General features: G+C 36.6%; 3 protein-coding genes and 1 long non-coding RNA gene across 5 annotated transcripts; 1 reads left to right on the top strand and 3 right to left on the bottom strand.

Moving 5' to 3' along the window:
• Positions 1 to 3,706: 3,706 nt before the first annotated feature.
• Positions 3,707 to 4,063, bottom strand: LOC131047697 (uncharacterized). Its single transcript, XR_009106282.2, has 2 exons — positions 4,024 to 4,063; positions 3,707 to 3,935 (listed from the first exon to the last, which is right to left on the bottom strand). It is a non-coding gene; the product is annotated as an uncharacterized LOC131047697 (long non-coding RNA).
• Positions 4,064 to 9,172: 5,109 nt separating this feature from the next.
• On the bottom strand, positions 9,173 to 10,188 carry LOC131047698 (calvin cycle protein CP12-3, chloroplastic). Its single transcript, XM_057981495.2, has one exon. It carries the CDS (start codon positions 9,920 to 9,922, stop codon positions 9,527 to 9,529), a length of 396 nt encoding a protein of 131 aa, XP_057837478.2. The 5' UTR covers positions 9,923 to 10,188; the 3' UTR covers positions 9,173 to 9,526.
• A 24,243-nt stretch (positions 10,189 to 34,431) lies between these two features.
• On the top strand, positions 34,432 to 64,156 carry LOC131047758 (mitotic spindle checkpoint protein BUBR1). The gene is made up of 11 exons (XM_057981548.2): positions 34,432 to 34,832; positions 34,932 to 34,991; positions 36,712 to 36,856; positions 37,073 to 37,230; positions 39,866 to 39,947; positions 40,101 to 40,173; positions 40,340 to 40,409; positions 62,521 to 62,707; positions 62,822 to 62,892; positions 63,714 to 63,803; positions 63,894 to 64,156. The coding sequence occupies exons 1-11, from the start codon at positions 34,642 to 34,644 to the stop codon at positions 63,955 to 63,957; spliced, it is 1,191 nt and encodes a 396-aa protein (XP_057837531.2). The 5' UTR covers positions 34,432 to 34,641; the 3' UTR covers positions 63,958 to 64,156.
• A 38,061-nt stretch (positions 64,157 to 102,217) lies between these two features.
• LOC131047666 (probable CoA ligase CCL6) lies at positions 102,218 to 264,816 on the bottom strand. 2 transcript variants are annotated; one of them, XM_057981462.2, is made up of 19 exons: positions 264,275 to 264,815; positions 230,494 to 230,557; positions 230,265 to 230,354; positions 228,882 to 228,938; positions 228,461 to 228,509; positions 226,726 to 226,802; positions 221,915 to 221,954; positions 221,722 to 221,816; positions 219,738 to 219,905; positions 193,349 to 193,459; positions 193,148 to 193,235; positions 192,959 to 193,025; positions 192,720 to 192,795; positions 192,489 to 192,606; positions 162,007 to 162,252; positions 161,723 to 161,862; positions 103,283 to 103,465; positions 102,965 to 103,084; positions 102,218 to 102,778 (listed from the first exon to the last, which is right to left on the bottom strand). In XM_057981462.2, exons 1-19 carry the CDS (start codon positions 264,427 to 264,429, stop codon positions 102,743 to 102,745), a joined length of 1,980 nt encoding a protein of 659 aa, XP_057837445.2. In that variant the 5' UTR covers positions 264,430 to 264,815; the 3' UTR covers positions 102,218 to 102,742. The 2 variants fall into 2 exon arrangements, with proteins under 2 accessions (XP_057837445.2, XP_057837446.2); XM_057981463.2 differs by lacking the exons at positions 192,489 to 192,606; positions 192,720 to 192,795; positions 192,959 to 193,025 and having other exon boundaries at positions 264,275 to 264,816.
• Positions 264,817 to 288,358: the final 23,542 nt, after the last annotated feature.

Here is a 288,358-nt window from a genome sequence, read left to right as displayed (position 1 = left end):
TCGACTCACTTCCTCATTCACAAGAATATTGTTACCTTCAACTCACTACCTCCAATACATCTCAAACATTTGTTCGTGTCTTCTCTTCCATCCTTGAATCGTAACAAATTTGATCTTCCATTCATATCTTCTATAAACATCAACAAGCATCATCCTGGTTGCCCAAGATGAAACATGTAGGCATAAAATGTGCATCAACCAAGGAGGTCAACTCTGAAAACTTTTGTGGTGAAAGGGAAACAACTGTGGTCCAAACCAAGAGATAGATAGGGCCAAAAACACCTTAGCACTCATTTCCACGTTTGCACATGCATGAAAGCATTAGTATAGATATTCCAAGTCAACCCAACAAACATTTAACCTTACATCCATTTACTCCAGACCACAAACAGTACCAAAGAAACAATGGGCCAATATGCAGAGCACATACAAGCATTATATGAAATTCAACAACCTTCCCATACGCTCTTTTTACACTATCGCACTAAATTAAGCTAGCACGGGCAAACAACTATTGAACCCAACATCACATGCAAACTAGAAAACAAAATCTTGAAATAGAACATTTAAATCCATACTTGCAATACATCGCTACACCGGAGACTTGTAATGAGGCAACATACAAACAATGTGAACAAGTCCCCTGAACAAAAAGAACAAATGTTGAAGTACGAAGCATTCTTCTCACCATTATGTCAAGCAACAATATCATCTTCACATTGCAAATCCTAGAAACTTATACATTAGCTTTTGTGGGCTGAAATGAGAAATATGCAACTTCACATCTTCTTTTGTTTTGCTTACAAACTATGAAGTCATATCTTCAAATGTGGAGAAATGTGGTACATTTTCTAGAGCCTATGTGACACCTTTCCTAGCATGAACTTTGCTTAACCAAATTTCTTCAAACTTATTGCAAACATGAACTTCAGAAAATAAGATGTAGCGATGAACAAAAATAGATGATACTAATTCCTAATCTTCTAATTTTTAGTCTTCCATCATCACTGCACATCTAAATTATTTCATTGTCATCACCATACAATTAACATCAATGACAACACATGCAACACAAGAAACATAGTTTTGTTTGAAAGAAAAAGGAACAAATTCCTGTTGTTGTTAAGGAGTCCATTACTACCATTAAGGATGTGCAAAAAGGGGAAAGTACCTATTGACTATACAATGATGGACCACTTTCAAGACTTTGACATTGAATGATTGATCTACTTGTAAATTTACGAATCTTTGTTATGTCAAAAAGGGATGTTTAGGACAAAAAGATTATTACACTAAGATTAAACAAAGATCGTTGGAACAATTTGACTTAAAATAAAAAATTGACTATGAAATAGTAGTTTATAAGGATTAGTGTTCCTTTTGTTATGTTGTTATTGATTCTCTTGAATTTTTTTAATATGCTTAATACTTTATCTCTTTCTATACGAAGATCTGGATAAAAAGTAGACAAATCTCTCGATGGATTGGTATAATTCTTCAGAAACCCCCATTAACACTCTCCAAGAGATAGCTTGTTAAAAATAGGTAATATCCAGTTCTAAACTCAAACATCGAAATAGTGCAGGTTAGTAGAAAATAAATAAAAATATTTTTGCTTTGAAATAGACTAAAATTGACTATATGATTCATTGGTCTAAGAGTGGATCGTAAGTCAAATAATTGACGTAATTGTGAACATATAATTTAGAGTAGAAGCAATCAGACAAGCTAAAAGAATATTTTAAGGCCTGACTTTGTGAATTCGTGGGTATTTTTCTCCCAAGTTTTGATAATTAAGCAATCATTTGCAATAGAGAAACTACTACTTTTGGGTCTTTTGCTACAAGAACTCCCTTGCACCCGAATGGACAAGGGCTTGGGGTAGATGCAAGGATTTCTTACACCTAAGCTATCAAGTCAACCACTCAAAACATACGATCGTGGGAAGTGGATTTGCCTTAAAAAATTTAAAGAGAAACATGAAAAATATGTATCGTAAGAACTATGACATTAGCGAACATAGAAAACATGTGCAAAACATGTGCAGTACTACACAATATAACAACCTCAATAATGCATTAGATCTGTAACGAACAACAAAAAGGTCTTAAGTGGATATTGTTGGTCACTGCTCTTGAATCTTCTATTTTATCTCCTATTCTTCAACTTCTTGTTCTTCAATCGACTATTCTTCAACTGGTTCTGTTCGCCTGTAATTTTTTCTTCCATAGAATTATTGAATTGAAGTGTATTTAACTACACTTTGAGCTGTGATCTATGCTAGTGGCAGAGAAAATGCGTGACAATGGACAGCAGCCGAATTAGCTATGAAAAAAATCAAATCATTCTAGTACACAATATTTTTGGAAAAATGCACGTATTAATGATAAATAAATAATAGAATAGAAAGTCCTTAAAAGATAAGAATCTTGAAAGTAGAAAATAAAGATCAAATACAGCTGTAACAAGACATTACAAAGCGGAACAAATCAACAAAACAAGTTAGAGTGAGGCAATACAGATGCAGAATGCGAATTACAAAAAACAATGAATATCATTTTTCGCCAAGAATATTAAGTACAAGCTCCTCCAAAATAATGTTTGCAATTGAAAAAGGAAACCCATTGTGGTCTTTACCAATAGCTACCAGCTGGGACTGAATATGAGTTAATTGATTGTTGAGCTCTATATTGAAGCTGAGTTTCTCTTTCAAGGCTTTTGCAAGATATGTCAATCTGCTAAATATTTATGAAAGCTAGATAGGCAATGTTACGTCACCATCTATGAAAGATTGATTTCGAAGGGCGGGCAAATCTGAATTAAACCACATTTTCAAAGATAGGCTAGAGGCAGATGATAATGATCTTCTGAAAAATATAGTGGTTTTGATTGTTTGTCATAAATCATTTCGTCAAAAGAATCTGAAGAAGATAGCAGATGGCAAACTGTATTTATTCATATCAGCAAATGCCGGCTCTAAAATGTTTCCTAGGTGTTTACAAGTGATCAAAACACTATAAAACGACTGCTGATAAAATCATCCCACGTGGAACAATTTCCGGTGTGCAAATTCACGGAGAATTTAAAATTTTCTACACAGGATCTCGTTGTCAATGAAATTTAATGCATTCAAATCAAATCAATATGTATTTTAATTGTGTGGAGAAGCGTGTAAATCTCAAACAAGAAGGCTCAAAATTGAGATTCCCAACTTCAACTACATGGAAAATTTTTAAAACCTAACATATGGCTGTGTTGTTATCTTAAAAAGTACCTCAACTAGCCAGTTTAAAAAATACAATATAAAATTACTTCAAAGAGAACTAAGTGTAGTCATTCTTGCGTAAATAGAAGATCCAAAGTTAAAAACATCTAGAAATTCATTTAAGTAGAATAATAGAAGAATTGGCTAAATTATCAGGGTCTTGTTGCGTACATTGGTATGACTGACATTGTAATTTCGATTTTAATGTTGAAAATAGACCTCAATTTTAAAATAGATCAATGTCAACTTATAGGAATAATCAGACTACATCAATTGTTTTCCATTTTTGCATAAACAGAGAACCAATTTATCGGAGTTGAATCCCATTTGTTCAAGTGTACTAAATTTATTGCATGGAAATTGTTCCAAATTTTCAAATGAGTCAATGGCATTAAACATAAAAATTTCAAATTTTGTAAAAAATGTCCTTCAAAAATAGACTGAAGCCAACCCATTGCAATTATTATAGTATACCATTTTTGCGTGAAAAGGAAACCCAATGTTTCAAAATAGCTACAAATAAAATTTAGGAGGATGATTGCTGTCAGCTAAATAACAAAAAAGATCAAACATAACTTCTCAGATTGTTAGGACTGGACCAAGTATTTCTTGTTTCTTCAAAGAGATTCACACAATTTGCATCCAAATATCCTTCACAACAATTTATAAACTGTGGAATCTTGAAATCATGAAAGATGCTAGCTTTCAAATAGATATAAACTAAAATAAAGTAATGATTTAATAGAACAGTTTGTTACCCATTCTTGCACATGTAGAAGAGGCACTCGTAGTTTTAAACTGTAAAGCCAATTTAGTTGTAGAGTTAGCTAACTGATTGAATAATTGTAATCTAGTTTACAGCATATTGACGACTGGGACTAGTAATTAATATTATTGATTTTTGTATTACAAAATAGATCCTGATTTTCAAATAAATCAAATCCAATTTGGAAGAATGATCAAAGTGGTGTATACAGTTATTATCTATTTTTGCATTAATAAAAGACCAAAAGTTGGAACCAACTTCGCAGAATAATAAAAGTCAGAGAATAATGACCAAAGTAGTGGATATAGTTGTTATATATTCTTGCATAAATAAAAGACCAAAAGTTGAAAAGCCAATTTAGCAGAGTACTAGAAGTCAGAAAAATAACGATCAAAGGAGTGGATACAATTGTTATATATTCTTGCATAAACAAGAGACCAAAAGTTGGAAAGCCAATTTAGCAGAATAATATAAGTCGGAGAAATAATTAAATAGATCAGAGCTAGTTCAATGGTAGAAAGAAGTTAAAACACATATTTTCAAACATACCAAAACCAAATTACAACTATCAGAGAAGAAATTGTTGTTACCCATTTATTTATTAAAAGAAAACCCAAAGTTTTAAACAAATGTCTACAAAACTGAAGAAAGACCCAAAGTTCAAAACAGATGGAAAACCAATTTTAATTGAGTACTAGGAACAACCTAAAATGTTTAAACATTAATGGTTTTTGCAGCCAAAATCAATCCAAACAGTCAAAATGGCCTGAGGATGACGAATTATGCCTGATGTTTTATTAGAAGCCACCCCTAATTTTCAAGTTAGTCAGGTTGAATAGCAGGAAAAACTTATCTAGACATTTAAAATATAAATGAAAGCTTGTTACATTCCTGAAAACATGAATGAACAAAGCCCGATTGTGAGCTCTTAACATGCAAGCTAGCTCAAATTGCCTCTCATTCTTTGATATTATCTAGGACTAAAAACAAAAATTGTAGTATTAAACATCACACAAATACTATTGATATTAAAATATGAAAAAGAAAAATATCTACAGAGATGAACTGATTCTGAAGTCTGTTAACAGGTAAGAATTGAATGCAGTTTACATTCCTTTGTTAAGGAAAATAGTGTTTTACAATGTTGTCAGAGTGCACAAGACCCACAGAGCAACAAATGATAAATTTCATGGTACGTGATGAGTTGGGCTGAGCTGCTGAGCTAAGCAGGCTGCTACATCCGGACAAGCATAAAACAATTCCTACTAAAACAAAAAGAAATGGAATACTCTACCCAGTACAGTGAGCTCTGCATTAAAAAGATGGCAGAGCACAGAGGATGGTTGCTGCAGTGTGAGCTAAATAAATGGAACCCAAGCTATTCTCCAACTTGCTCCGCTCTTTCAAATTAGATGATCAATAAAGCCATTATAAGTTTTCAAATGGGCAACTATTTTAAGTTGGATTTCTTCATGGTGTTTGATTTTTATGACTTTTCTATGGCAATTACAATGTATGTTGCTGGAAAAAGTGGGAATGAGAACCAGTCTAAACTCGGGTAGAAATTGCCTGTACATGTAATGTGCACCAAGCGGTACACAATGTCTTGGGGCCCAGTTGACCCATCTGCTACTGTGACGTCTTCTGCACTAAGCAGTGGCTACACCACCAGTTAACAGGCAACCCGTCCTCATGAGACCTTGACCACACTATTGCCTTTTCAGGCGCCAGCATCAGCATCAACCTCAAGCACACCGACACTTCCACATCCACCCAGGTGAGGAATGCATTCACTAACACAGCATACTACAAAGAAAATACAACATTGGTTATGCCTGCCCCAGCAACTGTCTTGGTGACTTCAACAGGCCAGGTTGCCTGTACGGGTATTGCAATCGATATAACAAAATAAAATTGTTAAAAGATAATCAAATCCATGGATTCCTCCAGCTTTCACATCCGGAAATATGCTGACATGAAAAATCAAATGAACAGAGATATCAGACTTGTTTTTAAATGGGAAATGGGAAAAGTGTATCAGCCTGTCCTAGTTTTTCGGACAGTTTAAACTTGTTTTCTGGCAGAAGACAGGATTGCCATGGCAAGACAAACTATCTGGCAGTTTTTTCACTGAAAACTCACATATTTATTCTGACGTTAGATAATTTTCCAACTGAAAGTTACTACAAATATAGCCTATTGGATATTTAAATCAATTCTGTTAAAATTGACTGCCAACAAAAGAAAGAATAGTTCCCAAGTAAAACTCAGAAATGTCAAATGTCCAACATTACAAGTTTGTCAAATTAGAGACATAAGATTTCCACAGTCCATAATGACATAAAAATTGTGTTGTGCTTCTGGATATAACTGTGTATCATTTATTTGCATCCATAAATGAGACGCAATTATATCCAGAAGAACAACACAATTTTTAAGTTTGTCAAAGTTCACACATACAGAAAAAAGTACATTTACAAGGTTTTTGTGTTCCTCAAAATTATGTCCAACACAAAACCTCTAATCTTTACGATACTAATCCATCTTTGGGCTTCAGCAATTTTCCTCTAAACAAATCGACATCGATTTTAAACTTTCTGTAATTAAGAATTAGAAGTCTCAATGAAAATCTGTGCAAATATGTTTAAAAATTTACCTAAAATGACCTTAGCAAAATATAAAATCTTAAAAGATCCATAATTTTACACAAATGTTGTCTTTCCAGAGAGGATAATAAATGTCTCAAACACCTCTAAAAGTCAGATCTGGTTAACAAACATTTGCTTCCACAATATAATAAGGCAATGTGAATATAGCAAATAAATTAACCACAATCTGTTCCTCGTACGCCAATCTCTAGATGATACAAAAAGCTTGTTTATCTCATTTGCAATTAATAGATCAGGCACAGCTTGTAAATTGTAACAAATGCACCTCACAAGCACTTCACCTAGCCAAATATTTAGACATCTCCTAAGCCAATAAGCACATGAGGAACATTATACATCAGCCAATGTTTATAGTATGTTCTGTTGAATGCTTTAGTTAATGCTGACTTTGGAAAGCAACAAGTAAATTCATAAGTTCACCTCTACAATCCTGCAAGTTGTTTTTCAAGGAATTGTAACCTTCTAAACTTGACTACTCTGAAAAGAAGTCTCTTACTCTAGCAGAAACGTTTAGCAAACTCCTATTGCTTATATGAAGCATACCACTCAACTTGTCTGCATGTTCTTTAAATCACCCACAGAAATTTCCCAAGCAGGTTGACTAAATAAACATAAAATAGTAAAGTATCCACTGGGTTGTGGCCTGCCATATTTTAGTACTCAAGTACTTACAACCAAAACAGCCAGGTTCAAAATCCCAAGGGCGTGCTCTCCATACACACAGTGTTATTTCTAAATTATGATTATAACAGGTGCTTCATGCTTTGTAAATGGAATTGACCCAACTATGGAAAAATAGTAAACACAGAACACATGGTTTTCACCCAAACACTAGCCAGTTTCTAGAAAACCTGCCCTGACAGAACAGTTCCCAATTTATTATAAATCCTAACTTTTTGATAAAATTATCAGGATACTCCCTACATTCTGGTACTTCTCTTGCCAAAATCATGAAGCATATCGGATTTAAATCACCTTAAGTTAAAAACTAATGGCACACAGCCCTTGTTCCAATTAATCATCCCCCGACTGAAATATATGATGGAATGACAAAATATATGTCCATCGAAACTTGACCATCTTAATGCAAAATAAACCTGATTGCATTATCCTTGGTTTCCTCAAAGGTAATCAAGTTGTGACCCTAATAATTCCTCTAATCCAAAGATGTTAAATGATAACCCCTAACTTTTTTACAACAGCCAATTGATTGAGTTTGCTCGATTGGGCCAAACCCTCTTACTAGATATGCAGAGGTGATACACAACCCATGCTGGAGATCATATTAAATATAGCATATAGTTATACTTTTATCTTAATTTTATGTAGCCCTTGTTAACATTATTTCTTGACACAATCATTTTAAGAAAAAAAAATCATAAAAAGTTAGCTGCTAGCAAAAGTTAATCCTAATTGCATTATCCTGGATTTCTGGTCTAAACCAATGTGTTGAGACTCGGCAATTCTAAACAAGGACTCGAGGATACGAATCCAAGTCAGGCTCCATGATTCTGTAGCCAAAACTCATCTCTGAGGCCAATTCAGGCTGACTATAACAGCCGAGACTAGTAAGTTTTGGCAGACTCAACTTTTTATAACTATTAAAAACATTTTTTCATTCATATTTTATTTAAATTGCTCAGTTTTGCCTAATTTTGCACAAGATATTTCACTGAGTCGAAATCAAAAAACAGCTTGCCAAATTTCCACGAGTTCAAGTCTCAGCACTATTGTCTAAACCAGACAAACCCAACTCCCAACGCAAATTAACCCTTTTTATATTTGACCCGGTAACCATCAAAATTTTACTGCAACAGCAAGTGATCCTAAATTCTAATAGCAATTGTCTTGATTTCTTTCAAATATTTCGTGTCATTCTGATTCCATAAGAGCACTTATTACATTTCTCTTAGTTTTCGACAATTGCGTAATGACCCGCTCAAACACTAGTTCACACGCATTACATGGTAACACTAGTTCAAGCCAACTCAGTTAACAAAACCTAATTCACACAAAAATAAAATAACTCTAGTTCGAGCCAAACCTCAATCCAGAATTAAGCAATCCAGTAAGGAATCCCCATTTTCATTCTATTGAAAGGCAAGATAATTGTCCACCCAATCCAGAAAGGAAAACCTTCTTCACCTATACACAACGGGTAGACTGTGGGGTTTTTGCCGTCCACTGAATGGATATCACCTGCCAGTAAATCTTCCTGCAGCTAACCTAAGAATGGATTAGTACTGCAGCCCTTCCTTCCCTTAAGCAAAGGGATATAGTTGTATAAAAGCTTCAAAGTCTCAAATCACAAAAAAATCCCATACTATGGCCCATATTGTGGAGGACGAGTAACTCAAAGTCGAACCAGAGATAGACTTTAGAGTTGTGTTGCATGTGTATTAAAAAGGTCTAGTTTACCCAATGGAGGCCAAATTCTTAGGGACGGAAAATTTGAACAAGCACAGAACACAATCACAATAAATGCGGGAATTAACATTCAAACCGTAATTTTCCATACAACAGCTATGCTTCGTGCGCATATATATATCTACGTCCTAAATCTAACCAACAACCCTTGAATTCATAGAATTCCCAAACCGTAACACAACAATAATAAAAAATAATGCGTCTCAAAATAAAACCCTAATCCCAACACCGCCATATGTTTAACCGTACATCTATTCAAATACAACAACGGTTTCCCTTACACAATAAATATTCCCACTAAAAAATCCAACATTGTTCTTTCCCCTTGAATAATTCAATATTTTTTCCTTACAATTATTCACAAAATAAAAGAGAACATTTTCATTGAATCTGCAGAGTTCAATCTTCATACAATCGGCACTCATCGGTCTCAGGGTTGTCCTTACAATAAGCCTCCAAGGGATCCTCTTTCTGCGCGCGCTGGCGAAAGTGAGCCTTTGCCTGGCTGACCTCCTCCACTTCGTCCCATGCCACTTTACATTCATCAGAGCCCTCCTTTCCCTCGCACACTTCCTTCGCTTCGCTAACTTTCTCGTCTATAAGCTCCGACAGCTTCTGCTCCCTCACCTGGGTGCCCTTAAATTTCGGGGCACCATTGCACAAAAACCTATTGCTCTTTCCGGGTGCCCTCAAATTTAGGGACACCATAGAGACCGAGCTGGAAACACTGACTTTTGCAGGCATGTAGCAAAATCCTTTGGGAGTAAGAGTTGCATGCGCAGAAAAAGCCATCATAGGCACCAGAATGGAACTCAATTTTATCGGCAGAGAAAAGATTTCAGATCCTTCGGCGCTGAACAAGGCTTTAAGAGTGATCCTAAATGTGATTTAATACAGAAACGTAAAATCAAAACGACTGCTAACTGTGTACGAAGAGACTTCTAGAAAAGTTAGGATAAACGATACAGCAGTGCTGGGGGACAAATATAGGTATAAACCGATCACTTATCAATTTTATTCAATAATTCATGGGTGGCGACATGTCACGGTCCGATGGGCCATAAACACACTACGATTTTAAAGGCCTCCCGCTGAAAATAAGGAGCTGTTTGTGTTAAAACAGAGGGAAGATAATTTTAACATTAAAGATAGTTCACAAAACAGTTTATTACTCAAGATTCATAAGAAGATAATCAGCATCTCTGCTAGATATATATTTTTTTATTTTTATAAAGTTAAGATGCATGATTTTTAAGTTTTTAAATGTTAGAAATTATTAGTTTTTAATTTTTTAGGTAGGTTAACATAATATTTGTTATGTTTAAATTTTCTTATGAAATTTATTTTACACATTCACCAAACAAATATTTAACAATTAATTTTGACTATGTATCTAAATCTTTTAAAGTTTTATATAAATAGATAAACATATATATAATATAAAAAAACATTAACCTTATCCTCATATGCAATAAATTAATAATATAGCATTATATAATAATAAATTAATAAATAACAACAATATAATAATAAACATATAAAAAATTATACAATAATATTATAATATAATAATAATATAATAATTATCGATCAAAAAATAATAATAATATAATAATTAAAATATAATATTATAAAAATCTTAATGTTCATCTATAATAATTAAAATACAATAATATAAGAATCCTAATATTTATTTATAAAAATAAAATTCATACTAAAATTCGTCGGGTTGGAGGAAACGCCCGAAGAACAGGTGGAGCGCCTGTTCAAAAAGGCCAATGAGCAGGAGAAAGTAACAGTGGTAGACATTCTGGGTCTCGACTATTGGACTGGGGGACAAGTTCACGATGGTCGTCTAATGGAGGATCTATTTCAGCCAATTATTCAGGTGTTGGGTCACCCCATTTCAGCCAATGGCATCTTGCGCAGGACAGTAGATGAAGACATATATCTTGAAGTTATGAGAGCATTGGACGGAATAGTCTCTAGCCCAACAGATGGTTGTATGCTGGGATATTTTGGTTTGCAGGTAGTTTTGAAGCTTTCCTGCTAGAAAATGTTGATCTATTTCTTGATGGAGTAGGGGATAGGTTAGTGGCTATGAGCAATGGGATTAAGTATTTGTATAATTGATCCATGTGGGATGTAGCCAAAGGAGTTCATCTCCTTATCCCTTTGTAAGGTTTTTTTGAAGAAAATATAATGGGTAATATAATATCTAAAATAACAATATATTATTTATTATAATTTAATATTATATCACTTATAAGTGGAATAAAATTAGATAATATTATACTATATCTTATTATTTCTAATACAATCTCATTTATCAAAATCAAATTACAATTTACATATAACTTTAACGTGGAATGCATATATCTCTAAGTTTCACTTATAATTCAATGACTATTTCTATTTTTAAAATCTTATATATTTATCTTATTATATCTATTACTCTATTAAAACAACAAGTACTAGCCACTACGTGGCACTTGTTCATTCATTCATTCATAGTCTGCCCAATCAAATCAATTTTTTTCTTATGCAAGTTGATGATGAGCGCTTCCAATTTCTTAATATACTTCATACATCCTTGCTATCCTAAGACATCACACTCTAAAATATGTTTGTGAAGAGCTTACAAAAATATATATTTTCAAAATATAATAATATAATTAATTTGTGATTTATATCCCATTGTCCCAACCAATTTAATTGTATGGATTGTAATGTTAATAATAAAAGGTGCGAAGGATTATGGGAGTAATGAACGTACTCTTGAATTGGTCAGTGACTTTTTTAAAGACAAGTTGAGTTGGCAAGGGCAAATTTGCCAAGCATGGAGGGTGGGTGAGCCTAGTGATGAAAGAGCAAGGCCCAATAGAATCATCATGTCTAACATACGAGATAAGCAGGTCCTTCTAAGTAAAAAAAAACTTCTAAGGGGCTCTCACCTATCTTTAGAGGAAGATTTAACTATCAGGCAATGAGAAGAAAGGAGGGTGGAAATGTCAATAGTTAGAGCAGCTAGAGATGAGGGTAAAAGAGCATGGTTGTACAAAGGCAAAGCGGTTATTGCTTCTTTTGGGCCTCATTTCAAAGCATAACAGCAAGTTTGTAGTAAAGAATTGGAAGCAAATTCTTTAGTAGAAAATGTGTCAGCAAAGTCAGTATGGGTTAATGGTGAGATAGACTCAACTTTGAGGCTTACTTGCCAACACAAATAGCAATCAAGACCTACCCAGGTTTCTCTAAGTCTAGTTTGTTGGAATTGTAGAGGTTACCCTTGGAGACGTGGACCTGGGTTAGGACCTATTATGGAAGATAGAGACATTATTTGTCTCATAGAGACTAATGAGCATGAAGGGTGCAAGACACCTCTGTTTGAAGGTTATCTAAAGATGGCGGTGTGGAACAAGGCAGCAGGGAATGGCAAAGTTTATGGGGGTATCATGATCTTAGTGAAAGAAAAAGATCGTTTGATTTAGTTAGAAAGAGAAGAACCAAAACAACAATTCATTTGGTTTAAAATCACAGAAAATGGTAATCTCATTCATATTGCAGCATCCTATTTTGCTCCACAAGTCTCAAAAACTTACAGGAATAGTGGCCTTGACCACAAAGATCCTTTTGCAACTTTAAAAAAGGATATTGTAGAGTATTCTTATCTTGGTGAAATTCTTTTAGTGGGAGATTTTAATGCTAGGACAGCAAGTGCACAATCCAACATTTTTTGTTTTGAGGAAGATTGCAATCCCATTTGGCTCACAAAAGAAAGTATTGATTTGTGGACAAGGGTTTCAGAGGACCACAAAGGTTGGAATATTTTTGGAGAGCAATTGATTACCTTATGTGGGTCATTCAATTTAGTCATTTGCAATGGTTTGGCTAGATGGGTGAGGTCTGACAATTTTACTTGTAATACTTATAATGGTTCAAGTGTTGTGGATTATGCCATATGCTCACATGGCTTGTGTGATAAAATGGAGGAAGTTTGGATAGGTGAACAACTCTGGGATTTAAATTTTGATCATAAACCGATTTGTTTAAGCTTCTCTTGGACTAAAAAGGTCTAGGTTAGGAAGAAATCCACATGTATTCCTCAATCTTCTTCAAAGGGAAATATTTTGTCAACTCAAAATAATTGTAATACCTTCCAATTAATGCTTGAAAGACTTTTTAAGAAGAAGAAAATTTTGATCCATGGGCTCAATAGTCCTGAGCTTATAAATATAATTCATAGGGCACTTGTTGAATGTAAAAGAGATAAGAATAGAAAAGATGAAACAAATTGCTTTTCGGTCAATGCTTGGTTTGATGAAGAATGCAAAAAAGCAAGGAGAACTTTTAAAGAGACAAATAATAGAGAAATTAATCTCAAAGTTTACATGCAGATTTTAAGAAAGAAAAAATCTGATTTCATGGTCATAAGGAGGGAAGAGTTAATTTCCATTGGGAAAAAGAACCCCAAGTTGTTTTGGAAGGAACTTCAGTCAAGAAAGAAGCAAACGGAAAACATTATTACACCATCTCAGTGGTTTTATTATGCAAAGTATCTTTACGAGCAGGATTCGTAGGTTGCCTCCCCCCCTTTAGTCAACACCACCACTAAGCTTTTCATTGTTCAAGAATCAAGATGGGTATTAAGAAGTTGGGGGTGGTAAAGCGCAAGACTTAATGGAATTTCAAGCAGAGTATCTAAAGTGGGGTATGAAAATTTTGTCACCTCACATCACAAAAAAATTCAATAAGGGTTCTCTATGGATTGGACAACTAGCTTAGCAATACCTCTTTTCAAGAGCGATGATGCTAATAATCCCTCCAATTATAGAACCATCATGATAAATCCTTTGTTTGCAAAGCTATTTGGTAGCATGAAAGAAAATCGAATTAGCAAATGGGTAGAAAAAAATGATAAACATGCTAAAGGGCAAGCGGGTTTCAAACCTAAGCATTCCACGGTTGATCATGGTATTACTTTAAGACACATTATTGAAAAAGCTTGGGAGCAAAAGGAGGAAGTTTTTTGTTGCTTTGTGGATTTCAAAAAGACGTTTGATACAGTCCCTAGAGATAAGCTCTGGCAAATAATGGAGGATATAGGGGTTCATATACATCTTAGAGAAGTTGTTCATAGGTTGTACGAGGAGGTTAAAGTCAAAATTAGAACTTCAACTGGCATCTCCGAAAGTTTTAGGAGCAATATTGGGGTCAAGCAAGGGTGCCCTTTGTCCCCTACTCTCTTTGGTTTATACATTGACAAATTTGAAGAATGGTTAAACCTACAAGAAGGTGATGGTGTTCATTTGGGTGAGTTTGTTATAAGGCTCCTTTTATATGCAGATGACATTATCTTGATGGCTAGATCTTCTCTTGGCTTACAAGAGCACTTACACTCTCTTAAGTAGTTTTGTAGAACAGTTGGGATGCAAGTCAACATTAGCAAGACAAAAGTGATGGTTTTCTACAACAAAAGAAAGTATAACCAACATAAGTTCTTCTTTGAAGGTAGTGTTCTTGAAGAAGTGGCAAACTACAAGTATCTTGGAATTAACTTCAACAACAAATTAAGTTGTGCAGGTTGTAGAAATAAAAGAATGTTGGGAGGTTGGAAAGCATTTTAAGCTTTCTGAAATAGGTGCAGGGAGGCAGAGTTATGGGATTGGAAGACTACCCAAACTCTCTTTGGGTTTTTAGTGCTTTCGGTTGTACTTTATGGTTGTGAAGTGTGGGCTAGCAGCACCTCTGACTTACAGTAGAAACAAATTGAGCAAAATAAAAAATGCTTGATTACTAACAAGTTCAAACTCAGAAGTTTAGTCCCCTCTGATATTATGCTGAGTGAAGTGGGGGCAGCAGGTCTTTAGAAGCAATCACTTTGGTGAGATTAATAAGATATTTGAGAAGAATTGAGAAAATGGATAAGGGTAGATGGACTGAGGCTATCTTCAATGACACGTTATGAAAAAGTAAGAACAGTTGGATGCGACAAAATGACAAATCATTTAGAAAATGGGATATATACTTGAACATGTGCCCCGTGAATAGTAAGGAAATAAAGGCTTATGTTATTGATAAGTTCCACAAGCCTACTTGGGGTAAGGAGCTAGGGAGGAAGAAAAAATACTATATTAAAGAATTTAATCCCTCTTGCAACCATCATCAAAAAGCGTACATAAGGACCAATATTCCATGGAAAGTCAAAATCCTTATTGCCCAATTAAGAACTAATTCTCATCAGCTCTGTTGTGAAACCGGACGTTGGAAAAGACCAAAAGAGGCTTGGGAGGAAAGAGTGTGCATTTTTTGCACCTCAGGTAAAGTTGAAATAGAAAAACACTTCATTCTAGAATGTGATGCTTTCAAGGCCAGCAAGGAAAATTATGAGAGCATGCTTGCACACAGCTCTTGGGATAATTTATTCAGCGAAAAATATTGTGAAGAAGTTAGGGGCTCTCATCATCATGTTGCACAAAAGAAGAGTTGAAATGCAGAAGTTGGTTTTTGAAGGGGTCTGTCTCATGGGCTATATTTAGCCTTGTGGACGTTAAAATAATTTCTTCTTCTTCTATAGTAGTTCACAATAGTTTGAAAATAAATATTTGATGTATTTTTTAAGTATTGAATCAATGCTAAGAGAAAAAATACAATAAAGAAGGACAATTCAACTTAGTACTACGAGTGACCAAATGTAGATACACAGTTTTGCAAACCAATAAAAAGAATATTTGGTATATTGTTGTTAATCATATATTTGTTGTTTAATCTTTTTCATTTGATAGATGTGTTTTAAGTATATTAAATTATATTGGTTGTATCAATATTTTGTTTTTGCTAGTATATCTATTTTTAGAAGAATATAGATAAAATATAGAAAGATATCATATTTGTTCATTATTCGTAGGACCAAATTATTTTTATATTCTTATATTATTATATTTTAATATTTATATTAAACTCTTGACAAAAACAAAAAAAAATCTATAAGATTACATTATTATTATATTTTTATTTTATATTCTCATTCTTATCCTTATTTTGACCAAAAAAAATTAGATTTCATGTAGAGATATTTTTTTATTTTTATATTTATTTATAAAGAATATAAAATAGTAATCTTGTAATAAAAATAATATAAAATTAAAATGGCAGGAGCAGGAGGCGATGGCAAGAATTTGCATGGCGGGCGCAATGCAAGTATCTCTGGGGCTCGGAAGAAGATTCAAACTTAGCATGGTGATTGGCAACAAGGTGGATGGAGCGCTAGATGGAAGGCAACGTCATGTTGCTATGAGATAGATCAAACTATCCTGATGGAGGCAATCAGGGCAAGAGTCAATAATGGATGGAAGGCCTATGACAATCTAGGACACGATTTGATGCGAGACACTAGGAGGCAGAAAGAATCCCATTCGGATCATCATAGACAATATTGACCTCAGTGGGTATTTAGGAATGGGCACTGGATAGACTCACTATACCAAGCTGGGAATGAATGACAACCAAGGCCAGTAAAGAATCAGAATTTTTGTTGGGCCTCCCTAGAATCAAAGTAGGAATAAAAACATACAATCTAGTGTCAAGCATCCCATCAACAAGTGGCCTTCCAACTCGTAGGAATGGAAGGCAAAGGGATTCTAGAGAGGAAAGAATGGGTGGTTTAGGAAAATACTGATATCCAAAGAGGATATGGTGTGCAACTAGATATCAGAGCGCTTCAAAGTTGGACCTTCATATGGTCGACCGAAACAGAGCAGGGATTCAAATTCCAATGAAAACAATCCCCCTGGCACTAAAGCAGAAATCGGTAAGGACTCTTTGAACCCCTAGTCAATTGCTATTGTAGATGAAGTAGTGATGCAAAATAAAGATCTTTGTAGATGTTAATCACACAATTGAACAATTCTTTCTTGACGATGTAAAGGAGAAATCAAGTGGCACTCTACTCACTGACGTGGAGAAAGAATTGATAGACCTAATCGAGCCATAGAAGGTTATTTAGGAAATTGGAAATTTGGAGATGGTGGATGCAGCCCCTGAAAAAACTAGGGACAATCCTCTTGAGGACACAAAGGGCACTCGTATTTGTGTGGAGCCACCAACACAAACAATGGGCTCAGAAGAAATTGAACTGAAGATGCCAAAGCTTATGCAAAAGACGACGGACCCTCCGCTGGAAGTTTGGATTGGGTCAGAGCACCCGGGCCTATCAGATATCCCTTTGCCTAATAAGTTGGATCTCTTGGAGGATAAGATAGTTCAACCCATGGAGAGCAACCCAGGTAAAGACACAAAGTCACCTGATCTGGGGACAGGAGAGAGGCAGAGTCTCGAGGACCCGATTGTAAATGAGGAAGTTGAAGATGAGCTAAATGCAGACTTGAACGTGGATGACAACTTTGAAGAATTTCAAGATGGAATCCTAGAGGAAAGGGGATTAGAGAAAATCCAATCCTCTTTGAAAATCCCCAAATTCATATCAAGCAAGCAAAGGGGACGTCAGACAAACAAATCCAAATTGGCAATGGTTGGATGTGCGAAAGGGTAGACCAAATTGTTCCAATAAATTCTTAGAAACGAGGAGTTCCCCTTCCCAAGGAGCCATGAGGATACTGAGTTGGAATGCTAGGGGTTTAAATGCCCTTAGCAAATGACACCTATTCAAGCGCCAAATATAGTCAAGTAAGGAAGACCTAGTTTTGATTCAAGAAAGTAATGGAGTAAAGTTGATCAGGAGAGGAGGATGAAGTTGTGGGGGCAGTAGGAGGGAGTATTTGTGGAATATATGGGGGCCTCAGGTGGAATAGGCTTTCTTTAGAACCCTTCAAAGGATCGATGTTCCTTGATGGAAGCCCATAGCAATTGGATGATGGTAGTGTATCAAGATTTCAAGGATAACCAGTGTTGGAAAGTGATCAATATATATGGACCCATTGCCACACCAGCTAAGAGGGAGCTTTGGCATGAATTGTCTAAGAAACTCAACTTGGAAAAGGATGAGAAGATCATTATTAGGGGGATTTTAACGCAACCCTCAACAACTTGGAGAAGGTGGGAGGATATATGATGAAGAACATAATATAACAAGACTTTCAAGAATTTGTTGACTCCAATCAGCTGAGGGAGATTGTGACAAATAATGGTAAATATACTTGGACCAATAGAAGGCAGGGCTTCACCAACATAGCTGAAAAAATAGACAGATTCTTTCTTTTTGGAGATTGGTCTAGGACCCCAAGACTAGTGGAGTCTTCAATTCTTCCATTCTGTGGATCAGATCATTTTCCAATCCAACTGGTCTTTGCTTCAGATCCATACTTTGGTGGATCCCCATTCAGGTTTGAGAGAATGTGGACCAGGGATCCATCCCTTTTGGCTTTATTCAATTAATGGTGGATGGAATGTAGATTTGGAAACCACTCCAAGATGTTTATCTTTCATAAGAAACTCTCATACATAAAGAATAAACTCAAGGAATGGAACAGGGCACATTTCAAGAACATCTTCACTGAAGGGCAAAGGATTGAAAACTAATTAAGAGTTTTAAATGAAGTAGTGATAGCTCAAGGTATGAGAGAAAAAGAGTTCAAAATAGAGAAAAAACTCAAAGCAGAGCAAGAAAAAATATTGATCAGAGAGGAACAATTTTGGAGGCAAAAGTCATGCGAGCTTTGGCTCCACGAAGGGGACAAGTATATTGAAATTTTTCACAACTCAACAATAACAACAGAAACAAAAATAGAATCTTGGAGTTGATCAAAGAGGATGCGACTATCCTTGGCTCTAAAGATGAGATCAGTAGAGAAGCAGTGGGATACTTTTAGAATCTTTTGAATCGAGGATTTTAGAACACTAATTAGGGAGATGTAAGGAGTGAGTTTCTCAATCTGATACCCATCATAATCACCGAGGAGGAGAACAAGGCGATGTCTGGACCTATATCTATGGAGGAACTCAGATTGGCTACTTCTCAACTAGCCCCTGATAAGGCTCCTGGACCAAATGGATTCCCGACTTGCTTCTATCAAACCTTTTGGGAGATCATTAAGGATGATCTCCTCAAGGTAACTGAGGAATCTAGAAAAAAGAAACAATTTCGAAATCCATTAATCATATTTTTTTAGCTCTTATCCCTAAAAAGAAGGATGCCTCGAGTATCAATGATTTCTGACTAATTGCTTTGTGCAATATGTGCTACAAGATAATCACTAAAGTAATGGCAAATAGGTTAAAAAAGGTTCTGGGAAAGATCATATTGAAAGAACAAAGTGGCTTTGCCTCGGGTAGGTCTATTATAGAGGGAATCATAGTTGCTCATGAAGTGATCCATATAGCCAGGAAGCTAAGGACTCCTGACACGATCATCAAGTTGGATATTTTAAAAGCATATGACATGGTAGATAGAAATTTTTACTAGATGTTCTATCTAGATTTGGGTTTAATCAGACTTGGATTGAATGGGTTAGAGGATGCATTGAAGCTCTGAAGTTCTTTGTGCTTATCAATGGTTCGACCAATGGGTATTTCAACTCAAGCAGGGGTTTAAGGCAAGGGGATCCATTATCTCCTTATCTATTCATTATAATGGCAGAGGCACTAGGGAGGAGTATCACAGATGACACCATCCTCTTTGGAGAAGCCTCTAGAGGTGAAGAAAGAAGTATCAAATTCATCTTGGATAAATATAGTGAGGCTTTTGGACAATCTATAAATTGACATAAATCTAAAGTATCATTCATCAATGTTCAGCTGGGCCTCCAGCTGGACATTGCAAGAATATTGGGATTAAAAGTAGCGCAAATCCCAAGGAAGATCTTAGGTCTGCCTCTATTTGGAGGTATCATCAAAAAATGCTACTTGGACATATTGATTGAGAACTGCAAAAAGAAGATGGAGCTTTGGAAAGGGAAATGGTTGACCTCGACAAGTAGATTGCTCATGGTGAAAGTTATTTTATCAACTATCCCAATCTATTCCATGACATGTTTGAAACTTTTGGCATCAATAGAGGACAACATAAATCAAATTCTGAGAAGATTCTTCTAGTCTGGCCCTCGTGAGGAACATAAGAAACCACTACTTGTGTTGGATAAGGTCTGCAAACCATGGAATATTGGGGGTGCTGGGATTTGACAACTTGAAATCATGAATCTGGCCCTTGGGGCTAAGATCACTTGGACCATGACTAAATCAAACCTGAAGCGGGTCAGAATACTTAGAAAAAAGTATCTGGATTCAGATGACCCTCTCAATATTCTAAGAGTTAGAAATCCTCCAAAAGGTTCTGCCATTTGGAATTTTATATGCGAAAGTAGGGAACTGGTAACCAAATATATCACTTGGGAAAAATGCAATGGCCAATCAACAACATTTTGGGAGGACTCATGGGATGGTCACAAAAAGCTGGAGATGGACCACAACTTGAGGGAGATTAAAGCAACAACCATCAGGGTTTGGGGGTCTAAAGTATGAAACTTTGGTGAGGTGATCAATGTTAATGGCACTGAAAAATGGTGTTGGAAATCATTGGATGCCATTGATGCTCCCCAGAATAAAAAAGACACTTTAACCAACATTCTCAAAGATAGAACCATACCTGTTTCACAGGAAGCAAACATAATCAGATGGTGTGCCTCCAAAGATGGGGAATACAAGGTAAAGCTTAAGTATAGGCCGAAAGAAGCCGCTCTAGAGGAAACACATTGGCCAATTAAACTTCTCTAGGGTAAAGATCTTCTTCCTAAAGCCAAGGCATTCTCATGGCTAGCCATTCAGGGTAGGATTCTGACTCAGGATAAACTTGCCAAAATTGGGATTTGTGGACCTAGAGGATGCTTGTTAAGCAAGAACGATGTAGAAGATGTTGATCACGTCCTTTGGGCTTGTCCATGTGCTCAATTCTGCTAGAAATTGTTTTTGGGAAAGCTGGGTTTTCAGTATGTGGAACCTCAGAGCATTAAGGAATGGTTTATATCTTGGCCAACAAAGATGCCTAATGGTATGTTCTGTAGCATATGGTATGTTCTCCCATCCATAGTAGTATGGGAACTTTGGAAAGAAAGGAATAGGCGGGTTTTCAAGGATCAGACAATGTCGAGGGAGGTTCTTATGTCAAAGATGGAAGTTGCAATAGTGGAATTGGTAAATGAAGCAGCCAAAAGGCTTTTCAATAAATCCAATATTTTCACATATCAAGATAATGCATTGAAAAAGAAATTCTAAGGTTTGATAGCTCCTAAGGGCTACGAGTTGGAGCAATCGGTTGTGGATGAGAAATGCAAGGCTGCAAGTTGGCAAGCTCCGGAGGAGGGTTGGATCAAAATAAAATTTTACGGAGCTTCCTTGGGTAATCCCAAACATGCAGGTGTTGCTTGTATAGCTAGAGATGACTAGGGTCATATAGTTGGGATGTTAGCTGAATATATTGGAAAGACTATCAACAATATAGCAGGATTTCGAGCATCCTTGAAAGGAGTTGAGCTTGCTAGGAGGTTGGGGGTCAAAAAATTATATCTTGAAGGGGATTCTTTGCTGACAATCAATGCAATCAAGAATCAGGAATCAACGGATGGTCAAAAAAAAAATTATGCATTTAAGTGTGTCAAACACGTCAAATTAAATGCTTCTGATTTTAATTAATATTTTTGCATTCATATGTGAGTGTAATATGCATTTTGGATAGTAATGGTGAAATTTGTTAATTGTGTATTTTCTTATTTGTTTTGAACTTGTTTTGTTTTAGTTAGTCATTTGTGTAATGAGTTACAAGTATTTCTTTTATTTGTGTAATGAGTTACAAGTATTTTTTTTCATGATAGCAAATTATCTTTATGTGAATTTGAGTTCTAAAGTGTCGGGAAAGATATCTTAACTTGCATTCTCAATATTGTGTATTTATTATTTTTTATATTTATTTCTTAATTTTGTCCTCATATGGGTAGTGGGGTGTCCCACTTTGACATGGAGTTTTTTTTCGTATGTCAAACATCTTGGATTATGTGTAGAGATTTGTAAAAGCACTTTGAGTTAGTACAATGTACAAAAGCCTCTTATAATACTGTACAAGGTGAGAATTACTTATGATATGTTCTATGATGTGTATGAGCATGATTATGGGAGTTATATTGGAATATCAACCAACATTATGATAGTATTATGAACATGTCATAAAGCATCTTTAAATGGAAGAACATGAAAAATTGGGGTGTCTAAGTTGGAATGTTGACTATGATAGGTTATGACAAGTTATGACAAATATAATAAATATTCTAAATATAGATTGAAACTCAACCTTGGAATGATGTGTCAAAATTTGGACCATGGTATTTGTATAGCATATATCTTTTTGTGTTGGCTCACAAATTTCCAAACACTAATTTGTATGATTTCTTGTTTGTTGATTTTTTTTTGTTGAGGTGCTTAAATGAAATTTTCATAGTAAGTTGTAGAAATATCTCTAGTATATCTATATTTATTTATGTTGAGAGATATCTTATAATAGAAGGGAAACTCATGATTGCTACTTGATTTTATTGATTGTTCCCTTTTAAATATTATGGTGCTCTTCCACTATCATTTGAATGTAACAGTTTCATATAGTTGGAGACAAGTGACGATTTCAATGCATGCATTATGTGTGATTGTTATCATTAGAAGGAGTTAGATATAAGATTTTGTGTATCTCCTCTCCTCAACGAATAATGTAGAAAGCATTTTTACATCTAAGCTTCCCTTTATCTGGTATCAAAGCTTGATGAACTCAAACCTTAAGTAATAGGAAAGAGGTTTTTGGATTGAAATTATTTTGAGTGGAGTATGCAAATAGTAGATCTTATTCCAATGAAATATTAAACATTTCTAAGATATAGATGGAGAGATTTAATGACAATAACTTTGTGGTATGGAAGCTCAAGATGGACAATCTATTCGTAGATCGAGAACTATGGGCTACAATACGTGGATCCATACTTATGTTGATAAAAGATGAAAAATGGATTGTCTTGGATCTAATCATAGATCAAGATCTATGGGATGCAATATGTGGGTCCAAACCTATGTTAATGAAATGTGCAAAATGGATTGTGTTGGATCAAAAGGCAACAATCCTTATTGGGCTTTGCCTAGCAAATATAGTGTTGCTAATTTTTTTTTACGTAAAATCCACCTTAAAATCCCTTCGAGAAAAATTATAGAAAATGTACCATACTAAATCCCTGGTTAGCAAGCTTTTATTGTACTTTATTGATTAGGAACAAAACTTAGGATCTTGTCCCCCTTCCAATGAGAATGAAAATTGTTTGATGCAAGTGGATCTAACAATCCAAGCATCATAAGTTGACATATCCTATTACTCTTGCATTTGTGAAGTATTAATTATCAAGCCTTTTAAGAGATCTTCAAGGATACATATTCATCATTCAACCATTGTGGAGAAAAAATACATCATTCCTATGCAAGCATGTGTGTATGATTAGGGTTTTGTCATGTTCATGCCATTTCATACAACACATGTAATTACATTCAAAGAACAAAGCATCGCCATCAACAATTGCAGATTTGAGGTATATCTATCTAGCATTTATTTCAGTATTTGCATTACTTCAATCAAGGTTAATTCCTAAACTAGGGTTTGACTTAGGCAAACCCCTATTCCCAAAAAATTTCCCCTTTCTTTTTGTGAGCAAAAAAATAGGAATAGAGTTGCGTTCGGGAGGATTAATAGGATTCACAGAGACGAACAGGTTCTCCTTTTAACGATGAGAAATTTAGAGGACTAGGGTGACCACCACCACGGTTTGAGAAAATTAGGCCGAACTTCTAGGAGCACATTTGAATCTTCATATTTTGACCAGGTATAAGTCGATGTCTCTGTACGATGATTGTAGCTCATTGTTTATGCTCGATCTCTTCAATATTCACCCATTTACCCTAATTTCAACATTTTCACAATTCAACTTAGAAGAGGAAATAAAACCCTAACCCCGAGTGGAACCTGTGATGTCATGGAAATGGGGACAAGGCAACAACAAAGTTCAATGTTAATAAGTTAATTTCAACCATAAAAACAAAACAAAGAACTAAAAACCATTCCAAACATATCAAAAGAGATTTCAAAAAGCATGAAAGAAGTTTAACAAAATAAAAGAAAGGAGAAGAGCCTCCCTAAGATGCTTCCATGATGCCTTTCGATGCTTCTCCCTTGTTTCTCCCCTCTCCAAGTCCCAAATGAGTGTAGCTCTCAGCTTTTAGCACTAGCCATGGATGCCATATGGAGATTCAAGATGGTTGAATATGATAAGCAAATGCTATGCAAGTGTAGATAGTGATGCTATGAAAAAGCTCTATGCTAATACTAGTATAACAACAATACTCTAATGCTTCCTTTTTGCTTGAGGAGAAGGGTTCTATTTATAGAAGAAATGGGGAAATGAAGGGTTAAGATTGAGTAATCTTAACAAGGGTTAGGATTGAAAGATATTCAATCCATGTGAGACTTTCAACCCAATCCCATGTTGACAAGTGTCACCATGAGGAGGCTTGAGAGGAGAGATAAGGAGCATTAAATGCTAGAGGGGACATGATGGTTACCCTAGTCAAAGAAATAAATGCTTTGAATAGACACATGGGTTACATGAGGGTTAAGTTAGGGGTCAAAGTCCTTAACCATGGGTGCAAGTGGAATTAACCATTAATGGTCATGTAAGAGCCATAAGTGGTTTGGAATACTTTAGAGGTTAATTTGTTGAACACACAAAGCATTAATTGCTTTTCAAAGACTTTGGAGTCTTTGAGAAGTGACTCCAATTTGCTTAGGAATGTGACAATATTTAGGGGATGGATTAGGTTTATTAGGAAGGGTTTAGAAGAATCTAGAAGGGGTTTAGGCATGCAAGTGGATTTTGTAGGAAAATGCAAGTGGGAGGAATTTTGGTATTTTCAACTAAAATAAAATCATTTATTTCAATTAAATGGTGTAAGATGCATTTGGATAAATATTCAAATAAATATTAATTTATTCAAATGAGAAAAAGGAAGATAAAGCATTAAAATGCTTGAAGACTTTGAGGGAAACCATTAAAGGCTTGAAGACTTTAAGGGAAGCAATTAAAGTCTTAAGAAGACTTTAAGGGAAGCCATTAAGTTTGAAGACTTTAAGGGAAACCATTAAAGGCTTAAGAAGACTATAGAAGGAAGCCATCAAGTTTGAAGACTTTAAAGCCATTAAGTTTTGAAGACTTTAAGGGAAACCATTAAAGGTTTGAGAAGACTCTAGAAGGAAGCCATTAAGTTTGAAGACTTTAAGGGAAACCATTAAAGGTTTCAAGTGGGTGAGGATAAATAGGATTTTAAATAAATAATTTATTTAAAATAGTTGTGCAACTTGCATTTGTAGGAAAATGCAAGTGGGTGAAGGATAAAGGTGATTTAAATAAATGATTTATTTAAAATAGTTGTGCAACTTGCATTTGTAGGAAAATACAAGTGGGTGGAGGATAAAGGTGATTTAAATAAATGTTAATTTATTTAAATATGAGAGGTGGGATTTTGGGGGAATTTAAATAAATATTAATTTATTTAAATGTGAGAGAAGATTTTAATTAAATAAATATGATTTATTTATTTAATTAATGGTTTGAATTTGGTAAGTGAATTAAATCAAATAAATTGAATAATTTATTTAATTAATAGGAGAAGAGGGTTGAGATGAATTAATTAAATATATTAATTTAATTAATTATTAATTGATGGTTAAATAATCAAATAAATACTAAATATTCATTTAATTAAGTGGACAGATTTATTTGACTACAGAACCTAATCAATATTTTAGAGCTCTTCTCTTAAAGGCAGTAAGCCTAGATCTATTAGGTACACCCCCCTTTGAATGTAATGGTCTTCTAAGCAAAATTAGTGGTTTTATCACATTTTATGGTGAAACCCTAATTTTCACCATTGTAGATAAAAATGGTGTTACATTTATTGATTACATGCCAGGACAAAAAGTTTTACATTATAGTCACTTAGTTAAAGCAACAAGATTACATTAGGAAACTTTTCCAAAAAAGAGGTCTTGAGCAACAAAAGTGGAGATTGCCAATTGAAGACCATGAAAGGATCTTAAAGATAATAAAAGATAGAGGATCTAGATTATATGTACCGGGAGCTTATGTTATTTGAAAGTAAGTTTGTACTCATATTTTCTAGGACCATATATATTTACATATTTATCTACTTGGATGATTAAATTTAGAAACTAATGAATAGGTTACATTACCCCCTTATGAGTTTGTGTTTATCATATGAAGTATGTTGTGGGTATTTGTGCATGTCATGTGAAATTTGACATGTGGCACATGAACGTGGCATTTATTTCACCGAGACATCACAACATCAATCACTCATGCAATGCCAATAGGAGATGGTAAGTCAATATGGATGTAGGCTTATAGCTACTAGATGTAGCATTAATATGAGGAAAGCTAATATGCAGACATAACAAATATTTTCCAAGAGGATCAAATGACATACGATCGACCTAAGTCGCAATAGTCAAAATACTAGAAAAAGTGTCTCATCTAGTATCACTGGTTTCATTGTTGTTGCATGGGATAGCTCTAAACATTTTGAAGAACCACAAGGTTTGGACCAACTAATGCTTGCTTATTAATGGTTGGTGGCAAACCACCTCATCTAAACTCGTGATTGTTAGAAAACTTGCCTCTCCCATGTCCAAAATATGTGGGAATAGATGTATAATTTACATCTAAATGTAAATGAAACTCATAATGTAATTTTTCACCAAAATAAAGTGGCAACTCATCATTGCAGGGCCATCTACAATGATTTCCCAACCATCTTAGATAAGTAAATGTGGCCATGAGTATGTCATTGCACATGGTGATGACATAACCTATAGTTCTCTCTTTCCTCTAATAATGGGGGAGCATTAGCTCTAGAAATTGCCTAATTTTCATTTCTTTCCATTTTGTGCCACTAGAAACACTATTGGTAAGAGAAGCATAAAAAGCATCAATGATCACATCATCATAGGGATTATATGACCAAACAAGGTCAAGATACATAGAAACTCAACCCTCACAGTGAGTAGCCTATCCCTATTTGGTAGGTTAGGGGTGTTATTCATTGTCTAGTCAAGTTGTAGCCTATAAGTGGTATTGATGTAAAATCAAGCCCTAACATTAGTGCTAGAGTCATTACCACCGAATTGGCTAGACTAATGAGAAACCTGGTCATCATCACAATGAACACTAGGCTTAAAGCGATCATTAAATTTTGATCAACCTTGTGAAAAATATATCCGCATAGTTAAAAAAATAAAAAAAATAATGTAATAAATAAACAATGTTATTTAATTTAGCTATACATATCAAAAGTAATTATGCATACATACATACATACATACATACATACATGCATGCATGCATATATGTGTAAATACATACATTAATACATACATACATACATACATACATGCATGCATATATGTATGCATACATACATGCACGCATACATATATGTAGAAATACTCCAATAGAAATATGTTATAATTTTTTGTTAGAAATGTATCCTAAAACCAAAGAAGTTGAAAGGAAATACAAGAGCAAGAAAATGAAAAGGAAATCCAAGTAAGTATGTTGATTGAAGTAATGTTACCAAAGTAGAGAGCAACTTGAGAAAAATAATCCAAAACTCGAAGAGGAGACACAAGAGCTTTTGAAAGGGGAAAAACAAAGAAAAATCCCTTATGTATTATGAATGAAGGCAAAGCCCAGAGAGAGAGACAAAGTTAAAATGTTGACTTGTGTGATATATGCATGAATGCATATAGGTATTTATGCATGTATTTATACATACATATATGCATGCATGCATGCTTTCATGTATTTACACATATGATTTTTTTATATGTATGTATGTATGTATGCACACATGCATGTATGCATACATCTATGTATTCATACATACATATACGTATACATACATCCATGCATAAACACAAACACACACATGGATACATATATCAATGCATGTGTGTATGTGTGCATACATACATACAAAAAATACATAAATGCATGCATACATACACACATGCATGCATATATGTATGAATACATAAATACATATATGCATACATACACACATGCATGCATGCATAAATACATGCATAAATACATATATGCATACATACATACATGCATGCATACATGCATATATCACACAAGTCAATGTTTTAAGTCTAAATCATTTTAAAACTCCTTGAAATCTTGAAGCATTGAAACATGGCATTAAGTTAGAGCAATGAATTTGAGATCTTTAAGAGTGTCTAAACAACAACAAGGTCTCTTAATAAGGTTTTACTATAAGATTCTATATAAGTGTAGTTCAAGGACTTGTCTATAGTTCATAACAACTCTTCCTGCCCCTATCATTCCTTAGATTCACCATTTATTATTGATGACATGAATGTGCATTACATCTCATACAAATGGAGCATGTTGAAGTATTTTTATGTTTGATAATCCTCATTGATAGAATTATGCATTCTAAGATTGGCTTCATTAACCCTTGAGTCTTGAAAGGGTCTTCCTTGTTGAATAATTCCCCTTGAATATCCCCTTTATGATTGTGTTTGATGTCCTCCTTATGATCATGTCATGTTGTTTTTCCAAGGTGAATGTTGGTGTGATATGTTGTGGACAACAATGTTATGAAAACCACCATTTTGTGAAAAAGGAGTATAACTTGGTATCTACCATTGAAGGAAGAAGAGTCTTTTTCTTTTGGTCAATAATAATATATATATTATTAATTATCAAAACATAATTACATTTACCATTGTTTCATCCATCTATTATTCAACAAAACAAAATTGCTCCACTAATGGAGTCACAATACTATAAATTTTTGCATCCATAACCCTAAACCTATCCACTATAAACAACCCTTCATAACCATTTACAAAGTATGCCATTTCTAAAAAAATTACCATACTGCTACAAAGCTATACAAATGCATATTTTTAACAAAAAATATTAAAATTTATGACATCAACTCATTTTTTCCACTGCTTTTATCAGCTCGATCACCCAATGATCTTTCAAATTTAACCCTTTTGTCTGGTTATTTCGTCTTCTCCACTTTATTTTTTCCCTCTTCTTGTTCATGTTCCTTTCCCCATAGAAAATGCTTCAAAGAGTCCCATCTTATATATGCCTCTGCATTTCGCTCATCTTTGTTTGTCTAATCACCCACCACATTAATGACATTAGCTGTTGGGGATTCTCCTCTTCTATATCCTTCTCAACCTTTGTGGTGATAAATCCTACTCCTATATTTTCCCGTTCTAGAACCATATGCAAACCATACAACCATTCTGTGTTGATGCACCCTCTCAAGACCCATTCAACCTCTTCTTTACGACCCACTTCTAGACCCCAAGCCACCACCATTGACACCATGTCAATACTGGTTCTATATCTATGTTCCATCAACAAAAAGTTCTCACCCAATAGTATTTCCATGATTTGCACAAAGATATCCTCATCGAACTTGAAGAGAGTTTTAATTCCCTTCTTCGTAATTTCACCTAGAAAGGCAAGCTATTGTTTTGTCATGAGCAAAGTAAAGGTGTCTTCCATGTTTCTTTGATAGTCACCACCAGTCTTCCTCAATGACATCCAAATAATTCCTTTGCAGGATTTATCTATACACCTCGATAACCCTTATCTGATCACCTCACACACCTCACTCTCTCATTATCACCACTGAATATGGCAACGTACAAGCAATCTCAGGGATCAAGCTCAATATCTTGAAAGTCCTCCATTATACCATCAACCTGCCCATCATTAAATGTTATTGCCCTCTTGGAAATCCTATCAACTACTTCGTTCCTTGACCTCATCATATACAAAATTTAAAAATTCTCAAATGTTGCAAGTAATTGAACCACAATGGTAACATACTTATATAGTTTCCACACATGAATTTCACCTTTTTTTAATTGTATTTATTATTATTAAAAAATCACATTCTACTTGTATCTTTAATAGTCCTAATTTTTTGGCTATTTTTAGAGCTTGAATTGTTGCTTGTGCATCTACTTCATTATTTATTCCCTCTGATAATTTTGAGGCCCCAATTGCTAATATATTACCCTCCCAATCTCTTGCCACATAACCAACACCTAATGGACCTGGAATACCCTTCAATGCCCCATCAAAGTTTACTTTATACCACCCTTCTCTTAGTTTAGTCCACTCCACAATCTTCTCTTTACAAGTTTTCAGATCAACCTAAGTAGGCCCATTAATAGGCCATTGAAGGAGGAAGAGTTATGAAATACAAAAGAACAACTAAAGACATGAAAGCCCTTTAAAAGTGCAAGAGGGGCAAAGACAATTCAATGTGCATGAGTGTAGTAAAGCAGGTAGTTGAAGAAAAACCACTGTGTAGATTTGGGGTGAGACTTCACAAGCTTGCAAGGGACAATTTATATGACCTATGACAAAGTGGCAGACAAAGGAAAACAATTGGTTCACAATAGTCAATATAAGGGGTAATGTTCCTTGATAGTGAATGGTGACAATTCACAATACCAAGATCAAGTTAAAGTCAATTAATATTCATGAGAATATTAATAGAAAAACAATTATGATTTGTGAGATTATGCTCATCGTGATGAGAAAAGAAAGAACATGAATAGAGTTTGGCAGATAGTGACTAATGCAAAAGAGAAGATCAATGACTGCACTATAGTACCATTTGAAAATGTATACAATACAAGGAAGAATCATAAGGAAAGGATTCCATACTATGAAGAACATAGAGGATAGTCCATGGAAGGAAAAGGAGATTGAACGACAATCATTAAACAACTCAATTTTATGAAAGGGTCTTTAAAGATGACAATCACAAAGAAGAAGAGGACAGTGGAATGAGGTGTTTCGACGATAATCTTAAGGTTTCTACAATATTATAGAAAAGGGAGTATGTGAAAATAAGGAGCATGCGTTCTAATGGAAGACACACATAAATGACAATGCATGGTGAATAGATAGTCAATGGCCTTTCCTAGAGAGAAGCCAAAGAGATAAAAATACAACCCAAATGATAGTGTAGGGAGCTAACAATGCAAATAATTAAGTGATAAGGCCATGAGAAACAACATGTATATAGACCATGGAAGACATAATTCCGTGAAAATTTACATGCATGGTAAGAGATACAACAACGATAGATACCATATAAAATCATGATAGTCAAAAGACAATAAAGACAAGAAAGAAAAAAAGAAAAACCCATTTATTTGAAACCCTAAATTAGATTAAAATAAAAAAATGTTTTTAAACCCCCCCCCCCAAAAAAAATAAAAAATAAAAAATAAAAAAATGTAAGAAAACATAAAAACAACAATGCATACCTATTGCAAATGTTGAGTGCTTGAGCCTGGTTGAAAAATGTAGACCTTTATTGAGGTGGTGAGAGGGGAGGGATGTCTTTGTCCAAGGAGATTTCTATTGCAGGTCCCGAGCGAATTGCTCGAGCCTCACTTGTTTTTTACTATTTATTTTTCACCTATTTGGCCAGACAATGTTTGATTGGTTCGGGTTTGGATGAACACCCATTGGTTGACTAGTACTGCCATGAGGGTGCCATACCAACACCACTTGGGTTTGGCTGAAAGGTGTCTAATTGAGAGTTTTTCGACCAGAGATAATGAATTGGCGTAAAATGAGACACAAGTTTGTACTTTTACCTAGTTAAGAAATACGACATTGGTTTTAACCACACCTTTGGAACACTTCACCACCTAAAATCTAAACTGAAATTTCACAAACATTATAAGCATGTCCTCTAAATTGTAGCACCAAAGACATCAATGCAAAGCATTCTCTAGCCCAGTCCTAACTATCCATCAATTTGTCAACATATTGCCTTAACTATAAACATCAACTGCAACACAAGGGACCTAAACAAATAGGATCACAATGTCCACAAAGCATACACATTATATGCAAAATCACAAGGCCACATGTGCAAATGCAGAGGAATGTAGAGCATTCTTCAAGATAGTCTTCACACACTTCGTCAACTTCTAGAGACCATATCACCTTGTAATAACATTTGCCCACCCATGAGCAATGAAAGAGTTGTACTACAACAACTCCTAGTATGCATAAGATCATTCGGAAAAATATCACTTCATCATCATGCTTCTAATCCTCCTTAATACTTCTAATCCTCAACTTAATGTTTCTAATCCTCACCTCAATATTTATAATCCTCATCTTAATACTTCTAATCCTACTTAATGCTACTAATCATCATCTAAAACATGATATCATCATGATACCATCTTTGCAACCACCATCATTGTTCTTCAACATATCAACATCATCATCGCAATATACTAAATGTATACATCAACACCAAGAAGGTGGACATCCATAACAAAGAGCATTCTCAACCATATAATCAAATGCACTGTACATCAATGACCACAACTTGCAACAATCTCCATCAGACACATCACAACACATCAACAACATATACTTCCATTATTAGAGGAACACTAATGGATAATACCATAACTATTCTAACAAAAATCTCCAATATCCTCCACAATACCAAGGGTTGAGATCAATGATAAAACTTAGTCATCAATGACAACAACTTCCAACAATTTGAAACTCTGATAGGAAGAACATAGTTGAAAGAAAAGAAAACAAGGAAGATACAATTATAGACCTAGAATGTAAAGACTTTGATTGACTTGAAATAAGACATGACATTTCCCCTTTTCTCCCTTAGAAAATATCTACATCAAGCTTTTTTCCAAGCTCTTTCTCATCCTATGCTTTAGTGGCAATATGAGCTATTGGTTTAGTAATGCCTTTTAGTCTAAATTGAGTTTTTCCTTCTTGTACTCTAACACGCCAATTTTGTCCAATTTAGACTTCTAGTTGGTCGCAAACTCAATTTCTTGCAACTTCAACCTCTCACCTACTTTACATTCTCCTAAAGCATATTCGACACATTTTTTTGAGTTTGTAGATTTTCTCATTCCTTTTGGCATGCAATCTCCAAATCAATTTTAGTCAAACCTCTTCATTGAAAAGCTACTTTATCAGTTTTCAAATCAATTAGACATATTACAACTAATCTTCTTTGGAAAGATCATTGCATTGTTATATTTAATCACTCATGTGCTCCTCTAGAAGTTGTTTAAAAACTTTACTCTAACGTCCTTTCCTAGATGGTCACATTGTCAAATTTGATATAGCATGCTCTCAAGACTAACCAAGAACTTACAAAATAGATTCAACATATAGAAGACTAGAACTCCAAGTTATAAACCATTTAATAGAGCCTTTCCAAGCCTATTGACATCACAATTGTTGGATTCTCATCCATACCAACTATCAATTCCATTTTATGCAATTACAACATGATCAACACTTTTTACTATATTTTAACAATATAAAAAATAACCATTGTTGGAATCTCATCCATACCAATTATCGATTCCATTTTATGCAATTACAACATGATCAACACTTTTTACTATATTTTGACAATATAAAAAATAGCCTTTAAGATGGATGTAGACAACCCCATACTCAATAAAAAAAAGATAAGTAAAAAATAAAAAATAAAAATTCTTGTTACATAAATACAATCTCTTAAACTTAACAACTTTCATTAATTAAAATAAATGGAAGGACAATATATATACAAAAATCAACTCCTTAAGCTAGGGTCCCATGGAAGGGGGTTTCTTAAAAAGTTCCTACCAAGGATTCTAGGATTATTTTAAAGTGGGTGGTCCCATGATTTTAGCAGTGAAGTTTAAGCCTAAAAATTAAGTTCCGAAACTTAAGTTGGTGGGATAATTTGTAGCCTCCACCTTTTCCATCCATGCAAATCTGGAGTCTTAAAAAGTAGGGGCTGCTATTTTTCAAGAATAAATTTCAATTGTTCTATTGTTCTATTTTGATAGCTTACAAATGCATGAAATGTTTTAGCTATTGTTACTCATTCTTGTTTGGTTTCCCAATTTGTTCATTTTTGATGAGCTGATTGTATCAACTCCAATACCTAGTCTATATATAAAAAAATAAATTCCAATTAACATTATTTTGCTTGGTAAAATCCCTACTCTTAAAATAATCTTGAAACCCCATCACACCCCAACCTCACACATCTACTAAAGATGTGAGCTGCTATCATCTCACAAAACATATCCACAATGAAAATGGTTTTGACCGTTAGTGATTACAATTATTTAATAGACCGAAGTTACACCTCTTTTGAAATAAGCAGAAATTATTTATTTATCATGCGGTCATTTTGAAGATTTGAATTCAGAATTTTCCCACCCGACTTCCTATGCACAGAGCACATTGAGTAGCAGCGGCGGCGCTAAAGAAGGCAGGTTCAAAGAGTTGGCACATTACACGGATCAAAAGCAGATCAGGTAAGCGCAAAACATGGATGAGTATGAAGTGATTGACAGAGATGGCGATCATTTAGCGCGGAAGCAGGAGGATGGCAACGAATGGGAGACATACAAAGAGAATGTGAAGCCTCTCAAGGGAGGCCGCAATGTCAAACTACTTAACGAGGCCCTCAAAGGACACCAACACAATTCACTGAAGCACTCTCTTCTCGATAAGCGCAGGTTCGAATCTGACATCTTTCTTTTTCTTTTCTCTTGAAAATAATTAAACCCAGCTAGGGTTAGACTTAAGTCGGTATTGTTTATGTTTCTGTTTTCCAGGGAGCTCATCGAGGCCATTGATGAATACACCGGCGACGATCCTCTCGAGCCATGGATCGCGTACGTATTCGTGTTAATAACTAAATCAAATTATTTTCATTTGAATTTTATTTTCTGTGAGGGTAGGAATACTACTAAACCGGAGTATGGGGTAAGCATAAGCATTTTTGCATTTTCTTCTTTCAACGTTTATGACATTTTCTTCTTTGTCTTCTACATTGGTAAATTTCCATTTGGGGTAACCTTTGGTTGAGATGTTATCAGCTCTTCTCTCAAAGTCACCTGGCCTTAGATGCCACAATCTTTTGCCTTCACTTTTTAGGCAGCCGAAGTGGAACCCGTGTGGATGCAGTAGAAAAAATCTGTTGAATCTTAGATATTAGTTTGAAAAATATGATACTTTCTTTTACTTTTTATATCGTGGGGTAACCTTTGCCATAGATGCCACTATCAATGGTTATGTTTATAGCTAAAGTCACTTAGGACTTGTGCCCAGCCTCTCAGGTTACTTACGTGGACACCAAATTTTATTTAACTTGAACACTTTATCATAACTCCTGGGGATTTGAGTCCAGACTGATATGAAGGCGATTGCCAACCAAATTTTTTAAAGTAGAATATGTATATTTTTAGGAAATTGAAATTAAAATGACATAATTTCAACAGATGAATTTGAGTTTCTGCGTAAATGCAATATTTAGGCTCTGTGTTTGTATCTTTCTGGGAGCTTGCTCCCTTGTTTACTTTTAAGTTTTATTTTTTATTTTTGTTTGTGGTCCAGCACTGATATTAGGGGTTTCTTCATTGTGGTGTTGAGTTGACATTGCAGATCCTTCTGCCATGAATCAGGGTTGAATTAGTGTCACATTACCCTGTTTTCAGTACTCTAAAACCCTATGTACTCTTCTTTCAATAGCCAACAACCACTGTGATGTGTTCTCCTTGTTATGAGCTGCTCAATTTCTGTGTGAACCTGTCGAGCGAAACAGAGCTGTGATGCAATTATGAGGTGATAATATTTGTTTACAACTAAGCACTACTATCAGGATTGTTTGATCCACCGCTCTTTTTTGTAAAGTTGTAGTGCAGAACACTTAGTTTTCTTTTCCAATTTAAAGATGTAGGGCAGAACGCTTAATTTTCTTTGCCAATTTTTTGTTTTGTACATTGGTTGGGTAGACCAAGTGGGTCTAAAAGCAAAGTTGCCCAAAGAAGAATATAAACAAAATACTTTGGATTATATTTTCTTATTTAAATGCAGAACGAAATAAACAACACTATGAAATGCAATAAAATGCTCAAAAGGGCCTCTTACTAATCTTAAATACCTCTGTTCTGCTTCCTATGGTTTGGAACTTCCAGGACCCTTGCAGGAGGCCGGAAATCCTCAAATATTTTAGCTAATGTCCTCTTGTTTTTGAAAGGAATGTCCCTACAACATCTAGAGCATTTTGATTATAAGAGAGATGCCATGACCGTTTTATTTAGTTGTAGAAAATTAAATTGTTTGAAGTCCATTTTTACACCTTATTAAGATCTGTTGTCTGTGACTTTTGCATGTTTTAGTCTTTTAAATCAACATCTTTGTCTACTCAACAATTTAGGCTAGAGTTGTTTTCTGCATTGCACAAGGTTGCCAGTGATTCGTATGAGACTCTTATACTTAGTTACTTTTCATATCCAGCTAGATTAGTTAAACTCTGCTATTATATGATGAATTTACTTCTATTTATATATGCACGAATTACTTCTTGATTTAATATTTTTTTCGACATGTCAGATGCATCAAATGGGTTCGAGAGTCTTTTCCATCTGGTGGAGATCAGTCAGGACTGCTTTCAATCTATGAACAATGCGTGCGTGCATTTTGGAAGGAAAAACGTTATCATGGTGACCTTCGTTATGTGAAGACTTGGCTGGAGTATGTAAGTTGTTAATCAGGTTGATGTGGTCCTATTATTCTGAATATGTTGTTATGAATACAATTTATTTATGATTTTCCAAAATAAGTAAGGTCTTAATCTCAATGCAGTTGCATTTTTGTTCATTCTGTCTACAGCAGGCTTATCATTTTCTTATTACAGTGCTCACTTAGACATGGTATTCTTATTAGATTACTAAGCTTTATCCTACTTTTGCAGGCCGATGAGTGTGCTGATCCTGAAGTAGTCTATAGTTTTCTAGATGTAAATGGTATTGGAGAAGATCATTCCTTGTTTTATATGAGATATGCAACATGCTTGGAGCTGAAAAATAAGATGAAAAAAGCAGATGAAATATATTCTTTAGGCATTGCAAGGTAATTCTAGAGTGATACCCCAATATTAACTTTTAAATTTTTAATTATATGACTTGCAAATTTGGCTCCCATACTAACGAGTTTAACAATACATTCCAACATCAATATTCGATGATGCAACATTTTGGCCATATTTGATAAGTGGAAAGCAATTTGCATGATAATGATAGAAATGGCTTAAACTCTTATGAAGTCAATGTTTGAAGATGATGCAATAGAATACCAAACAATTAGTTGTTATTGATTGATATATTTGGAAATGATGTTTTCTTCTAACATTTGTCTAGTCCTTGCTGGTTTAAGTGTTGTTTGCATCGATTAGGAAAGGGCTTGAGATTTCATCTTTATTTCTTTAGTTGGGAAGTGTGAGATTTCTTGATTTGTTTAAATCTTGGTCACCCATTTCACAACCTTTTTGTGGAGTTAAAACATTAGTAGTGTTATATGTGGAATTAATATAATTCAAATAATAAAATTGCTGGATTTTTATTGGATTATGAAGAACATAAATCATAACAAATCATATATGATTTAGAGAGCTTCAAGTTATTTAATGGTATGTTCAAACATGTTAGTAGGATATCATTGTCATAATTGCAAATGGATATTTGAATGATCCAATGTAATAGCTACCATACAAAAGTGACCGTGATTTTTTTTTTTGTATGGAGGAATAACACTAATGAGGACCCCATTTGTGAGGTCCTAATCACTTGGCCCCTATAGCCTCTAGCCACATGAGCTACCCTTACTCATGTAGTAGTTGAATCTATGACCATTATTTGTGTCTTTCAACAACTTAATCGTTTGGTCAATGCCTTGTAAGCCTAAAGTGCCCATGATTAATAGCATTGTTAAGAGATGAGGTTTTTTCCCATAAATGATGTTGTATATTGTTTCACAAGGTTTAAGAGCTAGGTTGAGGTTTGTTCATCTCCCCACATTTTGGATTATGATTATCTTGAAACCATTCATGTTCCCTATGATAATTCTCAAAGCTTAAATCAGGTTACTTGCACCCCCCATATATTTGATGAAGGGGCCCTTAGCTGAGGTTTTATGTCCATTTATAATTAATAATGATGTTCAATTAAGATTATTATCATTCCTAAAGATTGAACGTTGAGGCATAGTTGAGGTTGCTCATAAACAATGTTGCTTGACAATGGGGCTTCATTTGAGCTCACTCACACATGCTCATTGTTGCTTGATTTGATTAGCAAGTTTAGTTGAGTCTTTTAATAACCTTGATAACATGCCATTGAATGCAATTAAGAATACTAATGGTATTCATCCTATTTTAAGGCTATTTAATGTTGCTTGATGCCCTCAAAGATTATTTAAGTTCTTATGTGCTGTTTTGAGGCTTGTGACATCCCCAAAGATTAATTTGGACATCAATTTATAATATATTTCTTCAATTGAAAGGGCCTTTAGATAATTTCTACTAAGTATATTTGTATTTAATGGAGAGGAACATGTTGGATCTAATGGAGTACTAGAATATTGAGGTCAGTATTAAGTATATCAGGGTTGATAGAGAGGACCAAGTTGGTTGGAGTTCCAAATTAGTGAGGCCTTGTGACTACAAACATTAAGGAACACATGTCTTTGATTGTGGTTTTACGATGTTCTTCATTTAGTCTAAACCTATTTGGTTTTATAGTTGCCTTAGGCTATTTATGTACAATATATTTATCATTATTGAAGTCAAGATTTTTTTTGTAATTGTTCGAGTGTAGATATTTTGACGAGGCAATCCATAACAATGTTAAGTGAACTTACGTGCATTAACAATCTTGAATCTTCTAAGTTGTTAGTCATGAGTTGGTGAAATGATTGACAATTAGGATAAAGTCACAAATCCAAATTAATTGATCAATCATTCTCCCTAATGGCCATGGGGAAACCTCAACTTTCCTATATGGCTTTGTTAAGTAAATGAACAATATCTCTCATCCTTCTCGACCCAATTTAATCCATATCAAGCAATTACCTTTCCTTATTAATAGGTCAAGAAGGTGCTCATAAATGACCTTGTACATATCGTTGATAGTCTCTTGTGGGGATTTTATTTCATTGTGGATTAGGGAGATTAGGTTCATCTCTCTTATTGTAGTATGAGGGAGTTCAAATTGTGTTTGAATCCTAGTGTTGTTGAACATCAAGAAAGACATTTTGAGCATCATCCCTTAGTTTTTTCTAGTCATTCTTTTGATTGTCTGTTATTTGATAAGTCACTTGCTAGAAAGAATATAGATACATGGATCTCTTGCTTTTCTTAGAGATACCATACTTCTGTATTATTAATAAATCATTTTTGTTGTTTTCATGTTTCTTTCCTTAAAAAAAAGTACTTCCTCTTGTTTTGTCCTAGGTAAAATGATTTGAAACTTGTAATATTTTCTTTATATTGATGTTGGTTTGGTTTTACAAGTATATGAATTAAAAATTATTGTATTTTGGTTGTCTTTCGCATTAAGAAAATCAATGGTACTTGGAAAAGTTCATACTTGAATTCTTGTCTAGATTTTATACCATTACTATCAATGTTGTGTCTTGTTATTCTATTTAGCAATTCCAAGGAGGATTTCAACATGGTTTATTTTGTAATGTACATTGCTACTTTTTCTAGGAATGCGCAACCGTTGGAGAAATTGAAAAATGCTCAGAAGCAATTTAGAATACGTGCAAGAAAAGCTTGCAAGCAAGAGGAAGTATGCATATTTGCTACCACATTTGAAAACTTCTAATTTCAAATGATATAAAGACAATTCTTGAAAATATTTATTTCCAATCTCACTACATTTTTCTTTGAAAATTGTACATTATGTAATGTTTGTTCAGTTTTATCATCATTTGACTTGCAGGATGATACATCACCATCTAGAGGAGAAAATGGTCCTTTTCGAAGCTTTGGTACCATCATGAGTGGTACATCAGGTTATGCTATGCCTCAAACTTTGACATTTACTAAGTTTTAATAATAGTTGAAGATTTGTTTCACTCTAGTAATCCCAATGTATTATATGCATGCAAATATTTTTGTGTTGATTTGTGAGTGATTACTCAGTAGGAAATAAATTTGGAATTACAATGTTTATTGCAGATACAACATCAAGGCAACCTTTGCAATCATTCCAAGGTGCTAGGAAGAGAATGAAACCATTGTCAGAGAGGCAAGTATTTGACATGAACCTTGTTTGATCTTGACATTTAAAGTTGCATTCTAGTTAGAGATCATCTTTGTTTTTTTGATTGTGTATGTATCATCCATACATGTAGAACACTTAAAAAAATGGATTTTCTTTTATTGGATCACAAGATTAAGATTGTAGCTAAATTTTGTATGGTATTTTCTTTTGTTTTGCTTAGGATGTTTTTTTCATAACTTGGAAAATGCTATACATGGCAGAAAAATGCAAGGGAAGACAAGAGATTTCAAATAAGACATGAAATATAAACATTTAATAACGTCTACATGCCCAAGAACCATACAACTAACAAATATGTATCAAATGGTTGTTAAATACAATCAAATAGCTCTTCAAACATGTTTAATGAAGTTCATTTACCATACCAAATAGTTTTTTCTGTAGTTAGTAACAAAGAATGGAAAATATAGAGTCCAACATGCCTAATTGTGGTAAGGTTGAAATGTTACCCCAATGATGACATGGGTTCAAATATCCTATAGGATGACAATGAAGACAAAATATCTCTCTTCCATCCCTTGTGGTGAGTTCTCAATAAGGAAATATTTGAGGACACTTTGCCATCCTTAGGTTGGTTCAGGTGACATCTAACCATGCATTGACTGTCCTAGGTATGTTACGGATCCCTATTTATTGAATTGCCAAAGATCCAAAATAATAGGCCTCACATGTTGAAATTTGTCACATATTTTTTGTTCACTCATGTAGGAACTGTGAAGATAGGAAATGCAGTACCAAATAAAATGATAACATTAACTCTTCGACATTCATTTTGCTATACAAAAGCAAGAATCTAGACAAGAGGGCATCATTGGTGTGAAGCAAGGAATACCATTATTGTAAACTTGGTGAATGGAAAGCAAACTCATGATCTCATCTCATACATAGTGGTCAATAGTTTATTCAATGCCAATTAAGAGCCTTGTTCTATATGAAGGTTATGCTAGTGTGAAACTTCTAAAGAATGTGAAGTTGGCCATAAGAAGAAATCCTTATTTAGAAATACATCCGACCATTAAAAAATAATTTTTGATTAAATGATGTCTTCAATGTGTATATGAGACTATAAAAAATTACATGAAGCGAATTATATTTACCAACATAGTTAAATTTGTTTTGGATTGACATTCACTTAGACACCTTTGTGGTTTCTACTTTCAATTGTATTGAGGTTTGCTAGAGTTGAATACTTTATATGGGCACATGTAAAAAATTGGTAGAAATATTTAAATAATGCTTTTAAAATTTCACATTCTTTTAGTATTTTAAAATTTCAAAGAATTTTTGTATTTTATTTTAATAGCTGTCTATTCATCATCCCTCGTAGTCCTTGAATCTCTTCCCTAAAACTTGTAGAAATATTGTTCTTTTCCTATGTACTACTATGTATTTGTAATGTGGGGAAATAGGGTTCACTAGCTTAATGCATGCAAACTAGGAAACTTAGGCCTATTTCCATCTTGATTACGTTTGGAAGGAGAATGATACACTAGGCTCAAGATGGCTCAAGTACAAAGTTGATGTAGTTGTTCTTTACTATTGAATTGAAATGTGAAATGTAATTGTAAGGAAGAATGAATGAATTAGGAGCAAGAAAGCTAAAATGATAGTTTTCTGCATGTGCTGGAAATTGGAATACAACACACTCAAAACCTAATTTCAAAAAAGTATGCAAAAGTACAAATTGTAACTAACCTACAGTCCAAATTTGAGGAAAAAGTGCAAGGATTCAGTCAACTAGCTTGACTCGCTCCCAGGACTTAGTCGCCTAGCTTGGCCCACTCTCGTCAGTTTTGGCTTCGATGAATTGTAGACTGGAGATCTTTGTTTGATGATTCTGCACCTTTTTCGTAGCTTCATCACCTGTTCTTGCACACAGAAAAGAGAGGAAATTGTTGGGGAGTTAGGATTTGCCTAAGTCAAACCTCAGTTTAGGAATTAACCTTGAATTTGAATTGAATTGAATTGGAATTGGAATTGAAAGCGTGTTGTTAGATAGCAGAGGCTAGAACTGAAATTGAAATGTTTATACCTTCATAGGCCTTCTTTGTGTCAAAATGCTCATGAAGATGCTTGATGTAGAGAAGATCATGGAGGCCATCACAAATGCATAGATTTGTCACAAACTCCTAGTTTTCAATGCCTTGATGATTGATCACTTGCTCTTGAGAATTTGGTATAATATTGTTGTCCTTGTAGTTGATAGCCTACAAAATGAGGGAGGATACCTTGCTTATATACCTCTCCCAAGCATTTCGAGGTGCAAAGCATGGAGTAGGCTGACACGAGAGAAGATTTCCCGCTAAATCAAGCTGACCGTTGTGTGATTTCAATTTGAGGCCAAACTAAGGAGAGGGGGTCGCCCTAGGGGTCCTAAATGGGGCAAGGAAGCCACAAACATATACTGAATTGAGCTGGGTCAAGCATATTGGGCAACGCTAAAATAGGGCCTAGATAAGCATGAATTTGCGTAAGAGTGCAATTTTGCAACATTGCATTTAGCCCCCGCTTTAGTGGGAGTATGAATCAGCATTCATACTCACGATAAAGGAGATCAAAACATAAGAAACTCTCATCAAGGTCAAAGAGATAAGGATCACCAAGCCCCCAAGTGACTTAGGACCTTATTAATCCAAAACCAAGATAAAAGGAGCAACACATTAAGAGAGAGAGAGTGAGAGAGAGAGAGAGAGCATGACCATGCTATCCTAGTAAGGTTAAAACCTACTATGAGTCATGTAGAGAAAATTGTGCAAAGAAGGATTGAAATATTCTAGGAAGCTATGTTATGCTAGTCAATTCACCCTAAGGATAACCAAGGAAAGCATTGTCACCCCAAGGATAACAAGGAAAGCATTGTATCCAAGGATATCCGCTAAGAGAGAAGAATACAAAGCAAAAGGCATAATTTGCTAAGTAACCTAAAAAAATGACTACAAAAATTGATCGATGGTGTGTGCATAAAGCGTAACAAAGAGCAGAGTGTATGCCCATTGCCCCCACGTTAAAGTGATTGCATACACCTTATTGGGAGCAATTTCTTTATGGTAGCATACATGCATCCAAAAGACAAGCACATTTCCACTATGATATACCCCCAGACAAGGACAAAATCAAGGGAAATAAAGCACATGACAAAAAGGAGCATATAAGGGATCTACTAACTTAGGGGTCAATATGTGCATGTGATAATTCATGTATATCAAGTGTAATTTTGCATTGAATTGACCTCATCCCCCAAAGTTAGCAGAATTACAAGCACAAGAGATCTCCACGCCTTGCACGGTTGGGAGTTGGTTTTATGACAATTCTAGAAAAAAGGAATTGTAGCCTAACAAATAAAAGATTTATTAAAAAAAGTGGGGTCGAGTGGTGAACAAGAGGGCTAAAAAAGATGTGGAGGGCCTAGGGAGAAGACTTGCCTAATTGTAAGCAAACATAGAGTTCACAATAAAAATTCAAGAAAGCCTCTTCAAAAAACAGAGTCATTCAAGCAAATAATCTACCCACTACCAAGCTGAGATATTTATTCATGCAAATACAAAATTTTGTTGAGTTCATTTTAAGAATAAGAAGAGGATGGGCTAGATATTTTAGAGGTTAATAGTGCTAATAACAAGTTGAAAGATTTAGACGAGTCATTATAATGTTTTCAAGAAATGTTTTGAACTTTCAAAGGTTTTCCACTAAAAGGAAACTAGAGCATGAGATTCATTTGTTGTTGGAATCTCCTCAGTCATTCAAGAGTTATTGGAGGAAGGGGTCACACACCCAAGTATTTTTTCATGTGGATAATGCATTCTCATGGTATAGAATAATGTCTCTTGGAGAATGTGCATAAGTTATAGAGCCTTTAACAAAATCCATATCAAAAACATGTATCCATTCTTGTTGATTGATGACACTGGACTAACTTCAATACACTAAGTATTTTGCCAATTTGGATCTTAAATTTAGATACTGTTGTGATGTTTTCACACATTGCCCCATTGCAAATGGGGACCCCCACTTTTTTGCTCATAGGTTAGTTCTTTTGCTTAGTTTGCTTTGATTAGTAGTGGTTTCCTTAGTCTTTAAACTCTTGCTTGTGAGAGATGCAGTGCCTTTGATTGTCAGGAAGTGATCAAGTTAGGTAGTCTAGCAGCAGTCAGGTCCCCCCCTCTAGACTAATTTGGAGTCTTTGCAGCTCTATGTGCTCAAGTGATAGGTGAGAATCAAGGTAGTCATTGGGTGATGCTTCACAAGGCAACTTCTAGGTCAAGTCAAGGTATGAGCCTCAAGTGAGATGACTAGTCAAGCAAGCAAGTAAACATCCTTAGGATAGGGCATGGAAGCGAAGAAAGATCAAGGAGTGATGATCAAACAAATGAGATGAAGTGCTTGATGAAGATCGTTCAAGGTCTAGGTGATGTTGAAAGAAAAGAGGACACCAAGTCAACCCCATGAACAAGTTACCTAACACTTGGTGAAGTCAACTTAGGCAAGGAAGTGATCAACTCAAGGTGGAAGTAACAAACTTTTCCACTTCACCTTGAAATCCACAGCCTAAGTCATACTCACTTCCACTTCCACCTCAAATCCTCGGCCTTCCATCCTTGCCCTTCCACTTCACCCTCAAATCCCTGACCTTCCATTCTTCCACTTCCACTTCATGCCCAAATCCACGGCTATGCTTGACAACTTCCACTTCATGCCCAAATCCATGGCCATGACTGATTTTCCCTTAACTTGGCAATGAACTCAGTTCACTTTGAAAGTGAAGAACATCATGATACTTGATAAAACGAATGGCTAAGGTTGATGAAGGAATGAGGGTGATTAATGAGATCAGCAATTTGGAGAAGTCATCAACTTCCACTTCCCCCTCAAAAGCTTGACCATCCTTTACAACTTCTACTTACCCCTCAAAAGCTCGGCCATCCTAGTCATCCTTCCACTTCACCTCCAAAAGCCCGACCATCCGAGTCACACTTCCACTTACTCCTCAAATACACGACCCAAGTCACTCACTTCCACTTACCCCCCAAATTCATGACCATCCTCAAGTAGTTCCTTTGCACCTCCAAAAGCTCGAGCATCTTGACATTGTTCCTCGACCCATCAAAAAGTCCGACCATCATGGAGAAATTCCCTCACTTGATGAAATCCACGATAGTCTTTGAGCACATTCCCTGACTTGCCCAAATCCACGACAGTCTTGGTGAAGTGCAACAAGTATGTCTACCATTTGGTAGAAATTCCATTCAGACCTCTAAAAGGTTAAATGTCAGACTGAAAGCCTTAATCAGACCTGGAATGAGTGAAATCAGATATCAAAATTAGACATAAGATCAGAAATCAGAACATCATTTCACCCCATTAGGAAGCCATATTCGATTAGAAAGCTTGGAAAATATGTGAAAGTTGTTTATAATAATATTTTATATCATGTATGTTTGATGCTATCTTGTTTGTTTTTGTAGGCAACTAAGGAGCGAGCCAGCTGGAAGCAGTATCAAGGTTTGATGCAAGAAGAAATCAGGTGGAATGATGGAGAGAAGACATTACAACTTGGAGGGATCAAGATATTCAAGGCTCGAGGAATCAAACACAAGGAGGAGATCAGCATATTCACTTTACAACTTCAGCATCGTATTGATAGTATGAAGGAATCATGATAGGGAGGAGGCATCAAAGGAAAGCCGCTACAAGGCAAGTGTAGAGATCAACATCAAGGAAGGAACATATGACTATCTTGAATTTCCTTTGGAAATCCAAGAATACTTGTCAGGATAAGGAGGTAATCTAAGATAGGAGATTCAATCTAGAGAGCAATGCAAGAACAAGTTCTAGAAATCATAAGGAAGGAGTTTCCACACAAAGAGAAAAAGAATGCAAATGTGATCAAGGCAGAAGATAGTTCTAGAAGAGTTAATCAAAGCTAGATGATGATGCAATTTGGGAATATCTCTTACAATCATCACTTTAGGCACTTGGAAATGTTGAGTATCAAGAGATATTACCCTATCACAAACACTTTGTGATGATCTCCAAGATTAGCAAGCTGAGGTGGCGCTTAGTTATCATCAACCCAATCACATCACTCCAAGTCAGGGTGTCTGGATTCAATGCACTTGACTCATCAAACGAGGAGGATAACTACCACATGTGGTGTCACAAAGTTCAACAAACCTAACTCATTCAGAGGTGGAGCAAGTGACATATGTCACTTAATCAAATATTGTTTATCTTATCTAACCTCTTCTCTGATTGGTCAACGTTCAAGGAAGGACATGTGTCCTAAAAATGTAATTGAATCATTGGTCAAGCATTAAATTGTATGTAATGGGTGTAACAAACCCTAATCAGGGTTTCTATCTTTCAATCTTGGCCATTGATGTGTATTTGATCTTGGCCATTCAATTGTATTAAGAGCACTATATAAGGCTTGCTCTCCTGATTTGTAAAGTTTAGTAGTTAATAGTTGATCAATAGTAAATAGATGTTAGATAGCAAGTAGTTAGCAGTTAGAAGTAGAATAGGAGAAGGTAGACATTGTTGCCAAACTGCAAATAAACATCCTTTTCATTGAATTCATGGTGGATAGTAGTGTTTCTTCGACATATTGAATGGTTTCTTGTTCTATCCTCATGTTAGATGAAGTTCATTGATTGTGATGGAATAATGTATGGATGTTGATAATTCATTGGTTCATACTTTTTGTGGTCAGATGATTTTCAATTCTAGTGCATAGTTAGCTTGAACATTAAAACGTGCTAAGTTCAATCGTGGATATGTTCATTCAAGTTGCACCAGTGTATTGGGTATTTGTATGAACGTTCATGATATGAAAACCTTTCAATTCCCTTGGAAGATTGCATCGGTTTTCTGTAGTTGTTGGCAACATGGCGAATCAAAGCTTGGTTTAAGGAATGTGTCCATCCTAACATGATCTAGTGCTATCATTGATCCTAGGAGTAGATTAGATTAGATTTCTCTACACCCTCATCCTTTTTATCTTTTTTTTTCAAGTCAATTAGATCTCAAGTTCTAGCCGCATTCAAGCAAGAGTTCAAGTATCAACGTTAGTCCCCCTTGTGATTCCAACAATATCACATCAACCATTGAGCTCATCCACACGTTAAGACTTGACATTTGGAACCTTGGAGTCACCTCAAGTGATCACTTAGTTCAACATTTGAGAAGATTTTGTTCAAGAGAGGATAGATACCTTGGTATTTTATTTTGTGTATGAAGTGCATAAAAAACACATCAACAGATACCATCAAATTTTTATGAGCGAAGATATATGAAGGACAACCTTTAATATAAAACTAAATCTATAAGAATGGTTGATTCTTCCTATTGTTTTCATAATTTACTTTCTAAACATATGATGTTAAAAAATGATGTATTGAATCCATTCACATATACATGTGTTAGTGTATCTTGATGATATTTTCATTTTCACTTCTAGATATTATAGAGTTGAAAATTGTATACTTCACACTTTTCCCTCCATGTTTTGTATTTACTGTAGTGTCTACCATCCTTAGATGTAGTCAGGATTTTTTTTATTGTTTTGAGCCTAAACTATAGTAGTGTTCTAATTTGCACTGTTTACTACAATGCAAAACAAAAGAGATGTGTGTTAGAATTGCTCTTTGAATTAGAAGGGGAAATTCCCTATAAATAAAAACTAGCCTAATTTGCACAATATTTTTTTGCTAATTACAATCTTTACAATTTTTTTTGGTGTTTCATGTTCATTTTGAATAAAAGTAAATGTATTTCTTTTTGGATTCCCCTAGGGCAAAAGACTAACATCAATGTTAGGAAAAATGTTTTTGATTGAAAGAAAACCCTACAAGTATGTGCTTGCATTTTTTTTTTTGATAGATAAAGTTTGTTAATATATTAAGATATCAGGATTTAACTTGGCCCAAACAAAATAGGGTACAAACAAAGGCTCGGGTGAAATCGACCATGCTTTGTTTCGCCAACGTCAAAGAACTATGCAAAGGGAGATGTAATCTTCAAAGTTTGTGCAAAAGATTTTCACATTACCAATGAACTATTAAAATAATACTTTATTATTTTATTATTAATGCTCAATATTGTAAACTTAGTGTAAATATCTTAATAAGATCTTGCTCGATCTTATTGGCAGTTTCTTTTTAGAAACTTGCCCTTCTGTAATTCTTTGTAATCCTATTTATTGAGCGTTTGCTCATTGTTAATAGACATTCAATTTTTTACCAATTACTTGCGTAATATGGTATCAGAGCCTGAATAAAGAATTTGTGAATTCTTTTTTGAGATTTTTTCGGGCCTCTTGGTTTTGCTGCAGATTTCCGAATTTTTTTATTGTTTTCAAAAGTCCGTTTTTTTTGAAATCTTCTATTTTTTGAGGTTGTTAAGGACTGTGTTCATCCCGTGTAATGGGATTCTTCTTGTTTGCGTCTGTCTGGCGAGTGTTTTTGGCATTTTTTGGCACAGTACAGACCTGCCATTTTTTTCTGCAACCTGCAACTTGGTCAACTGTCAAACCCGCTTTTTTTGACCTTTGACTAGGGTTTTGACCCTCCAGATTCAGTCGAAATTTTTTCTGAGCACAGATTCGTGGTGGGTTTTCAGAGATCTCAACTGGGTCATCGTCATAATTTTTTGGGTGCCTCAATTTTCGAGCCAACAGATCCAGATTCCGATAGCAGATTCTTTTTGGGTTGTTTTTGGATTTTTTTGGGTTGGTTAGATTTTTTTCGAAATCCGTGCCATCCGTACTTCATTTTTTTGAAGTCTATACTTGCATCTACCTCTGTTTCTGTATTGGGATTCAATTTTTTTGAATTCCGTGCCAGCGCCTCTTCAGTTTTTTTGTTTTCTGTGCATTGGGAAATGTGCAAGATGGCGTCATTGACCAACTTGATGTTGGAAGGCAGTCAGCGATTTAATGGCAAAAATCATAACACCTGGAAGTAGCGTATGCTGACAATCTTCGAATATCGCCACTTAGATGATCTTGTCTTGGGAAAAGAATCTTGTCCTTCTGCAACTGGAGCCGATCAAGACAAATTTGATGACCGCAATAGGGAAGCTATCATGCTTCTCAAGCTCTCTATTACAGATGACCAACTGCCTCAGATTCCTTCCGGCAAGTCAGTTGCAGAAATCTGGAAGCATCTGAAGGAGTTGCATGAGACATTCGACAAGAGTCGAGCCTTTTTTTTGAAGAATCAGTTGTTCTCCATTATGATAGATGAACGCATGTCCTTACAGGAGCATCTTACAAAGATTAAGGACATTCGAGATCAGCTCGAAGCTATTGGTCGGAAAATGGAGGAAGAGGATATGGTAGTCATCACTTTGAAAAGTCTACCAGAACCATATGAGAACTTTATAGAGACTCTCAACATTACTTCTACTAATGTTGATCTGAAATTTCCAGAGTTATGCACCAAACTTCTGCAGCAGGATCGTTGGAAACAACAGTTTGGTAGCGGTGCTACTTCAGCCTCCTCAGAACATGCCTTTGCTGCAAAATCCTTTCACAAGGATAAAGGCAAATCCCAGTCATCCCAGTCCTTTCATCAGAGGGGCTCTTCTCAATTTTAGGATGGTTGCAAGAAAAAGAAGGTGCAGTGCAATTACTGTCACAAATTTGGTCATATGATCAAAGATTGCCGTACCAGATTGGCTTCCGAGCAGTGGAAGCAGGGAGGGTCTTAGCCTAAAGCCAATGTTGTTGAGCACACAGAGCAGAAAGAGTCTGCCTTTTATGCCTTCATGGCTAAAAGACCTGCAGATCATGTGAAGTCTTCTGCTTGGTACATTGGTTCTGGTGCTTCTCATCATTTCACTCACAGGCGTGACTGGTTTGTTGAGTTCTCTCCCTACACCGATTCAGTTATTTTTGGAGGTGGTGAAGAGTACATTGTTGTTGGCAAGGGCAACGTTCAGATACAGTCTGGAGGGAGGAATCTCATATTCCTCAATGTGTACTATGTTCCTGGTATGGAACTTATCCTCCTTTCTGTCAGTCAGATTATGCAGCATTATCCTCAGCTGGATGTCGTTTTCAGTACACATAAGTGCTCGATTGTTGATCGTGCTTCTAGCAGTACTGTAGCTGTTGGCATTGAGGGTCATGGTCTATATAGACTTGTGGATACAAGCGATTCTCTTGAGCATGCCTTCGCAACTAAATCTTCATCTATCAGCAGTCTCTGGCATTAGTGATATGGTCACCTGAACATTCATTATCTTGCATAGCTTGTTCGGGAAGACTTAGTACATGGTCTACATGATATTCAGACTCAAAATCATCGCGTTTGTGAAGCTTGCGAGGCTGGGAAGCAGCATCGGACACCGCTCAAGGTTGGTGACTCATGGCGAGCCTCTAAGGTACTGCAGCTGGTCCACGCTGATGTATGTGGTCCTATGAATACTACTTCTGTTACCGGGTGCAGGTATTTCTTGCTTTTAGTTGATGCTTTCAGTCGTAAAATTTGGGTGTATTTCCTTAAGCACAAATCAGATGTGTTTACTGTATTTCAGAAATTTAAGGCCTTAGTAGAAAAAGAGTCTAGTTCTTCTATTATTACTCTTAGGTCTGATAATGGGGGGGAGTTTTGTTCTTCTGCTTTCTCTACTTTCTGTGATACACATGGCATAAAACGTCAGTTAACCACACCATACACCCCTCAGCAAAACGACGTTGTAGAACGTCGTAACCGCACCATTACAGAAATGGCTAGGTCTATGATGGAACATAGAAACATTCCTAAGAAATATTGGGCAGAAGCAGTGTTCACAGCAGTCTATCTTCTTAATAAGTCACCCACTCATGCTGTTAAAAATAAGACTCTTGAGGAAGCATGGTCTAGTCGCAAACCTAGGATCAGCCATTTGAAAGTTTTTGGCTCTTTAGCTTATGTGTGGATTCCTGATGCCAAGCGCACTAAGTTGGATTTCAAGAGTCAGAAGCCCATGTTTACAGGTTTCAGTGACAACCATAAGGCTTACTGACTGATTGATGTAGACTCTGATCGTCTTATCTTCAGTCGTGATGCTGTCTTTGATGAAGAACGAGGCCCATTTTAGCTTTCCTCGTCTCAGTAGCATTCTGAGGATCAGCCTTTGAAGGCTTCTGACTTAGGTATCTGTCTTCCATTCGGTTCACCTAATGGGAGGGATGATGCAGATTCTGTTTTTGATGATGCACTACCTGAGTTTCCTTCGAAAGATGCTAATCTTCCTCCTGATCCTGATCCGCTTCCTCTTTCAATTATTCCTCCCGCTCCTGATGTTGGCACATCTACTCTTCGGCCTAAATGGTGGGCTAAGACCATCGGTGCTCTTCGTCTTGATGAGCTCATTGAGGGTAGAACTTCCAAAAATAAGGGCAAACAACAAAACACAGTTAATTTTTTGCTCTTATGGCTAACATCCACAGTATCTATGAGCCTCAAACATATGCAGAGGCCAAAGGGATTCCAGAGTGGGAACAGACAATGGATGCTGAGTTCCAAAGTATCATAAGGTCAAGTATCATGCAGATGGTACCTTAGATAAATATAAGGCCAGATTAGTTGCTCGAAGATTCACAGAACGAGAAGGCATTGACTATGAGGAGACTTTTGCTCCTACTGCCAAGATGAGTACTATTCGTCCTCTTCTCGCCATTGCAGCTCAGTATGGTTGGAAAGTCCATCAGATGGACGTGAAGAGTGCCTTCCTCAATGGTGAATTGCAGGAAGAAGTCTACATGACGCAGCCTCCTAGTTTCAAGGTTGCCGGTTCAGAACCGCAAGTGTGTAGACTCCGGAAAGCACTCTATGGACTTAAACAGGCTCCTCGAGCATGGTACATAAAAATTGATCAGTACTTGGTTGCTCATGGCTTTCAGCGTAGTCCTTCAGACAATAATCTGTATATCAAACACTCTGGTAATGATATTCTCTTTCTTGTTGTCTATGTGGATGACTTGATCATTACTGGGAATTCAGCACAGTTGATTTCAGAAATCAAACAGGATTTGTGCAACACTTTTGATATGACAGATTTAAGACTTCTTCATTATTGTTTGGGTGTTGAGGTTTGGCAAACTGATAGCAGCATTTTCCTTTCTCAGTCTAAGTATGCCAGAAGCTTGCTTGACAGGTTTCGAATGCAGGATTGCAAACCTGCTTCCACACTTATGGAGACTGGTCTAAAATTGTCAGCCAAGTCTAATTCTCCTCTTATAGATGAAACACAATTCAGGCTACTAGTGGGCAGTCTCATCTATCTCACTGCCACTAGACCTGACCTCAGTTTTGCAGTGAGCTACATCTCACGGTTCATGACGGCCCCCAGGGCTGATCATTAGGTAGTAGTGAAGCGTAACTTGCGCTATGTAAAAGGCACCTCGGATTATGGACTTCTTTACACTAGGAGTGATGATCCTAGACTCAGTGGGTTCAGAGATTCAGATTGGGCAGACTTAGTTGATGACAGGAAATCAACCTCTGGATATGTGTTCAGTTTGGGATCTGGTGCAATCACCTAGACTAGTAAGAAGCAGTAGGCAGTGGCTCTCTCTTCGACAAAAGCAGAGTATAGAGGAGCTGTTAAGGCAGCTTGTGAGGCAGTTTGTCTTCGTCGGATGCCTAGAGATATGCAAATATCTCAAGCAGGTCCGACTCCCTTGTTTTCGGACAATCAAGGAGTTTTCAAACTTGCCAAGAATCCAGTCTTCCATGAAAGAACCAAACATATAGAACTTCATTGTCACTACATTCTTCAGTTGGTTGAAGATGAATCCATTCAGTTGCTGTATGTTCCTACCTCAGAGCAATCAACAAATATTTTCACCAAACCCCTCAGTCCAGATAAGTCTGTAAAATTCAGGGGGTCTATTGGTGTAGTTGATAGATTGAGCATTAAGGGAGGGTATTAGAATAATACTTTATTATTTTATTATTAATGCTCAATATTGTAAACTTAGTGTAAATATCTTAATAAGATTTTGCTCGATCTTATTGGCAATTTCTTTTTAGAAACTTGCCCTCTTGTAATATGAACATTGTTAATAGACATTCAATTTTTTACCAATTACTTGCGTAATATGAACACCATTAAAGAACAATGTTCAGTTAAAACATACACATTTAAAATGGCTTAGTCCAACCTTGCACTGCAAATAGAAATCATCTATTTGCAAAAGGTATGAGTGAATGATCTCACCATGAAACAATGCTATCTATCTCATTCATCTAAATGCTTGAAAACAAATCTAATCTAAGTGAGGAAGAGAAACCATGCAACTTCAAAATAACTCAAGTAATCACCAAAATCAATGAATCACTCTTATTATCTTGATAGCTTATAGCAACAATTTCTTACAAATTCTCCCTCCTTTACAAATGAAGGGGTGAACCCCTTTTATAGGCCCTAAAATGAAAATGGACAACCTAGATTACAATAAGATCAATGGCTAAGATTTGCTCATGCAAAACACTAATTAGGGTTTGACCAAGAATGACCATATTGGCGCCAAGTAGTGGGCATGGTCATAAATAAGGAATCACGCCTATTTGCATTTAATAGCCCATAACTCCTAAATAAGGTGTCCACTTTGCATTAAATGTCCCACTAATCCATCAGAGCGCCCACTATGCAATAAATGACGCATTACTCCATGCATTTAATAGATTTTCGTCCAAAATAAGACAACCATTATCTCTTTCCCTGATGGCAAATGCAATGAATTTATTCACGACAATCTCAAGCTCTCCTACGAAGACACTCGACATGGTTTCCAAATTGTATTCCAACATGGTAGTATCCTTTTCACACTTCGAGGAAAACTTCTCCCATCTTGGCACAGTCTCTTGGGTCTTGCGCATTATGCTTGAGAACAAGGAAACATTCTCCAAATGTTCCTTCAAGAAGGATTCCACGAAGAAGAATTCATGCAATCTTTCCTTAGGTTGTCTACTGTTGGCTCCTCGTTAGTTTGTCTTTTTGCAAACAATGCCTCGATAGCATTGAGCATTTCCTCCTGAACCTTCTTAATTGCTGTCCTCAATAGTGCTGACTCCATATTGGATCTTTCAAAGAATTCTTTTCCAGTGCTTACTACATAGAACTATCGAGGGAAATCACATGCCTCATTTTTTTGATGACTTCTACATCTATGGATGCCTGCCTAGGAGTCTCCATTTGTTCCTCAAGTCTTGATAAATATGTGCATCCTCCCATGAATTGTCCATGCTTTCTAATGTGCCAAGGATAGCTAGGATCCTCTAGTAGAAATGAGCCAAATCCTCAATGAATTTGTAAGCTGCAGTGAAGATGTTTTCTACCCACTCCTTAGAACATTGAGCCATTTTCCTTGTTTCTTCAATTCCATCCATTGATTCCTTTGGAAGAGAAGCGAGGAACAAAAGTTTGACCTTCCTCTCTGAATGGATGCATCAGGCATCATACATTTTCACATAAGGCTTTGTTTTGACTCTTCAACTTCCTCTTTTTCTCTTCCACTTTCTTCATCCACTCCTTCAATGCTAAGGAAGATTCATCAAATTCTTCTATCACTTGTGCTTTAGTAGCACTCCATAGGTCAATTTTTGTAAAATCATACTCCTCTGGAGTAATCTCATTTCTATCCTTGTCGACCTTGGACACAACCACATGCAAAGTCCTGGATCCTGATTCATCTCTTGTAACCTTAGAGAATTTTCTTCGCCACCTTCTTCTTTGTTGGCTTGTTTATCCTATTCAGAAATTCTTCAATCTCAAGTGCATGATCCATCTCTTCCTTTGGCTCTTGCCTCATTCTCTCTTTTAGCCTATTTGGAGCGGTTGCCTACTGATCCTGTATCTCAAGTTGTTCTTGTTCCTGTGTAACTTCCTCAAAAGATCCTAAGTCTCCCATTGTTGTTTCCATGAAACAATCCTGAATTGGTTGTCCAGTATTCGAAGGAAGTTCTTGTCCTTCATTCCTTTGCTGAACGAGCCTTCAGAAGGCATTGACACTGAGAATATCTTGAGCCTAGGAAATATCCGAGTCCTCTTCTTGTGGCTGATTTCTTGCTGTTTCTCTTGTGAACATATCAACTTCATGCACACTTGAGGAGTTGTTGGGTGACTAAGCTTCTTCCAATCTTTGCCTCTTCTTGTACGGTTCCTCCCTTTGAACCTCTTCCCTTTTCCTTGCCTGTGAATTCCCGGGGACACTTTTCTCCTTTCTACGCTCCGTCCTCTCCTGGGATGTGACGTTCGACCCAATGCCTTGTGAATTTTATAACTGGCCTGCTTAAGATATCCAAATCATCAATTTCTGGTTCTAACCAGTCAGGTGCTTGAATTGGCTTATCATTTTCCTTTTCATAATCTCGGTGAATGGTATTCACATTTTCTTCTATCTGGTCTGACACTTGGATGGTTTCACATATTCTTATCAACCTAAGAGTCAATCTGGAGAACAATCTTGTTTTGATCTCATAGTCATCCTTGGTGTTAGCCCAATCAAAGATGTAAATATTAGGCAAAATGTGATTTATTGTGATCCATTTGCCCAACCGATTTGATCGCCAAATAAATCGGAGCCGATTTTTTCTAAAAAATCATGCATTGTGGGGGGAAAAAATCGCGATTAAATCTTGTGGAAAATGTCAAAAAATCGTGCATAAAAAAACGTCCGGAACCCTAAAAAGTTATGTGAAGTTAAAAATTAAAAAAAGTTCACCATTTCGTGTTTTTTGGGTTTGACGCAAGTCACGTGATGCGAAATAGCATAGAAATTCTCTTTGACATGCAACGCTTTTGCAGACTTTGGACGCGGCACGGGCATACATCTTCTGCGTTCGGAGTTTTCTGAGTTTGGACGTTGCAGCCGCAGGTATTTTTTCCGCTATTTTGTTCAAAGTTGAAAGTTTTTTCGCCTATTTTGTAAATTTGTTCAAAGTTTTTCGGCTATTTTGTTCAAACTTCAAAGTTTTTTCGGCTATTATTAAATAATTTTTGGTGATAATTTAAGGTTTTTTTGCTTGTTTTATTTTACTTGCTGTAAATCTTTAGTTGAAAATTGGTAAATTTTTTTACAGTTTACTGTTACAGGGGATTGTAATAGTAAACTGTAAAAATATTTACCAATTTTCAACTAAAAATTAATTCTCTTGTAATAGTAAGTTATAAAATTATTTAATAATTTTCAACTAAAAATTAATTTTCTATTATTAGTAATCACTGTAAGTTGTCACATTAAATTCTAAAACTATTTAATATTTTACAACTAAAAATTAATTTCTCTTATTAATTTACTACAAAGACATTTCACATTATTATTAATTCATTACTATTATTAAACAATATAGTGATACATTGCATTGTGTAATAATAGTTTTGTGCAATAATAGACCGTAATCACAATATGCAAACTGCAATAGTGGTTTAAAAATAACCAACTTTAGTACTTTGGTTGTGACCATGCTAAGTTGATGTATTGTCCAATTTTAGTTTGTGTTCATCTTCAATTTATATTCATTGATCCATGTTTCATCTCTTTCGCTAGGTGTCTTTTAAATTTTTATAAAAGATAATGGCTTCTGCAACTAGAGGTGGTACAAGTAGAGGTGGTGGTAGAAAGAGGGATCCTATGTGGAAACATGGCACACTAGGTGCAGTGGCAAGAGAGGTTATTTGTAACCATTGCACGAAAACTATGTTTGGTGGCATATACTGACTCAAAATTCACTTTGCAAAGATCAGTGAACAGAATATTACGGTATGTGACAAATGTCCTAAAGAGGTTGAAAGGGAGGCAAAAGCAAGGCTTTCAAAATTTGAGCAAAAGAAGGTAGAAAAAAAGAGGACAACAGAGGTAATGGCAATCCCAATGAGGGATATCAGTTCTGCAGGGCTAGAAAATATTGGGGTGGGCACTAATACATCTAGTTTTTTCATTCCTCGTAACACTCCTGGTGCATAACCTAGATTGTTAGGTACTTCATGGAATAAGGAAGTGCATCAACAAACAAAAACAACAGTGGCTAGATTTTGGTTTTACAACAATATTCCGTTTAGTATTGTTGAGAGTCTATATTGGGAGCAAATGGTCAGCGGATTGACCATTTCAGGTAAGGGGTTCAAGTCCCCAAGTCATTATGAGTTGAGTGGGCCATTATTGTAGGATGAGGTCCAAAACACACGTCAGCCAATGGAACAACAAAGGAGGAATTGGGAAAGGAATGGCTGCACCATTTTATTCGATGGGTGGATGGATAGTAGGAGTAGGACACTCAAACTTTCTAGTTGCTTCAGGGGGACAGGTGGTATTTTTAAAATCGATTGATGCATCAAATGAAGTGAAGAATGCAGAAACCTTGTGCAACATGTTGGATGAGGTGGTGACCGAAGTAGGAGTGCAAAATGTTGTTCAGGTTGTGATTGATAATGCAGCTACATATGTGGTAGTTGGTAAACTTCTATAGGCTAGGCATCCGACATTATTTTGGAACCCTTGTGCTGCTCATTGCCTTGATTTACTTCTCGAGGACATGGGGAAACTTAGTTGGGTGAAGAATGTGGTTGAAGATGGAAGGGAAATCACAAAGTACATCTACAACCACACATGGGTCTTGGATCTTATGAGACAACACACGGATGGTAAGGATCTTGGGCATTCAGGAGTCACACGTTTTGCCACTAATTTCCTCAACTTACAGAGCATATTACATGCATTGCCCAACGTGAAGAGGATGTTTGTGAATGAATGATGGTTGGAGAGCCCTTATTGTAGGAAGCTTGAAGCAGAGAAGGTCGCAAAGGCTGTTTTTGATGATAAATTTGCCAAACTCATGGAGATCATCAATTTAAGTGTTCAAAGTTCAAATTTCAATTGATGTTTTATTTTTTAATTTTCTAATATTACATTACACATTGCTGATTTTTGTTAAATTTGTCATGTCTAGTTGTTAGAACCATTAATGAAGGTTCTACTGATGGTGGATGGGGATAAAAACCCCATAGGGTATCTATATGAGGCCATGGATAAGGCCAAAGAGGCAATTCAACACTTGCATGGGTCAAATAGGACAAAATCTGAACCCATACGACGCATAATTGATCGAAGGTGGAATTGACAACTCCACCAACATATCCATGCTGCTGCTTGCTATTTGAACCTCAAGTTCTTTTACTCCCGCATTTTCAAAATAGATGAGGAGGTTCAACTTGGCATTGACACATGTATTCAGAGGTTGGTTCATGATGAAAATATTCAAGACCTCATTGTTGATGAGTTGCAGAGGGACAAGAAGGAAGATGGGCCATTGTTTTCTTCACCTATTGGTATTCGTAAGAAAGACACCCTGTTGCCAGGTAAAAAAAATGTGCTTGTAATGTCCCCTTCTCGATGATGTGCTTTCAGTGGTCCATTGGCCTATTCCTGAGACCAGTAGGCTGTGGAATGAAGAATTAGGGTTTCAAACGTTGGTGAGGCGAGAACTTACTATTTTTAGTAAGTTAGGGGTTGGCTGTTGGATGATGCTGTCCTACTGAGCTTTCCATGCTCTATCACTGGGTGCGAAGATCATGCTTTTTGGAGCAGTAATTCATGACTTACTATTTTTAGTAAGTGGCAGTATGGAGTATTTCTATTTTTGGTAGTGGACAAGGTTTTGGTCCTGCAACAGTTCTTTGGTCTTCTTTACTCTGCTTCATCTTGGTTTCTGTTAATGATCAGTATGGGAGTCATAAGTAATCTAATTAAATATTATTTCCTTGTCAAAGGTTTAATATTTAAATATTTGCAGTTACTGATTAATTGTTGAGGATGACTTAGGGAAAAATAATTAATTGATATTCATGTGTTATTTCCTAAGCCAAAGGGCGAATTCGTTGGTGGCAATTTAGGAGGATTAAACATCTTTTGTTTAATGTTTAATATTGCAAAAAGATGCCACCATAATGAAAAGTTCGAACTTGCCTAGGAAAGGTAAGTGGGCGCCATGTTGGTGGGAGACATAAGGCGAAATGAAAGTGAATTTGAATGGAGTTTGGGCGCCATTTGCATTTGCATTTGGGGAGGCGTGAAGTTATAAATATGAGCCTTGGGCTCTCATTTTTGCTATCTTGAAAATTTTCATCGTTATGTTGTCGGATTGGCGTCTGAACTTTGAAGCTTTAGAGTGTGGCTCTCTAGTGTTTTCCAGTTTCGTACTTGAGATATAGTACCTAGTTGCATGCTGTAATCTATGATACTTTCATTGCATATTTCAATGTTTTTGGAGTTTGGAGTGATTTCTGGAGTTGCTGGTTTCCTTGCGGCTGAAGCACGTTTTTGATCACATCTCTCTGCCTGAGTGACTGGTCGTTTGGGTACTGGTTCAATAATCCTTCTTGTTGTTGGCAATTCATATTGTAAGTTTGTGGTACTTTTCACTGAGTATTGAATTTAATAATGCAAATCGAAAATATCTAGCTAGGCGTGGGTTTTAGAGGGTGCATTGGGATGCGTGCAAAGTAATTTGGGGTGTTTTGGTAGCTTCTTTTTGGTTTGTCTTAGTTTCTGCTGGTCTAGTGTTGGTTTGGGAGTGATTTGGGGTGAATTTAGTGAGATTTGAGAGAGATATGAGTAATTTAGTGGGTTTATGGGTTGCTGGTTATGCATTTCCAGCCTACTGTTTTTGATGTTGAAAGAGTTTCATGATCATTATCTCTTATGTTCAGGATTATTATTCTACTTTCACTTCCCTTTTTATTGTAAGGTTAAGTAGTAGTACTACTAACCCATTCTGGATTGTAATCTCTTATCCTGCTGAAAAGTGGAAGAGGCTGGCTTGTCGCCTACATCTGATAAATTGTAATTCAGTCCTCTCGTTGGATAAGCGATTGAGTTGAGTAATTTGTAATTCAGTCCTCCCGCTGAAATATTGCGGTAGAGTGATTTGTGTCTGTAGTATTGTTCTCTTGGGTGGTTCACCGCCAAGTTCCTTGCTTTCCCGTTGGATAAGCGGAAGGGGCTGGCTTGCCGCTAGTATTGTATTTGCTTTATCATTTTCAACATATTTGTGAGCTAACAAACCCCTTATCATCGTATGCTCTCACCTTCCCACATTGGGCACTTAGTGATCAGAAAGTGGATGGGTTGCATTTTCAGCAAGCTTTGAGATTATGATTTCTAACCTTAACGGGTCATGTGTTGGTTGGTAATTCTTATTGCACTTAAAAACAAAAAAAAATTATTCGGGATATTACAGTGCTCTTAAGTCCATTTTACCATTTATTTCAATCTTTAAGTTTATAATTTTTTTTATCAAGTTATAAATGCCAATTTGTATGCTTGCAGATCTGTGGTGGGAAGATTATGGTGCCACAACACCTAATCTTCAAAAGCTTGCAGTCCACATATTATCTCAGCCTTGTAGTGCTTCTGGTTGTGAGTGCAACTGGAGTGTCTTTGAGGCCATTCACACAAAAAAGCGCAATAGGTTGACTCAAAAGCGCTTGAATGACCTTGTATATGTGCGGTACAACCTTCGATTGCATGAAAAGAGGGTACAAGGGAAGAATTTATATGACACACTTTGACATAGATGAGATTGATTTATACACAGCGGATTGGATTGCTGAACTTGATGGTGCTACTGGTGATGTTGATGTGGATGCATTTCTCACTGACGATCAATTGGATGAGATGGAGAGGGAGGCAGTTGAATGGGCGCAAAGGTGGCAGAATGTGAGGAGGTAGGAGATGAGTTTGCTGATCTAGAAGAGGCAAATTCCTCACCTGTTGAGGATATTGCAGTAGCAGCAGCTGCTGCAACACCATCTACTTCAACACCCACTCAGTGGGAACAGAGTTTTTTGAGCTTTAGTTGTAGACACAATCTATGATTTTCAGTTTTGAATGATATGAAACTATGAACTTAATATGTATTCAGACTTCAAAGATTGATTTGTTTTGTGGTCTAGACTCTACAATATGTATTTGATGCAAACATATTTAGAACTTGAACTTGTTTTTTGGTATATCACTATATGGTATGTATTTGACTCAAACTATGATTTATATATGGTGGAAACCAGTAATATGCTATTGTGTTCTATAAATTTAGTGTATACATGTGTTTTTTTAGAATATTTTAAAAAAATATATATTTTCAAATCTTCGATAATTTTGCCGATTTCCGATTTTTAAAAAAATTTCGGCCAAAAGATTTATTGCCGATTAAAATATTTGCATCTTTGAGCCCAATAATCCTCCAGCTGCTTCCTATGCCTGTGCCTCATGCCAGCTACCATCTATTGATGGTGTTTTTTATGCACGATCGACACAGATTAAAGTATTGAATACTCTATCCTCTCTTGAATAAAAACTTCTCAAATACTGGACACAAAAAAAGATCACTTGAGAGGATTCCAAGGTTTACAATGCCAGGTTTTGACTTGTTGGATAGCTTCAATGGTGTGATTTTCTGTACCTGCAAAGGGACTTACACTATTGTTCTTCAAGCTCAATGATTGACGTTCTTCGAATATTTATGTTCTCATAGTCTAGGAATCATATCAGAATTGCCAGTTAATTGGCTGAATGTCAATGAATAATGCAATTTTAAAAAATAATTAAAATTGGCAATGTTTCAAAAATATAAATTATAATTAATTATTATTTGAACAGGTGATTGTATGCCAACTTTTTTCTGCTTTTGATTTTCTGACCCTTACTGATTAATTGCCAGTCCTGATTTTGGCAACATTGTCTAGGACTCCATCTGACCTCTGTTTCCTGCAAAATAAAATTGACATTTGTAACATAGAGTTTTTCAGGTGGTAAAAAATAACAACATTTTCATTCCTTCTCATTTGATCACATATTCTTGTAATTTTTCAAATATGAATTCAATTTGGCTCTTTGTTATTCAGCATCTATATCTTTTTAAAGGCTTATTACAAGGTGACTAGTGAAAGAAGACCCACATAAACATGCTCACCGCATTGTTTTTTTCAGTCACGAAAAATACAGATAATGAATTTGGCTACTATGTCAATTCTGGTTAAACTCTATAATAATTCGTTATCCTTGACAGTATACCTGTTGATTATTCAGAAATGAAAACCAGAACCTCATTATTTATAGCGAGTCAACAAATGAATCACATTCAAGTCCTTCAGAACCAGCTGTAAGTCAAGGGCAAACAAGAGTGGGCCAACAACAATCTTGGAAGACTCTTGGTACTCGACTAGAGAGAAATAAAGAAAACACCGCCATGCCAGCAAAGTGGACTGGTAACAAGGTATGGCTGTATGGCCTTACATTATTGATCTTGTCATTATTTTTTAAATATTTATTAGTTTTGAGTTCATTTGCAATATGGGCTTAAAGTTTGGAGTTTATCCCACTTTTGCAGATTCCTCAAAGAACAACTTCAAAAGTTGTTGCACCTAGTCTTCATGTATTTGTTGATGAAGAATGTCCAAGGTAATTATATTTTTGTTTCTTTCTTAATTCATCTTCCCATTTTTATTGTTTATATTCTTACTCAAAGGAGTATCTTCTTCATAATTTTGTTTCTGAACCTTACAAGGGCTTTTGTTGAAATTTATAAATACATCTAAATGTAGATAGCTCGTATTGTTTGATGAATAATCCTTTGGTTTTTGTTGTTACAACAATATGGAATATAAAGAAACCTTTATCTGCATAACCTGCGGATTGAAGCAAAAAGAATTGATGCACGTGCCATTAATAACAAAATAAACAGGATGGAGAGTAAAGAAACCTTTACCTGCATTAATGGTGTGCTGAAAGCAATAACTATTGGAAATCTTAAATTTGTGGTTGGGGTAAAGGTCCTCGAAATCCAGGGCCAAAGATATCTGCGAACAAATTATTTTTTTTGCTATTTAAACTAGAGATGGTATTGCTATTTAGACATTGATAAATGATGCCTGCAGAATCTGCATCATGCTTTATAGTCTGTTTGATTTTTCTCATCATAATATTTCATTGGCGGCAAGGATGAAACAATGCAGTATGTACAGGGTTGAAAATTAATTGCAGACTTAATTCTGAAAACATATTTGTGGGTTTCACCCATGTAAAAGACTATTTAGGGAAGAATAATTTACATGATTACTTATATTAAATAATTTTTTGTTTCTGTATATTGGATTTGATTTTAACTGCTCAAGTCTTTTGGTGCATTTAAAGCTTCATTTATCAAGAATTGTTAATTCAACTGCGTTATTTTTTGTTAAAAAGTATTGTCAATTATTTATATTGTGACCATCTTAAATTAGGAACATTTCTGGTGGTAATAGTCTTAGTAAAAAGCCTAGCAATGGTTTGGTTCTGCAAATGATCCATGGAGACCTCCAAGCTATCAAGAGGTAGGTATCTACTACATTAAGTTTTTACCTGCAATCACCTTTAGCTGTAAATTGGCACTAATTTGTGACTTTACCGCATTGCTCTTATAGGGAAGTGGAGCTGCTGAAGAACAACCCTTTGATATATTTTCCAAGGGAAGACCTTCCAAGATAACAGAAGTTATCTTTGGTTTGTTCTTTTTGTTACGGATCAAATAATGAAACATTTAGAGACATTTGTTTATTGTGAAAAGTATAAGTGTGATGTTTTCAAACTTATATCTAAGAATTATTAGATGTATTTTATTTGACGAGGTCAAGTGTAGATCTTAGTGTTACAATAATCTATGATTAATGGATTTAATTATTTATTATGTTCATTTCATAATGAATTTACATAATGTGAATTATTAATTTACAAAAGCAAATTGTTTAGGATAGTTCTATAAAGAAAATAATCTCCAAATCACTATTATTTTGAGAGTCAATGTACAGTTTCTATTGTTATACTTGAAACAAATATACTAAGAATGGAATTTAATACACATACATCAATAATAAAAAAGTCAATATGCAATATTATGAATGAATGAATGATTGGCATTTGGGATTATTGTTTGCTGAAACTACACTTCATATGGGATATTGTTAGCATTGAGGGAGAAAGAGGAGAAAGAGACTAGGCCATATAAAATGAACAAAAGAGTGCCTACCACAATGGATCTAATGGCTATCAAGATGTTGGCCTTTTTTAGGCTCTTTGCACCTTTCTTCTTGTTTGGGTCTTTTGTTGGCATTTTTTTTATAGGCAATAGTCTTGAGTTCATTGTATTGATCATCTAATTGGCAAGATGATGACATAGAAGCAACTTTGATGAAACCATAAAACACTTGCATATGGGTTGTAGTGCTCATAATATTCACTTGTTGAATAGTGAATTTTGTGTAAATTAATAATGCAAAGCATTTAAGCATCAAACATGACCCCAATACCACTCCCCATTAACTACAAAAATGTATTCGCAAAATTTGTTCAAAGTTTGAGATTGGAATGAAACACAATTTGATATTTGGAATGCTTCTTGCAATCATAATTAGTTGCTTTTCTTGCCATTGTGTTTGTTTCTAGTTAATCCAAAGCAACTCTCAACATTTTGTTCAATCTTGGAGATCCCTTTGCTTATTTGGGCACACAAAATCTTGATGAAAGGCATTTGTTCTAAGAACAAGCTTCATCAAACTCCTTTTGGCTTGATGGCTATTGTTGAGGGTTGAAGTATTTAATTTTGTTATTAGATTATTGTATACACATAAAAATTGACTATGAGCAATTAAATAAATATTTTATATTTATTTAATGATTATTCTTCTATTAAATAGTAAATTTGAAAAGATTAATTTATTTAATTCATTTTCATGTCTTTTTATTAATTAATATTTTATTAATTAATTCATTTATCCTATTCGTCTAATCTAATATTTAATTATCTTTTTAATCAAGTTAATTAAATATCTAATATTTAATTATCTTTTCCAAACAATTAAATATCTAATATTTAATGGTTATTCTCCTATCCCATAGTTTCAAATATAAAATAATTCTCAAAATGATTTAATCCCTTTTTCAACTCATCTTCCATCTCCATTTCATTTTCCCTTTGCCAACTAATCCAACATGTGGCTAAGGAAATTAATATTTCTTAAATATTAATTCATAATTTATTTTCAACTTCCAAATTTAATGAAAATTGTGTATGTACACATATTTCATAACCATTTCTTATATTCTCTCCAACACCCTCTACATCTTAAGAAGGACTTTAGTCCACTTGTCTTATCATGCCTAAATTTCCTCCAACCATCCCTAGATTCCCCCAGTCAGCAACTCAGTCAAGGTGAGATGAGTGACACTTGTCTTCTCCTTCCCCCTTTCTTTGATCAAGATCGTTGATCTGAGCCACATCATCTCATCCTCTCAAAGTCTATAAAATCAAGAGCTTCAGTTGAGAGAGTGTTGGACTTCAAGAATCTTCAAGTTAGTCTTCAAATCAATCATATGCATTCGTGAGTTTTTGAAGCAAATAGAAAATAACAATATAGCAAATATCATTTAGCATAATCATTTTTAGTATAATCATGTAGTATTTGCATATCATAGTATCAGTTAACTACAAGTTATCAGTCCATTCTTCATATGCCATCTTGGAAGCCATCAGTGCATTGTCTGAGAGCACATCATCTGCAACTAAGAACAGTGGAGTTAGGACACAATGAGACATAAACCATGAAGGTAAAAATAATGTTTTATTTTAATATGTATTTCATGTAGTTTCATTGGTTGAGTTTGGATTTCTTGTAGCATTTCCATTTGTATTTTGTGAATCTAACTTGTTGCAGGTAGCATTCTGAGGATGAAATTCAAGTTGACAACAATTATCATTGAATCCATTAGATTAGTGGTCATAGTAAGTAGGTTTTGCTTGGTAAAATTTTCTAAATATCGGCAAGGCCATTTTAAACCGAATTCTTGCTTTTGAATTACTTGTCTTCATGCTAGATTTTGAAGGGAACAACCTCAAGTTTACACATCACGATTCTTTGTAATGTCCCCTTCTCGATGATGTGCTTTCAGTGGTCCATTGGTCTATTCCTGAGACCTGTAGGCTATGTCGAATGAAGAATTAGGGTTTCAAACGTTGGTGAGGTGAGAACTTACTATTTTAAGTAAGTTAGGGGTTGGTTGTTTGGATGATGTTGTCCTACTGAGCTTTACATGCTCTGTCACTGGGTGTGAAGATCATGCTTTTTGGAGCAGTAATTCATGACTTACTATTTTTAGTAAGTGGTAGTATGGAGTATTTCTATTTTTGGCAGTGGACAGGGTCCTGGTCTTGTAGCAGTTCTTTGATATTTTTTACTCCGCTTCATCCTGGTTTTTGTTAATGATCAATATGGGAGTCATAAGTAATTTAATATAATATTATTTCCTTGTCAAAGGTTTAATATTTAAATATTTGCAGTTACTGATTAATTGTTGAGGATGACTTAGGGAAAAGCAATTAATTGATATTCACGTGTTATTTCCTAAGTCAAAGGCCTGATTTGTTGGTGACAATTTAGGAGGATTAAACATCTTTTGTTTAATGTTTAATATTGCAAAAGATGCCCCACCATAAGGCAAAGTTCAAACTTGCCTAGGAAAGGTAAGTGGGTGCCATGTTTGTGGGAGACATAAGGCGAAATGAAAGTGAATTTGAATGGAGTCTGGGTGCCATTTGCATTTGCATTTGGGGAGGCGTATGAACTTTGAAGCTTCAGAGTACGACTACTTAGTGTTTTCCAGTTTTGTAGTTGAGATATAGTATCTAGCTGCGTGTTGTAATCTATGATACTTTCATTGCATATTTAAGTGTTTTTGGACTTTGGAGTGATTTCTAGAGTTGTTGGCTTCCCTGTGGTTGAAGCACATTTTTTTATCACACCTCTCTGCTTGGGTGACTGGTTGTTTTGTATACTAGTTCAATCATCCTTCTTGTTGTTGGCGATTCATATTGTAAGTTTGTGGCACTTTTCATTGAGTATTGAATTTAATAATGCAAATTGAAAATATCTAGCTAGGCGTGGGTTTTAGAGGGTGCATTGGGATGTATGCAAAGTAATTTGGGGTGTTTTGGTAGCTTCCTTTTGGTTTGTCTTAGTTGCTGTTGGTCTAGTGTTGGGTTGGGAGTGATTTGGGGTGAATTGAGTGAGATTTGAGAGGAGTAATTTAGTGGGTTTATGGGTTGCTGGTTATGCATTTCCAGCTTTTTGTTTTTTTATGTTGAAAGAGTTTCATGATCATTATCTCTTATGTTCAACATTATTCTTCTACTCTCACTTCCCTTTTTATTGTAAGGTTAAGTAGTAGTACTACTAACCCATTCTAGATTGTAATCTCTTATCTCGCTAAAAAGTGGAAGAGGTTGGATTGCCGCCTACATCTGATAAATTGTAATTCAGTACTCCAGCTGCATAAGCGGCGAGTGATGTTGGTTGCAATGGTCCTCCCGCTGCATAAGCGGTTGAGTTGAGTAATTTGTAATTTAGTCCTTCCCCTGAAATATTGCGGTAGAGTGATTTGTGTCTACAATATTGTTCTCTTGGCTGGTTCACCACCAAGTTCCTTGCTTTCCCGTTGGATAAGCGGAAGGGGCTGGCTTGCCACCCAGTATTGTATTTGCTTTATCATTTCCAATAGATTTGTGAGCTAACAAACCCCTTATCATCGTATGCTCTCACCTTCCCACATTGGGCACTTGGTGATCAGAAAGTGGAAGGGTTGCATTTTCAGCAAGCTTTGAGATTATGTTTTCTAAACTTAACGAGTTATGTGTTGGTTGGTAATTCTTATTGCACTTAAAAACAAAAAAAATTATCCAGGATATTACAGTGGTATAAGAGTTGGTTTTCCTGCCAGCGAGTTTCAGAGGGCTCAAAATTCTCCATGAGTGATAGAGACGTTTGTTACTACAACAAAGAACATAAGAGACAACGATTTCAGATTCATGTAGTGCAGGAAGAGGATACATTTTCAGAGGCATTGAGAAACAGAGGGAATAAATTGGATTCTGCAGATTCAGTGGATTCAATGATAGACAAGGCTACAGAACGAAATGAGACACCTGATAACAAGGCTGAGAAACAATTCAATGCCATGACGGAAATGATGTCTCAATTGCTAGCCAAACTTAACCAGAATGTTGTTGGGATTCCTAACGAACCCAACAATGGACTGGAAGCCAACACTTCTAATGCTCCTATAGAAAATGGAAATGGGAGTAACAACGAGAGCAACTGTGGAGGTGCAACCGCCAGACCTCTACAACTTGTATTCCTGCCAAGAGAAGCACAACAAGCTGAAATGGAGATACCTACAACTGATGAAATAAGGAGCAACTATATGGAGTATGCTTCTCTCCCTAGAGAGATACGAGATATCCTCACTTTGGATCAATTCATGAATTAGAAAATGAAGGAAGGAGGAATGACAACATATTTGCTACCCCAAGAGATTATCAACAAGCTCTTGGAAGAGTGACTTTGGCACATTTTGATGGGAGCACTAAGAGCACAGCTAGAGCATGGGTGCAAAAGCTAGACAATTACTTGTCCTTGAGACCTATGCCAGAAGAAGACGCCATCAAGTTCGCTACCTTGCACTTGGATGGAGTGGCCCACGAATGGTGGTACCATGGGTTGGTCACCCTTGGCCATAACTTGATCACCACCTATGCTGATTTCACCAACAAGCTGATTGAGAGATTTGACACCAAGGATCTAGAGGTGCAATTTAGAGAACTTGCTCAACTCAAACAACAAGGTTTGTTGGACACTTACGTAACTGAATTCCAAAATCTATCAGTTATGGTAAGAAACATCTCTGAGAAGCGGTTAGTTGTCCTTTTCACTGAAGGACTTGAGGAACCTTTAAAAGGTTGGGTTAAAGCATTTGATCTGCCCACCTTGGCAGAAGCTATTAAGAAACTTTGAAGCATGGAGTTGGCTGCCCCAAGGAACAAAATTTAGTCCAAGTCTTTTCCTTTCCAAAAGGATAAGAAGAAATTTACGAATCAGACCAAAAGGTTTCCTTTGCGAATGGATGATGAGCTTTGTCAAGAGCTTCGAAGGAAGAATCTTTGCTATTCTTGCAGAGAACCTTGGGCCCCAAGACATAAGTGTCATGGAAAGGGCAATTTGCATAAAATAGAGTGCTATTCTACGGATGTATCAGACTCTAAAATTTCAGAACAACAAATTGAAATTAGGGACAACGAGTATGAGGGGGCTCCTCAAGGGCTTGAAATTGAGTCAGAAGACAGAGGAGTGGTTGCTCAACTCTTGAACATTCACAAGAATGAGTCCTTTAGAGTTCAGAGTGTGATTGGAGAGCATTGTGTCATTGGTCTCATTGACACATGAGTGAATCATAATTTCATTGACGAGAGGATTGTTGCAAAGAGGGGGCTAGTGGCAGAGGAAGTAGAAGGCTTCAAAGTCATGGTAGCAGATGGCTCCACTATATCCTGCAACCAGATGATTTCCAACATGTCTCTGAAGTTGGGAAATCATGAAATTAGAGATGATTTCTTTGTGGTTAGCATTGGTGGGACTGATGATGCAGTCATCGAGATTCAATGGCTGAGATCTCTTGGTGAGATTACATTAAACTTGCAAACCATGGAGCTGAAATTCATGTCTGAAGGGAAGAAGGTAGTGTTGAGAGGAATGTCGCATGGTGGACTTAGAGTTGTATTTTGAAAACCATGGAGCTGAAATTCATGTCTGAAGGGAAGAAGGTAGTGTTGAGAGGAATGTCGCATGGTGGACTTAGAGTTGTATCTTTGAAAAAGATGGAGAGGCTGATCCGCGATAACCAGGTGGAGTGGGCAGCAAAGTGTTTGATAATGGCATCAAATCCATTGGTAGATAAGGGTAGCTATTCCACAGACATTCAAACATTGATCACAGACAAAAGTAAGGTCATGGTTATGCCCTCTACACCAGTAAAAGAGAATTAGAGCTATCCTCAAGATATTCAAGCCTTGATAACCAAGAGGAGTAAGGTGTTTGAAAACCCACCTCCTGGCAGACCTCCTGAGAGAGGCGTAGAACACATCATTGAGCTTGAAGAAGGAGTTAAACCGATTATGACTACTCCTTACCGGTATCCCAAGAAGCAGAAGGATGAGATTGAGAAAGGAATTCGGGAGTTGCTTGACATGGGTTACATACGGCCAAGCAAAAGCTCCTTTGCTTCGGCTGTTGTTTTGGTGAAAAGAGGGATGGGACAATGCGCATGTGCGTGGATTACTGTGCCCTGAATAAAAAAACTATTAAGAATCAATATCCTATTTCAAAAATTGATGAGCTACATGGTGCAGTGTTTTTTTCTAAGATTGACTTTAGGTCGGGGTATCATCAGATTAGGATGAGAGCTTCAGATGTGGAGAAGACCACTTTCATATGCCACTTTGGGCATTTTGAGTTCCTAGTCATGCCCTTTGGCTTGACGAATGCACTTGCCGCATTTCAGTCATGCATGGACAAAATCTTTCAGAAACAACTAAGGAAGTTCGTACTGATATTCTTTGATGACATACTCATATTCAACAAATCTTGGAAGGAGCACTTACAACACTTGTATGAAGTGTTAAGCATATTGGAATCTGAATCCCTATTTGCCAAGGAGTCCAAATGTGAATTTGGAATGGAATAATTGCTCTACCTTGGTCACATTATCAACACAGGTGGTGTGAAAGTAGACCCTGTAAAGATTAGAGCCATCATTGATTGGCCTCCTCCTGGAAACATAACACACTTGATGGGATTCTTGGGTTTGTGTGGCTTTTATCAGAGGTTTGTGAAGGGATACTCTCAGTTGGCTGCCCCCCTCATAGATCTTACAAGGAAAGGAGCTTTTGAATGGTCCAAAAAGGCACAAACATTTTTTGATCAGTTTAATGGGATCATGAGTTCTTGCCCTGTTTTGGCTTTACTTGATTTCACCAAACCTTTTGAACTACAGTGTGATGCATCTGGAGAAGGTGTTGGTGCAGTCCTCATGCAGGATAAGCATCTTATAGTCTTCAAGAGTAGGAAGCTAAGAGGGTTTGAAAGGCTGTATTCAATATATGACAAGGAGATGCTTGCCATAATGCATGCCCTTGCAAAGTTCAGGTAATACCTTGTGGGGAGTAAGTTCATTGTTAAAACTGATCATAATAGTCTTAAACACTTCATGCATCAGAAAGATTTGAATGAAAGGAAACAAAAGTGGGTGAGTAAGCTACAGGCTTACAACTTCGATATTGAGTATGTCAAGGGAAAGAACAACATTGTGGCGGATGCCTTGTCTAGAAGGCCCCATTTGAGCTCACTGTGTGAGCTTACTGCTAATTGGAGGGATTTGTTGCTTTCTGATTATGCCAAACATCAGTTTGCAACCAACATTATAGAAGGTACTTTTCATGATGAAAGGTACAAATTGGTTGAGGGGTTGATTCTATACAAAGGGAGGATCTTCATTGTAGCTGAATCTAAGCTGAAGGAGAAGATTTTGAAGACTTTCCATGACATTCCCCTTGCTAGTCACCAAGGTTACTTCAAAACATACAGGCAGATTCAAGAGAGATTTTCTTGGAAGGGACTTAAAAATGATGTCTTGAAGTAGATCAAGGAGTGTCACACATGCAAGAGAAACAAAGATGAGCACACTTTGCCAGCTGGTTTGTTACAACCCTTGCCCATTCCCAGTAAAAAATGGGAAAGTATATCCATGGACTTCATCACTGGGTTGCCACAAGCTCAAGGGAAGGATAGTATTTATGTGGTGGTGGACAGACTAACTAAGTTTGCTCATTTTTTTGCCATCACCAGCTCTTTTACAGTAGCTCAGGTTGCTGAAGTGTTCTTTCGGGAGGTGTTCAGGTTACATGGGTTACTGAAGAACATCGTGAGTGATAGGGACAACAAGTTCCTAAGTGCTTTTTGGTAGAAGATTTTCATATTATGTGGTACTGTGCTCACTCCAAGCACAAGTTATGACCCACAAACTTATGGGTAGACTGAGATAGTGAATAAGTGGTTGGAAGGATATCTTAGAAACTATGTCTCGGAGTAGCAGAATACATGGGTGAGATGGCTTCACCTAGGAGAGTATTGCTACAATTCCTCCTATCACATGTCCATCCGGATGTCACCATTCATGACACTATATGGTTATGAAGCTCCTAGCTTCACTGACTTATTATTTGGTGATAGCAGAACCCCTCAGGTGAAGGATATGATGCAACAAAGTCAAGATATTTTGAGGATTCTGAGGGACAATCTCCAACATGCACAAAATCAACAGAATTTGTATGTTGATCAGCAATGAATAGAGCGCACCTTTGAGGTGGGCGACATGGTTTACTTGAGGCTCCAACCCTACAAACAGTCTAGTCTGAAGAAGAGTGGAGTTGTGAAATTGAAGCCACAATTCTATGGGCCTTTCAGAGTCAACAGGAGAATTGGAGAAGTGGCGTATGAGTTGGAATTACCAGCAAGCAACAAGATTCATAATGTATTTCATGTGTCTCACCTCAAGAAGGCTCTGGGACACAATGTTATTGCTTCAACTGAGTTACCCTCGCTCGATGAGGAGGGAGAGCTAGTTTTGGTTCCTGAAGCTATCTTTGATTTTAGGGAACGTTCCTTGAAGAGAAGGGTGATCAAGGAATACTTGATCAAATGGAAAAAATTGCTAGTAGAGGATGCTACATGGAAAAATGAGGAGATTTTATTGCATCTAGGCTTACAGTTGCTTGAGGACAAACAATTTTGGGGAGGATGGACTGTAATGTCCCCTTCTCGATGATGTGCTTTCAATGGCCCACTGGCCTATTCCTGAGACCTGTAGGCTATGTGGAATGAATAATTAGGGTTTCAAACATTGGTGAGGCGAGAACTTACTATTTTTAGTAAGTTAGGGGTTGGCTGTTTGGATGATGTTGTCCTACTGAGCTTTCCATGCTCTGTCACTGGGTGCAAAGATCATGCTTTTCGGAGTAGTAATTCATGACTTACTATTTTTTAGTAAGTGACAATATGGAGTATTTCTATTTTTGGCAATGGACAGGGTCCTGGTCCTGCAACTGTTCTTTGATCTTCTTTACTCCGCTTCATCCTGGTTTCTGTTAATGATCAGTATGGGAGTCATAAGTAATTTAATTAAATATTATTTCCTTGTCAAAGGTTTAATATTTAAATATTTGTAGTTATTGATTAATTGTTGAGGATGACTTAGGGAAAAATAATTAATTGATATTCATGTGTTATTTCCTAAGTCAAAGGGTGAATTTGTTGGCGGCAATTTAGGAGGATTAAACATCTTTTGTTTAATTTTTAATATTGCAAAAAGACGCCACCATAAGGCAAAGTTTGAACTTTCCTAGGAAAGGTAAGTGGGTGCCATGTTGGTGGGAGACATAAGGTGAAATGAAAGTGAATTTGAATGGAGTTTGGGCACCATTTTCATTTGCATTTGGGGAGGCGTGAAGTTATAAATATGAGCCTTGGGTTCTCATTTTGCTATCTTGAAAATTTGCATCGTTATGCTGTCGAATTGATGTCTGAACTTTGAAGCTTCGAAGTGCGGCTCCCTAGTGTTTTGTAGTTTCATACTTGAGATATAGTACCTAGCTGTGTGTTGTTATCTATGATACTTTGATTGCATATTTCAATGCTTTTGAAGTGATTTCTGGAGTTGCGGTTTTCCCTGCCGCTGAAGCATGTTTTTGATCACACCTCTTTGCTTGAGTGACTGATCGTTTTGGGTACTGGTTCAATCATCCTTCTTGTTGTTAGAAATTCATATTGTATGTTTGTGGCACTTTTCATTGAGTATTGAATTTAATAATGGAAATCAAAAATATCTAGCTAGGCGTGGGTTTTAGAGGGTGCATTGGGATGCATGCAAAGTAATTTGGGGTGAATTGAGTGAGATTTGAGAGAGATACGAGTAATTTAGTGGGTTTATGGGTTGCTGGTTATGCATTTCGAGCCTACTATTTTTGATGTTGAAAGAGTTTCATGATCATTATCTCTAATGTTCAACATTATTCTTCTACTCTCACTACCCTTTTTATGTAAGGTTAAGTAGTGGTACTTCTAACCCATTCTGGATTGTAATCTCTTATCCCACTGAAAAATGGAAGAGGCTGGCTTGTCACCTACATCTTGATAAACTGTAATTTAGTTCTCCCGCTGCATAGGCGGTCGAGTGATGTTAGTTGTAATGGTCCTTCCGCTGCATAGGCGGTCGAGTGATGTTAGTTGTAATGGTCCTTCCGCTGCATAGGCAGTCGAGTGATGTTGGTTGTAATGGTCCTCCCGCTGCATAAGTGGTTGAGTTGAGTAATTTGTAATTTAGTCCTCCCACTGCATAAGTGGTTGAGTTGAGTAATTTGTAATTCAGTCCTCCCGCTAAAATATTGCAGTAGAGTGATTTGTGTCTGCAGTATTGTTCTCTTGGCTGGTTCACTACCAAGTTCCTTGCTTTCCCATTGGATAAGTGGAAGGGGCTGGCTTGCCGCCCAGTATTGTATTTGCTTTATCATTTCCAGCAGATTTGTAAGCTAACGAACCCCTTTTCACTGTATGCTCTCACCTTCCCACATTGGGAACTTGGTGATCAGAAAGTGGAAGGGTTGCATTTTCATCAAGCTTTGAGATTATGTTTTCTAGCCTTAATGGGTTATGTGTTGGTTGGTAATTTTTATTGCACTTAAAAACAAAAAAATTATTCGGGATATTACATTCTTGTCTTTTGATTTCATCCTTGAACTCGTTATCAATGGTTTATAGGTTAGTTTGAGATAATTATGTACTTTATTTTCATTGCTTGTATTTTAAGGACTTGATTTTATTGTAAAACACCTTTTAGAATGAATTGAATGACTTAAATGTCTTCTTTCTTGTCATAAAAAGGTCAAACCCACTAGTACATTCGAGTCAAAATTTCGACGGCAAATCGTCGGAATTTCGACACAATTTCGTCGCACTACTGACAAAAAAAGCCATCGAAAAATTTGTGTTGGAAGTTCCGACTATCCTTGTGGTCGTCGCAATTCCGACATCACTTCCAACCTTTCCGACGGCCGCCATGGATGCTCATACCCCGAAAGAATACCGTCGCAATCTCGGCCTATCGTCGGAATTCCGACTCTGAAGGATAAAATTTTGACAGAGGAGTGCCGTCGGACGCACAACATCCTCGTCGGAACTCTCCTGGATGGCCTCCAGGAGAGTTCCGATGAGGATGTTGTGCATCTAACAACACTCCTCTGTCATAATTTTATCCTTTGGAGTTGGAATTCTGACGATAGGACGATTTTTCGGAATTTTTTTTTTTATAGAAAAAGATTGACATTGGTATCTCTCTTTTATCTCTCTTCTCTATCCCTCTCTACTATCTCTCTTCTCTCTCCCCTCTCTAGGTCTCTTTCTCCATCCCTCTCTTCTCTCCCTCTCTACTTCTCTTTCTCTACCCTCTCCAGGTCATTATCTCTTCCTCTGACCCTCTCTCTCTCTCACCTCTATAGGTCTCACCTTCCATTCCTCCATCATTACCCATGTTGTCAAGTTGCAAGATATTTCCCAAAGTACTTGGTTGCTAGGGTTGATTTGCTTAAGTGTTGGAGTCAGAGTTAGATGAGACCTACATGATTAAGCTGTATTAAGTGATCAAGTCACCAAGATCTCAATTGTAAACATGACTAGGTTCTAGGGTTTTAGGGTATAGCATAGGTCAAGATTGAGGTATGGTGGTCAAGAATTACCTTCCAATGACAAAAGACATCCAAATGATGAAGAATGAAGGTGATGAACTCATAAAAGTTTGGAGGAGATAATTTGACTAAGTTAAAATTTTGTTTAAGTCATGGTCATGATACTAGCTTGCTCATCAAGAGCAATTTGTGCGAATGAACCCTAGAAATGTGCCCATGCTAGAGAAGCAATAATTCCAATAAAACCAAAGTCAATGCTAGTAAGGGGTTAAAATTAAAGAATTAGGGTACAAAAAACAAAATTTGGCTAAGTCGAGATGTTGCTCAAGGATGACCCAATTCATGGAGTGTAAATCAATCATGAAACATGAGAATGGATAGGTCTTGACCCAAGCAACGTAAGTCCCCCTTGTGATTCCAGCAGATACCACATCACAATCATTGAGTCTATCTGCAATATAAAGTCAAGACCTGACTATTGGAATCTTGGAGTCATCCCATTTGATCACGTAGTTTAGCACTTGGGAGGATTTTGTTCAAGAGAGGATAGAATACTTAGTATTTTATTTTGTGTTGCATAGTGCATAAAAAACACATCAACAAAAACCATTGAAAGGTTTGGTTAAAGCCTTCGAATCATAATCTCTACGAGAAGCTATCAAGAGTGCCCAGAATTTGGAAACTTTAGTATCCAAGAACATAATTCACAAGGCACCACTTTTAGAGCAACCAAAGAAGCCTATCAATGTAATATTTTATTTACCTTGGATATGTTTTATCCTAAGTGTGATATTCCACTATTATAAAGCTTAATTAGGTAATATTTTTACTTAGGTAGAATAAGATAATGAGTTGCACATTCTCCTTCTTTGATTGAGATTCTACTTTTTCCTTGTCACAAATTTGGAAACTTGGATAAGCAATTTCTTTTTTTGGTTTTCTACCTCTTCATGATCCTCATGGATTTGGAATCTTGGAAGCTATATATTGTAGGTTTTTCCTCGATTAACATATCAAATGAAACTATTGTGAGCTTTCATAGCTTAACATACCAAGGGCTTAAGTTTGGGGACGACAGGGGGATGACGAAGGGGGTGGGGTGGGATGCAAATATATATACAACTTAAAAAACTAATTATAAAAGGATGTGTATAGAATAAGTATAACAACTGTAAATACAACTTTGCCACACTATGTAAATTTTACAATAAACATTAAAAATATGTCAATGATTGCATTGAAATTTGAACATTAACAATGGTGGTAGAGTTTTGGAACTTTGGGAACAAACTAAGAATAAGTATAAGAATTGCAAATGAAACTTTGGCATACTAAGTGTTTAAACTAGTCAACATAAAAAAAATGGAAATGATTGCATTAACAATAATAATGGTGGGTAGAGGTTTGGGGTCAATGGGTAGTGCCCCTTGTGGGGGGTTTGGGGCAGAGCCCCCATCAAGGTTAGGGGGCATTGCCAAACCTTTAATACGGATGACATTTTCACAATAATTTCACCATTTTTGTTTAGAATTGGAGTTTCTAATTGGGGGCCATGGGAAACTCATAGGCATCCTCAAGATGGTCAAGAGACTCCTTGGAGTCCCTAGGACATCCCTAAGTGGTGCGGCAAGGGGATGTTTCCCCTAAGTATTGCATCCTGAAAAAATAGGGATTTTGGAGGGGGGGAAGGGGTCTCCATGTTTCAATGGTTTCAAAAGATTCTAAGTTTTTTTTTTTTTATCTTGTCATAACAAAATATACTCCTCTTGCATCCTTGGATGATTTGAAAATTGAAAACAATTTGACAAGAAAAAACTAACTTCTAAAGTTTAGACTTAGTTTTCTTTTTTTATCCAAGTCACTATAACATTTCAATGATCAAATTAGCTTTTTTTTTGGTGGTTTCGAAGCATCCAAAAGGCTTGAGAAATTCAATATTATCTTTCATTCCACCAAAATTGGAGATCAAGAAGCATGCTCACAAACAAGGATTTGTTTGTAACTTAAGGCAATCGACTAGTTTTTCAGGGTGGTTTCGAAGCATCCAAAAGGCTTGAGAAATTCAATATTATCTTTCATTCCACCAAAATTGGAGATCAAGAAGCATGCTCACAAACAAGGATTTGTTTGTAACTTAAGGCATTTTCAGGTCTAAAGAACCTACCATTGTGTCAAAAAGGCCCATAAGACCCCATTTTCATCTAAAACTTGTCTCTTTTGGTCGTAGAAGCATTTAAGGAAAAAAAAAATCACACAACCAATGATATGCCTATACCATACATATTTGAGTTAAAATAAAAATAAAAAATTGACAAGGTTTGGAGACCATTGAACAATTTGGGAGATTGCTAATACATACACTCAATTTATAAAGTCTCAATTTGATGTACTTAATCTTCGAGAGGCCTATACAAAAGCATTTTGTAATTGAGAACTAAGATAAATTTCCATTTTTGGCAGTTTTCATCATGGATTATGGTATTAAATTCCGACATTCTATTGTCAAGATAAATTCAGAGAACCATTTGTACTCGAAACAAGGGATAGTGAAAAATTACATTACGTAGGATCTCCTACCCTATCTCATTGAATTCATTCCTACACCAAGTGACTGAACAAAAGCGTAGGTATTTAACAACAATGACATGGTCTATGGACTAGTGATCCTCCTCTTGATACTCCATCTACAAATGAGAACATCTCTAATACACATTGCTACATCAGAATTAAAAGTTGCTTCTTCTAGAACTTTCCATGATTCTTTGCAATAGGATTATATGTCTTCTAGATTCACCCCACTAGGACACATTCCTATCAACCATCTTTACTTTTTTGAAAAGTAGATCACATTTCAGATCTAGATGACACCATAATGACTTTGATTTCCTCTTGCAAGATATTCCTCCATCATGTATTGCTTCATCGAAGTTAAAATTTTCTTCTTCAAGGGCTCTCAATGATTCTCTATATAGGATTCTTTGTGTCTATGAGATCCACTTCATTGGGAGGCCTACTTAAACATTTCACATCTGTTTGTGGACTCTCACCTTTCAAATATTGATGAAACAATTGAGAATATTTGTCTTCTCATTGATGACAATGCCCATCGAGTTACATCGTCTCCCATTGTAAATTCACTTGTTCTATCCCCACCATATCATGCAACATGACATATTCTATTTCACATTAATTAAGGTCTCACACTTCAATGATTGTAGTCCCTGAATCTTCTATGGAACAATCACAGCTTAACATCAACATCAAGACACGTGAGTCGCTTCAAAATCCATACATCTGAATTCCTTTCTACATTCCACTTGAATGGGAATTCAACAATTTGACAACTCAAGATTTCCATATTGTGAAAGGAAGGTGCATCATTTGTTGCAAATGAACCTACTACAACATTCACCATTCAACATTTTGCATTGCTTTTCTCTCTTTTTTGTGGAAGCACCAACTTTAGGGGATGGGGTGGGTCTATATTATCCTTCACATATGTCACTTGGGATGGAGTTTTGTCCTATGGATTTTCTAGTCTCTACTTCGAGAGGGTACACTCTCTTTATAATTTGGGGTTATTTCATATTTTACATGGATACCTAACCTTGTGACCCATTTCTTCTTACCTCAATTGCACTTAAGGGGGTGTGCCAATGTACCATTTTATTCACCAAGTGGATATGTTTTATCGTAAGTATGATATTGCATTTGTTTGTTTAGTTTACTTAAGTAATTTCTTTTAACTTGAGATAATGACTTGCACATTCTCCTTCTTTCATAGGATTATGTTTTTTTCCTTATCCTCAAAAATTTGGAAACTTGGATAAACAATTCCTTGTCTTTTGGTTTTCTATCTCATCCTCATCTTCATCCTCATGGATTAAAAATCTTGGATACCGAGTGAAGATATTGTGAACTTTTTCATTTTCTCTCTTATGAAATCAACTATGTTATGCTATTTTGATTTTATTATCATTTATATTTAACAATTTTAAAAATGTTATCACTTACATTAATTTCTAGGTTAATATTTATTTTGTAGATTCTAATAGAATTGAATACCATACCCAAACAATATCTAGTATAAACTAGTTAGTTACAGGCTAGGTTCCAAGCGTACTTGGTAACACAATTTTTGAGCTTGTGTTTGTTTATGATTTAATGATTGATGCATCTAGCTTTGCTATGCATCTACTTTGAATACAATGAGAGGGTGATTTTGTCTAACCCAAGAGACCCTGCTATCTAATATCGCCCAAGAAAGATACTGATATTTTACCTTGGAAATATAAGCCTTTTGTAAGTATAATTCAATGAATTGTGATAATAACTTAAAACGAAGTGAATTAAAATTTGATTGAGTTCCCCATTGTATTTTAACAAATCATCTAGGAAGATGTTCATTCCTAACAATTTCCAATTCTCTTTCGAAAAGGATGAAAAATAAGAGAAAGGAACTAATTAATGTTGGGACAAAATTTAGAAGACCTATGTTTTGTGTCTGAAAGCTACTAGCCTAGAGAGCATGGAAAAATCTGAAGTCATGGGAGAGAGTTTCAGTTCTATCTCCAGAAATTATGTCCAGTACTCTTGTATTGAATTTTTAAATCCTTCTAAGTTTAAATGTTCACGAGGAAACTCTAAAATTTTAATAAAATACATAAATAAAAACCAATTTTGTTTTCGTCGGAATACTTTTGAAAATCACATCACCTCAGTAATTGAACTGTAACAATAAGATTGCATACAAAGTGTAGGTTTGCTATGAAACATGTTAAAAGGGTTAAACTGTTTCAATTAATACAAACACTGGAACTATTAAACAACAATAGCTTGTTGGTAATCAAGATTTTGGACTATACCCACATTTTACACCTTTTCATACAGTTACAAAGAACATAGAAAACATGTACATGGAACTACAGATTCCAACATATGTAAAAATACAACAATCTAAATAAGAATGGGAAGCATGTGGAGAATGGTTAAGACATGCATAAATAAAAGGAAAACAAAAATCTCTCAACGTGTATCACAAACAAATCAAGGAAAAAAGCTTTTAGGCACAGGACCGATATGATCATAAAAATTTCAAAACTTTCAAAGTATAGAGCATTTGAGATTTTACAGAGAATGCGCTAATTTAGCTTTATTCATGATGAGGCATATTCACAACTTTTGCAGTTGCACCATGGTGTTTTTCGTGTTGGCTCTGTTGGACCCTGCAATTAAGATTCAATATACGTACATTATTCAATAAGATTAACTGTGCAACATAATGAAATATTGAAAAGTGTGTTATCTTATTGAGCTTCGCTTTGTTTCAAGAATAGTTTAATATTCTCTACTTAACAGGGCCAACCATGTGAAGGTGGAAGCTCATTTGGCCCCTCCCCCCCCCTAACATCACTCTAAATTCCCCATTAACATCTAACATTCATTCATTTTTTCATTCATTCTTTCATCCATTATTAAAATATAACATTCATTCATTATCACATAACGTTCATTAATACATAAAATTCATTAACTTTCATTAACACGCAACATTCATCAATAATCATCAACACATATCATTCATGAACATTCATTAGCACATAATTACATTCATTAACACATAAAAATCAGTCATTATCAAATAAGGTAGATTACAATCATTTCTTTCTTTGTTTTTTTTTTGAAGCTATGTAAAGTCTAAGTGAAGCATCGTCTTCTTCATCATTTCCCCCATCTTCGGATGTTCTGCCCTCTTCTCATGCTCTTGATGTATGCCTAGTCCTATACAAAGGACGAGGATGCTGAACCAAAGGGGGGTCCTCTGTAATAACAAAGAATTGGGTTAAATTCAAAACATTTTTTTATTATTGTTACAAGTATTTCATTAATTTAAAGAACACAACCGTTACACTCTTTACCTGATGGGGACACATCATCTTCCACATCATTTTGTCTAGCCTCAACCTCGACATGCTGAACACCCTCTAGATCCTTTGGAGTTGAAATATGAAACGTTACATTAATCAATACACCAATTGCAATTAAATTTGTTTAAAGGAATAACAATGGTCCTCTTTACCTGATTGGGGAACATCACGTTCCTGATGTTGTCTACCCGGATCATGCTCCACTTGGTCACCACCGACTACATGCTCTAAAATATTAACAATAAAGGTTACATTAATTACTACACTAATTTTCAATTTAAGATGTTTAATTGTATTAATAATTACATAAAAAAATTTGAATAGCAAATGAATACCTCCACTACTAGGATGCACATCCGGACCTTCATGTACAGGTTTTGTTCCACGATTATCATGCTGCATTCCAATATCACGCGTAGTGTTATCATTGCTTGCTTATTTAAAAAAAATATAGTCACTTTATGTTGAAACTTAACATCAAATAGATTATTGGTTAAGTATTCAATTTGAAATAATTTTCATTTAGCTTATTTACCATTGTGACAGATGCATCAGAATCTCGTGTTTGCCCACTCAATTCTCGTAGCCGTTCAGCCACGACTATATAGCCTTGTTGGTAGCCAATTCTCTTGTCATCTTCTGTGGGCGCTCTATTGAATTCAGAGCCTTGCATTTTTGCTTAGTATTGTGAATTTTGCTTGTATTGTTTGATAAAAAAAAGTTGTTTACAATTTATAAATATTTTGATGTGATACTTAATTTACTGATTCTTACAATTTGTGCGGCAAGTTTCATATAACCACCAGAGCCAAGTTTGTGTTGCCCATGCTTTTCTTGTCTTGCCTTGGTTGCCTTTGACGTGTCACTCAATCTATGAAAAGTTTGAAATATGTTAGATTATATAAATATAATGAATAATTAGTACATATTCACATTCTTAATAGTATCACATACCTTCTTCTGGGGTCTGGTGGTGTATTTCCTTTTTTCCTTTCAATTCTCTCCTTTGCATCCAAAATCAGGTCCTTCTACTCCCTCTCTGGAATCATGGGGGGACGCTCATACTTTACGTTCTTCTCTAAGTGTGTCCTGTATTGGTCCCTCACATACTTTAGATATGTGCCATCTTTTTCCAGGAGCTTAGTCTTATCGAATGTGTCATTTCCAAACAATCCTACCATACAGTTTGTGAGTTCATCTTTTAACTTTTTTTCTTGGTCATTCCACCTTTAAAGAAAAAACAAACTTGTTAGATTTAGAAAGAAACTGAAGCTACCTTTGATATAGTTCAAGAAATGGATAAAAGGAAAACTATTCTAGCAATGATATGAAATCAAAATAGTGGATAAGGGTTAGTTCACGTATGATGTTCCACCTTTTACGTACGATGTGCCCAAATATCTGCAATGTAATGTCATTAAGATTTTTATAGAAAATATCATTTCCTGCAAAAAAAAACATGGGATCATTAGTCCAAAATGAGTGATCAGTAAGTAAATTACAAATAGACTATATATAATAATAATTTTAAAGTACCTGGAACCTTTTGCATCTTCAAGGGAATCAATTCTTCGTCGCTCACCACCAATGTGACCTGCAACGTTCCCGTACTAGCAATATGGGAAGATCTAGGAAATGATGGTATGTTATCACTAGTAGTCGCCTCTGGCGCATCCTCGTGTGCATCTCCTGCCACAGTAAATGAATCCACTATGAAATAACTCTAAGAAATAACACTTCAAGGGTAATAAACACATAACGAAAGAGAGAGAAAAAGAGGAATCTACCACCAGTGGGCGGGTCAACACGAGCCGATGCAACAGATGATGTCTGCATGCTACGTGTTGCCAACATTGCAGTCGACAATACAGTTGGGGTCGACCTCGGACCCATGTCAGCACCTGAAGAATAATACATTAAATATATAAAACATTAAAAAAACAAGTTCACAAGTCCAAAGGAGTGGTTTTAATATATAGAACATGGTCATCACCTGAACTACCGGCAATACCCTGATCATCACCACCAGGATGATGAGGCCTTATAAATTTTTGTAAAAACAACACATACATATTTTAGTTAATGACATAAAAGAGAAAAAAATATAAACCATTATTGAACTTTTGTTATGATTAAAGCTTTCATTACTGCTTACTTGCAAGTTTTCCACTGTCCACAACAATAGTTGCACCCTCTCTGTTATCTCATCAGTCTGAGGGCTTATGGTTGCCAAATCAACAATCTCTTGGCTAATTTTTCTAATATTCTTTTGTACCAATTGTATAGGGTTTGCGCTAAGTGCGATGTCATCAACGCATAACATTGTGGAGTGCCCCACATCCCTATGGAGGTGTTGAGGTACTGCAGGTTCCTTTCCCTTATCCCGAACATCCGTTTGTGACAAGAATATAATTAACACTATCAAAATTACTTCAAAACACTCAAGAAAAGATCATAATGTAACAATTTGCTTCTATCTAATTTGTACAATTACAATGAGGTTTACCTGCTCCGTAGAAGTGTCGGGACCTACACCCCTATATGTGCTATGTGGTGGATCCATGTGGCCCTGTGACAAAGAAAAAATATAAAAACATTGGCGAAATGAAACCAATAGACTTAGCAAAAAAACTTAATAATACAATGGTTTATTGGATTCATTAATTGGAAGTTGGCTTAAATGGTATATATATAGTACGTACCACCCCCATGATAGTAACTTTGTTTGTATCTATACGATTCAAATTGTAATCGATTAGCAGCTCTTCCCCTGCACTTATTGATTTTATCGCACATACAAACACACAATTTCCCTCACGTGCCTCAAATATGCAATTGGGTTGCTTATTAGTTGACCTAGGTTGTGTACTATTTATAAAACCTGCAATATTCCCTGTTGCTTTTGGCCTTCCATCAATGTATACAACCACTCGTTTACTTTGATCATTATCTTTTTGTTGTATATAATTGGTTGACAGTGCATACCTACGCATACTTTTTTTATATCGAACAATCTACATCCAATCATTATAATTGTAACAAGGTCCAACAAACTCCATCAATTCAACAACTTTGTTGTAACAAACCTTTATGTTGTCCATGGAAAATAGGCCCAAACCATGTAACAACAAAGGTGCTATGCGATATATCTTCTCATTAACACAAAAATCAATGTTTATTGGAGGAAGTTCCTTGGGTACACATTGTTTCAATAGATGTTTGTACCTCAAGGGCACCTCAATGTCGCCTTTGGTCTCATCATCATAAGAACATGACCCCCCTTGAGCAAGAAAAAATTCCATGCGTTTATTGAATTTTTTTCTAATCTTTTGACCTCTAGTTGATCTCCCTATTTGAGATCTACTACATGTCTCACTTTCCTCTTCTATTCCTGCATTTCCCTCACTCGAAGAAGACACATCTGACAAATACCTATTTGGTGATACATGTGCACCATCAAATGAGAGAGTTAGTCGGTAATGAGAGATATATTTTGCAAATGAGGGTAATATTGATGAAGAAGTCGGCCATAAAGTTGATGTTGAGATTAAAATTTGAGTAAGTCCAACTGGGGCCTCAAGTGTTGATAACTGTATTAAATTTGCTGCTAATGTTGAGGTTTGAAAAACTGAGGAAGTTTATTTTTCTTGTAATTTTTTAAAAATATATTATTTCGATAAGGTGTATTGACTTATACCTGTTGATCCATGAGACTATGCAGGATCCTCGTCAAAGGGGTTCAGGTTCTTACACCAATAATTGAGCATCATAAGCATTACATTTGTAATTTGATAAACAATAAATATTGTAGTATCATAAGCATCATAAGCATCACATATGTATCATTAAATATGTAATTGAGCATCATAAGAATCACATATGTATCACCATAAACATGTAATCCATCACATACGTATCATAAATCACCATCCATCACATAGCTAATAAGTAGTCCACATTCCATAAATAAACACAAAGTTCAAAAAATGTCACATGTATCATCATAAGCATGTAATCCATCACATATGTATTTTAAATCACCATCTATCACATAGCTAGAGGTGCATCATGAATTAATTAAGTAATGACATTAGAATTCAAAACATATGAATTATTTATGTAACCATATAAGTCAAATCAATTTCTATCAAGATATCAATATTAAATAGATAATATAATAATCGCATCTCATACATTTCATTCATGTCATTGATCTTCTTCTTCATCCAACTCATCATCATGACCATCATGATCATGATCATCGTCGTCGTCGTCGTCGTCATTGTGTTCATCATTGTCATCGTCATCACCATCACCATCACCATCACCATCAGCAGCAGTAGCATCATCATCATCAACTTCTTCTTCGTGTACATTTCCGTCAGGAACATCATCGACTAACTGTTGATCATGATCATCATCTATATCATCTTCTACTTCTTCGGTATCTTCTTCTTCCATCACATTATACATTATTGGCCTTCCTCTTGGATCATGTCTAACAACAAATGACCAACCCGGTTTATGTGGAACCTTCGAGTAAAATACCTGCTCACATTGACTTGGAAGAACATAGGGCTCATCCCCAACTCGTTCAAACGACCTTGTATTAACCATTGTAAATCCATTATCATGTTCGATAACAGTTCTATCAGGATCATTTTTATTCAGTCGTAGCCTATACCATTTGACGAAGAACAGAACTAATTTGAAGGAATTAAAGTCACACTCAAGTATATCATCCAAAATGCCATAGTATCGATTTTGAGACTCTTGAGGATGTATGTCATTTCTAGATGAAATATTGGTCACCTCAAAGACTGCAGTTATCCCAGAATCACAAGTTTTCTTCGTGTCATCCAACTGTTTGATGCAAAATTTATGACCATTGCAGCACATAGCCTTGTGGTGTTTGACCTGCAATATGTCTAACATATTAAATTTATTGCATCATGAGTTGATAAACATACGAGTGATTAATAAAATTATACGTACCTGTTGATCTCTTAAACCATATGCTAAATCAATTTTCCTTTGTGTAACATTGGAATCTCCATTACAATGAGCTTCTTTAACCAATGAAGCGACACCATCCCATGTTAATGTGCGACCAGAATGTTGACATCGTTCAATCCACACCGTCATCCAATCAAGATTGTTTGCAATATAAAAAATATGTAGCGCATCCCACTCTCAACCAACTATACAAATAATTAATAGACCACTTACAATTGATTTATTTAGAATATGAAGAATTAATTTACTACAATAACATCTTATAATTACCTCTCGCTTTCTTCAATCTACCTTTCCCCATCAAGTGCTCCCCTTCAAATTTATTAATGGGGTTGGGATCCCAAATGTGATCTACGTGGATTTTTGCTGCAAACTTAGGAAGATATTCAGTAATGTACACCATAGTTTGGTATACCATATATCCCTCCACCATAGAACCCTCAGGATGTGCTCATTGTCGAACCAAAGCCTTAAAAAATTTCAAATGCCTCTCAACCATCCACATTGACCTAGTGTGTACAGGTCCACACAATTCGATCTCCTCAACTTGGTGTATGAGGTAGTGTTCTTGTGCATTGAAAAAAGTTGAAGGTAGACACTTTTGCATTTCACACATTAGATGAGGAATTTTTCTCTTCCAATATTTTATATCTTCCTTGTGGAATTCTTTAGATGACAACCACCTAAAAGAGATTGAAGACGCAAAAATATATAAACGAGACTTTACAAAATAATATACAATATATTGCATAACAAGTAAAACAAATGGCAAATATAATATCTATACAAAAAATTGAACAAACATCACTACTTACCTCATGTATTTTTCAGGATCATATATGACTTGCTTGATATTATTGTCGAAGTGGTCTGGGAGAGATAGAGGTAGAACGTACTGCAACAATTATAAAATGATCTTTTCATTGTTTTCTAACATAATACAATGAAAAGTACATGCGCAGTATACAAATATATAGTAAATACACAAGAACGCGAATTACCTTAATGAAGGTATGCCAATCATGCGTTTTCATCCCTGGCCCAAATTCACTCTTCTTTGATATGAGATTGTTTATGTTCGCAACAAATCCTGTGGGAAATTGAATTTTTCGTATGACTTCTTTTATAGAATTGCTTTGCTGCTCCATTAATAACCAAGGAAGGGCACTTATATTAATTTGATCTCCATTGCTATTTGATTGAATGATATTTTTCATTGCATGATTGGATTCCACAATGTCACTACAAATTTTGACAATTTTTTCTTTGTCACGCCTTCCATCCAATATTTTCCATGATGTCTCTGTTATATTCTTTCCAATATGCATTGTATCAAACAAATGCACAATTTGTAGCTGCTCGTAGTAAGGCAACCTACTGAATTGTCTGGGATAACTTTTTAGTCCCTTTGGAAGGTGGTCATCCATGCCTTGACGACCTTCAGTATCATCAATTACATCATCAGTAAACAAAACACGATAGAAAAATTCAAATTCCAAACATAAACCATTAGATGGAATGACACTACCTTGACGATTAATTCTATTATATTCCAACTTCCATAAGTGAGGAGTCATTCTTTGTGGCTTTGATGTAGTCTCTTCTTTCCCATTGAAAAGATGTTTTTCAGTATTCCGGTACTTATGATTTTTGTGAAGGAAGTGCCTATACTCATCAAACACCTGCTTTCCTAAACTTTTTGAATGACGGGATTTCATCTTTGGACCACAAACTGGACATGCAAATTTTCCCTTTGTTTGAAGACCTACAATATAATGTATAATTCTATTAAATCTGTTAATTTTTATAATTATAATTATCATGCGCAACTTGAACACTATAATGTACCACAAAAATGTGTTAGCCCTGGGGCATCATGTATTGTCCATACAAACATTGCATGGAATTGAAATTGTCTTTGTCCTATTGGTCTAGAGATGTCATACATGGTCACAGCATTCCATAACTCCAGCAACTCGTCGATAAAAGACTCAATATATACATTCATATCTTTAACTTGGTACTTGCCTAGTGGAATGAACAAAAACATTACATAATTATTATGACCATTTTACTGCAATATTTATAATTAAATGTAGATGACTATTAAATGATAAAATACCTGGAACAATCATTGCCAACATTATGTGCTCCCTCTTTATTGACATCCATGGAGGAATATTATTGTTGATAACAAAAATAGGCCACACCGAGTAAACAGATCTCAACTCTCCAAATGGATTGACACCGTCCGCTGCCAATGAAAGCCTGAGATTACGAGGTTCTTCTTTAAAGTGTGGCCACTTTTCCTCTATGTCCATAAATGTTGAACCATCCGCAGGCATTCGAATAATGTCATCTCGACTTCTATTGCGTGCATGGTAATCCATAAATTGTGCCAAGCTAGTGCACCTGAATAATCGTTGCATATGTGGAATAATGGGAATATAACGAAGAACCTTGCGAGGCACCTTTTTTGTTATTTGATCTGTTCAATATCTACTGATATGACATTCAGGGCATTCTGTTCCAAATTCATGTTGTTTATGATATATAATATGATCATTGGGACAAGCATCTATTGTTTGATACTCCATTCCAATATCTTTCATAATGGTAGATAATTCTTGGTATGAGTGAGCTAGAATATTTGATGGTGGTAAGAAAAATTCACCTATCAATCTACAACCAAAAAAAAAAGTTTGAGGTGTTAATATAAATAATATTAATGGTACATGATTCACCATTTATTAACTGTAATGACATGTATGAAACACCTTAACATATGTGAGATTGCTATGTTGGATAAACCATTCATAACCTTCAAGTTCACCAACAACAATACAACAGAGAGAAGAGTTGTTTGGGAGCCTTTGTAAAGGGGCTCATATGCCTTCTCAAGAAGAGGTAAATCATGAACATCAAGGTCATCTTGATCATCATGATCAGCTGTGCCAGTACTAAATGTGTCATGGATCAATGTATTTGTATTGTGCTTTCTGGTGCATGATCGTCATCTTCCATGGGATCATTATCTTCAGCTTCGATATTCACACCTCCATGTTCCTCCACTTCGAAAACCATATTCTTTGGGTTGTGTTGGTCCATATCATGTGCCCTGGGGTGCTCGACCTATATAAAAATGATCAAAATAAATAAACTATGATCACGATCTCATTATCAAGTGATTTCTTATGTATATAAATTGTTAAAACGATATAATGAACAACTTGCTAGTGGATGATAATCATGTCCCCCTTCAATGTGACCATGCTGCCTATAATGTTTCTTAGCTGTTTTGATTAGAAGTCTTCTAGTCTTTAAGCCCTTACAAATTTTGCAGGGACAATAACATTTCCCATCACCTTTTCTTTTCAAGTTAGACCATAATCTAGCAATTGTCTCCTTATTTTGTTCTTCGCTGATATTATCTGACATGGTCTTTCTTCATAGGCAAAAAAATCAGGCTATGGAAACTTCAGTGCAAAAGCTTCACAAAAATTGCAAATCGAACCAAAACCATTTAACTCTTCTTTTTCATCTTAAAACATTGAACTTAATAGAGAATGTATTTAATGTAGCTGATTGTGTGAATTTCTGAGCATCGTGTCTGCAAATTCTTACTAAAAGTTTTCATGTTGCAGACTTTTTGAGAGACATTTTTGAGTATTGTAAGCCTTGGTTCTTGTATTTTCATTGGTGATAAGTTGGAAACTTTATGGCAGACTTGTAGCCAATCGATCTAATTTTGACAAGTTATACACCAAGCAAACAAACATCTAGAACTAGCATTGTTTGCAGGTCACCCCTACCCTATGCCATGGCTATATGACTACCTAGAACTCCAGTTTAAGCATCAATCTTGGAAATGATCGGTATATGACTACCCAGAACTCCAGTTTAAGCATTAAGTTACATCATTATTGACCTTACTTTGGGATGCTATGTATGAGATTGGAACCTTTTGTAAGGTGTGATCAATGTGCTATCATAAATGCAAAGCCAAAACCATTTTGATGAGATCATGATCCCACTAATACTATTTTGCCTTGTTAATTTTGCACTCACAAAAATGATAGAACTAGATATAATATGCCATCAATGCCCATATACCGACAATGCTCAAGATGAGCCACTTAGAGGTAGAGTTTAACCACTTTCCATATAGGTAGATTATTTCTAACCTCATTTTCCCTATAGGTAACTGATTAGGTTCATTTTAGAGTCTTATTTCCAAATATGTACCTCTATGTTAGCTTTTTGCTTTATTATTTGCCTCTTTATGCTTAATCTTGTCAATTTTGCATAATTTTACTGAGTTCTTGCATCTTCAATGAAATTATATCTAATCATATCCAATCACATCAAAATGGAACAATTAATCATATTGCTGGTCTCTCCTAGAGGAATTAAATTGAACCAAATTGACTAGTCCCCAATAAAATGTTTTGAAATGGTGAATGTATAAGTTTGTAGTTTACTTTCCTAGACTAGGACCCCATTTCGTCAACATTTCACTATGAAAGCATAAATATTTTTTCTTGAAGAGAACATCTTACAGATTATGCTTCAATGTATAGCACATTTTCATAATCAATCATTCGACTTCACATGGATAAAAGAATTTGAACATATTCTAAATCATGATCTAATGATGTGAACAACTCATATGCAGCTATATGGCATGCAAAGCATTTATTTTAACATACACTTATTCATCCACATTGCAGGGATAACAATACAAGGCTCACATATTGGTCTAAGAGGATGCCACGGTCTAACAAAGTAACCAAGAACCATATGAAATGATGGTCTTGAATCCACACACAACTAGGGAGGATCCATACGATTATGTATGACTTCCCCCTTGTTTTTTTAATGGGATTAGCCTCCAAGACATAGCCGTCAATAATCACTAAGAATGTACAAGTGGATCGTAGCTACCCATACAACAAACACTTACCCCTATCCTCAATTTTTCCCAATGTTTGATTCCTTATATACACTCATCCAAGGTTATCTACGTCGATCTTGGTGAGGAATCACATCACAACAAAGAAGGCAACATTTAAAAATAGCAAGAGTTTCACTAAATTACCAAAGATCATAAATATTGAAAGAAAGAAAAAATAGTACCAATAATAAGTCAAATAAATATGTTCAATTCCAATAGCAAATCAAACATAGCCATAATAACTACACAATAGAGAAAACTCACAATAATGATTAAACTAATTCAAAAAAGATAAAATAAAATTGTTGGCCCATGCAACAAAGATGAGAGATCATCAATAATTGAAGGAAACTTCACAATCCTTAAAAGTGCACATTACATAACTATACGACTAGAAATTGTGGCTAAATAGAGTGAAGATTCATCATGACTCAAATAATAGTCCCTCATGTGTGCATTTGTGGCATGAACACAAAAACTCCCACATGGCACGGCCATGTACCTAATGGAGAAGACATGCCTAGGCTACATGCCCAAAAAACATGACTATAATAATAGTCCCTCATGCATGCATTTGTGGCCTGCACACTACAAATCCTAACATATCATGGCAATACACCTCATAGAGAAGACACACCTAGGGCCACATTGCACATAGCAACGTGCCTCACAAAGAAGACATGCATAGGGCACATGCCACATAGCAATGTGTCTTATGGAAAAATGTGCATGCATGTCACACACCAAAGCTATATGTATACATCATGAGGCACATTCATATGTTATCAAACACAACCTATTGTATCTAACATGAGTTCCTCTCTACATGTGTGCAAATCTTCCAACACTAATCGCCACTAAGAAGGAATAATATCAAATGCATCTTCAAATATTTGTGTGTGTGTGTGGAATTGTGTCTTTGAACCCAAATTGCTACCATCAACAACATGTAACCATCACCTACACTATATCAAAACATAAGTATGGTGTGACATCATATCTATCTGCATAATGTCAAAACACATGCAAACATGAAAATCATCATAGCATGACAAAAATCAATCTCCACATGTTGGAACAACTTGATATAAATAAGATAATAGGGTAAGAGGAAACCCGTACCAAGAACCACATACCAACTATCGGCAATGCCATCAAGATAAATGTAGGATAGGATACCACTATGAGCCATCCAATGGTCCATTCTATGAGGAGAACTAAGGGATACTATCTTTGAAAGGTGTGGTCAATAGAGATAATCCCTACTAATGCCACAATATGTCACCATAGCTTCTTGAGTTTTCCATTCTTCTACTTAACACCACATTTATTGAGTTCCTCAATAGCAAGGTTGGTTCTCAATAGGATGCACAAACATGTAAACACACAAGCATGGTTTCATCATACTTGTACAACAATACAAATTCATTTTTCTAGTTAATTACTTAGTGTAAAAATAACTCCATTACATAACATAGGGCAATAATCACCATAAGTTTTCAAATAAACTGCCCAAACATCAATTGGAGTTACCCTTTCTAAGGTACAAACATAATTTATTTATAACTTCAAAATTAAAATAATCACAATACATCAAATTAAGTTCAATAGTGCATGGAAATAGACAACATGATCCATAATTAAACCCATAAATTACCCTAATTGGATATGCTAATAAAATGGTGTCTCAAATAATAGAGATTATGTTGGATCTATAATAGAGATCTGGACTTTGTTTCATCATACAGAAGCATGGTTTCATCATACTTGTATCCAAATACACCATCCATAGATAGGTACTCAATACCACAATCTCATGGGTACCCTTTTAGCTGAATTTACCCTATATATAGGTGAATCTACCCTTGTATCATTCCTTGATCTCGTATGTCATTCCACCAATCAATAATTTTTCCATATTCTTGGGAGAATACACTATCCCTTAGGTGAATATGCCATATCCTTAAATGAATCCTCGTCATCATCCTAAGTCCTCTTTTTGTTAAGTCTTATCCCTTCATCTTTAGGAAAATCCACCTATCCTTATGTGAATCTACTCTCTTAGGTGAACATATTTCACATAAATCATTTATCTTATCCATCTTTCTTACGCAAATGGTGAATTTTTCCTATCCTTAGTTGACTACACTCCCATTTAGGTGAATCTATCTAGTTTTAGTCTCCTTCCATTATTTTGTCCAAATTTGTATCCTCTAGTTTACATGAATCTACTTGTTTTTAGGAAAATCAACACTATCATTCTAAGAAAAATTCACCTTGTCAGCATCCTTAATCATCTACCTTTCAAGTGTATAGTCCATCCATCCTTGGGAGAATCTAACATATTATTGGGAAAATCCACTCCCTCTTAGGTGAATCCACCTTTTCCACCTTCTCATTAATCTATTATTTGTTCTAAGAAGGACACAAAAGTGGATAGAAAACAATAGAGGAGATAGTACTCAAACAAGTACTAAGGAATTGCATTAGTGACATGTCACAAATGTGAGTTATACATGTTCCAAATTCATTGATTCTCATGAAGGAACTAAGTTATCTACAATAAATAGCCACCCAAGAAACCCATTTGCTTTAGGCAAACAATCTTCTTAGTAGTAGCTTAATTCTTGAGACACTTGATTTAGATATGATCTTGTAAATGGTGTTAAAAAGAGTAATTAGTCACCAACCAACCACACTCTTCATTTGTATATTTAAGAATTAGTTTGGTCAAACCTTGATTGTAACAAGCATAACCAAATCCTCCATGATACAGTTAACAACAAATATATTATTGCATAACCAAATCTTTGTGGTGGGTGTGTTCAACAAATATATTATTGTGTGAATTGCTTTTGTCCAAAATGTAGGAACTTGATCTACATATCCATGAAGGCATGATTAGGTCTCTATACAACACTGTTTTGTTGATGCATATATGTAGTGGTTAGTTGTTTTCTTTTAGTTGTGGATAAACCATTTTGAGTGAATTTCTCATTTACTTGAGCATTTTGCATTTAGAGAACAACTGGATGACCATTCAACAAGGGGTTTAAACTCTTTGAACTTCACAAATGCTTGAGCTTTTCTTGTCAAGCAATGTACCCACATCTTAAAGACATCAAATTATGAAAGATGATAGTCCCAAATCTGCAAATGATTGTCACAACATAGTGAATAAGGGAAATCCATAGATACATTAATGAGTAGCCCTAGATCAATACAAAGGGAAATACAGTCATGTTTATCTCAATGCAACGTTTGCCGGCATCCTCCTTGTGTGTGCCAAAATAGGAGCTTTCAAACAAGGTATGGACATCCATCAAAGCATAATCGAGAGAGCATTGGAATACAGGTCGGTTCTTGTCCAACAAGATTCAGGACGTAGGGCCCTCACTAATAAGAGAACCCCTAGTGGGTATGGGAGGAAGTCGGGTCTTATGTGGTTCAATGCAATCCCCATTCCATTCATTCGAGTTACTTCATTAATGTCTTCCAAATTCTCGGAGCGGTTTTTTTAATCCAATAACAAAAATCGCAAAATGGGGTAGCATACACACATGTGAAATGTATGACAGAATACCTCAAAGAGATGTCATTTCATGGAATTTTAAGATAGTACGAATGCACAAAATGGATTAATTCGAAAAAAACCTTACCTTGCTTGTGCAGAGATCGCTCTGGCGGGGGGGAGGCAAGACGGTCGCCGCTTGTGCTTTCAAAATAAAAATGTGTTAGTGTTTTTTTTTTAATAAAATGCTCGAGGTCGTCGGAATTCCGATGAACATGGGCATAGGTCATCGGAATTCCGACGAACACGGGCATTTTAAAAAAAAATAATCAAATTTTCACACAATGCTCCTTGTCCATCGGAAACCTTCGTCGGAATTTAACCCCAAATGTATTAGTGACCTCTCAAATAATTACGTCTTTTTTTGCAATTTTATGTCAACCACATTTCCAATTAAAATAATCACATGGATTTCATCATCAATGTTGTTTTTGGTCTAGAATCTACATTATTAAAATTATTTCATATGTTTTTACGGTTTTTTGCCAACTTTCATGAAACTTCATTTTCTTGTTTCTTCACCATGGAGATAGATTTGTTTGTTGTTTTTGTGATCTAATCTCAATAAAACTTTTCCGAACATTTTGAAATATTAAAAAAAACACTCAATTTGGGCAAGACTTGATTATTTGTGCAAACTAGTAAAGTTTCATTGTAAGATTTAAGTAACTTATCTTGTTGATATTTATTAACTTTACTTTCCTATAAATTATTTAAATCAAATGAATCTTGTGAGCCACAAATTCTAGCTCATTTTTGCCATTTCTTTTAGATTTTCTATGCCTGCATATGTCATTTTATGATCAAAGAGTCTTAATTGTCAAGATAGACCACCATTTTTATTTAATGAAATATTGCAAAGGTTAAAACCTCTTATCTTGCCCAACATGCAAAAAGGAGACAACTTGAAAAGCCACTAGTATTTGCTAACATTGCCACTCATTGCAAAAACATTCACCATAGTTTCGTTTCTTTTCCTACTCACCCTATAGTACTTCATCATCAAAAGTGCTTACTTAAGCTCCATTTTGCTCCAAGTGAAAAATTGTATTAAACTCAACAACACTAGGTCATTATAGAGCCCCTTCAAAGCCTCCCACAATAAAGATTGACAAATTAACAATATGGGACTCAATCTTCTATCATACTGTGAAATTTTAATACATGGCAAGTGGAATCCTAATGTTCTATACTTGCAAAGTACATTTTAACGCTATCAACTCACAAGAAAATGCACAAAAAATCGCACTTCCAAATCAATTTTTACTTTCTTCAAAAATTTACAAAGAAATCTCTAAAAATTGTCCATCAAACAGTTACATGCAATTTATCATTGTATATAATTCTTATATCTTGTGGCTATCTTTAAACTATTTACCAAAAAAATAAGTTTCAAAAAGCTCCTTATCTATTATGAGAAATGGGTTGGAAGATGTCTAAATCATTAATGTATATCTACACTTTATTAGACTTAATTAGCTAAATGAAAGACATTTCCTTTTTATTAAAAATGAAATTGAAAATATATTAGCTTGAACTATTTGCAACATGTTTACATTGAACCCATGCAAAAGTTTTTATCCAATCTATCAAACTTCACGTTTGTTAAGGGCTTGGCGAAAATATCAACTATTCACTAATATGTGGAAATACACCAAAGCTTGATTGCTCCCTTTTGAATCTTGTCATTGATGAAGTAATATCTAATCCCTATGATCTTAGACCTATCATAAAGCACTATATTCTCAAAGAGTTTGACACAACTTTGATTATCATAGTAAATAACCATGGGATCCAACGTTTGATAAACCAATCGAGATGCTATCCCATTTCTGGTTGGGAATTGGTAGTGGTTGCAGCAGTCCGACGGGTAGGTTATGCTTAGATTTGTTCTGCTGACAGGTGGAGCATTCCTGCACATACTGCAGGACGTCGTCCTTAAGCCCCTTCCAGGAAAACCTTTCACGGATCTGTCTGTAGGTTTTCAAGTATCTTGGGTGTCTAGCCAAGGGAGAGTCGTGCAATTCCTTCAAAACCTTTTCCTTCATCTTGGATTCAGGTACCAGATAAATTTTGTCCTTGTAATAAATGATGTCGTCAACCACCTTGTATCGGTCATCCTGCACTTGACCATCCATCAGTTCGTAGGCAAAAGTGTTTTTAGAGTACTCAACCAATAGGTAATCCTTCCAGTCTGCCGAAACGTGAGATAAAGAACATATGGCAGGCCTTCTTGACAGGGCATCAACGACCACGTTATTCTTTCCCTTCACATATTCAATGTCGAAATCAAATGCCTGGACTTTGCTCACCCATTTCTGTTGTTGTTCATTCAGATCCCTCTGCTTCAAGAAGTATCGCAAGCTGTTGTGGTCCGTTCGCACAACAAACTTTGCTCCGACGAGGTATTACCAAAACTTCGTTAGTGCGTGTATGATGGCGAGCATCTCCTTGTCGTAGATGGAATATAACCGCTCAACTCCCGAGAGCTTCCGACTCTCGAACGCAATGGGGTGACGGTCTTGCATCAACATCGCTCCAATGCATTCACACGAGGCATCACACTCGAGGATGAAAGGGCGAGTGAAGTCTGGTAGTGCCAAAACTGGACACGTACTCATAACTTCTTTTAATTTGTCGAAGGTTTGTCGCGCCTGCGCATTCCAATGGAAGGATCCTTTCTTTGTCAGATCTGTCAGTGGTGCCCCAAGCTGTGAAAATCCTTTCACAAACCTTCTATAATAACTACACAAACCAAAAAATCCGCACAACTCCGAAAGAGTCTTGGGTGGAGGCCAATCCAAAATGGCCTGAATCTTCTCCTGGTGAACTTGTACCCCCTGGGTGCTGATGACGTGACCCAAGTACAAGACCTCGGTCATTCCAAATTCACATTTGGACCTTTTGGCATACAGTGATTCTGATTCCATAATCCCCAATACTTCATCCAAATGCCCAATATGTTCCTTCCAGGTCTTGCTGTAGATGAGTATGTCATCAAAGAATACCAATAGGAACTTACAAAGTTGCTTGTTGAAGATGTGGTTCATGCGGGACTGAAAAGTGGCCGAAGCATTGGTTAATCCAAACGACATGACCAAGAACTCATAGTGTCCATAATGGCAACGAAAGGCCGTCTTTTCCACATCTTGCTTCCTCATTCGGATCTGATGGTAGCCGAAACGAAGATTAATCTTGGAGAAATAGATTGCGCCATGTAGTTCGTCCAATAGCTCATCGATCCTGGGAATGGGGTACATGTTTTTGATCGTCTTCTTGTTTAGTGCACGATAATCGACACACATTCTGAGAGTCCCGTCCTCCTTCACCAATACCACCGAGGACGCAAAGGGGCTAGAACTAGACCGGATCCATCCCTTATCAAGGAGTTCTTGGATTGTTTTCTCCATCTCATCTTTGAACTTCTTCAGGTAGCGATAGGGTGTGGTGATAATGGGTTTTTCTCCCTCCTCCAACTCAATGGTGTGCTCAAACCCTCGGTGTGGGGGTATACCAAGTGGAATATCAGCGAAGACCAAACTATGCTCATCCAGAACCGACCGAAGTTCCCCATCCTGATAGTACGTCAGTTGCCCTTTCACAAGTTTTGTTGAGATCAAGCAATGTGTTGCCCAAACTACATCATGTCTGAAGATGGCTTCCATCCTTTTGGCAGAAATCTCCCTCAGGCCGCCATTCGACATTCCCCTGAGAACTACCTTCCTGCCATCTACCTCGAATGAGAACTCCATCCTTTTGAAGCTCTGTGTGTACTGGTCGAGGGTCTCCATCCATTGAATGCCCAATATGACATCCGTGTCATCTAGATCCACAACAAAGAAATCATTGGTCATCGTGTAATTTCCCATAGTGATACTCAGTTGCAGAACCAAGTGAGTGCATGATAGGAGATTGTCTCCTGCCACCTTGACATCGAACCCTTCATGTTCCTTCGTACACAAGCCCCTACGGTTGACAAGTGACAAGTTTATGAAGTTGAGCGAGGCTCCACTATTGAGCATAACAAGAACTCGTTGCCCTTGGAGTGTACCACGTACTCTAAATACACTGCACCTCGAGGTACCCGCCAGTGTGGCAATGATGCCCCCCCTCCGTACCAGTGTGGAGATTCTCTCTGCCAAGCAGGTTTCTTCGACCGATTCTTCTCTTGGGGTTTCGCTTTCTTCATGCTCCTCTTCTCCATTAGACATCACTTCAATATAGTGAATCTTTCCTTTGCCCAAACATCGGTGTCCTGGTTCCCATGGTTCTTTGCAGGTGAAACACAACTTCTTCCTTTTGAGTTCTTGTCTTGTGGCTTCATCTAGCGATGACCCCTTCGGATAGGGTTTATTATCCTTTTCCCTCGCCACGAAAGGTGGTTTGGTATGTGCAAAACTTCTGGAAGAGGAAGATGTTGCCATGTTACAGCGTTTTTTATTGCTTCCATGAGCGTGCCAGGGTTGAACCCTTTCACCCAACCTTTCAATGGTTCCATCAACCCATCTATGAACAAGACCACCAATCTTCGCTCTGAGATGTCAGTCACCAACACAAATAGTCTCTGGAATTCTGTGATGTAACTATCCACAGATCCCGACTGCTTTAGTTGCGCCAACTCCTTGAAATTGAGTTCTGGATCCTTCCCGTCAAATCAATCTATGAGCTTCTCTGTGAATTCGACATAGGAAGTTATCTGGTCATGGCCAAGAGTGATCATTCCATGATGCCACCATTCATGCGCGACCCCTTCCAGGTGGAGTGCTGCAAACTTGATAGCTTCATCTTCAAGCATCGGGTTAAGTTGGAAGTAAGTATCTACTTTTTGAACCCAGGCACGTGCCGAGGTCGCTCCGATGCCATCAAAGGATGACAAGTTGATCTTACCAACCTTCCGCTTGATGTCGTTATTATAGTGTCCATAATGGCCCCAACTTCTGCCGCCCAAGTATTTCATCTGGAGCTCCACATAATCCTTGAAGGATATGTCGCCCTCGAGATTTGCATCCCTCCAATCCTGACTCAGTTGTGCTTGCATCTCCTGAAAGGTGGGTTCTTGCTCCCCCCGTGGTGCTTCTGATTTTTGAGGAATAGTCGACATCAATGGCCGTGAATGTGAGTGTTGGACGTTTGACCTTCCCGTGACCGAATCATCACCCTGTCCACTCTGTTCTCCATTCGTTTTTCCCAAGGCCAATTGTCGTAAGGTTTCCTCCATGATTTGTTGTCGCTGCTCTTCACTAGTTAGGGTGTCGTTGAGCTGAGCTTGGCTTTTGGTTAGCTCTCTTAATAGTGCCATGACTTCTCTTGTAGGATCCTGTGGTTCCCCCATTCGATCGACTGAAAGGTACCTCCTCCTGGTGTACATTTGCATCCACGACACGATAGGCTGGCAAGGTCACAAGCTCTGATACCACTGTAATGTTCCTAGATTGTTCAACAACTGGCCGTACAATGTAGAGGGGCTGTACGATGGGTGGCGGTGAAAGGCCGTACGGTGGAGAGGGCCATACGAGGGTGGCGGTGAAGGGTCGTACGGTGGAGAGGATTGAGTGACTGTACGATGAAGGGGGGTTGTATGGTAATGTGGAGGTGGACGGTTGTACGGTGGAGAGGCTGCACGGGAATGTGGGTTGGAGTGATGTACGGTGGGATGAGAGGTACGATGGAGGTATGATGTACAGTGGCAATGTGAGGTACTCCAGTGAGTGCACGATGAAAGGTTGACCTTCTGCAAACAATACATTCTAAATATTTGGAATTTCTTGAGTATGTATTAATAGATATGCAATTGGAGAGATGAATAATGATAAGATTCAAGATTTGCCAAATATGGAATGAATACACATAAACTAAATAGGGTGAGGGGGAAATCCCACCAAAACTGCACAAACCAAATAGGGAGGGTCTTTCACCTCCGAAATGGCGGTAACCAGAACTCCAACAAGAATTCGCACAAGACAAAAGAATATCAAAATTCGCATGCCTACAACAATGACTAACATGGCCATATATATGGGCTTCGAGAAACTTCCCGAAGGGTTACAAACAGGCCGCCATGACCAACCAAAACTTGTCTAATCTAATTAAATAAAAGGGCCCGAAAGATTTGTTATTAAATTTGGGGCCTTACAACAAAATAATTAGATTTATTATTTAATTATATCAGGGACATCACATGCTCTTCCTATTTGTTGCACTACTCAACCAAATTGAGTGTATTGTGCCCCTCAAATATTTGAGCACACGTTTTGCTGGTACCTAATGCTCCTACCTTGGTTCCACTATTGATCAAGTCAAGATGTTAACTATAAAACATGTATCTAGTCTATGTTGACCAATCCCATTAAGGAATCTATCAATTACTTGTACAACACGGAATCCACTAACTCTAAATTTAAAGTCTTATCACCTTTAGATTAGTGATCATGGGTGTGGTTATAAGTTTGCAATCCTTTGTCCATAGCCACTTCAAGATCTGAATTACATACTTGCCCTACCCAAGGAAGATCTCCCTTGGTTTCTGCTATGCTTCTAAACATAAGAAGTAATGCATCATGTTGATGTTCATCTCAAACTCAACAACTAAATCTACTTTGCACCCTACAATGAGTTGTCTCGCTCTTGTAATAAAGAAATCATCCAAACATAAAGACAAAATAAGCAGATCAATCACAACAATTATATAATAAAGATTAGGATCTACTTCACTTTTGGTGAAGCCCATACTTTGCAAATATTCATCCATCCCAAAATACCAAGCTTTTGGTGCTTGTTTGAGTTTATACAAGGCATTCTTAAGCATGAAAAGGCGGGGTTCCTTCTCATTTACCTCAAAGCCTTCAGACTGCTCTATATACATTTCTTCCTCAATGATACCATAAAAGCACGACCTAAGTAATATTTTTCTTAATAAGAAACGAAAACGAATGATTTGGCTGTTGACAATTCCTTATCTATTACAACTTGATATATATACAATCATGAACAAAGATGCATCTTGCAGCAACAAAATAATAAAATAAATTTATAGGAGTCAATAAATTTAAAAATATATTTCGATATACATCATCTCTTCATAATCATGACATTTTTATGTCTTGAATACAATGAAGCAAATGCACATATGGAATGACATATTTATAATAGAACAGTTGTTTGCACACACAATGATCATGTGTGTTGGTTCACTTGCAGCTTCTATATAGGTCATCAATTATGTCCTACATGAACAAGAAGAGGATTCATAAGAACCTGATCAGTACTTATAACTCGTATACCCAATTTCAAAATGTGAAACCCACAGCTTCCTTAGAAGGAAGTTCAGATGACAGATATCTATACAGAGTTTAGGTTTAGTGCCTTGAATAATTACAATTAAAACAAAAGTACATTTTCAATAGACTTACCTTGTAGTAGTTTAATAATTGAGGCCTCTTCATTTTGAAAGTTGGAGTAATCAGGTCCCTCTCAACACTAAATGGATTAGGTTCAAGGTGAACTTGCCTTAGCAGTTCAAAACCCTTGAGCTAGATTTAACAAGGACAACAATGAGTGAAAAGTGATTGACAGATCCATGATAAAAATGTACTAAAATTGACAGATTCATTGAAAAATGTACTAAAATTGACAGATTCATTGATAAAGTTGTACTAAAATTGACAGATCCAAGATAAAAATCTGTAAATTTAATATTGACACCAAAGCTATGTCAAAATTTAAAATACCTTGTGCTTCTTCCCTGTCGCATTGAGCTCATCAAGGATATATTTGTTTGCCTTTGGATTTTGACATAAAGATTCAAAATTCCCAGATTCCCCATTCGCAGTTGCCCAGCTTTCAAGTGCTTGTGGATTAGGGATAACAACGGCTACAAGAAAGGACTCAAAGCTGTTGCCATAAACCCATATCTGGAAAATTGACATATCAAGATCAGTTCCAAATGAATTAAGATAGCAGAATCTACTGATAGTGAAGTTCCCCCAAAATAAATCTAGAAAGTTTATACAGCACATTGATAAATTGGCCCATGAATAGCAGAAAAGATTTATACATATAAATAAGAAATTAGAAATTGTATATAGGATAATGATATATTGGACCATGAATAAGAGTAATTAATCTTGCTATTTTTAACCACTTTACTTCAAATTTTAATAATAAGGCAGTGTAGAATGGGACAATATCCACACTCCTTTCAAACGATATTTCCTATTTCTTTCACCAGGGTCATCCCATTGTACCAGCTTGCAAAACCAATTTATGTCCATCTTCACTGTCGATTTTCAGTAACTTTAGGAACTTGGCCATGAGAGTTTTTTGAAACATGCAGTACTAGAATATTATAATGGATTGTATGAATGCTACTTTTTTTTCCTCAATAAGCTCCAGGAATGGGTGGCAATTAAACTTACCAAACAAGCCCTTGGAAGAAAAATGGGCTCTGTACAGGTTACCAACTAACTTGAAAATATCAATCATTAATTATATATATCTATGAAGTGAACTTAAAGATATAAAATAATTGGCCCTTTGTAAACATCGCCGGAGCATGTAAACTAATAAATTGATTAAATTCAAAAAACTATAAGGAAAATGACTTTAGTCCATAATAATTGTTCCTTTGAAAGCTTTTAAGTGAATTATGAGATAAACCTATCAACAAGGAAAGTTCAGATACAGGTCATTCCAATATATCTAGATGAGATTGCCTGACCAATCTTTGAAAATGGCAAAAGAAAAGATGCCAAAATCACTAGAAAACCTCAGATAAAGGCCATGTCAAGATATCTGAATGAGATATTTCACTTACTCTTGCAAATAACAAAATCAACGATGCTAAAATCACTAAAAAATCTCAAAGAAAAACAGGATAAAAGAATCTAAAACCAAGGAACTCATATTGTGCAATTATAAAAAAATCATGACACAAAAATGCAATGATCACAAATCCATGTTTGACTAAACAATGAAGGCATGAAACACAAACTTTTGATTGAAACAAATTCAAAGATGAGGTCTCTCACCCTTAATCGAACATAAGATATTTATTGTTTCTTCCATGTCTCCTTCCAACGTCAAAATAGAATAAATATTTAAGCTATATACATAAACAAGTAGTAGGTGTTATTTGGAAGTGTATTATCAGGATTCGACTGCATGGTTTGAGTATCTCACCAATCCATATTCATGACTAGTGGTTTACAAGAGCCCATCCCTCATGAGCATGAATGGTCCACTTAGGACTCACTGCATCTAGGTGATGCTTGTAGGAATGAAGCATCAGGACTTCCAAAGAGGTCACCCATCCTAGTATTATAACAACTCGAGCACACTTTCACTATGGAGTTTTCCAAGATCAAGCCCAATTAGCTTGCTCAAGTTTGACTGCCCTTTGGAAAATTATCTACACTTGACTTAACATCATAAACTTAACATAATTGAAATCCACTACGACACAACTCAAGACCAAATGGCTTGATTCGTTCAATTTAATTCATCTGTTTTCTACTTCATTTGCTGTATGAATATTCATTTCGTTTAATTTTTCTGCACATCTATTATGTAATCTTTGAGTAGGTTCTGGTCCTCAGATCACAATTCCATTACTTTGCTCCTCCATGGCACCATCACATTACTAACCAAATCCCTCAATTACAACTCTATGGTCTTTCAACTGTCTTGTCCTTCTACTTCATTTTTGAAATCTTATCCATTTTTGTCAACACCATCGTCAATTGCTAAATTAGCTGAGGTGAAATATTCGGAATCCCCTGTGTCACCATCCATCATTATTTGCTCTGTGATTTTATAGCTTATCCCCACTCTTCTCTTTTTCTGTTTTCACATGCTTACCTGTTTTATCTTTTTATGTTCACATTCGAAGCTAATTGGGGTAGCTTCCCCATTGATCATATTTGGTTTAGTTTCTGGAAGTGCATTGTTGATTCCTATTTCTACCCTCCCTCTTGGAGTTTTCCCCTATGCTTTAAAAGACGAGTTCTGTGTCATCCTTGTGATTATGGCTTGTGTTAGACTTTTTATTGGAGTAAGAAAATAGATTACAGAGAGACAGCAGTTACAGCAACATAACAGCTGTAAGATTTGTACTCCCTAATCCAACATGTGCACATGTTTTACTTTTACGGTTATACTTGAAGGAAACTTTCATAACATCCATTTTTGAGTAAACTGAACTAGGGATTTGAATATTGGAAGAATCCAATTTCAAGCCTGAGATAGGGGTTATAAAGCCTTGGGATGGCAATACTCTTATCTGTGATAGTGGCACAGAGAACCTGAGAGATGTGGAGAAATAAAAGCTGAAGATGTTGTTTTCATAGGTTGGGAAGGTGCGGTGATCTGACACAACTTTGTTTTTCCACGAGGAATTGAAATACTAATGGATTGTACACTTTAATAGAAGATGGTATCTAGGACACTGCTTGGACAGTACTATTGTAGTGGTAGTAGGTTAGGTGGGTAGATCCATAAAAGAGAAAATTCCCTATTGTCGAGATGAGTATCTGTTACATCTGCAAGTGTTTGTGAGAGCATAGGAATTGCTATGCCATTGAAGCATGATAAGAGGATGTTGAAAAATTAAAATACACCGGTAAGCATATAAGGAAATCATACAATGTTAGATCTATTCAACTGGAATTGATATCCCTTCCTTTTTGTTGATATTACTTGCATTCATATCATATGTAATGTTCTTTGTGAGGAAAATGATTTAACCATTTAGGGGCCCTGTAAAACAATTTACTTTTGTGATTTTTGTTGGTTTGCAATGGGACTCGTGTTGAACACTATAGCTAACAGTGCTTCCCCTTGAAGCAAAACTCTCAGATTCATTCTCCTTTGAAATTCTTAATGAAATTGGTATTTTGTATGTTCTTTCCTCTAGAAAATCTTTATGTTGGTAATGTATCATTATTTTTTATATCTAGGCTTGCAAATGGTTTGTCACCTAAACCTCCCTATTTTATTGATTAAAATTTGTGCATCCGTGGAAATTTGAAATCTTAGGTTTCCAATTTTAAAAGGAAAATCAGCATACTGTGCCAGCTCGTGTCTTTTTAACCTCATGATCAATTTGATTACCTACCTATTCCAAGACCAATGTGCGAGGTCTATATTTAGGTAGCTCGTTAGTTGTTTATGTTCCATCAATTCTGAGGAATGCACAATCTAGGTAGCAGAACCAATCTTCGATTTGTTCTAAACATCATTTTTTTAACCAGAGATAATCTTGAGCACTCTTTATTAGAAAATAGATCCTATATTTTAGCCAAGAATAAATCAGAGATGCTTTGATTTGAGAGTAGTTTGTTTACAGTTATTCATTCTGCAATTTTTTTCTGGATCAGATTGTGCAGGTGGTATAGGTACTGACACTCCAGGTCTTACTTCTGGAATCAGAATCAGGGAAAAGCTAGAAGCCAAGGATATGTATGCTTACATAGTTGGTAGCACTGTGAATAATACATGGGTCCAATTATTTGAGGAGTCCATGATTGAGACAATTTACAATTAAAAGGAGGACAAGTAAAAGCGCAATCAAATGGATAAGATGCATACAAAATTATGAGATTTTTGCTCTATATTCTTGGATCTTTTATCCAAGTTGAAAAAAACGAAGTTCCGCAAAGGGGGGACTAAATCCAAATTTGGGGATGACAGTACAAATAATATATAATATAATAAATTTAAATACTTAATATATTAATCTATAAATCGTCAAAGGGGCTGTGCTCAAATGGTTTGGCATTTGGGTTCTCACCATGCAGACCCAAATTCAAATCCCCAAAGTGACATCTTAGTGCTAGAGCATGTGGTGCAAGTGGTACTACCACGGTTGGTCCTTTGTGGATAAATTGTATGGGATGTGAGCTCCAAAATCAAATCCTCATTATTAACCTTCAAATATATATATTAATTTATACATTAGAATAATGATAATATATTTATTTTCAATAGTTATTTATTAAAATAATTATATAGACTTAATAGTTGTAATGGTAAAATTTGGATACCGATGCCAATTCTCATTTAGTTTTGAGCTCATTTTGATGTATTGACTTAATAAAATTATATATTGACAAGTGGCACACTCTTATGCTAAGTTTGGTTCATTCCCCAATCTTTATTGTCTCTATTTATCCCCATTTGCACCTATTTCAGCACATTTGCCCCATTATCAGCCTAGACTTCCTTGCACCTACTCCTAGGCCTAAGATTTGCATTTCTTTGTCCTATGTCAATCCTGAAAGACTTGGGTTCAAACTCAAAATCCAAATCCTCAAATTCAAATTCTCAAATTTCTCTACCCTTTCCTACTAATTAAAGCAAACTTGGTACAATTTTGCATGACTTATTGTTATGTCTTGGTATTTAAAGCATTCTCGGCACATTTTTATTTAGGACTTTAAAGGAATCCATTGACTTAGAATCCACATATAGGTCATTTGCAAATATTTTCCTAAGGCTGTAAAGTTGATCCATCTAGGGGATTGACCTAGATGACCTTGAACCTAGTGATTTGACAATTTTTTGAAAAGTATTTTTAAAAATTATCTTTATGTGCGTTTTAGATATTAAAGATTAGAGCAAAGTAGTTTTCATCAGTCTACAATCCACTAAATTGACCTCATGCATTAGACCATTATTGTAGTGTTTGGGTTTGATATAGAGGGCCACATAGCTGACCCATAAGCATTTTTGGGTTTGTATAGAGCTTGAGGCATTCATCACGATTATTTTTTTACATAGCAACATCAACATTTATTCTTCATTTTTGTTCCCAAAGTTAAGTTCCTTATCCATTTGCATTTAATTCCTAAAATAACCTTTCAATTTATCATTTCCCAATACCAATTAATTTAGGATAATTTAGGCTAGATTAACCCATGTGAGATGTATTTACTCTTAGAATAGTTAATAATCATACTTTCAACATTTTAAGAAGTTAAAAAATTATTGTATAACTAAATATACAATATAGGTAATACTAAATTTAATTATTTATTTATATAATATAAAACCTTGTTCATGGTTATTAGGTAAAGCAACATACCATAGCACTTAGAATACTAGTAAGGATAATTTGGAGGTCGTATATCCAAATAAGACAAATGGCATCCCCCCTCAACATGACATTAAGCTTTAATGAAACAACAAAAGCGAACCCAAGGACAGCAGTAGGTTACATTTTCTAGGATACAAGAGGCAAACTGAAAATTGCAAGGGTAAAACATATAGGCATCAAGTTGAACAATGAGGTAGAATGGGAGATGTTTACTATTGGGTCAAAGACAACGATAGCTCGTGGTTCTAGTTAGATTGAAGACGAAGGTGACTCTAAAATTGCGATTCAAGTGATAAATAATAAGTGTAGCCTTAGCTAGAAGATGAGAGTATATCTAGAGGTAGTAATGTCCTTTCTAAATTCTCTAATATTTCCTTTGCTCATATATATGAGGCCAAAACATGGTGGTGATTGATTACCTAGCAAATTATGGTGTCTCTTGAATGGTTTGCTTGTTACACGAGTGATAAGGACTCAATAATGGGGAACGCATTTCCGTGGAACACTAAATAAAAATAACATTTAGCAAAAGTTTTATTTGTTCCACCATTTTTTTTGTTATGAAAATGAATATAACACAATATTATTCTATTAGATTGGACCAATAATTACAAAGACATTCACATCCTTGTATAGAGTTCGAAGTGAAGATAAAAACAATGCATGTTAAATATTATAAATAATAATCTAGTAATTAATAATAAAACAATTTAAATTTATTCAATAAAGTGACTATTATAAAAGTAAGTCTTAAGATTCTCTAATTCCTTCTCTTAAGGCTCATTGCACTAAAAAAAGCACCATTCTTAGAAGCTTTATTTTGAAAACAATACAAAAAACAAAAAACACCTAACCATGAATTCACCATTCTTAGAAGCTTTATTTTGAAAACAAAACATATACCAAGTAGAACTCCACCAAGTTGGCTCAAAACCTTGTAGAGGTGTAGCTCTCAAGCTAAATTCTCAAGTTCTCAAATTATCAGCTCCCCAAATTCCCAAATTACCATCTCTCAAACCATTGGACAACAATCCATGTTGAGCTACACTCACAAAGCTCCATCAAGTTATCTCATAACCTTTTTGTGAGGGTATTATTCTCAAGATCCACAAACTCCCAAGTTAAGTAGGCAACCATCCATACAGAGCTTTATTTACACAAGATTCCTACTTGTCTTCAATGTGCAGGCTTCTTAAAATATGCGCAATTCATTATTCATATTGGCATAGTAATCTTTCCAAGTTTCTCTTAGCAATGCATCTAGAGGATCTTCAACATGGTGACAAGTGTGTTGGCAATAGCTTTAAGAAGATACCTCAACACATTTTGCTTCATCATACCCATAAGTAATGTGCATGGCTGTCCAACCTTCTAAGTCCACTCCAGATTTTTCTATATTGAGTAAGAGGACATTAGATTCAATTATTAAAGTCAATGTTGGCTACTACCCTCATTGCAAAAGTAGGACTCCTTGGATGCATGCATCTCCCTTCATTCAACTTGTCTTCATTAGCCTTGTTATGTTGTATAGGAAAATTTTGCACTTTAAGCATATGCAACAAAGTGGCTTCCTAACATTGTCAAGACCTAGGGAAAATATTGTAGCCTCTTGCCATGGGCCCAATGTGGCCCAATCAAACAAAAACATTTTCAACCTTTTCTCAAACCCTAGCGCATACTTCCAACAAACTACCTTGAAATCCACAACCACACGCCCTCAAAACTATAAGAAGATAGGTCAACCTCAATTTAAATCACCATCAACAATTTGGCAATTACATTGAGAAAGATGAAAATGAAGAGTCTTCATCCACTTCAATGTTCTTTAACAATCATCATTGATCAAGGCTTCAAATTCAAGGTAAGTTAAATTGAACTTCACACTATAATCTTTTGATTGTTCTATTTTGTTTTAATCCACTATTTGGTAATTACATTGAGAAAGATCAAAATGAAGAGTCTTCATCCACTTCAATCTTCTTTGTCAATCATCAATCATCAAGGCTTCAAATTCAAGGTAAGTTCAAATTGAACTTCACATTATAATCTTTTAATTGTTCTCTTTTCTTTTAATCATCATTTTTAACCTTTTCTCAAACCCTAGCGCATACTTCCAACAAACTTCCTTGAAATCCACAACCCCACACCCTCAAAAACTATAATAAGATAGGTCACCTTCAATTGAAATCACCATCAACAATTTGAGAAAGATGAAAATGAAGAATCTTCATCCATTTCAATCTTCATCAATCATCATTCATCAAGGCAAGTTCAAATTGAACTTCATACTGAAATCTTTTGAGTGTTTTATTTTCTTTTAGGATTATCAAATAAACAAAATCTAAATGTTAAAAATGAACCATGTTAGTTTTTTAATTTTATTTTTCAATTTTTTTGGTTTAAAATGTTTTTTTGTCTAATGTTTTGAATTTATATATGTTGTTATCAGGGTTTATAAGTGTTGCTTTGGGGGCTTATAAATTTCTAAATGTTATTTTTAGGGTAATTTTTTTCGTTTGATCGCATAATAAACTACATTGTTGATTTTAATTTAAATTTTGTGTATCCTTTATTTTTGTGGCTCATTGATCTCAAAAGAAGTTCTTTATTTGAAGTTTCTCCAATCTTAACTATTTTAGTTTTAGTTTTGTAACTCAAATAGTTAAAAAAAGGATTGCTTTTTTTATGTATTTTCTACTTTTGTGCTTAATGTGACATTAAATAAATGAGTAAAATTGAAGTCCTTGTTTATAGAACTAGTTGTTTGTAATTAAATATTAAGCTAACCAATCATCAAACAACTCACTCAAGGTTGAAGGAACAAGAATTGCAACATTTGTGCATCAGTTTATGTAACCTAAGTAAAATAACACAAAAGGAGCTCTGTGTCTAAAGACTTTACATTAAGTGAATGCAGTAAAGTTAAAAAACAAATTTCATTTCTCATAGAATCACTATGAGCTCTCATGGCATAAGTGACAATGAGGAAGTTGGGAGTGGGAATATAGAAATTCAAACTCTATTTGTTAATATAGAGAGAGGGGGGAGAGGGGGGGGGGGAGATAGGCAAGGGATGATATAGGTAGGGAGGACAAGGGGAGGGTAGGTAGCAATGCAAGAAGGGAGCATGGGAGGTCCAAGAAAGTTCAATTGGGAGATTTGCCCTTCCACGATGCTGAAAGACTTTGCCAAGGGAATTGTTGATGTGTGTTTTGTGACACTTTGAACATAGAATAGAGTATTGAATACTCTACCATCTCTTGAACAAAATTCTCCCAACTCATGAGTTAAATGATCACTTGAGATGATTCCAAGGTTTATATTGTCAAGTCTTGATGTGTGGATAAACTCACTGGTTGATGTGATTGCTGGTAATCCGAGAGGACTTACATAATTGTTATAGGAGATGATCACTTCAAAACTAGGAAAATGCCCTATGAGTTTGACTATACTTTCGAATGATTTTCAATGAAGTTCTTTGCTTACTACTACTAATGAAATATAAAAAAGTGAAAAAGGAATAGGGTTTGATAAATCCTAATCTAATTCTAGAATGCAAGAGATGATGGATGACTTAGTGAAACTCAACCATGCTTTCTTTTGCCATGCAATGGACAACTAGGAAAACCTGGTGAGATCTTCTAAGGAAAGCTAATGATATTCAAATTACTACTAACAATGATGTTTGTATCTTTTCCTTTCCATTGCACACATCTTATGATGAGGATCAAAGCACCATCTCTGCTTGTACATGCCAAGTTGGTAGAATTGCAACTCCGTATTAGTTGTCTCGGTTGCTTGAGTTGCATACCATGTCTCTATCATCTTGCTAATTGAAATAGGAAATCATACCCTGGGCCTATGCTCCTCCTTTGAATGAAATCAAACTTGGATAACTACCTTACCACCTCAAGTAGCACCATCTTATATGTGGGATATCTTGGAAGCTTATATGGATGGTATGTGCACCCTTGGATTCTTAGGTCTGTAAGAGGAGGAAACTAGATGAACCATGAATCATACTTTTTCCACTAGCGCCATTGCCTCCCTTGATAATCTCTTGTAAGTTCGTCCTTGTAGTAGTCGAGTGAGATACATTGAGAATGCATCATTGACTCTTTTGTAGTGCTCCTTCTCATGTAGCTGCAATTGGGGATAGCAATCATATACTTTGAATTGACCTCTCTTAATTCTTACTTAACCCTTGCATATCAATCCTTTATACCTTATGTTTTTGGCCACAATGTATATCACATAAGAACTCATGTAAAGTGTTCTTTTCCTTTTTAAGTCCCTCAATTGTATGTCTAGGTTGTCGCTGATCAACTCAGCCCAATTTATCATCTTCAATGCACATGAGTTTCTTTGGTAGCTTGCATTGTGGTATGTAATGTCCCCTTCTCAGTAAGGAGTAATTAGTGGTCCATTGGCCTATTCCAAAGAGCCGTAGGCTGATTGGAATGAGGAATTAGGGTTTACTATTTTGTGGAGCTTTGCGTGATCCAATTGATGTTTTTCTGGTAGGGCTTCTGCAATTCTGATTCAGGATTCCTTCTGGGTTTTTCAAGAGATTCACGGTGGTATAACATGCATTTTGTTCCGGAATGATTTTTGAACTTACTATTTTTAGTAAGTTGGTGGCAGTTGATTGGATTTTGAGGTTTTTCTGAGCTCTCACAGGGTTCGAGGAGCATTTCTTTCGGAGATGTTTTCATGACTTACTATTTTTAGTAAGTATCAGTTCAGGCAAGGCTATTTGTAGTAGTCTTGAGCAGAGTTCCAATCCAGTCCAGAATTAGTATTTTCTGCGCTCCAGTTCATATGGTTGATTTGGTAGTGATTAGTGGGCAATTTATAATTGATTAATTAAATATTATCTCTTTATTCTAAAATTTAATATTTAATTATTTCACTGATTATTTTGGAGGAATGACTTAGGAAGGAGATATTATATTATTTATCCTAAGTCACATTTTTATTTCCCTAAGTTGATGGCGTAAAAAATGAATGTGTTTTATGCCTTGTAATGTTAATGTTATAACATGGCGATTTCCTTGGGAAAAGTGTGACTAGGGAGATTGGAGAGTGGACGCCATACTTGGAGGGGGGCATGAAATGAAATGAAGTGAATTTCAAATGAGTTTGGGTGCCATTTGCATTTGAATTTCAGATGGAGAAATCTATAAATACAAGGGATGGGCTCCTCATTTAATTATCTTGAAGAAATCATATCGTTATGTTGCCGAAATGGTGAGTGAACTTGAGCTTCGGAGTTGTGGCTCCCTAGTTTTGCCAGTTTCGTACTTGAGGCATAGTACCTAGTTGAGTGGTGGATAGTTGGTGAAGTTTTCAGAGTGTGCATTTTCAGTTTTTCAGTGTTGCCGGTTTGGTGTTGCTGAAGCGAAGATTTGATCATATCTCCCTGCCTGTGCAACCCATCATTTTGGGTATTGGCTCGTTGGAAGCGTATTGGGAAGATGATCATTCTCTTGTTTTGGCGTGTGTTTTGGTGTTCAATCTGATTTTTGGTTGCAAACCTATTTTCTGCTACTGGTTGTACCATTCCTTGTCTGCCTCGGGTTGCATGCCGGTTGTTGGTGGTATTCGCAATGCAGGTTTGAGGTTCTTGTTGCATCGTCTCAGCCTTAGCTTTCATTTGCCTCTGTCCTTGTGTCATTCAGTGAAATTTCAAGCGAGTTATAAGCATAATAGTGATTTTGGTAGTGGTTGTTTTCTGTGTTATGCGTACAACAGATTGCTTTTTCAGTTTAGTAATCAATGGTGTGTCATTTCTCTATGGGTGTGTTTGAGTTTGCTAAGTGTGTTAATCTTGGAAGTATTCATTAGTATTGAACAGTATAATCTCTCTATTCTATGCATTGTAGCTCTTTATTGTAAGGCTGGATAGTAGTGCTAACGGCCATTTCTAGATTGTAAAGGAAACTCCCGCTAAAAAGTGGAAGAGGCTGGCTTGCCACCTGCATTTGGCTCTGTAATATTGTCCTACCGCTGAATAAGCGGTGGAGTTGATAGTGAATTTAATTTCTAGTCCTCCCGCTGCATAAGCGGTAGAGTGATTGTTCTTCAATTTCTTGCATCATCCTTGGTTGGTTTATCGCCAAGAGATTTTAAATTCTCCATATCCCGCTGAAAAGTAGAAGGGGCTGGCTTGCCGCCCATTATTGTAATAAGCATTTCAAAAGTTTGCATCTAACGATCCCCTGCCACCGTATGCTCTCACCCTCCCAACTTGGGCTCTCAATGATCAAAAGGTGTAGGGTTCCTTTCAGCTGGTTTAGATTTCATTATTCTAACCCTAACGGGTGTTGGTGTGTTTGTAAATCTGTTAAAATTAAAAAAAATTTGTTGGGGATATTACATGGTCTCTTTGGTCTACTCATCTAGTCTGAGGTAATGAGACCCATACATCTTCCAGGTGCCTTCTCAAATAATGCCACTAATTCTTGCTTTGTTCTATTCAACATCTCATCATAATGAGGAATGCCAAATGTTTCTCTAATTGCCTCTTCCGAAAGGAATGCACAAACCACTCCATTAGGTGCCACTATTGTCCTTGTTTGGGGATCATAATGCCTTGCACATTCAACTATCAACTCATTGCATTGAACTGCTGGTGGGAAATCGACAGCTTGGTAAATTCTGTTCTTAACCATGTTGTTTGCTAGGGTGGATGGCATTTTATCTCGAGTGCCGAATATTCTCCTCTTGACCTTGACTATCCCCAACTTTCCTCCATCTTGCCAAAATTTGAGACTCCGGGACGAAACCTCTAAGCGCGGTCTTCATTTGAGCTTTCCTTGCACTTTTTTTGGTCTTTGCTCCCGACACAATCCTGTACAAAACTCAAAGTCAAGAGCATTGATTTGAAAATAAATAATGACTGAAAAGTTCTTCTAAGCTACTAATTCCAGAATTATTTAAGTTTTCATTTCCACTTGTAAATCTTGAATTTTAAGTCTTAAAATCAGAATGAACACTTTAAATGATAATTCTAGTATCAGCATTGTGAATTTTGCAATACTTAAATATAAAACTCCTCACAAATTATGTTAAAATCCAGCATCTCATACTTGACAAGGTTTTGATTTCAAGTCTAAAATTTAATTGTTCTTCCTTGGCAAAAATAAAACGATTAGGCTTTGATCTTTGATCAGCCTTCTTCCTCTTCCTCTTCCTTCTTCCAATGATTTTCCTTCAACTTCACCTTTCAAAGATTTGACAAAATATGATTGAATTTTGACTTTTACCTCTTGTTGGCTGAATGCAAACTTTGGAAGGGCTTCCTCAATGCAAATCTGATCTCATTGTTTTGGTGCAAACTTGAGAATGCCTTCTTAATGCGAATTTGAATTGTAATAAATGGCGCATCCTTCCTTTGTTTTATATGCTTTGAAAGTAGGAGTTGCACCCCTTCACTCCCTAACAAGGCCGACTTTGCCTAAAAACACTTTTTTTCTTTGTAATTAGTTTGCATTTAAAATTCGCCTTTAGTTTGTCTTGCAAAGTCAGCATCCTCCTTTCTTCATGCAATTGGGCATTTAATCAATGTGGTGCACTGAAGTTTTCCACGTTTTCTTGCCCTTGAAATCTAACGTTCCACATTTTTTGAGGAAGATCGTACAATTTGATAATTAAAATTTCCTTGTTATTTGAGGAAGATCACACAAGGTTTAGAGTTCCACGGTTTTTGAGGAAGTATTGATTAAGGCAAATAAAAGTTCCTTATTTTTTGAGGGTGGTCAATAAAGGTTATTAATCTTCCTTATTTTTTGAGGAAGGTCGATTAAGGCAATTAATCTTACATATTTAGGAAGATTGATCAAATTTCCCTCTTTTATTAGGAAGCCTCAATTTCACCCAAACTTAACCCTTAAAATTGTTCTTTAAATTACCAAGACTCAAAATGCATAAGATAAGGAAAATCCAAATTTCTTTGTATAACAAGGAATATTTCAAATTCTACCCAACATTAATTTCCACGCTTTTGAAGATTTTACTTTCATGTTTTGATGGAGGATTTTACTTCCACGTTTTTTGAATTTCGTTATTTTTAGACCTTCATTCCATTTCATTGCCTTGAATTCTCGCTTTCTCTTCTCATTTTCCAAATTAGATCAAGGGTGAAAATCAAAATACACATGGGAGACTTAAAGTTCCTCGATTAACAAGGAAGATTTCTAATTTCCTTCAAAATTGACCACTTAATTTTCTAAAAAGTGGAAAATCAATTTCACAAGGAAATCTCAAATTCCTCACACTTATCCTTTATTCTCCAAGGGTAGAAAATTGAACCCTAGAAGGAAATTCCCAATTTCACTCACCTTAACTTCTTCCTGACAACCTTGTGACATGACAAGGTTTTGACAACTCTAGAAAAAGATTGACAATACTGACAACATTTGCAAAATTGTCAATATGACGTGCTCACGTCTACCTTCCAACCTTAAGGACCCTTCACCTAAGCTGGCTCAAAATACAAACTTCTAAAAGCGAATTGCCTCTAGAGATTGAAAATTACAGCCAAACTGACAAAACCCAAAAACAACTAGATGCCTAAAGGGGGTCCCCATTTGCTATGGTGTGATGTGTGAAAAGGTCACAACAGGAACCTTCAATAAGAAGACCATTTTACAATAGTTTTCTTTAAAGATATAGTCCAACAAATAGTTAGCGATTTAGTTTTCTTTTTCAAAACAACACAATACCGAACAATCTATAATGTAAAACCTCTTCAAATTATAATTGTAATATGCTTGAGAACAAAACTACCCCTAGACACTAAGCTATAGATAGAATATACAATTATTGACACTATATAGAATATACTTCAAGGTGTTTTGCAATAGTGAAATGAACAAAATAATTTTTGCATTATCTTTTTGGCTTGGATACTAACATGAGACTATTAATAGTTTTGACCAACACTATTGGCTAAAGGTAGCTACAAATAAGATGTACACAAGATTTTGAAAGGAATGATAGTTTTGACAAACAAGCACTATGTAAAAATTAAAAAGCTATATTGCATACAAAATTCTGACTAGGTTGATGCCATTTTTCACTTTCAATTCAATTAATGAAATCACAAAGAAACTAATATAGACACAAGAAAAAAACAAATTGAATAGAAATTTAAATAATATAAGAGAAGAAAACACACACTTATATTGAGAGGGGGTAGAATGAATCACCATACAACAATTTACTTATTTAAACTTTAGCAATTACAAAGTATTAATCAAAAGCATCCACACAAGTAATATCTAACAATAGTGAACACAAGATGTACACATGATTTATGTGGAAACCCTTCCGAGAGAAAACCACAACACAATATTGATTTTATATATATTTCTTCTTACAAGCTTTGTAGACACCAACCCACAGAAGACACCAATCTCATTATCTCTAGACTCCAATCTAGTGAGAGACTCTAATCTCTTTTGTAATAAGGCTCTGTTGGTGCAAATAATTATTCATCTTGGATATTATTACACCTTACTGAAGTTTACTAAGGTACATGCATATCATAGTAGTTTGGTTATGAGACACTTGGGTGTTTGTGCACATTGGGATAGTGTGTGTAGGAGAATTTCCACCTTTTATGGTGTTGATCTTGTTACTAATCTATCATATCCACTTATTGTGGAGTGATGATTCCACCTTCGGTGGGTGATCCACCTCATGTGGAATATTTTATTGTTTCTCCTACCTACCAAACCTATTTCCTACCTACCCTTGTTTCTTATTGAGCCACATGTCATATTTGTGTCCTCACATATCCATATAGCCTTGCTTATATCTGCAGACTCATATTCATTGTATGAACAACTATTGATCTTTTGATCATCTATCTATTGATGAAAATACAGTTTATTCTTGTCCTATATTTTGTCTCTCTTTTGTACTTTTCATTGAGCTTTTGATCTTGGCAAAATCTCACAGACTCCAACCTTCGAATTGAACATGAATGAGGGCAGGCTTCTTGATCAAATAATGCTTCACAAATCTGCTCAAAATTTTCTTTAAATTGTCACAAACAACTCTCACATAACTTGCACAAAGTTTCCCTCAAGATGAGATTAATTTAATCTCATCAATCTACTCACATATGTAATATAAATCTGCTCTTGTAATTGCCTTCTGACTGCTCAATGTCTGATCCAAAACCTGCTTCAGTTAGGCACAAAATCTGTTCCAAAATCTAATCCAACTTTAGCTTCAAATCAGACACAAGGTCTGCTCCAATTCTGATAAATGATGTGTATCTTTTCTTCACAAATCTGATCACAATCACGTAATGTTCTTCCTTCATAAATTTGATCACAATAGTGCACTGTCTTCATATATATTTATGCTTTTAGGATCTTATTGAATTTGTATATTTTCTTTGAAAGGAACTGCACGCATTCTTCATAAACAGCAGCATGGACTCTTCAACATAAATCCAAATCAGACTTCATATTTTCTTCTCTAACTTTTCTTTTTCCTGCTCTACATGTGATAATAATATTCAGAAAAAAATTGCATCTAAAACTTCAAACAGCCCCCTATTCATACCTTTCAAAAGTGCCTCATGATAAGGGATGTGTCGCATCATGAGGCTGTCTTTAATTTATTTCAAACTTTACTTATGACATTGTCTCTTTGAAAGGTGTTATCCTTTGCAAATGGTCATAACCTTTCTTAATCTTATCACTGCCCTTTAATATTATTCTGCTCTACATCTGCTAATAACATTCAATATGAAAACTTGCAGATAATACTTCAAATAACTCTTTACTTTTATATCCGTCTTGTGCCTTTTCATGAAAGGAAGCATCGCTTCATTAATAAATCTGATTATGTTTTTAATAATATATCTTTATTGCTTGCTCTTATTTTTCAATCACACTTCATATTTCTACTTTTATATCTTTATATCTTCCATGAAAAGAGGCATCTCTTTGAAAAGATGATGACTTTTCAAACAATCATGAATCTTCTTCATTACTAATTGCCGTCCCTTCAAAAGTGATCGCAGCCTTTAATAAATATAACTGCTGTCTTATAATGAAGCGCTGCCTCCTTCATCATTAACTCTCCTTTGTTAATAATGATTGCCACTTTATAGAATATTATCGCTGCCTTTGTAGAAGATAATAGTAGTTGCTGCATATGTCTTATATGATAGCAGCCTATAACATCTCCCTTATTAATATATGTATCATTTTCTTCATATATGTGATTAGCATATTATTTATATGCACATGAATAAATATAAATAATATACTATTTATATTTATTCTACTGTATATAATACAAAGAGGAGTTAGCCCATAATCTATGATCAACATTAACTTTCATACTGGGGGCCGATGAATAGAAGTTCGGCCAGCATTAATCAAGGAATAGGATTTAGTCCAGTGCTCCCATGTAAGGGTGACTTGTTCATCTTATGATTAAAGTTGAATCGATTAGTGGTCTTTGGCCTTTTGCCTTTATGCCTATGACATCAATGACAACTTCCAACAATCTATATACCTTTGACATCAAGGACAATTAATTCCAACAATCTCCCCCTTTGTCATTAATAGCAAACATAATTCTCTCTCTTTTCTCTAACTCTCCCCCATTCTATATCTCTCCCCTTTGACATCAATGGCAAAGGGATGCTCATGAAACATCTATCCACAAATGGATCTTGGGAAAGATCTAATCATATTCTTTAATACTTACAAGTTACATCCAATGTAATAGGGATACACTTCTCTGCTTGTTGGAGATCCTCTTATGCCCCCCCTTGTTTTATACTCCTCTTTCTCTATTTCTCAATCCTATGCATGCTAATTTGCTCAAGTGACTTGCTTCCTCTATATCTTCTTTCCCTTCCTCAATATTTTTGATTGCCATAATTGAATGATTTGTCTTTTTGCTATTTTTTATTCTCTTGCATGAGAACATTTTCATCTTGACATCAATAGCATTATTCTCCCTATTTTAATCTCTCTCCATCTTCTTGAAATCAATGACAATGAGATGCTTATCATATCAATAGAAATCCTTTTAATGTAAAGTTGAACATAAACACAACCATATATTCCCTTTCTCTAATTGTCTTCCTTTTTTGAGATGCTCATAACCGTCATAAGGAATATGCAACAACTGATCTATCTAAGAATTGTCTTCTGCACCGAGCTTAAAAGTTATTGCAATGATTAGCTCCCCTGAATTTGTAAATTTGTGCATGAAGTGCAATTTGCATGAACGTGAATTCTTCCTTTTTCTCATTATTTTTCTATCGTTTCCTTCTGCATACTTTATTAGGCTTTCCCTTCTGTTTGGTCATGGTATCCTTCATCTCGTGCTGTCTAGGTGGTTTCACAAAACCACTTCTATAATCTCATGCTATATGTCCATAGTTATTACATTTGTAGCAGATGATATTATAATCCACAAGAGGAGTAAAGGAATTATAGTTTTTTTCTTGAAAACCTTCCATCCATAATTTCTTGCATGAGTTGTACAGTCAACAGTGTACTATTTGTTGCCATATGACCAAGTGTAATGCATTATAACATGTGATATTGTTATTTCTATTTGGTATCTCATAAGAACTTCTATTCCTTGTCCAACCAAACTTCCTTGCATATATCCAACAATTGCTTTCTCTATGACCAAAAAGATTACATGAATACAAATAACCATAGAAAGAATGTTGGAACTTGGATGTATGTGCTCGCTTTGGAGGAAAGGATTTTTTGAATGTGTCCTTTTTATCCTTTAGAGATGTGCTTGACTGTCGTGGAACATGATTCTCCTTTGCTTTGCTACTTTCTCCTTTGATGAAACTTTTGAACATATTAGCACAATTCTTTGGTTTTTCTTCATTTGAATTCTTTTGTGCCCTTATGGATTCTTTCTTATTGGTCATTTGATCTTTCTTTTCTACATAACCAAGACTTGCCTTTATAGATAGTAACTTCTGCCCACTCATGATATCTTGTAAGATTTCGGTACTTTTGTTCAATTTGGAGGATATATATTCTAGTTCCTTTCTCAAGGAAACAATCTTGAACTCATGCCTCTCACAATCTTTTTATTTTTCCTTCAATTGTATTCTTACCTCCTCTTCAATTCTTTTAGCTTCTACAAGTTGAACCTTTAGATCCACTATCATTTCTGATTCTCCATGTAGCTTTGTCTTAAGAATAATCTTGTTACTTTATTTATTTATTATATATATCCACTATATTTACATATTATTAATTTTTTAATTTAAACAAACAATTAAAGTTCATTAAATTTTATATTTAAAAAAAATAATACTTAAATTATAATTAGTAATCAATCTTTTATACTGAAAAGTAACATTCACTTATATTAAAATTTAAAACCCTATTTCATAACAACAAATGGTAATGAAATATCCCCTATGGATATTTGCTCCAGATTTTACCATATGTTTCATAGTAATTTTAACAAATAGTTTGCATGAAAACAGATTTTCTATTCATCCAATATCTTTGCATAGAGATTATATTGTAAATCATATAATAACAAACTACAATAGCGGTCTGAAATTATATATGAATAAAAAATAGATAATTCATTATTGTAGTTGGCATAAAACACATATTGTTATGTTTGATAATATTTGTTATCTACCTAAGTATTAATTATTTTTATTAAGTGAGTTGTCACTCTCGGGTAGTTAGGTGTTGTGTACCTCTTGGCAACCATTGGGTTCTGTAAATATATTGTGTATCGCCAAGGAAGGTAGTAAGGAATAGTCGGATCTATTGTAATCCTTGGCCAACCATCTCTGGTCTTCTTCTTTGTAATAATTGCATGTGTGAATAAAGATATATTTTACTATCGTGTCTTGTATGCATTGTCATGTACATTATTATTTTTTGTATTTAATTTACCAGTTGTAGCAGTAAACATTTTGGCGCCATTGCCTTAAAAGAAATTGGGTCAGCCTTGAGTGATTCATGCCCTTTAAAAGTGAGAAGAGGCCATAGGTTGGTCAAGACCAAGCGATTAGGTGATCCGCCGACCCTTGGCCAGAGGGAGCACAAAGACGAGTCAGAGTCTGGAGGTACCCGGAGTGTTGGGACGCTGGAAATGGACGTGTAGAGGATGCGTGCGTGGCTGAGAGTGCAAGGAAAGCACCAGAATGTAGCGGTCAGATTAGTCCACCCAGGTTTGCCACACCTAGAAGTATCCAAGTGTTGGGGACGCTGAAGGTGGACGTGTAGAGGACGCCTGCATGGCTGAGAGTGCAGGAAAAGCACCAGAATGTAGCGGTCGAAAGAGTCCACCCAAGTCTGACACACAAGGCGAATACGCACGGTACCTTCCAGACTAGAACAATGACACACAATCAGAATACCTCGGGAGAAACAAAAATTCCAAGATTCATGGGAGACGGGTCAAAGGACCCCGTACGACACATCAAAACATGTATAACCATTTGGGAGGCAAATGTCCAAGACGATTAGGATTACTGGTTGAAGGTGTTTTCGGCCACCCTTCGGGGGATTGCAATCGATTGGTAGACAAATCTCGATGCCCAACACAAAACAAGATGGAATGATCTGAAGAGGGCCTTCTAGGAGGAATTCAAACTCTTGAGAGATGACAACGAGATCGTGGCCGAAGTCTATAATACCAAGCAAGGGAAAAATGAGAGTGTACGCGCTTACAACTGTAGGCTCAAAGAATTGTTGAACAAGATGGAGAACCAGCCAGCCGCTTGGTTCAAGAAGAGGTGGTTCACGAAGGGATTGATACCCTCATTGCGCAAGAAGATGAAAGTAGTGCCTCCGTCATCGTATGTCGATTCTTACAATTGGGCGATGGACATCGAGAGTGAAAACAAAACCTTCTCCCGAGAGAAGAGGAAGACCGACGATGATGAGAGCACCGGAGGCAGCAGTGATGAAGAATCCAAAACCGTACGAGCCCTTCAACGGGATATGTTGAGAATGATGAAAGAATTGAAGGCTAAGAAAGGAACTAGCAAAGAAGGTAATGAACTATGGTGTACTGAGTGCAAAAGTGAGGAGCACACGAAAGGTAATTGTCTTAGAAATATGTTTTGTGAGATTTGCCAAGTGCTAGGGCATTCAATCAAGGAGTGCCCATACAATTTGAAGATGAGAAGTACACAAGTACTCTTCAAATAGGGAGAGTCCAGCCCATCAAAATCACAGAATGTATCGCCAAGCGGTTATGGAAATCAACGAGGGCGAAACCAAATACACTATGACCCCAAAGGACATCCTATTATACAGTGTCGACAATGTAGTGTATGGGGACACTTTGCAAGAGTTTGCTAGAACAAGAAAGACAATGTACAATTATTGTGCAAATGGTGCGGACCAGGTGACCATGAAGACACTAACTGTTCAAAGTAGAAAGGGGTAAATATGCTGGACGTCAAGGAGCCAGACGAGGAGGTACTGACAATTTCAAGGTTACAAAGCAAAAAAACAGTGTACCCCGATCCCCGTATGGAGAAGGAAAGACTCTGACAAGTGTTGGCGGCAATATTGTACACGGAAATAAAACTAGTTAATTAAGTTGTAATTGTGTTGGTTAGTTGGCAACTAAGGGGTGGTAGTTGCGGTGCGACGGTTGGCGCTCGCACCCCCTCAGTATCTTTATATACTTCCGAATGTAACTTGTGAGGGAAAACGACAATTATGAATGGAATAACATCTCTTATACTTGTCTGATATCTATGGTGTTATCATTCGGCATTACGTGCTTTATCTGTGTACTTTAAGTTATTCACCTGGGAGGGCAAACATTTGGCACCGTTGCCTAGACGTACTCGAGAACGGAAGACGCGGATAGTGCATGGACATGATGGGCCTACCCGTTGGTGAGATTAACCCAGAGGCCGACAACGCGCAAACGGAACAATCATCGTGGGACGCAGAGCGTGATGGCAAGAGGCGAAGGGGAAATTGAACTTTGTAATAATCCTGGCACAATGTTGAGATAAATTGTGGCCGAAAGGAAAAATAATCAAAGTTTTTTTTTGTACATGGCGTGTGCTTGCTATGTACAAAAGTGATTTATGCCCAATATATTAAATAAAGATAGAAATAAAAAAGCAGAAACGGACGAGTGGGAGGCTGCGCAGAGGGCCTTGATTCTGGAGCAACAAGTAGAACGTAGACGGAGGTTGAGGCAACTTGCTGAAGGGTGGCCCGAGGGGAACCAAGGAGGTGTCACGGAGGGTGCAGAATCTAACGGAAATTTCTACGCATCGCCAAAACACCGTAGGGTGCAGAGCCACGAAGAGTTTCTGGAGGAAACAAGGTTAAGGAGAGACCTAGTCGAAGAGACCCGAGATCGGTTCAGAAACTTATCCCTTGCACCACAAAGTGAGGATCACCAAAAGGAGCCAGGAGTGGGCGCGGGTGACAATGAAGGGGAGGATAACTGTACGGTAGTGTTGTGACGTTTTCACACATCGCCCCATTGCAAATGGGGACCCATGTTTTTTGCTCGTTTTGTTCGTTTTCGCTTTGCTTTTTTTTTAGGGTTTTGTTAGTTTGATTAGTCGTCTGGATTTAGGGTCAAGCCTTAGGGTTTTAAATTTTGCCTTTTCAAGCCAGAGTCTAGTCGTTTTGAGAGTTTTCGAGCTTCTTTTCTAGGATGCAAATTTTGAATGCAATGAATTCGCCAAAATGGTCTAATTTTCAATAGGAATGTTAATGCAGAGCTTAAATTTGTCTAAGTGTTGACAGTCAATGTGAATTTTTGTCCGATTGAATATTTTGACCAAATTTTGACTTTTTTTGATTTTGATCCTGGGCATTGGAATTGATTTGTTTTCGCCTCGTGAAGTGTTAAAATGTGAAAAATCATGTTATTTTGGCCTGTAGGAGCAAAATCGCTCCTGTCCCTCAGTGAAGGACGGGAGCTCATTTTCCAATATCTCATTATTCCTGCAGAGTCCAGACGAATTTCAAGTTGGAAGTGATGGAGAAAGGCGAGATCTTTCCATTGAATATAAATTGAAGATTTTCATGAGCACAGAAATGCCTCCAGGGGAAAAATCGCTCCTGTCCCTCAGTGAAGGACCGGAGCTACAAATCCAATTTTGCTTTGTCCTTGCAAGATTTTAACGTCTTGACGATGTGAGAAGGTCCAAAGAGGTACATTTTATCAAATGAATATAACTTGAAGTGCTGTCGGGGAGATCAACAGGGTAGCAAGTCCGGCTTGAGTGAGGTCCTGATCCTGAAATTTGGCTAAGTCTGGAATGTCCTGATCCTGAAATTTGACTAAGTCTGGAAACTGAAAAACCTCCAAAAACTAGATTTTGCAATATAACTCTTGGAGGTCTGAAACCACTCTCAAACATCCTGAAAGTATATATGGAATATAACTTAAAGTATAAGAAAGAAGAAACATAAAAGGAAATGTCACTTATACTTATATTCCATCAAATTTATCCTGATAGAGAGTGCGAAAAGTCAAATTTCGCTCGTGTCCTTCTCCAAGGGTCCAGAGCGAAAAGCGCTCCTGTCCCTCTCCAAGGGACCAAGGCGAATCGCTCGTGTCCCTCACCAAGGGACCAGAGCGAAAATGCTTAGTTGAGCCATTCCTGACCTTGTTCCGACAAAATCAAGACAATGCAAAGATAGCCTAGGTCAGGGACGTCCTTTGGAAGGCAATGAACGAAAAACGAAGATCAAAAACTTGCCAATTTCAGCCAGGACATAAGGATCGCTCCTGTCCCTCTTCAAGGGACCAGGGCGATATCACCACAAAAGCACATTCAATCGCAAGGATAAGTCAATCAAGTTCGAAGATCCCAAGGAAAATGGCAAATTCAACGTAGAAATGAAGACCTTGGACGTAAAATATGCAAGGATCATGACCAAGGTAATGGATCGCTCCTGTCCCTCAGTCAGGGACCAGGGCGATGAGGTACGTCTCCTTCATCTTCAAAATTTGGCGCTAAACAAACATTTGTGAATTTATTTAAATGCTAGAAAATTCGATAAGATTGAAAATTTAATTAAAAATAGCATTTAAATATTGCATTTAAATATTAATTAATTATTTTTTGCCTTGTAAAAAAATCGAAGTTTATTAATTAAAAAAAAACGATGGCAAATTAATTAATTATTATAGAGCGCTTGGTATTTTATTGTTTTATGAAGGTCGGCCTTGTTATTTATTAAAAATCATTTAAATTGCCTTATTTTTTTTTACCAAGTCGGCCTTAAGGTAATTGTGATGGTAAGCGCTTATAAAGGGAAGGTGAAAACTTCATTTTCACATCATCATTTATCATCTCTCATATGCGACTTGGAGAAGGCAAAGGAGGAGCGAATTTCATACAAAGGAAGGGCGAAATTATCATTCAAGAGAAGGTGCGAATTGTGTTCAAGGTGCGAGTCTTATCAATAAGAAGGCACAAGCATTATCAAAGGAGTTTGAGTTTCAAGTTAGGCGAACTTGCCAAGGACATTGAAGAACACATCAAAGACTCCAAGGGTGGCGAATTAATAAAGAGGACGTTCATTATCCTTCAAGATCAAGTCAAAGGCTTCAAATTTTGATTTTTGCCTAGGCAAATTCCTTTATTTTGCATTTTAGAGTTAAGCTCTCAAGTAAGGTATGGCAAGATCTCTTGTTTTAATTTCGAATTTTGATCGTCATAGCTTAGATTTTGAAATTTTGAAATTTTGAATTCCTAGCTCAAGAGTCGTTTTTAGGAAATGATTAATAAAGGACTTATCATTAAGTTTCCTAAAAAATTGCTCTCTAATTTATGTTATGTATTGCAAAATCATGTTACTAATTTTGAAATGTTGTGTAGGCATCAAATGGAGGTCTCTTCAAGGAAAATCAAGCCGAATCCAGGACGGTCTTCGCCGGGACGGTCTTAGCCAGGACATGGGCGACCTCTTTCAATCCAGCGTTCCAAGGCGAGGTACATCATCTTCCTGCACATCAAGGACACAAGGAGTTAGAACAAAGGGCTCGTTGAAGAAGTAAATAGTTCCAGATGGATTATTTAAAGCAAGCTTCTCAACAACATCAAGTTGAATATCTACCAAGTTACAAGTGTCAAATGAGGTGGCGTCCTAGTCATCACTTCTCCAATCAGTGAAGTCCATCTCAGCATGTCCAGATTCAATGTACTTAACTCATGGAAGGTGGCACAAACTCCGATGTACCTACCCTGGCTATCCATTGGTCAATTTTTCTAAAAGGGACATGTGTCCAAACAATACAATTTTATCATTGGTCAAACATTAAATGTTATGTAATGGTTGTAACAAACCCTAATTAGGGTTTTTCATTGTTGAATCTTGGCCATTGATCTTGAATTGATCTAAGCCATCAAATTGTATTGTGGGCACTATATAAGCCCAAACATTTCATTTGTAAAGGATGATTAGAGAGAGTTGTAAATAGTTGAAGGCATTTAGTAGGTAGAGAGTATTTAGAAATTGATAGAATAGCAATTAGAGTAGAATAGGAGGACAAGGCAAGAAATTGTTGCCATTGATTGTAAACAAACTCCATTTTCATTGAAGTAATGGTGAAATATGTCATTTTTCTTGCAATTTGCATGGTTTCTTGTTGAGTCTTCAATCTTAGATGGTAGATGATTAAATGAATGGAGGGAATGTGATTGATTGATGGTGGAATTCGTACATCCATACTACTAACAGTTTGTTGATTGCAAACTTGCCTTGTGTAGTCGACTGGAATCGTTCAGCTTAAGCTCAATTTCAATTTGTCGCCTCTTCATTGATATGCATCAACTTGGATGGTATCTATGCCTGCGGTGATGATTTGAACATCATAAAGCTTCCCTAGAAGATCGCACTAGCCTTGTGTAGATGTTCCATTGATGTCAAAACAAGACCTAGTTAGAGTTTCATCAAAAATCAAGTCATTGCTCCTACATTCTTAGTATTAGGATTAGATCCTCTCTTCGCCCTTATCCTTTTTTCATTTTTCAAATCTAAGTCAGTAAGAGCCTGTGTCCAGCAAAGCAGATCGGAAGTTCAATGTAAGTCCCCTTGTGATCCCAGCAAATCACATCATACCACTGGAGCTTGTCCACACGTAGAGACCCTACATTAAGGAACCTTGGAGTCATCCTAACTGATCCTTCATGCGAATCTTCAGCAGTTAGAGACTTTTTTCAAGAGAGGATAAGATGCCCTTAGGTATTTTATTCTGTGTATGATGGTGTACAAAATACACGTCAACAGGTAGGTGCCACACTCGACAGGCAAAACACTGTACCTCCAGTCACCCACACAGGACACACCACCGACACCGGAGGGAGCAGCGCAGGGGCCCAGACACAACCACAACCACCTCCAGGAAGACAACCCCCATCGATGGGGAGTAAAAGAAAACTGCCGAAGTTCAATGGCAACGGGAAGGAAGATCCCGTCCACCATTGTCGAACGTGCGAAACCATATGGTCAGCGAACGGTGTTACCGACCAAGACGAATGGGTAACACAATTCCCAACAACCTTGAGAGGAGTGGCCATAGACTGGTACTCAGATATGGACAATGCCAAAGTCGGCACATGGCCTGACCTGAAGAAGGAGTTTGGGATAGAGTTCCGCCTCCTGAGAGATGACAACGAAATAGTCGTCGAGATCTATGGAACGAAGCAGAACAAGAACGAGACTGTCCGAGCCTATAGTCGGCGGCTAAAGGAACTATTGGGAAAAATGGAGTCAACTAGCAAATGGGTTGAAAAAGCGATGGTTCGTGGAGGGACTAAAGCATTCCCTCTGAAAGAAGATGAAAATCGTTCCACCTACATCGTACGAAAACGCATACAATAGAGCGATGGATCTCAAGAGCGAGACAAAGACATCGAAGAAAAAGAAGGATAGCTCGTCCGAGGAGGATGACTCGTCATAGGAAAGCAGTAGCGACAACGAGGCTGACAAATGGGTGCAAGCGCTCTAGAAAGACATGGAGCAAATGAGGAGGGAATTCAAAACAATGAGAAGCACCGGTTGGACCGAAGGGGACATATGGTGCACTGAGTGCAAAGAGGAGGGGCACACAAAGGGTACTTGCCCGAAGAAGGCGTTCTGCGAGATTTGCCAAGTGATGGGACACTCCACCAAGGAGTGCCCATACAACATGAAAACCCGGGATACGCAAATGAACCAGGTGTTGTTCACGAAGCAGGCCACAACATCCACACCAGTGGGTACGGGCCAACAAGCGAACAACAATGCAACCTCGGGAGGCTACCGAGATAACCGGTGGGGAGGACGAAACAACAATAACAACACAAGGAGCCGGATCCAATACAACTCCAAAGGTCGACCGATGGTACAATGCAAAGCATGCAGCTAGTGGGGGCACTTCGCTTGAGACTGCCCGAAGGGAGAGGCCACACAATATTTGTGCAAATGGTGCGGACCGAGAGACCATGAAGACGCCACCTGCTCGAAGTCCGGCGTCAACTTGCTCAATGTCGAGGAAACCAAAGAAGAGGAAGTGTTGGCCCGTGCCCAAGCTAGACATGCAATGTGCCCAGACCCGGAGATGGAGAAGCGAAGGGCACGGGAAGCACGGGAAGAAATTGAGAAAGAGATACGAGAAAGGGCGAAGGTGAAGGGTACAGTGAGTACTTCCAACCAACCGGAGGTGGAGGATGCTATACTAAATCAAATTTTAAAATTAAAACTGGAGGTGCCTGTGAAGGTAAACGACCTCCTCCAGACGATGCCTCAATTACAAACGGCGTTGCTGAATAATCTCTCCCAACCACGCACCAATACCAACCACCGCACAGATGTTCCTGGGGGGTCTAGAATAGACCCCATGCTGCTGGCAGTTAACAATGGAAGGAACCCGACCATTGTGGAGATGGGTATCCTTGACACCATTCTAACTGATACCATCGTCGATGGTGGATCAGGAGTGAATGTTCTTCCAGAAGAAACCTGGCGGAAGCTGGGGAAGCCGTCATTGTGGCCATCTACATTCAATCTGCTTGGAGCAAATCGACATGGAATCAAACCCATCGGGACACTAATGGGCCAACAAGTTACCGTCGGGACGCAACCCTTCATATTGGACTTCGTGGTAATCCCACTAAAGAAAAAAGGGTATGATGTGATCTTAGGGAGAGGGTGGCTGGTGGCAGCCAAGGCCACCCACAATTGGAAGAAGAACACTTTGTCTATGGAGAATGGAGGAAGGAAGTTTATCATAGACCTCGGGACATAGTTAGTTAGTGAGGAACTGACATCATCTTCAAAATTGGAGGGTGAAGGAGAAGGCAACCTGAAGAACGAAGGACGACGCTGCAAGGAGCCCAACGATGAAGGGATTCTCAAACTAGGAGAGTGCTCCGAGGATGAGACAAGGTCATTGAACGGGCTCTTCCATTGGCAGATGGAGGATTATGAAATGTTCCAGAGCTACAGGCTCAAAGTAGAGGAACCAGAGCAAGTAACAGAGGAGGTGTACCTGCCAGAATACATAGAATATTGGAAGGGAGACGCCCCAAACCTTGGTGACGTAGATAATCCGAAGATCAATTGTGTCGGCAACGATTGGAACCCTATGTAGAAGGCCGCAACTTTCAAAATCTTTATTATTCTTCTTCTTCTTATGTACGGGAAGGAGACCGTGGTCCCTGTAGAATTTGTGGTTCTAGGTCTTCGGATGGCCATTGAAAATAGACTTGCCACCAATGGATCCAAATTGAAACCCTACCACGCGAAGCGCGCAGGGGACCCCAGAGGTCGGAAGGACACCCGAGAGGTCGGAGGGGGACCCGAGAGGATGGAAGGGGACTCGAGAGGCCGGGCAAGCGACTTGAGAGGCACGGGACCAATGCGGGAGACTCTTGGGCGAGGAAACTGAGAAGGATGAAGGGCAATCCTAGAGACAGGGGAACCGAGCCGAAGACTCTCTAGACAACTAATTTAGGAAATTGAAAAAAAAAAATAAAAAATTCGACCGTACGGGTTCGTATGATAGTTGACCGTACGACTTGAAAAAAATAAAAAGGAAAAAAAAGGGAGAAGAAAGCCACGGTGGAACCACCGTACGGTAGCACCACCATGCGGTGGCAACACCGGCGGTGGGACCACCGTGTGGTGGCAACACCGACGGTGGGACCACCGTGCGGTGGCAACACTGGTGGTGGAACCATCGTACGGTAGCACCACCGTGCGGTGGCCACACCGGCGGTGGGACCATCGTACAGTAGTGTTGACGTGTATTTTGTACACTATCAAACACAAAATAAAATACCCAAGGGTACCTTATCCTCTCTTGAGTAAAGCCTCCGAATGCTGAAGATGTCGCGAAAAGGATCAATCGGGATGACTTCAAGGTTCTTTGCTATAGGATCTCTATGTGTGGATAAGCTCTCTGTGGTATGATGTGATTTTGCTGGAATCACAAGGGGACTTACACTTGATGACTGAACTTCTGATTTGCTTTGAATATTGCTGAAACACAGGTTTTCACTAGCTTTGATTTGAAAAAAGGAAAAAAGACGAGGGCGAGGAAAGGATCTAATCCTAACACTAAGAATGTAGGAGCAATGAATGATCTTCGATGAAATTCTAACTAAGTCTTGTTTTGACATCCCAGGACCATCTCCACAAGGTTAGTGCGATCTTCGAAGGAAAGCTTTATGATGTTCAAATCATCACTACAGGCATAGACACCATCAGGCTGATGCATATCAATGAAGAAGCGACAATTGAAGTTAAGCTTAAGCTGAATGATTCCAGTTGACTACACAAGGCAAGTCTGCAATCAACAAACTGCTAGTAGTATGGATATACGAATTTCACCATCAATCAAGCACATTTCTTCCACTCATCTAATAACTTGAAATCAACTATGAGAAGTATAGAGACCATGCAAATTGTCGAATCGACCCATAAATTTCACCATTTCTTCAATGAAGTTTTACAAGTCTTTTACAACAACATCTTGGCAACAATCTTTGCCTTCTCTCTCTACTCTACTCTAATTGCTATTCTATCAACTGATTAATTCACTATTCTAACTATTCACTCCCTACCTTCTAACTCCTCCTAACACTCCCAACTGCCTTTACAAAATGAAGAGTCGGGGCTTATATAGTGCCCTTAATACAATTCGATGGCTAAGATCAATTTGAGATCAATGGCCAAGATTCAACAATGAAAAACCCTAATTAGGGTTTGTTACAACCATTACATAACATTTAATGCTTGACCAATGATAAAATTACATTTTAAGGACACATGTTTTCTCTGGAAAAATCGACCAATAGATAGCTGGGGTAGGTACATCGAAGTTTGTGTCACCTCCCATGAGTTAGGTACATTGAATATGGACATGCTAAGGTGGACCACATCGTCTGGAGAAGTGATGACTGGGATGCCACCTCGTCTGACACTTGGTTGATACCAATTTGATGATGCTGAGAAGCTATCTTTAATTAACTCTTCTAAAACTATCTGCTTCTTCAACGAATTTGATGATGCTGAGAAGCTATCTTTAATTAACTCTTCTAAAACTATCTGCTTCTTCAACGAACCCTTGCTCTGACTTCTCTTGTCTTTGATGTGCAGGATGATGATGTACCTCGCCTTGGAATGCTGGATTGGAAGAGGTCGCCCTTATCCTTGCTTGATCGTCTTTGATGAGAAACTGCTGACTTGTAGATCCTCCGGGCTTTGGAGTCGTCATCTTGATACCTACACAACATTTCAAAATTAGTATTATATCTTTAAGTCTAGAAATTAAACTTAAAAGGAAGATTTAAGATTTTAATTAGGAAACTTCATGATAAATCTTTGAGTTATCATTTCCTAATTAACCATGCAATACTTAGATTTTTTCAAAACAAGTGCCCAAAAATCAAACTTTGAACAGGGATGCTAGGATAGTTTCGCCATACCTCCTCGAGTATTAAACTCTAAGAAATGATGCAAAAAAAATGGATTTTGCTAGGCAAAATTTAAATCAAAATTCTCCCTTGGATGAATTGCGCCTCCTCTAGCTTCAAAAAGAATAGACTCCACCCTCTTTGATCTTCAACACTTCGTAGAAATTTGCTCCCCTCTAGCTAGATTTCGCTCCTCCAATTCACACTTCAACCTCTGGATTTTGCTCCTCAAATAGCTCTCCAAATTCGCACTTAGGAAAGGATGAATGAATGATTAAACTTGAACAAAGCATCACCCATATATAGAGCGCTCACCTTGATTCCCTCCAAGGCCGAATTGCCAAAAGGGAAATGAAAATGAAATAAAATCCCCCTCAAAAGAAGGCCGACTTGCTTGTAAAAGCAAATAAATGTATTTGAGCGCTCACCTTCATTTAAAATTTGAAAATTAATTTTAATGCCTCCAAAGTGGATTTTTGATTATTTCAAGGCCTAAAAATTTATTAAATTAAAATGCCTTTAATTTAATGCGAATTTGATCTTAATTTTCCACATGCCTTAAAATTAGCAATTCTGGCGATCCAATGCAATTTGGAGAATATTAATTTTTAAAACAAGGCTTAATGAGATTTCATGAGGATTTCGCCCTAGACCCTCTCTGAGGGTCAGGAGCAATTTTTGCTCCCTGGACCAAAATGTTTCACTTTTCATCTAAAAATCACTTTGCCAAGGGAGATGTCATCTTGTTCTTTGCTATGAATAAAAATTCATGTCCAAGAAAGGTCCAAAAATGTGCACACAAAGAAAATCGCTGTGGGCCTTCAGTGAGGGTCCAGAGCAATTTTTCCTTTCCTGGGCAAAACTCCTTCAATTTATCATCTTCAATCAAGTCTGGATACTTCATTATGCTCATTCTATCCTTCACCATGCCTTTGACATCTTAAGTCGACCAAATAAGGCTAGCAATGACCCTTATAAGATTTCTCGCTGTGGGCCCTCTCCGAGGGTTGGGAACGATTTTTCTATTTTCAACAAGGTCCTTCATCATTTCTAGCCAAAACTTCTTCAGGTGGGTGGAGAAAGTCATTCATTTACCATTTATGATCAAAACTTGGTCTCTTTTCATTGCAAAATGAAGGAAATCAAAATCTCGCACTGGGCCCTCTTTGAGGGTCAGGAGCGATTTTTCGCTGTGGGCCTTCTCTGAGGGTCAGGAGCAAAATTTGACCTTTTGAACTCTCTGTCAGGATAATTTTATGGAATATAACATTTAAGTATAAGAAAGAAGAAGGATACTTTAAGTTATATTCCATATATACTTTCAAGATGTTTGAGAGTGGTTTCAGACCTCTAGGAGCCATATTGCAAAATCTAGTTTTTGGAGGATTTTCAGTTTTTCAGACTTAACCAAATTTCAGGATCAGGACTTTCAAACTTCATCACTTATCAACTTGACCTCACTCAAGCAGAACCTGCTATCCAAGTGATCCCCTTGGCGACACTCAAAATGCAAAGGCTAACCGACAAAACCCTAAAAGACCTAGAAAACAAACCCTAAAAAAGCAAAAAAGCAGGGGTCCCCATTTGCAATGGGGTGATGTGTGAAATGGTCACAACAGGTAGCACCACCGTGTGGTGGAAACCACCGCTACCGCAAGGAATAAAGGTGCGGAGCGCGGAGACATAAACGCAGCCCCCACACAAACAAACACAGCTGTACGATGGAGGGGTGTTGACCGCGCGGGAAGGTGGTCGTATGATTGGAGGTGCTAGTGCTGTTGTTGACCGTATGGGGAGGTTGTATGGTCGGGGTGCCATTGGGAACATTACAGGAAAAAAAAAAACGACAACCAGATTTAAAATCATTCAATGGAGTCTAGAGCCAGGACACTGCAAATTTAGAGTGGAGAATAAGGGTTTTTGCATCTTAAAATATCACTGAAAGATGTGCGCCATGGACTTTCGTGTGGTTCTGAGGGTTGTAAATTGGTGTTGGCTGCCCCTCGACCCCACTGGGGCGCTGCCCCTGACCCCGCGGGGGCGCTGCCCCTCTACCCCGCTGGGGGCATTGCCCCCAGACCCCTAGTTTATTTTTGAGCTACAGTACACTTGTTGGAGTTGGGCAAAGGGCATTAGAGATGTCATGGTAAGTGTTGTGGTTGTTCGTACTGTGAGAAAGAAGCCTGTAGCTAAGCATTGGCGGGGAAGCCATAAGCCGTAGAGGGAGACGGATTTGGAGGTTGGGAACAAACAGAGTTTGAGGGAAGGCATTGTAGGTCTGCATAGTTGTATGACACCAAGAAGTTATTCAGTTCAGTTATTAGCCTTTGGGGAGTGTGATGGAGGATTTGAGGTGTCTCTTAGCCTTTGTGCCAGCGGGTTGTGGCCACCTCCAGGCAGGAATGGTACGCTTTGAGAAACTTAGAGTAGGTCTCGGCTAGACGTGAGGTTGCCTTGGTGGATGCAGAGAGGGCTCAGGAGGAGCTGACCACCAGGTTGGAGGCAGTACTAGCGTGAGACTTAGCTCAGCGTACCAAGGAGTTGGATGCCGAGAAAGCAACGCTGGTGGCTATCGAGGACAAATTGGCTAGGAAGACAGTATCATTTGAGTAGCAGTTGGTGGAGGTTGAGACTGAAAAGCATGTTTTGCAGACAAGTTTGGTTTAGGCACAAGAGGATTGTGATGTCAAAGGAAGCACTAATGATGAAATCCGCACTTGAGCATCGGATGGTAGCAAAAAAGGGTTTTTAGGTGAGGACGCATCAGGTGTATAAGTTCCAAGCTCGACTGGTGTCAACAGTTCTGTTTAATGTCATCTCTATTTTGTATTAAGTCATCCGGAGACGACTTCTTTTCTTTTGGGGGGGATGATGTTGGCGGCAATATTGTACACGGAAATAAAACTAGTTAATTAAGTTGTAATTGTGTTGGTTAGTTGGCAACCCAGGGGTGGTAGTTGCGGTGCGACGGTTGGCGCTCGCACCCCCTCGATATCTTTATATACTTCCGAATGTAACTTGTGAGGGAAAACGACAATTATGAATGGAATAACATCTCTTATACTTGTCTGATATCTATGGTGTTATCATTCGGCATTACGTGCTTTATCTATGTACTTTAAGTTATTCACCCGAGAGGGCAAACAATAGGCAAAGGTGGATGTTGAACAGGCAATGGCGGAGGAGTGAAGGGCCTCACATGATGTCGCCAGTACTCCACCACGGTCGGAGTCCGAGAAAACTATCATAAATCAAATGTTGCAAGCTACTGTACTAGTATTGGTATTTGACCTTCTGTAGACGATGCCACAATTGAAGATGGCCCTCACAAATGTAGTCGGTGTTGGTTGAAAATTTGTTACACTTGGGAAAATATACAAAATTGTGGTTTCAACCAAAATGTGTGAGTAAAACTCTCGTCATTAAGGGAAGGCCCCCCCTATCTATATCTAATCTAAAACTAAACAAGATGAGACAACAGTCTTTCTTCTTTCTTCAAGAAAGCCAATATCCTTTTCTCTTCACAGAGAAGTTATAGCAAGTTAACTTAGAACAACAATAACAACTTTTTGAAATAAGATGAGAGAAAGGAAATGAAGTTTCCTAAAAGCTCAAAGACTTCCGTCACTTCCTCCGGGAGGGGACAACAATATCAAGCTCAGAGACTTGAATATATGAAGTCCTATCTACCCTTTTCTATGCTAATAATATCAAGAACAAATTATAGCAGCACAAAGTCTGAAATATCTTATTCTCTTTTACACAAAACAGTAAGAACTAGTATAAGCTCAAAGACTCACAACTATTTCTTATCACAAAATTCATTTCTAATTTCTTTCAAGAACAAGTGTAAGCACAAAGTCTTACAACTCTTCCTAAAATAATGTTTACTCTAATTGATATTAACCTCCAATCCTTGCAACACAAAGACTGCAAATCAAATTCGATTAAGCTCTCTAAGAAACACTTGCAAGAAAGATAATATAGAACACAAACTCAAGAAAGTAGCACAAAGACTCAACACTTGAGTAATCTTCTTCTATTCCTTTCAATTGTTCAATTTACACATAAAAGCTCAAAAACTTCTTTGCTGCAAATCTGGCAAAATTTCTGCTTGCTTTCTAAAAGATAAAAATTACAATAGACCCCCTCAAATATTTATAGGGGAGGAGTCTTGAGAAAAAGGTGGGAGGATCCTAACTAACTTGAAAAATTCTCTCAACCACCAAGACTTATTCAATAACTAACTATGACTTATTTAAAGTCACAAGTCCTATTCTAAATTGACTTGTAACTCGTCTACTTGTAATTACAAAAGTGCAAGTAATGACTTAACTTGCAATTTACAAAATGTTTTTACAAGTAAACATGTCAAAAGAGAAACTACAACTAAGAGATTACAATTCTGAAAAATGCAATTAAGTGTTGAAAAGCACTTAGGTTGCAGCATGTGAAGACATAAATCCTTTGAACTTCTAGATGATCATTTGCAGCTCACTAGGATTCGGTTCATGGGTATTCTTTGCCATGATAATGGTTTTCACAATAACATCGCTGCATATTACTATCTTGTGGATCCTCCACCCTTTTGATGAAATCTGACATGTCAACATGCCCTATTTCCATATCCTTGATATGATCCATAGGAGAGGAAACTTGTGAAGGAGAAACCTCATTTTGGTACTTATCAAATTTGTATTTCATCTTCTTTGGAATGGAAGATGATGGTAAATTTAACATTGAAGAACAACTTGGTACACTGCGATGAAGACTTAAGAGTGTCAAAGCAACATCAAGATCAGCTGCAACTATCATCTTCTCTTCTTCAAATGGGAAAAACTCTAACCCTTGCACTTCACAACTTTGTGACAGGAAGATGGGAAATAAATGGGTATGCTTGAAACTTGGCTTTTGACCAATTTCGGATCTTAGGGAATGTTTTACAAGTATACAAGTGGGGAAGCACAAATGTGCAATCGGACTTTTGAAACCCAAATGTAAGTATACTTGTAGAAAGGAAAATGAAGAAGTGGGTGAAAAATGAGATTTTGACATGTAAGAAATGGCAGGAACGGTATGCATGGATGATGGTAATGAGTATGGATGAAAATGGAAAGATTTTGGGAAGATCATCTTTATGAAAATGGGAAGAACTTTCAACTTATAATCAGATTTTAAAAACCCAATTTTGAAAGAATGAATATTTTTCAACTTAGAAACTTGGAATTTCACTAAAAGATGGTTAAGGTTTTTCAACCAAAGGGGTAGATCAATTATTTTCATCTTACTTGCAATCGGGTTTTTAAATCCCAAATGCAAGTAAAGAGGAAAAATGGGGAAAGACATTGCAATTTACAAATTGCTTTGCTTTGCAAACTTGGAACAAAGGGGAAAATCTATCATAAAACTGATTTTAGGCAAGAGCAAAACAAAACTAACATATATCCAAATTGACCAAGGAAACCAAAACAAACAAAAACAAGAAAAGAAAGCAAGAACAAGGGAAGAAAGCATACCTTGATCAACAAAATGACCTCCCAAGAACAAGAAGCAATCCTTGAAAGAAGAGAAGAAATCTCTTAAATAGACAAAAAACCTAAACTCCAAACCCTAGCCACGTTTTTGAAAAAACGCCATATTGAGCAAAACACCTATCAAAAGCATGAAGAACTGGTCTAGTAAAACATCCAACCTCCACGCCTAGGCAAGACAAGTCAAAATGATTTAGGAGAGACAAGATTCGTGGCTCTTGAATGAGGTAAATCGTCGTATTTCAAAAACACGTGTTTGCTGTCAAAATGCCATAAAACCAGCAACAACATCTTCCAAATGGCATGAAAGGAGTTTGAAGATGCATGAAAATCGGTATGAAACCTAAATGCCTTCTTCATCTTTGAATCTCTCCACAAAAATCATTGGAAATCTTCAACAAAATCCACCTCAATAGCTGGTCGGGTTCTTGAGGAAGAATAACAAGTTTAAAATTGCAAAGAACAAAAGAAATCGGGTTTCTAAAACCCATTTGCAAGTTTAAAAATGTTTACTTTTCATGTATAGGGCAAAAACGGGTTTGTGAGAGCAAACAACAAGTTTAAAATGCATGTAAAAGGGAAATAAAACTCCCTTTACAAGTTTTAAACAACTCAACAAAAGACTAGTAAGGGGAAAATAAAATTCCTTTTACAAGTCACAAAAATAACTTAAAAATAAAACTTGTAATAGAGAAATAAAATCCGTATTACAACTTAAAGTGACTTTATAAAACTTGTAATGGAGGAGAAAAACCCCTACAATAACTTAAAATCATGTAAGTGGAACTTTTTAAAGGAATTACAAGTTTTATTTAAACTTTATAATTTAAAGTTCACTTGTAAAATGTCCAAAAAGTTCCTACAATGACTTAAAAAGCCAAAAAGCAACAAGGGGGAAATAAAAAGTAAGTTACAAGTTTTATTTTTCATAAAGTGCACTTGTAATTAACTTAAAATTTGCCTACAAACACTAAAAGAAAGGAAAAAATAAAACTTGCAACTTAAGGAAATTTCCCACCTATAGTCAGGGAGAAAAAACCCGAAATTGAAGGAAAAACATAGCAAACGAACTCAGAATGTGATGAAATTTGAAACATGGTCTGAGGATGGATTGAGGATTAGTCCAGTCCAAGGGTAAGACAAAATTTTGCATCAGGAAGCGTGCCATAGAGTAAAATTTTCATTTTTTGACAAAATTTTAATGTAATGATCCATCATTTTTGAAAACAAAAATGAGGACAACAGTCGGTAGTAATATCGTCGGCCAAGAATGTAGCCAGTTGGCAACAAAATCACTTAGCACGTCCGCCATGGACCCCATGTCGACAACAGAACCACCTAGTATGTTGGCTGCAGACCCCATGCTGCTCACTGTGAGTATTGGCCGGGAGCCAACTATAGTAGAAATGGAGATCATGGGACAGAAGTTGACCAATACCATCGTGGATTGCGGCTCTGGAGTAAATGTATTGTCGGAAGAAACATGGAGGGGTCTAGGCAAACCAACTCTTTGGCCACCAACATTCCAACTTGTAGGTGCCGACCAACATGGTATCAAACCCTTGGGAACACTTATGGCACAAAAGGTTGTTATCGACATCCAACATTTCTTCCTCGACTTCATCGTCATTCCACTGGAGAAAAAGGCCTTTGATGCCCTCCTCAGAAGAGGTTGGCTGATCATGGCGAAGGCAAATCATAACTGGAAGAAGAACTGGCATCCTCCAATGTAGAGTCTGAGAGTGGAGAGTTTGGTATGGAGGATGGGAGGAAAGACATGGAACCCAACGATGAAGGGGTGCCCGAACTGGAAGATTACCCTGAAGATGAGACGAGTTCCTTGAATGGACTATTCCACTGGAAAATCGAGGACTATGAGGTATTTTCGCCAACATGTAATTTCCTTGAAGCTACAACTCTCTGTGAAGAGAAACCCATGGAATCATGTAAAGTTATCAATGATACATTTGGTAATACCGAGGTGGAGCATGGAATAAAAAAGCACAAAAGAAGAACAGATTCCGTATGAATAAGGGAGCCCACACGAAAGGAAATCATACCCGTATGGAGTCAGATGTATGCCAACGTATTGTCAAAAAATATAGAATTGAGAGGAAAAATCAAACAGAAGGAACCATACAACTCACAATGAATTCCATCTCAGTCATACGACACCGGCCGAACACCTTACAGAGTAATGGATCGCACAGCAAGGAGACCATACAACCCACAGAGATATGCGCAAAACCTAGTTTGTACATTGCATAGGTACAAAGCAGAACGTTGCACAAGCGGAGGCCGTACACCATATGGTGAAGGGAAAGAGTGTCTCACAGGAGGAAGGACTATAGAAGTCTGTACGTCATACGTTACAAGAACAGATTGTGCAATTGAAGGAGAGAGTTGTCCGTATGCCATTCCAAGCACATCACACAGACAGGAAGCACCGTATGCGCCCGTAGGGAAAATAGCCACGACAAATCTGTACGGACCCGTACAAAATTCGATGGAAGACGACATCAAGATATTGTACAAACCCATACGAGACCAAGTCAGTCATGGGGAAAACAAGGAGAAGTCGTACACATCTGTACGGACGCATTTTGGTCAAGAATGAAGACATCCGTACAATTCCGTACGGGAAAGGGAGGACATTGACAACAATAGTAAATTACCGTACCAATTCGTACGAGTGGAAGGTAATAGATCATCGTACAAGTCCGTACAGGAGGAAGAGGAAGACATTGTCCGGAGAGTGGAATTACTGTATGATTTCGTACGAAATCGACAACTTGTTGAAGGGATAATCCGTACGAAAGCCACAAAAGTCCATACAAAAGCTACACAGGAATGACAAACATCAAAAATTTGTCCAAGGCAAATAACGTGGAGGGAAATCCATATGACCAAGCATGAGAAATTCTTGGTGGCCAAGGAGAAGTTCTGTACGGACAAGAGTGGACGGGGAGGATTTTGTATGCACAAGTTGAAGAAGAATTTATGTACGAAGAGGAGAGGTGGTTTGTACGTAGTTCAGACCGTACGTCGTACAAATTTGAAGCAGAAATTGCAAAAAATAATCACCAAGAAGAAGTTGGGAGCTGTACATGGAGGTGCCACCTATGCCATGCGGGATAGACTCTCACTGGAGATTATTGTTTGACTTCATCAACAATGTTTTTGGCGTCTCAAAAAATCACAAAAATTATGGCTGCCCCTCGACCCTGCAAGGGGCATTGCTCCTAGACCTTTGCAAGGGGCACTGCCCCTTGACCCCGTTGGGGGCGTTGCCCCCAAACCCCCTTTTGATTTGGCAGGTACACTACATGTTGGGGTTGCCCAGTACAAGTATTGGCCTACACTCTTGTCATTAGTCTTTCCAAATATTACTTGATGTTTACTTGTCGTTTGGAAGACGACTTTTTCTTTTGGGGGGGATAATGTAGTTGGCATAAAACGCATATTGTTATGTTTGATAATATTTGTTATCTACCGAAGTATTCATTATTTTTATTAAGTGAGTTGTCACTCTCAGGTAGTTAGGTGTCGGTTGGTTGACGGTTGTGTACTTTTTGGCAACCGTCAAGTTCTTTAAATATATTGTGTACTGCCAAGGAAGGTAAGTACGAAATAGTCGGATCTATTGTAATACTTGGCCGACCATCTCTGGTCTTCTTCTCTGTAATAATTGTATGTGCGAATAAAGAAATATTTTACTCCTATGTTTGTTATGCCTTGTCATGTACATTATTATTTTCTGTATTTAATTTACCAATTGTAGCGGTAAACAATTACAACCTCCAACAAAAATCAACAAAATAATTTTCCAATTGTAGCCACAAAATTTACAGAAAGATTGGATGTATTGAAAATTTCCCAATCACAAATACAGGATGTACAAAAGGATTGAAAATCCACATACCAACATTAGATTTACTTGATATCTTCAACAAACACCAACTAGAGTAGATCTTTAACCCTTGAAGCTAATCTTCTTCAAGAGGGATTTTGTCCTTAGGAACGCTGATATGGACCAAGTCCAAATCTCCAGAACCTCACAGGGTTACAACCAAGAAATGAATAAACCCAACATGCTCAAGCAATCCTCTCAATGCTCTTTTATAACTTTTTGAATGTCCCTTGGCCTTCCATTTCCTCTTGCTTTTTCATTTTCTTTTCTTTTATTTCACTTTTTGAATTAAAAGTAACTTAATTTGATTTCCCACTTTATTAAGTCACTGAAGTAATTATATAATATTATCCATATAATGTACTTTTTAAAAAGGAATAGTATTACATAATTATACTAATGGCTTAAAACATGTTTTTAATTATTTAATTATATCTTAAGCCAAAAGGGGACATTACAAGTCCTCTCGCCCAAAATTGCTTGTCCTCAAGCTATTAGCACTAGGATCCCATACTAATCTTGCAGGCTGCCATGATCTTCTGTTAGGAACACTACATACTACTGTCACCTCCTTATTTGTCCCCACAAAAATTCTGATGATTATCTGTAGTAAATCCACAAACTCATCTTCAACAACTAATGATTCCCATGTGATCCCAAGATTCCAAGTAAGTCTTAGGAAAGAGTCACCATGCTGACGCTGCGCCACCCTGATTATAACAAACTGACTTGTGTCGTCAATCTGTATCCTCAAGTCCCAAGATTCCAAGAAGTGCTCATCATAATAACTCAAACTGAAAAATTGGAAGAAACTAAATTCAATATTAGGAAACAAATAGTGCATCAACATCTCAAAGAAGTGTATGTCATCATCAAAATTGAAATCAACCAATGTAGGAATGGTATTTGGTGTAATTTTCACCACCATCTGCATTAAAACCTATGAGAACTCACCATTAATTTGTCCACAATCAAACCAAACCAAACTTGATTGCTAATCAAAGGGAAATCTACTCATTTGCAAATCATGGATTATAATTCTGCGAAGAACTATGGGAACAACAACATTACCACTATAAAGCTCATATCTCCCATCTTGTCTCAACACTATACTGTCGTGCTCGTCTTTGCCTTCATCCACTAGAATTGGAAGGAACTCCATCATCCAACTCAAAAAGTGGATTGTCATGAATCACATCATCATCACATTCAAACAAAGGATTATCAATAATTTCAAACCATTGTTCTTGCTGATCCAAATTTCTAATTTCTGACTTTGGGCAATGCTGGTTTGAACAAAAAGTTTCACGTATGTTGTCAAGCTCTTCAATCGTCTCTTGGATCTCCTCGGCCACTCCCTTATTCTTTTGTTCCCAAAATTGTTTAGTAGCAATAAACTGATTTTTTGTTTCTTGTAGGGTCCTTTGAGCAATCTTCAACTTCTGTTGAGTTTCCTTGTATAAATTTGTGGCCTTTTTTGCAACCTTAGTGGCCATATCTGTATCATGAATTACATGCAAGAAAGTCGCGTTGATTTCTTCCATATTATAATTAATTGATCGTAAATCTGCAAGGGAGATGTTAACATTATTTTGATCTCTTGGCATGTTATGAATTAAATTTTCCACATACTTGTGTGTGCTGTCCACTGTAGATAAAATCTGAACTTCTTTTTCAGCTGATACCAAAAGATGTCTTTCCCAATCTTGATCACCCACGAATAATGAATTGCTATCATGTTGCATGATGAAATCATAATTCTTCTCAACCGTAGAGCTATCCCCAATCAGATGTACCTCATCCTTTATCTTTGCAACAAGAAGCTAAAAATCTGAAACATTAGAGACACTAGGACTTTGCTCTAAATCAGATGCAAGCAAGGGAAAATCTGATTTGCACTCAACAGAATCAACACTTCCAATATTAGTCCTACTACATGAATCATGAGGGGAGATATAAAACAGTATTAAAAGAAATTTCATTTTGCCTAGCTAAAGGCTTGTTTTGGAAATCAAACCAGAAACCTCTTGTGTCATTGAAATGAAAGGATGATTCACCAACATCTTCATTTCTATCCCTAGTAGTGCATTCACTATTTTTGAATTTGTATCAACTTCTTGGGCAATCAAGGCTATTGGTTTGACCACTTCATTGCTTTCATTTTCAGCTTGTATTGATACATGAACATCAAAAGAAACATCTTGGAGAATTGACACATTCCATCTTTAGGCAAGGTATTCTCTTTGTTCTTTGAATTGAATCTCTCATCTTCTATTTTTGCTCCTCCAAAATAGGTTTCAATTTTCCCTCACAAGAATTGAACATAACTTTGACTAATTCACTTGCAATCGAAGAGACAACCCACTCATTTTTTTGAACAACCATTAGCATGGATAATAGGGGCTGAGATATAACATCACTCTCATTTATACACAAAACCATAATGGTCTTCATAGCTGCAATAATTTCTTTGTCATGTCTTCCATTGGCTGTGACCAAGAAATGATGAAACATATCATAAATCAAATCATGCATTTCCAAATTTATTAAAAGATTGCTAATTCTAATTCCTACAAATATTTTTAGTATAGCAATTCTTTTTGAATAGTGAACATTTCCAAAATCATCAAGATCTTGAAAACTATCTACAATCAAGTGCAATATCTCCTTCATTGTCTCATCATCATACGGAATTTGAGGTGCCATAATCCTCATGATTTCACTCGAACGAGTTGCAACCATAATTCTTATATCATCATCTGAATGGCTCAACCATTTAGGCTGACTTAGAAAAGTCACTGTTGGAACCAGAGCTTTTTCCAACTAATATGAAAGTGATTGTCCCACTAAGCCTAAATATCCTTACAATTGATTCAGAGTAATGAAAACATCTCCTGATTTTGTTTGTGTACTGAGTTTGATACCAGCATCACTTAAAGCCTTTGCTAACATTGAAGCCATACTTTAATCTAGAAAACTTTGATACCACTGTAGTGGACTACCCAGTTTGCACCAAAAAAATTGCAATTTTCTAATCCACTTCTTACTACTGATATTATATCAGACAGTTTGCAGGATTGCCTAGTTAACTGATTTTGTTTGTCCCTTTAGATGTATGGCTGTTTGGATAGCTTTAAGCTAACATTCATAATGAATATATTTCTTGATTGCATAGAAGTGTTATCAATAGAGCTTCTTGGTTAGAAATGCATGCAATTAACCATGACAAAATTATGGCTTTAAACATACAAAATGACTGCAAATGAATGTATTTCATTAATTGGCAAAATTGGTACAAATAGAGAATTAATACCTAACCTTAACACATTTGATCAATACTGAGAATTACATGGAAGCCCTAACTATGAATTGCAGCTCTTCCCACAAATACAGTGTCCTCCAAGGGCTATCGAATTATACTGATATAATTCAGACTTTCTATTCAATTTTCTGCTACTCTGAACAGATTTTCAAGCAAATACTATATTCTGATCTGGATATAATATCACTGTAATCTGACCACATTGAGGTGATAGAGCAATTCTATATGCTGATAATAAGCTTCAGTTATGAACAGCAACCAATGGTCAGAGTTAATGCTGATCTGGAAGCTTCCAGCTCACACGTTCAAGCTCTCTATTCTGCAGTCAGCCTCTTTCCTTGCACTCGAAACCCTTAGTCAATAAATTTTAACTTCTGCAAATATAGTTAGCAACTACAGAAAAGAGACAATGAACTGACGGCTCCTATGGAGGGTTACTTATAATCTGCTCAGAAAGTTATGTTTTCAACTGTATATTCTCAGATTTCTACTCCTACAAGTTCCAGCGCCTGGAATGGTATTATTCGATTTCCTCAAAACATTGATTCTATGCTCCAAGTTAATTACAACAGGCTTAATATAAGCCACATCTAAAGATTATCTGTCTTACTTGGGCCACGTTTTCACAGAAAACAATATTTATTTTTGTCTTATTATCCTTTGTCCTTTGTGCCCTTGACTCTTTCGATGTGCAGATATGACAGTCCAAAGGAGGAAACCAATGTTTGGTTTGTCTTTTCTGAGCTTTGTCTTTTTGTGCCACTTCTAAGACTTAGCCCAATTTTTTCTTAAAAAGAAATTCAACTTCCAACACTAAAGAGAAAACAAATTTAAATTATTCCCCAAATCTTCTGAAATCTGTCTCCAGCCACGATTTTCTACTTTGTCTTTAGTGTATGGATTAAGCCGTAATGAAAAATTAAGACCACCCTTTTTAGTGCCATGTCACCTAACCTGCGATCCTCTTTTTTGTCATGTTGTGACCATTAGAAATACCATGAAATGCATGATATATTTGGTTCCTCGTCTTTTAGCATTGACCGAATTGACTATATTTGATAGTTGGTGGCAGAGTTAATGAAAGATTTTCTTCATTTTAATTTCACCCTCGAATCTTCTTGTATGATGCAATTCCGTTAATAATGAGATTTAATCCAAAGCTTCACGCCCCAAAAAGAGTTGTGAAATAATAGAGGCTGATAATATTCAGAAAATAAAATCACAACTCCAGCTTACTTTATTATTACGCCTTGTCTCACCTGTTTGTCTTCCATCACCATATTGAAAAAATACGATTCAAATAGTATTAGCTGCCCATTTCATAGATTTAGATTTCTCAAGTTTTAAGGCCCCACATAAATTCATTCCAGCAAATAGAGAAATCAGTTAAAATAACATTCATTTAATCACCCAAATAAATGAGCACAATCAAATAACCTCCTCTTTGTCAATCACAAATTTCCAAAATTTTGAAATTTGTCTTCCATTGAAGACTCTCAATTTTCAAATTTAAACTTAAAATCCAATCAAACCTGGTAAAACTTCTTAGATCAAAGTCTACCACGAACGAGGGTTTTCGTCCTTGCCTCAACCAGGCACCCAAGGTTGCACTCATCTATCACTCATGAAACCTCACAAGCTGGCAAAACAACCATCTCTGATACCACTAAAATATCCCCTATGGATATTGCTCCAGATTTTACCAAATGTTCCACAGTAATTTTAACAAATAGTTTGCATGAAAATTGATTTTCTATTCATCCAATATCTTTGCATAGAGATTATATTGTAAATCATATAATAATAGACTAAAATAGCGGTCTGAAATTATATATGAATAAAAAATAGATAATTCATCACAACCTCCAACAAAAATCAACAGAATTATTTTTCCAATCGTAGCCACAAAATTTACAGAAAGATTGGATGTACTGAAAATTTCCCAATCACAGATACAGGATTTGCAGAAGGATTGGAAATCCACATACCAACATCAGATTTATTTGATATCTTCAGCAAACACCAGCCAGAGTAAATCTTTCTCCACCGTAGCTAGTCTTCTTCAAGAGGGATTTCATCCTCAGGAAGGCTGATATGGACCAAGTCCAAATCTCTCGAACCTCATAGGGTTACAACCAAGAAATGAATAAACCCAATATGCTCAAACAATCTTTTCAATGCTCTTTTATAACTTTTTGAATGTCCTTTGGCCTTCCATTTCCTCTTGCCTTTTCATTTTCTCTTCTTTTATTTCACTTTTGAATCAAATGTGACTTAATTTGATTTCCCAATTTATTAAGTCACTTAAGTAATTATATAATATTATCCTTATGATGAACTTTTAAAAAAAGAATAATACTAAATAATTACACCAATGGCTTAAAACATGCTTTTAATTATTTAATTATATCTTAAGCCAAAAGGGGACATTACAGCTAATGGCATTTCGAGTTTTAGCTTTGGTGGAAAGTAAGAGGCATTAAAAACCTCAAATATCAAGTGTACTGGAGCCCTAAGTTGCATCAAACTTCCTCAATTGTGCCTCAAAAATGCATACGATCGGTTTAAATTTTTTATTGTTGGGCAAAATCCAAGTTTTACACAAATACTAGGCAATTTTTGTCGATTTTTTGGGTAAAATGAACAAATTTTTGGTGATTTTGACTGAAAAATTGTGGCAGGTTTATGGAAAATGCAGCAGTGAGCTTTTATGCAAGTAAATGATTGGTAGTAGAGTGCAAAGTAAAAGCATTGAACAATTAATACTCAATGGAGGGGCCTTTTTTGTGACCATAGGTTGGAGGGGACAAGGTCTACAAACAATGTTGACAATCGTACCAAGGTCCCATGTGTTGTGACGTTTTCACACATCGCCTCGCCCCATTGATAATGGGGACCTCCAATTTTTCTACCTTCTAAGTTAGTTGTGGAGTCTTTTAGCTATTAGCCTTTCACTTTGAAGAGGTCTAGTTGGCCAAGAAGTAATCATCTCTCTCTTTGGATGAAGTGAGGTCAGTTAGTTTTCAAGGCTTATGAAATGAATGATTTACATCTTTTTCTTGCAAAATCGGAGTTGAAGTGCAAATTTGGCTGAGGCAAGTTGGTGTTAGAGGTCAATACTCTTAGGAAAAGGAGTTGAAGTTGGAAGCAGATCGATTAAGACAGCCAAGGTTGCCATTTTGGAGGACTTCCTTTGACCCCCCAAATGTGCGACTTAAGATTTCCTTTGATTGCTTAGATCAACGACTTAAGGCATTGACCACACTTCCTCTGCTCAACCATGGCATTGACAAGACTTCTGGTACCCACGCAAAAGCACTTCTTTCTACTTCCATTTCCTTCCACTTCTTTCCACTAACACTTTCTTTTCCCTCCTAAGCCTTCGACCTGCCTCTCCTAGCACTGTCAGTAGGTGCTCAAAATTCGATCATTCCCACCTTTCCATGCTTTCTTTGCCCTCACTTCCCCTCATTTCCATTCCCTACCATTGCCATCTCCCTTTCACCTTTCCATCTTTCCTTTCACCCTTCACCACATTCTTCACCTTCTACTTCCTACCGTCCACTCCCATCTCCTTTCACTACCTTTCTCCATCTCCCCTGTCCAAACCACCTCACCTACATCTTCTATCTCTTCCTTCCATTTTTATTTCCTTCCAACCATCCTCTATCTTCCATCCCTTATCCCTCCATCTTTCCTCATTTTTCATCCTTCCATTTCCTACCATTTTCATTCTTCCACTTCCCAATTCCCTTTCCTTCATCCTCTAACCCACATCTCACATCCCTTACCCCTTACTTCCCTTAGCATACCCTTCCACTACCCTGATCCTATCCTAACCCACCTTCCTTTCTACCCTTCATAACCCTGATCCTATCCTTCATTTACCACATCCCAATGCAGCACTTATCCTACCTCACATCCCTTTCACCTTACCTTGCAACTTCTCCTTACCATTCCCTCTTCTTCACCGCACCCTTCCACCTCATTGCCTTCGACTCCCCTTCACTATCGCACCTTATGCTTGGGCGTGTTGTGACCATTTCACACATCGCCCCATTAAAATGTGGACCCCCTCTTTTTGCTCGTTTTGCTCGTCCTTCTCTCTGCTTTTTAGGGTTTTGGTTTAGTAAGTCAGTCGTCTGGACTAGGGTCAAGCCTTAGGGTTTCCGTTCTGATGTTTTCAGGCCAGAGTCCAGTCCATTTTGAAGACTTGTTGAGCATCCTCGCGTAGATGCAATTTTGAAATGAGGTGAATTCGTCAGAGGTCAAGTGAGTCTATCTAGTTTCAGTCGGAATTTCGAATGCAAGTCCAAATTTTGCCTAAGTGTTAATGATGGAATTGTGAACTTTTGTCCGAGTGATTTTTGACCAAATTTTGAAAATTTTGATAATTGATCCTAGGCATTGGAGAAGTCTTAATTTTGCCTTGTCAAGTGACTGAAGCCTTAAAATCATGATATTTTGGCCTAGGGAAGCAAGTTCGCTCCTGTCCCTCAGCTAGGGACCAGGGCGAAAGTGATCTTTTATGCATCCTGGTTATTAATTTGTTTCATTTGTCTTGTGCAGGGTCGCCAGGAGATGTGGTCGAACGTAAATTGAAACCTTTGAAGATTTTGCGATTTGAAAATGATGAACTTTTGGAGTTTTAGGACAAATCGCTCCTGTCCCTCAGTCAGGGACCAGGGCGAAATGTCTTGTCTGGACCATTCTGACTTCATTTTGATCAAGCTAAAGCGTCAAGGACGTGATGGAAGATGGAATAAACGTGATGGAACGCCAGGACTTAGTCATTTGCAACAAAAAGATGAACATTTGCCCTCAAGGACAAAAATCGCTCTTGTCCCTCACTGAAGGACCGAAGCTTGTTTCTCAAAATATCACTGTCCTTGCAGGATCAAGACGATTTTTGGATTGGAAGAGATAAAGGGAGGCATGTTCTTTCCATTGAATATAATTTGAAGAAATTTGCAAACATGGAAATGTGCCAGGAACAAAAATCGCTCCTGTCCCTCACTGAAGGACCGAAGCTTAAAATCCAACATTGCCTTGTCCTTGCAAGATTTGAACGATTTTGTGATTTGAGGAGAACCAAGGAAGTACATTTCATCAGTTGAATATAACTTGGAAATGTCATCATAAGGGAAATTGACCATAGAAGCAAAATCGCTCCTGTCCCTCTCCCAGGGACCAGGGCGAAATTTAGTGATAGCTCCCGTCCCTCTCCCAGGGACCAGAGCGATTTTCATTATAAGACTGATTTTGGGCGAAGATCAAGTAAGTTTTAAGCTTGAGGCAAGCAAAGGAGGCGTAATGAATCCATTGAAGACAAATTGAAGATTGCAAGACACCAAAGTGAGGCCCATATTTGCCTAGGCGCTCCTGTCCCTCAGCTAGGGACCAGAGCGATTTCTTCCTTAGACCAATTTCTCACCAAGTTGAAACAAATTCCATGTCAAAGGTGAATGAAAGAGAGCATGACGAGTCCGTTGAAGATAGTTTTAAACATTGGCAAAGTGTGATTGAGCTTACAAATGAAAGTTCGCTCCTGTCCCTCAGCCAGGGACCAGGGCGAAATCAAGGATATCTAATGTTTCCTTCAAGTTTAAGTCACTCCAAGTCAGGGTACAAGGAAGCAATGATGTTTGGAACGCCTCGACGAAGAATAAAGTTGCAAAGACCGCCAAATGTGATGAAATTACCTAAGTTCGCTCCTATCCCTCTCCTAGGGACCAGAGCGAAATCTCCAAGTGTGCTTAAATTTTGAAGGCCACGTTCGTTTCAAGTGTTCAAAAAGGTATAAGGGACATCATTTTACATTGTGAAGACAATTGCAAGTTGATAGGAACAAGGATGAGCCCAAGACACAAAGGTTCGCTCCTGTCCTTCAGTCAAGGACCAAGGCGATATTCACAAAATCAATCATTCTTTCCAAAGGATCACCTCAAAACAAAGTTACACAAGGTTGAAAACGTCATTTGAAAGGTAACAAACAAGAAGTGGATGTTAAAAGATCACAAATTTGAGTTAAAAATGCAAGTTCGCTCCTGTCCCTCAGCCAAGGACCAGGGCGATAATGATCTTAGGAGGCATTCGTCTACAACATTGATCGATCAAGCACAAGATTCCTATTTAAATTGCCAGTTTCAACGTAGAGGAAATGATTTTGAATGTAAAAGGCGAGAAAATCAAGGCCAAAATGAAGTTCGCTCCTGTCCCTCAGTCAGGGACCAAGGCGATATGGTTTGTACCTCTTTACATCTTCCAAATTTTGGCGCTAACATAATTTTTGAATTATATTAAATGCTAAAAATCGATAAAATTTGAAATATTTAATTAAAATTGGCATTTAAAATTGCGCATGAACATTTATTAATTAATTTTGCCTATTAAAAAATCGAAAAAATTAATTATGAGGGCAATTAATTAATTAATTATTAATTTAAATAAAAAAGGGGAAGTGCGCTTGGGTTTTATTCTCAATATTTTATAGAAGTCGGCCCCTATTTTATTTAAATTTTTTTTTTTAATTGCTTTATTTTCCAAAGTCGGCCTAGAGGTATTTGTAGAGGAGAGCGCCTATAAAGGAGGGGTGAGTTATTGCATTTTAAAACAATCATTCAATCATCCTTTGCATGCGATTTGGAGAAGACAATTACAAGGTGCAAACATCATCAAAAGGAGTGCGAGTTTGGTTCAAGTGGAGCGAACTTGCCATCAAGGCATTGAAGACCCCCCAAAGGTGGCGAAGTTGCTAAGGAAGACGTTCGCTTGGGGAAGATCACGTTGAAAAGCTCCAAGCTTCGATTTTTGCCTAGGCGAATTTCTTATTTTGCATTTTTAGAGTTAGCTCGCAAGTGAGGTATGGCGAAGATCCTTTGTCTTGAATTTTGAATTTTGATCGTCATAGCCTTGAATTTTGAATTTTGAAATTTTGAAATTTCAATAGCTCGATCGCATTTAGGAAATGATAACTCAAAGACTTATCATGAAGTTTCCTAAATCTTATCTCTAATCTATAGTTATACATTGCAAAATCTATTTCTTATTATGAAATGTTGTGTAGGTATTACAATGGCGACCCCGAAGGCGGGAGCATCCACCAGTCGTCCAGCTCTCATGAAGGAAGATCAAAAGAACGAAGAACTGGAGACCAAGATCGTGTCTAAGTGGAGCAACATTGGAGATACCAACTTGGGCAACTTCAGTACGAAGAAGTTTCGAGAAGTCCCTTACATTGGCAAGCCATCACCTGTCGCTAGGAGAATAATTGAAAGTGGCATCATTAAGGCAGCCGGCTTCCCTCCAGCAATCCAGTGCCATGAATTGATGATCGAGTGTGCTCGTCATTATGATCCACAAGTCCAGAACGATCGTGTCCAAGGAGGGAAACACTTTAGCTTATCTTTCAGAGGAGGCTATAAGTGAAGCTTTCCATCTTCCGGAACACAGAGATATGGTCTACAAAAGCATAGAAGGAGCCAGGTCCATGTACGAAGATGATCCAGATGCTTGCTTAAGCATCATCAACAAGAATTGGTTACTTAAGAGTCATCCTCGCCTGAGCAAGATCCCGAACACACCACATAGGATCGACTTCCAGGAGGAGTACAGGGATTTGATAACAATGCTCAACCGAGTCATAGGAGCCCCTCAGGCCTTCTATTTTGAGAAATGGATGTTCTACTTCATCCAAGTGATAGTTCAGGGGAAAGGAACAATTCATTGGGCTAGAATGATTAGCCATTGCTTGGACGTACAGTTAAGGAGACTGAAGGCTACCAAGTCCTTCCACATGAGTTCATACGTCATATATGCCTTGATTAGGAGCTTTGAGTACGCAAGACTACCTCACAGAGGAGTGATTGGAAGAGGACCCGGCGAGGTCAGAGTTTGTGATTCCTATGTTCACTTGCATCATCTGCCAGGAAGTAACTACAAGTTAGTTAATGATACCTTCACGATGAACATCACAAGGACGTTGCAAGGTGGGATTCACAATAGACTATCTCAGGATGCTCAAGAGCTAGTAAAGAGGTACGGTGCTTGGTTTATCCAATTTCCGAAATTTACTTAAATTAGACTCCATGGATGTCCTTCACCTCCATACATGTTGCCAAGATATCCGACAGACAGAATTGTGTTACTTGAGGTAACAAGACAGTTGGCAGCTTATGCGAAGGCATTCAGACACAAACATGGAAATGGAGTTCCTGTACCTATCGTATTAGGCAATTCAGTTGAGGTATGTCCTAATGCTCTAGCCATGGATGACGCAGAGAAGGAGTTAGCTTTGTATTCTTTTTCATTCTTTGCCTTGAGAGAGAGCTTTGATCCTTATGGGTATATAGAGGAGACAGTCGGTAGAAAATATAAGCATGAGTTTCAGATAGAAGATTTTATGATGAATCTCTTAGATGATCTTGAAGTGAAAAGAAAGATGCATTCCAAATTGCCTTTAGACTTCATCAAGAAATGCAAGATTTACAGAGTGGCCGACCAAGCTCAGGACAGTGGTAGACATCTCCAATCATCCTATGATCGAGAAAGCAAATCAGTGAAGCTAGATTGGAATGAGCCCGAAGTTGTGGATCTAGATGCTTTGATGGCTCTAGTCTTGTCTTGTACTCGCAGATGGGTTGATGTGCAGCATCAGAAGTTGACAGAACAGGGCATAGCTATGACTTTCACCTTGGAGGAGAGACCAGCTGAAGGTGGGGCAAGTGTAAGTGAGGGTAATCCTAATCCTAGAAATACAAGTGAAGGCAACCTTTGAAGCGCAAGTGAAGGCAATCTCCATCCTAGAGGCTCGAAGAGGAAAGAGAGACCTGAAAAAAGAGAATCTTCCAAAAAGAAGCAAGAGGCCAACCAAGATCGTTCATCCAGCACATCTTCTCGACAAGAGAAGAGGACATTTGAGATAGAGGAGTCTATGGAATCAATGGTACAGAACGATAAAGAAGGACAGGCACCTCGAAGGTCACCAGGTGGATCTCTTCAAGATAATGAGTTGCATGAAGATAAAGAAGATAATGAAGTAACATCTCCTCCCAGAGAAGAAGAAATATTGCCTAAGGAGATACAGGTTAAAGAAACAAGATCTGCCATCCCAGATTGGTTAAAGGAAAGACTAACAAGGGTGATTGTGATCGAGGACGAGGACAATGTGATTGATTTGGAGAGCCTTGTTGGACATTCCCAGGAAGTGACAGAGAAGAGGAAGGCTACTAAAATGTCCAAGATGATTAGAGATGAGACTGGATCCAGGAAATTGCAGATAGCTACACCGGCCGTAGACAAGTATGAAGGTGAGATCCTTGCAGAAGAATATGATGTAGAAACATTTGAGCTTGGTCCACTCACAACTGAGCAAACACTGGATGATGCCACCGATTCATTTGAGGCATTGAAAGACAAGCTTAGAGAAGAAATGGAGAAAAATAGAAAACTTGAGAGAGAGATCGGTGCATGGAGAACATATTTCAGCCAACTCAATCAACCTTTGGGATGTCAGGATCCAGCAAGATCACCCGTACAGGCACTTCCCCTTCAATCGATTGGTGAAGCAGAGAGAGTCAGGAGTTTGGTCCAGCTTATGAGCTCATGGATCGACAAATCTCATACAGTTGCCATGGAATTTGCTACAAGGATGATGCAGACTATTCACCGAGCTATCCAAGTTCTTGAGATCATCCACAACTTGATGATAACGGTAGCCGCTTTTGCTCATACCAAAGATGTTATCATTCCTGTCTTGCAAGTAATCAGACAAACATCAAGAAAGGTCTTAGCGCAGGAAAAGATCATGGATGGAGGACCTCACAGTTTACTTCAGTGGTCGACTTTACTCCAGATGAAGGAAGTTCTCTTCGAGGACATCAGTACTAGGTGCAATCATGTTGAGGAGGTTATCCACCCGATCCAGGACAGAGTGTTTGAGGTACAACGTACCATTCTTGGCAAGAGGATCGAGGTTGAGACAGATGTGGATTTGCAGGAATTGGAGGATAGAGTCAAGGTCATCTTTTACAAGGATGCTAATGTTATCACAGATGAGCAACGGGACCAGATGTTTGCTACCATGCTCCTGATTGAGAAGACTAAGGAACTTGAACCTGAATGGGACGCTGCTCTTCTCAAGGCATTTGATCAGGTCATCCACTTGGAAGAAAGAATGAAGATCTTCCCAAGATTCCAATTGCTGAGATCGAAGGAATCGTATCAAGATTCATTGCATATGCTAAAAAGGAGCATTGGAAAGGAAATAAGATTCTAGATGAGAGGTTGTTATAGATGACATGGCACCTTAATTGTCATTGGTCTATGTCTCCTAGATTTTTGTGCCAAATTTAATATTTGGCTCTGCATTTAATATTGTTCAGTAAAAGGGAGGCTATTTGTAATAAACCCTAATTAGGGTTTAGGTGTCATAATCTTGGCCATTGATCTTCTTTCGATCTGGACCATTCATTGTAATTGAGGATGCTATTTATACCCTCACTTCTTTCATTTTGTCATATATTGATGTATTAGAGAATTAGAGAGATAAAGCGATTAGAAGTAAGTTATTTTGTAGCAAGATTGAGCTTTGAGGAAGGAATTTCAAACAATTGTTGTACATGATGGCTTTGAGATCAATGAAATATTGAAGTTATGGTGTTTTATTGCAATTCTCGTGGTTATCTTCATGATTGTTCATTTTCTTGAATCATTCTCAATCAAAGTAGTATGTTAATTTGAAGGACAAAGTGTTGGACTTGATCTTTGGTAGGATTCACTTTCCAAACCACTAGCTTCTTGCTGATTGTAGGAACGTCTTGCGTGGTCGACTGGAGATACTTGAATCGCTTAAACCTTCAATCATTGTTGTATCTTGGATATGTACCTTCGTGGTAGTGTCCTTGATCCTTGATGTATTGAAAAATCATTTGTTACCTTAGAAGATCGCATCAATTTCAATTGAGTTGTTAATTTATGGCAATATTGAAGCTGGTAGAATCTCGCCAAGTCTCGTCCACATTGAGTCATTCTTAGGGTTAGACTAGATTAGATCTCTTGCAAACCCTGCTCTTTTGATATTTTTTGAGAGCTTGTTTAGTTTATGAAATTCTTCGGAAACGTAAGGCCCCTTGATGACACAGCAATCACAACGACCACTGGTGCTTATCCACAAGTAGAGACCCTACTAAAAAGAACATTGGAGTCATCCTAACTGATCCTTCTTGCGATATCTTCAGCAGTTAGTGACTTTATTCAAGAGAGGATAAGATGCCTTTGGGTATTTTATTCTGTGTATAATTGTGTACAAAATACATGTCAACAGGGCCCCGCAAACTTTACGATGGAGGTTAAAAAAAAAGTTTCAAGGCATTAACAATGCCACTTCAAACACCAATATCAGCTCTTCCTTTGACCATTCAAAAGAGCCACTTGACAATTGAATGATTTCCTTTGCCATGTCAAAAGTGCGACATGAGGATTTTTTTATTTCCTTTTCTATGCTAAATATGCGACATAAGAGTTGGGCAATTTCCTTTGCCCCCTTGAAAGTGCGACATAAGGAATTGATTATTTCCTTTGACATATGAAAAAATGCAACTTAAGGATTATCAGATTATCGTTGACCATAAAAAGGTGCAACTTAAGATCAAATCATTTCCTTTGCTATCCAAAAAGTGTGACTTAAGACTTCCTTTGTTTGGGTAGAACACGAACTTGTTGGGCCGACCAACATCCATGATAAAAGAGGAGACATGAGCTAGCGCCAATAGAGAGAAGAAAGGCCGAACCTTAAGCAGGCATTTCATTTAAAAATATGATCGATGGAAATAAAATGAAACATTGCAATATCAAGTTGGCTTAATTGGAAATATAAAACAAGAAACACATCCATTAGATCGATACATATAAAGGATGGTTGATCATTCCATTTGATCAACCATGAATTGGAGCAAATACCAGCAGTCCCTAGTGCAAAATGGGCAGGACCTGATTCTGATTTACAGAACAGAGTCAAAGCATTCTGATCTGAGCAGATTTGTTCACAATTTAATCAGATTCTAAGTCAAGAATCATCATTTCTAGACCATACTTGTTCATTTCCAGATTTTATTGGTAGAGGTTGATGTTGTCTTGCGACATAAGTGTGTAAGATTGAATTCAATATTACCTCCTTCTTGATTCACAATGCTTCTTTTTCAGGTTCACAAGAGGAATGATTACAAGGAACCCTTTGGTATGCACTCAGACCTAGAAGATAAGTACAATCGGTCGTAGAAGAATGGAAGTAAGCAAGTAAGCTTCACACGAAGAGAGAGGGACTTCATAAGAATACATAAGTTATGATAGAGTAAGATCAATGCATTCAAGGCAAGGCCGAGGATTCAACAATTACAAGGTCAACATATTCAGTGAATAAGGGTGATGATGAAACATGGACAAATTCACATTTCGATGATGAAGACAAAAGGGCAATTTGAAGGGAGGCAAATCCAAGATCTTTCAAGACTACATCAAGGAAATCAACCATTCAAAGGAAGGAACCCTACAAGGCAAAGAGTAGCGATCAACATCAAGTACTCAAGGAGGGAATTTTTCACAATCTTGAATTTCGTCCGGAAATCCAAGAATTCTAAGGCAGAAATGGTGCAAGTTCGATAAAGGAGATAGTTTCAGAAGAGTTAATCAAAGTTAGAAGATAATGCAATTCGGGAAGATCTCTCACCTCCACCTCATTCATTGATCGAGCTTGGAAATGTTGAGTATCAAGAGATGTGCCTCATTCATTTACAACTTGTGATGAGCTACAAAAATCAAGCAAGCTGAGGTGGCACCTAGTCATCACTTATCCAATCATATCGTTTCAAGCTAAGGCGTCCAAGTTCAATGTACTTGACTCATCCATCAAAAAGGATAACTACCACATGTGGGCACAAAGTTCGATGCACCTACCGTTGTCATCTATTGGTCAATTATTCAAAAAAGGATGTGTCCCATCAAATGTAATTTTGTCATTGGTCAACAATTCAATGCTTTGTGATGGGTGTAACAAACCCTAATAAGGATTTCTATCTTTCGATCTTGGCCATTGATTGTGAATCAATTTGAGCCACTCAATTGTAATGAGAGCATTATATAAGGCTCCAGTCTTTTATTTGTAAAGGTTAATAGACAATACTAAGTAGATCAGTAGCATATAGCAAGTAAATAGTTAGAGTAGAGTAGGAAGAGAAGGCAAAGATTGTTGCCAAGATATTGTTGTAAGAAGCAAGTAAACTTCATTAAAGATATGGTGAAATTCATATGTTGATTCAACATTTGCATGGTCTCTACTTGTTTGATTTTGATGTTGTTTAGATGAATGGAAGAACTTTGTGCATGATCAATGGTGAAATTCGTACATCTATACTACTAGCACCTTGCTGATTGTAAAGTGTCTTGCATAGTCAACTGGATCCATCTTAGCCAAGCTTAATTTCAATAACCATTCCTTCATTGGTATGCTTCACCTTGAGGGTATCTATGCTTGTAGTGGTGATCTGAAAATCATAAAGCTATCCCTAGAAGATCGCACTAGCCTTGTGGAGATGTTCGCTGCATGTCAAAGCAAAGCTTAGTTGAATTTCATCAAATATTGTCCATTGCTCTTACATTTCTAGAGTTAGATTAGCTTTCTCAACCCTCATCCTTTTTCTTTTCTTTCAATCAAGTTAATTTCCACGTTCTACCGACATTCAAGCATTTGAGATTCAATGTAAGTCCACCTTGTGATTCCAGCAATATCACATCAAACAACTGAGTCTATCCAAGAGCACGTCAAGACCTGACATTCGAGAACCTTGGAGTTGTCCCATTTGATCATGCAACTTAGCATTTGGGGAGTGTTTGTTCAAGAGAGGATAGAATACTTAGTATTTTATTTGTGTTGCATAGTGTGTCAAAGCACCATCAACACCATGGATTGTTGACTATAATCTAGGATTCCAAAAACAAAAGAAATACCATATGATATCCATGACTTGGCACATGTTTTGTGTGCATAAATGTGGGAAGACCCTCTAGGAAGATGTGGTTCTACCTTGACTCTGGTTCTATAATGTAGCTTTTCGTTTTTCTAGAAATGTATACTTTTCCTCACATCACTGAGATTGCCCATGATTTGTTTCTTTAAATTCCAAACATTTTCGAGAAACAGAAATGTTTATTCTGCGTATCTCAATTGTTAATTAATATTCCCCATCTCATGCAGAGTTCTCTGGTAATTCCATCAATATTTAATGCTCGGATTAAGAGAGCTAATCAAAACAGCAATACTCACTGGTGCTGCCTTTGATTGGGACGACTTTGGTGCATTTGAGAATGCAAAATACTCAAAATCCCATCCTGCTTGGATTTTCTGTCATAAACATAGGAAGTTGCTGTAAATAGAAAGTTTGTACAAGGCTGCACAGTTTACTAGTTGAAGTATTTAATTTGAATAGATGATATCTGTTATAATGAAACCCTGGCGAAGCTAATGTGATCATAAACACCTGAACTCGTGGACATTAGATTGCTGTGGTACCAATCAATTAGAACTGCCCAAGGAAAAAACATATGTAAACATCAACTAGACTTTGTGTTGCACTACAAATAATTCTTCCATGTTGATGGTTGATGATGTGATTTCCATGTAATTCCTTTGGATGGGAGCTTGCATATATGATTGACTAAGTGCAATAGATGTGAACAATGTTTTGAGGTTGAGGCGTGACTACAGCATGTATAATCTGATTTAATCTAACTGTCAGCATTTCCTCAATTTTGTACAAGTGCTATAAGATCAGAAGGGCAATTGTCTCACATAGGTGATTCCCATATTCCAAGAAAATGCTTTTCATATGATTGTACTTCTGAGCATAACAATAATCATACAACCAGGATCTTCTTTATTGTATGTATTTCTGTCAGCCTTTAATAAATTAGTTTCTTGGTAACGAATTTCTGTAGATGCCTAAACTTTTTAATGCAGAACAGAATCTGACTAGAATAGTTTTATTACCTATGAATGCCATATTCTTATGCAATCCAAAAACAAGGACTTAATCTACATCTAAAGTTACACTAACCACTTCAATGAAATGAAAGCCTGGGTATTTTAAAAATTTTTGACTTCAACTTTACAGCTTTTCTAGCTTTTCAAAGTTGAATGCAGAAAATATGTTGGACAGTTGCTAATGTCAGTATTTCCAGAAGTATCCTCAATTATTTTTTTCTAATTTGATGATGGCATTTGTATCTTTCATTAAGATATTTAACTTCCAACAAGACATATGTAATTGGAAGCCAATTTCTTGTTTGTAAATTTCCAAACAAGCATTACAAAGTAGGTTACATACCGAAGCAACAGAAGAGCAACGGTTGTATACATTCTCTATATTTTCCACAGCAACATATTCACCTTGTGACAGTTTAAAAATGTTCTTCTTTCTGTCAATGATTTTCATTGTCCCGTCTTGTTGCCACTCACCAATATCACCTGCATCATTCATTCCACAATTCTCTCTAGAGTTGGTAAGTGAAGTCATCAAAAGAACCAAATGATACCAGTTATTTTTATGTACTTATGTCATTCAAGAAACATAAACAACCTAATAAAACTAAATATCGACATGCCTTTTACCTGTGTGGAACCAACCATCCACCAGAACTTCGTTTGTCATATCCTCACGCTTGTAATACCCAGAAAATAGTGTTTTTCCCCTGATGCAAATCTCTCCACGAGGTGTTTTAGAAAGTGCATCATAGCCCATTTCAGGGACTGATTTGAGTTTTGCTTCAATAATTGTGGCAGGCGGCCCAACTGTTCCAATCATTGAGAAGACATTGGCCAAGGAAGAAAAACTTCCAGCACAAGTTTCGGTCAAACCTGGTTAAAATACAAGTAACTTAAGCAACACCTTAAATCTGTATACAAATACAGGTGGAAGGTAAGTCTAAACTTGCAGTGAGGAAAAGTACATGAAATTTGAAAAAATGATGAAACAGTAAACACATAAAAGGAGAGAAAATTGTCTTGAAAATAAGATATTCACTACAAAAAGGAATTTGATAGAATAAAAAAATGGAAGGCAAAAATCATATTAACAAGGGCCCATGGCCCGCAACATGTAATATCAATCTGAATATAAGAATATTTCTGTTGATTACTGATATAATTATATATAAATACAGTAAGGGCAGACTACATTAAACTTACCAATTGGACCCAAAATGAGGACCTAGATGACCCTACATATCGGTGAAAGTACAGTGGATCTTATGTTGTTGGAGGTATTGTTTGTGAATTGTGATCTAGGAATGATTGAATCAGTAACATCATTATGCTTGTCTTGCCAGCCGCCATCAAGTGTTTAACCTTGCAAGTCAATGATGACTAAATTTATATGGAGTATGGCTCTCCCAAGTGAAGTTATTTTTGGTCATTTGTGATGGTCATTTCCAAATTATTTAAGTTAAAAAATTCATCATTACTAAATAGCTTTCAGCCTTCAAGAGTTGCATGTGTTTCAGCATGATTGTACACAATACATTCGTCCTTAATAAAAATATCAGCTGCAAGGAGGCATTTGGAAAGTTCTGTTTGATTTAAAATATGAAAATTATATTGATATGAAAAAATATTTATGGACGTAAGATATGAAATCATGCCAATATTGTGAATATTATAGAACAACTGTATTTAACATAGTAGACTAGAAGTTTGCCAGCTGTATTTTTTGAAGAAACATAAATAAAACAGCTATTAAGTACAAAATTGTTGTTGGAGAGAACATACATATTTAAAAAGAGGTGACACTATCATTCACATCAAACAAACAAAATTTAAAGCTGAAAACATGAAAGAACTGCATAGAGATACTGCTTCCCTGGACCATGGTTGTTGCAGGGGCATTGAACCCAGCCTTCTTTTTACTGGACCACTTTCCCCAGATTAATTGTGCCGCATTGGTGACCAGAACTTGCTTGCCATCTAGTCCCTCATGTGGTCACACTGTTAAACTCTTCTCAAAACATCTGGTGTCTGGGTGAGGCTGAGAGTTCTGCTTGCTCTTGAATGCTTTCTATGATGCAATGTCAGGTGTTGTCTGATAACGAAAGGGAATTTATGGCTTGTAGTGCCTTCTTTTTGTTTTAAATAATTCCATTTTGTTTTATCAACGCAATTGTTCATTATGTCAATTTCCTCTTGTTGATTGCCAACCATGTGTAACAGACACAAAAGCTAGTTAGTTTCTATTAATGGGTTATGCATATGGACTTCCCTCATTTATTTTCCTTGGGTGCAGATTGCTTGTGCAATTTCGTGATCTACAGGATTGATATTGGAGTCAGTTGTTTGAGTGTTTTCAGTTTGGGGTTGTTGCAAATTTCTGTGGACATCCATTCTCTTGAGAGGTTTGAACAATAGATACTGCATGAATTGGATGCCATGGAGTCAGATTTGGAGCCAGCATGTAGATGGGTTTTGTTAAGAGGGCTTGAGGAGCCCGGGCAAGCCCAAGATGTTGTAGTTGGGTGTCAAACATGACTATTGCAGCCAAGTTAGAAGTTTGCACTATTAAAGTCGGAAATTTTAACTCAAGAAAGAAAATTGGAAATCAGAATTGTAAGAGGGAGTGAGGAATTCTAATTCAGAAACGATATCGGCATTCTGATTTGACCTAATTTCCATATAAAGGAATTTAAAAATTACCACAATAGTAATAGAGGTGGGATCTTTTTCCTCTACAGACTATATCATGGATGGGAAGACTAACTTCGTTCCCTATTCATTGTGGGGTTTGTGTGCTGCACTTGTACTGTTTGTTCCTTGAGCTCCTTGTAAACTTAATAGCTGTTCCAAAATTGAGATTCACCAAATATAGTAGATGTGGAAAGGAATTACAAATTCTTAAAGAGTCTACCACAGATAGTAAAGATGGGGAGCTGGGAGTATTGGAAAACTGTCAATATCTTTTTAGGAAAGGGAAAAGCTGCTATTTTGAAGTTAAATGCAAGAGAAAAATGAATAGAAAGAGAGGGCAAAACAATAATTGGAGAGAAGAGGATGTAACTTGGCTAGGGAGGAGCTGCTTGTTGCCTCTTGTAACATATGAACAACTCATCAGAGCCATCTTTAAGTGTTCTCCAGTCCACGCTGAAAAGAAAAAGGTAGAATGACATCTTAGAATTGATAGGTATAAATAAGTAGGAGGCTATGTCGTTTCCTGACCAATTGTACCAAGTGTAGGGTGTAAAGGCTACATGGCGTGTGTTGTGCGTTATGCACACCCCACCCCTGCTTCACAAGGGACCCCCGCCCCCGTAGTTTTTGAAATCTGCCTGATAGAGAACATAACAAAAAACCCCAGCCTTCATCCAAATCATCCATTAGCATCAAAATACCCGTGTGCAGACATTAGGCCCTACAATGAAAGAACCGAATCAAGTGGAAAGTTCAGCATCTTTTGGAGAGTTGTGAGTTTTGCGACAAAATATTCTCGCATTTCCTTGAAAGCCCGAGTTTTCCCATGTGCTATGAAGGCACAGGAAATAAGCTAAGTTCACATTTTAACTCTCTGTGCCAAAATAACAAAAGGCTTTCAAATCTCGCAAAATCGACTCATAAGCCGAAAATGGCTAATAAAGACAAATTCACACCAAAGGACCAATCAAGCCGAAAATGAACTAAAGCGCCAAAGCTGCCTTATAAGCCGAAAACTGATGAAAGTTAAAAATCGTAGAATCGGCTCATATGCCGAAAATGAGAAAGATCAAGTCCACATTCGCACAAAAAGAGCAAAATGCCCAAGTTTAGTTTGCAAATCGGCTAAAAATGCCGAAATGTGAAGAAGGGCTCTCAAATCGGCTCATAAGGCCGAAATGTGAAAAAGCTAAAATCTTGCAATAAGTCCAAATGGGCCGAATAACCTAAATCGCGCTAGAGACACCATTTTAGCCGAAAAGAACTTCAAAGGCTAAATCTCACAATCAAGCCAAGAGAGTAAAAAACGAACAAAGTTAAAAGGCTCACAAATCGGCTTAGAGAGCCAAAAATGATCAACAAGTCCACAATCGCGCATCAAAATAAAAGTTGCACACACCCCCACTTTAGCCAAGAATGAACAAAATGTCTAAGTCACACAACACAAACACATTAGCCGAAATTAGGAGACGAAAGGACCGTTCACAAATTCGTCCGAAAGCCCGAAGTCATAAGGCGAATTCATTTTGCCATCACGTCTGTCATCGAGCCTTCAAAGGCCACATATATGCCCAAGTCGCCAGAGCGAAAAGTCTGCATCGGGAAGCATTCCATAGAGTAAAATTTTCATTTTTTGACAAATTTTTTATGTAATGATCCATCATTTTTGAAAACAAAAATAAGGACAACAATCGGTAATAATATCGTCGGCCAGGAATGTAGCCAGCTGGCAATAAAATCACTTGTCACGTCCACCATGGACCCCATGTCGATAGCAGAACCACCTGGTATGTCGGCCACGGACCCCATGCTGCTCACTGTGAGTATTGGCCAGGAGCCAGCTGTAGTAGAAATGGAGATCATGGGACAGAAGCTAACCAATACCATCGTGGATTGCGGCTCTGGAGTAAATGTATTGCCAGAAGAAATATGGAGGGGTCTTGGCAAACCAACTCTTTGGCCACCAACATTCCAGCTTGTAGGTGCCGACTGTAATAACCCCTACGGTATCACCAGATGTAAAAAAACTTAATAATATTAATATATGGATTAATTAAATAAGGTTAATTGTAAATAAATGATTTAAAATAATAATATAAGTAATCTATGAAAAATAAAGGAAATATATTTAATATATAATAATAAAGAAAAGTGTTATTTAATAATTAATATATTTTAATAAAGAAAACGTTATTTAATATTTAATATATTTAAATGAAATGATATTTAATATTTAATATATTTAAAATCAATATGACCCCTATATACTATACTAGCCCCGATTACTCCTGCACGAAGTAGTGCGCGATTACCACCGCACCCCTTCATGCGGAAGGGGACCCGTGGAGGAGTACAACCCTTCACGGGATATAAAGGGAGCAGCAGCAGCCAACGGTTAAGGGGAAAAGGAGAGCAGTGGAATAGAAGAGGTAAAGCACGATCAGAGGCAAGCACCGACTTGACACAACTATAGAGGACAGAATAGGTAAGTAAGGAATCAATATCGTTATATGTTAATGCTTACTTCTGTATGTATTAATGGATGTAAATAATTAATATTATAATATATACATTAATGAATGACTATTCTAATAGATAGGTAATGAAGGAAGGTAATAAATGTAATTAATGTATATGTAATATTTATGATAATGAATACTTTAATGAACACATCAATGAATGGTTTTCAGGTATTAAGGAATAAGTATAAACCGTATGTTAGTGAATTTGTACTAACATACGTTAATGAATATATATCAATGCCTAGTAGGAATATATGTTAAGAAATAAATGTGAATATTGGTTAATGAACATTTTAAGGAATATATGTAGGAAGTACATGTTAAATCAGGAATATGTACATATGGATTATGGAATAGGAAATTAGTAATAAAAGGCAAAAATATATTATAAATGTAATCACATGTTGGAGGCTATAGGAAGGTAACTCCCTTAGTTTAAGGGAGGGGTTATGATAATCCCTAGGGCAATATATATATTGAATACCTATATGCATATGTATGGCTTGGTTGACTAAGTTCAACCAAGAAGGGACGGATCCGGTCGGTCCCCTCTGAGGACTTGGGTGATGAGGTACATCACCCAAGGCAAGGAATGGACATAAGGTCCTCCTTGGATGGCTTGGGTGTAAGAAATTACACCCAAGACAGGAATCGAATTAACCTTCGATTTCCTGGAGGGCTTGGATGTAAGAAATTACATTCAAGACAGGAGTCGAATTCACCTTCGACTTCCTGGAGGGCTTGGAACCAAGATGGGTTCCAAGAAGGCGAGCCTCACTGCCACCTAAGGACATATCTTCGTATGGCATTCATATCCTTTTTAATTGATGAGAATTGTGATTATGTAATTAAGTATTTTAAAGTTAGATTGCAAGTTAAATTAGTTTTATATATATATATGTTGTATTCTAACAATTTGTTTTGCAAGACAGTGATCTCTAACTAGTAGGGACATTACAATGGTATCAGAGCATAATCCTGCCAACCTGTGGGAAGGGTTCTTAGTTTATGATCACATATCAGAGAAAGAAAGGAGCAAAAGCAATGGCCGATCAATTGGCCAAACAGCTTCAGACTTTCATGGAGCAAACCAATGAGAAATTCGAAAGAATGAGCCAATTAATCCTACAAAGTAAAAACAGCAATAATAGAGATATGCCAAACCCTAGAAGAGAGACACACTCTAATCACGTTGATAACGAACGATCGCCTCAGAGTTCTAGACAAACAATTCCCAAATTTCTTCCTAGAGAGGAACATGTGAGGGAGGAAGACGAACCAGCCACACTTGGGGTGGAAGAAATCGACCAAATTTATGCTAGATTAGAGCCAGAAGTTCAGAGGCTGGTGTCCTTCAAGGACTTTTGTGAGTCCAAGACTAGTGAAGGTAGAAGGAGAAAACCTATGGTAATGACCTCAAAGCTAAAGTCAACAAAACATCCCTACCATATTTTGAAGGGTCAGGGAAGGATGTCGCCCAAGATTGGGTACAAAAACTAGACACCTACCTTTCATACAACCTCATGACCGAAGGAGATGCTATAAAATTTGCCATGCTACATTTAACCGGAACCGCCCATAATTGGTGGCATAACGGTCTCATTACCTTAGGACACAAAAATGTCTCCACCTACAATGAGTTTACCCAAAGGCTCATTAGCCGATTCGACCAGAAAGACTCTGAATGGTACTTCCAAGAGTTAACACATCTTAAGCAAGTAGGAACCATTGAAGACTATATAGACCAATTCCAAAACTTGTCAGTAATGGTCCCCGACCTATCCCAAAAAAGGCTTACTTACATGTTCTTAGAAGGCCTGAAAGACTCTATTAAGAATTTTGTAAAACCCCTAGAACCAAAGAACTTAGAAGAAGCCATTAAGAAAACTAGGATGGTCGAATTTAGTGCTCCCAAGAATACCTCAACCAAAACACCACATAGGAATGAGGGACCCTAGAGGGACCGTCGAGAAAAGCCTTGCCGCTTGTGCAAGAAAGATTGGAGATTCAATCACCAATGTGAGGAGAGAGAAGAACTCATGGAGAAAGGGTTATGTTTCAAATGCAAGGCCCCATGGGGGAGAGGCCATGAATGTAAAAGAGGACAGTTAAATAACACAGAAGAAATACGGGATGAGGAAAGACCCTATAAAAGAGCCAGATTTGAAAACAATGAACCAAGTACCTTGGCAGTCATCACTCAAGGAAGTGAGAATAGATGCTTCAAACTCAAAGGGACTATCAAGGGACAAAAAGTAATCGCATTAGTGGACACAAGAGCTTCACATGACTTCATTAGCAAACACTTAGCAGCAAAGAGAAGATTAAAAACTCAAGAGTTTGGAGGGTTTGAAGTGATCATGGGCAACAGAGTCATAGAGAGGTGCACTAAAGTTATACCTCAATTGGAAGTCACCCTAGGAGGACATACAGTTATAAGGAACTTCTTTGTGGTAAACCTAGAGAATGACATCATTTTGGGGATGCCATGGATAAACTCATTGGGACAATTCACCATGGATAGTCCAAATTGGGAGATATGCTTCCAACATGAAGGGAGAGAGATAACATTGAAGGGAATTCCCGACGGCTCTCCAAAGATAGTATCATGCAATAAAATGGAGAAAATCCTTAGACATGATCAAGGAGAGTGGGTCGCCCAATGTATGGTCTTGGATAAATCTCCAACCGAAGGTCAAATCATTCAGAATGATATACAACCCATCCTTAGGAGACACAAAAAAGTCTTCGAGGACATTCCTCCGGGTTTACCCCCAAAACGGGGATTTTTGAGCATTCCATTGAATTAGAAGAAGGAGCAAAACCTGTCATTAACACTCCTTACCGCCACCCCCACAAATTCAAAGAGGAGATGGAAAAAACCATAAAAGAATTATTAGAAATGGGACACATCCAACCAAGCAGCAGCGCTTTTGCTTCATCAATAGTATTGGTCAAGAAGAAAGACGGGACAATGAGAATGTGCATAGATTACCGGGCCTTGAATAAAAAGACTATAAAAAATAGATACCCTATTCCAAGAATTGATGAACTAATGGATGAACTCCATGGAGCAAAATATTTCTCTAAAATCAATCTAAGATCAGGATACCATCAAATTAGAGTGAGGGAAGAGGATATTCCCAAAACAACATTCAGATGCCACTATGGACATTTCGAGTTTTTTGGTTATGCCATTTGGTCTCACCAACGCCCCGACCACCTTTCAGTCATGCATGAATCATACATTCAAGCAACAGTTGAGGAAATTTATTCTAATATTCTTTGATGATATACTCATTTACAGCAAGACATGGGAAGAACATCTCCTGCACATTGAAGAGGTATTAAATATTCTTGAGTCTGAATCATTATATGCTAAAGCCTCCAAGTGTGAATTTGGGATGAGCGAAATCATCTACCTAGGACACAAAATTAGTGAAGCGGGAGTAAGTGTGGATGAAGAGAAGATCAAAGCCATCAAGTAATGGCCCACCCCTAGAACCTTAACACAATTAAGGGGATTTGTGAGGCTGTGCAGCTACTATAGATGTTTTGTAAAAGGGTTCTCCAAGATTGCAGCACCCCTTACCAATCTAACTAAGAAGGGGGCTTTCGCGTGGAATGACCAAGCCCAACAGGGCTTTGAACAACTTAAAATAACCATGAGCACTTGTCCAGTATTAGCCATCCTCGACTTCTCTATACCTTTTGAACTACAATGTGATGCGTCAAGGGAGGGAATTGGGGCCGTACTCATGCAAAAGAAACATGCCATAGCTTTTGAGAGCCGTAAACTTACCGACGCAGAAAGACACTATTCTATCTATGACAAAGAAATGCTAGCCATAATGCACGCCTTGGCCAAATTTTGCCAATACCTTGTTTGTGGGAGGTTTGGTGTGAAAACTGATCATAACAGTCTACGCTTCTTCTTGAGCCAAAAGGATCTTAATGATAGGCAACAGAAATGGGTGAGCAAAATACAAGCCTACGACTTTGATATAGAATATGTAAAAGGGGTGAACAACGGGGCAGCAGATGCATTATCCCGAAGGGCTCATCTCAATACCATCACCAGTATCTCAAAAGACTGGAAGGAAGAAATCCTTAACGAATATGACCAAGATCCACAAACAAAGGAAATCTTGGCGGGAAATCTTCCAAATGAGGATTTTAAAGTTAAAGGAAATCTCATCTTGTATAAAGGAGGGATATACTTGACCCCTCAGACCAGACTCAAAAGCAAAGTCCTCAAAGAATTTCATGATAACCCCCTAGCAGGACACCCAGGGTACTACAAAACTTATAAACACATTAGGGAACGATATGCATGGAAAGACCAAAAAAGAGATATCCAAAAATATGTACAAGAATGCCTAACATGCCAGTGCAATAAAACTAAACTCACCCACCTCGTTGGGTTGCTTCAACCATTACCTATTCCTAATCAAAAGTGGGAAAGTATTTCTATGGATTTCACAACTGGATTGCCAAGGACACAAGGGAAGGATAGCATTTTCGTGGTGGTAGACAGACTCACGAAGTATGCCCATTTCCTTGTAGTCTCCACTGAATACAAAGCCTACCAAATAACAAATCTATTGTTCAGGGAAATTTTCAGACTCCACAGGCTCCCTCTGAATATTGTCAGTGACAAAGATAGCAAGTTTATTAGCCAATTTTGGCAGGAACTCTTCAGAATGGTAGAAACAGACTTCACCCCTAGTACCAGTTACCACCCTCAAACTGATGGGCAAACTAAAATAGTGAACAAATGGATAGAGGGCTACCTAAGGAATTGTGTTACAGGGCAACAGACTGCTTGGGTTAAGTGGTTACACTTAGGAGAACATTGTTACAATACGACACACCACATGTCAATAGGGATGAGTCCTTTCCAAGCCTTGTACGACTATGAGGCCACAATCTTTGGAGAACTAATAACCCAAGAAAGAAAAGTACTAAAAGCACAAGACTTTGTTCAACAAAGTAGGGACATCATGAAGACCTTGAAAGAGAATTTACAACAAGCTCAAAATCAACAAAATATCTATGCCGACGGGAAGCGTATAGAACGGTCATTTGAGGCCGGAGATCTGGTGTGTTTCTAAGATTACAACCATATAAGCAATCGTCCCTCAAAAAAAATGGGACGGAAAAATTGAAACCATGGTTCTATGGACCCTACAAGGTAATTCGAAGAATTGGAGAAGTAGCTTATGAGATTGAACTTCCCATAAGCAGTAAAATACATAATGTATTCCATGTTTCCCGACTCAAGAAGGTTCTCGGACAACACTTGGTTCCTTGCAGCGAACTACCCGCCCTAGATGATGAAGGGAAACTCACCTTGTACCCTGAGATCATTCTAGATACACGGAAAATAGAGCTTAGGAACCGAACCATTACCGAATACCTCATTAAATGGAAGAATCTCCCAAATGAGGATGCTACTTGGGAAAAGGAGGAAGATCTAAAGATGCTAGAGGACAAGCAAAATTGAGACGGCGGGACTGTAATAACCCCTACGATATCACCAGATGTAAAAATACTTAATAATATTAATATATGGATTAATTAAATAAGGTTAATTGTAAATAAACGATTAAAATAATAATATAAATAATCTATGAAAAATAAAGAAAATATATATTTAATATATAATAATAAAGAAAAGTGTTATTTAATATTTAATATATTTTAATAAAGAAAATGTTATTTAATATTTAATCAGCATTCCACAGGGATGCATCCCCCCCCTTTTTGGGCCCATCCCCCAGTCAGAAACGTCTCGAGGACGAGGGGACGGGGATGCGATGTCCCCCGCCGTCCCGCCACCGCCACCCAAGCGCCGCCGGGACGCGGAGACGTCCCCGCGTCTCCCAGGGAGATGGGGAGACGTGGAGACATCTCCTTGGGAGACGTCTGGGCGTCTCCCAGAGAGACATGGAGACGCCACCACCTCTCCTTGGGAGACGTTTGGGTGTCTCCCCGTCCTTCGAGAGACGTGCAAACGTCTCTCCAAGGACGGGGAGACGCCCATATGTCTCCTGTCGCCCCAACGTATATGCAATATTTAATATAAATTTTTTTTTAAAAAGTGACTTTTTAAGTTTTTTGAGGGTTAAGGGGTAACTCTAATTGGACGTGGGCCAAAAGAAAAATAACACTCGACGCCTTTAGAAAATAATAAAAGTATTTTTGGCCTTGCGGGGCGCTGCCCCTTGACCCTGCCCTGTATTGCGATAGGGAATGCGCAAGGGGCGCTGCCCTTTGACCCCGCAAGGGGCGATGCTCCTTGACCCCAACTTGGGGGCGCTGCCCTTTGACCTCGCAAGGGGCGATGCTCCTTGACCCCAACTTGGGGGCGCTGCCCCCAAACCCCCGTTGAAAAATATAGGGGGAAACCACGCCGATAGAAGTAGGGAAAATCTAACCTCCGAGTCTGATTAGGCTCCATATAACAACACAACTTAGAAATCTTGGTATTTAGATTTAGTATTTCAAATTTCCTATAGTCTCATTTGAAATATAATTCTTACACTGTAATATTGTCATACATCTTTTCAAAACTAGTTTTTCAAGTACTATATGTATATGTATAACTATATCAGCACCACCACCCCCCCACCGCCGTCCCCAAACTTAGGCCCTTGGTCCCCCCGTCCCAGAAACGCATCCCCACGTCCCCCCGTCCCCAACGCCCGTGGAACACTGTATTTAATATATTTAAATGAAATGATATTTAATATTTAATATATTTAAAAGGCAATATGACCCCTATATACTATACTAGCCCCGATTACTCCCGCACGAAGTGGTGCGATGGTACCACTGCACCCCTTCATGCGGAAGGGGACCCATGGAGGGGTACAACCCTTCACGAGATATAAAGGGAGCAGAAGCAGCCAACGGTTAAGGGAAAAAGGAGAACAACAGAATAGAAGAGGTAAAGCACGATCAGAGGCAAGCACTGACCTGACACAACTGCTGCGGACAGAACAAGTAAGTAAGCAATCAATATTGTTATATGTTAATGCTTACTTCTGTATGTATTAATGGATGTAAATAATTAATATTATAATATATACATTAATGAATGACTATTCTAATAGATAGGTAATGAAGGAAGGTAATAAATGTAATTAATGTATATGTAATATTTATGATAATGAATACTTTAATGAACACATCAATGAATGGTTTTCAAGTATTAAGGAATAAGTATAAACCGTACGTTAGTGAATTTGTACTAACATACGTTAATGAGAATATATCAATGCTTAGTAGGAATATATGTTAAGAAATAAATGTGCATATTGGTTAATGAACATTTTAAAGAATATATGTAGGAAGTACATGTTAAATCAGGAATATGCACATATGGATTATGGAATAGGAAAATAGTAATAAAAGGCAAAAATATATTATAAATGTAATCACATGTTGGAGGATATAGGGAGGTAACTCCCTTAAGTCTAAGGGAGGGGTTATGATAATCCCTAGGGTAGTATATATACTGAATACCTATATGCATATGTATGGCTTGGTTGACTAAATTCAACCAAGAAGAGATAGATCTGGCCAGTCCCCTCTGAGGACTTGGGTGATGAGGTACATCACCCAAGGCAAGAAATGGACATAGGGTCCTCCTTGGATGGCTTGGGTGTAAGAAATTACACCGAAGACAGGAATCAAATAAACCTTCGATTTCTTGGAGGGCTTGAATTAATCTGTTTTGCAGGACAATGATTTCTAACTACTAGGGACATTACACCGACCAACATGGTATCAAACCCTTGGGAACACTTATGGCACAAAAGGTTGTTATCAACACCCAACATTTCTTCCTCGACTTCATTGTCATTCCACTAGAGAAAAAGGCCTATGATGCCCTCCTCAAAAGACCTTTAAAGATGTTCGCTGTAAAACAAAATCACGTTTGTTGTAAAACCTTTAAACATAATCACGTTTGCTGTAAAACCTACAAAAGGCCAGATAAAGACCTTTATTCAATGAAATGAAGTAGAAGTCATCGATAGCGAAGGCGGATGCATTTGATTGAGTGAAAGCACCACACAGTTTATCTTGATCCAGTCCCTCTAAAATTCGCGCGAAATGGTCTTTTTAACCGAAAAACTTAAATAGATCAAAATACGCACTAAGGCTTCATAAGCCGAAAGGTTAAAAAATCGCACATAATGACCCTAAAGGCCGAATTTTTATGCTAAAGTAAAAGGCATTTCAAAAAGGACCAATGACAGAGGAAAGGAGAAATAGAATATCGGGCTCTAAAGGGACAAAATAATAAAGTTTAAACTTTATTATTAAGAAGCAAAATCGCCTCCATATTTGCCGAAATAAACTTGGGCCTTCTAGGGAGCCGATGAAATGTGAAATAGGGGGGCAGAAAGAGTTTTAAAAATGAAATCTTGCGAATTGCCTCTCAAGGTCGAATTTCTCCCTTAGTTGTGAAAACAAGTGAAATGATATAGGGACGAAATTTGTGAGGAAATTTTAAACTCAAAGTCGCTTATTTCCATTACAGAGGCTGAGTTTGAACAATCAAAGGGGGAGTATTTTTTAACAAAGACTCACATTTTCACTCACAAAGCCGAGTTTTCTTCAACAAGGGATATAAAGTTAAATTTAATATTTGTTAAATTAATTTATTTAATTTTTCAAAATGATTAATCCAAAATGGAAATTGATTGTTTGCAGATCAACGACGTCAAGGAGACCTGATCGCGATTAAAGCCGGAAGCAGAAATGCAAGAACGCACCACAGTGCACAAGACGAAGCACGAAGAAGTGCGTCATCACCTGAACCGCAAAGTTGAGATCCCCCCTCAAGATCAAAGACGAAGAACATTCAGAATGCAACGAGTGTGTGCATTCTCAGAAATGTACAGCTGGAAGAAATTCCAAAAAATCAGTTTAAAAACTAAAATGCTTTATTGTACATGGCTGCCTGTGGGCCTTCTTGAAGATATTTTAAAATGAGGGGACACCGATCAGTTATTTCCAACTACCTGATTGACCGAATTAAAGCCAAATAGTGGTAGGTAGTTGAGATAGTGGTTGGGGGCATAATTGAGGATTAAATGGGCATGGGTTAAAGCTGCCAAGTTCTAGAAGGCAGATTAGGACTGTTGGATGCAATCAATCTTGAGCCTTGATTCAGAATTGTAAAATCTATAAAAGTGTAGCGTCGTAAATTGTACGCACTTGCTAGGGTGGTACAATTTCATACCTAGTTTAGCACCCGCCTTAGTGCATTTTACATTTTGCATTGCATTTCTCCTTTAGCACTTAACTAATCAAATTAATTAAGTCTAAGGTTCTATTTCATCGTCCTTTGCATCATAAAGTTGGGCCCTTTCGTTAAAGCGTGCCCTTTTCATTTTATTCCTCCAATACATCACTCAATCAAAAACCCTAATTAAGTCCTATTTCGAACTTGGGGCTTGGTTTCGGGGTCAAAACATCTCGAAATCACCTGTAACTTCCGGATTCTCTCTAAAATCATCATATCCGACGGCCCTGAAAATTTGGTGAAAAGTTGTCGGGACCGTGGCGCCCGGAGTGCACATGGTCCCGGACATTTTTCTCGAAATTTTAGGAGCACAATCCAATCATAAAATAAAGCTTAACACCAAGAAATTGGCGGGATATTCAATCTCTAGGTTGGCCAAAAGATGAAATTACGATCTAGGGTTTCCTACATAAGAGCTCTCTTTCTTCATTTGAAAGGATCCAATTTTTGTTTTCAGGAACCTCATATGCAGCGAAAGAGCAAATCTTTGAAGACTTCAACAACATTCAACATCCCTCTGTCAAGCACTTATCAAATTCATTCATCCACTTAGGGCTTGGAAGACATTGAAGAACAATAGGAGATTACCGACTGAAGATTGGCTTGTACTCCTCCCTTGAGGGTTAGGTATGATTTCATGTTGTTTTCATGTCTTTGCATAAGCTTCAATATATCCTTTATTCATGCTTTAGATCACTTTGCATCTTGATTTAGAGCATTTACATTGTCATTTACAAGCAATTAGGGTTTACTTTCTAGGTTGCTCTAGTTTGCTTTCTTGCATTTTAGGACCTTGCACACACACTAGGTCTGCACACACAATACATTTTACAAAACAACTTGGCTATTCGTGGAGGTGGAAATCACCGAAGCGGGGGTTTGACTAAGGCAAAACCCTATATAGCCGCCCATACACCCTTTTCAGATATTAGTGCAGGTTCGGGACTCGGACGACACCGCAGGATACAGATCCGGAGAGAACAGGTCGAGACAGCACTCTACATCAAATTGCAGAGCAGAAGACTGGGACAGGGGCGCTGGGCGCCCTGGTCCCTGGGACAGAGGCGTTGGGCGCCCTGGTCCTCCGAACAAACAACATTTCCGACAGTTTCCGACAGTGTTTCAGAGTGCAAAACAGCAATTTCCGGTGCAGTTTTCAGGACAGAATCAGGACAGTGGCGCCCGCGCCCCCGTCCCGAACATTTTCAGTCCGATTTTGACTCCGGGTACGCATCTGCATTCTTATTTCATCCTTGTATTTACAGCTATTCATTGTTTAATCTCAATTTTGCAATCTTGTTATTAGTTCATACTTGCATTTTGGGATTAGGGTTTGAACTTACATCATTTGATCTTCCAATTTCAACAAGGGAACAGAAATCCTAATAGATATCCCGTGGCTCTCTCTTTCACAAAAAGAAGTAGCCAATTGTGCGACATCTCTAGGCTCTTTCGTATTCCGTAATGTGTGTCAAAAGGTAGGATTAGGGCATGTTAACCTAGTCTCGCTTTTTCCCCTACACAAAAAGGCAGAGGCCTTTCTCTTGTAAAGAGTTATAGTTTTAGAGTTTTTTATTAGAAAATTAGATTTAGTAGTTAGGAATTGAGTAGAACTACTGCAGAAATTGTTGTAATGGCAACTGAAATCAATATATGGACATTGATTTGGTGTTTATCATCTTGGTTTTATTCTGCTTGCATGGTTTCCTTCAGTAGGTTTAGATAGATTCTTACTGGTGTGCATGTATTTGATGGATTCGACCATTGGGGATATGTTGATTGTGTATCCCTATGTATGGTTAGTCTAAGCCTTTAAAATTGTGTTTAGTTCAATTGCATGTGTTCGTCCGAGTTGCGCTAGAATTGGGTGCTTAGGCATGCACCTGCAATCTGAAAATCTTCTAAGTCCCCTTGAAGATTGCACTGTTCTTGTGAGGTTGTGAATTATTCTGGCCAAGCAGAGATTGGTTATGTTGAATCCGTTTACCCGCATACCAGTCTTGTTAATTTTAGGTCTCCTAAACCCTTCTGCTTTGCTTTTATTCCCCAGCTTGAGAAACCCAACATCATTTTAGATGCAGACCAACTTGTTGCAAACGTAAGGCCCCTTGTGCTCCCAGCAAAACACATCAAACCGTTGAGCTATCCTGCTGACATGAACTGACATTTGGAACCTTGAGGTTGTCCCCTTTGATCAACTAAAACAGCATTAGGGATTCCTTACACGAGAGAGGATAGGATACTTAGCGAGAACATTCTATTCTACGTTGGCTGGAGAGAGTTGTAGCGATACGATTTTAGCCACGTCAACAGAATTGGCGCTAGAAGGAGGGCCCCTTGTCAGGGTCCTCGCAACAAGTTGAGTCTATTAGACCTTTTAAATGTCATATTTAGGATATGCAAGATCCTTGTTAAACCAGAAAAACCAAAAAAAATAAATCTGAAAATATAAAAAAAAAATTGAGTCAATGTCGGTTCAGCCGCTTCATGAAGACTGTCTACAGTCTTAACATTTTCCAATTCCAGCAAAGGTTGAGTCTGTGGCTATATCCCAGGCAGTTATCCGAGTTCACATCAGTAGGTCATTGTAGAATTCATGACACAGCGGAGCATGAAGAGTTGAACTGCTTGACATTTTTGTCAAGAGTCGAGCTAGCGCTGCAAGGGAAAATTATTTTCTGGGATATCCCTAAGTCAAAGGAGCTCATGCAGCCAGAGATCACCAATCCTCCATTCAGCACTAATGATTTTACGCAATTCAAGGACCGGATTGAGAACCAGTTTGGTCTCAATGAAGAGTTGTGCTTGGAGAGCGTGCTATCACCTTGTGCAAAATTCATCGCACCCCACACTCAGAGTTCACCTGTTCATTGTGCATGTAGGTAGTTAGTCAAGTCAAAGCCCAATGTGGATTGTCGGAAGAGCCAGAGGAGTGCATCACTAGCAAAGCGTGGAGTGCCTACCTCACATTTTGTCAAGAGTTGAGCTAGCGCTGCAAGGGAAAATATTTTTCTAGGATATCCCTAAGTCAGAGGAGCTCATGCAGCCAGAGATCACCAGTCCTCCATCCAGCATTGATGATTTTACCCAATTCAAGGACCGGATTGAGAACCAGTTTGGTCTCAATGAAGAGTTGTGCTTGGAGAGCGTGCTATCACCTTGGTGGTGCATAATTCATCGCACCCCACACTCAGAGTTCACCTGCTCATTGTGCATGTAGGTAGTTAGTCAAGTCAAAGCCCAATGTGGACTGTCGGAAGAGCCAAAGGAGTGCATCACCAGCAAAGTGTGGAGTGCCTACCTTGCTGCTAATGAATACAGAAGAATGGAGGATCACTGCAGCGTCACACTCTCCAATGATGAAAAGATGGAGTTGCCAAGTGCTGAGCAAGATGAACCAGTCAATCAGACTGTGGCAGCAAATGATTTTGATGTTCTTGCACCTGAGGATGATGCATTCCACTTTCCTGAGTTCAAATTCCAAATCGATTTTCAGCCTATGCAACCTGATGTGGAATTCAATGCTGATTTGCACACGCCAAACGCGAGCGGGATGCTGCACCACCAGTGGCGACCTCCTGATACAGCTGTTGAAGCTTTTCCTCCCATCGCACGACACCCCGCATGACTCAAAATGCACCAGGTTGTTTCGTTCCTTTCTGCTGTTAATTTTGAAAAATTTCAATTCGATTTTCAATATTTTGGGAAAACAACTTGTAAATGGATTAACCACGGACCTAATGAACTTCCTCAACTGTTAATATTACCTAATGTCCTGGTTAAACCCAAGAGTGGCCAACTGAAAATTTTCTTTTCAGAATTCAAAGACACTTCAGCCAAATTTAGAACTACCCCCACTGCCCTGTTACTGCTGCACATATTGACAAATCATCCTGGGTCCAGAACGCATGCATATAGTCCACATTTTGTACAGTCGGTCTCTTCTTGTATATAGTTAGTTTAGGTTTTTTGTTTTCTGTTTTAGAGTAGTTTGTTTTCTGTTTTTTTAGTTTAGTTTCCCTGTTTTCCTCTTTAGTTTGGTTTGCTTTCTATAGCGTAGGTTTGATTTCGGAACCATAGGGAACCCAGCGACCTGGGAAGGACCCGGGTGGAACCTAGGTCGAACCCAGGAGGACCTGGGTGAACCCAGGCCCGTGGGTTCCCAAAAATGGGGCCCATGGGTCAAAAAACAATAAAAACCAATAAAAAAGTACTTTCAAAAATAGTTAATTAATAATTAAACCCTAATTCTCCCCTTTAGGATTTGGTCTACGTACACTCCAACCTTCGTTTGTTGTCACATAAGGACCTTGAATATAATGTGGGTTCAACAAGGAATTGGGATCTAGCCCCTGAGTGTGCTGATTTAGATGCTACAGTTGCACAACTTGCCCAAGTCTCTATAGACGAGGCAACTATGGAACTTGAGAGAGACTTGGCTAGTGGGTGTGACATTCCATTCGATAGTGGTTCAATTGATGCTGGATTTGAACCACTTGATGACCTTGGCCTTGGGTTGGATGGTTCAGATGAAGATGAATATGGAATTTAAATCCCATAGATGGCTTGTAATTTGAATTTTTATTGTGTTGTGACATATTCACATTTTGAAACTTGAAACTTGAATATTATCTTTTTTGCAAATTATGAATATGATATTAGACTTTAGTTATTAGTTTACTGATAACATTTGCGATATATGGATATTTTTTGGCATTGGCAATTATGGATTTATGATTTATGTATGGAAAGTCACATTGTATATTTTATTTTTGTATGGATTGTATATATTGAAGATATATATAATATATGTGTATATATATAAATTTATAATTAATATATGTATATATGTACGGACGAACCCGAACCCGTACCCGTACCCAAGAACAAAATTTTTTTGCCGAACCCACGAATCCGAACTCGAACCAGTAACTTAGCGAAAAAACTTAAATAGATCAAAATCTCACATTAAGGCTTCATAAGCTGAAAAGGTTAAAAAATCGCACATAATGACCCTAAAGGCCGAATTTTTAAGCTAAAGTAAAGGCGTTTCAAAAAGGACCAATGACAGAGGCAAGGAGAAATAGAATATCGCGCTCTAAAGGGACAAAATAATAAAGTTTAAACTTTATTATTAAGAAGCAAAATCGCCTCCATATTTGCCGAAATAAACCTAGGCCTTCTAGGGAGTCGATGAAATGTGAAATAGGGGGGGGGGGAAAGAGTTTTAAAAATGAAAGCTTACAAATTGCCTCTCAAGGCCAAATTTCTCCCTTAGTTGAGAAAATAGGTGAAAGGATATAGCGGCGAAATTTGTAAGGAGTTTTAAACTCAAAGTCCCTTATTTCCATTACAAAGGCCAAGTTTGAACAATCAAAGGGGGAGTTTTTTTTTAACAAAGTCTCACACTTTCACTCACAAAGCCGAATTTTCTTCAACAAGGAATATAAAGTTAAATTTAATATTTGTTAAATTAATTTATTTAATTTTTTCAAAATGATTAATCCAGAATGGAAATTGATTGTTTGCAGATCAACGACGTCAAGGAGACCTGATCGTGATTACTATCGGAAGCGGAAATGCAAGAACGCACCACAGTGCGCAGGACGAAGCACGGAGAAGCGTGTCATCACTTGAATCGCAAAGTTGAGATCCCCCCTCAAGATCAAAGACAAAGAACATTCAGAATGCAACGAGTGCGTGCATTCTCAGAAATGCACAGCTGGAAGAAATTCCAGAAAATCAGTTTAAAAACTAAAATGCTATATTGTACATGACTACCTGTGGGGCTCGTTGAAGATATTTTAAAATGAGGGGACACCGGTCAACTATTTCCAACTCCCTGGTTGACCGAATTAAAGCCAAATAGTGGTAGGTAGTTGAGAAAGTGGTTTGGGGGATAACTAAGGATTAAATGGGCATGGGTTAAAGCTATCAAGTTCTAGAAGACAGATCAGGATTGTTGGATGCAGTCAATCTTGAGCCTTGATTCAGAATTGTAAAATCTATAAAAGGCTGAGGCCTTTCTCTTGTAAAGGGTTAGATTTTTAGAGCTTTTTGGTAGAAAAATAGATTTTAGTAGTAGTTAGGAATAGAGTAGAACTGTTGTAGAAATTGCTGTAATAGCAGCTTAAATCAATATATGGACATTGATTTGGTGTTTATCATCTTGGTTTTATTCTGCTTGCATTGGTTTCTTCAGCAGGTTTAGATAGATTCTTACTGGTGTGCAGGTATTTGATGGATTCGGGTTCATACCATTGGGGATATGCTGATTATGTATCCCTGTGTATGGTTAGACTGAGCCTTTAAAATTGTGTTTAGTTCAATTGCAGGTGTCTGTCTGAGCTGTGCCAGAACTGGGTGCTTAGGCATGTACCTGCAGTCTGAAAAATCTTATAAGTCCCCTTGAAGATTGCACCGTTCTTGTGAGGTTGTGAGTTATTCTGGCCGAGCAGGGATTGGTTATGTTGAATCTTTCTACTCGCATACCAGTCTTGTTGATTTTAGGTCTCCTAAACCCTTCTCCTTTGCTTTTATTCCCCAGCTTGAGAAACGCAACATCATTTTAGATGTAGACCAACTTGTTGCGAACATAAGTCCCCTTGTGCTCCCAGCAATGCACATTAAACCGTTGAGCTATCCTGCAGTCATGAACTGACATTTGGAACCTTGAGGTTGTCCCCTTTGATCAACTAAAACAGCATTAGGGATTCCTTACACAAAAGAGGATAGGATACTCAGCAGGAACTTTCTAATCTGCGTTGGCCGAAGAGAGTTGTAGCGATACGATTTTATCCACGTCAACATCACGCTAATCTGAATTCTCACCTGCAAAAAGAGATAGCTGCAGTATGTTTTCCCACAGAGCAGATTGTCTATGCAGTGTGTTGTAGTGACAAATGGAGGTACTGGATGTATGGTCTGTTGATGGTGGCAGTATTGTGGAAGTTTAAGGGGATGGAACATGAAGAACAATTTTATTAATGCCACAACCACTTTGGGTGTGTTATGGGACAGTCAGGAATGACTAAGCATTAATTTTTCTAAATGTATAAACAATTTTTTTGCTAACACCTTCCATCATCTCTTATAAACTCCTGACATCATCTTTCATCTAAGATAGACTTTCACCAACACCACCCTTACATTGACACTCCAATAAGAGTTTTCTTGACTAACTTAGAGCTCCCCTGTCTTTCTTGCAGAATCTAATTGGGGACATGCCCTCATAAATTCTAACACCTTTTGAGGGAGAATAAGATGCACTTTACCAGATATAATGTACAAATTACTATATTGGGAACGTTTGTTGTGTAAAAAAGAGGAATTGTGGTTACATTGTAATAAAGGATGAGGGATGTGAGAAAAGGTTTATGTAAACATGGGATGGTATAAGCAAGAGAACATTTATTTACAGCTCTATGACTTGTGGTCAAATATATAAGGTCTGGATCTTTGGCTCAGTGAGCTAGCCATCACAAAATTCATAGTAAGTGTGCTACACCTAATGTTAGTTGTAATATGTCATTTGCTGCAAAGCATGGGTTTCCAGGTTACAAACACTTGAAAATTAAATTCTTGTGACAATATCAACCATTATCCAACTCTTTCCAAAATAATCAATTGCTTTACCAATAATAACCAGTGTACCATGGGGCCACATCCCCCTTAGAATCCCCACATTTTTGTGACAAAGGTTAAGAACAAGGATTTCCATTTGTGTATCCTCTATTTTTGCAATTGATGCAACTTGAAATAAGAAAAACAAAAAGAAAATCTTGTGTCTTAATACCCTGTATTATACATAGTTTGAATTTTAATTTATATCATTTGTTGTAGTGTCATTATGACTATGAGTTCTTATAACATGAAAAAGATTGAGCCCCAATAAGTTGAAGAAGTTGAAAGTGAAATTGAATCTAATTATGCACCTGATGAAAGTACAAAACCAGAGAGATGAAACCACTAGTTCCATTGAGAGTGCAAATACTAAGTGCCCTTCCAAAGAACTAGAAATATATGCTAAGGGTCTCTTTGATCCTAAGTCTGATCTAAGACAATTTGCAACAAAGTTACAAATAAAGCTTCGGGCATCTAGGGGCAATAGCTTGTGGAGTTGTCACTTTTGTAACCTTGAATTTCAAGGCAATGTTACTATAGATAAGTTATGGGGTCGTCCAGGTAGTGAAGAAAATGCACCTACATTTGTTTCTTTGTCACTAAGTGTTGGTGTAAATTATGTCTCATAATTACACTTTACTTAAGTTGACTTAGGATAATACATTTCATAGTAGTTTGCATATGAGACACTTAGAGAAGTGTGCACATAGGGAAGTTGTTTGTAGGAGAGATTCCACCTTTTGTGGTCTTATCTTCTTGTTACATTCCACCTTCAGCGGGTGGGTGATCCACCTCTTGTGGAATATTTTATTATTTCTCCTACCTACCCTTGTATATCATTGAGCCACATGTCATGCTTGTGTGTTGTCATAGTCTTGCCTTTATAACCAAGCTCATTTACATTGTATGCAATTTTCAATTCAATCCAATCAATCAACTCAGTTAGTTGGGTATTTTGCATATTGATAGGAATACAGTTTATTCTTGTCACATATTTCGTTCTCTCTTGTTTGTGCTATCAATTGAACTCTAGATCTTGGCAAATTCTCACATGGTATGCAAGCTTTGAGAATTCTTACATGGTATCAAAGCCATTAGAGTGCTATTGGTTTGCCAATTGAGAGAAATTTGATGCAATTTGGGGTTTTATATTTTGAAGCTTTCTATTGCAGGTTATTATTGGAGTTTGTTGGGTTAGATCTAAGGTCACCATTGGATTGAGAAGGTTCAAGAAAGTTAGAATCGCCTTTTGTTTCGTCCAAATCCAACACCCAAAACCAAATCTAGAGTCGTTTGAAGCCAAGGGGCGATTTGCAATTTTGGAGCATTTCCAGCAAAATCCATCATCACCATCATGCTCAGAACACCCCAAAATCGCAAGATCGCCTATTCATTCGTCCAAATCAGACTCCATCACTCCGAGCTAAAAAAACCCCCCCGCTTTCCCGAACCTCCTCAATCCAATGGCCATTCAATTAAATATTTAAAAATAAAAAAAATATAGTTTTTCTTTATTATTTTAATAAAGTTTTTTTTAGTCATGGGCATTCAATAAAATGTTTTATTACAAAATTTAAATCTTTTAAAAACAAAATTTTCTGTAATAAGCAAATTTGGGGATTTTTTTTTTTGTCTACTATACTTGTTTGTAGCATTCTCCAACCGACAGCCAAGGTGGGGGGTCAGTTTGCTCCTTTATATCTCTTAGCAATATTCCAATTGGAGGCATCTTCGTCTACAGTATTCTACAAGGCATATTTTTGGTGGTATCATCTTCATGTTTCCAGATTTGCATCATCATGTTATATTATCTTGCATGAGCTATGTTGTAATGCACTAATATAAAATGCCACACCTCTTTGTACTTTGTCATTGATGACATATTTGATGTAATCGTCTTGTACTTCGTAGATTAGGAAATATCTTGTGAGATTTGGTGCATGGCTCCAATTGAGACTTAGATTGTGAGACTTAGATTGTACAAGATTGTGCATGGCTCCAGCGAGACTTCGATTGCACCAATCTGCCATTTATGAGTATCCAGTTGATGCTCTAAGCAGGTGTCTCCATGCCGAATCTTTATTTTGTTGCAATGAGTGATTCATCGATCATTCTTCATTGACATTGGTACTTGGTTTTGTCAAACTTCGACATTCTTGGTGCAACATTGGCTTTATTTCTTCCTAATGGGGAGGAATTTTGGACAACATCATTGGACCATCTTTGCAGTTCATGTTCTCTCTTCTTCTCTCTTATGGGGGAGACTTTTTCCTCATATGAGGTTTTGTTCTTCTCATTCATCATTGAGAGCATTGTGTGCTTTCATCTCTCTTTTGGGGGGGAGTTTTTTTCCATTGGGTTTTTCTCTCTTTCTTCGTTTGTGAGAGATTCCATTGCATTTGTACATGGGTACCTAACATGACCTCATAGCCAGGACCCATCTTGCATTGTTAGCTTGAGTCTTCATTCTCATAATTTTCACTTAAGGGGGAGTGTTGGTGTAAATTATGTCTCATAATTACACTTTATTTAAGTTGACTTAGGATAATGCATTTCATAGTAGTTTGCATATGAGACACTTAGGGAAGTGTGTACATAGGGAAGTTGCTTGTAGGAGAAATTCCAACTTTTGTGGTCTTATCTTGTTGTTACATTCCACCTTCGGTGGGTGATCCACCTCTTGTGTAATATTTTATCATTTCTCCTACCTACCCTCACCTACCCTTGTATCTCATTGAGCCACACCATGCTTGTGTGCTCTCATAGCCTTGCCTTTATAAGCAGACTCATTTACATTGTATGTAATTTTCAATTCAATCCAATCAATCAACTCAGTTAGTTGGGTATTTTGCATATTGATAGGAATACAATTTATTCTTATCACATATTTTGTTCTCTCTTGTTTGTGCTATCAATTGGACTCTAGATCTTGGCAAATTCTTACATGGTATTAGAGCTTTGAGAATTATCACACTAAGGTTGAGGGGTCATTAGAGACAAGGTTCTATTTCTACTACTTTGCAAAGGTCAATTGTAGTTTCTTCTACTTCAAGGGCAGCAAAGGTTAGGGGAAACGTAGGTTGACAAGTGATGCTCTAAACCAAGTAGCAAAATTATTCAATGTGCAATGGAAGGATGAGACAAATGATGCCATTGAAAAATACTTCTTTTCCAATGGCATTCCATTCCATGTGGCTCGCTTTGCTTATTATAAGGAGGTGTTGGCAAAGATGGCAATGATAGGACCATCATATGTGCCACTAGAGGAGATGAAATTGAGGACCACAATCTTGAATAAGATTAATATTTTAACGGAAAAAATGAAAGAATCCTAGGTCACAAGTGGATGCAACATAGTCATGAATAGGTGGACAAACATTAAGCATCATATACTCATCAATATCATATTATCATGGTTACATGAACAAAGGGCCCTTATTTTCTTAGGGTTGTTGATTTTTAGTTTCAGATACTCAAAGATGCTATAAAAGAGATTGGGCCACAAAATGTGGTTCAAGAAGTGACAAATGCAACCAATGTGTGTAAAGTTGCAAGGAAGTTAATTGAGGCAACTTATAGACATATTTAGTGGACTCCTTGTTGTATGAATGCCATGAATAATGTACTCAAGGACAATGGAAAAATTGGTTGGATCAAACAATTGTTAATGCTAGAGAAGTGCAAATGTTTATCTACAACCACCACACTTGACATGCACTCTTCATGACCTTATCTAAGATGGAATTCTTGAAAACTATAGAGAGTGGATATCCATTGTATTTCATTCTCTTGGAGAGGATGCTTGAGTTGCAAGAGACATAGCAACTAATGGTTATTACAATAGAACATGATCAATGGCTTGAGTCCAAGACAAAATAGGGGAAGAGCGTGGAGGATGTGATGAAGAGTGATGTTTTATGGGGTGTTGCAAAAAATATAGTCTCCATCATTGCTTCAATTTTCAAAATGATTAGATATGGGGATGCTAATGCATCTAGCCTTTGAGAGGTGTATAAGTGAATTGATTATATGCTTGACCAAATTAAGGTGGTTGTGTCACATAAAGAACCCACATTGGAGTTATACAATGAACAGATTCATCAATCATTCATTAGAGATGGAAGAAGCTCAACATTCCCTTGCACATGGATGCCCATGCATTGAACCCAAAGTGGTACATTCAATGGCCTAGCAGAATTACACCCATACAAGATGCTAAGGAGATGGTACAATTCATGAATGCTATCCAAAAGGTGTATGATTCTCTAGATGTTGGCATCATTCATACTGAGTGGACAAAATTTGCCACTCCTAGGGATTATTTTGAGGAGGCCAAAATAGATAGGGTGACTATGGCATAGGAGGAACCACTTTTGTGGTGGATTATGCATAGGATTACTTCTTTGATTATCTCTCTAGCCATTTGTTTGCTATCCTAGGTTTCTAGTTATTCTACTGCTAAAAGGAATTGGTCTACTTATATCTTCATCCACTCCATTAAGAGGAACATGCTTAACTCTAGGAGGGCAAAGCAACCTAGGGTTGTACATAGCAAGGAAGCATTAATCGTTTGGGGAATTAATCGGCAAATCAAAAGTATAAGATTTTTTTTTAAAATCGGGAAAAAATCCTAAAAAATTGCAGATTACATTGCACAGAACATACCACAACATAAATAATAACTAGATGGTAACAGTTGGCAAAATGTCAATTATAATATAGTTTGTGACTTTATACAAAGTCAACATATAAACAAATTTATTGATATTAATTAAGAATTTATATATTTTTTAATTTATTTAATACCTTTTATAGATTGTTTTAAAAAAAATATTGGTTTTTGTGTTATTATAATAAAAACTAGTATTCAATATTTAAGTTGAGATTCAATACATTTCATATATATTTTTTAAATAATAAATTTTTATTCTTACCATTAAAAACATTTGTTTCAAAAAATAAAAAATAAAACAAATATTAAATTTTATTTAACAAAACATTAAAACATCTATATAATTATTTTATTTTTACCTATAAAAACAAAATAAAAATATTCAAAATTCTATTTTAGAAAACATTTATATTTTTAAGGTTGAAAACAAAATAAAAACACTTAACTCTAGTTTTAAAAGTATAAAATCAAACTATATTAATTTTGTATTTCAATTTTAATAAAAACATCAAATTTGTATTTGAAAAACATATGATTAATAAGTATATTATATTACAATAATAGTAAATTTAAATTGAAATTCACCTATAAATTTCAGATGAAATTTGGCAAGAGAAAAAAAATTAGTCAATAAACAGTATTAAATGTGTTTATGTTAATTTAAATTTGTCAAATTTTATATACAAAATTAAAAAAAATTAAATTAAATATTCTTAAATATTTGATTTTTAATATATTAAATGTTAAAACCCATAAATTTTAAAATAAATGTTAATATATTAAATATTTATCAAAATAGACTATATATTTTTTATATTCATTAAATTATACATAATTTTTCTATATTAATTACCATTTATGATGGGCAGCTTCCTAAATATTCAAATCCCACAATTTTAAAAAATCTTTTTAACATTAGTAAATGACATTTATATCGGGCTGCATTAAAAAGTCTTAACATTAATATTAAAAACATTGATATGGGGTGGCCATTTTTCCCGACGCCTCTACAAACCCTACCCTCCCGACGGAAGCATTTCATCAGCCTGCAGCCCTTCGTTGGCGAATTTCAGACGACTCTCTGCAAATTTCCTGCGGGCGTACGATTTTTTGCCGATAAAAACCCGTTTTAATCACGTTAAAAACGTGCAAAAAATCATTGAAAACCGGTCAATGACTTTGCCGATTTTTACAGGGAAATAATCGGGGATTTCGGCGACTCCCGATTAATCGAGTATAATCGGGTTTTTTTCTTGATCTTTGCTTGTTTGGCACATAGTATCTTGCATCTCATTGACAGCAACATACGCACAAGAAGAGTCCATCATCATGAAGATATGTAGAGCTAGAGGAGCCAACACAGGTAATGATTATGCTACACAAGCAAGGCTGGTTGGTATTGGTTTGAAGGAGCTTGAGCATGTGGAGTCCAATAGTTCTAATGATGAGGAGTTTAGGGATGATTAGAGGCCTCACTTTGGGCCATTTTGTTATTTTGAAAATTTGCTATCATAATCATCATTATGAAATTTTGAATTTAATAGAAATTTTCAATTTGATATTTTCATCTTAATTTTTACTTAAAAATTCAAATGTTTAATCATTAATCCAATCATTGCAATGTGTTAAAAACTTTATTGTTTTGTAGTTTTATTAGTTTGCCAAATTTTCATTTGTTATTCTTCTACTTATCCCTTATACATCTTTTTATAACTAATTTTTTAAAGCACTATATGTATTTGTGTCGCCTCACCACCACCACCATGCCACCATCCCCAAACTTAGGTCCTCATCCCCCCATCCGTGAAAACCTGTACCCTCATCCCCCTATCAAGAAACTCATGGAACTATGATAATAAAAGAGTTTGATTGATCCACAACCAAATCTGCCAAGAAGTATTGCCTGAATGCTGAAAAGTTACAGATCGCTCAAAAGCTGCCAGGTAGTTTTATTAGTTTGCCAAATTTTCATTTGTTATTCTTATACTTATTTGTTATACATCTTTTTATAACTAATTTTTTAAGCACTATATGTATTCGTGCCACCTCACCACCACCGCCATGCCGCCATCCACAAACTTAGGTCCTCAACCCCCCATCCCTGAAACCTATACTCTCATTCCCTGTCAAGAAACTCCATGGAACTATGATAATAACAGAGTTTGATTGATCCACAACCAAATCTGCCAAGAAGTACTGCCTGAATGCTGAAAAGTTACAGATCACTCAAAAGCTCCGCTTCCATTTGTAGAATGATTCCTTTAGGTGTGTCAGCTTCCAGCTTGTGATATATTTTGCGCAAACCAGCAGACATAATTGTTTGGCCTTCTTAATAAGTAAGATCCTTCGATAATTTCAAACAAAGTCAACAACTAGCATGAAACAGATATTAGTGGTGATCAGAAGAAAGGAAGAAATTATTTTCATGTCCACAAAGGAGTTGCTGCCACACTTTAATATATCTTTACTGAAAAATTGTACAGCATAGAAAACCACCATGCTATTGGGCTCTTGTATATTGTCTTATGCTATTGTCATTGACTGTCAATGCTTATAAGCAATCTTGCCAGTAAATATTTATTCCTAGAAAAATGCCCATTAATGATTCCCTCTGAGCAGTACATACATAAGTTATCTCTGGAGGATACAATATAAGGCAACTTAGATTGAATTTTTTTGAATGTGATTAATGATTTGATATATAATGTGTTTTGGCAAAAGAGCGAATATGAGTTGGTCCCAAATTAGTGATGTCCTATCAGAGCTTAACATCAAGTGGCAAATGTCTTCAGACTTGGATACTTTTCTTGAACCCTAACCTGGATGCCCTGGTTGTCCAAAAATGTATTTAATTGGTTTCATTGTGAAGTGAAAGCCTAATTCGGTTGTAACAGTAGCAACAATCAGTTCAGTTTCTGTTTTCTTCCACAATCTTTTAGATAGACTGTCTTCGGAAATGGTTATAAATATGTAACCAACATCCTGTCTATCAGTAGTCAGACTCTAAACAACTTTTTTTATTGCATCTCTCTTGCTACAAATTGTATAATCCAACATATTCACAAAGGGGGTCTTGGTTTTTAGATGACTATAGTTTAAAATTTGTCAATCAGGAAAACAAGTGCACATCTCATTTTTACAGCCCTTAATGTTCTAAATAAAAGTAAAGTTCTGAACCTTTGACATGACAATTTACTTCCCATATAACCTTTTGAATTATGACCTTTATAATAGAGGTGATCCAGATTTTATCCCAACTCTATTACGAGAGTTAACAAAAATTTAAGGTTGTCACATTATAGTCACTGCTTCTCTAACACTGAATGTAACTGCGAGAATCCAAATTTGAAGAGTTCTTCATAAATAGATCATGTATGGGATGATTCTTGTCTTCGCAATCATATGCATGAAGTGTTCATGAATGGATACATCTGAGATAGTGTAATATAAGGTTGGAGTGATAGTTATGTTTGTTATCAAAATAGAATTATAGACTACACAATAAAATGGATGCTGATTGTGAGATCTAAAAAACTTGACACTAACATCTATATAGAGAACAATCATGACCCATTTGAATGGCACTTGATCTGCCTGATCAAAGACTACAAGTTTCTACCAAGTACAATCAATTGCAATAACTAATATTGAAAACCAACTATTTCAATTGGTTGTACTCGGTGTACATTTGCATTTTTACAAATGATAATATCACCAAGCTTCGGCAGATGTATAGTGGAATTCGAATTTGACTCTGAACCTAGCCTTCTACGATTTTTGGTTTCGGACTATATATTGACACCAATAACAGGGTTTTATGATTTTTATTTCTGTAGTTGAACAAGTGTTTTTCATATAAGACCCATTTGAATGGAACCTGACCTGCCTGGTTTAAGCACAAGTATATACCAACTACAATCAATTGGAATAACTAATATGGAAAACTAACTAATTCAATTTGTTGTACTCCATATAAAATTGTGTTTTTCCAAATCATAATATCACCAAGCTTTGGGAGATCCGTAGTGGACTTTGGATTTGAACCAGAACATAGCTTTCTGGAATTTTTGGTTTTGGACTTTTATTGCCACCAATAACAGGGCTTCATGATTTTTCTTGAACAGGTATTTTTCATAAATGATAGCTAAGATAATTAAACCTTTTTGAGTTAATTTTAGCCAGAGCATGGTTTCACATTGCCATTATCAAAGGACCATTTATAGATTCTGACTTGAAATTCCTCAATTAAGCTTGCTCTGAAAAATAGACTATTTAAACATACCATATCCTTGAATTACAACACTACAACTTGTAACCCTAAGAAATTCTTCCACATGTTTTGCAAGTGGAGCTGCTCCAGATAGGATCATACGTACACGACCTCCTAGACTTTGCTTCACCTGGAAGTTTGGGACAAAGAAAGAGATATCCATCAAACAAAAAATGTGTGAAAGAAACAAAAAAATCAAGTGTCAACCATAAATGTCATCATGGTGTTCTCCAAAAAACCAACCTTGCTAAACACAAGTTTATCAAAAAGTGGTGCAGCTTCGTCATGTTTCAAACCCTTTTGTAGGTTCCTTAGTTTGCTGTATTTGAGATTTAAGAAATCTCAATTAGAATATTAGAAATCCACGTTATTTCAATGAAAAAATAATTGGAGTGAAGTTCAATTTTCTAATTTTTCCAACATAGTCCAATTTCTCATATTTCTATACAAGTACAATAAGAGACTCTGATAAGGTGACATACAAGTTGTATGCAAAATCAAATAGCATCTTTTTTACAAGTCCACCAGTTGATATCTTTTCATTTATACCTGTACAGCAGGCTCACTATATTATCACAGCACATGTATGTATCTAAGCAAACACATCAAAGAAAAATTGTTTGAGTTTCTTGAAATAATATGTAGGGGCATAATCATCTATAAGAGGGAACCTGTGTATATTCGATCAAAAACGCGAGGGACACCACAGAAAATAGTTGGCTTCAACTCTACAATATCCTCCACCAAAAGCTTCACATCCTATGGAAACAAAGAAAACATTCATGACCAAAAATGAAACAGATTTAATATGCTTATAGAGTATAATTAAAGGTATATAGGAACAAGAAAAAGAAAAAAGTGCTAAAACATACGCCACGCCAGAAGCCAATTGAGGCACTTTTATAAATGCAGTATTCCTCGATTGCCCGATCAAATACATGTGCTAGGGGAAGAAATGAAATGTAGACATCCGTTTCTGTTGCCTACATGGAATGGAAAAAATAATAAAATTCCAATTACACAAATAAATTTTTCATAAAGAAATGTATTCTTGCTGATTTTTTCCCTACAGTTTTAAATCTTTTTCTGCCTTAAATTTGAACTCCATGCTCCATAAAATTCCATGAAATCAAAAGTTTTAAGCTCAAAAACCACAGGTTCAAATGGAGAAAACCAATTATTGGGTCAAGACCTTGATAAAACCGAAGAAAACTAGACAAGCGAGGATGATTTAGTTGATTCTATCAGTGAATCGAGACTAGTATTACCAGAATTGGACTTGGACTCGGCACAAAAACCTGACACAAACTTGGAAATTTGACCCAAAAAAATGATATGTAGAATTTTCTAAGAAAGCACATGTTTTCTTATTCATTCTTCTCTAAATCAACTACTTCAAAGACAAACAAACTAATCAACTACAACCTGCTTTGATTACACATACAAATAAATGAGTACAAGAGCAGATTTGAGTTTGAGGAAACAATATTTTTGAATATATAAAAAAATATTAGTATTTTTGCTGTAAAAAAAGGAAATCTAATGGATTCAGATATCAGTGGCATTAAAAACAAAAAGCACAACACAAAGTCATGAGCTATCATAAAAAGGGGCCTGTATCACTTGTCTTAGCATTAGTAGGTATACAATGGCTCTTGGTCTTACGTCTTAATAGGTACTAAATGCTGTAGCAGCAATAATACCTGCAAATTTGTCAGCAACATCCAAGGAAAGTATTTGCACTACCTTTACTTCAAGCTCAACTTGATCTACCCACATGTACTCATCCTCAATAAATACATGATCATTGGCATCGATGATCCAATCTGATAGTGAATTAATCTACTCTAATTCAATGAGAGATAAATTTGAGCCTATGATCTAACACTACAATTGGCTCTGACATTCTCGATGAGAGTCAGCCATGTCAGAGGGGTTATTTGATGTTGCCTGTGAACTCAGTTAGTTTTGAGGACACTTATGCCACTTCCCAATGTGAATACTGACTTCTGTTGTGTTCACCAAGATTTTTGGAGAACGTTTATTTATAGTAAGTCACTTGGTTGGCCCTGATTCTCATTACCCATTATCAGTGCAGCTAGATTTCGATGCTTTTCAACAGTTTCTGCAAATCAAGTGTATTAATCATAATGGCTTAAATTTAATTATTTACTAAGGCTGCTTAATATTATTTAAATTAATTAAAAAAGACCTTAGTGTTATAGTTTGTTGGAAAGAGGATGAAAAGTTTTAAATCTTGCACACACATAAAATAGGGACCTTGCATATCAAATTTATCATTATTTTAGTAAAAAGGTTATTTGGAACTAAAATGGACTTTTAATTAAAAAGATTAATTTTAAATTGTGCTTTCCGGAAAGAGTGCCAGAAAAAAGTATAAAAGATAATTCAGGGGCTTGTTTGGAATTATGCAGTTTATGTTATTTCCAATGTTCCACCAGGACGCGTCCCCCCCTTTTTTGGGCACGTCCCCCCGTCAGAGACGTCTTAGGGACAGGGGGATGGAGACGCGACGTCCCCCACCGTCCCGCTACCACCACCCAAACGCCGCCGGGACGTGGAGACGTCTCCGTGTCTCCCAGGGAGATGTGAGATGTGGGCTACCGCCACCCAAACACCGCTGGGACGTGGAGACATCTCCTCAAAGACGTCTAGGCGTCTCCCGCATTCCCACATCTAAACAAACCGAAAAAGCCATTTTTTAAAAAACATGTGCCTTTTGGGGGGGTTAAGGGGTAACCCTAATTGGACGTGGGCCCCACCCAACCCCCCAAAACAACACAAAAGCATTTTCTTTTAGATTTAACTCTCACTTTGGAAAACTGATTTTTTTTCCAGCAAGCTGAAGAGGAGGAAAAACTTGAAGAAGACTGATTGAAGGGGTAAGAAAAGCTGATTGCAAGCGTGATAGGAGCAAGAAGAAGAGGAAGAAGAAGAGTCTTCTACATTTTGGAGAGATTTTTCAAGCACAAGGTAGGGTTTTTCAACTTTTTCTTGTTTTTTTTTGTTTTATTTTCTGATTTTCATTGTTCTATGTCATTTTTGGATTTTTTTTCCCTATTCATCTCAAGACTCAAAATGAAATTTGATGTTGAATCTTGAGGACAAAATGATGAGATTTGATGTTGAATCTTGAATCATTTTGCCCTCAAGATTCAACATCAAATCTCATTTTGAAATGAATAGGAAAGAAATTTAAAAATATATTGTTAAACTAGGCTGATTTTATTTTTATTTTTATTTTGTGTCTTGTGAAATGCAGTGTCAATTTCACAATGAGCTCCCAAGGCATGAGTGAAGATGACATGGAAATCCATTCTCATAGTGAGAATGATTCAGAATATGAACCTGAAAATGAGGGGGATGACCATAGGGCTGATCCTGGAGCCCAATCTAGTTCTATGGCCAGTGCACCAGCGAGTACAGGTTGCCCTTCAGAGTTGTTGGCACCATATGCTAGGGGTCATTTTGATCCTAAGTCTCCTCTAAAACAGTTTGCATCACGAATATCAGTACAAGGCACATCACATTCAAGTGGGGGAACAAGGAAGTGGAAGTGCAATATTTGTGACATAGAATGGTTCGGTAGCATTAGTAGGGTGAATGCACACTTTCTGTTTTGGAGAGGAAAAGGCGTGAAACATTGTAAGTTTTTGGAGGAAGCCAAAAATATACAGTACAGAATTGAGTTTAACAGGCTTTGGGGGGTTCCAGATGACACAAATATTTCAATGCCTACTACTTTGTTTGCTAGGGCAGCACTTCAAGGCAATCAGAATGTGCCACATACTTCTCATGCTTCGCAGACGGGAGGAATGATGTTTGGATCTCCATCCACTTCCACTGCTACTGCCGCCAGGGCTGGGAAACGTACGTTGCAGAATGATGTTTAATGTGTAGCTGAGAGATGAGATAGATGAATCCATTGGCAAGTTCTTCTTTGCCAATGGCAATCCATTTCATGTTACACGGTCTCCTTATTATAGGGAGATGATGGCTGGCTATGGTGGCCAAGGGAGGACCATCTTATGTGCCACCAGGGGAGACGAAAATGAGGACCTCGATCTTGGATAAATGCTATTCCAAGATCAATATTTTGATGGAGAAGATGAAGGCATGTTGGGTGGCATCAAGGTGCAGCATAGTTATGGATGGGTGGACAGACATTAGCCATCGTCCACTCATCAACGTCATGGTCACATGTGCAGAGGGCCCATACTTCCTTAGAGCAATTGATTGTACAGGGCATAGTAAAGATGCTAATTTCCAGTTTCAAGTCCTCAGGGAGGCTATTGAGGAGGTTGGGCCACAAAATGTGGTCCAAGTAGTGACAGATGCAGCCGATGTGTGTAGAGCAGCAGGGAGACTCATTGAGGCAGCCTATAGACACATTTGGTGGACCCCATGTTGTGTGCATGCCATGAACAATGCACTCAAGGACATGGGGAAGATAGACTGGATTAGAGGAGTGGTCACCGATGCGAGAGATGTGCAGATGTTTATCTGCAACCACCACACTTCACATGCACTCTTCAGGATCTTCGCGAAGGAGTTCTTGAAACCAGTTGAGACTAGATATGCATCCTATTTCATTCTCTTGGAGAGAATGATTGAGTTGCAAGAGGCATTGCAACTCATGGTTATGACTAATGAGTGGAATAGGTGGGTTGAGGCCAAGACAAAGCAGGGGTGAAGGGTGAAGGAGATAGTGAGGAGTGATGTGTTTTGGATTGATGCAAAATACATTGTCTCTATCATTTCTCCAGTATTCCAAGTGATCAGATATGGGGATGGGGATGCACCTAACCTTGGAGAGGTGTATGAGTGCATTGACTCTATGCTTGACCAGATGAGGGCTGCTGTGCGAGTGAAGGACCCCTCTTTAGCATTCTACAATGAGCAAATCCAGCCTATCATTCAGCGTAGATGGGACAAGTTGAACACTCCTTTGCATATGGCTGCCTTTGCCTTGAATCCTAAGTGGTACAAGGCTAGACCAGGTAGACTGACACCGATTCAAGATGATGAGGTGAAGGCGGGTTTCTTTAGGTGCATAGAGAAGATGTTTGATTCCAAAGATGCCGACACAATGCGCACTGAGTGGGGAAGATTTGCCACTCTTAGAGGTTATTCAGATGCGGCAAAGATGGATATAGACAGCATGGCATAGGAGGACCCACTTTTATGGTGGAATTGTCATGGCCCGAAATCTTTGACCACCACTCTAGCCATCCGTCTGCTATCCCAGGTTTCCAGTTCTTCAACTGCTGAGAGGAACTGGTCTACATACAGCTTCATCCAGTCTATTAAGAGGAACAGGCTTACCTCTAAGAGAGCAGAGAAGCTTGTGGTTGTACACAGTGCTTTGCGTCTCATGGACCGCAAGACACTTGTGTACAAGGAGAGTCCAGCGGCACGATGGGATGTAGAGCTAGAGGAGCCTTCACAGATTGATGAGGATGATCCTACCACTTCAGATGCAGGGCTAGTTGGTGTGAGGTTGAGGGACCTTGATCTTTAGGAGTCCAGCAGTTCCAGTGAGGAGGAGTTCGCAGATGATTAGAGGCCTCCATTAGCTACATTTTGAGTTTTCAGTTTTGTCATTTTGTATTTGACTCTAGTCTCTTTTGTAATGCTATTGCTACACGTATTAGTATTTGGCTACTCATTGTAATGATGAATCATGTAATCATCTTTATTATTATAGACTTTGCAATGGCATCAGATATTCGTATTTTCATTTTCCTTTTTCGATATTCATATGATAGAAATGAGAAATCTCCAATTTGACAATTTCATTTATCAAATTTTATTTACTTTTAGCAATTAGTTACGTATTACTAATCTAAGTAATCTTGGTATTTCCTATAGTTTCATTTGAAATCTAATTCTTATACTGTTATATTGTTAAACATCTTTTCAAAACTAGTTTTTCAAGTACTATATGTATAAGTATATGAGCACAACCACCTCGCCACCCCCCGCCGTCCCCCCGTCATCCCCAAATTTAGACCCTTGGTCCCTGTTGTGATGTATTCACACATTGCCCCATTGCAAATGGGGACCCCTACTTTTTTCGCTTTGTGGGGTTTTGCTTTCTGGGTCTTAGAGTTTTGTCTGTTAGCCTTTGCTTTTCGAGTGTCGCCAAGGGGATCACCTGGATGGCAGGATCTGCTTGAGCTAGGTTGAGTCTTTGGGACCCCAGAATTAGGGTTTCTTTGAAAGTCTTCCTTAGGGCCTGGTTTTGCTCTTGTTGCTAATTGTGTCTTGCTTGGTGAGTGAGTATCATTCTTGAAGGTCCAAGCTAGGTCAAGTTGGTGAGTGATGAAGTCTGGAATGTCATCTTGATCTTCAAATGCCCTGAAATTTGGCCGTCGAGAATGTCTTGATCCTGAAATTTGGCTAAGTCTGGAATGTCTTAATCCTGAAATTTGACTAAGTCTGGAAAACTGAAGAATCCTCCAAAAACTAGATTTTGCAATATAACTCCTGGAGGTCCGAAACCACTCTCAAACATCCTGACAGTATATATGGAATATGACTTAAAGTATAAGAACACTTAAATGTTATATTCCATAAAATGATCCTGACAGAGAGACCAAAATGTCAAATTTTGCTCCTGACCCTTCCAAAGGGTCCAGAGCGAAATTCTCCATAAGACATTCTACTTTGACCAAAACCTAGAACTAACGCATTCCCAGGCTTGAATGAAGGTAAAAACGCTTGTTTGAATGAACAAATGTGAAAATGAAGTCAAGATCTTGGCCAAGATTAGGAATTTCGCTCTTGACCCTTCCAAAGGGTCCAGAGCGAAAATCCCCCTAAACCTCAATTTCTCACTTATCAAGGCCAAGTTTTGAGTCCTAAGGCATGTATGGAAGTATTTTGACTTGTTCTAAGCCTTAGAGAGCGACTTGAGGTAGAGGAGATGAAGGATTTTAGCCAAGAAGATGAATTTCGCCCCTGACGCTTCCAAAGGGTCCAAAGCGAAATTCTTGAAAACACTCATTTTTCCTTTAGCCAAAGTCAAGATCTTGGTGGAGATGCATGAGGAATGATCTATGTTTGCTCCAAAATGAGATTGAAAGTTTGAAAATTGAACAAACAAGCCCAAATCATGATTTTTGCAGCCGATCCTTCCAAAGGGTCCAAAGCGAAAATCTTCTTAGACCTCATTCTCTTCCTTGTTTGACCAAATTTTGACTTGCAAGGTATCTTGAAAGGAAGAGTGGACATGTTTGGCCTTTGGAAATGTTTGAAAGCATTGAAAAGTGAAGGATTTTGAGCCAAATAGTGAATTTCGCTCCTGACCCTTCCAAAGGGTCCAGAGCAAAAATCCTTATACACCTAAATTTCTCACATGTCAAGACCAATTTCCTAGTTTCTAAGGCATGTTTGGGGGTGTCTTGACATGTTCTAGCCTTAGGAGGTGAGTAAAGGTGGATGAGGTGAAGATTTTAGCCAAGAACATGATTTTTGCCCCTGACCCTTCCAAAGGGTCCAGAGCGAAAATCCTTATGACTCATGTTTTCTTCCTTATTTTGGCTAGGCGTTGGCTTGATGGAGGATGAATGGGTATGTTTTTGCCTTGAGAGGGAGTTAGAAGCTTTGAAAAAACAAGATTTTAGCTCCTGACCCTTCCAAAGGGTCCAAAGCGAAATTCCCTATAAACTTCATTTGCTCCCTTGTTTTAGCTTGAAACCTTGCTCCTTAGATGGAAAACGATCTATATTTGCCTCTAGGAGAAAATTGAAGTTTGAAAAATGAGCAATCAAGCCCAAATTGTGATTTTCGCTTCTGACCCTTCCAAAGGGCCCAGAGCGAAAATCAACCTAAGACTCATTTCTTGCCTTATTTGACCAAATTTTGATTTGTAAGGCATCTTGAAGGGAAGAGTGGACATGTTTGGACGTTGGAAATGTTTCAAAGCTTTGAAAAAATTAAGGATTCTAGCCAAGAAGGTGAATTTCGCTCCTGACCCTTCCAAAGGGTCCAGAGCGAAATCCCTCACAATCTTACCTTTTTGACCTTAGGACTTTGTCCCTTGCATGAGAATGATGTTTAGTTACCTTCTAGGAAGATTGGAGGTGAAAAGATGAAGGATCAAGTCAAGAATGAGATTTTCGCTCCTGACCCTTCCAAAGGGTTTTTGTAGCTTGGGTGAGTGAGGACAAGTGTTTTCTTGCCTTTTAAGGTGGATTCAAGTTGAAATGATGGAGGAATGAGCGAAAGTCCTAAAACCCATCATTTTCTCCAAAATTTGTGCCAAGTCAAGCCTAGTCAAGCCCTTGAGATTGCCCTTGAATGGATTTTTGTCTCAAAAAATTATGATTTTGGGCTAGAAAGGGAAATTCGCTCCTGACCCTTCCAAAGGGTCCAGGGCGAAATTGTGCAAAACCTATCTTTTCCCTCAAATTTATGCCAAGTCTAGTGTGGGTCAAGGTTAGAGGTGTCCTTAGGCATGTCCTTGAATTGTCAAGAGTCATCAAATATGAAGAAATGAGCTCAAAATGAGAATTTTGCTCCTAACCCTTCCAAAGGGTCCAGAGCGAATTTTCTCAAAACCACCTTTTTTCCCAATTTTGTGCCAAGCCTAGTGCTGACTAAGGTGAGTTTTGATGGGAGAGGTCCTTAGAAAAAACTTTGACTTATCAACGATTATCAAATGTGAAGGAATTGAGCCTAAAAAGTGATTTTCGCTCCTGACCCTTCCAAAGGATCTAGAGCGAAAATCTTAAAAACCATCTTTTCTTCCAAAATTTGAGCAAAGTCAAACCTGGACAAGGGTTAGAGAAGTCATTTGGATTGCCTTAGAGTGGATTTTAGTCACCAAGAATGCAAATTTTGAAGCCAAAATGAGAATTTCGCTTCTAACCCTTCCAAAGGGTACAGAGCGAAATTCCTAGGATCACCCTTTTTTCCTTGCAAATCAAGTCAAGTTTTTGGTTTTTATTGCCTAGATAGGAGTGAGGCGATGTGTCCTTGATCTTGGAGGTGGATTGGAGTTGAAAAGATGAGGAAATAAGCCTAAAATAAGATTTTTGCTCCTAACCCTTCCAAAGGGTCCAGAGCGAAAATCCTAAAAACCATCTTATCCTCCAAATTTTGTGCTAAGTCAAGCCTAGACTAGGGTGAGAAAAGCTATTTGGAATGCCTTGGAAAGATGTTTGACCTTCAAAAGTGTGAATTTCGCTCCTAACCCTTCCAAAGGGTCCAGAGCGAAATTCTTCATCTACCTATTTCCTCCTTGTGTCAAGTCAAGACTAGGAGTCCTAAGGCGTAGTTGAGATTGAAATGATGTTACTTTTCCCTGCAAGATGAATTGAAGTGAAGAAAATGAAGAGTTGTGACCTAAAAGGTGAATTTCGCTCCTGACCCTTCCAGAGGGTCCAGAGCAAAATTCCCAATTTCACTCAAATTGCTCATGACAGAGGTCAAGGCGTGGATCCCTGGGCTCTGGAGGAAGGAAAACTAGTGTGTGCTCGCCTTGGAAGGTATTTTGGAGAGGAAGCATGATAGATTTTGTCCTAAAAAGTGAATTTCGCTCCTGACCCTTCCAAAGGGTCCAAAGCAAAATTCTTAAAAACCTCTCTTTTGCCCCAAATTTGCATCAAGATTGGTTTTGGTTGAGAATGAGGGCGTCCTTGGGCACGTATCTAAGCAAGTACGGTTGCAAAGTGAGAACAATTTGAGCCAGGAATGCAGATTTCGCTCCTGACCCTTCCAGAGGGTCCAGGGCAAAATTCTTATAGGGCCTGTCCCTAGAAAGAATCTTGAACAAACTTCATTTTGATGTCTTCTTGTTGATGATTTAAGGTATAAAATGCTATGTTAGAATAAATATATTATGTGTCCTTAATCATCTTATGGTTTGTCTTGCAGATGAAAGAAGACCAGACCAAGACAAGGACGACCTTCTCCAGTCCAACATCAACAAGGACGACCTTCTCCAGTCCAGCATCAACAAGGACGACCTTCTCCAGTCTAGCATCATCAGGGACGACATCTTCCAGTCCAGCATTCCAAGGAAAAGTACACCATCCATCCTGCACATCAAAGACAAAGGAGGTCAGAGCAAGGGTCCGTTGGAGAAGCAGACAGTTTCAAAAGAGTTAACTAAAGTTGGCTTCTCAGCATCATCAAATTGAATATCTACCAAGTTGCAAGTGTCAGACAAGGTGGCATCCCAGTCATCACTCCTCCAGTCGGATTGGTCCACCTCAGCGTATCCAGATTCAATGTACCTAACTCATCAAAGATGGCACTAACATCGATGTACCTACCCTTGTTATCCATTGGTTGAATATTCCAGAGAAGACATGTGTCCAAATAATGCAATTATTTCATTGGCTAGAATTGAGTTGTTGTAACAAACCTTAATTAGGGGTTTCATTGTAAAATCTCGGCCATTGAATTGTATTGAGAGCACTATATAAGCCCTGGCTCCTCATTTGTAAAGGCTAATGGTTAGCTAATAGAGAATAGTTAGTAAATAGTTGATAGTCGGTGAATAGCAAATAGAATAGCAATTAGAGTAGACTAGGAAGAGAAGACATGACATTGTTGCCTTAATTGTAAAGACTTTTTTTTCATTGAAGATATGGTGAAATATGTTGCTTCGTTGCAATATGCATGGTCTCTTGTTGAATCTTCATTTTAGATGATAGATAATTAAATTGAATGAAAGAAGTTGTTGAATGCACCTGTGTGGAATCCGTCTAATCCATACCACTAGCCTCTTACTGATTGTAAGTGCACCCTGCATGGTCAACTGGCATAAAATGAGCTTAATCTCAAGTCGTTACACGTCTATTGCTCATGCATTATCTTGAATGATGATCAATATTTGATGGTGTCTGATTTGAATATATTTGAAGCATCCCCCAGAAGATCACACTGAGTTGGTGTTGAATTGTTCAACTTGATGGTGAGACCCAGCCCAGTAGGACTCCACCTAGTTGTTCATCCATCTTCTCGCATTCTAGGTAGTAGAGTAGACTTCCCGAACTCTGCATCTTTTGTCATTTGTTTGTCTTCCAATTAGTTAGTAGGACCTGTGATTCCAGCAAATCAGACGTTTAGGTCCTCAAGTGTAAGTCCCCTTGTGATTCCAGCAAAATCACATCATACCACAGAGAGCTTATCCACGAGTAGAGAACCTACATACAAGAACCTTGGAGTTGCCTCGACCGATCCTTCGGCGAGATCTTCAGCGGTCAGGAAACTTTGCTCAAGAGAGGATAAGGTACCTTTAGGTATTTTATTCTGTGTTCGCATGTGCATTAAAAACACATCAACAGTCCCACCGTCTCGGAGACGCGTCCCCGCGTCCCCCCATCCCCAACGCCTGTGGAACACTGGTTATTTCTCTCTGGTGAAACCCTTGACGGTTTGTGAGATTGAACCTAGTTCGTCTCAAATTTTCAGAGGACAAAACCCTTTTGAAGAAGATTGGCTATGGTGGTGGGAGATCCTCCTTGGTCAATAAGATGAGATTCATTCAAAATCTTAGCTCGAGTGCTACAGAGATTTGCAGGGGATGATTTGATGCTGAAGGTGAAGATTTTCCAAGTTTGCTTGTGCAAAATAGATTGAAAGTTTAAGGATTTGGATTTTTGTGCAAAGATTACATTTCTAGTTCAATTCATATGTTGAGGATCACCAATGCTTAGATATCAAATTTTATTAAAGAGGGCTTGTGAAAATAAATATATATGAAGGGGATCAGCTATTTGAACTGGTGATTACATTTATATTTTGGACTTGATTGATTGGTTGCAATGTAGTCAACAATATGAACATAAATAATAAAAATCTATATTCCACAGTTTATGGAATAAACTCTCAATTTTGACTCCTCTCTATATCTCTATGCTAATTAAATGCCTTAATTTAAAAAAGTAAAACATGTTTTTTTTTTGCATTTTTTACCTTTTTTGAAAATCCAAAATTTTTCTCGATTAAATTCCGTTTTTTGTAAAATCTTAATCTTTTGGTTTGCTAATCTTTTCTCCAAAAGATTTTTACTGCTATAGTTTCAACATCACTAGCTAGGCACAATTTGTATGTATTCTCCACTTATCAATCACCTATCATGGCTAATGTAGGGTCTTTCAATCATACCCTACTAGCTTGCACAAATCCTAAGTCTAGCTTTCTTCCTCTTAGATTGTCTCTAATGACCTTGATAAATGACCTTAGAAAGGCACAATAACGACATGTTCAAAAGACTAATTTCACAGGGGTGCAATACAATTAACTCCTCTTTGAAGAACAAAACCCAAATAAGGGTATTTTGCACGGCCTTAAAACTAAAATAACTTAAGGATCTAAGTTTTTGGATATAGAAAGTGAGATTGAAGATACACTCAAGGGGCCAGGTTTGGGTAACAAACTTTTTTGAGATGATATACTAAGGGGCTATCCGTTTGTACTGAAATAAAGAGCACAAGACTTTGGACTCCTATGCAATCCTAGTGAGAAGACTACAAACTAAGGCACACAATCTCAAAAAAGTAAAGAGTGGTGAACTAGTAGTTGCATTGAAGAGGCATGTCTATGTAGGGGTATCCAATAAATTCATCTCAAAGCATTGGCTGTGGAAGATTAAAGTTGATCCATATCCCTTGCAAAGGCACAATTGAGAGGCAAGTTCAAGACTAAAATATTGTCTAATAACATTGTATTTTCCCAAAATTACGTCTTTCCTCTTTCTAAAGGCTTACCATTGTAGATTAGGTTAAACTTGAATAGTGTCTTGAAGACCATAACCTTGGTTTTAGTAGAGTTTATCCATTCTTGTATCATTGCTAATATGTAACATTCTCTTGTTTTGGAATAAAAATCAAGCACATGCCCTGATTATAATTCACAATCACCCCAAAGTTCTTCAATTCGTCTATGAGCAAGAACTCCAATCTCAATGAAATCCAATTCTATCTCAATATGATGGCAAACTGTTGGTTGAAAATTTTGTACATCTGAGAAGATGTGAAAAATTGTAGTTTCAACCACATTGTGTGAGTATAAAACTCTCCTAATTTAAGGGAAGGCTCCCCCTTTTCTACTTTTACTAACTAAACACTAATCTAATTTGGGTGGGACGTCGTCCTTTTCTCTTTTTTCAGAAAAGACGATATTCTTTCTCTTATTTTAAAAAAGAAGTTACAGCAACAACGGTAAATACAAAAATGAAACTTTTTGGTAAATACAAAAATGGAACTTTTTGTAGGATTTTTAGAAGATAAAGGGAAGCAAAGTTTCCATGAAAGCACAAAGACTTCCGTCACTTCCCCCGGATGGGAAAATAGAAATGAAAGCACAAAGTCTTCAGCACTTCTACTGTCCTATCAACCTTCTCAAAATGATAACAATGTACAACACACAACAGCTCAAAGTCTATCTATATGATGCACTTCACCTTACATGCACAAGTCTTAAAGAAAAAAAGCAGCACAAAGTCTACAAGTCATCTCCTTACTTGAGCTTTCTACACTAGCTTCAAACGTGATAAGCAACTCAAAGTCTGCAAGACCAAGTCTGAAAACCAAACCTATAACTTTACATACAATTAGCAGCTCAAAGTCTGCAAGATTGAATTTAAATTTCTCTTTAACAATAGAACAAAAATCACAGTCAATTCCAGTAAATATCGTCACATAACAACTTGAATTGGCACAAAGCCTTAACACAACTTGCCTCTTTCATTGAAAGTAATTTGATTTACATCTAAGCTCAAAGTCTTAGAGTGCACATACAAACTGGCAGAATTTTGTTGCATTGCCCAAAAGATTCATCATTACAAATAGCACCCTCGTCTATATATAGGAGAGAGGCTAAGAGCAAAATGTGGGAGAAGTCTAACTAACCGAGATTTATTCCACAACTAACTAACTAACTATGACTTATTCAACATTGCAAGTCCTATTGCATTTCAACTTGCAATGTGATTACATGTAATTACAATTTTCTAGAATGCAAGTAATGTGACCACTTGCAATTACAATTTTTGACATTACATGTAATTTGTGAAAATGAAATTACAAATACATAATTGAAACTAAGTGTCCAGAGACAGGACTCTATTTACGTCATCCTCTGTTTGATCTTCATGCTATTATAAGATACTCTGTGATTGAAGTACTCGGGTTTGGGAATAGTATCTTGAACCGGAACAAGAACTTGCACCCTTGATAGTCTTTGTGTCCTTGGCCAACGAACTTCAACCTTATCACATGCTTGGGGTAGTACCATTTCTTCAGGAGGGAAATCCTTCTCTTCATCGTGTTCTTTCTCCATGCTTGATTCACTTTGTCACTGGACGACTTCATGAGGATTATTGACCCTTGGGCTGCCTCATGAATTACTGTTGTATCTATTCTTCCTTTGTTCATTGATGAAGAACCCATAACACCTTATTCAAGATGAAATTGTTATAAAACAATGCCCATGCCTTGATTTGCTGGTTTGATAGATCAAATGTGCAAACAAGATTGACCAGGGAAGGGATATATTGATGCAAAAACGGGCTCACAAGTGAATTTAGGGTTTTGAGGACTGCATTACATGTGTGGAAAAACAAGAGCACTGACTTGCAATTTTGGAGAACGAACATGCAACTTCATATATGCGATGGGAAAATACAAGTTCACACTTGTAATTGGATCCTAGAAACTCATTGTCAAGTGTTGTTGAGCGCATTTTGGGACAATTTCGAGTTTTGGAGGACTGATTACATGTGACAACATGTATTTGGAAGGCAACTTGGAAAAATGTCATGATGATGTAACCAAGTTCACATAACCCGATTTTAGGCCATTTTAAGTCAATTTCGGGTTTTTGAGTGTTAACTACACATGACAAGAGTGCAATTGGGTTTTGTAGCAGGCACAACAAGCAACAACAAGAGACAAAAATCGGGTTTTGTGTTACATGTTGCATAAAACGTACACTTAAGCTAAATCGGGTTTTAAGAATGGCATAACATGAAACACTTTTTGAAAATTGGGATTTGGGAGCTTGTATACAAGTTAGGCTTGAATGCTGGCAACTTTTGTTTAAGTCACAACAAGCACTTGCAATTGGGCCCCAAATCCCTGATTGCAAGTAAATTACTTTATGTTGCAAGAAAGATTTTCACTTACTTGTAATCGGGTCCTAGACCCCCGATTGCAAGTCCCCGATTACAAGTCTATTATAACATTGTAAAATCAACCAACTCACTTGTAATCGGGTCTTGAAGATCCGATTACAAGTAATCTCTTTTACTTACAAAAGCAAAACACCCACGTACTTGCAATGTGGACATGAAAGCCGACTTGACTTGTCAAAACTGCACAACCAAATGAACTTTTAGTTGCAGTCAAGTCTTAAAGACCCGATTGCAAGTAATAATGCAACTTGTAATGATGCTCTAGAGACTCGACTTTGCAAGTAACTTGGCAATTAAAAGAATGGACTAACTTGTAATCGAGTATCAGAGGCCCGAGACCCAACTACAAGTGAGCACATTTACTTGTAATGTCATCCAAAAGTTCCTACCACTTGCAATGAGGTCAAAAAGTTCCTACTTGCAATGACTTAACCTGCAATGACAGTAAAAATTTCCTACTTGCAGTGAGTTTATTTGCAATGACATCTAAAAGTTCCTACTTGCAGCGACTGATTTGAAATCCGAAATTGCACAGAAAGCTAGGACAATGAAGGCAAAAACCAACCAAAACTTGGACAATGATGGCAAATTCACCCACCCATGATTAGACACCAACCAATACAAGTATTAACCACCTAAAATGTGCCTTTTGAGACAAAAACAACACCTTTTGAGTAAAAATTCATAGGGGTTGTCAATTTTTTGAGAATTCAAAAATGTGAACACAAGCCAAACATTGTTATCTTCTTGCTAATCCTTGACTACGAGACAAGCCAATATTAGAATAGAATTGTAAACTTTTGTTCAAGAGTCCTCTCTAACCATCATTACATGCATTGTCACCACTCCTACCCAACCCAAATCAATCCTTGTAGCCCATGTCATATCCTTTTATGTGGGCCTTAGGACATGCTTTCTTTTTGCTCTCAATTTCTCTAAACCTCAAATGTATCGATGACTCTAACATGGTCTCCTAAAATTTCAATGAGTTCATGCTTGAAGTCACAAATTAAAACAATTGCTTCATTATTCAAGAATTCATACTTAATAAACTTCAAACACTACACACTGATTCTATTATTGCCTTATAAAGAGCTCCTATTCAAGGTTTCTTCTTCAAATTGTGCAATTCATCTAGTTGTGTGCAAACCCGAAGATATTGTTCTCTTGGGCATTGTGAAATATTACCCATAAACCTTCATGACCACATTCTTGATCATGACATAATCAATGTATATCATCTAGCTATGCAAGCTATTCTTGACAATCATATCTTGGTACTATTGCTAGATCACCATGCACAAAAAATACACTCAATTATCATCCAATTCATGCATCAGCAAATAACAACAGGTCAAGAGCTGGGGAAAGTGGAGAATACTTGTTCCATGTGCTCATTCCACTCCTTGACCCTTGATAATGAAGGAGAATATGTAGATTTCTCATCTTTCATCATCGATATGTTCTTCAATTGGAATATTACGAAGATATTTGAGGCCTATTGAAGCAATCACCGGCTAGGATGGACCTCAAAGAGATCAGTCCAAACCGGTCAGCAAGAGTAAACACAACGGAAACAAAGGGACATGATGGAGGAAATGCAGAACAGATTGAATTATATCATGAAAATTGTTTACAACCAACCAGTAACAACCGGGTTACAGAAACCGGCACACAAGCCTACTAAAACATGCTCAAAATACAAAACAGGTCACAACCGAGACCTCAAATATTAAGATCTATCTTCTATGCTCAGTTTAACTTCTTGATTACATTCTAATGCTCTATTACAATGATTTATACGATCCAAGGGGATCCGGTCAGCCCAAAAAGGGATCAAAACCCGAAGAACAAGACCTAATGTGCAATACCAACAAGGTCAGCCTCCGCCAAAGAAATTCCTCAGGAAAATCCAAAGGATGAAGTGTAGATCACGGGGAAAGGTCGTCCACACGCCAAGGAACATCGAAATCAACGCACATGGCTTTGCAAGCTACGGAAGGGATTCGGTAGATCACCAATGCAAATAGGTCCAGGCAACTGGTAACAGAAAACTGTCTCGGAAACCGGTAGCGATAACTTGTCGAAAAATGATCCAAATGCTCTACGGTTTGGAAATAAGGAGGATGATCAAATCTTCAAGCAAAATCCAACTCCACAAGTTCCGGTGAGCCAAATCTGAGACACACAGAAAGAAATGTTGAAACTGCAAACAGTTAGCAAAACAGAAAGAAAATATTTTTTGGTTGATGCAAGATTGCTATGAACCGGGGATGCTCCTGCATTAGACATCCAAGGTTGTTGAAAAGAAGTGAGTCTCTCACTTTGTTGGGGTCAAAGGAAAACCGAGGCAGTGTACCTCTGCTTGAGAAATCCAAGACGAATCTTCAACTGGTTTGTCCTTCCACTTCACAAGATACTTGTTATACTGACTGCTTTGGGTACTATGCCCAATCCTACTGTCCAAATGGTCTTCAATCTGATTCGGTTCCTTCCGGGGCAACTGTTTCTCCAAGTCTGCAATATTGTCCTCACTAAATTCTGGTTCACGATATTGATGAAGATCTGCAATGTTAAACATAGGTGAAATACTCAGACTATCTGGTAACTCCACTTCATATGCATTCCCAGAAATGAGCTTTCTCAAGACCCTACAAGGTCCAAACTTTCTCATCTACAACTTGTTATAAATTCCAACTGGGAATCTTTCTTTTCTCAGATACACCATCACTTCATCGCCAACTTCAAATTCCTTATGTCTCCTCTTCTCATCTGCTTTTCCCTTATACTTGCTATTCATGTCCTCCAAATGTTGCTTAACTTGAATATGTAAGTCCTTCATGTGATTTGCAAATTCTTCTACTTCTGAACTTCTCTGGTCTTCACTGCTAATATGTCTTAATTCTGATATACCTCTAGGATCTACTCTGGTAACAATCTCAAAAGGTGTTCTTCTGGTACTCTTGTTCACTGAATTATTGTAGGCAAACTATGCTTGTGCAAGAATCAAATCCCAACTTCCGGTTTAATCTCCAACTAAACATCTCAACAAATTTCCCAAGCTCCAGTTAACTACTTCTATCCATCAGTCTGTGGATGAAAAGTAGAACTGAACTTCAAATCTGTCTTCATCTTCTTCTAAAGTGATCTCTGACAATAGCCAACAAACTTAGTGTCTCTGTCTGAAACTATGCTCTTGGGTAATCCATGCAATCTCACTACTTCCTTGAAAAATAGGTCTGCTACATGTAATGCGTCTGATGTCTTCTTACAAGGTATGTAATGAACCATCTTTGAGAATCTATCCACTACCACAAATATAGAATCATTCCCTCTTGGTGTTTTAGGTAATCCAAGTATGAAATCCATGCTTATATCCTCCCAAGGTCTTACCGGTACTATCAAAGGTTTATACAATCCCGCATTCTAACTACTACCCTTGGCAACTTGACAAACTCTACAACTTTGCACATATTTCCTAACATCCTTATGAATTGAGGCCAAAAGTAATGCTCACTCACCAATGCTACTGTTCTGTCAATACCAAAATGTCCAGCTAATCCTCCACTGTGTTTCTCCTTTATCGAATTCTCCCTCATAAAACTCGTGTTTCTCCTTTATCGGATTCTCCCTCATAGAACTCTTAGGTATGCACAACTGTATTCTTCTGAATAACATCTCATCCTGAATGAAGTAATCCAACCACTTGCTTCTATCTACTGTAACCGGTTCTCTACATGCTTTCCAAGGTTATGCAAAATCCAGGTCATCATCATACAAGGTCTTCAATTCCTCAAATCCTAATACTGCCACTCTCATCTCTATCAGCAGATTCCTTCTCCTACTCAATGCATCAGCAACTTTATTAGATTTCCCACTTCTATGCTTCGACACAAAGGTGTAACTCTGCCAAAATTCTACCCATCTCATATGTCTTTGATTCAACTCACTCTGACTGTTCAAATACTGCAAGGCTTGATGATCCGTATACAACACAAACTCCTTAGGCAACAGGTAATGTCTCCACTTCTTCAAGGCTTGAACTATGGCATAAAATTCTTGATCATACATTGAATATCTCCTCAGGGCATCATTCAATTTCTCATTGAAATAAGATACTGCTCTCCCTTCCTTACTGAAGACTGCTCCTAGTGTTGTTCCACTTGCATCACAATCCACTTGAAATACTTTATTGAAATCCGGTAAAGCTAACACAGGTTGCTTAGTCACTTTCCGTTTTAACAGTTCAAATTTTTCGTTTGCTCTAGTGGTCCACTTGAATTCCTTCCAATCTCCCCTCATGGTCTCAATCATAGGGTTACAAACTGAACTGAAATTTCTGATGAACTTCTGGTAGAAACTAGCCAATCCATGAAATGATCTTACCTCTCCAATGCTTTCCGGTGTAGGCCACTCAACAATTGCTTTTACTTTCTCGGGGTCCATCTTCAAACCATCCTCAGATATAACAAATCCCAAATAGACTGATTCATCTTTCATGAAAGTACACTTCTTAAGATTTATCAGCAACTTTTCTTCTCTCAACCTCTGCAAAACTTGTCTCAAATGCAACAAATGCTCCTCTTTTGTCTTACTGAAAATCAAAATGTCATCCAAATATACAATAACAAACTTACCCAAGAATTTCTTCAATACCTAATTCATCAAACTCATGAAAGTACTCGGTGCATTAGTTAACCCAAGAGGCATCACCAACCATTCATACAGTCCTTCATTTGAGATGAATGTTTTATTCCACTCATCTCCTTTGATCCTGATCTGATGATATCCACAATTCAAGCCTATCTTTGTAAAGTATTTGGCTCCGCTCAAACAGTCCATTATGTCATCCATCCTAGGTAAAGGAAACCAGTATTTCACTGTGATCTTGTTTATTTCTCTGGAATCGATGCACATTCTCCACTCTCCATTCTTCTTAGGTGCTAATACTGCTGGTACTGCACAAGGGCTCAGACTTTCTCTGATCAAACCTTTCTTCAACAGCTCGTGCACTTGTCTATTTAGCTCTTCATTCTCTATCGGTGTCATCCGGTGTGTATCTTTGTTAGGCAAACTAGCTCCAGGATCCAGGTCCATGCAATGATCAAACCTTTCTTCAACAGCTCGTGCACTTGTCTATTTAGCTCTTCATTCTCTATCGGTGTCATCCGGTGTGTATCTTTGTTAGGCAAACTAGCTCCAGGATCCAGGTCCATGCAATGACTGATACTTCTCACAAGTGGCAATCCATCAGGCATATTATCTGAAATGATGTCTTCATATTCAGTCAACAAATCTTTTATCTCTTCAGGTTGTTCCTCTTCATGCTCCAGATTCTCACTCTTTTGAGGAACCAAGGTAAAACACACATTCTCATGTCTCAATCCATCCAAGAATTTCCTTCCATCCACCAAACAGATTCTAGCATTCGTACAGACTTCACTCTTCAAAGGTTCCTCCAAGGGCAACAAGGTTTGCTTCATCCCATTGGCCACAATAGTGTATGTATTCTTCCTCCCATCATGTATTGCATGTCTATCAAATTGCCAAGGTCTACCCAACAAAAGATGACAAATATCCATAGGCATAATATCACACAAGACTTCATCGTGATAATTCCAAATTTTCAATTTCACCAAACATTGCTCACTTACTAGCAACTTATGTTCATCCTGAATCCATGCTATCTAATAAGGCTTAGGGTGCTTCAATCTTTCCAAATTCAACTTATTCACCATCTCTTCTGAAACAAGATAATCTGAACTACCACTATCAATAACAACTTTACAACGCTTACCGGATACCTTACATCTGGTCTTGAACAAATTCTTCCTCTGCAAGGGCTCTTCATCTCTCCGAGTATGACACAAAGCTCTCCTCATCATCAACAGTTCTCCATCTTCCTGTTTATTATTTGATCCAGTGGGGTTTTCTTCCACCACTGTTGCTCTTCTAGTATTCTCTGTCTTCTTACACTCAAAAGCACGATATCCTTCTCCACACTTATAGCAAGTTCCTCTAAATACCCTCTTGTCTTGTCTTCTATCATCTCTTCCAAAATTCTCATACCTGTAGCCATCCGGTTCTCTCCTTCAGTAGAAATTTCTATCACCTTTCCGGTTTGAATTACCTTCTTTGCTCCTTGAAATCTTCCTCTGGAAAACCTTCCACCTCTGCCTCTCTGCCTCTGCTCGTGTCTTTTGTTTAGCTTCTCTTCTGCCTTCAAGGCATACTGGTAAGCCTCTTCAACACTCTAATTTGATCAAACTGAGTTCATCTTGTATAGACACCTGCAATCCATTCAAATATCATGCAACTTGTTGAACTTCATCATCAACATGTCCGGATTTGATATTCAACTTGTAAAATGCTTTGGTGTATTCCTTCACACTAGATTCCTTCTGTCTCAAATTCTGCAACATCCAGAACAGATTCACTTGTATATCAACTGGCGTAAATTTTGATTTCAACTTAGCAACGATCTGATCTTCTCTTTACCTCTTCTTTGTCTATCAACCTGCAAATGCTCCCACCAAAGAGATGCATGACCTTTCACCCGGGTACAGGCATATTTCACCTTCCTTTCTTCTGCAGTGTTTTCAAAATCAAAATATTTCTCCATCTCTGAGATCCAATCCATCAATTCATCTGAATCCAACATTCCATCATTTTCCGATGGGGTAAAATGAGGTTTAGTATTTGCCCTACTCAAAACCCTCAAAACCCTTTCCTCATCCGGATCAACTGCCAATGGGTTTACTTGTTCTGTTGGGGCTTCTTCTCCTTCATCTTCACTTACATCTTCAATGTGTCTGCCTCTTCTCTGGGTTGTCTCCATAGCTTCCAATCGAGCTACTATTCCTTGCAACATTTCCATCATAGAAGGGTTTGCATTCCCACGCGCTACACCATTCCTAGTTCCTCTTCGCGCCATATTTACGCTAGTCCTCTGCAGCTGCAAGTCGGATCCACAGTCTACCACCCTACAACAAAATTCTCAGGACAACACAATCTCCGGAACTAAAGCTCGCTCTAATACCCACTCGAAACAGTCATTGGCTAAGAGGGACCTCAAAGAGATCAGTCCAGACTAGTCAGCAAGAGTAAACACAATGGAATCACGGGGGCATGATGGAGGCAATGCAGAACAGATTGAATTATATCATGAAAACTGTTTACAACGAACCTATAACAACCGGGTTACAGAAACCGACTAACAGGCCTGCCAAAACATGCTCAAAATACAGAACAGGTCACAACTAGGACCTCAAATCTTAAGATCTATCTTCTATGCTCAATCTAACTTCTTGATTACATTCTAATGCTCTATTACAATGATTTATACGATCCAAGGGGATCCAGTTGGCCCAAAAAGGGATCAAAACCCGAAGAACAAGACCTAACATGCAAAACCAACAAGGTCGGCCTCCGCCAAAAAAATTCCTCTGTAAAGTCCAAAGGATGAAGTGTACATCACGGGGACAAGTCCACCACATGCCAAGGAACATCAGAACCAACGCAGAGGGCTCCGCAAGCTACAAAAAGGATCCGGTAGATCACCAATGCAAATAGGTCCAAGCAACTGGTAATAGAAAACTGTCCCGGAAACTGTGAAAGATCCCTGATGGATCCCCTTGCTGATCTGCTGTAGTTTTTAAATTAATAAACTATATTTTCCTGTGTTTCCTTTAATGGTTTTAGAGAATAGACAGAAGTTGCAGAAGGTTTGTTTATTTTTGTGTTTTTGATAGTTTTTCACCAAGTAATAATTGAAGAACAAGTACATGAAAAGAGTACTGGAAATAAATGTTCATACACAGCCAAATCAGAATCGTACCAAGCAGATTTTTGATTATTTAAATCAAATAATTATCCAGATAGTGATTCCAAACAATTCCAGGAAGATTACAATAACAATGATTCCAACCTGGATAAAGAGTGAATACTGCAATCAAGAATGAAGCTGCTGCAAATGTCCAACGCTCTTACATAGCTCCACGTGTGAAGAGAAATGGCTGCAAGGTACAACCGTATGACTGTTAGGTGATGCCAAGCTGGAAACCCCAACCTCCATGCTGAACCCTAACTCTGTCCACTGAATCCTCCAGAAAGATGTCGCACCAACTCCAAGGCACTGAAATTGAATGCTAGAACCAATAACCACGGTGCTGGGGGCTACGTCCCAGACAAGCAAGACCCTGGGGTTTTCGTCCCAGATGCTGAATCGCTCTCCAGAGCAAATTCTCCAAATCAAAGATGAAAATGTGTAAAAGATACCAAGAATTAGGTCTCAACTTCCTTATAACACCTTCCCACTTAGCTCAAACCCTAAAAGTGACGCAATGTGGCGTTTAGGGTTAAAATGTTATATTTCTCATTTAAAGTTGCCAAGTGCATAGAAAAACGACCCTTTTTCAAATATAAAGAAATCCGTTCACCGAAAGGATCTGAGTCAAAAGAGAAATATTTAGAAAAGTCCAAGACCTTTCCAACGAGCTATTACACCAAGGGATACGCTATTATACCAAAATGGCTATAAACATAGCCTTATTTAAATAATAAACGCTAACTTAGGAAATATTAAAAATATAACCCAAATAGCTGCAAAATGCTCAAATGACACCACAAGTCTGAAACGGAGTCTGCCACTTGTATGTGACTGTTGTCAGAAATCATGGATCCTCGAGCAATCTTGTCCCTAAAATCTAGGGATGCCCAAATCTCCTGAAACTGAACCCAAGGAATAGTCTCATGGTAACCCAACCCTGGGTACTGCCAAATCCTCCTAAATAGTAGGAATAGCCTCCACAAAAGAAGGAAATGCCTCCTAAAATTAAGGAACTGCTCCAAACTGGTACACTACTGCCAGAATACCAAATCCTAAACACTAAATATCCTCACTGAGTCTCTATCCACCACTGTCAGCCTACAAGACCCCAAAATAAGCTGACTCACATGTCTCTACTAGACAGAGCTAAAGAGGGGACATGACAAACCGGTAGCGATAACTTGCTGGAAAATGATCCAAATGCTCCACGGTTTGGAAATAAGGAAGATGATCAAGTCTTCAAGCAAAATCCAACCCCACAGGTTCCGGTGAGCCAAATCCGAGACACAGAAAGAAATGTTGAAACTGCAAACAGAAAGCAAAACAGAAAGGAAATATTTTTTGGTTGATGCAAGATTGCTATTAACCAGGGATGCTCCTGCATCACCTATGAACAACAGTTGTTTTCTCTTGATGTATCTCGAGTGCTTTAAATTCTCTACCCATCAAAAGGATTAAGACTGTCTTTTCCATTAAGGCAAATGATGTTCTTAACCCAAATGTTTTTGTGATGTCCCCATTTCGGTTGTCTCCGAAAGTTGGGACAATTACACAATTATGTCTTCTTATTCTATCTGGTAATTGCAATTAGAGTCAAGTAAAGAGATCACACAAGATATCAATCGTCAAATCTGACATAGAGATATGAATATGTACAAGACCGATATTGAATGAATGGAAGTGTTTGGTATATACTAATGGAAATGAGCCTTATCTGATAAATGATTTGATTGTTACTTGCTACGATATTGGGCTTTCGGCCTTACTAACTGAGCGCTGGTTGTGAAGATGTACATAGTACGGTTGATGTGGTTTCTGATTAGCCTTGAATGCTTGCAATAATGGAACTACCTTCTCTTGATATTGAATGTATTCCTTGTGTTATTAATTCATGTCTTCCGGTCAATGCTCTACTTCAGCGATCCAACCGGATATATGTCTACCGGAATGATTGCTTGCTGGAATTATTCTATGTATTATAATAATTTCCTAAGTGTTACCCTGATACGTATTGCTGGACCAATCACATCCAGACCATCGGCTGTATGCTTAGTGATCAATTAAAAAATAAGATATCCCCTAGTGATTTATTAAATGGATCCCATTGCCATCATATATTGTAGTATGAATGGATCGCACCTTTTAATGAACGATGAGACACATTCTTTCCTCATCGTCTCTCTTCATAAAATACCAATTAGTTTATAATTGTCTTTCTAAATGACTAATCGATGTTAGCATTAATTTGAGTGATCACTACCTAACATCAGGAAAGATGGTTATCATTTCGTTGGATATTGCCAACATTAGCAATAGTAGTATTCTGATCTTGATTGCTTCTCAAGAGGCACCAAACTTCTACTTGTGCCCACATCCCCAAGATATAACATCACACAACAGCGGAAGATTAAGTTGCTGCAACGTCTAATATGTGACTCTTAATACCGCAGTGCTTGTATAAGGAGATATATTACACTCTAGCGGAGGACATCAACACCGTACACATTAATATTTCGACTTTTCACCAAGTAATCGACATCTTCCTTATTATTCACACATCGATGACGGGACATAACCTTCATTCTTTCACTATTGTTCTCCGACGTCCAATGCTCCATACTTATGGCTTGTCATTTGTTAGAGAAACCATATAATTGCTTCGTTAATATTCATATTGCAATGATTCATGACTACGATCCCTTATTTGCTTTAATCAACCAGTTCAAAATTCATGGTATCCACGATTCTCCTCAAAGCCTTCCTACTTCCCACGCAAATACTGAGATTGCAACTTCAAATGGAGTTGACTTCAATCTGGCCATTATTCTCTTTTGTTGATATCTAAATTCCTCGATGCTTACTGATAAAGATTCAATAGCTTAATGATCACTATATTTATGTAGTGTAATCAACCTTCCTCTCAGTCGGCTGATATATTTGTTTAGTAAATGTTAAGTTGACTCATTAAATCTCCTTAATCGCTGTGATCACCACTCAGCGTACAAGTTATCCCTTAGTCACCATATATCTTATGTCTTAAGTCGTACGTACTTCTTTTCTACATTGGTTTGTTCTTCTATCGATCCCATGAATGCAACGAATATATGTATTTTCTTGCTTGGTGATTGCCCATCGATATCATTACTTGGTGTATTATTGATAATGATTATTTGGGTCTTTTCATACAATATTGATCATTACGTGTTTATTGATAACTTGATCCAATTCTGTTTTTACAAAGATGCTCTTCACATATGGGTGATGTTTGACCTACGGTGGAAGTAATTTATCTTACTCATGTTTATCAGTCAGTCATTACTTCGGATCTCATCTTTTGCAATTTTGTCTCTTTCAGAGACATCACAAAATTGGTTTGCAGATATCCAGTATGGAGATATCATAGTTTTATAGGTGAAAACACCAAAATGCAGGATAGCAAATGAGTATTCACAACCAGACCAAAAAGAAAGAATGCATAACATGCTTAGAATTGAAAATATCACTTGAAACTTTATTCATGTAGCATAGCACATACAATTTATTCTATAGAAAGAACAATGAGCCACAAAGAATACAATCGCGTCCCCTACCCACCTGAATCAGTTACATATTTGAATACTCTCGAGTGTGTTCATTAGACACCTAATGACAAACACCATGAAAAACTAATCTAAGAATCTACTAACCCATAATTAGATAATGCTCAAAAAACACATATAATCAAAAGACACAGCCTAACACTTTCTTACTCGAGTACATGAAAACGTATTACTGAATAAGAATGCCAAGTACATAAATGAACATCATGCTATTCTAAATTCAATGCCTCGAAATTTTGAATTCCTATTTTTAGGTCAAGATTGTACATTTAGTTGTATATAGTTGCATGCTAGAGAACTAACCACCAGGAACATTTATTTTGTGTGATACAATGCATTACTAGAGTAGCTTTTTCATGTGATATCATAAACTTCAGCAAATTTCAAACAAAAATTGAGGTTTGTAAAACATTGACAGTCAACATACCAAACTGCAACATCTAAGAAAATGTGAAGTCTAAATTAGACTGACGTTAGTCATTGTTTTCTTCTTCTATCTATTCCTAGTTTAGGAAAGGTAGCACAAACATATTTGCATTTAATAATAATGGAGATTAAAAAGTCAGGATCTTGTTCCTGTTTTCTTTTAAGTCATTTTATCAAATGATACTTCATATGTTATAACAGAATAATATCTGGAAAGGAAATTTAAGTGCACTTACTGGTTTATCCGTAATATCAAGCAAGTGATCAATTGAAGAAATTTCTGCAATTATGTTTTCGTTTGTCAGCAAGACACCTTTTGGTTCTCCTGTTGTGCCACTGGTATACATAATTGTGCAAATATCGTTCTTCTTTGGTGGCGAAGGTTCATATATTTTCTTCTTTCCCTGCAAAGAAAAATGTCAAATGACTTCACTAGTCAGTTGAGACACAAAATGATCAACTATGAAAACAAAGGTGCATTTGCCATTATGACAATCTTTGCAAGAAATAAAGGATTTGAATGCATTAATTTGTTGTGTGCTCTTATTAGCCCGACTTCAACCTGGTTCCTGAAGTCTAGGCAATATTCACATTTTTGCAATATGGGTCAGGTAATATCATCTATAGATGTTCTTCTTCAGTAATAATTTCCCTCTTCATATTTATTTGATAATGCTAATGTTATAAGAAAAAGAGTGTGATACATCCTATATACAGCCAACATATTTAGTTCCTTATAATTTAATTGCAAGATTGAATAACCATAAGTGAATGAGATGAAAGATAATGGAAACACTGGATCAAAATAGGATAAGAATGTAAAGGATAATTGTATGGTAAGTCTTCTAAGTGGAATTATGAAGGCTACATGTCTGTCTTGAAATGAAATTATGCTAGCTCAAACTATGTTCCACTAACCTTTATACAGCAAACATAAAAACCTTTAATCCAGTATACCTGATATCAAATGGATGGAATCATGTTAAGTATGAGGAAGTTAGGAGTCAATGGTGATGGTTTTAAGGTGGCAAATATTCATTCATCACTACAAAAGCCTCATTACTTTATCACTTGAGCTATTCAACTTGACATCAACCAGAGCAACTTGAAAAAACATTTGCGGCTCACTCAATGCATTTAAAAACTGCTTGTCTATTTTGGTCCTTGGAGGACAATCACCAAAACTTTGAAGAAAATGAAAGAGATTAAAAATGCATTCAACTTATGAATAGATAATCTACTTTCACTTAGAAATGTATTAGACAACTGTAAGCAAAAACCATTAAGTACTGCTCATATTTCTGAAGAACGATGTAAAGGAGCTTCTAATCAGCTTGAGCAAGCTTGGGCTCACTTACAGGAAGCAGAACTTGATTAAACAGTCAAGCACAAAAGCAATGTAAAATCCCAAGGATAATCAGACTAGCAAACAAAAATATTATAGAGTACTTCAAGAGCAACCTTGGAGAGCAATCCCTAAAAATAAAGTCGATTATGACCATAAATGTATAGTTAAACTATTGAAATATAATGTTTAGGTCAATAACAAAAGAAAAATTGTGATACAAACTCCCAAGGATGCAAGTAAAATGACAATCAGGTGTTTATGTTTACATATTCATATTCATGTTCGGTGTTCCACTCAATTTTTGAGTTCAATTTTCAGCATTCAATGTTTAATATTCATTGTTCACTGTCATCGACATATATGTTATTTTAAAAACATCAGCTCTTCAGAATTTTTAATGATGTTTTAAAGGTTAACAGTTAACTATATAAATTAAAAGCGATAACATTTTTTTTTTGAAATTTTTCTTTTGATTTCCTTACACATACACGTATAATTTGTTGTCCCTAAAATATGGGAAAGTTTTTCTGGTACTGAAAATGCATCCCCCTATTTCATGAGGAGCATAACATTGCACCACAAATTATAGTGGCTTCAGGAAGTATGGATTTGCATAATCTGCTCGATAAGAACAAGAAATTCCTGAAAATCCTAGTGTCAGCCTCAAATAAGTTACAAATTCAAAACATCTTTGACCTACAAATGTTGTAGTCTGCTAGTACTATCTGTCATCAAAAACCATAAAGCACCTCCATTAGGATCACCAATGGTATAATGATTACACTGTAGTATTCTTAGTCATTAACTACCCTAGGTGCACTAGATACTAAATTAAGTTTTTATTGTAAATGCATGGAGATAGTAAGCATTACCAGTGATAAGAACTCAGCCCAAGAGTATGCATTCACTCCAGCTCTTTCAGCTACTTCCCTTTGCCCATCACTTATATTTGCAAAGCTCACAAATGCTGCATGTGAACACTAAACGTCATACTTTGCATTAAAAACATGGAAGCACTTTAATTTTAATGCATTAGCAGTAGCATTAGGAATAAACTGTTCTTACTCTTTAAGTATTTTGTACACTTGGGCAAACACTCCAGAATCTGCATTCAGCATTTTCTAGGGAATCTCAGTAATTACTCAATAGACACTTCATCTAATCAAAATAGATGACAAACCAAGTAGAACTATATCCATTTAGACAGTGATAACTCAGATACTTTCCATTTGAATAGTATACATTTTACTTATATTTCATGAAACAATAAAATATCCAACATCATGTTGTGAAACAAGCATATCAAAGTTGATTGTCTAGCAGACGAACAATTTAACTGAAAACAAACATCTAATTATTCAAATTCACAAACACATTTCTTTCATAACTTTGGCATCACAAAGTGTGAAGAAATGATTGAAACACATTTTCAATAATGAAAAATAAATGCGGATGAACATATGCAGCATGCAAATACTTCAAAATTGTAGAGTATTATTTCTATGCTCCTTGGGGATGCATCCCCTAGCCAAAAATAACCCCACTATAACGGACATTTTGGGATGCAAGAATGGGTAGCAAATGTCCTCACCCCATCCCCTTATTTTTTCAAATTTTCAGAAATGTCCCCCATCAATCCCAGAGATGGCTAGCTATCCCCTAATGTAACCCAAACACATTCAAGTCACTTTATTTTTTTTTTAAACTTCTAAACTTTCAATACCTGTTTGGTTTATGACATGTCCACCTAAAATTACAAAAAATTATGAAAATGGTGTATGCCATGAAGGTCTATGTTGTTTTGAAGGTCTTCATTTGGGCTTTGATGGCAGGGGCTTTGCCCCTTCAACCCACCCTGTATTGCAACTGGGAACGCACGAGTGCTGCTCCCAAACCCTACAAGGGGCCCTTGTTGGGGGTGTTGTCCCCAAACCCCCACCAAATTGCAAGTCTAACAAAGTAATAGACCAATGATCAATCATAATCACAAATTCTACAAAATGCATATCCCCTACTGCAGATCTCTACATCTTCATAGTCGAAGTCACAGTCAAGGATTATCTTGCTTCATACATTGGAATTTGGAGAACCTGTTTGGTATCCAAGGACTGCCACCAACATAGTTGGCATGCTACATTCATTATATTGCTGAATACAAGTTAAGTCATTGTCGTCAAGAAATGTCACTTTCGTAATGCAAAAATGTATCAATCATGCCCTGCACAGACAACCCATATAACAATCCCATCTATCAGTGTTACATCCCACTTGTGCCCTAATATTTTGATAATGTTTAAATGCACTAATATTATTGCTTTATATTGTTGAATGGCGATTTGCAATGCACATGTTAATGATTTGGTTTTAAATCATTATGTTATATGAGCTAAATTTTTATTATGTATGCAAATGTTAGTGTTATGATAAGATTGCAGACTAACTACATGATTTTGACCTATTGGATGCAGGAAAATCGTCATCCTCCGAGAAGGGAGGGAAAGTATCATCAAGAACGAGAGGTAATAAAAGAAAGACCTACTACCATTTGGAACCCTAACTTGTAAGTTTTTAGACTTTATGAGATGAGTTAGGGTTTGATGCCGCTCCGGTAAACCCTAATGATTAGTCGAGTCGTTAGGATTGTTTCATCCTTGTGTCATAGATTATGTTTATCTTGTTAGACTATAACAAATAAAAAAGATCCTTTTATTTTATCTCTAATGATTCTTATGACAAAAAGAATACATTCATGATTACGTGTGAATATTGTAAAAATATAATATATATATGTATATAAGAGTAAAGATTAATTCTTCTCACACATAAACAAGTATGCATGGCTTTATAGACCTTGCCACAATTTAAGTGGACTGTGCTCCATGCTAAGTAAGTTCGATTAATATCAAACCTTGCCAACCTTGGGATATAATTCAATAGCAATATATGAGAGCCATCGGCTCTTAGCCAAGGAGAACGAATTTTAATTTTGCATTCTATTAAAACGCATCCATTACCACCGCCTTCACATAGTGAGGGAATGGAAATATAGTGAATTGAAATGAAATTCGGTCAGATGGAAACTAAATCTGCCTAAAACAATTCGAAATGCTAATAACTGTTTTTTATTATTAAAATGGGAGCCAATTTGAAATCCGTGGCTACATACAGAGAAGAATATCACTTTGGGACCACCGTTTTCTGTTTGGAGGAACTTTTCGATAAGAATATCAATTTGCAAAGAAGCTCGCAGCTCATGCTTCAGCAAGAAATTTTAATAGGCTAGCATTATCATTGTTGTAGCCAGCTGGGAAAGAAGGGATGTAGCTCTTCAACCAAGAAGAAGAACTTTGCATTTTAATCAGTCAACAACATCTCTAGGTTACGTACTTGGGTTTTTTTTTGATGAAAAGAATTAATAATGTCAAGGTATAATAGATAAAAGAAAGATTTTTCCTTCCTTTAATTAGAAATGCACTTCATCTCTGCTCACACAGAAGTTAAATGTAAAAGATAGGAATATGGAAGTATTACAAGGAATTAGCCATTACGGTTTAGATAGCAAGTTACTGTTAGACAAGTTAAACGTATTTTTAAACCTGAAAACTTATAAGAGTTAAAAGTTGTGCATTAACGCACTATTTTTATAGAAACCAATGTCATGGTAAATCATGATGAGAACATTGAACATCTTATGCTGAGAAGAACATAACGGCTTTCAGAGGAAGCCAAAAACAGAGACAAAACGTACCATTGTTTAATGAAAAGAATAGAAACCAGAAATGTTACCATTGGATGCTACGGCTTATGGTAGAAAACAAAATAGCAATGAAGGGTTAGAACTAGTTTGTATCTCAACCACAAATACCAGTTACCAATGGCCAATTATCGGCTATGTATCATTTTCAAACAGTATTGAGATTGTTGCAAAATTATAAATACCATAACTACAGCAAATTAAAGATTGTTTAAATCTGATAAGAATTATGACACATAAAATGAGGAATAGATAATTCAGCATTGTTATTAAACGAAGGATTTCATTCCTGTGAACATGAGCAAGCAAGATGCTAGCTCATGAGCACAAGAATGAATTTAGCAGATGAATAATCTAAGTAATTATCAAATGAAAGGTTAATCCATAAGATTGATTATCACCACGAATTTATTTGACCCGTATGTTTAACTTGAGTACAAACATGTAAGTAAGCCCAGTAAGCCTCCAAAGAGTTAGTATGCAATTAGCATAAGAGACAGACATGATGGCTTGGAAAATCTTCACTAGTTAAATTCTAGCCGAGTAGGGTGATGAACAATGACTACACGCATTGATGTGTCGCAAACTCATAAAACCTTTGGCCAAGGTGACGCTACAAACTGTAAGCGTCAGTCAGTTCTTTTTGGTCTAGATATGCGACCCAATCAGAGGTCATACCAGTTAGGAGTAGCCTATGGTGTGTGATCGACTAGGAATTGTGTAGGGTCAAACACTAGTCTCAGATGGCATTAGATCCAACATCTATTACTTTGATGTCAAGGGTCGGGCCTTTCCAGCTGGAAGTGGCACGAGGGACTAGTAAGTTCATGGTTGGGCAGAAAAGCACCTTGATGATACTTTCCCTCTATCAGCATTCTAAAGATTATCTAAAGTTCATAATGAATTCAAGAAGCTGTAAACACTAAACCTCTCTCAAGTTTTTATTTATGTTTTGAACTATGTTATGCTTATGCAATCAATCTTGAGTGAGTGTTATATACTCTTTCTAGTTTAAATTCCTTCTTTATATTTAAAAAAAAAAAGTTATCTAGATTCTCAAGTTTCCAAATTTCAGTTTCAATATTGCAAATTTTATAGATGCTAGTTTATGCATGTTACAATTAGTATCTCAGCTGAGGTCAAATTGGAACATAACTAGTTATAGCTAAGGTCAAACTAGAACATAACCAGTTATAACTAAAGTCAAACTAGAATATAACCAGTTATCTTTTTACTTGAACATTCCTCTTTGTTAATGAGTTTGACAATGGAACATGCGGTCTTGAAGGCTTTAGGTAAACTTCGATCATAAATCCCTTACTTGAATATACACACCAGTCAGGCATGCCTTTATTAACTTATGCTTGACAGGGGATGGGGGGATTCATTTTTATGATGGTTTTTTTAAGGCCATTTTTCATGGGACAATAGGGGATGGCTATCAAAAAATAGGAAAAAATTTGAAATATAAGGAAATTTCAAATAGTCATATGATAACATTAATCAGGCATTCATCATAGACATTATAGAACCTTTGTGAGCATATTGTAGCAATCAAATAGTCTAAGATGTAGAATGGAACTGTCAAGGTTACTGTAGAAGATATTGTAGCAATCAAGGTTACCGTGCAAGAGTATTGTGGTACCATAGCAATTCTTAATCAAGGTACAGTAGTAATCATCAACCAAAGGACTATAGAAATTCCACCTCAATGCACAAGAACGATCCATCCTCTCCTAGGAATCTTTCTTAATAAAACAAGAAAAAAAGAAAAAAAGGATAACTTAGTTGACAGCACAGTGCCGGTTCCAGTAGGTTTTGCTCCATTATAGTGTTTTAATTTCACATATGGTATATGCCATCCATGTTATTATAATCTTCCTAGCAGTTTTTTTGCCCTCTTTTGTTGCTATTGTTACTTGTAATTGGAGAGGTCAATCTGTTCCTCAAGCTCCACAACATCTTATATTCTTAATTAATTGACTTACCAGCAGTTTCTAATTATTGTGCTCCACTTCATAGTTTAAATTCAAACACAAAAAATATTTTCCTTTTGTAGTTACAAAAACATCAAATTTGTATTCATGATAACAAACCAGTGAAGAGTGAAATTTCTACATACCGCAGGTATCTTGCTCTCTTGCACAAAAGCTATTGAAACCTCAGCATGGCAAATGATAAATTCAATTGCTTCTGGACCTACAGTCATAAAACAGTTTTTTGAGAATATTTATTATACTATTGGTATCTGATCTATGACTTTTTTTAATAATAATGATCTACTTATCTTCTGCCCCAACAGATATACACACGAGAGCTATTAAAAAACATTTAACCAAATAAGGGGTTCAAAGCAGAGGAGTGTGAGTACTTAGTTATAACAATAAAAAAGAAAAGGAAAAATAAATATAAAAATTCCTCAAAGCATATTCAGAAAACTACTTTCAAGAATCGGATGCATCAAGGCTAGACACATTCATCAAAAAGAAAAGGTAGTGACTGGACGACTTTGAGGAATGACCATGGTAGATTAGCATGGCTTCTGAGTTAAGAGGATATAAATGATAAATGCACGGTGGCAGCACTCCATAATGTATAATGCCATAACCACAAATTTAAACTAAAGGGCACGAACACCATGAAAAGTACAGGAAAACTAGTTTCTTTTATTGAAGCATATAACCAAACATTAAAGCATTAGTGGATTTCAAATCTAAATTTTGAAATAAAGGAGTTTTTTATAGTAGTTGTCTACTAAGAACTGTCAATGTGTACTGTGAAAATGCCAATGTGTACAAATTAACAAGCAATTAAACCATCACATATAAATATTAATTCTGACAGAAGGATACAATATACAATCAACAGAGTGAGTTGTACGAATTGAAAACAATAACAGTAAGGGTTTCGATTCTGTGCTTGAAGGTGCAGGGAAAGGGGTCTATTAAAGTAATAGCATAGAGAAGGAAGCTACATGTTCAATTACAGAATTTCTTCTTCCAATAAGAAGTCCTAAAGAATATGGTAATACGCTCATATAAATATGCTTGAAACTAAAGCCACGCATGTGGATAAACAATTGGTTATTGAACACCTATTGAGTCTCACAAATTAATTGCCTAAAGCAAGAGGAAAGTTAGTTGACACCAGACAAGCTGCCTTTTGAATCCAATGTCCTTGATTCTTCTTTCTTTTTATATTCAATGTCTGGTAGAAGCTGCTTAGTTCTGTCAAACAATAAATAATCAAACTTGGAATGTGAATCTGCTTACAGTTATTAACTCAGATATTTTCTAAATTAAGTAAACATTTGGTGGTTTTCTGTTCTACACAAGTTTAAGTCCTTAAATTGGGCATGATTCAAGCATTGAAATAAAACACTACACCATGACCGATTTACAAAACACTTTTGTGCAAACAATAAAACGGCTTAAAAGCACAGAATGGTCTGAAAAAGTAACAAAAGTAATCAATGATAAGAATAAATTAGGTTTTATAATCAGGTCAAAATCTTGCAGCTTCACTTTATTTATATCTAGATGTTTAACACAAAATACTAAAATAGCTTTTTGAGTAGATTTTCTGGGCACCAAAACAACCCTAAATGACAGATACCACTTTACTCTTTAAAATTCATTTACATGCCTAGTTATCTTTGCAATTAATCCTCACTAGCAAGCAAACAAAGGGACATATTCTCTTGCAAAGTTCCTTTTCAATAAGATAACCATATGAGTGTTTACTCAAAGTATGTGGTACTAATTTCAACTGATGCATACAGAAATGGGAAGTCAAAAGAAATCTAACATTTCAAACCAATTACAACATTATTTGGTTGTATGAACTTGATTACCTACCAAGAGTGTCATAGAGTGGAATGCAATAAATTCCATGGCTATTGCAAGCCTGCAAAAAATCCCCAGAAAAAATAAGAATCTGCAGGCTTTTTCATAAATGGATTATGCTAACTCACAAATGCGATTAACAGTACATATATCTATTCATGGGAATTACTGAATCTTCTCTTTGGAACAGTGCACAGAGAAATGGGAAATTTACTATAATTATAAATGTCCCAAAACAATTAAGTATGAAGATGTTGCATAGTAGGAATGTTTTTACATTTTCTTGACATAAGAAATAAATAGATAGCATGAGAGATCGCAAACCAAAGTAAAATGCAAGGCACCATGGTCTACTCAATTCTTGAGATACAGATCTTGCATTAAAGCTTTCCAATTTAAATTGAAAGAACCATTAAATGTATTAAATTCGTACCTGCATGCTAATAATCCATTCAGGACAATTTACTCCATAAATTCCACTGCGACCTCCCTGAAATTGTACAACTTACAAACACTAAATTATTAGCACATGTAAATCACATCAACAAAATATCAGAACGGAAGAAGACTCGACAACATATTGCATCATCAATAATGTTCTCAGGGATTCAAAAAAATAAGAACCATACATGCACATTAACAAACAAATACTTTAACGCATAGATTATAAAAGATAATCACTTGAACATAAAAGGGATATAATTACAAAAAAACAAAATATGAAATCAATTACACAAGAATTCTGCACGAAACATATGTAACCCTTCTAGCACCTCACCTGACCTGGTTTTGTAGTTTAAATTTTTGAGGTGTGAGTCTGCACTACATCTAAAAGTAGGATAGGTTGATATAATGACTAGAGAGACTAATCTGGTAGTTTTAGAAAATTATGAAATACAAAAAATCACAAACAATCTTAAGTGTGATTATGGAGGGAATTTTGCTATAATTATAGTTAATTATAGTTTGGCACTGACAGTCACCATATTACACTCTAATGACTGGTGGAAAATCACATGTAACCCTTTGGGATTTCAGGGCCAACAATAAATGCCAAGACCTATGACACCATTCTTAGGTTTATCAATTCTGACTTGTTAAGTATGTTATATTCAAACTATTTTTTTAAGAACCACTTGATTAATTAATATCTGCAAAATGGTTACATTGCAAAGCATTTCCCTTTATGATATGCGGACATGTCATTAAGTTGTTAGCATCTTGATGAGTGTTTGTTAACATGCAACATAATTTTGCGACCTGTGACAATTTGCAGTCACTATTAATGATTAATTAGTGGAAGAGAGTAGAACAGGATTAACATCCTAAATGGATTCTGAGATGAGGTATTGTCTTTAAGTTTACAAGGATTATGAAATCTCTCTAATTCACTTTGGAATCACTACAATAAATAAAGTTCACTTCTGATAACAAACCAGATAATAAGATTATGCTTTTTGAATTTTGGATTACACAAAGTAATCCACCATCAAGATGAAGAAGAAAAGTAGACTAGATTGTAGATTAGTTTACCCAAATACTATAAGAGGGAAAGAGAGGGAGAAAGGTGCAGGGAATGAAAAGAAATGATGGATTGTAGTATTTAGAGAGACTAATCCACAATCTAATTTACTTTTCTTCCTCACCTGATGACAGATCACTGAGTGTGTTCTGAAATATCGATGCAAAAAAAATACAGAGTTTATTCTAAATGCATGCTTTTATCTTCATGGACTGGACAAACAATGTCTTAAACCAGATAATTTTAATCAAGCCAACAAATGAAAAATCAGTTATTATTTCAAATGATACTCACCGAACCAACATCACAGCTCCTTATAGCTGATCCAATTTGAATTGATAAGTCGTATGCTTCCTGATATGTCAGCCACACATATTTTCCTGCCTGGACAAGGTTAAAATTTAAAACTGTGCACATGCAAACATTCCTAGTCCACCAAGGAAGAAATAAAGTAAATTGAAAAAGAACAAATGGACAACAGGCCCAGAATTCCAACACAATAAAATCAGCAGTAGTGAATCACCTTTCCATTTTCAATCTCCCGGTGGCCTAGCATTTGGTTATGTGGTCGTTTCTGGACAGACTGGCTGCAAGATATGGCATAAAAATATTTGAGATGTCAGCTTGTCATTGACAAGATAACCAGCTACTGACAGGCAGAAATGGTATTCTGGGGAATGTTGCTGAATGAGCAACAACTAACACAACACTTGTATATTTCCATACAGTAACATCAAACAAACAACTGTTCAGTAAAAAGAGCAGCAATTCTAACAACTCACAATTATATTATAACAAATACACATCTATAGCCTAATAAGAACATGGTACTTTGAAATGAATAAACATCCAGCTTACAAATGAAGACCTAAAATCTAAACAGACACTTTACACGCTTGCAAGGCAGACACCCACATGAAGCCCTTTCTTTTCACTTGGTATTATCCCAGGATGAAATGTTAAAAGGACTATAAGAAAGCTACAGAATCAGAGCTGATGTGTCCATAAACAAGAAATAGCTCTTGATTATTGGATGCAAGAATCATTCAATAGGAGATATAAACTGAAGAAGAAGAAATTGGGGGTTACTCAGAATACCTCAACATAATTAAACATGATCTTGAATAGGTTATAGACCAATCAACACAAATAGCATTCAATTATAAGCAATGTTAACGAGATTAGATACACATAATGACTAGAAAAAATTGTCATGAACAAAGAAATTTACTATAATTTTAATTCTATAGGTTCATGTAAAATAATCAAAAAAGGAGAAGTGGTCCATGCCAATCAGTCATAAGAATGCTTTGTAGCTCAACATGATAGAAAATCCCTTTTCCTGTAAACATTTGGAGTTTCACTTGTGAGTCACCACAACTCATGTCACACTAGCCCATGGTATGTAGCTCTAACAGCACTTGGGACAATTTTCATGAAGTTTAAACTATCACATTATTATGCAAGTAAAGCATCCAATCAAGTTCATGTTGGTTGGTACCACTAACAATAATGCAACTATGGCTTCTATTGGGATAAGGATCTGAATGTTTATGCTTTCTGTCAAGATTCTCAGTGAACACACTTTCTATTCTCCATGGTTACAATGATGTTCGTGTATAGATAAATTAAAAACCAAATACAGAAGAAGAAAAATGCAGGAAAAGAGAATAATAATAAACCGTTCAGCCAACTAGATCCAATACTTGTGATTTTCTTATAACTTATAAGCAAACACCAACGGAATAATTCCCCACTTTGCTCATCAATAAATAAACACAACATATCATCTTTGGATCCCTCAAAATTTAATATTTTGTCATCTCTATTGAATCATCTTCTGCAATCAGTACTCCTTGGATATCCTTCCTCTTCTTCTTTCCCTAGAGGAGGCCATCAACAGAACTGTTAGAAAGGGTAGATGCTAACAATACATCTTCTTTGGTTCCCACTAACCTTAGACAAAGCTGATATTCTAAGATAATTTTGCTCCATTCAAATATTCCTTGGATGTGACTCTTCTTCTTCTTCTCTAGAGAAGGCCATCAATAGAGCTGTTCAAGAGGCTAAACATTGACAATTCATTAAATCACATGAACTTCTCCTCCAAAGCCTTTCAACCCCAAGCTCGCTTTCTATAAAATGCATCTTAAAAATTGTGGATAGCACCATCATTCAAGCAATGCATCTCTAGCATCATTGATCACATTGTTTGAGCCTATAAGGCATAGAAGCATTAAATGGAAATAAAACACAATTAACTGCATTTAATCAAATGAAACATGTACCTTTTTTCGCTAGATCATACAATATTGGTTCTCCCAATCCTATCTCTATAAAGGCTAGAGGTAGGACCCTTCACCAACAAGATGTTTCAAGGCAAGGGTTGCAGTCAATGATGATTTATCCACGTTAAAAAAAGTATCTCTCTTTTTACTTCTTCAACCTATAGCCAACACCATATTAATTTAATTCAGAGATTGCGATTCCTCCTTCCTCCTTCCTTCTTTAGCCTATCTATAATGGTTTACCTAGAGACCCATGGATGCTAATAAAGAGCTAGAACCAAAAATTATAGGTAACAATAATTGCAAGACAATCCTTGGTTTATTCAAAGACACATAGATGATAACTTATCTCAATGAAGCACATAAGTAGACAATAGAATTCATTTAGTTGAAAAATCGAGCCTTAAAAGCGAAGCTTGAAGCTAAATTGTAAAACATCTACCAAAGTTAACCGCCCAACACTTGGGCTATGCCAAGTCAAACCAGCACACATCTAACTTGGTCAAGCTCGGGTTTTTAAAGAAAATTAAAAGTTATCTAGTGAACTGAATTCAAAATGGGGGTTACTAAATAATCCATTTTTTCATGTTTTTTATGGTTTAGGGTTCTATTTGGCACTTTTTCCCATGTTAAACTCATGTAATCGAATTCCATTTACACATCTCATTTGCAGTGTCAATGGGATAGATGTAATGCTACCATGGTTTGAGGTCCCCCCTTGACCAGCTAACTATAAGTCCTACTAGCCAAGGATTGAGATTGAACTCCATATTGTTAATAGAGAGAAGATCTACAATTTTTGTTTCTTCCAAGAAGTAGAAACTAATGAACACTTTAGTTTCAAGTGTTTGTATAAGATTTAGGGGAGATATCATTTTATTTAGAATGACTTGATTAATTCCCTATTGCTAATCAAATAGATATCCCTTTGCCTTTGAGAATATGTCATTTATAGGGATACAACCTTGAAGAGCACCCCTAGAGCTACCAACATGGTCACATCCTTTTACCTCATCATAGATGTTCAAAACATGAAACACCTTTTGAATAATTGCAATTGACACCCAATTTAGGATAGGTGAATTAGTTTTTGTTATACAAGTACAACTCCTAAAGCTTGCCAACGCTCTCACTCTCATTTTAGGAGTCATGGGTTTACTTCACTTCAATATAGAGGACCCTACCAATCCCCTTGGTCCACAATCTCAACCATATGAGCAAGCACACATTGATAACTTACTCACCCAAGGACGTATCAAACTTAAATCCTTTATTAGCCCTTCATTGTAGTGTATAAGGACATCTTTGGTTCTTCTATTCCAAACCTTGATTTATATGTGTAACAACATCAATTTACATTCTTGGTCTTCCATTTTGTTGTTTACTTCCTTATTGCCTTCATTGAAGGTCCTTCCCTTGCATGAATAATTATTTGTAATTGTAATTATATCCAAAATAGTTTGGGGTTTTAACCAATTGGTTTTAAAAAGTGTTTAGTTTCTTTTCCACCTACTATTTTCCTTAGTAACAAAGTGTAGGCTCAATTATTATTCTAACCTTACCAAAGCACAAGCTAGAAACTAAGAGAAAACAACTCAATACTGAAAAATAATTGAATCAATAATCGAATGATATTAAATGAATTAATAACGAATATACAACCGTATATAAAGGAATTACAAGACGATGTTATAAAAAGAATGAACCGTTAATCTAAAGCTTCAACATGAAGCTAAAAAGCATAAAACGCTAAATAAAGATAAAAAGCTAAAAAGTAAAAAACAAACTATGTGTTCTTACAAAAGAACGAACTAAAAAGCTAAAAAGCTAAATGACCATTGATAAAAGACCTAAATATAAGTGACTAAAATATAATTAAATATTCCAATACCCTCCATTAATGGTCATTCTATCTACTCACTACCCTACAGAAGACACTGCAGGTTTTTTGATCACAAACGGAAAGAACACTCTACTACGGCAGAGACCCTCCCTAGATCTGCAAAGTGTTAACGACCAAGATTACCAAAATCCATCCAACCTGATGTTGGGTAACCAACTCCAAAATTGAAGTTACAAATCATCATTTTTTGTGGAAAAAATGGTAAAAACCCTAAACAGGAACTAAAACCCTGAAAAGATTTTTGAGGAGAAAAATGAACAAAACCCTGAAACGTTGCGCGTCAAAACACTAGACATCACGCGGTAAAACATCAAACATCACGTGGAAAAACACCAGACATCACGTGGTAAAACATCAGACATCACTCAACAAAACACCAAATAGCACGTGGTGAAACATCACTCCTTGATTTTTGAGGAAAAAATCATGAAAACCCTAAAATGTCAAGCGGAAAAACCCTGATTTTTGAGGAAAAAATCAAGCAAAACCCTCCCATGAATTTTTGTGGCAAAAAATCAAAAAACCCATAATAATTTTTTAAGGGAAAAAATTATAAACCCCAAAATAATTTTTTTTAATGGAAAAATCATAAAAAAACCGCCAAAATAATTTTTGAGGAAAAATTATTAAAACCTTACAAATAATATTTTTAAGGCAAAAGAAACTATAAAAAACCCGCAAAAATTGGGAGCAGCAATCTAGGCAAAAACCCGCCACGAAAACACAAGAAGCGCTCACAATCCGCCGACAATCCCAAGAAAATGCCACCCTTGAAAAACGCCCAAAAAAATCTTAGCTACCGACGGAATCTAGAAACACAGACATCGCACAACAGGAAGAAGAGGCATCGTGCGGGAGAAAATCAAGGTTGTTGTCGCTGGCATAGAAAAATCGACGTCAAAAAAACATTGCCACCAAGTTGAAACAAATCACGATTTTTGCCAGAAAAAAAAAAAATCAGGTGCCAAAAATACCCAAAACGCACAGGAAAAGACATGAAACTTTTGGTGCCGAAAAACCCTTCCAGTCATAGGGAAAAAAACACGATGAAAAATAAACACGAAAAAACGCGCATGGATGTAAGAAAAAAATTGTGCACGAAAATCTTCAGACTAAATGCCGCCGCCAAATCCGTTGCTCCATAGAAGAAACATCAAAAAATCTTCCACAAAAAAAAAAAAAAAAATTCAAAAAACCCTAATCCGTGAAACAACCTTCACGAACACGGGCTCAAAAACAAACGCGTAGAAAGCACTAAAATACTGAGAAACTGTTGACCCTGATAGAAAATTTTCAAATGATAAAAAACCTATGATTCAGATTTTTTTCATAAAAAAAACCTTAAACAAAAAATTTCTGGAAATGCGCCTCTAGGAATTTTTATTAAAAAATTCGCCAAATCTTAAAAAATCCCATCAACCCGCTCTAATACCATGAAAAATAATTGAATCAATAATCAAATGATATTGAATAAATTTATAACGAATATACAACCATATATAAAGGAATTAGAAGACACTGTTCTAAAAAGAACGAACCGTTAATCTAAAGCTTCAACATGGAGCTAAAAAGCATAAAACACTAAATAAAGCTAAAAAGCTAAAAAGTAAAAAAGTAAAAAACAAACTATGGGTTCTTATAAAAGAACGAACTAAAAAGCTAAAAAGCTAAATGACCATTAATAAAAGACCTAAATATAAGTGACTAAAATATAATTAAATATTATAATAAATACACCATTACTTCCAACATGAGCCAGAGATCTTTACTCCTTTGGAGATGCTATTTCCAATTATAGAGCTTGATCGCAAACAAAATTTCCAATATCAATAATCCATGGGTCACTATATTTAAGAAACTTCATCACAAGGTTATCAAATATGTATGTCTTGTACATGGTTCTTTTATGAACTAGACTTGTGACCCTCTACCTAAGATGACTTGAACATGGTTGTCAAGCCACGAGATGACATCTACATCCCCTCTTTCATGAAATTCAAATAAACTTCCTTCACTTGCTCAACCAACAGCAAGATTTTAGCCACCTTCATTGCATAATTGTGTCAATCATAAATGGTTTCAAGTGTAATGTGCCCAATCAAGCAACCTTAGGAAGTAGATGAAATCTCACACACTGTACAAACTTAAACAATAAACAAATACCGATGCTCAATTGTAGATGCTAAAATATGACTAAAATTAATGCTGATCAGAAAAACATGCTTGTTGCAAACCCTTGTCAACCAAATATGCAATTCCCAAACAGTGAAAGCAACATCCCACAATACTGTTTTATATTTTTTGAGACCCTCAAGTGCATAGCAGATCTAAGCTATTATTAGGTGATACAAATATGTAACCCTTATCTGCCACCTCACAGTTAATTATAAATGATATTGCATCAGCAGAATCCTTCAATGATTGACAAGGTACAGAAGAAATAAAAGGGTGTAATAGCAGCAAGAGCTGTTTACAGCCAAGCACAATGTCCAAGTACTATAACAATTTATGATCAGCTCAAATACCAACACAAAACACTGTAATTCCAATTTCAAATGAGGAGATCCAACTCCACTGACTGTATGATGACCCAGTCAATGAATTTCAGCAAGGGTTCTGTGTATGGCAGCCTAAATAAAGTGAAATCAGACTGTAATAAATGCAGATATGAGCAAATAATTGTTGTATGGCTGGTAATAGGACTGAACAGTGGCTCCCAAATGGTGGGGCTGCTGTTGGAACAATGTTAGATAATTGGAAACTCCTCCCCCAATGCTGAAAACTTTGAAACACACCCAAATGCAGCAAAGCTAGGACTGATTTGACTTACAACAGGAGAAATCTACTCCAAAGCCTAGGTGCAACATCAAGGGTGGAGAAAAACCATTCAAATTATTCTGGCACAACAATCTACCACACAACATAAAGCACGCACACAAGTTAACTTGCCCACAAAGCATATCATACCATCAGTATATATTTTTGGTTTGATGCAAGGGTGCCTCAACCCAATGATGCTCCCGAATTAGATGCTACCTCCAATTCCTCCACTTAAAACTATACACATCTTCCAATTTTTCCCCTACATAGTTATCCCAAAAAAAGCCATTAGCACCACCTCCATAATCAAGGAAGACAAATTTTGTGAATGTAATGTCCCCTTCTCCTTAGTTCGCAGACATTCACGAGGTTGGCCTATCATTTGACCCTCGTAGGCCAAGGGAATTGATAAGGGGATCGTTTTGGCAGCAGCTATGGCTTCACATTTTACGTCTACATAATTCCATATTGAGATAAGGAGATTACACGTATGATGTCACGTGTGCACTTTAATTATAATGAAATAATATTTAAAAGTGCAATTAATTAATAATAATAATAAAGTGCAATTAAATATTATGAGAGGAGAATCTTCTAGGAGACAAAACGGTTGGAGAAAAAAGAATAAATAAAGAGGATTGGTGCATTGTTGATCATCGGTTATTTGACATCTTCTCTTGTGTAGATTTGTGGAGCCAAGGGTTTCTGCAGACTTGATTAGTGGGAACAATACCTCCCTATGATTTGCTTAACTGAGGTGGTGAGAGATCCTCCGAGGGGTTGCAGCTGAGAGTGGAGGATAAATTCAGTCCTTCACATTGTGCTTATTGAGTTTTGATTGCATCTTCATGGTAGGCGATTTGTGGTGTTTTCAGCTTATCCATATTTGACATATATTGCATCGATTGTATTGAGGACATAAGGCAATTCATTTTAGAATGCATTTGAAGGTGAATAAGTGAAGTTGCAGGGGTAAAATCAGATCTGAAGCAATTCAAACCACATCACCATTACCACGATTTTGCTAAGATCTTCTTGTTTGAGCATCAAACTTGGCATTTGGTGACAACACTGTGATTGGAGGAGGACAGCGATCATGTTAAGGGTTTAAGAGGAGACTTTAGAGCTGGATTTTAATTATTATCAGACCTTTACACTTGCAGCAGGGGCGATTTGAAGATCCAATTGTTTTGGCATAGTGGATGCTCCAATCAACACAATATTGCTTGCTTCTTCAATCACAAGCTTAGGCGACTTTAATCAGGTTCATTTGGCATCAATACTTCCTTGTAATTTTTAGTTGTATGCATACTTCAATAGCCGCCATGTATCTTCAGACATTCTGAAAATTCATTGCTAAAGTGTTAGGTGTTTTGGCACTTGTTTGGTCATTGTAATGAACCTCTTGTCTCATAAATAAAAGAGTGATAAGGTTGCATCTCTTTTGCACATTGTCTTATGGTTTTATGCCAACTATTTGCTAAAATTCCAGTCAGTTGTAGATGTGTGTTTCTTGCATTCAAATTCATGTAATTGCATTGGAAAACTCAAAAACAGGTTGCACAATTATCCTAGGGGTTTATATTGTTGTTTAATAGTTGTTTGCAAGTCACACTTTGATTATACCTTGTGGTTAATGCTTCCAAAACAAGTCTGAAGTACTGTAACAGTCTAAACAGCATAACATGCAAGTTATTCAGCTGTCTAGCAAACCGCATAACATGCAGGTTATACAGTCTGTGACTTAGAATAGTAGGTTGTCAGCTAATTGTTTGACAATATTCCTTGCATTCTTAGTCCTATATAAGCAGGGGATATTTCAATGGTATCAGAGCCAAGATCCTACCATCCTGTGATTAGTTTGGATGAAGTTGTCAGATGAGTGAAAGAGATATCAGATATTATAAGAGGGAACAAAGAAGACAGCAGTATCAAAACCCACAGGTACTTGAAGTTGAGACATTTTCAGAGGCTTTGAGAGAAAGAAGCAACAGTAAAGCAGTCCCAAACATGGCAGAAGATGACAAGGATGCAAGAATTGAAAGGAAGTTTGACACAATGATTGATATGTTGTCATGCTTACTAGGGAAAATGGAACAGCAAACAAACAATAATCAGCAACCTGATCAGAATCAAAATCATCAGAAAAATTCTGGAGAAAATAGTGGTGCTCATGGGAGTAGTAGCAACAATGATGTGGAGGGTATTGGAAGGGATAGGACAGTCGATCAAAGAGAAGAACAACCACATGTTGCTGCCCCTGTACCTTATGCAAATGAAGCACGACAAGCATATTTAGAATATACCACCCTACCTCCTAATTTGAGAGATCAATGGACCTTTGATTAGTTCATGAATCAAAGGAGTAGGAGAAATGGCGGAAGAAATGAATATCACACTCTAGCACAAACTGATTATGAGCATACTCTTGGTAAGATTACCATGCCATATTTTGATGGGAGTGACAGGTTTACAGCTAGAGCGTGCGTACAAAAGTTAGATAACTATCTATCATTGAGCCCAATGCTTGAAGAGGATGCCATTAGATTTGCTACACTGCATTTAGAGGGTGTTTTTCATGAGTGGTGGTACCAGGGTTTGATCACTCTTGGGCATAATCACATTACCACTTATGCAGAATTCACTGACAAGTTGATAGAGTGATTTGATCGCAAAGATCCTGAGATGTATTTCAGAGAGTTGGCGCAGCTGAAACAGGTGGGTAATTTGGAAACTTATATCGGTGAATTCCAGAGACTTGCCGAGATGGTGCCTAGCATGTCAGAGAGGAGGCTGGTCATATTATTTATGGAGGGATTGTTGGAGCCCTTGAGAGGTTGGGTTAAGGCATTTGACCCACCCACTTTGTTGGAGGCCGCGAAAAAGGCATGCAACATGGAGCTTACAGCACCTAGAAGCAAGTTCCCATCTAAGTTCTCTTCTTCCAACAAAGATAACAAATTTTCTCATAAGAAATAAGAAAAATCAGATTTCAAGAATAAATTTCGTATGGGCAAGAATCAAGAGAGTTTGAATGATTTGAGGAGGAAAAAGTTATGTTTTTGGTGTAAAGCACCCTACACACCTGAGCATGAGTGTCCCTTGAGGCCTAAAGCCAAGGTGTAATGTCCCCTTCTCCGCAGTGATTAGTTACGTTGACCGTTAGCCTAGTTCGGAGGCTTGTAGACTAGTCGGGGGAAGAAATTAGGGTTTCCTATTATCCAGGAGGATTCTTTGGTGTTTTCAGAAGGTATATGTGGGAGTTTGACATATTGGATTCTGGATTCCTTCTGGGTTTTCAAAGAGCTTCAAGATGGTTCGACATGCATCTACATCGGGTGACTTTTTCCTGACTTACTATTTTTAGTAAGTGCTACATCGGGTGACTTTTTCCTGACTTACTATTTTTAGTAAGTGCTACATCGGGTGACTTTTTCCTAACTTACTATTTTTAGTAAGTGCGATGGCTGTTCAAAATGTGCTTAAAATCACTTTGGAAAAACTTACTATTTTTAGCAATTCTATTTTTAGCAGGATGTCAATAGACCTATTCATATGGCTATTTCCGAAAGGTCGGTTTGAGCAGTTGGTCTTCTAGCATTTTAATTGGTGCTCTATTCTTGGCAAGGATTCCGCAACACAACTCAGTGGCTATTTCTGGCAGTATTATTTTGGCAGGATCCTGTATTCACTCAGATGACTATTTTTAGCAGTTCAGTTCAAAGCCCCAGCTCAGTTCAATTTTGGTGATTTCCAGCACTTCAGTCTCAAGCTCAATTTGGCAATAATCAATATTTGATAAGGTATTTTTAATATATTAATAACTTAGGCATGAGGTATTGATATTTGATTATTTTATGGATGGACGACTTAGGAAGGGAGAAAATATTAATTTTATCCAAAGTCTATTACTCTTAATGGAATCAGCTCCTTAACAATGAGATCCTATGACCTCCCATGGTCTTCAAACTCTTCCTCAAGTCCGAACCTATCAAATTGGCCTTTGGCCACCAATGAAGCACAATCGAGATGACTGAAATATTGTTTGCCCTCTCGGGTAAATAACTTAAAGCACACAGATAAAACACGTAATGCAAAATAATAATGCCATAGATATCAGATGTTATTCCATTCATAATTGTTGTTGTCCACAAGTTACATTTTGGAAGTATATAAAGATGCCGAGGGGGTGCGAGCACCAACCGTCGCACCGCAACTGCCACCCCTCGGTTGCCAACTAACGAACACAATTACAACTTAATTAACTAGTTTTATTTCCGTGTACAATATTGCCGCCAACATCATCCCCCCCAAAAGAAAAGAAGTCTCCGGACGACTTAACACAAAATAGAGATGACATTAAACAAAACGGCTGACGCCAGTCGAGCCCGGAACTTATACACCTACTGCGTCCTCGCCTGAAAACCCTTGGCTGCTACCATCTGATGCTCAAGTGCAGATTTCACCATTATTGCTTCCTTCGACATCACCATCCTCCTATGCCTAAACCAATCTTGTCTGCAAAACACGCTTTTCAGTCTCAGCCTCCACCAACTGCTACTCAAATGATATTGTCTCCCTAGCCAATTTGTCCTCGATAGCCGTCGACGTTGCCCTCTCGGCATCCAACTCCTGGGTACGCTGAGCTACGTCTCACGCTAGTACTGCCTCCAACCTGGTGGTCAGCTCCTCCCAAGCCCTCTCTGCATCCACCAAGGCAACCTCATGTCTAGCTGAGACCTACTCCAAGTTCCTCAAAGCATACCATTCCTGCCTGGAGGTGGCCACAACCCACCGGCACAAAGGCTAGGAGACCCCTCAAATCCTCCATCACACTCCCCAAAGGCTAAAAACTGAACTGAATAACTCCCTGGTGTCATACAACTGCGCAGACCTGCAATGCCTTCCCTCAAACTCTGTTTGTTCCCAACCTCCAAATCCGTCTCCCTCTACGGCTTATGGCTTCCTCGCCAATGCTTAGCTGCAGGCTTCTTTCTCACAGTACGAACAACCACAACACTTCCTGTGGTATTCTGTAGCTCAAAAATAAACTGGGGGTCTGGGGGCAACGCCCCCAGCGGGGTCGAGGGGTAGCGCATCATTTCTATGATGTTTTATGATGTCAAAACCCTTCTTCTACACTCCAATATTTTCAGTGTCCAAGCTCCAGATGTCATCGAATCATTTTTCAATCTGGTCATCGTCGTTTTTTTTTTTCCTCTGTAATGTCACCCCAGCCATGCAACCTCCCCGTACGGTCAACAACAGCATTGACACCTCCACGGGGTTTCCTTCTCCTTCTTTTTCCTTGCGAGGGCTGCATGGTGCAGGGGGTTGTTTTAAGTGCGGCGTGCGGGTGTCCACCGCACGGTGGCATCCACCGTCGATGTGGTCACCGTACGGTGGCCCCACGATTTTTTATTTATTTATTTTTATTTTATTTTTTGGCAATCATACGAACCCGTACGGTGGATTTTTTTTTTTTTTAATAATCTAATTGTCGAGAGTCTTCGGCTCGAGTCCCATGCCGCTGGGATCGCCCTTCATCCTTCTCGGTTTTCCTCGCCCAAGAGTCTCCCGCGTTGGTCTCGTGCCTCTCAAGTCACCTGCCCAGCCTCTCAAGTCCCCCTCCATCCTCTCGAGTCCCCCTCCGAACTCTCGGGTGTCCGTCCGGCCTCTCAGGTCCCCTGCGCACTTCGCGTGGTAGGGTTTCAATTTGTGCCCGTTGGTGGCCAATCTATTTTCAATGGCCATTTGAAGACCTGGAACCACAAATTCTACAAGGACCACAGCCCCCTTCCTGTACATAAGAAGAAGAAGAATAATAAAGATTTTGAAAGCTGCGGCCTTCCACACAAGGTTCCAATCGTTGCTGACACAATTGATCTTCGGATTATCTACGTCATCGAGGTTTGGGGCATCTCCCTTCCCATATTCTATGTATTCTGGCAGGTGCACCTCCTCTGTTACTTGCTCTGGTTCCTCTACTTCGAGCCTGTAGCTCTGGAACATTTCATAATCCTCCATCTGCCAGTGGAAGAGCCCGTTCAATGACCCTGTCTCATCCTCGGAGCATTCTCCTAGTTTGAGAATCCCTTCGTCGTTGGGCTCCCTGTAGCCTCGTCCTTCGTCCCTCAGGTAGCCTTTTCCTTCACCCTCCAATTCCGAAGATGATGTCAGTTCCTCTTCAACAACCTGGGTCCTCAGATCAATGGTGTACTTTCGCCCCCCTTTCTCCATAGAAAGGGTGTTCTTTATCCAGTCGTGGTTCACCTTTGCTGTAACCAACCACCCTCTGCCTAAGATGGCGTCGTACAGCTTCTTCTTGAGTGGGATTACCACAAAATCTAGTATGAAAGGTTGCGTGCCGATGGTGACCCGCTGGGCCATCAGGGTGCCGAGTGGCTTGATGTCGTGTTGGTCTGCACCTACCAAGTTGAACGTGGGTGGCCATAGTTTTGGCTTCCCCAGCTTCTTCCACGTATCCTCTGGCAGTACATTCACCCCCGAACCTCCGTCCACAATGGTGTCTTTGAGGATAGCCCCGAGAATTCCCATCTCTACTACAGCAGGATGCCGACCACTATTCAAGGCCAACAACATCGGGTCAGCCAAGGGGCTGACCGAAACTTCCGCTCGTGTGGCACGCAAAGGTGCCTACGCAGTGGTTTGTATGGAATAAAAAATGGTGGTTCTTAACTGTGGCATTGTTTCTAGAAGGTCCTTTACCCTTATAGGTACTTCCATCTGCAGTACTTGCCCAATGATGTTATTTTCCGCTTTTGTACGGGATGATGTACTTGCCACCTCGTCCCGTTGTTCGGCCGCCATCTCTCGTTCAATATTGGCCTTTGCCTCCCGTAATCTTTCCTTCTCCATACGGGGGTCGAGATAAGTGGCTTTTTTCGTCTGGGCGCGGGTGATTGCCAGTACTTCTTTCTCACCAGTCTTCTCAATGTTGAGGAGATTAACCCCTGCTTGTGGGCAATTTGCGTCCTCATGGTCGCCTGGCCCACACCATCGGCAAAGGTTCTGAGGGGTGGCTTCCTTCATGCAATCATGGGCGAAGTGCCCCCACTGATTACAAGCCCTACATTGGATAATTGGCCGGCCCTTGGCATCATACTGGATACGGCTTCCGTTATTGTTATTGTTGCTATTCCTTCCGCCACCGCGTCTGTTGTCCCGGTAACCTCCAGATGATGCCATTGTGTTGGTTTGCGAAGTTCCGACGGCCGGTTGCTCTTGTGTGAAGAGAACTTGTTGGCTCCTGGTTTTCATATTGTAGGGACATTCCTTTGTCAAATGTCCTGCAATCTAACAAATGTCGCAGAAAGCCTTTTTGGGGCAGGACCCCTTGGTGTGTCCGTCACTCCTATAGTCGATACACCACGTCGTTTTCTTCAATCTTACTTGTACTCCCCTTCATGGCTTTGAATTCTTTCAACATTCGTTCCATGTCCTTTTGGAGAGCGTGCACCTTTTTACTCGATTCGCCACTGCTGCTGCTTTCCCCGTCAGTCTTCATCATCGTCAGATGAATATTTATTACTTTTCTTCTTCCTTGATGTTTTGTATTCGCTCTCTAGGTCCATCGCCCTATTATAGGCGTCGTCATATGACATCGAGGGTACAATTTTCATCTTTTTTCGTAGGGAGGATTTCAATCCTTCAACGAACCATCGTTTCTTCAATCCATCTGTTGGTTGGCTTTCCATTTTACCCAGCAATTCCTTCAGCCTCCTACTGTATGCCCGTACTGTCTCCTTGGTACCTTGTTTGGTACTGTATATCTCCATTACAATTTCATTGTCATCACGGAGCAACCGAAACTCCTCCGTGAATTCCTTCTGTAGGTTGGCCCATGTGGCCACTTTTTGCTTGTCCACATCGGAGTACCAATCTATGGCAACTCCACGTAATGTGGCTGGGAACTGCGTTACCCATTTGTTTTGATCAGTAACACCATTCGCTGACCATATGGTTTCGCACATTCGATAATGGTGGACGGGATCTTCCTTCCCCTCACCATTGAACTTCGGCAACTTCTGTTTACTGGCCATCCCACCGCTCGGTCTCGCTCCTCTGGTGCCTTGTGTGCTTGTACCTGGTGATCCTCCACTTCCACCTCCTGCACCTAACCCTCCACTCGTGGGTCCTCCGGAGAAGGTTGTTGACCCCAAACCGAACAGATTGCCTCCCATACGGTACCCTTCTGGTGCCTTGTGTGCTTGTACCTGGTGATCCTCCGCTTCCACCTCCTGCACCTGACCCTCCACTCATGGGTCCTTCGAAGAAGGTTGTTGACCCCGAACCGAATAGATTGCCTCCCGGACGGTACCCTTGTGCTCCCTGGGCACCGTCGACCGTTCCGTCACCTTCGGTCATCTCCCTCCGGTTGTCCTCCGAAATGGACAAATTCTTTAGTAGATCTCTGGTAGCGTCGATCAAGTTTAGATTTCGCCTTCTTTGTTCCACCAACTCTTCGCGACTTCTTACCCTACTGTGGTGGTATTTAGGCGAACTGTAGAGGTCGCCTTCGGCACCCTCCGTGACTCCTAGGTTCCCTTCGGGCAACCCTACGACGGTGTAGAGAGTGTACTTCTCTCCGTCTATCTCTGCCTCCACAACCTCCGTGACACCTCCTGGGTTCCCTTCGAGCAACCCCTCGGCCGGTCGTCCCTCGGCAAGCTACCTTAGCCTACGCCTTCGTTCTACTTGCTGCTCCAGAATCAAGGCCCCCTGTGCGACCTCCCACTCGTCCTCTTCTTTTTTCTTTTTTTCTATCTTTATTCAATAGATTGGGCATTTATTGTCGTACATTTCCATAATTCGCAATACATTTCCTCAGATACAACTCGTCTCAATGACACTTTTATTTGAATATAGAAGATTCAAGGTTCAATTCCTTCTTGGTCTGGCGCCATCTCGCACCTCCAATGTTGTCCACACGACACTTGGTGGGATTTCTGCCTCCGTCACCTCTCGTCGGACATAGGTTTGGATGGCTACCTGGAGCAAAATTGAAAATTCTCTCGTTGTTGTGTCTTCTCCTGTGTAAAGTTCTATTCGCGTGTCATCGGCCTCTAGGTTTATTTCACCAACGGGTAGGCCCATCGTGTCCGTGCGCCATCCGCGTTTTCCGTTCCCGAGTACGTCTAGGCAACGACGCCAAATGTTTGCCCTCTCGGGTAAATAACTTAAAGCACACAGATGAAACACGTAATGCAAAATAATAATGCCATAGATATCAGATGCAATATATCAGATGTTATTCCATTCATAATTGTTGTTGTCCACAAGTTACATTTTGAAAGTATATAAAGATGTCGAGGGGGTGCGAGCGCCAACCGTCGCACCGCAACTGCCACCCCTCGGTTGCCAACTAACCAACACAATTACAACTTAATTAACTAGTTTTATTTTCGTGTACAATATTGCCGCCAACAAATATCACCTCCTTAATGCAACCCCTCGAGAGCTCTTTCACTCCCTCAATTATGCTATCTATGGGATTTTCCGTTCCGAAAGACAATATTTTGCAAAAACTTCCTAGCTCTACAAAACCCAATCAATATCAAATCCAATCCCAAGCTGCTTTGAAGCTCAACTAGATCTCCCTTTATACTTTTTCCAGCCCATCTCTAGAAGCTTCTAGAAATAATATTATTTCACTTAAGTGACTTTATGATATAATATTTAATTAAGTCACTTAAATATAAAGTCATCTTTTAATTTTTAATTTATTTGATAACTTTATAACTAATAACTTAATATTATTAATTAAAATAATTAATTAAGCTATCCATGAAAAATAATAATAATTTGGACAACTTAACTAATTTAATAATTAATTAATTCCTCTCCAAAAATTGGGACGTCACACACCCAGGCTGAAACTCAATCTTAGAGAAATATATTACACCATAAAGTTCATCAATAAATTCATTGATCTTGGGAATTGGATACTGTTTCTTAATTGTTTTCTTATTGAGTGCCCAATACTCTATGAACATCCTCATCGTCCCATCCTTCTTGGACTAGCACCACAAAAGAAGCGAAAGGACTCGAACTAAACCTAACACACCTCATATCTAGCAACTCTCGAATGTCCTTTTTCTATCTCCTCTTTGTGCCTTTTTCGGTGACGGTAAGGAGTAGTAATCATTGGATTAACTTCCTCCTCAAGCTCAATCACATGCTCAAATCCTCTTTGTCGGTCAACAGGACGAATAATGTTGGAAGTCACACTATGCTTGTCTAGAATACACTGAATATCCACATTATGTCTTCTTTTTATCCGAAGGATCCTCAGAAGAAATGAAGCATTGGGCTGCCCAAGCCACATTACCATGGTGAAAAATGCTTTCCATCCTCTTAGCAAAATTGATCTCGGGTGAACCATTTGATATACCACAAAGGGCAAACTTTTTACCATCTACTTTGAATCTCAATTCCATGCTCTAATATTTCTATGAATATTTTCCCATAGAATGCAACCACTGAATTCCTAGAATAACATTAGTATCCCCAATATCTACAGCATAAAAATCATTTGTCATTTTGTTGGTTGAAAAATTTTGTACACTTGGGGGATGTGCAAAATTGTGGTTTCAGCCAGTGTGTGAGTATGATACTCTCCTAATTTAGGGAAGGCTCCCCCTATCTACAAACTAAACTAATCTAATATGGGTGGGACAGCAGTCTTCTTCTTTCAAGAAAAACTATACTCTTTTCTCTTCACAGAAAAGTAATAGCAATTGAAAATAAATAACAACAAATACAAAAATGAGACTTTTTTGTAGGACTTTTGGAACATAAAAGGAAGCAAAGTTTCCATGAAGGTACAAAGACCTCCGTCACTTCCCCGAGACAGGAAAACAAAAATGAAAGCACAAAGTCTTCAACACTTCTACTATCCTATCAACCTTTGTAGATGATTCTCTGGTAACTAAGCACAATATGTAGCAACTCAAAGTCTAACCACACGATGCACCTCTTATGCACAAACATAGAAAATAAAAGCAGCACAAAGTCTGCAAGTAACCCCTTTGCTTGAGCTTTCAAAACTGGCTTCAAACATGACAAACAGCTGAAAGTCTACAGTATCAAATCTTAAAACCAATCTAAAACTCCAGACGCAATAACCAGCTCAAAGTCTGCAAGATTGCATTTAAAACCCTCTTGAACAATAGAACAAAGATCACAATCAACTCCAGAAAATGTTGTCACATAACAACTTGAATTCGCACAAAGTCTCAACACAACTTGCCTCTTTATTGAAAGCAATTTGATTTACATCTAAGCTCAAAGTCGTAGAGTGCACATACAAATTGGCAGAATTTTGTTACATTGCCAAAAGAAAAAAATTACAATATCCCCTCAAGTATTTATAGTAGAGGAGCCTTGAGAAAAAGGTGGGAGGATGCTAACTAACTTGAGAAATTCTCTGAACCACCATGACTTACTCCAACTACAATCCTAATCTAACTCAACTTGTAGTTGCTTTACATGTAATTACATTTTGCAAAAATGCAAGTAAAGTGACACTTGCAATTACAAATTTGGCATTACATGTAATTTGTCAAAACAAAATTACAAATGCATAATTAATCTAAGTTTCCAAAGACACGACTCTAACTGCATCGTCCTTTGTCTGTGATGATCTTCATGCCGCTTGAAGTATTTTGGATTGGTGAAGACATCTTGAACTGGAACGGGAATTTGCATCCTTAATGATCTTTGTGTCCTTGGCCAACGAACTTCAACCTTATCTTCTCGCTTGGGGTAGTACTAGCTTTTCAGGAGGGGAGTTCTTTGCAAGGCTGAAGTAAGAAGCCTATCTCTGTCTTGAAAGCGATCTATGCTCTCAACCATGAATTGTTGTTGTATTCTTTGTATCATCCTCCAATCTTAGAATCTGCTTGCAAAATAAGGCCCATGCCTTAATTTATTGATTTGGTAGATCGTGTGTGCAAACAAGACTGACAAGGGAAGGGATAAATTGATGCAAAAATGGGGCCAAAACTCAATTTCAGGTTTTGGAAACTGCATTACATGTGTGGAAAAATAAGAGCATTAACTTGCAATTGCGGAGAACAAACATGCAACTTCATGTGTAATGGGTAAACACAAGTTTGCACTTGTAGTTGGACCTTTAACACTCATTTTCAAGTGTTTTTTGAGTGTATTTGGACCAATTTCGAGTTCTGGAAGGCTGACTGCAAGTGAAGACACAACTGCAATCGAGTTTTAAAATTCCAACTGCAAGTAGACTTTAAATGGAAAAAACGAATGAAGGTGTGAAATGAATGGATGAAATGGGGTTTTGACATGAGGGGAAAATGGAAAGAATGATTTTGACCAGTAATGGCAAACTTTATGTGACAAGGAAAGACACATTTTCAGCTTGACAACTTTGGAAGAGGGAAAAAACTGTAATTTGTAATTTGCTTTATAAAACCCGAAATCTAATGAGTCTCATGGCAATTCTTTAACATTGCAATTTTGTAAAATAATGTTAACTCTTTTTACCAAAGGGGAAGATCAACATTACCACAGTTACTTGTAATTAGGTTTTGAAAACCCGAATACAAGTAAATAGGAAAAATGAAAAAGGGGAAAATCTTGCATATTTACAACTTTCATTCAATGAACCTTGCTTGAAGAATGCCTTAGACCAAAACAAATGAGCTTGGGAAGAACCGAAATGCTCTTTAAATAGATAAGGAAGCCACCACATTATGATTGCAATCAGCAAACAAAATCGGTTTAGCCTTTAAACCCTTCCACAAAAAACGGCTATGAAAGAGAAAAAGATTTGACTTCAAACACTCATTAATGGAGGACGTGCAAGATGTGTTTGAAATGTGGCAACAAGGGCAAACTTCAAGCTCCAAAACGTAGCAAAAACAGATTCAAAAATGTCTTCATAAATGCAAGAAGTGTTTGCCAAAACCATTTTTTTTTTTCTGAAAACGTGGCAACTACCAACGATTTCCAGCAGCATAGCAAGAATGTGGGATGGATTCAAGGGAAGAATGCCACAAAAAGCGGATTTATGAGAGCAAGAGTGCAGGTTGGGTTCTTCCTCTCCAACTTCAAGAAAAATGTGTCCTCCAAAATATGCAATCAGGTTTCTAAAACCCCTTTACAAGGGGTTTAAATTGCATTACTTTTCCTTCACTTGAGCAATTTCGGGTTTGAAAGGAAGAAGAGAAAAAAGAAATATCAAAACAACTTGTAATAGGGAAATAAAATCCCCATTACAAGTTTAAAATAACACAACTTAAACAAAAGACTTGTAATAGGGAAATAAAATCCCTAATACAACTAAAAAGAATAAAAACATAACAACTTGTAATAGGGAAATAAAATTTCCATTACAAGTAAGACACAAGACATAAAAAGACTCGTAATAGGGAAATAAAATCCCTATTACAACTTAAAAACACAAAGTAGGAACTTTTATGAGAACTTACAAGTTCTTATTAAACTTATAATTTTAAATCCACTTGTAATTTGTCCAAAAAGTTCCTACAACAACTTAAAAGACAAAAAGGGAAGGGGGAAATAATAAGTAAGTTACAAGTTACAAGTTTTAAATAAAGTGTACTTGTAATTGTTTTAAAAATTCCCTAGAACACAAAAACATAAAGAAAACTCTAGACTTGCAATAGAAGGAAAATTTCCCACCTGCAGTCAGGAAGGAAAAACCCGAAATCGAAGAAAAAACATAGCAAACGAACTCAAAACGCGATGAAATTTGAAATGTGGATCGAGGATGGACCAAAGATTAGTCCAGTCCAGCAAGAAGCAAAATTTTTGCCTCAGGAAGCGTGCCTTAAGAGTAAAATCTTCAACCTGCAATGACTGCTCTGAAACTTGGACAATGATGGCAAAGACACCCCCCCAATGATTTGAAACTAACAAATGTGAGTTTTGTACCTCGTAAAACGTGCCTTGGAGACAAAAACAACACATTTTAAGCAAAAATTTGTAGGGGTTGTCACATTTTTTGAAAATCCAAAAATGAAGACAACACATTGTATGCTTGCCCAAGACAAAGCTCAACTAGTGAACCCACTTAATGCAAGTTACAATAAATCCATCAAGAACCATCACACTAAAACCCTCATAGTCCTCTACCTGTTAAACTCTCTTGGCTACCAAGGCCTCATCTACAAAGTTGTGGGTTGCTCCACTGTCTACCAAGACAATAACTCATCGTGCTTATAAAAATCCTCACTCTGAAAGAGTTGTATGTAGGAGTTCCTAAAAGTGTAGCAATAGTGCCTCCCTTTTCACCCCTAAAGTGTGCTCCTTTGCATCAACCAGTTCTTACTCCAAGTCACTCAATTCACTACTCATTCCTTATCTACATTCTCTTCTTCATTGTATGAAATCACCTAGATGTAATGTTCTTTGCCTTTTTCTAGGCACTTGTGTCCTAGTTCCCATGGTTTCTTACAAGAGAAACATAACTTCTTCCTCAACTTATTTTTGGGCTCATTTGACAAGCTTTGCTTCTTAGGCCCACTCCTTTTGGATAGGTTTTTTATCTTTCTTTGATGAAGGGTACTTAAGCTAGAATTTTGCCTTTGGAGTAGAAAATCCTCCTGGCCCTCTTAATTGCATCTTGAAGAGTGGGAGGATCAAAAGCCTTAACCCAACCACAAAGAGGTTTTCATAACCCCCTCAACGAAGAGCATTATTTGTTAATGCATGATAGCCTCGGTAAGATAAATGACTGAATGAGAGATAAATGAAGTCTCTCATTCAAACATTTATTATCGTGAGGGGGCACGATCAAGTGATGTCTTGATCGGCCATGTCCAAAAGACATGGCCGGTCAAGGCATCGCTTGATCGTACCCAGCCCACTACATATACCAAATGAAATGTGTGAGAATGGACATCGAAATAAAAATGCTCCTCCTCTCCTACAACATAAAAGAAGACAATCAGATTTATACAACATTTTAGTGATAGATAATACATAGAACAAGATAAATTTTAATTCTGATCCACAAAATTAACATGGTATCAAAGCCAAGTTTCCTTCTATAAAGCCTAACCGCCTGAAGGAAGATCCGATTAAGATTAGATTGATATCTCCTTGAAAGTCTTGAATATGGCCAAATTGCAAGAACTTGTCCTCTCAAACTTAAACTACAAGCGTCCCTTGCTGAAGTCAAAAATTCAGACGTATGTTTAGAAAATACGTTCTCTAGAAGAAACTCAAGATACCTTGTGATTGAGAGGGAGCTTACTAATCAAGATTGAGCACTTCTGCGGTAAAAATTGTAAATATTGATTATTATTATTAATACTAATAATTATTTTATGGGCCCTGTGTAAATCATAAGGAAGTGACGACTTCCAAATGATTTCCACTTGTATTTTTGAGGTTATTGGAAGGTGACGATCTTACAATAACTCAAGATTGTGGATAGAATCGCCGACTGAGGCAATCCACGTAAGAGCTTGTGGATAGAATCGCCGACTGAGGCAATCCACGTAAGAGCTCATGGATAGAATCGCCGACTGAGGCAATCAACACAAGAGCTCATGGATAGAATCGCCGACTGAGGCAATCTACACAAGAGCTTGTGGATAGAATCGCCGACTGAGGCAATCCACTCAAGAGTTTGTGAATAGAATCACCGACAGAGGCAATTCACATCTTGAAACTATGGTCCCAAGATAAGCATCATATGATTTATGAATGTTGCTTCCAATACCTTTTACATTTATCTTACCTAGCTAAGAGGGAGTGTTAATGCATGATAGCCTCGGTAAGATAAATGATTGAATGAGAGATAAATGAAGTCTCTCATTCAAACATTTATTATCGTGAGGGGGCACGATCAAGTGATGTCTTGATCGGCCATGTCCAAAAGACATGGCCGGTCAAGGCATCGCTTGACCGTACCCAACCCACTACATATACCAAATGAAATGTCTGAGAATGGACATCGAAATAAAAATGCTCCTCCTCCCCTGCAACATAAAAGAAGACAATCAGATTTATACAACAATTCAGTGATAGATAATACATAGAACAAGATAAATTTTAATTTTGATCCACAAAATTAACACTATTAACCTCCTTTCTGATACATCTTGAACCATAAAAGCAAGACTCTAGAATTTTGCAATGTATGCATCAATGATACCACTCTGCTTCAACTCCTTAAATTGCAGCTCAAGATCTTTCTTATCAAATTTCTTTATCAGCTTGTGGCTGAACTCAGCATAGGAGTTAATCAGATTATGTCCTTGTGTTACCAATTCGTGATACCACCATTCATGAACCTCACCATCCAAGTGCGAAGTAGCATACTTGATAGCCTCATTCTTGAACACGTGGTTTAATAAAAGTAAGTACCCAATTTTTGAACCCATGGTCTAGCTGTGCATTAATTGGAGCCATCAAAAGTGGGCATAAAGAGCCTACCCAACCTTTTCTATATAAGTCCTAGCTATTAGGGCCTCTGTCTCTCCTAGGTCTATTCCTTAACTTCAAGTGACAAAATTTGTGTAGTGACATAGCAACATGAAACTCATCACCTGATGCCTCCTACTCACGTAACCAATCCATAAAACCCTCTTTTGTGTTCAACTAATTTCCCCCTGCTGCAACATTATTTTGCAAGAAAGTAAGCATCAAGGGTCTAGAAGTAGCTCGGTAGTGGTTGTTAATAGGTATGTTTGTGTGACTACATTCTTTATTGTTTCCTTGAGTGCCATTCTAGCCTCCATTGTTCTGATTTATGTTCATATGTTGCATCATTTGTGTCATCAGTTGCACTATCTACTTTTGTCCTCTAGCAAGATCATTCAAAATCTGCATAGTACTGCCCTCATTGTTTTCTCTTCTATCACCCATGTTTCCAATAACTCCTCCACCAAACAAATCTGCAATCGAAACTTCCTCTTCAATCTCTGATTGCTCTAGTAGATTGTTTGGTCTTCTTCTAAAGTAATATTTGTGAGAACCCCCTAGCTGTATAAGAAATTCTGCTAACAAAAAATGACTCAAACTCCCACACATTGACAGGATACTGTGCTCTGATACCACTCTAATATACTGTCCCAATTTTTCAAAACCAAAATTTTGCACTTTTCACAATTTCTGAAAAGCAAGCAGTTCATCAAACAATTTGCATTCTAGCTGTTTTTGTTTAATTTGTTTCAACTTGTTTTTGAGAGATATTACAAGTTATCATCATAACATCAACTTTCCAACTTCACATATTTGCAATCCATTCTTTTTATTACAATTTTTTTTGCAAAATGTAATTAACAAAAAAAAAAATTATCTTGAAAATTGTTGTTACAGTTTAATATTTTCAGAAATTACATACAACAGAATTTCTTCACTCAAAACTCAATATTTAAATGATAGAAGTGTAGAGTTGGACCTTTGACAAGTCAACAATCCAACCAAAAGTCTCCTTGCACTCCCCTAGGGCTGTACGACCACCCTCAACAAAGTATTCGCCCTTGGAAAGAAAGAAAGAAACCAATTTTAACATCCACGAGGCTAAGGATAGCCTATGGGACAGCCTGTTCAATCAAAACCGACCTATACAAATCAATTATTTGCCTATGCAAGTTGATGATGAATGCTCCCAGCTTCTCGATATACTCTTCGCTGAATAAATTATACCACGTGGTAGCAGTTAAGTTATTGACAAACTTATCCCTGCTGTCTTTGAGTGCATCACACTCTAAGATAAAATGCTTTTCAGTTTCCACATTCCCAGAGTTGCAAAAAGTGCAAACCCTTTCTTCCCAAGCCTCTTTTGGCCTTCTCCACCATCCAGTCTCGCAGCGGAGTTGATGAGAGTTGGTTCTAAGCTGAGCAATAAGAATTTTATCTCTCCATAATATATTAGCCCCTACGTAAACTTTTTGAAGATGATCATGCGTGGGGTTAAACTCATTGATATGGTATTTGTTTCTTTCTTCCTAGCCCAATACCCCAAATTCTCATGTAGAACTTATCCATAACAAAGAACTTTATCTCCTTGTTATTTGTGGGGCACATATTCAAATAAATGTTCCATTTCCTCATCCATTTGATGTTTTGCTGCATCCACGTCTTCTTTCTTTTGCACAATATGTCATTAATGACAACCATAGGCCATCTACATTCTCCCATTGGCTCAGTTCTTTTAAATAGCTGATGAGATGCACCATAGCAATTATTTCAATAGGGGCAGCTCCCGTTTCACTTAGCATGATATCATAGGGAACTATGCTATTAATTTTGAACTTGCTTGTGATTAAACGTTTTTGAACTCTCTCAATTTGCTTCTATTGAGAGACTGAGGTACTACTAGCCCAAACTTCACAACCATAAAGGACAACCGGCAGCACCAAAAGCCTGAAAAAGATTGTGGATGGTTTTTCAGTCCCGTAGCTCTGCCTCTCTGCACCTATTTTGAAGAGCATAAAATGCTTTCCAACCTCCTAAAGTTCTTTTCTCCCTGCAGCCTTGCCAACTAAGATTTTTGTTGAAATCAATTCCAAGGTATTTGTAATCTGTAACTTCTTCAAGAATGCTGCCTTCAAAGTAAAACTTATACTGATTTTGTTTTCTTCTATTTGGGAAAACCAATGTGAACAACGTAAGAAAGTGTCGCAACTTCTTTTAAAAAAGGCTGCAACAGCTCTAAGGCACCCTTTCTAGGTTGTGATGAGTATTGAAAAAGGATCAAGCCTTTAAAATTTATATCACCCCATTTGATGTATTCATTAAAATGTACGACTGTCCTTTTATGAGCATGGCATGGTGCGGCTGGGTAAAAGGCTCAGCAATAAATAAATATATATGATTTTAAATTGGTTCACGTTGCACACACTTCACTGCATTTTTATTCATGTTCTCCACTTCTCACACATTGCACACACTTCACTGCATTTTTATTTATGTTCTCCACTCCTAACACAACACAATATTTTTTATTGATATCTCAATGGCACACACAACACTTATAATACATGTTGTTTCACCACTTGCAACACCACAATAACAAATTTATTATTTGTCTACAAATAACAATAAATTTGAATATGAGAATTTGAAGGTGGCAACTATAAACAAACCCTTGTTTCTCAATTTAAGCACAACTACAAATCTTGTATAAATCCACATGAATTTGACTAGGAAAAAATCTTTTATCTTTGAAGCCAAATGCCTCTAGGGTTTTCATCATAGGGTTCGAAATTGAACACGCATTGTAGACTTGCAATTAGAGAAATAAAATGTCCAGATGTGAAAATGAGCTCCTCCATTACTCTTTTATAATTTCACAGATAAGTTATTTTTTTAATTCACCTCTATATTAAAATAATAACCTTTTTGATCCACATAAAGTGACTTTATTTTATACCTTTTTTAACTTAAGTCACTTTATGAAAATTAACTAAATAAAGACACCTAGAAACTTAACTTAAGACAACTTAATTTAATTAGTCAAAATATTATCTTATTGCTCAGAAAACAAAGTACAAATAATCTTCATGCAGCCATCCAAGGGGTTGAGCTTAACTGGTTAAAACACTGGGTCCTCACTGTGGAGACCCAAGTTCAATTCCCAATAGGGACATCTGAAGTGGAATTCTAAGTTGTGACTCTTGGCCTTCCATAGGATGGGGAAGGTCTTGGGTCAATCTAATCAAACATAATAATAATAATAATAATAATTCAAAGATATGTAATGGGGATGGGGCCCCCTACTGTGTCCCCACTGGTTCATAGCTCTAGTCAAAAGCTATTCAGGCTTCGGCCAATTACCGAAAAAAAAAAAATAATCTTCATGCAGCCACCACATAAAAATATATAATATTTTTCACACAACCACCATCGTTAGATCTAGGGCAAAATAACAATGCAAAATAGATCTAGTTTGATTTCAATGTGCTGAATTAAATACTGTGCATAAAATATCACAATTTTGTGTGCGAAATAATTCTATTTGACTCCATAATTTGAAAACTAGTTTGCCTCGCATTCCAATATTTGAAAATAGACTATAGTGTTTACAAGAGCTTGTTAGGCGAGAGCCATGTTCTTCTAAGCCAAACCCCTAAGTAGATCAATTTAATGACTTATGAACAACAATTAAAGACAACAAACAACCATGAAATGTGCCTACTTTCATTAAGTATGTAGATGTTGATGTCACTGTGAATGCTTAGATATGCTCTTTGAATGACAATGCATAGAATAAGTGAGAGCTCTCGATATTGTGTGGATAATCTAAAATGACTAAGGGCATGCCCTTAAATATATCTCCCTAGTGTACAACTTGAATATTTTATGCTTTGAGTCAACAACCAATGTCTAGCTAAGGAGGGCGACACTAACCTAATTTTTTTTAAAAAAATTTAAAATGAGCAATTAGGTACCATGGAATAGAACTAGGTTCAATGCCATGTCACAAAATAGAACCAGTTTCAATTTTGTGTTAAGGAATCAAAACAAAGAGGTAAAGGGGTAAACTAAGGATCAAATCCAATTCATGGAGATTAAAGGATTAAAGGATGTTGAATCATTCTAGATTTAGAGAATGTGCCAACTTTAATGTAGGAACACTACTTGTACTCTAGTCATTGCATAAAGGTTAACCTTGTCATAAAGTCCAAAATTATTGGGAAATGTACAGGGTATGCAATTTTCGTCAATACAATAAGACCTCTTGTAAAAGCCATTATTTATTCATTTGAATATTTGTCATCTATAAAAACACAAATTTCAAACAAATAGTAATTCAAGTTTGAGGTGTTCTACAATAGAAAGTTTTGACACCAATGTACATATGCCACATGTCTAGAGACAAATGGTTAGCTACACTATTACGACCAAACCGAGTTAACCGTGTGTATAAGACCAAATTTGTAATGTCCCATTCTCAATTCTAGACTGATTGATGGAGTCTTAAGCCTATTTTGGAAACCTGTAGGCTAATCAAAGACTAAATTAGGGTTTTTGTCTTCAGGAAGGTTTTCGGAGAGGTGTTTGCAGGAGTTCTACAGTTTGCTCTCTAGATTCTTTCTGGGTTTTTCGTGAGCTTCAGGATGGTATGACATGCATTCCAATCAGAAAAGATTTCAAAATTTACTATTTTTAGTAAATTGCATCAGGCTAAAGGTTGTTTACTTTATAGGGTTTTCTAGGTTTTTTGAGAGCTCCGGCGTGGTTTGACATGCAAATTCTTCGGAGATGATTTCCGGACTTACTATTTTTAGTAAGTCATGACTGCTGCTCAGAATGTGATGAAAATGACTTTTGACACACTTACTATTTTTAGCAATATGCTATTCATAGTAAATACTATTTTTAGCAATGTTATTTTTGGCAATGGTTCTGCAACTCAGCTCAGTGGCTATGTTTGGCAGTGTTATTTTTGGCAGGATCCTGTGTTCGGACTCAGATGACTATTTTTAGCAGTTTAGTTCAGAGCTCCAACTCAGTTCAGTTTTGGTGATTTCCAGCACTTTAGTCTTCGGCTCAATTTGGCAATAATCAGTATTTGAGGAGAAGGCATTTTTAATATATTAATACCTTAGGCATAAGGTTTTAATATTTGATTATTTTATGGATGAACGACTTAGGAAAAAGAGAAAATAATAATTCTATCCTAAGTCTACTTGGGCAAATTATTTCACCCCCTTGTTGGACGCCAAAATACAATGCATTATTATTATTCTATATACTTTATGTTATCTCCAAAAGTTCGACTTAAGAGGGGTCATGTTTGGACGTCATTTGCTAAGGGGAAAATATGAAATGCAATGCCTAAGGGGTGAAATGAAATGTAATGGAATTTGGGCACCATTTGAGTGGAATTTGAATTTGAATTTGGCTGGCGAAAAGTTATAAATACAGGCCTTGGGCTCTCATTTGGATATCCAATCTTGTTATGATAACGAAGTGTTGTCAAAATGTCGTCAGATTCTTACTTCGAGGGAGTGCCTCAGTTTCGTGCTTGAAAGATAGCACCTAGCTGAATGTATGACTATTTCTCATCCAAAGGAGCAGATTGTTGGATATCCAATCTTGTTATGATAACGAAGTGTTGTCAAAATGTCGTCAGATTCTTACTTCGAGGGAGTGCCTCAGTTTCGTGCTTGAAAGATAGCGCCTAGCTAAATGTATGACTGTTTCTCATCCAGAGGAGCAGATTGGGCTTAACGTGGTGAAGATTTGTGTGGATTTCTGAGTGTTCTTGTTGCTCGCAGAGCGTGCTGAAGTGGATTTTTGGTCGCAGGTCTCAATGTGTCATTCTCCTCGTTCTGGGTATTTCATCTATCTTTCTTTATGGTTTAGGCGATTCATTTTGCAAGTTTATAGAGCTTAAAATGGTGTTTTGGATTTTATTTTTGCAAGATCGTACCTTAGCTGGTTGTACCATGTGGTTGGGCGCTTTGGAATGCATGCATAAATTATTGGGGTTGGTTTGCCATGTTTTGTTGTCCTGGGAATGATCGCCTACCTCCTAGTGATCATTTGCTTTCAGTTTCGTGTCATCTAGTTAAGAATTGGGTGAGTTGTGAGTATTTTAGTGCGATTTGGTATTGTTGGTCTGTGTGTTTTTAGCGTGCTGGGAGTATATCAGAATTAGAGTTTTTGGTGTTTGGAGTTGGTTTTGGGGTGTGTGAGTTCATTAGTGTGAAGAGAAAGGGGTTGGTTTCATTTGCAGTTGTTGGTCATGTTATTGCACTTGGTTCATCACTCTTATATGCTATGATTCATATTGTAATGCTGGTAGTAGTACTAACAGCAGTTTCTATTGTTCTTTCTTGTCCCATTGCATAAGTGGAAGAAGCTGGCCTTGCCGCCTATCTTTGGAATAGTGATTTCCCTTAAATTGTAATCCATATTGTGCATTGTAAAGCTGGTTAGTAGTACTAACAGCTATCTAATTGGATTATTGCTCTTAGTCCCACTGCATAAGTGGAAGAGGTCGGCTTTGCCGCCTATGTTGAATATTGTAATACTGTCCTCCCGCTGCATAAGCGGTAGAGTTGATTGTAATTTCATTTCTAGTCCTCTCGCTGGATAAGCGGTTGAGTGATTGCTTCTTTAGTTCTTGGCTTGTCCTTGGCTGGTTTACCACCAAGTGATCTTTCAGTATTCTCATTATCCCGCTGAAAAGAGGAAGGGGTTGGCTTGCCGCCCAAGTATCGTAATCAATTTCAGTTTCTTGCATCTAACGATCCCCTCAACACTATATGCTCTCACCCTCCCAAATTGGGCTCTCGGTGATCAAAAGGTGGAAAAGGTTACTTTCAGCAGTACTGGGATTTCATTTTCTAACCCTGACGGGTGTTTGTGTTGACTGTAAACTGAAAAATCAAAAAAAAATTAAGAGGGATATTACAAAATTGTAATTAATTTGGGAGTGAATGAAGGAATTTTAATGACATTCACAAGACTAGTGATCTAAGGGGCCAGTAATTGCATCCTTAACAATATTCGAGGTCACCTCTTTTATTATAAACCTTGATCAAGAAATCAATGGTGCTGTAAAGTCTTACCTCCTTGAAAAGCTTGTTTAGGCGATCTATTTTCAGGTTGTTTTCATATTGAATAAGAATATCCTGATATGCAACACATTCAAAAATAAAGTGTCATACTGTTTCGACCACCCCTTTCTGTAGAAAATACATGTTCTTCCTTCCCAATCTTTCTTAGAGACCAATCTACCTGTCTCACATCTAAGATGATGGGGTTTGGTTCTCAATTGAGCCACTACCAATCTAGCCTTACCCATAACTGCCATCCTCAAATTGTCTTTTTCATCATGCTCCCATGTGGAGTTGAACTCTTTAACATAATGTGCTTTTTTTCAGCCAATTTGTTTTCTCCACATGGCAGTCCTATATTTTTTTAACACAAACCTTTTATCTCTTTATTAATGTTGGAGCATTTTTGCAAATTAATGTCCAATTTGCTCATTTGCTACTTGTTTTGCTTCATCCAAGTCTTCTTTCTATGGTCTAACTTCTCCTTAACAACCATTTTGCGCCAACGATGTTTATCCATGTTTTTAACTTTTTTTAGATAACTTAGCAAACATATTATCATTGAAGCTCCACTAGAAAATTCTTGCTCCAGCTAAAGGAATCTCATAGGGAACTATTGATTTGACTTTGAAGCTACTAGTGACTATTTGCTTTTGGATTCTTTCTAACTATTTCCATTTGTGGTTTGATAGGCTACTCCCCCAAACCTCACAACCGTAGAATACAACTAGTGTGACCAACAAACCAAATAGGGTTTTCTTGATTTTCCAATCCCATAACTCTACTTTTCTACACTTGTTTTGCAACATAAAAGCAGCTCTCCAAACCCCTTGTATTCTTTTCATTTTACATGTCTCACAATTGAGCCTATTGTGAAAATCAATTCCAATCACTTGTATTCCTCCACTATCTCTAATGAGCTTTCGTCAAAGATGAAATTAGCCTATCGTTTCTTCCTTCTTAAGAAAAAAGTCGTGATTTCAGTCTTGTTGGTGCTCACCTGCATCCTGATCTCTCAGCAAAAGAGTTCTAAAATCATCATGATGCCCTCCCAAACAATTTTATTTAACCATTCTTCAAGTTTAGCAATATATAAACCAAATAGAGTGGGAGAAAGAAGGCATTCTTGTTTTACTCCAATGTCATTGCCAGACATACCTTCTTTAGTTCTGATCTTATCTCCAACTTGCTCATAAAGCCTATGCACTATTGCTCTAAGCTTATTCTGAACCCTGAGTTCCTCCATTCTTTTCCAAAGTTTGTCTCTAGGCACAATGTCTTTTTTGAAATCCAAGAAGCAACAAAAGGCTTCACCCCCTTAGATGTCCCAAACTTTTTTAGAAAGGTGTCCAAGAGTGATGCAATGGTTGATGGTAGAATGTCTTGATCTAAATCCAACCTGTCTTTTTACGCTTTCTTCCTCTTTTACTACCTTGCTCGTGATTCTATGTTCTATCATGCTTCCAAATAGCTTTCTGAGAAGTGAATCAATCATTGTAGTATGGTAGTTATAAGGGTTATTGAGATCTCCACTTTTGTGAGGGTTGATAACAATGCTAGTTGTCCATTCTATCTGAAACCACTTTGAGTGACGTTGAAAATTTTCACCATTACAAAATGATCTCTTACAAAAGCCATTATTTATTTATATGAACATTTCTCTCTATAAAAACACAAATTTTAAACAAATAATAATTTTACTTTGAGGTTTGTTACATATATAGCAGGTTCAACACCCAGCGTACATATGCCACATGTCTGGAGCCAGATACCTTGCTGTACTATTAAGACCAAACGAGTTAGCGGTATATATAAGACCAAATCGAGTCGAAACCTAAAGGTATAATAGAAGTCGCAATCCAGAGTGTCGCTCGAAACTTTCCTCGAAGAATAAAATTTCATTTGTGGAGAAAACCTCAATCCGCATTGACCAAAAACAGTTGCGACCTGTAAGGAAGCCATCTTATTCGTGGGAGCCCATTAAAAAGCTTCAGTATATTTTTTATTTTTAATTTACTGAGTGAATATAGGATCACTGGCCACTATTTTCTATATACACGGCGACAAAGGACTACTTTGACTGAGCCTTGAGAAGCGATTACACGAGGGAATTAATCCATGTCATCAATTTCTTTAAGGAGTCTTATCGATATCCCAACTTTTTAAATTTTGAGGATCCACAAAACAGGCGAAAAAAGCAAGCACTGAATCTAACATTGACCTTTCAAACAAATTAAATTTTAATATCATTTAAAATATAAGAGTTAGAAGTTAGAAGTTGTTAAGGGCATTAGAAGTTAGAAGTTGTCAAGGGCATGTACCTTTGATAAAGGTTGGGGTTAGTTCTGTGGCACGGGTTCGAACTCCGGCTGAGCCAGGTGTAATTTCTAGAGAGCGAACAACTAAAACTGCCTTATGCCGAAAGCTAGAATTTTGTAATATACTAACAGAGAATTTTCAGATTTTTATTACGAAATGGTAATAAGGTTATGGCGAGATTTCTCCCAAAATATCTGTATAATTTTGTTTTAAAGCAACATTGTGAAATGTAAAACTGGTATTTTGTGGGATCAACACGGTGCAATAAGCTTCACAATATAATTGACAACAAGAGGTAAGAAATCTTAGAAATGGCCCCCTTCATAGAACCATTGCCGGAGTTATACTCTGGCTCGGGTGTTCCTAATTCTATTTCTGCCACCTGTTGCGAACTGTGCAAAGTGAAAATAAGGGATTTCAGTTGTGGCCTTTGTACTATTTGAAAGGCTCTAAAAAGCTAGTAAATTCTAAATTTAATAGAGGTATAACAGTAACGATTTGAAGATTATTTGAATTTTCACTAAATCATGAGGTTTACTGGCCACTTTCTGGCATCCACCACAAATTAGGCCCCAATAGCTCACTTAAATGCACAATTAACAGTCATGTGACCTGAGCGTTCAAACTTGAATGCTTAACATTAATATGCCCAAAATTTATGACATATAGCACATTTTAATTGTTTACAAGAAATGTTTCAATGAAATTAATTGGGTAAACATCGTCGGTTTAACAGAAACTTATGAATTTATCAAACTTTTGTAGTGAAAAAGATTTTCTTTTAATTGGAATTAACTCAATTATATAGAGATAGATATGAGCGTTTTTTTTTTTCAAATTGAAAAAATTTTGGGAATATACCAAAAATTTCAAAGGTGAAAGAATTTTTTAATTGAATAGCTGTATCTGTTAAAACCGAAAGTTACGCTTTATATCAAAAAAAATGGAGTTCCGAAAATTAAAAAATATATCAAAATTTTCAAGAGATGGGGAATTTCCTTTTAATAATCATAGTATCTCTATTTCAATTTAAATTGAAATTTATGTAATATAATAAATTTCGTAAATCTAAATAAATAATTAATATGTCATCAGCAATTACGTTTAACTATTCCATTTTGAAAAAAAATTATGCAATGTACTTTGAAAGCTTCCAATTTAACAGTAAAATTTTACTAGTTCAATACAAATTCAGGCGGATACATTAAGCTTTATCAGTTGAGCAAACAAAAAAATAACGCAAAAAACTCCAAATTGTGCAAATAATCAGACATATACATTCAAATTTTGATTCAATTAATGTATACGCACCATGATTTCGCCATAAAACCACTGAAGACAAAGATCTGACTCTAACGTTCTTGTATATGAAAGAAAATTCCACGAAACCTACAAATTTTCCATTCTAAGTAGTATGAGAGAAAGCAAAACTACCTGAACATGTCCCAGCAAGACTCGATCCCGGGGGGCATGGGCGCAAAGCCATCCTTAGCAAAAACATTCCGGTAAACGGGGCCATGAGAAGGCTCTCCATTTTGCGCATCTTTTCCTTCTTCCACCTTGTGCGCAAAATTTTTAATATTCTCCATTTTCCCGGAGAAAAATAGAATGCAAAGGGGAAAAGCAAAACAACTCTATTTTTCTCCTCCTTCAGACTATCGAAACAAAACTAAATTCCAGAACAATGGCTGGTACTAGGGCTAAGCTATCCTTATAGATCTCACGCAATCTCATCCCTTCATGTTGCAATTATTATTTTTAGCACACAGTTTCAAGTATAGGTTAGGTGAAGACATTAAATTTTGAAAACACCTGCTTTCACATTAATTGTGGCCAGCAAAGCTACTATAGCCCTTCCGCTGCTGTATTTCTTTCTGCCGCCTTGGCTTTAAATACGCTTTGTTAAGGCCGCTGTTGTAGTTGACTGGATATTTATTATTATTATCGATGGAACGGTACTGAAAATTAGCAATGGCTATGCAGCGGACAAAATGGCCCGCGCATGCCATGCCTTCTCCATGGATGCCCCCCATGTCCTGACCGCACGGCACTGCACCACCTTCCGTCCTGCTGCGCAAACGTCAATCAAACCGTACACGTCCACCACCATCAATCCATCAGCTGATAAGTTAAATATTTAATTTTATTTTTTTTATTTTTTTTAATATAATTGTATTATAATATATAATTATGTGATTTTAACATATATGTAAATTTTAATAATATTATTTTTTAACTTTTTAAAATACATTAGGTAAATAACAGTCTAATTTTTTAATTATATATTTCTTTTTTTAATAATAAATTTAATTTAAAAATAAAAGTAAAAAAGTTGTAATTAAGTAAAAATATGTGTAACTAATATAAAAATTTAACACATATATTAAAAAAATTATTAATATAACTTAAAAATAAAAGTATAATATAATTAAAAAGAAGCTTTAAAAAATATAAAAAATATGTGTAACTTGGTTAAATATTTTTAACTAACTTAGTTACTTAGTTCCTTTTATTTTTAGTTTAGTAAATTTTTGATATTTCTTAACTTAAATATGTGTAACTTAGTTACTTAAATATTTTTAACTAAGTAACTTAGTTACTTTTAGTTTATTTTTTAATTTTTTTTTAACTTAAATATGTGTAACTAATCATTAATTTTAACTTACATATGTTAAAATCGCTTAATTAGTTATATATTATGGATGTTAAAATTTTACATTACTTACACATATTTTAATTTTTCTATGTGTAAGTAATGTAAAATTTTAACATCCATAATATATAACTAATTAAGCGATTTTAACATATGTAAGTTAAAATTAATGATTAGTTACACATATTTAAGTTAAAAAAAAATTAAAAAATAAACTAAAAGTAACTAAGTTACTTAGTTAAAAATATTTAAGTAACTAAGTTACACATATTTAAGTTAAGAAATATCAAAAATTTACTAAACTAAAAATAAAAGGAACTAAGTAACTAAGTTAGTTAAAAATATTTAACCAAGTTACACATATTTTTTATATTTTTTAAAGCTTCTTTTTAATTATATTATACTTTTATTTTTAAGTTATATTAATAATTTTTTTAATATATGTGTTAAATTTTTATATTAGTTACACATATTTTTACTTAATTACAACTTTTTTACTTTTATTTTTAAATTAAATTTATTATTAAAAAAAGAAATATATAATTAAAAAATTAGACTGTTATTTACCTAATGTATTTTAAAAAGTTAAAAAATAATATTATTAAAATTTACATATATGTTAAAATCACATAATTATATATTATAATACAATTATATTAAAAAAAATAAAATAAATAAAATTAAATATTTAACTTATCAGCTGATAGATTGATGGTGGTGGACGTGTACGGTTTGATTGACGTTTGCGCAGGAGGATGGAAGGCGGTGCAGTGCCGTGCGGTCAGGACATGGGGGGCATCCATGGAGAAGGCATGGCATGCGCGGGCCATTTTGTCCGCCGCATAGCCATTGCCCTGAAAATTGTATTTCTCTCTCGCTTAGACGTCACAATTTCGTAATTTATTTGAGTTAAAATGAATTTGACATTAAAATTTAAAACCCGCTTCCTCAGGGTTTGCGGCAGATGTGATCCGAGCAGTCGATTCTTGACTCTGGTTCCCTCGAAAAGCATATCGAACCAGAAAATTGAAGGCTGTTGTAACTTGTATTCACTGCAACGGCGCCAAATTTCCACTTCTAAAATCTGAATTAAGGCTTTTCAATGGCTTAAAAGCATAACCAATTTAATTCGGTCAAACTTAGTTGACTTGGTGGTTTTATGATTTTTTTTAATTTTTAATTATTAAATGAATTATAAATATAGGAAAAAATTGGAGGTGAAATTTGGAGGAAATAAGGAAAAGGAGATAAAAAAATGTGTGCAATCATATAAATTATATTATAGGTTTTTTTATGTTTAATCTCTAAATTATAGCAGTTTTATTATTATAGAATATTTCAAATTATCTTTTATGTTTAATTTATAATTTCTATGAGATCATTTATTCTACTAAAATTTAAAAAATCATAGATAAGTAATTGTATGGGATTATGGTTTAGATTGATGTTAAGAGATCCTTGCTAATACAAATTAGTTTAAATTCAATGAGAGTCGCTCAATAGTATAAAACAAAATCTTTAAATAAAATTTAATTTAATATTGTAATGATGAAACAAGCATATTCATGTTAATTTTTTTATATTGAAACAATAAATAAATAAAATAATTACATGGAAATAGACAAGGAAGAAAAGAACTCCAAAGCTATTGAATAAATCACCAACCTTACTATAAAATAGTTGTCTTAAACTCTATTTCCAATTTCTATATTGGTTTTATTTTGAAGAAATATTTTAATATGATTATATAATGATATATGACATATTTTAAAGTTAAGTTTGATTTTTTTTATCTATCTTTTATTCTAATTACATATATTTGTATTGTAAAAGAAGTAATGATTATTTCTAATGATACCCAACATTGAATATAGTTTTTAACCAAAGAGTTATCATTTAGTCGTATATTTTTTATTTTATTAGACATCTAATATTATGACTATTCTAATTACATCACTTGACCACTGAAGAGGTGATAAAACATTTATTATTGTCATGACTATTAATTCTAAGAGAAAATAAGATCTCATATAGAAATGTTTTAGGATGGATTAATTAAATAGCAATAATAAATAAAGAAACCAACAATTTTAGAACTAAAATTAATATTAATCTTGCTATTAATATTGAAAAATAATATAAAAAAATAAATGAATAAAATAAGTGCAATTAGTTTTATATCTAAAGTAGATTTTGATTATGTCAAATGTTACAAACAAATTTGTCATCGTTTAAGAAAAATTGAGGTTTATTGAATGACAATTCTAGTACTATTTGAGTACATGGCAACTTGATTCACTTTCATAAGTATGAAATTGATCTATATACAAAATAATTGAATCCGTAGATCTTAAATTATTTGTTTCAAGCCTTCATAACCTCTTATATCTCTGCATTTATCAACTCTAATAAATAACTAGTATAATTTATAAATATTATTGATTACTTGTTACACAAGAGAGTTATACATTTTCAAACCTTTGAATGGAATGATTCAATAGTGATGGTCAAAGATGAAAAATAATAATAGGTGATTATGCAATATGCTTCAAGGATGTTGATGTAATGTCAATGTCACAAGATTATACTAGATATGCACTCTATTATTCTTATTTTGGGATGTGTTTTAATGTATTTCTACATCAATCCTTAGATGATTAAAATGAATCAAGGTTTGTCCTTAAATAGGAAAGGAAAGTAAAGAAAATTCTAGCTAAATGAAAGGAAAGTATGACAATCCCGAGCCAATATAATTCGGAGAGCACTATAAGCATGCATTATATTTAACAAAACTTTAGTATAATACAAACACAAAATAAAGAATAGAAAAGAAGATGATAAGAAATAAAAACACACAACACACTAAATTTATCCTAAGAAAAACTCAACCTTTAAAGAGCATACTCAATTTATTGTCAACAACTACTAGTTACAAATTGTCAATAGTTGTATTTGTGATTCAATTAGGTCTACACTCTAAATTTGGAGGAATTATAACAATATAATCCTACATAGAACATTGTGTGCAATCTCCATCTTGTTAGAAAAAAAGAGGTAAACAACAATATATGTAGCTTCAAATCAAATTGTAAATCGTATTTAATAGTCTTTATCATGTGAAAGAAATCAACTATATCATCAAACTCCAATCGTGTCTTCAATTCACCAACATAACCCTTGCAAAATAAAAATTGAACAAACTCTACAATCCATTACCACAAACCCCTATTATATCGATAAGATTGTGAATGGTAAACCATCATGGTAAAATCAAAACTATTTGTTGCAAAACACCCAAATAAAATCCATGCCTACCTCCTTGGAATCATCAACTTGACCCATAAATAACCTCTTACAAATGCTCTCATATTTTTCATAAGGCATCTTTCAATTATGAGTGCCCAACAACCAAGATAGAAAATATTTGTCATAAACGTTGTCATAGTTGGCATAGCATCTTATGGCAATTGTCATGTTCTATCGTGAATGCTCTTACAACTTATGGTAGATGTTGTAAACCTCCAAAATAGCACATTCCTAAGGTGGACACCGAAATTGGGTAAATACATAAATTTTGACTTTTACCATGATGGTTGCGTAGTGAATAATAACCCAATAACTACCTGCCTACAAATCTACAATTGTCGAGGTTGGTAAATTATTAATTACTCCTACTAGTGAAATCCTCCATTCCTTATGGGTGAATTACAAACAATATTAGGAACATTATTAAATAAATGGATTTACAAGATTGATGGCACCAAAAACCCAACACATCTCAACCCTAAAAATATAATCTAGGGAAAATCATGAAACCATCAATGCTTTCCCAAAAAATATGGACTTAAAACCATGAGCCTAAACCAAAGTCCAAGTGGTCCAAATTTAGCTATCACCCCACTCCAAAAGTAACTCCATTACCAAAATATAATTCATATTTTTGATTAGTTGTCCATGAAGACCAATAGGGATCAAATTAACCCTCAAGTGTTCCATTTAGATGAAATAATATCTCTTACACATTTCTTATGCTACTAATAACTATTCAAAGGTACTATGATAGTCCACATGCTAACTCCTTATTCAATGACATCTTATAACTATTGTATGATCAAGGACATGTGGAGAAAGTGGCAACTTAGGGATCTCAATATTCTTTCTAGGTGTGTTGCAATTTTTGTATGTGCACACATTATTTATAATATTACCCAAATATCATATCATAACCAGATCTAAGACTTGCAAGATATGTAATACCTAATCCTAACAAAATACACCACTCTATTGTGTATTTGTAAATAATGTGTGATGTAGTTGGCTCATAATAATTCCACACACACATACTCTATACACTAAATAAATCATGTTATGATTTTTTTTGTCAATTTAAGGTCATTTTACATGTGAGAGGTTTCACACACACACACACACACACACACACACACACACACACACACACACACACACACACACACACACACACACACACACACACACACACACACACACACACACACACACACACACACACACACACACGCGCGCGCGCGCGCGCACACACACACACGCACACGCGCACACGCGCACGCACGCACGCACGCACGCACACACGCACGCACGCGCACACACACACACACACACACACACACACACACACACACACACACACACACACACACACACACACACACACACACAGAGAGAGAGATATAGATATATGTATGTATGCATACACACACAAATACATACATATATACACATGCGCACACGCACACACACACACACACACACACACACACACACACACACACACACACACATCCTACTAATAAATCAATAAAAATTATTAAAAAATCCATTCCTTGAGCCTTAACACTAATTTCATTCATCCATAAAAGGAATTTGAAAAATACTTTCATTTTATGAATTTTTAGGCTTAGTGTACAAATGTATCTCGTTATCTTTGTTAAAGCTAAAAAATATGTGAATTTTATGCATCTTTTACTTTACCAACTTCTATCATTTGCTCATATTAAAATATATTACACATTTGAAAACTATAAATGATATTAGATACATTTCATAATGACATATTTACCTCGAGTACAACTCAAGTGAAAAAATCTATTTTTTAGTCATTTGAAACCCCATTGCCTCGCACTTACAATAAACATTAAAATGAATTAAAATAAACATGCAATTCATTAAACTATTGCAATGTTTTTCCAATTGAACTTTTCCTATAGTGCACATAAAAGATTATCATCATCTATATGCTCCTAGTATGAAGAAATGAAAGAACAAACATTTAAGAAAACATCATCATATGAAACCATTCTAGGTTCTCTAGTAATATGATCTTCATAAAGACTAAATTGATTTGTGTGTCTATCTTTAAATTGAATATTATGAACTTCACAATTTATATATGCATAAAACCAAAAAAAAAACTACCAAGGGAAATACTTGACTTGCTATTACCTTATACAAATAATCCATTTTTTTTGTTTTCTTTACTTTTTTTGTATTTGTAAGTTCATATAAACTAGTGGATGGAACAAAGCCATGTCTTTCATGGTTCATGTTGACACATCAAACCATCTTTAATTCTCTTTTGCATTCCAATTTTATAAGACTTCATGTTGACTTCTAAGTAATGCTTAAATTTTAATTGGGATGATGTTGAGCAATGTTTCCCTATATAGTTTTGTTATGGATTCTATTAAGAGGAGATGGCACAACATTAATTGGTTAGACAATTTTATGCTTGCACCATTTTTTAATATAAAAGTTTATTTTCCACTGTAGTCCATATGGAAATCTCGGCAACAAGCTTGTAAATGCTTAAATTGGAAATGTTACAAGGTGTGCGCCCTTAGTTTCCTCGTGTTGTGCAGTGTAGTGGTCAGGTTTGTGATATGTCTTAACTGCCTCCTATGGATTCTATAAGTCTAGTGGTTGTATCAAACATTAATAGGTCGATCTTTTGGTGCAATGACAATCGCACTTGTAACAGGAAAAGCTTATCCTTACAACGTAGTTTTAGCTTTGGGACATCATTCATTTGGTGGAACAAATTGGTTCAATATCAAGGCCAACCCTTGGTTGTTTCCTTTCCAAGACAAGTTCTTTTTTTGTTTAATAAAGGTGTTCAACAATTTAGGGACATGGGCTTTCAATAATTTAGACCAGGCAACTTGACAATGCATTAAAAACATGTTCGACATAAATAACCGATCTAAAGGTTCATTATTTTTGTCAAGTCATTGGTACCTATAGAATTATCTATGAATATTTGCACTCCACTTCACTACAACTTTTTCAAGGATTAGTTATGGTTGTCAAAATTTTAGTTTTCTTGCTTCCCATTAAACAAGGTTTATTTGAATCTCCTTCCCTCTATGTCATTGAATCCCAATTTGAACCTCAAATGGAAATGCAAATTTAAAGAAAATAGATGGAGGAATTTGAGTGCTCAAGCTTGGAAGTCAAAAGCTAAGGTTAATGCTTAGATTTTTTCTTGGAAGCTTTTGCACTACAAATTGCCAATGAGTGAAATGTTGAAATATATAAAGGTCCAACCATTTGATTACCCTTTCTGTCAAGGCAATGAAAGTCTAAAACAAATCTTTTGGGACTGTCCATGGGATAAAAATAAATGGAACGCAATTTTCAATTTTATCTGCCTGCTATTTTTTACCATGGGCTATCTTGGAAGGAAACCATTTTGAGGTTGGTCTTGCATATAAATTTGTAGTGGACTCTATGAAACAGACTATTTTGATTAATATATGGAAGAGTAGATGTTTGGCAATTTTTTCAAAGCAAGTTATTCATCAGGATGCACAAATTCTTCAATGTTATTCTAACATCACTTTCCAAATTGTCTATTTATGTTCTCATATGTAGGGGGTAACCAAAGAGAAGGTGAGATCAATAAGAATTTGGATACTATTAATTACCAAGTTCTACAACTCCGAGCAAATGACACTATGTGTTCCAGACATTGCAATGATTATTGAAATTTAAAGTTTAAAATCTGCTTCTTTGTAATGCTATAGTGAAGGTTTTATTCCAATATGATGTTTGCATTATTATTTTGGGGATGTTGTAATGTTGTAATTTTGTTCAAATTTGCTATTTATAATGTGATTCTTGGGTCTAGTTAGAAAATTCTAATATGTTGTATATAATATGGTATTTAGGGATTGGTTATTTGATTTTTTTTCTTTCCTTGGTAGCCTATTTGCTACTCCTTTATTTGTATCTATTTTGTTTTGCTTCAATAAAAAAAATGTGATAGCATCAAGGAAGAAGACACCATTTATCTCAACAAGATTGTAGTAGGTCAACATATGCTCAAAACCCAAATAATTCATCTCAAACAACTGTCCTAGAATAGATGAATATTGCATTGAATATTTATTCTTGTTGGGTTTAAATAAAATTTAGCTACCACAAAAAATTGAACATTGATATAGAAAATTTATGATTTTTAAAAGAAAAAAAACTTTCCAAGGCAAATCAAAATAGAATAGAAAGTTAATAGCTTGGAAAGTGCTCCACATTGAAATGCCAATCAGTGAGTGCCTTCCCTTCATTTTTTCACCCCCGATTTGCTCCTTTTTCTCTAAGAAAGAGTCTATAAAACATGCCTTTTAATTTTGTGCACATGCTCGCAAACTATGGTGCTTCTTGTTTGTCACCCTCCTAGCTCTTTTCACTAAAACATGGTCTTAGAAAGCTACACTTCAAGGACTTTCCTCTCACCATAATGTAATCACCCAAAATCAGAGGCAAGTAATTATTAACTTCTTCTAGAGGTTTAGATGCTTGGCTATTATTTCTTGGTGCCTTTTTCCCCTTAAAGTTGAAGACCAAATGACTTGTTCAAGTGTGACCCTTCATATTAACATTCTACAAAATGCTCCTCAATTAAACTCAAATTATATTGGAACTTTACATAACATTCAAGCTCAAATTAAGAAGTATCAAGAGAATTGTAGCAATCCAATTCTAAAGACAATGTCGATTGTTAGGCCTAGTGACAATAGTGTGCATGTTTATTAGGGTTGATTGGATCTACAAAGGTTGTTGGATCCCTGTTCTTGTTGGCAAGAAGATGATGTTTTTGTTCTTTTTTGCTTATTGTAGTTGTTGTGATGTTTCCTATAGTTGATTTTATGTTGTTGTTACACAACATCTCATTGCTTTCAAGTCGTATATGTTACTAGTCTACAGGAGAACATATGCATTGTTGCCTATTGTTGTTTGTTGTTCAACTACTAAATAACACGTATTATAGTTTTTTCCAATTCTAAAGATAATGTCAATTGTTAGGCCTAGTGACAATAGTGTGCATGTTTATTGGGTTTGATTGGATCTATAAAGGTTGTTGGATCCTTGTTCTTATTGGCAAGAAGATGATGTTTTTGTTATTTTTTGCTGCTTGTAGTTGTTGTGATGTTTCATATAATTGATTTTATGTTGTTATTATGCAACATCTCATTGCTTTCAAGTTGTATATGTTACTAGTCTGCAGGAGAACATATGCATTGTTGCCTATTGTTGTTTGTTGTTCAACTACTAAATAACACATATTATAGTTTTTTAATATTGTAGTTTTGTTTTCTTTATCCAATAAAAAAATATAATAGAAAGTTTCCTTACTGAAGCAATCACTGGTGAGGAGGGACCTCAAGGAGATCAATACAGACCGATCAACAAGAGTAAACACAACGAAAACACACAGATATGATGGAGGCAATGCAGAACAAAAAAAGTTATTGCGTGAAGTTTGATTACATCCAACCGGTAACAATCGGTTTACAACATACCGACACACATGCCTATTAGAATAGGTCACAACCAAGACCTTGAATCAAAATATCTATCTTCTAGGCACAGTCTCTCTATCTGATACTCTCATTGATTCTAATTGATTCCATTCTAAGTATGATTACAAATATATATATATCGATCCAAAGGATTCAGTCGACTCAAAAGGGATCAAAACCTGAAGAACAAGACCTAACGTGCAAAATAAACAAGGTTCGCCTCCGCCAAGAGATTTCTTTGGAAAATCCAAAGGATGAAATGAAGATCACAAGAAAAGGTTAGCCACATGCCAAGGAACATCGAAATCAACGCCCAAGGCTCTACAAGCTTCGGAATGGGTCCCGGTAGATCACCAGAATAGGTCTCAGACAATTGGTAACAAAGGAACAATCGGTAGCAAAAAAATGTCAAGGAAACTAGTAGCGATATCTTGCCATTAAGTGATCCAAAAGAGATGCGGTCTGAAAGCAAGAAAGATGATCAAGTCTTTAAGTAGAATCCAACTCCATAGGATCCGGTGAGCCAAAACCGAGACACAAAGAAAGGAAAATTGAAACTGCAAACAGAAAACAAAACCAAAAGGAAAATGTTTTTGGTTGATGCAAGATTGTTGTGAACCGAGGATGCTCTTGCATCAGACATCTGGGGTTATTGAAAAAAAGTGAGCCTCTCAATTTGTTGGGGTCAGAGGGAAACCAAGGCGGTCTACCTCTGCCTAATAAATCCAAGATGAATCTTCAACTAGTCTGCCCTTCCACTTCACAAGATATTCCTTATACTAATTGTTCTAGGTATTACGCCCAATCCTACTATCCAAAATCTCTTCAATCCAATCCAGTTCCTTCCAAGGCAATTGTTTTTCAAGGTTTGCAACACTATCCTCACTATATTCTGGTTCATGGTACTCATGAAGATCTGCAATGTTGAATATAGGTGAAATACTTAAGTTATCTGGTAGCTCCACTTCATATGCATTTCCAGAACTGAATTTCCTCAAAATCTTATAGGGTCCAAACTTCTTCATCTGTAACTTATTATAAGTTCCAACCAGGAATCTCTCTTTTCTCAGATATACCATCACTTCATTGCCAACTTCAAATTCCTTATGTCTCCTCTTCTCCTCTGACTTCTCCTTATATTTGTTGTTCATGTCTTCCAAATGTTGTTTAACTTGAATATATGCAATGCTTCCATGTGATCTGCAAAATATTCTGCTTCTGAACTCTTCCAGTCTTCATTGCTAATGTCTTTCAATTTTGATATTCCTCTAGGATGCACTCCGGTAACAATATCAAAAGGTGTTTTTCCAGTACTTCTATTCACTGAATTGTTGTAGGCAAACTCTTCTTTTGCAAGGATCAAATCCCAACTTACAATTTTATCTCCCACTAAACATCTCAACAAGTTTCCCAAACTCTGGTTAACAACTTTTGTCTGTCTATTAGTCTGTGGATGAAAAGTAGAATTGGACTTCAAATCTGTCTTTATCTTCTTCCAAAGTGATCTCCACAAATAGCCAACAAACTTAGTGTTTTTGTCTGAAACTATGCTCTTAGGCAATCCATGCAATCTCACCACTTCCTTGAAAAATAGGTCTGCTACATGCAATGCATCTGATATCTTCGTACAAGGTATGAAATGAGCCATCTTTGAAAATCTATCCACTATCACAAATATAGAATCATTCCCTCTCGGTGTCTTAGGCAATCCAAGTATAAAATCCATGCTTATATCCTCCCAAGGTCTTATCGGTATTGTCAAAGGTTTATACGATCCCACATTCTGACTACTACCTTTTGCAACTTGACAAACTCTACAACTATGCACATATATCTTAACATCCTTATGAATCTAGGGCCAAAAGTACTGCTCACTCACCAATGCAACAGTTTTGTCAATGCCAAAATGTCTGGCTAAACCTCCACTATGTTTCTCTTTTATTAGATTTTCTCTCGTGGATCTCTTAGGTATACACAACTAAACTCCCTTGAATAACATCCCATTATTAATGAAATAATCTAACCATTTGCTCCTATCAACCATAACTGGTTCTCTACATGTTTTCCAAGGTTCTGCAAAATTTGGATCTTCATAATACAAGGTCTTGAAATCTTCAAAACCTAATATTGTCACTCTCATCTCTGTCAGCAAATTCCTTATCCTTCTCAATGCATCAACAACTTTGTTAGATTTTCCACTTACATGCTTCAACACAAAGGTGTAACTCTACAAGAATTCTACCCATCTCATATGTCTCTGATTCAAATTACTCTGACTGTTCAAATACTGCAAAGCTTGATGATTTGTATACAACACAAACTCCTTAGGCAGCAACTAGTGTCTCCATTTCTTCAAGGCTTGAATTGTGGCATAAAATTATTGATCATACATTGAATATCTCTTCTGGGTATCATTCAATTTCTCACTGAAATAGGCTACTACTCTTCCTTCTTGACTCAAGACTGCTCCTATTGTTGTTCCACTTGGAATACCTTATTGAAATTCGTAAAGCTAACACAGGCTGATCAGTCAATTTCTGCTTCAACAATTCAAAACTTTGTTTGCTCTGGTGGTCCACTTGAATTCCTTCCGATCTCCTCTCGTGGTCTTAGTCATAGGGTTACAAATTGAACTGAAATTTATGATAAACTTCTGGTAAAAACTAGCCAATCCATGAAATGATCTTACCTCCCCAATGCTTTCTGGTGTAGGCCACCCAACAATGGCTTTCACTTTCTCAAGGTTCATCTTCAAACCATCCTCAGCTATCACAAATCCTAAATAGACCAACTCATCCTTCATGAAAGTACACTTCTTGATATTTATCAACAAATTTTCTTGTCTCAACCTCTGCAAAACTTGTCTTAATTACAACAAATGCTCCTCTTTTGTTTTACTGAAAATCAGAATGTCATCCAAATACACAATAACAAACTTACCCAAGAATTTCTTCATTACCTCATTCATCGGCCTCATGAAAGTACTCAATGCATTAGTCAATCCAAAAGACATCACCAACCATTCATATAGTCCTTCATTTGTCTTGAATGTTGTCTTCCACTCATCACCTTCTCTGATCCTGATCTGATGATATCCACTCTTCAAATCTATCTTTGTAAAGTATTTTGCTCAACTCAAACAGTCCATTATGTCGTCCATCCTAGGCAAAGAAAACCAGTATTTCATTGTGATCTTGTTTATTTCTCTTGAATAGGTACACATTCTCCACTCTCCATTCTTCTTAGGTGCTACTATTGTCGGTACTGCACAAGGGCTCAGACTCTCCCTGATCAAACCTTTCTTCAACAACTCCTGCACTTGTCTATTCAGTCCTTCATTCTCTGTCGGTGTGCATCTTTATTAGGCAAACTAGCTCCAGGAACCAAGTCCATGCAATGACTAATACTTCTAACAGGTGGAAATCCATTAGGTACATTACCCGAAATGATGTCCTCTTATTCTGTCAGCAAATCTCTTATCTCTTCTGGGTGCTCTTCTTCTGGTTTTGGTCTCTTAGTCTTCTTAGGAATTAAGGCAAAACACACATTCTCATGTCTCTGTCCATCCATGAATTTCCTCCCATCTACTAAACAGATTCCGACATTTGTACAAACTTCATTCTTCAAATGTTCCTCCAAAGGTAACAAGGTTTGCTTCATCCCATTGGCCACAATAGTGTATGTATTCTTTCTCCCATCATGTATTGCATGCCTATCAAACTGCCAAGGTCTACCCAACAAAAGATGACAAATATCCATAGGCATAATATCACACAAAACTTTATCATGATAATTCCTAATTTTCAATTTTACCAAACATTGATCACTCACTAATAACTTATGTTCATCCTGAATCTATGCTATCTGATAAGGCTCAAGGTGTTTCAATCTCTCCAATTTCAACTTATTCACCATCTCTTCGGAAACAAGATTATCTGAACTACCACTATCAATAACAAATTTACAACACTTATTAGATACCTTATAGCTGGTCTTGAACAAATTCTTCCTTTGCAAGGCCTCTTCATCTCCTCCGGTATGGCACAAAGCTCTCCTCATCATCAACAGTTCTCCATCTTCTGGTTTATTGTCTGATCCGGTGGGGTTTTCTTCCACTACTACTTCTCTTCTGATAGCCTCTATCTTCTTACACTTAAATGCACGGTGTCCTTCTCGTCCACACTTAAAGCAAGTTCCTCTAAATGTCCTCTTATCTTGTCTTCCAAAGTTCTCATTCCAGTAGAAATTTCTATCATCCTTCTGGTATGAATTACCTTCTTTGATCACTTCCTTGTCCTTGTTCTAATCAATACCGGTTCCTCTTCCTCCGGTATATCCTCTTCCTCCTTGAAATCTTCCTTCGATAAACCTTCCACCTCTACCTCTCTGTCTCTGGTCATGTTTTTTGTTCAATTTCTCTTAAGCTTTTAGTGCATATTGGTAAGCCTCTTCAACACTCTCCAATTTGATCATACTGAGTTCATCTTGTATAGACATCCGCAATCCGTTCAAATATATTGCAATTTGTTCAACTTTATCATCAACATTTCTAGATCTAATGTTCAATTTGTAAAATGCTTCGGTGTACTCCTTCACACTAGATTCCTTTTGTCTTAGGTTCTGCAACTTCCGGAATAAATCCACTTGATGATTCGTCGGGACAAACTTTGATTTCAACTTAGCAATCATCTGATCCCATGTCTTAATCTTTTCTTTACCTCTTCTTTGTCTGTCAACTTGCAAATGCTCCCACCAAAGAGATGCATGACCTTTCAACTGGGTACAGGCACATTTCACCTTCCTCTCTTATGTAGTGTTTTCAAAATCAAAATACTTCTCCATCTCTGAGATCCAATCCATCAATTCATCTAAATCTAACTTCCCATCATATTCTAGTGGGGTAAAATGAGGTTTAGTGTTCGCCCTACTCAAAACCTTCAAAAATCTTTCTTCATCTATATCTACTGCCGATAGGTTTACCTGTTATGTCAGGGCTTCTTCTTTTTCATCTTCGCTTACATCTTCAATATGTCGGCCCCTTCTCTGGGTTGTCTCCACGGCTTCTAACCGGGCTGCTATTCCTCGCAACATCTCCATCACAATAGGGTCAACATTGCCATGCACTCCACCATTCCTAGTTCCTCTTCACAACATCGATTCACACTAGTCCTCTGCAATTGTAGTTTGGATCCACAATCTGCCACTCTACAACAAAAATTGAAGACATACAACCACCAGAATAGAACTTCGCTCTGATACCACTTGAAGCAGTCACTGATGAGGAGGGACCTCAAGGAGATCAATCTGGACCGGCCAGCAAGAGTAAACACAACGGAAACACACATATATGATGGAGACAATGCATAACAGAAAATTTTATTGCATGAAGTTTGATTACATCCAACTGGTAACAACCGGATTACAACATATCGACACACAGGCCTATTAGAATAGGTCACAACCGGGACGTTGAATCGAAAGATCTATCTTCTAGGCATAGTCTATCTACCTAATACTCTCATTGATTCTAATTGATTTCATTCTAAAGCATGATTAAATATATATATATATATATATATATATTGATCCAAAGGATCCAGTAGGCCCAAAAGGGATCAAAACCCGAAGAACAAGACCTAACATGCAAAATAAACAAGGTCGGCCTCCGCCAAGAGATTCCTCTAGAAAATCCAAAGGATGAAACGAAGATCGCAGGAAAAGGTTGGCCACACAGCAAGGAACATCAAAATCAATGCCCAAGGCTTTGCAAGCTTCATAATGGGTTCCGGTAGATCACCATAATAGGTCTTAGGAAACTAGTAACAAAGGAACAACCAATAGCAAGCAATTGTCAAGGAAAATAGTAGCGATATCTTGTCGTTAAGTGATCCAAATGAGATGCGGTCTGAAAGCAAGAAAGATGATCAAGTCTTCAAGTAGAATCCAATTCCACAGGATCTGGTGAGCCAAAATTGGGACACACATAAAGGAAAATTGAAACTGCAAATAGAAAACAAAACAAAAAGGAAAATGTTTTTGGTTGATACAAGATTGTTGTGAACCGGGGATGCTCCTGCATCACTTATGATTTTTGTTTTAATTGTTTTAGAAGCAAAAGAAAAACTTTCCAAACTTGAACCTTAACGTTTCCTTTGTTACACACAATGAATTGTTGGTAGAAGCAACTTTCCTTTTTTTTTTTTTTTAATTTTTTTTTAATGGAGAGTAGTCTTAGGCTACACCTCTTTAGCTAAGAGTCAAGGACTGAGGGGTATCCATTCCGCCAAATTCGCCTAGGGTATGATCCCAACCTCATCCCATTTGATGTCGAAGCCTTGCACTCAATCTTGAACCCTAGTGGGCTCATTAAGAACCTTTCGTTTAGTTTGTTTTAATTTCACAGATTGTGTTGATCTTCTACTCACCCTTCTGCTATTGTAGAGTTACGCCTCTAGACGTAATAAATAAAAAAACAATTCTTCTTCCATTCAAGTAATATCTTTACATAAATAAATTGACAAATATAATTAACAATCTCCTAATTCTTAAATAGATATTTGATACAACCAAAATAAAAAAAGTCGACCATTTAAATATTAAAAAAAAAATAACATTAAAAAATAAACAACTTGATGGTAAAATTTGTGATCATAAAAACACTGACTAATTCAAATTGAAAGGAACACAAAGGTATAATAGAAATGAAAACGAATTCCTCACTAACTTTGGTTGGCCATTAAAGACAGATATAAAATTCAACCTCAACCTTTATATGTGATGCAATGTCATTGTACTCCACCGGTGAAGATGTTGAATAGTTTTATGAGAGAGAGGTGTCTATTATAGTTCACCACAAAAAAAACCTACTATTTTTCTAACACTTGCGGTGGACAATGTATGACCTTTGATGTACCTTAGACATTGAAATATGTACTACTACAACAAAAATGGTCTCTTTTATAGTTGGTTGTTAATTGTTGAGAAAAGGGAGAGCATTCCCAAAATCTTCATCAATATTCGGTGTACATTTTAATATAGAGAAGTTGCTGATTAATTTGTCAACTAAACATTTATTATATTTCATCTCCTTGACTTCGTTATTTTCAAAAAGTGCTGTAGTTTCTGTGAAGTAACGGATCTTCACGGCATAGGCCAAATTAAACGGCGTTCGCAGCAACTTTATATTTTTAACTTATTAGATCCTCCGTATGCATGCATAATAGTTTTTTTATAGAATAACTCTCATTTTGCGACTAATCAAATAGCTCAAATAAATAATTAGACATTAAAAGTAAATATTTAAATTTGACAAATATTTACTTTGGGTGGTTCTAATTTTTCACTATAATAAGTAACTTTATTCTTTTAAAATTTAATAGATATAAATAAATTTGTTAAACGTGGCTCAAATTTATTATTAGATATTATATATATATGATAGCATCCATGCATCTATATTTTATTTGTTTTTTCAAATTTAATAGATAAAAATAAAATTGTTAAATGTGGTTCAAATTTATTATTGGATATTTTATATAAGATATTATATATGATATCATCAATATATCTATATCTTATTTATTTTTTCAAAGGAGAAATGAGATATATTATTTATCTATACATTTATTTTTTGTCAATAGAACATTTTTAGAATATATATTTTTTTAATTTCTTAACTTTTTAATCTTTTTAATTATCTAAACATCTTAATGTGCATAGCTTCTGAATCAACTCTGTTAAATTTTTGTCTAGACATTTCAGATTAAACACCATGATAAAAAAACAAGTGCCACATAGTGGCGAGTACTTGCCTTTGCTAATTTTTTAATTGAGTGTAATTGAAATCTTAAATAATTTGAGTTGTATATTAGAGGGCTGAAGAGTCGCAAGAAATGAATATTCGCATTGTTAGCAATAATCATTTACAATATAAGTGATTTGATCATAAAATATCAACGAAGTTGAATATGAATGTACACAACTTATTTTAACAACTTAATTTATATCAATAAATTATGCAAAATATTTTTGTTATTTGAAATGTTTTTACAACATATGTTTACAATAAATACAAGAGAGATATTACATCAAATGCATTTGTTTCTATTTGGTGTGTTGTTTTGTATACAATTTTCACCATGCATAAGTCTTATTGCATTTGTACTTACTAGTCTAGCCATTCTTTGAGAGCTTGAATAGTCCTGAAAAACTATACTGGATGTAAGATACTTAGCAATTTTATCAATGTTACAAATATGCATAAAAGATGTTTTAAAATATCGTTAGCTATTGTTTGTGACTTGTAATGGGGACCAAAGGTACTTGTATAAATTTTGAAGAGTTTCATAAAAATGATGTTTTTCCAAAAAAAAAAAAAAAGCTAATCTTTAGTATTTCATTTTGCTAAGACCTCTACTCTCCTTACGTTTTACAATAATAAATTGATTTATTATTATTTTTTATATTAATTTTGTTATCAAGTAAATTTTCAATATGAATTTTTTATTTAATATTATAAATATATGATAAATTATATATATTAAAAAAATAAAATATAATTCCGAATAGATCATAGTTCAAGATTAATTGTCATGACTTTTTAGTTTTTTATGTATATTAATTAAATAAAATAAATTTTATATGATAATATTTTTATAAAAAACATCAATAAAACCAATCAATCTAAATATATTTAACAACAAACTACTAATATGCTTGATATTGAGCTACCATAAAAAATGAATGATTAATCTGGTTGCCCTCATTGTGATATGTTTTAATTAATAAATTTTTATATTATAATTTTTTGTTTTATGGGGAATCCTTTGGAAGCAGCTTCAATTGATGGACTATTGGAATATCAAAAATGGACTACTGGAATATCAAAAATTACATTATTAATCGGTACCTATATTCCCGCCTAAATGGTTGTCATGAACATTATTTGTTTTAGATTTCCAAAAAATCCGCTTATAACAACCAAAGTTGTATTGGCCAATTAGGATACAAAAAAATAATTTTTATAATATGTAAACTTAAAAATTGCACAAGTAACTTTAGAAAATAAAAATATTTTTAAAAACAAAAATAAAACCTTGTTTGTAATTGGTTCAAATTAAATTTTTTAATAGCTAGTTAACTGTAAAAAAAGAAAAACTCATTACAATAGTATTTGCCTAACGACAAATACTAATAAGATTGAAAATTAAGATCATGGTGTAGACGTCTAGATAAAAAATTAACACAGTTGATTCCAGAAGCTATGCACATTAAAATCGTAGACTATGGAAATCATATGACTACTATTTAAACATCTGTTTTTAATCTAAAAAAAATAGTATATTATTTTTATTAAATTTTAAAAAACTAAATATTTAATAAACTTTATTAGATGGTATGATTATTCCACACTCCATGAATGAGTGAACAATCTTTTGGGTAAAATACATAGTTTTTATCCAAAAGCTTATACAATAAACTTTATTAGTTTAGGCTTTTTTTTAAAATATATCATATATTTACAAATTTTAGTTGTAATTATTGTTAAAATATATCTCAATTTAATTTTTTAGTATGCTTGTTGAATTTTTTTTTTATCATATGGTTATAACTCAATACTTTGAACACAATTAATGAAGGTGATGGTGTATTTTTTTATTATGTCATCTATTAAGGTTCAAACTCCACAAATATAGTATAAGAAAATTGCAAGTTTTTTTTTTTTAATTATTGAAACAAAGAAAAATAAATTACATATAAAAGGGTAGCAAGTAGGTTGCCAAATAAGATAAGAAATAAGACACATAGCTAACATCCCATCAAAAACTAAACAAGGTTGCAGTGCATGCTGATATTATTGGCTTGTTATAATAGTATAGAAACCAAATAATTGCAAGGATATGTAGAAACAACATGCTAGATGTTGGAAAAGATGTGGAGAAATTTTAAAGCATTTTATCATAGAATTGCATGCCTTGAACTGGATTAATGGAAAATATGCAAAAGACAACTGATGAATAGAAGCAACTACATTATGAATCTCAATGTCGGGCTTCTCTAGATGGTTTTCTAATGTTGTATTTTTAAAATCTAAGTATGAAATAAAGGTCTCAAAATATGGCTCCATTGAAAGACCATATATTTAGACTAAAACTTCAAAGGGCATTAATTCAATTCATTTGAATTCTTTCTTAGACAAGGAGAATGATAGTCTCCACCTTATTCCTACCAAAGGATCATAATCTACTTCTGGTTGGAGGACAAATGGTTGCAATTGCTGCTCCTACTTTAATGTGAAATAAAATAGTATTATTGAAAATCTTCACAGCATTTAAATCTAATTACTTACTTGCAAAAATGTCTTAAAAACAATTAAATGAAAGTTACAATACATCATTTTCCTAAGAAAAAATCCAATAGAACTTGATTCAAATAACCCAAGAATGTCATAAACATAATGTGCTTGCATCTCCAAAGTTAAAATTCTTTAATTCTAGCTTAATTCAATTATATAAAAATAACTCAAAATAAATTATAGAATATAAATTTATGTGCAAATATTTTCATGTTGGTTTTATTGCATAGTACAAGACTATTTTTAAATGTTTTTTAAAAAACTTCTTTGCACAATAAACACTCATTGTAGTCAACAATCTACACTAAAAAGCCACAAATATAAGCATGATATTAATTTCCTGTACACATTTCAAAAAGATGCCAATTTTAAAAATTTCAATTCATTTTGATTTGATATAATCGTATGCTTGAAACTATATGAGAAGATGAAAATTTATGTGCAACCCTTTGTCACATCCTTGTGGTGTTCGAGCCAGCGAACTTTTAAAATCCTCATCTTTGAAAAAAAAAATTGTGGCAGGAAAGGATTGTGCAATACTGCAATGTTTGTACCATTAGCCAATAAAATATTGGTCATGTAATGCAAAAAAAAATAAAAGGAGGTGTTGTGTTTTTTATTTAAGTATAAAAAGATGCCTTTTTTTTATTATTAGAGATAAAAAAATCTACCATTCACAATAATCATTCATATTGGTAAAAAATTTGCAATCAAAATTGAATATCTACATAGAAAGTTTCCATTTTTCATTGTTGGAGGATTAAAATTTTGTTGAAGACAACATTGCAGTCAACTTCTTAGTAATCTTACTCAGAAATTAGAAAGATAGAGTTGATTTTGCATAAGGAAAACATAGGATAAAGCAAAGCAAAGAGAAAATGTTAAAATGTCAGAAAAATATGATTACATGAGAAATTGGAAAAAAAAAAGTTTAAACATGAGAACACAAAAAAATGTATGTATTGTAAACAAATTAGAGCATGAGAAGATTGAAAAAAAAAATGTTCAAACATGAGAACAGAAAAAAATGCATGCATTGTAAAAAAATGAGAATCCTCACAAGAACAAGACATATAAAATTCATAGTAGTATACAACAAGCAATCCATTTTCAAAAATGAATATGAGCATAGATTTTATGGAATCAAGAATTAGTTTTTCTTTTCTGGACTTGAAAATGACATTCAATTCTCATATTCAAGAAACAGTTATTTGAAAAGCTCCATTTAGCATATTAATCACCATATCAACTCAAATAATTTCAACCAATGAAAATTAAAAATAAATATTTTGTTCACACATGTTTATTTAAAAATTTTCATCTTCTTACATCTAAACTTTAGAAAAAGAATATTTTTTTTGTATATGATTTTTTTCTAACATGATTGGTTAAAACTATACACATTAATAACATGTTAAAAACAATGTGATTGCTATAGTTCTAGGCATGAACTACAAATTATCCAAAACATAACAAACATTTTAAATTGATAAGGCAAAGAAAGACGATAAGAAAAAGGGGGAGAGGAAAAAAGAAAAAAGAGCGGTCATCCAACGTAAGAGGACAAACAAAATATGAAGATGGGAGAGTATGTGGAGCCCACCGACCAACTCAGGGATGATTAGATTCAGGGCTTTAAACATGGGATTCGAGAGTTGAGTAACCGTCTGGATAGCCACAAGAGGAATGAGGAATTACAAGTTTTGAGGGAAGAGATAAAGGAGATGAAGCACAAATGGGACTCAAAGGACAAACAACTTGTTAGTATCAACAAGTTTTGCATCAGAGTAATACATAACTCGACTATGACCCTTTTCCTATTGCAAGATAAGGTTGTTGAAGAGGATGCAGATAAACAGGCTTGCAAGGAACTCTACAAGTTCCTTACAGAGGATTGGGACATTGTCCTAGGTCTGATTGGGCTTCGTAAGCCAGCTCCCTAGGTCTCGGTCTGTTTAGCTTTTATTTTTGTTTTTCATGGATCTTTGGACTTACGTGATATGCCCTTGTTGCTCTTTTTATTCTTTGTTGATAGACTTTCATTTTTAGTTTGATATTTTGTTGTTATTGTGTTGTTGATAGCTTTTGGCTATGTTAAGGGTTAGTTGTTAGAATTCGTGAAATGTGAATCCCACAAGCCCAATTATCTTCTGCAAGAATACCTATCACACATAAAGAGAAAATTGAACAACAAAGAGAATTGAAGACAATTAACAATAATTGAATGTATTGCTTTAAAATTGCTTATTGCTTAATTACAAAGAGGGATATGACATCCTTATAAGGAAATCTAAATCTAAAGATAGAAACCCTAAATGGTGGAGTCTACAAGATAGACTGATAGTTTGGAACACAAAGCATGAATCAGTCATGTATGCACAAATAGCATAATAGACTAATTAATGCATGAAACTCTAAAAAATTCAAACATAGTTTGCTTTTTCCTAGTTTGCATTATGCATGGAGATAAATATTAATTAATTATTTGTAACTAATTAATTAACTAAATAATAAATTATTTAGTGAACTAATACAATTAATTAACTAAATAATAAATTATTTAGTGAACTAATACAATTAATTAACTAAATAATAAATTATTTAGTGAACTAATACAATTAATTGAATAATTAATATATAAATTATTTATTCCAACACCCCCCTGAATGCACAACTGGGGAGAGAGGCAAAAAAGATGTAGGAAAAAATCATGCAAAGATGAATGCAAGATGGGTCCCAGCCTAAAGCCTGATGAGGTACCCATGAACAAACATGGAAGTTTCTAAAAAATGAAGCAAAAGAGAAAACCCTGAATGGGAACAAAACTCCTCTCCAAAAGAGAAACAGAATACAAGCATGAAGAAACATTGAAGCATGAAGAAGTTGCAAACATTGTCGTAAAATGACTGTTATGATGTTGAAAAAAGAACCTTGAGAAATAGGAATGCAAGAGTGTCGATATGGTAAGTCCTCCATCTCACGAAATGCATGGGTAAATGGTTGCATTGCATCTCCTAGTACATAGGAACAAGTATTGAATACATAGCTAACTCTAACGAGAAACCAAGGAAGCATTAACACCAATAGTAGTAACCCCCCCATAATGCTAACAAGGGAGAGGTATGACAGGTGCACTGAATCTAAATGCTATTCTCCATTATGCTAAAAAAAGAGAGAGATCTAAGACAAGAAAGATGGAGCTCAGATCACACGAGGGCAGAATAGGGCCAAAAAGTCACTGATTACTTCATAAGGAAGAGATAGTGGACTAGTAATCTATCTATAAAAATGGACCCGAGATTTGGATAGATCTCTGAATCACCTTTCCAATGATATCTCGTTTGCAAAAAACGAAGTCCGAATGCACAAGATATGCCCCAGAGAGTGCAAACTTCAAATTCTGACTTCAACTGGCAAAAAAATATGTGAAATGAAAAAATCAAAAAAATATACCTTCATATTTGGATAGGGCTCGAAAAGAGCTTTCCAACTATAGTGTCATAAAACTGTGACCCTAGCAATTTTAACCACATTTGAGGTCCTCACCTTGGCGACAAGATCTTCCTTCCCAACTGAGACTTCTCTCTGCATTTTCACCTTGAACCTCTCCTTGTTTAAGCCTTGAGATGGCCTCAAGACCCTATCTGGGTCCCAAGATAGGGCAGGACAGGCGC

This window comes from Cryptomeria japonica, chromosome 4 (genome assembly GCF_030272615.1).
Source record: "Cryptomeria japonica chromosome 4, Sugi_1.0, whole genome shotgun sequence".
Lineage (NCBI taxonomy): Eukaryota > Viridiplantae > Streptophyta > Pinopsida > Cupressales > Cupressaceae > Cryptomeria > Cryptomeria japonica.
This window is presented reverse-complemented; position numbering and strand designations above follow the sequence as displayed.

Excerpts from the sequence above, each read along its gene's own strand:
- LOC131047698 (XM_057981495.2), bottom strand. The coding sequence starts at position 9,922 with ATGATGGCTTTTTCTGCGCATGCAACTCTTACTCCCAAAGGATTTTGC.
- LOC131047666 (XM_057981462.2), bottom strand. The coding sequence starts at position 264,429 with ATGGAGAATATTAAAAATTTTGCGCACAAGGTGGAAGAAGGAAAAGAT. Across the intron at positions 230,558-264,274 it reads TCTTGCTGGGACATGTTCAG|CCAGTCTGTCCAGAAACGAC; the intron begins GTAGTTTTGCTT and ends CATATCTTGCAG. Across the intron at positions 102,779-102,964 it reads AATTATTAAACTACTACAAG|GACATAATTGATGACCTATA; the intron begins GTAAGTCTATTG and ends TTGTTCATGTAG.
- LOC131047758 (XM_057981548.2), top strand. The coding sequence starts at position 34,642 with ATGGATGAGTATGAAGTGATTGACAGAGATGGCGATCATTTAGCGCGG. Across the intron at positions 34,833-34,931 it reads TCTCTTCTCGATAAGCGCAG|GGAGCTCATCGAGGCCATTG; the intron begins GTTCGAATCTGA and ends TCTGTTTTCCAG. Across the intron at positions 63,804-63,893 it reads GACCTCCAAGCTATCAAGAG|GGAAGTGGAGCTGCTGAAGA; the intron begins GTAGGTATCTAC and ends TTGCTCTTATAG.